Source organism: Mobula birostris, chromosome 30 (genome assembly GCF_030028105.1).
Source record: "Mobula birostris isolate sMobBir1 chromosome 30, sMobBir1.hap1, whole genome shotgun sequence".
Taxonomy (NCBI): Eukaryota; Metazoa; Chordata; class Chondrichthyes; order Myliobatiformes; family Myliobatidae; genus Mobula; species Mobula birostris.
Genome location: NC_092399.1, coordinates 32183928 through 32472285, shown reverse-complemented (window position 1 = coordinate 32472285; position 288358 = coordinate 32183928). Strand labels below are relative to the sequence as shown.

The 288358-nt window shown below is 45.8% G+C and overlaps 1 protein-coding gene and 2 long non-coding RNA genes across 7 annotated transcripts; 2 read left to right on the top strand and 1 right to left on the bottom strand.

Annotated features, from left to right (window-relative positions):
• Positions 1-11996: 11996 nt before the first annotated feature.
• Positions 11997-33799, top strand: LOC140190430 (uncharacterized). Its single transcript, XR_011883607.1, has 3 exons — positions 11997-12290; positions 13656-13773; positions 33629-33799. It is a non-coding gene; the product is annotated as an uncharacterized lncRNA (long non-coding RNA).
• LOC140190431 (uncharacterized) lies at positions 32106-59999 on the bottom strand. Its single transcript, XR_011883608.1, has 3 exons — positions 59781-59999; positions 49017-49258; positions 32106-32140 (listed from the first exon to the last, which is right to left on the bottom strand). It is a non-coding gene; the product is annotated as an uncharacterized lncRNA (long non-coding RNA).
• A 32756-nt stretch (positions 60000-92755) lies between these two features.
• On the top strand, positions 92756-287707 carry LOC140190530 (mitogen-activated protein kinase kinase kinase 5). Of its 5 annotated transcripts, none has more exons than XR_011883627.1 (29): positions 92756-93304; positions 122626-122765; positions 127294-127317; positions 133369-133556; positions 137741-137909; positions 149811-149917; positions 163124-163294; positions 203042-203154; positions 209671-209830; positions 212168-212321; positions 213354-213461; positions 214927-214976; positions 218405-218500; positions 226306-226390; positions 229103-229236; positions 235434-235561; positions 237491-237627; positions 238925-239030; positions 241237-241394; positions 243500-243665; positions 245149-245314; positions 245419-245578; positions 247118-247300; positions 248981-249086; positions 256584-256821; positions 260169-260281; positions 267209-267309; positions 269109-269290; positions 271637-271715. XR_011883627.1 is itself a non-coding variant. In XM_072247180.1 (29 exons), the coding sequence occupies exons 1-29, from the start codon at positions 92956-92958 to the stop codon at positions 286816-286818; spliced, it is 3972 nt and encodes a 1323-aa protein (XP_072103281.1). In that variant the 5' UTR covers positions 92756-92955; the 3' UTR covers positions 286819-287707. The 5 variants fall into 5 exon arrangements, 4 of the variants coding, with proteins under 4 accessions (XP_072103281.1, XP_072103282.1, XP_072103284.1 ...); XM_072247180.1 differs by lacking the exon at positions 269109-269290 and adding an exon at positions 286734-287707 and having other exon boundaries at positions 271637-271713; XM_072247181.1 differs by lacking the exons at positions 127294-127317; positions 269109-269290 and adding an exon at positions 286734-287707 and having other exon boundaries at positions 271637-271713.
• Positions 287708-288358: the final 651 nt, after the last annotated feature.

Here is a 288358-nt window from a genome sequence, read left to right as displayed (position 1 = left end):
GAAGGAACTTCTTTAGCCAGAGGATGGTAAATCTGTGGAGTACATTGCCTCAGACAACTGTGGAGGCCAAGTCATTGGGTATATTTAAAGTGGAGGTTAATAGGTTCTTGATTAGTAAGGGCATCAAAGGTTACTGGGAGAAGGCAGGAGAATGGAGTTGAGGGGGAAAACACATTAGCCATGATCAAATGGTGGAGCAGACTCGATGGCTGAATGGGAGGTGTGGCTCAAAGGACCGGAGGGGCCTACTTCATGCAGTATCGCTAAATACCATAAAATAAACCAGACTGAGAGAGAGGAGGGAGTGGTGCTCTGCTACAACAGAGTGGGGATGGGGCAAATATTCAGGACCAGCAATCATAGCTGCATGAAGTGATAGGCAGGTAGTGAATTAGACAAAGGCAGGGCAGAAACAGGAATGTTGGACAATGAAGTGAAAACTGTTTTGCTGGAAGATAAGTATGGAATGGGATGTATATATATAAACAAATACAGCATGGGGGGAGGCATAAAGCGCCGGAGGAAACCAGCCTGTAAGGCAGCGTCAATGGAGGAGAATGAAGTCAACAGCTCAGGCCGAAATGCTTCATAGGACGGGAAAGGAAGAGGGCAGGTGCCACAATGAGAAGCTGGGAGGAAGGGAAGGAGTATGAGCTGGAAGTTAACAGGTGAAACCAGGTGGGTGGGGGTGGGGGGAGGAGGGAGGATGCAGTTAAGAAGCTGGGTGGCTGGGATGACATGGATATAGAAGGCAGAATGAGTGGAAGAACTGTGAAGGGGAGAGCTGGAAACTGGGGCAATAGCAGGAGGGTTTGTGTAGAAGAAGGGGCTGGTAAGAAGGTTATCTCAAATAGAAGAACTCAACATTCATGCCATCTGGCTGAAAGTTACCCAGGTGGAACATGACCGACTCCTTTCAGGACAAAAAAACAGAGGAATTCCATGACTCCTAAATAATTGTACAGTATCTGTTTCCTTTTCACTTAAGAACATAAGGACATAAGAAATAGGAGCAGGAGTAGGCCATCCAGCCCACCATTCAATAAGATCATGGCTGATCTGACCATGGATTCATCTCCTCCTACCTGCCCTTTCCCCATAACCTTAATTCCCCTACTGTGGAAAAATCTATCCAACCTTGGATTAATTATATTTACTGAGGTGGCCTCCAGTGCTTCATTGAGCAGAGAATTCCACAGATTCAACACTTTCTGGGAAAAGCAGTTCTTCCTCATCTCCGTCCTAAATCTACTCCCCTGAATCTTGAGGCCATGTCCCCTAGTTCTAGTCTCACCTACCAGTGGAAACAACTTTCCTGCCTCTATCTTATCTGCCCCTTTCATAATTTTATATGTTTCTATAAGATCTCCTCTCTTTCTTCTGAATTCCAGCGAGTATAGTCCCAGGCGACTCAATCCCTCCTCATAGTCTAGCCCCCTCATCTCTGGATCAACCTGGTGAACCTCCTCTGCACCATCTCCAAAGCCGGTATATCCTTCCTCGAGTAAGGAGACCAGAACTGCACGCAGTACTCCAGGTGCAGCCTCATCAGTACCCTGTATAGTTGCAGCATAACCTCCCTGCTCTTAAATTCAATCCCTCTAGCAATGAAGGCCAACATCCCATTTGCCTTCTTGATAGCCTGCTGCACCTGCAAACCAACCTTTTGTGATTCATGCAGAAGCACCTCCCACGTCCCTCTGCACAGCAGCATGCTGCAATTTTTTACCATTTAAATAGTAACCTGATCTTCCTATTTTCCTTTCAAAGTGGATGACCTCGCATTTACCAACATTGTACTCCATCTGCCATACCCTTGCCCATTCATTTAATCTATCTATATATCTCTGCAGACTCACCATATCTTCTGTACAATTTGCTTTTCCACTCAACTTAGTGTCATCAGCAAACTTAGATACATTACACTTGGTCCCCTCTTCCAGATTGTTAACGTGTATCGTGGACAGTTGTGGGCCCAGTACTGAACCCTGTGACACACCACTCACCACTGATTGCCAACCAGAGTAACACCCATGTATCCCAACTCTCTGCTTTCTATTGGTTAACCAATCCTCTATCCATGCTAATACATCATCCTAATTCTATGAATCCTTATCTTATGACTAGGTCTTTTCAGCGGCACCTTATCAAACGCCTTCTGGAAATCCAAGTAAATAGTGTCCATCACTACATCCACTTAGAACAGTGAGAGAGGAACACACATCAAAGTTGCTGGTGAACGCAGCAGGCCAGGCAGCATCTCTAGGAAGAGGTACAGTCGACGTTTCGGGCCAAGACCCTTTGTCAGGACTAACTGAAAGAAGAGCTAGTAAGAGATTTGAAAGTGGGGGGAGGGAGGGGGAGATCCAAAATGATAGGAGAAGACAGGAGGGGGAGGGATGGAGCCAAGAGCTGGACAGGTGATTGGCTAAAGGGATATGAGAGGATCATGGGACAGAAGGCCCAGGGAGAAAGAAAATAGGGAGGGGGGAAAAACCCAGAGGATGGGCAAGGAGTATAGTCAGAGGGACAGAGGGAGAAAAAGGAGAGAGAGAAAAAGAATATATATAATAAATAAATGAATAACAGATGGGGTACAAGGGGGAGGTGGGGCATTAGCGGAAGTTAGAGAAGTCAATGTTCATGCCATCAGGTTGGAGGCTACCCAGATGGAATATAAGGTGTTGTTCCTCCAACCTGAGTGTGGCTTCATCTTTACAGTAGAGGAGGCCGTGGACAGACATATCAGAATGGGAATGGGATGTAGAATTAAAATGTGTGGCCACTGGGAGATCCTGCTTTCTCTGGAGGAAAGAGCGTAGGTGTGCAGCGAAACAGTGATTCCTTTTCCCTAACAGTCATGAATGGAAGCAAAGATTGCTGATGCCTCTGAAAGGAGGCTCCATCATTAAGGACTCCTGTCACCCAGGATAATGCTCTCCTCTCGTTGTTACCATCAGGGAGGAGGTACAGGAGCCTGAAGACACGCAGTCAATGATTCAGGAACAGTTTCTTCCCCTCTGCCATCTGATTTCTGAATGGGCGTTGAACCCATGAGCACTGCTTCTCCACTTTCTTTTGTGCTATTTATTTAATTTAAATATAAATATATACTTACTTACAGTAATTCACAGTTTTATTATTATGCATTGCAATACACTGCTGCTGCATAACAACACATTTCACGACACATACTGGTGATATTAAACCTGATTCTGATTCTGAAATTGAGGAGATATGCTGACAAACTAACGAATAGCTGAAATATCCAGTGTAATTAAAAACTGTTGTGTAGGATAAAGGGGAGGAAAAGATGACATTTGACCGTCTACATACCTGGATGCCATAGGTAAGGCGCATGTGTGTCCTCAGAGCCACCATGCCTCCGGGCAAGCAGGCAATACAGCAGTTTTCTCCATAACCAATGGCCAGGTAACATCCCAAACAAAATGGGCATAAGGTGCCAATGCAACCTATGAAAAGAGAAGTTCCTTTCGGTGTGCTTTATTGCTTCTCTATTTCATCAACTACCACACCACAACATATTGCTGGTGTTACTAATCAAGGAGATCCCAAGGAGTTGGAACCAGTTGGAAAAATATGGAAAAGCAACAAAAAGCTGCATTAGAACAAAAAAATGATCACAAAGCTGTCAAAACTTATTCACTCAGGTCACTTAGGCATGGATGCTTTACGATAGTAATACATTTTTATGGCCTGGTGTATCTGTGATCCCAGATCAAACTAACATGGCATCAAACTTTAACCTCTTTTGGAAGTGAACTAAGCAGCCACTAAATTATCTCGAAGTCTATTGACCCATGTAAAGTTCAGGGATTCAAATGGTGACCCAACTGGATGGTACAAATTGGAGGGTGTCTATTAATATAGTGGGAATGCTCAGCAGTGAGCAGTATCTCCACTGATTCTTATTCGTTCATGCGTGGCAGTCTGGCTGTGTATAGTTTGAAATAAGCTGTTCGCAAGCTTTGACATCTAAGTGCAAATGGAAAGTCTGTATGAACAGATTTCCTTTCTACTTCTTTAAATAATGTCATTTCCACGACTTAATCAGCCACTCCTTAGTACAGAAGGCCAAAAGAAATTACAGAGGCCTTTGAATGCAGCAGGTCAGGCAGCATCTCTAGGAAGAGGTGCAGTCCACGTTTTGGGCCGAGACCCTTCGTCAGGACCTTCGCCTAGTCCTGATGAAGGGTCTTGTCCCGAAACGTCGACTGTACCTCTTCCTAGAGAGGCTGCCTGGCCTGCTGCGTTCACCAGCAACTTTGATGTGTGTTGCTTGAATTTCCAGCATCTGCAGATTTCCTCGTGTTTACAGAGGCCTTTGTTGAGATGTTTGCTCTGCCATTAGACACTGGCCAAGTTCCAAAAGATTGGGGCGTGGTAATGTTGTTAAAGAAGGGCAGCAAGGCCAGGCCAAGGAACTTGTGAAGCTGACATCATAATGGCTGGAGTGAATTTTGAGGGACCAGATCCACCATCGCTTGGATGGACAAGGCCTGATCAGGAATATTCAGCATAGTTCTGTGTGTGGGAGGTCACGTCTGACAAATTGAAGGTTTATAAGGCATTGGTCAGACTACATTTTTGAGTATTGTGAGAAGTTTTGGGCCCCATATCTAAGAAGAGATGTGCTGGCATTGACGAGGGTCCGGAGGAGGTTAGTGAGAATGACTGTGGGAATGAAAAGGTTCATGTATGAGGAGCATTGGATGGCTCTGGAACTGTACTCACTGGAGTTTAGAAGAATGAGGGGAAGGGGGCACTCATTGAAACCTACCTAATATTGATAAGCTTAGATAGATTGGACATGGAGAGGATGTTTCCAATAGTGTAAGAGTATAGGACCAGAGGGCACAGCTTCAGAATGCAAGTATGTCTCTTTAGAACAGAGATGAGATGGAATTATTTAATCAGAGGGTAGTGAATCTGTGGAATTCATAGCCACAGACAGATATGGAGGCCAAGTAATTGGGTATATTTAAGGCAGAGGTTGATAGTTTTTTGATTAGTGTGGGCATCAGAAGCTATGGGGAGAAGGAAGGAGAACTGTGATGAGAGGGAAAATAAATTAAACATGATCAAATGGCAGAACAGACGCAATGGTCCCAATAAAATAACTCTGCTCCAATGTCATATGGTCAATTTTTTTTTGGAACTTTTTAAAGAGGTAATTAAGGGAATAGATGAAGGTAGGGCAGAAGATGTTGTCTTTATAGACTTTAGTAAGGTCCCAGATGGCAGGCCGATCTGAAAGGATAGGTCACATGGGATTCAAGGAGAGCTAGCAAGGTGGATCCAGAATTGAGTCGATGATTGGAAGCAGAGGTTGATGGTTGAAGGTAGATTCTCCAACTAATGCCCTGTAACTAGTGAGGTGCCTAGAGGTCAGTGTTGGAATCTCTGTAATTCATTATGTATGTAAATGTTTTAGATACAAATGTACATAGAACTACTAGAAATTTTGCTGATGATACTAAAATGATGAGGTCGTATTGATAGTGAAGCATGTTACAATGAACTGCAAAGAGATTTTGAGCAGTTAGGGAGATGGACAGAAGAATGGCAAATGGGCTTCAACTGAGGTAAGTGTGAGATGATGCATTTGGACAGTCAAACCAGGGTAGGGCATACAATGAACGGCAGAGCACTGACAAGTGTTGTTGAATAGAAGGACCTGGGAGTACAAGTGAACAGTTCACTGAGAGTGTCTGCACAAGTAGAAAGAGTGGTAAAGAAGGCACTTAGCATGCTCGTCTTCACCAGTCAGGACATAGAGTTTAGGAGCAGGGATATGACGTTGCAGTTGTATCAGTCATTGCTGAGGCTGCACATAGTGTATAATGTATAGTTATGGTCAACCTGTAATAGAAAAGACATTGTCAAGCTGAAGAGGATGCAGAAGAGATTTAGGAGAATGCTGCCTGGACTTTCTTATCGGGAGAGGTTGGACATGCTGGATCTTTATTCCCAGGAGTGCAAGGGAATAAGGAGTGACCACATATAAATTTATAAAATCATGAGTGGTGTGGATAAGGTGGACAGTCATAGTCTTTTTCCCAGGGTTGAGAGTCCAAAACTGGAGGGTACAGATACAGAATAAGGGGAGACAGATTTAAAAGAGACCTGAGAGGTAACTTCTTTACACAGAAGTTAGTGAGTATTTGGAATGAGCTGCTAGAGGCAGTCATTGTCACATATGCAATTGTAACATTTAAGAAACATTTGTATGGGTACATGGAGGGAGAGGGCTTAGATGATTACAGGCCAAATGTGGGCCAGCTAGAAATAACAGTAAAGGTGCTGTGATCAGCACTGACTAATTGGACTGAGGGTCCGGTTTCTGTATGACTCAATACTCCAAAAAATGGAAGTGATCAACATGTGTTATTGCTCTCGTCTGACCAACCTTAGAATACCTCTGGAGTAGTCCTTCTTTATCCCCTTGGGGGAAGGACTATGACTGTCCACCTTATCCATACCCATGGTCACATCTGTTGAACACTTGGTATTCAGTCTTGAGTACCTGTAGTATTGTGTGATGTTTCCATGGAGGGGTGTGTGAGAAGTAGGCAGGGATTGGGAGGGGAATGTAAGTTCTCTTTTGAAGCATCTGTAGACATTGCATCAGGTTGTTGTTTCAGTCCAAGTTATTACTTCCTAATTGGACCTGATGCTTCTGTCTTTTTTTTTTGCTGAATTTGCAGCCAGTTATAAACCTCTGAGATCTCTCTAAGGAGTTCTCATTGAGGTTAAAAATTCATGATTTATATTTGTAATTTCTTGTTGGTCAGACATATATTTGGGATAAATTAAACTTAGAACATCTCTGGTGATATCATTCTACAAGAGAAAGAAGGTACATGAAGCTTTAACCCTGTTTCAGTCCACACAGATGCAGCCTGACTAGCACCGTCTGTTTTTAATCCTTGACCACTTGCTCTTTCTTGAATATTAGTTAATGGAAGAGTGAGTTATAAAAGCAAAGTCTCAAAGAATTTGATGATTAATAAACTTACAGACTTTCATATCATCACAAACATTGCACAACCCTGTGCTCCATTCTCCTCCTGGGTTCATAGCACCTCTGGGCTGCTGAACAATCACAGTTGCCATGCTTGAGATTAATAGAACTGGTGGTTTTGAAAAGAGACACAGTAGAATGGGAAAATTAGTCAATAATTGAAATCAACTGGATTTTTAAAAATTTCAAAATGCATCTCATTATAAAATCCAAAAATCTAGCATTCATAGCAAGAGGATTCGAGTACAGGAGCGGGGAGGTACTACTGCAGTTGTACAAGACCTTGGTGAGACCACACCTGGAGTATTGTGTGCAGTTTTGGTCCCCTAATCTGAGGAAAGACATTCTTGCCATAGAGGGAGTACAAAGAAGATTCACCAGATTGATTCCTGGGATGGCAGGACTTTCATATGATGAAAGACTGGATCGACTAGGCTTACACTCGCTGGAATTTAGAAGATTGCGGGGGGATCTTATTGAAACGTATAAAATTCTAAAGGGATTGGACAAGCTAGATGCAGGAAGATTGTTCCCGATGTTGGGGAAGTCCAGAATGAGGGGTCACAGTTTAAGGATAAAGGACCGAGATGAGAAAAAACTTCACACAGAGAGTGGTGAATCTGTGGAAAACTCTGCCACAGGAAACAGTTGAGGCCAGTTCATTGGCTATATTTAAGAGGGAGTTAGATATGGCCCTTGTGACTAAAGGGATCAGGGAGTATGGAGAGAAGGCAGGTACAGGGTTCTGAGTTAGATGATCAGCCATGATCATACTGAATGGCGGTGCAGGCTCAAAGGGCCAAATGGCCTACTCCTGCACCTATTTTCTATGTTTCTATGTCACACTCACTACAGACGAGAATAACACTGGTTTGACCTTCTGTGCAATATTAGGTCATCTTGGCCAGGTCAATACCTCAAAAACATTATGAACTGGGTTTCACAGAAAGTGCTGGCGAAACTCAGTAAGTCAGGCACCATCTATGTAGAGGAGTGAATGGCGTTTCAAGCAGGGACCCTTTCTCATGAGTTGGGATGAAGGGTCTCAGTGGTAATATTGTGCTCAGTAACAGATGATGTTGCCTGCATCTGGTGGATCCTGCCTTGTCTTAAATACAAGAGATCCTGCAGATGCTGGAAATCCAGAGTAATGCACACAACATGCTGGAGGAACCCAGCAGGTCAGGCAGCATCTATGGAAAGGATTAAGAATCCTGCCCTGACTTCAGTCATTAATCGATATAGTGCCTTTCTCAAGAGGAGTAGAGTGATAGGTGATAGGTTGGTGAGCAGGGTGGGATCTCCTCCAGAGATGGTAAAAGGTAAAATGAACTTTCTAATTCACCGGGAACATCTTTGGTGCTACTAAACTGAAGACAGTTGTTTTAAAGTAAGATTTTGGCTTAAATAAACTCTTTCCTGAATCAGAATAAAACTCGCAGCACTTAAAAATGTAATGTTTCTCCTTTTGCAATCACATTTTGCTTCTCTAATTTTTTTTCTTTTCGTGACTAATTATATTTATATTAATTTATAATTTATATTTCTTTCCGTTGCTTACCAGTTTCTCTCTTGTCCATCAATCCCTTCTTCCCATATCAGCTCTACTCCAAAGTTTTAATATTTAGTACTGCACTCAGATGCAAAAGGCATTAGTTATTAATTGCCTTTTGTCATGAACATATTTACTTTCATCATAATACGTAGATCAGTCTGAGTAAATTTATCTACAGATCACAAACCTACTGCATTCTCCAGTGTTTTCCTACATTTGGCAGCAAAGTGAGGCACAGCATTGGCTAGAAATATAAAAATTGATAAAATATACCTGCTTGAGCCTACTCCAAGGTTTAAAAGGTACATTTAATGTCAGAGAAATGTATACAATATACATCCTGAAATGCTTTTTCTTCGCAAACATCCACGAAAACAGAGGAGTGCCCCAAAGAATGAACGACGGTTAAATGTTAGAACCTCAAAGTCCCCCTCATCTCCCTTCCTCCCGCACGTAAGCAGCAGCAAGCAATGATCCCCCTCCCCCCACCAGCAAAAAAAATTGGCACCCACCACCGAGCACTCAAGAGTGAATCAAAGCAACAGCAAAGATGCAGACTTGCAGTACTCCAAAGACCACTCGTTCATCCGGTCTTTGACATACCACAGGCTCTTTCTCTCCTTAATAAAGGAGAAAGAGATGTCTCCGTTTCACAGTGAGAAGGGAGACATAACAAACAACACGTCGGTTTATGATGTTAAAAGTCCATTGTATCGCTTTTTCCGTGCTCTGTGCCCAAAGATCTCAGGTTCAGTGATATTGTGGCTGATCTTCCAAGGGCCCTGGTGTCTTGAGTTCTTCTTCAATTCCTTCTCTGCCTATTACATTGCTGGTGTTTAGGGCAGCAATGAATGTCCTCTATCTCTGGCAGTGTTCAGGGCTTCCTTCATCATGTCAGTAGCTTCCTCTTAATTTTCCCTGTTATCAGTCATGCAAGTCCCGTCTGGAGACTCAGGAATAACATCACACTCAGATGCAGAAGGATTCTTCATTGCTGTTCCCATAGCAGTTTTGTTTTAAATTCTAAGTCTGTCCTTTACCTTTTGACCTATTTGGCATGGGTGACCCTACCAAGAGCCAAAGCATAAAGCCCTGACTCCAGCCAGCATAACTCTCTGAGTCATTGAGGTATGCAAGACTCCAAATCATAACAAGCACGTAGTCCTCTTGGAGGTTCTTCAGTTCCCCTGTGCCCAAAAATCTATTGGCCTCCTTCTTGATTACATTTGTCAAATAAGCAACCACAGCATCAGTGGGAGGAGAAATATTAAAGATTCCTTACTATTGTGAGGGGATCCAGGAGTGCCCCTATTAACTGTTTAAAAAGAGAGAAAGAGAGAGAGACGAAGATTGACGGTTGGACTGTCACTTTAAGGCACTGGAAGTAACTTTGGATTTCTACTGAGTTGGGTTTGGAGACAGCACCAAGCAGCTCGAAAGTTGCTATGGCGACCAACAGCACATTATTGATGTTACTTTCAAGGACTTGTTGCTTGCTTGCATTTCTTTACAGACAAAGGAAGGAGGGACTCTTTGAATGACAGGTGATGCTCAGCCTGGTGAAATAAATAGGAGGTCAGATGCTACAGACCTTAGACACATGATCTGGACACTGAATGAGCATTGTTGTGCCCGCAGAGAAGGTGGGTTTTGGAGGATCGATCAGGCGGATCAATCCAAATTGCTCTTCCAGGGAAGGAGAAGGGGTTGACTGGTGGGGAGTTGTCTATGTGTCCACCCTTGCCAGGGTGATAGCTCCACCGCCAGGAAAACCGGTCCCCCTTGTTAAAGTCACAGTCAGTGACTTGTGAAGGATTTCAGAGGACAACGAGAAGATCGACAGCAACAGCTCACCTGAAGACTCAACTCACTCTCTCTCTCTCTCTCTCCATCACTATTCAACTACATACCACGAACTGAACTGAACTGAACTTTACTCAACATCGTAAGACTGTATCTTTTTACCCCTAGGCTTAAAGAAGCTTGGTTTTCATACATATATTTCCACACTTACTGATTTACGTACATATATATATATATATAATCATTGCTAACCTGTGCGATTTATCTTCATTTATATTACTGTATTGCATAGTTACTAATAAGTATTAGCAGTTTATAGCAATCCTGGACTCCAAAGTGATTTCTATTTCTGCTGGTTTCTTTATTCCCGTCATGGGGTACGGGACACTATCAGTTCATCCTGTGACGAAAGAGGGTTACAAAAAGTACACATAGATTAAGATGTTAACTGTCCTGTGCTGGCACCAGTGGGATCAACAGTTGATCTGCCACCTGTCTTCAGGAGAAAGAGAGATAAGGAAGACAATGGAGCAGCATTTGGAAATGTTAATGAAGAGACGAGAGTGTTTAACGGAAGGAAACACCGGTCTGAGAATTGTCAAGATCGGCTCCTTTTTGAACCCTGAACTGTTTGAAGTGTGATGGACAGGCGATACCCCAGCAGGGGGATAAAAAGGGACAGGTTCGCTAAGGCAAGACACACAGGACACCACGAGGTAACGAGACCCTGGAAGCGGTGCGCCTCCCACAAGTCGGTGGGAGTTTTTGGAGGGCTGATCGCGGGACCAAGCCAGAGACGCACAGGGTGGAAAGGTATGATCGGCGGGAACCTGGTGTGTGTCCGCTCTTGCCTGGGTGCCGGGTTCACCGCTGAAGAACGATCGTATCTGAAACGGAGGGGTCACAGTCGGTGACCTCAGAAGACATTACAAAGGGCTCACCCGAAAGCTGACTGTGAGGAATATCGAAGGTCCGTTTGGAATCTGATTTGAATATTCATTCGCTCTCTCTCTCTCTCTCCCCCATGGCAACGGCGATTACTGCGAACTGAACTAAACTGAACTCTGTCACTTTGAAACTGGTCATTTACCCCTAGACGACGATAGAGCTTGATTGATCCTATTATCCTAGTTCTGTGTACGTGTGTTTTACCATTGCTGAACTGTTGCATTTATTATCCTTTTGATTAGAGTACTGTGTTGCTTATTTCTTTAATAAAACTTTCTTAGTTCCAGTAATCCAGACTCCAACTGAGTGGTCCACTTCTGCTGGTTTGGCAACCCAGTTACGGGGTACGTAACAATCCTCATTTGTTGATCCTCTTCTGTGTTATTTACTTATTTTGCAGATTATTGTAATTTTTATGTCTGGCAATCAATTGCTGCCACAAAGTAACACATTTCACAATGTTCTGTATCTCAGTGATAGTAAATCTGATTCTGATTCTGATTACGGAGACCTGAGGGAGGAGAATTGGTAATGTTGGCATGTACAACTCATAGTGGGTGATTAACCTGCATTGTTTTGGAAATGATGAAATGATTAGAGTGAACAGTTAGATTGTTTCTGGCCTCAGTTCCGATAAAGCGCTCATCAAGATCAGATGTGGTCACCAGCAGTTCAGTCAAGTGAGCGACTACTGTAACAGCACTCATTACAAAAAAAATGTGATTTGCATATCAAATGTGAAAGTAACTACATCGACTGCATGAGTTTCCAAAACATGAAGGTGGATAAAATCAGCATTTGAGGATTTAGTGAGTAAGGTTATGAAGCTGGAGGATGTGCTCTACTCACAGGAAGGTTAAGAAACCCTCCAAGCATACTGTTAAAATACAAATGGGTGGAGACCATCGTTGAGGTGAGAATGAAGAATCTGGAGCCAAGGTAAGGAAAGCAATCTTAAAACTAGTGGAGATTAGTGACTGATTGTCATTTTCCTTGTCTTGTACCCTCTCCTTCCCCAATAGATCAATAGTTTCACAAAGCTCTCAGTCCTGAGGAAGGATCTTGGCCAGAAACGTTGACTCTTTATTCCTCTCTGTAGATGTTGCCTGACCTGCTGAGTTCCTTCAGCATTTTGTGTGTGTTCCACTCAATACCCACCACCTGACTACCAACAATCCATCAACTAAGATTGAGGCATTATACTTGTGTGTTTCCCAACACACTCCTCTAAGAATCAACTTGAAATCTCTAAGCTTCCACAAAGTACCAACTCTAGCAGGCATATCTGACAACATCATTGTCTGACTTCCCACTTTTGGATGGCGAGATGGTACGTAGTCACTAGTATCAGCAGCAGACTACTGCTGTAGCCCAAGTTGACTAAAAGGGATAGTTTACCTGTAAGATCTGGATGTGATGATAGGCTGCAGGTAGAGGATAGGCCCACACACGCACACACATACATGCTGCTGTAGAGGATTTGGGTAAGCATCTTTTAACGTACACATCCTTATAATAATCAAAATTACGAATTAAGTCAAAATTTAAAAATACTTACAGACCAGCTTTCACAATTCACAAACTTTTGAAAAAGGAAAGTAGCCTCACCAAAGACCCACAACTTCCTAACTTGTAACAGAACAATCTCTCGCTGCTGTACAGATCGCTCTGGCAAATACACTCTGTACTGAAGTTACACGCTTGAAGCTCTTTTTGAGTCACACCCATCAACACACTGTAGCAGACAGTAACTCTTCATTGACTTAGTTTTTCTCTGCAGATATTTTTGATTTATGAATGTTCAGTTTATAAAATTTTGCTGTAATGCAAAATTTTGGGGTAAGTTTCTTAGATTTACAAACCTACTTTTCACAATAACAGTTTGCTCCAACTTGGTGGCATGAACCTTGATTTCTCCAGAATTTGGTAATTTCTCCCCCTTCCTCTTCTCTACTTTCCATTCCCCATTCTTGCTCCCCTTTTAACCCTTCTTTCACTTCTCTCTGGTACCCCTTCTCCTTCCCTTTCTCCCATGGTCCACATTCCTCTCATATCAGATTCCTCTTTCTTCAGCCATTTAGCTTTTCCACCAATCACCTTCCAGTTTCTCAGTTTATCCTCCCTCCCCCAGCCACCTATCTTCCCCCTGACCTGGTTTCACCTTTCACCTGCCAGCTTGAACTCTTTCTGCTCCCCCCCCTCGCAACTTCTTAATCTGGCTTCTTCATTCCAGTCCTGATTCAAGCTACATTTATTATCAAAGAATGTATAAATTATACAACCTTGAAATTTGTTTGCTCACAGGTGGCCACAAAGCAAGAAATCCAAAAGAACCCAATTAAAGGAAAAAAAATAGAAATACCAACACCCGATGTGCAAGAGAAAGGGAAAAAGAAACACACAACTCATGCAAACAATTGAAGTGAGCAACCACCTTATGAACAAAATTGAGTTCTCAGATCCGAACCCTGGAGCAGCTTGGAGTAGGCCCAAATCCTCACTTATTATTTTGTCATATTGGCGGGCATAAAGCACAGCAGCCAGGGCAGTCTTCGTAGCCTCAGCACCATGGACAGAGGAGTCACTGCTGTGGAGAACGAGCAAAATCGGCTCTCACCTCAGATCCCGACACCCTGTCTTTTCAGTTTGCTGGGGCTGGCGTTTAGATTGACCAAACGACAGAACGGCAAAAGGCTCTGGTGCCCTGGTGAGAGAGGGTCTCGGGCCAATACGCCAGCCGTTTATTCCTCTCCGTAGATGCTGCTGAGTTCCTCCAGTATTTTCTCTGGAATTCCAGCATCTGCAAAATCTCGTGTTTACGGTTTGCCACACTGCCTGCATGAATGCAAAGTATTAAAGTGCATTTTGCCCTGCTTTATCTGCATAAAAATTGAAAAAATTAAGTGTTTTCCAGGAATACATTTCTTTCATAAATTAAGGAAGGGTTGTTTCCATTGTTTTGGATTTACTGCTGCTCAGTAGTTGCCCATGAAAAGGCTGTGGCGAGTTTCTTTCTGGTACAGCTATTGCTTTTCCAGTGAAGGGGTTTCCATAGTGTCCTCCCTATTGTCAAGTGGTTGCCAGTGTTGTAACTGTATTGGAGAAGCTTAGCTGGAGGTTCAGTTTGTTCCTGAGACAAGACTTAAGTGTTGCAGCTCGGATGTTGTCTAGTTTCATTGCCTGTGCACTATCTAGATGGATATGTACTGTCACGTCCCCCGTGACGGGAATAAAGAACCAGCAGAAATAGAAACCACTTTGGAGTCTAGTATTGCTATAAACTAATAATATTTATTAATAACTACGCAATACAGTAAACTAAGTGAAGATAAATCAGACAGCTTAGCAAGAATTATATGTAAGTAAATCAGTAAGTGTGGAAAAATATGTATGAAAAACCAAGCTTCTTTTAGTCTAGGGGTAAAAAGATACAGTCTTATGATGTTGTGTAAAGTTCAGTTCAGTTCAGTTCATGGTATTTAGTTGAATAGCAATGGAGAGAGAGAGAGTGAGTTGAGTCTTCAGGTGAGCTATTGCCGTCGATCTTCTCGTCATCCTCCAAAATCCTTCACAAGTCACCGACTGTAACTTAACAACAAAGGGGACCGTACTTTGGTGTGGTGGAGCTATCGACCCAGGCCGGGGTCGGACACATGGACAACTCCCTGCTGGTCTTGCCTTTGAATCTTCACTGGCAGAGCAATTGGATTGATCCGCCTGATCGATCCTCCAAAACCCACTTTCTCTGCGGGCACAACAATGCTCATTCAGTGTCCCGATCATGTGTCTGAGGTCTGTACCATCTGACCTCCTATTTATCCCACCAGGCTGAGCATCACCTGTCATTCAAAGAGTCCCTCCTTCCTTTGTCTGTAAAGAAATATAAGCAAGCAACAAGTCCTTGGAAGTAACATCAATAATGTGTTGTCGGTCACCATAGCAACCTTCGAGCTGCTCAGTGTTACCTCCAAAGTTAAACTCCAAAGTTACCTCCCGTGACAGTCCAACCGTCAATATTCGTCTTTCTCTCTTTTCAAAACAAACCATCAATGATAAATGACTCTCTCTGTGTCACAATGGGGGGGGGGGCATTGGGAGCAAGGGTGGACCCAAGTGCAAGACACATCTTGTGAGGTTAATTAAATTTAGTTTATTGTTCGATACCAGGACAGCAAGACAGGAGCAGGAACAGTGAACTGGACAAGGACTCAGGACTACGACTAGGCTGGGACTAAGGGTCTGGGCTAGGACTCGGAATCAGATCCGAGAGGAGACATGAAGAGGCTAGGGTATGGACTCCGAGCCAGGGACTGGGCAAGGACCCAGTACCTGGGTCTTGCCTCAGGCTCGGAACCCAGAACCAGGCATGGACATGACATGGGCTAGGGAGAGGAGGAACATGGATAAACAGGCCTCGGTCTCAGGAGAGCAGGTACATGGAACCATGGACACATACACAGAACAGAGAGCTGGGACCCCTCCTTGGGTACAGGACATAGGGCCGGGACTCATGACCCCCCGCGGGGCAACGGCAAGACGGACTGACTTACCCCAGGGAGGCGAAGATAAGACATGACCCCCTGCGGGGCAACGGTAAGACAGGCTGACTTACCCCACGGAGGCGAGGACAGGACAAGACAAGACATGACCCCCCGCGGGGCAATGGTAAGACGGCCAGACTTATCCCATGGAGGCGAGGACACGACGAGACCAACACCAAAGAACACCAGGCGATAGAACTAGACCGAAGTGCAGGCGAGGCCTGCAGACGAGGGCTAGAGGTGAGAGGGGCAGAGAAGGGATACAGACAGGGGGGGTAGGACAGGAATCCTAGAATCCTACCAGGGCGCCAGGGCCAGGACTTGACTCGGTACTTGGATGCCGCCAGGGACGGGACTTGACTCGACTCGACTCGGTATGTGGATGCCGCCAGGACCAGGACTTAAACTTGTAACCTGAATGGCCCCGGAGTCAGGACTTGACTTGGAACCCCTGGGTAGTGGCGAGCTCTCAACTCGGCCCAGGAACAGTAGACAGCAGTTCTTGATTCCCTCCGGCAGGTTAACTGACGGACCCACCTTGATGAGGAAACTTTGCAGGCTCGCTTTGGCGAGGTAACTGGACAGAGTTGCTCCGGTGAGGAAAGGTGAATTACCGGCACTTGCTTCGGCAGAGACTAGGCTTGCTCCAGCCAGATGACATCGGCACGCCGTGACTTTGGTGACTTTGCGGACGCTCTCGCGCCGAACAGCTGAAAGCCGGAGACTATAAACTACCGATTCAACTGAGAGTAAATTGCCTCTAATCACCAAGGCCGAGGGACACGGGAAAACAGGAAACCAAAGGGAAACAGGGAGTCAACGGTCCGGATCGTAACATAAGCAAAGTAAATTTAAAGGGACCCCGATCTGAACCATGACACTCTGTCTCTCTTCAAACAGTTAATAGGGCACTCCTGGATCCCCTCACAGTACCTAGACATCATGAATTCACTTGGATGCAGAGTTTCTCTCTCTGGAGCAAAGGAGAATGAGCAGTGACTTGGTAGAGGTGTACGAGATGATAAGAGGCATAGATCAAGTGTATAGCTAGACACTTTTTCCAAGGGCAGAAATGGTTCAAACGAGGGGGCATCATTTTAAGGTTGTGAAAGAAGAGTCAGCGGAAGGATTAATGAACTAAGTAGCTAACTTGCATTTTTCTAATGACCCTTTATAACCCAATGAGCTAAGCTTAGACCATTAGGCAGCAGAAAGTTTTTCACTGTCAGCCATATAGCACTGAACGCAGATGACTGAAAATAGAAAATACACCCATATAATTTAGTTATTGTCAGTTCTATGATTAAGAATACCTTGTGCCAAGGATACTTATTTGCTCCTGTTTACCTATATCTGCTTGTGTATCTGAATTACTTGCATGCCAGTATTCATGTATATTCACCTGTTTAGAAGTATAAATGCAAGCTCTCCATGATATCATGCTGAAATTAGACAAAATAGAGGGCGATGGGTAACCCTAGGTAACTTCTAAAGTAAGTACATGATTGGCACAGCATTGTGGGCTGAAGGGCCTGTATTGTGCTGTAGGGTTTTCTATGTCTCTTTGTCTCTATGTTTCTAAAGGCTTGAAGTCTGGTCTTTGGGGTTGTTTTCCTTCAACAAAGGTGATTGGAGGAAAGTATGGGAGGGGTAGATATCAGAGGTAAGGTTTTTTACACAGAGCATAAGTGTGTAGAATGCCCTGCCGGGGTGGTGGTAGAGGCATATGCATTAAGGGTATTTATGAACCTTAGATAGGCACATGGATGATAGAAAAATGGAGGGCTGTGAGGAAGAAAGGGTCAGATTGATCTTAGAGGTAGCACAACATTATGGGCCAAAGAGCCACTGTGTTGTAATGTTTGATGTTCTATGAACGAGTAAGGACACTTAATCTTGTGTTCTTAGTCACTTCTTGATATGGTAGAGTGAATTGGTTTGGCTGAAGACTGGCTACTCCCTTGTGGGATCAGCTACTTCTGCCTGAAAATCTTTCGGCATGGTACAACCTTGTCTTTAGCACTTGCACGTTGTGCTCTACAGCCACCGTTGGAGCCTGTTCCTTCCAAATCTGCTTAGATTTGAAACTAGATATGACACAACTGCAGGGTCTTCTTTGTGGGATCGCTCTGCCTTTTCTACGGCATGATACTTTTACTATTAAGCATGCACATCATGTTGAGTTGCAACTTAAACTATTAACTACTTAACTTCATTACTGAAGTACTGGCCCCCCCCCCTCCAATCCACCAAATTCAACTGCCAACCAACCATCCTCTCCCGCCCTCTTAATATCTTGGCTCCCAATCGCTGATCCCTCAGGCCACAACTCTGTCATTGCTTAAGGACATCACCTTCTGACTGCCAACTTCGATGAAACCAACATAATTAATTATTATGATGATTAAGATCTAAACGAAAGACTGAAAGCCCACAGAATAAAAACCCCTGGTTTGAATCACAGTCAAGCAGAATTTATATCTTCCTGAAGCGCAATGATTTAAATAAGGGGAACCAAAATGAATAGTGAAAGAAATCTGATAAGGAGAAGTGAAAAGATTATTTCTAACCATTAACAAATAAAAATATAATCCAAGACATGCTGAGAGATAAAGACACCGAGTTACATTGAAGTAATGAGAAAATGGATTTTGACGTGGATTTATACAGAAGGTGTATAAAATGATGAGAGACATTGATAGTTGTGGATAGCAGAGGCTTTTTCCCAGGGCTGAAATGGCTGACGTGAGGGGGCACAGTCTTAAGGTGCTTGGAAGTAGGTACAGAGGGGATTGTAAGGCTGTGTAAGACTTTCACACAGAGAGTGGCGGGTGCGTGGAATGCACTGCTGGCGGCGGTGTCAGAGGCGGATACAATGGGGTCTTCAAGCAGACACTTAGATAGGTACATGGAGCTTACAAAAATAGAGGGCTAAGTGATAAGGTAATTCTTGACAGCCTCTAGGGAAGGTTACATGGTCGGCACAACATTGTGGGCCGAAGGGCCTGTAATGTGCTGTAGATTTCTATGTTCTATGTTGTATGACAGTTGTTAGAGCATAAGAAAGAAATGAACTGGGAAGTAGCTAAGGAGCATTATGATCATGCTGGATTTAAAGATGTATTCATTATTACTATATCTATTGTTAACTCCAACTTCATGATGACAAGGTATTTCATTGCACCCTTGTGTATATGACAATAAACTCCTCTGAATTTGAATCCATTGATCAGGACATTGATGAGAAAATGAACTGCATTCTCGACTGTATCAGCAGAAGATCTTTTGATTGAAATGTAAGAAGGGCTCCCTCACTCTGAAATACCATCATCAAGCAGCTCTCTTTCCATCTTAGCATTTGAAATTTTCTCTCTCCTCTTCTTTCCAACATCCAAAATGAAAAAGAGGTTGCGGACATGTCAAAATATTTAAGGTTTTCAAGATACACTCGGGTATTACAACCTTCATTGGAATTTGCTTAGGGTGGGTTCTCAGACTGCCAAAGTGGCTCATGTGTGAACCTCCGAGTTTTCTGTGGATGGGGCAGGAGATGCCAGGTGGGAGAGGTGGGCAGGTAATTTGTGAGATGATGTTGTTTATGGAGGGTTTCTGTGCACTCCTGATGTATCAACCTGAGGTTTTCTCTGCTCCTTCTCTACTTGATGCTGCCATGCACTAGGATTTCCAGGAGTCAGTTGGGGTATTGCTACTTTTCAGAAAGGGCTTTGGGAACATCCTTAATCTATTCCTCTGTCCTCTTCTCTTCTCACAACAGAGTTTGGAAGAGAATGTCCGTTTTTTGCAAGTGCAATGTTGAACATGTGAACAAGATTGCCCACCCAACAGAGTTGACAGAGCACAATTAAGGCTTAATGTTGGAATATTTGTCTGATGGAGGACACTGATGTTGGTTTACTCATCCTTTCTGTGGAATTTAGTTATTTTGCAGAGTCACTTAGGTGGTATCTTGGCTTGCCTACAGAAGGTAGAGAGTGGTAGTAGGTGGAGAGTATTCTGCTGGTGAAGCATTGTGTTCCACAGGGATCTGTTCTGGACCCCTGCTCTTTGTGATTTTTCTAAATGATTTGGATGAGGAAGTGGAAGTGTAGGTTGGTAAGTTTGGAGATGACATGAAGGTTGGTAGTATTGTGGATAATGTATAAAGTTCTTATAGATTACAATGGGGCATTGATAGGATGCAGAGCTGGGCTGAGAAGTGGCAGGCTGAGTTCAATTCGGAAAAATGTGAAGTGGTTCACTTTAAAAGGTTAAGTTTGAAGATAGAATACAGGGTTAATAGCAGGATTCTTAACAGTGTGGAGGAACAGAGGGATCTTGGTCCATAGATCCCTCAAAGTTCCAGTGCAAGTTGATGGGGTGTTTGAGAAAGCATATAGTGTGTTGGCCTTTATTTGTAAGGATTGAGCAAGCTAGGGCTTTTTTATTCGGAGAGAAGGAAGGTGAGAGATGCCTTGATAGAAAGGTACAAGTTCATAAGAGGCATAGATTGAGTGGACAGCTAGAGACTTTTTCCCAGGGTGGAAATGGCTAATATGGTGGGGACATAGCTTTAAGGTGTTTGGAGGAAAGTATAGGGACAATGTTTTTCACAGAGAATGGTAGATACATGGAACACACCAAGAGGCAGATACATTAGGGACATTTAAGAGACTCTTTGATAGGTACCTGGATGAAAGAAAAACGGAGGGCTATATGGGAGGGAGGAGTTGCATTGGTCTTGGAGTGGGTTAAAAGTTCAGCACAACATTGTGGGCTGAAGGGCCTGTAATGTGCTGTAGTGTTCTATGTTTTATCTCTCCTGTGCTGTGGGTAGTCAAACTCTCTGAGGCATGCAGAGGGCAGGGATCACTGCTGCTCAGGTGACTGGGAGTGGTACACCAGATTTGATGTCTTGCTCCTCGAAGAAAGTGCTTGTCGGTTGGCTGATGCCCACACTTGCACAGTAAAACATCTTTTTTGGAGGAGCTTCAGTGAAAGGGGTGGGGGGTGTGGATGAAAGAGTCTGATAGGTGAGATGGGGTCCCAAATTTGTCAATGTCAGTGGCCGGGTGTTCCTGGAGGGTTAAACTTTTGTAGGAGAATTATCATACCAGTTTAGCAACTTCCATCTATTCTCTACCTTAATTATAATCTGTACTAATATGAGCATAGAAAACAAAATAAGAAAGATTGCAACTGCATCAAGGGAGTAGCATACTTTTCATTATTTTCATCGGTCAAATATAGGAATAAAAAGCTACAAAGCAATAGTTGCCAAACCTGCATAAAGGAGAAGCTGTCAGTAACTTCTGTATAAATAAGTCATCTGGCTAATGTGATTTGCAAGAAAAACAGCAATGTATTTGATAGTGAGAAAAGCACTGGGGATAAATTGAATATATAGTAAAGAATATCAAAGGCAAGAAACAAGTAAGACAGATGGGTGTTGAGGTTTTTGCATTGAGATCTTTAGTCTGCAGCCTTTACCACAATCAGAAAGTAAAGGGTGTGACTGAAACTGATGCAAGATGTGGAAAGTGTATGTGCTAGTGTTGATACGAGAAAACATGCTATGCGACTTCTGTATATTGGTGATACCCGAAGCAAACTGGGAGATCGTTTCGCTGAACACCTACACTCTGTCCGCCAGAGAAAGCAGGATCTCCCAGTGGCCACACATTGTAATTCCACATTCCATTCCCACTCTGATATGTCTATCCACGGCCTCCTGTACTGTCAAGATGAAGCCACACTCAGGTTGGAGGAAGAACACCTTATATTCCGTCTGGGTAGCCTCCAACCTGAGGGCATGAACATTGATTTCTCTAACTTCTGCTAATGCCCCTCCTCCCCTTCTTACCCCATCCCCTATTTTATTTATTTATTCATTTATTATTCCCCCCACACACTTTTATCTCTATCTCTTTCCCTCTCACTATCACTCATTGCCTTCTGTCCATCTTCTTCTGGTGCTCCCCTCCCCCTTTCTTTCTCCCGTGTCTCCAGCTTTGTTTCCCTTTAGCCAATTAACTTCCCAGCTCTTAGCTTCATCCCTCCCCCTCCTATCTTCTCCTATCATTTTGGATCTCCCCCTCCCCCTCGCACTTCCAAATCTCTTACTATCTCTTCTTTCAGTTAGTCCTGACAAAGGGTCTCGGCCCAAAACGTCGACTGTACCTCTTCCTATAGATGCTGCCTGGCCTGCTGCGTTCACCAGCACTTTGTGTGTGATGCTAGTGTTGATGAAGGATCTGGGCCCAAAATGTTGCCTGTCCTCTTTACCATAGATGCTACCTGACTTGCTGAGTTTCTCCAGCATTTTGTATGTGTTGCTTGGATTTTCAGCATCTGCAGATTTTATCTTGTTTATGCTAGTCTTTTTTTTGCTTTTATCTCAGACTGTGAGCAACCTAGCTAGACACAGGACATAACAACTTGATATGGAAACTGCTATGCTCTCAACAAAGAAACCACAAAGATTTGTGAGCAAAAGCTCAGTACATCATGGTAAACAGCCTCTCTTCACAGAATTCACACCATCTCAGTAAAGCAGCCAGCATAATCAAAGACCCCACCCTCTTGAGAATTCTCTTTTCCCCTTTTCCCAAGGACAGTTTCTATCCTGCTGTTATCAGATTCTTGCATGGAGCTCTCGTACAATAAGATGGACCCTTGGTCTCACAGTCTACCTTGTTAAGATCTTGCATTTTATTGTTTACCTGCACTGCTTCTACACTTCATTCTGCATTATTATTGCTTAACCTTAATGTATCGTGAGTGATTTGATCTGCATGAACAGTGTGCAAGACAAGCTTTTCATATATTTTGGTACTGTGAGGGGATCCTGAAGTACCCCTATTAACTGTGCTTTTGAAAAGAGAGAGAGAGAGTTATTTACCACCGATAGCTTGTTTGTAAAAGAGAGAGAGAAATGAAGATTAACTGTGGGACTGTCACTTTAAGGCACTGGAAGTAACTTTGGATTTCTACTGAGTTTGGAGTTGGAGACAGCACTGTGCAGCTCGTAAGTTGCTATGGTGACCGAAGGCAGGTTGTTGATATGTCTTCAAGGACAGTTTGCCTACTTGCATTTCTACACAGACAAAGGAAGGAGGGATTATTTGAATGACAGGTGATGCTCAGTATGAGAAGATAAAATAGGAGGTCAGATGATACAGACCTCAGACACATGATCTGGACACTGAATGAGCATTGCTGTGCCCGCAGAAAAAGTGGGTTTTGGAGGCTCGATCAGGCGGATCGATCCAATCGCTCTTGCAGTGGAAGGAGGAAAAGGGTTGACTGGTGGGGAGCTGTCCATGTGTCCACCCTCACCTGGGGGATAGATCCATCACAGAAAACTGGTCCCCTTTGTTAAGGTCACAGTCGGTGACCTGTAAAGGATTTCGAAGGACAACGAGAAGATCTACAACGTCAGCTCACCTGAAGATTCAAATCTCTCCCCCCCCATCACTACTCAACTCAATACCACGAATTGAACTGAACTGAACTTTACTCATCATCGTAAGACTGTATCTTTTTACCTCTAGACTTAAAGAAGCTTGGTTTTTCATACATATCCTTACTGATGTACTTGCTTATATATATAATCATTGCTAACCTGTTCGATTTATTTACATTTATATTACTGTATTGTGTGGTTACTAATAAATATTATTAGTTTATAGCAATACTGGACTCCAAAGTGTTCTCCATCTCTGCTGGTTCTTTATTCCCATCATGGGGTACGTGACATAAATTGGGGCCTGCGTCCGTGATATGAACAAATCGGTCGGGAGGCTGGTTTGAATTGATTGGGGAAAATCCCTTTTGATTTGGTTGGGTGGAAATACAGCAGAAATGGATGTTAGTGTTGAGGAGTTTCTGTTAGAACCAATCCCGGAAGCGCTGGATGATGCTACGAGGGTTGTGCTGTTGGGAATTGCTCAAAAGTTAAAACTAAAGATGACCACTAACATGAGGAAAGCTCAGATGCAGACGATAATAGCCCGGTATTATATAGATAAGGGAACATTTGATGAGGAGGCTAGAGTTGTTCGTGGAAGGTGAATCTGCTGAGGATGAGCTTCAGCTTCAGTTGGAAAAATTAAGAATGGAGCATGAATTGAAATTGCAATTGAAATTAAAACAGCTCGAGGCTGTTGAAGCAGAAAAGAGGAGGGTCCGTGAGGCTAGAGAGGCAGCAAGACAGAGAGAAGAGGCAGAGAGACTGAGACAGCTCGAAAGGGAGAAATGGCAACGTGAAGATCACGTGGCAGAGACATTTTAAAAGGGAGAGGTTGCAGCAAAGAGGTTTAGTGTCGGACCCTGATGATTTTTGCAGTTCGGAAGGGCTTGTTTTGTGTGATGAATTTGAAAGTTGTGTTCCTGATGAGGTAAGGGCATATCCAGTGGCAGAGGATGCCCCTACCCTGCGGGGGTTTGGTAAGAAAGCAGACGAAGAAGTTTTAACCCACGAGGTTGAGTTTACTCCAGAAAAGAGTTGGCCAGAGAATAGCTGGGAGGTTCGGGGTGAGCTTGAATTTGAAACTGGGACAAGTGATGACAGCCCAGAAGTGGCAGCTGTTCCAATTGAATGTGTTCAGGTTGTTGTAGTACCTGTGAGTTCACAGGATTCTGACCCTTATGTTAAAGCCTGAGGTGCCTGGCTTGGTTGGAAAGGAATGCAGTTTTTGTGTGACAGATGATCTTGGTTCACTGAATAAGGGGTTAACCTTGGTACCAGTGGAATGTGAGGATTCTCAGTCATTTGTATTAGACCGTGTTTTAAAAGCTGGTGAGGTCAACGTTGCTGAAAATTATGGGAAAAGTGCTGTTCCTGGACTTTTGGATAAAGTGCTGGAAAAGGTTGGATTGGTTGCGCGACCTTTGACCCTGCTTGCAGGACAAAGGCCTGCTGAAAGAGGATGTGCTAGTCTGTTGAATTTTGTTTGGACATGTGGACGCCTCCAACGTTATGTTGTTAAAGAAAAGGAAGTTTGTTATGGTTTTGGAGTGGAAGTCGTAGTGAAGGTCGGAGAAAGTTGATAAAGAGATTGTTTGGCTTCTTTCATGATATATACATAATTCTCATCAGCCTGATAATGGTGCTGAGTTTAATAAACAATGGAGGCATGTTGACAGCTCTCCAAGATAAGAGTGTTTCAGAAATTCAGCTAATGAGCGAAGTTGCTGTTGAGGCCTACAATAGCAAAACCAGAGGTTTAAATTATGATGTGTCACAGACTTTTCTACCTTCCAGATTTCCGCAGGACTTAGAGGGTAGTAAAGCTGAGGGAAGCAATGAGAAATGGAAAGGTTTGTCTTTATTGAGGAAGGAATTTCCAGAGGAACAGAAGCGAGATTCTGGAATGGTGGCTTTAAGGGAGATAGCTCTCACAGGAGAGGAGGTTCAGAGAGAGTCAGTGGGACATTATCTTAAAGATGGGATGCTAATGAGGAAGTGGAGACCAGCCACAGTGCCTGCAAGTCACGTGGTGGTTCTGAAAGTTTACAGGGTTGAAATTTTAAACATGGCTTACAGTATGTCTTTAGGGGTGAATCATGGAGTGAGGGAGACAGTGAATAGGATTGTGAAGGAATTATACTGGCCTAGTTTAAGGAAGGATGTAGTGGATTTTGTAGGCCCATTGTGAAAGACTGCAGTTGGTTATCAGTATGTGTTAACAATTGTGTGTGCTGTGTCTAGGTCCCCTGAAGCAGTGGCTTTTGAAAAGACCAAGGCCAAGACTGTGGTAACAACATTCAGTAAGTTTTACACACCGGTAGGTCTGCCCAAAGAAGTTCAATTTGACCAGGGCAGTAACTTTACTTTGGGAACATTCCAGGGGATAGTTAGAGAATTAAAAGCTAAGCACATGGTGTCATCTACACATCACACAGAGTCCAAGGGAGGCTTGGAACGGCTCAACTCAACTCTTAAGACCATGATTAAAGCACATTGTGTGAGAAATGGGAAAAATTGGGATGAGGGGGTTCCCCTCCTCTTATTTATTGTTGGAGATTTGATTCAGAAGGCAGTGAAGGGTAGTTTGTTGGAACTTGTATTCAGTTACAGGCCAAAAGGACCTTTGACCCTACTCAGAGACCTATGGTCTGATTTAGGAAAATATGTCAGTGTGCTTAATTATGTTTTCAAATTCTGGGAAAGATTTAATAGGCTTTGTGACTTTGCCAAGGAAAGTTTACAAAATGGTCGAGTCAAAATAAGACACTCGTTTGCTAGAATTGCAGCTGGGAGAATTGTTATGGAACAAAATGGAGTCATGGAATCTGATAAAGGAGTGGAAAAGCATGTTTACCCACTGAATCTAGACTCACCAAGATGTCAGAATTCCATTGTTTTGAAAAATATTACTGATAAGGTCCATCAGTTGGATCCTACACAGCGAAAACAAGTAAAAGGACTAATTGGCATTTTGGAATGGTGGGCAGGTGCCGTGCATCACGTCATTATGAATTCAGCCCTGCCTATGAAATGGCATCTTCACAGTGTGAACTTTGAGGAAAGTAAAATGGTTGAAGAAGAAATTAGAAACAGGAAAGAACAAGGAAAGAGAATGGATGACTGTATTGATAGAGTGGAGAAGGCTAAATACCTCATTAAGATTGACTTGTTAAAAGGATACTGGGGTGTTCCCTTAACAGAGAGGGCTAAAGAGATATCTGCATTTGCGACACCGTCTAGACTGTATGAGTACAATGTTTTACACTTCGGGATGAAAAACGCACCAGGGACATTTCAAAGAATAATCAATTCTGTGATTGGAGGTTTAGAATGATTTAATGGTCTGAAATGACACATGGGAAGAGCTTATTGCAGCCGTAGAAAAACGGTTTGACAGACTTTCCAAGGCCAATCTTACTGTGAACCTCAGTAAAGGCGAGTTTGGCCATGCCACAGTTACATATCTGGGTTATGTGGTGGGACAAGGCCAACTGGCTCCTGTACAGGCCAAGGTACAAGCTATTGCTGAAGTTCCTGTTCTGACCAGCAAGAAAGCTTTAAGAAGGTTTTTAGGAATGGTTAGGTATTACTGTAAGTTTTGTAAGAACTTTGCTGACATTGCTCTCCCCCTAACAAAGCTCCTAGGGAAGAATGAAAGATTTGTATGGAGTGACCTTTGCCAGGAGGCATTTGAACGTTTGGAAACCATCCTGTGTTATCATCCTGTGCTCAAAGCACCTGACTTTTCAAAGCCATTTTCTATAACAACAGGTGTTTGTGACAAAGCTGCTGAGGCAGTACTGTTACAGAAGGGAGTGGATGACATTGAACATCCAGTAGCTTATTTCTCAAAGAAATGTAATGTACACCAGAAAAAATATTCAACTATTGAAAAGGAATTACTAGCACTTATTCTGATCTTACAACATTTTGAGGCCTATGATCAGAGACCTCAAAATCTTTCTGTTGCCCAGAGACCACTTGTGGTTTACATGGGTTATAATCCATTGATGTTTCTAATTAAGATGAAAGATAAGAATAGAAGGTTGTTGAATTGGAGTCTGATATTGCAGGAATGTGACTTAAAAATCAAACATGTGAAAGGTACTGACAATATTATAGCTGATTGCTTATCCAGATGTTAAGTTGGAAATTGTACATATTTTTGCTCTGTCATCTGATGATGTTACCTGTATTGTTTTAAACTCTGTAACTTACATTTAGACAAAAAAAAATCGTCTTCGTCAATTTTTTTTCTCTGAGGAAGGGAACTGTGAGGGGATTCTGAAGTATCCCTATTAACTGTGCTTTTGAAAAGAGAGTCATAGTCATACTTTATTGATCCCGGGGGAAATTGGTTTTCGTTACAGTTGCACCATAAATAATTAAATAGTAATAAAATCATAAATAATTAAATAGTAATATGTAAATTATGCCAGGAAATAAGTCCAGGACCAGCCTATTGGCTCAGGGTGTCTGACCCTCCAAGGGAGGACTTGTAAGAGAGAGAGTTATTTAACACCAGCTTGTGTGAAAAGAGAGAGAGAGAGAGAGAGACGAAGATTAACTGTGGGACTGTCACTTTAAGGCACTGGAAGTAACTTTGGATTTCTACTGAGTTTGGAGTTGGAGACAGCACTGTGCAGCTCGTAAGTTGCTATGGTGACTGAAGGCAGGTTGCTGATACGTCTTCAAGGACGGTTTGCCTACTTGCATTTCTACACAGACAAAGGAAGGAGGGATTATTTGAATGACAGGTGATGCTCAGTATGAGAAGATAAAATAGGAGGTCAGATGATACAGACCTCAGACACATGATCTGGACACTGAATGAGCATTGCTGTGCCCGCAGGAAAAGTAGGTTTTGGAAGATCGATTGGGCGGATCGATCCATCGCTCTTGCAGTGGGAGGAGGAAAAGGGATTGACTGGTGGGGAGCTGTCCATGTGTCCACCCTCACCTGGGTGAGAGCTCCACCACAGAAAACCGGTCCCCTTTGTTAAAGTCACAGTCAGTGACCTGTAAAGGATTTCGAAGGACAACGTCAGCTCACCTGAAAACTCAAATCTCTCCCTCTCTCCCTCCATCACTACTCAACTCAATAGCACGAACTGAACTGAACTGAACTTTACTCATCATCGTAAGACTGTATCTTTTTACCTCTAGACTTAAAGCTTGGTTTTCCATACATATATTTCCACACTTACTGATATACTTACTTATATATATAATCATTGCTAATCTGTTTTATTTATTTACATTTATATTACTGTATTGCATAGTTACTAATAAATGTTATTAGTTTATAGCAATACTGGACTCCAAAGTGATTTCTATTTCTGCTGGTTCTTTATTCCCGTCACGGGGTACATGACAGTACATGTGACAAAAATAATTCAATGCCAATACATTCTTCTAAAAATGGGAGGAATTGAATGTGGTGCTCCAGATGTGGCCTAACCTGAATTTTATAAAGCTGCAACATAACTTCCTGACTCTTGAACTCAATGCTTTAACAAAGCATTCCATACGCTTTCTTTATCACCCTATAAACTTTCAGAGACCGGTGGACTTGGATCCTAAGATCTCTCTGCACATCAACACTGTTAAGGGTCCTGCCATTAACTGTGTACTTTTGACCTTCCAAAATGTAACAGCTTACACTTGCCCAGATTGAACACCATCTGGCTTTTCTCTGCCCATATCTGTAACTGATCAATATCCTGGCTGTATCCTTTGTCAGTCATACACTATTCACAGTGCCACCAATCTTTGTGTTATTTGCAAACTTACTAACCCACTGATCCACATCTTCATCCAGGTCTTTCATATGTGTATCATGAACAGCAGATCCTTGTGTAACACGTCCAATCATGGGTCCCAAACCAGAGTAAGATCCAACAACTACCCCCTGTCTTCTATGGGCAAAGCAATTTTGATCCAAACGGTCAACCACTGTGGATTCCATTCTTTTTAATCTTTAGGATGAGCCTGCCATGGGGGACCTTTTCAACAGCTTTACTAAAATTGATGTTGTAGATGACATCCATTGCTCTACATTCATCAATCACCTTCCTTAAATCCTTAGAAAAACCCAATTAAGCTATTAAGGTATGAGTTGTCCCACACAAAACCACGCTGACTCCAAATGTTCAATAATCCTACCCATAAGAATCCTCTCCAATAGCTTCCATACCATAGACGTAAGATTCACAGGATTATCACAATTTCCCTGCTTGGACAAGGGAACAACATTACTGTAGATACCCGCTTGTCCTGTGGCTAGATGTGATGCAAAGATCTTGGTTAAGACCCCAGCAATCTCATCTCTTGCCTCTCTCAAAAACCTGGGATGTATCCCATGAGGCCTTTCAGACATCCACCTGATGTTCTTCAGAAGACACAACATCAGCTCCTTTTTTAAAAATCTCACAATGCCCTAGCTCTACATTGATCTCACATTCCTCCATATCCTTCTCCTTGGTGAATACTGATGCTGAGTATTTATATAGGGCCTTGCCCACATTCTGTGACTCCAAACATATGCTCCCTCCTTTAACTTTAAGTGGTACTACCCTCTAATTATCCTCTTGTTCATGATGTAGATAGACAGACAAACTTTATTGATCCCGAGGGAAACTGGGTTTCGTTACAGTTGCACCAACCAAGAATAGAGCACAAACATAACAATACAAAACCATAAACAATCAAATAATAATATGTAAATTACGCCAGATGGAAATAAGTCCAGGACCAGCCTATTGGCTCAGGGTGTCTGACCCTCCAAGGGAGGAGTTGTAAAGTTTGATGGCCACAGGCAGGAATACTTCCTATGATGGTAACATGGTTGAAGTCACCCAAGATGGTAATGAGGGCACTTGGGTGCTGGGTTTGTAATCTGGCTATGATGGTGTAAATGATGTTACACGCTGACGTCGTATAGTATAGAATGCCTATAAATCTACCCCATGATCATCTAACCTTTCCCTCCTATGCAGCCCATAACCCTCTGTTTTTCTTACCTCCACGTGTCTAAGATTCTTTTAAATGTTCATATTGTATCAGCCTCTATCATTGTCCCTGGCAGTACACTCCAGTACACTTCATTATCTGTGTAAAAAATCTACCTCTAACAATTCCCCCTAAAATGTCCAACTTTCACCCTAGTGCCTCATGGCTCTCTGGATGTGTTTATTATGGGGAAACCTGTCAAATGCCTTACTGAAATCCATATACACTACATCCACCTCACTATCTTCATCACCTCCTCATATCACTCAATGAGGCTTGTGAAGCACAATTTGTTTCTCAGGAAGCCATGCTGACTACCCCTAATGCTTCTCTGAATGCTCACAAATCCTGCCCCCAAAGAGTCCTTTCCAATATTTTGCCCAGCGCTGATGTAAGACTCATTTGTCCATAATCCCCAGGATTATCCCAATTACATTTCCTGGACAATGGAAAAAAATTTCTGACATCCTCTAGTCCTTTGTTACCCCTCCTGTGGCCTGGGAGGATATATACATCATTGTCAACACCCTAAGGATCTCTTCCCTCACTTCTCATAGTAACCTGAGTATTCCAATCCAGACTGGGGACTTATCTATCCTAATATCTTTCAGAAGCTTCCACACTAATTCTTTCTTTAACTCAACATGCTCCAGCACGTTAGCCTGTTCTACACTGACCTCACATTCATCAAAGTTCCTCTCCCTGGTGATCATGAAGCAAAGTATTCATTAACAACCTTCTCTACCTCCTCCACCTCCAGGCACATATTTCTCCCTCTATCTCTGAGCGGTCCTACCCTCACCTGAGTCATCCTCCTGCTCTTCACGTATGTTTTGGAGTTTTTATTAATCCTATTTGCCAAGGCCTTCTTATGGCCCTTTCAAGCTCTCCTAGCTCCCTTCTTAAGCTTCTTCCTGGCTATCACTCTCAAGAGGTCTGCCTGAATTTTGCTTCCTGAACCCTTTATGCTTCCTTTTATCTTTCAGCTAAATGTTCCACCGCTCTTGGTTCCTTTACCCTGCCATCCCTTTCCTTTCTCCGTGGGACAAGCCAATTTAGAAGCCCGTGTAAGTGGTCCATTGTCTTTCCCACAGCTTTAAATCAGCATTATTAATCTCGCTAAAAGCAGAGAAGTAGAGAGGAAGTGGTTATGAAATGGTAACTCTTTCAAGATGATGTTATTTACAGTTTTGCATTTTTTTTTCTAAGTGGACTGTTCAAGGGGGGAAATGTGGAAGTGAGAACACTAAATAATTTCCAAAAGCGCATCAGAGATTTCCACACTATATGTTTCTGCTGAATTGCTAAAATAATGTTATCTACTTTCCTACCAAATAAAACTAGAATTAGTGTGAAAGAATAGTGTACAGAAATTCCTGCTAAATATTAGTCCAATTAAATTTGGGATGGGTTACAGTGTAAAGTGGTAGTTGAGTAGAAGGACTAAGGATAAATGATTACAGAACTGAATAAGCTTATAGGTGTGCAATGGAATCACGCCACAGTAATAATGAAACAGGAGGCGCAAGTTTTTAAAACACATTTGATAAACGAACCTCAATGGAAACAGAATTACTGTAAAATATTGAATATAAACACATTTAAATCATGAATTAGGGTAAGGTATCTTTCTGTATGTTGTTTTGCAATAAGACCGGTGTTCTTTTTCTTTTTATTTATTCAGAGTTCCTGCTCGGTAACAAGTCTATCTGGCCCAGTCTGTACCACCCGCTTACACTCATTGACAATTAATTTGTGAACTTGAACGTCTGTGGGAGAAAACCAGATCACCAGTTTAGATCATTTACATATCATCACAGATAGTATACGTCATAAAATTTGTTGTTTTTCAGCCGTAGCACAGTACAAGACATAGAATATACTACAAATTATGGTAAGAAATATATAGGTAAGCAAAAAGAGAGCAGATAGAGTGAGGTAGTGTTCATGGGTTCATTGTCCATTGAGAAATCTGATGGCTGAGAGGAAGGGGCTGTTTCTGAACGATTGAACGTTTGTCTCCAGGCTCCTGGACCTCTTCTCTGATGGTAGTATTGAGAAGTGGGCATGTCCTGGGTCGTGGGCGTCCTTAATGATGGACGCGGCCTTTCGGAGATGTCCTCAATGACGGGAAGGCTAGTGCCCACGATGGAGTTAGCTGAGTTTGTAGTTTTACGCAGCTTTTTTCCAATCCTGCGTAGTAGCCCCTTCGTACCAGATGATGATACAACCAGACAGAATACTCTCCACAATACACCTGCAGAAATTTGAGAGAGTCTTTGGTGACGTAAAGAAACCTCCCCAAACTAATAAAATATAGCCACTGGTGTGCCTTCTTTGTAACTTCATCAATATTTTGGGCCCAGGATAGATCTTCAGAGACGCTAACGCTCAGGAACTTCTGACTTCAGCTGACCTCTCAATGAGGACTGGTCTGTTTCCCTTCCTGAAGTCCACAATCAATCCCTTGGTTTTGCTGATGTTGTTGTGACAGCACTCAACCTGCTGATCTATCTCACTCATGTATGCCTCCTCATCACCGTATGAGATTTTGCCGACAGCAGTTGTATCATCAGTAAATTTATAGATGGTGTTTGAGCTGTGCCTAGCCACAGACGTGGGTATAGAGTGAGTAGACCAGCATTCTAAGCACCTGGAGGTGTGCCTCTGTAGATATTCAATGAGGAGATTTTAATAAAATGGGTGAAATATAACAGAGGACAAGAAACAGAGAAATGCTTGAAGTGTTTTTCCAGTTGTGGGGAGGAACAGATAGCAATGGAGGCAAGGCAAAATTTCAGTTCCGCATGTTTCTATTTCCGCATCAATTCAGCATTTCCCATAGACAATGCAGTACAAAAGAGCAACTTTTCCCTCAATGTCAGCAAAACAAACGAGCCTGTTACTAATTTCATTCAGGAAGTGGATAGAGCACAGACCTTTATATGTATCAATAGTGCTGAGGTCCAGATGGCTGAGAGTTTTTAGTTCCTAGGTGTAAATACCACCACCAATGTGTCCCGGTCCAACCAGGTAGATACTGTGGCCAAGGAAGCACCCTACCATTGATTTCGTCAGCAATTCCCAGTGCCTTAAGACGACAGACAACGTAATCAAACACCATTCCGGTCACTCTCTCTCATTCTCCCTCACATAAGGCACTTTCTCCACAGCTGTAATTCGATATTCTGTCTTCTGTTTTTTTAAATTTCTTTTGCACAATCTTGATGTACTTGTGTTTGGAATGATCTACCTAGATGGCTTGCAAGCAAAGGTCCTGGTGAAGGGTCTCGGCCGGAAACCTTGTCTACGTACTCCCCTCCATAGATGCTGCCTGGCCTCCTGAGTTCCTCCAGCATTTTGTGTGTGTTGCTCCGGATTTCCAGCATCTGCAGAATCCGTTGTTTATGCAAACAAAAGCTTGTCACTGCCTGTCTGTACATTTGACAAGAATAAACCAACTAACATTGATTTATCGACCAATGGAGTGTGGTCAGTGTTGTAATATTGGGGAACGGGGCTGCACAGTAGAGTGGCAGTTAACACATTGCTTTACAATGCCAGCTGTGAGATCAGGGTTCAATTCTCACTGCTGTCTGTAAGGAGTTTGTACATTTCCTCTGGGCACTCTAGTTTCCCCCACATTCCAAGGAAGTAAGGATTGGTATTGGAGTTGTGGGCAAGCTATGTTGGTGCCAGAGGCGTAGCAACACTTGCAGGCTGCCTGGCATATCCTCAATGCAAACAACGCATTTCACTGTATGCCTTGATGTACCTGTGACAAATAAAGTTATGTCTTTATGTACTCATCTATAATCTGCATACTTAATGATCTTGCATTTTAAAAATGTCATTCATACGTAATAATAAGCACAGAACCACTGGATTATGATAGCAATACACCTGGCTCCCTGAACTAGTATAGTCTTTGTTTAACTCTCGGATGGTTAACTCCTCAATGGCCAGCAAGTCACTCAGTTCAAGGGCAATTGGGGGTGAGCTATAAATACTGGCCTTTCCGGTAGCACCTGACAACGACAGATGGTTTCAAACCTCTGGTGTTTTTCGGCATCACTTATGCTGACTCTCACTTCCACATTTGCCTGCTTGAATAATTGTTAGCAAAACCAAAAATAATGCCTTCTTCAAAGGGTGGCCAATCTATCTGTGTAGTTCTTCCCCACTGCTACTTATTCAGGAAGAATAACCTTAGAAATTCATGAGTTAATTCATACAGTGAAATGTTTGTCATGTTCCTTGCTATTTCATATGAAGAACACATATTTTGTCTTCAGAGTACCATCCTCTGCAATACGCACGTGCATCTGAAATAACGCCTTTATAATTCGTCCTGGTGAAGGCTTTCAGTCTGAAACGTCTCTACTAATGCCTCCACAATCTCTTCAACTACGTCTTTCAGAACACTGAGGTGTAGTAAAATGGTCCAGGTGACTTAGCTTCCTTTGGACCTTTCAGCTTCCCAAGCCCCTTCTCCTTAGCAACAGCAACTACTGCACACTCACTTCTGCCCCCTGGCACTCTCAGGTGTCTGGCATACTGCTAGTGTCTTCCACAGAGAAGACTGACACAGAATGCTTACTGAGTTTGTCTGTCATTTCTCTGTCCCACATTACTGCCTCTCCAGCATCATTTTCTGATATCCATTCTCACCTTTCTTCTACTCTTTATGTATTTGAAAAAACTTGTATCCATTTTTATATTATCGGCTAGCTTACCTTCTGTCATAGACGGGGGCGTTGGGAACGGACCCAAATGCAAGACACAGACACTGAAGTACTAGGAACAGGAATGGACAAAACTAAATGACAGGACAGAACACAGACTAGGCTAGAGGAGCAGGACCAGGACGAGAGACTGGGAACAAGGAGCCTAGGTGTGGACTCCGAGCCAGAGGCTGGACAAGGACCCAGAACATGGGTCTTGACTCAGGCTCAGACCCCAAAACCAGGCGAAGACGCGACAAGGCTCGGGTTCCTGGACACCAGGCGAAGACGCGACGAGGCTCGGGTTCCTGGACACCAGGCGAAGACGCGACGAGGCTCGGGTTCCTAGACACCAGGCGAAGACGCGACGAGGCTCGGGTTCCTGGACACCAGGCGAAGACGCGACGAGGCTCGGGTTCCTGGACACCAGGCGAAGACGCGACGAGGCTCGGGTTCCTGGACACCAGGCGAAGACGCGACGAGGCTCGGGTTCCTGGACACCAGGCGAAGACGCGACGAGGCTCGGGTTCCTGGACACCAGGCGAAGACGCGACGAGGCTCGGGTTCCTGGACACCAGGCGAAGACGCGACGAGGCTCGGGTTCCTGGACACCAGGCGAAGACGCGACGAGGCTCGGGTTCCTGGACACCAGGCGAAGACGCGACGAGGCTCGGGTTCCTGGAGACCCAGGTTCTTGGAGGCTAGACAAGGACGTGACGGGGCAAGGGTGCTTCGAGGCAACTCCTGGGCAGAACGCGGGACTCCACCCCACAGAGGCAAGGACAGGGAGGGACGGACACAACCACATGGTAATGGCAATCGGCCTGGCTTACCCGATGGAGGCAAAGGACAGGAAGGGAGCTAGGTCCGGGGTGGCTCCAAGACTCGAGGTGACCGGTAACCACGGCAGGCTACGGGACAGCGTGACTGACTCGAGCCTTCCACCAGTGGGGTTGCTCCAAGGGAAGACTGACAAGATGACCCAGCAACCACACTCGATCCCAGGGCCACCTATATTCCCAGCCCCAAGATGAGCATCAGGTGCTTATGGTTAAGTCCAACTGAAACAAGGGATAGCCAGAAGACCCGGAGTCTGGAGTCCGTGGACCGGACCATGAACCGGAATGCGGACTTAGGACTGGACCATGACACCTTCGTATTTCATCGTTTCTGTTCTTATTGCTTACTAGTTGCCTTTTATTGATTTTTAAAAGCTCCCCAATTCTCTAGCTTCCCTTTAATTTTGCTATATTTTATGCCCTCTCTTTTGTTTGAATGCTGTCTTTGACTTCCCTTTTCAGGTACTGTTGCCTCATCTCCCTTTAGAATACTTCTTTGGCATCAATCTTTCCTGCACATTCTGAAATTCTGCCAGAAATCCCAGCCACTGCTGTTCTGCTGTCATCTCTACTATGGTCCCTTTCCGATTAACTTTGGCCAATTCCTCTCTCATGCCTCTGTAATTCCCCTTATTCCACTGTAATACTGATACATCTAATTTTAGCTTCTCTCTTTCAAACTATCCCCTAAGGGTTCCTTTACGTTAAACTCTCCAATCAAATATTGATCATTACACAACACCCAATCCACAATTGTCTTTTCCATAGTGGGTTGTCCGAGAAAGCCATCTCATAGGGATTCCATAAATTCCTCCTCCTGGGATCCAGCACCAAACTGATTTTCTCAATCTACCTGCATATTGAAATCCCCCTGTGACTCTCGTAACATTCTCCCCTTTACATGCATTTTCTATCTCCCATTTTAATTTGTACTCCACATTCTGAGTGATTCCCCAAATTGCTGGAAGTACTCAAAAAAAAATCATTGAGCACCTGTGGAGAGAGTTACTTTCCTGATGCTGCCTGATCTGCTGAGTACTTCCAAAATACAACATTTTTTGGAAGGACAAACCAAGGTAGAACATACAGGGTTAATGGTAAGGCACTGAGGATTGCAGTAGAACAGAGGGATCTGGGAATACAGATACAAAATTCCCTAAAAGTGGTGTCACAGGTAGGTAGGGTTGTAAAGAGAGCTTTTGGTACATTGGCCTTTATTAATCAAAGTATTGAGTATAGGAGCTGGAATGTTATGATGAGGTTGTGTAAGGCATTGGTGAGGCCAAATCTGGAGTATTGTGTTCAGTTTTGGTCACCAAATTACAGGAAGGATATAAATAAGGTTGAAAGAGTGCAGAGAAGGTTTACAAGGATGTTGCTGGGACTTGAGAAACTCAGTTACAGAGAAAGGTTGAATAGTTTAGGACTTTATTCCCTGGAGTGTAGAAGAATGAGGGGAGATTTGATAGAGGTATATAAAATTATGATGGGTATAGATAGAGTGAATGCAAGTAGGCTTTTTCCACTGAGGCAAAGGGAGAAAAAAACCAGAGGACATGGGTTAAGGGTGAGGGGGGAAAAGTTTAAAGGGAACATTAGTGGGGGCTTCTTCACACAGAGAGCGTTGGGAGTGTGGAATGAGCTGCCAGACGAGGTGGTCAATGTGGGTCCTTTTTTAACATTTAAGAATAAATTGGACAGATACATGGATGGGAGGTGTATGGAGGGATATGGTCCGTGTGCAGGTCAGTGGGACTGGGCAGAAAATGGTTCAGCACAGCCAAGAAGGGCCAAAAGGCCTGTTTCTGTGCTGTCGTTTTTCTATGGTTTCTATGGTTTCTATTGAGCAGAACAGCACAGGATCAGGCCCTTTGTCCTACGATATCAATGCTGAACAGGATGCATAATAAACTATATCTCTTCTGCCTGCACGTGATCCATATCTCTCCATTCCATCAATATTCATGTGTCTATCTAAAAGCCTCTTAAACATGATTATTGTATCTGCTTCCACCACTACCCCTGGCAACACTTTCCATGCAACCAACCACTTGCTATGCGGACCTCTCTCTTGAACTTTCTCCCCTCATCTTAGATGCATGTTCTCTAGTGTCTGAAGTCCAAAACATGTTCTACGTTTGGATTGAAATGCAGTGGGTTCCGGTGAATCGGGGCAGCAGTTTATTTGGGACAACTCTGAAAGAACAAAAACAAAATTGAGAAGATAGCTCGGATTCCCTTGATTTATTTTGGACTCTGTGCTACTTAATGTGAGCAGGAGATTGTTGCCAGGCAGTTTCTAACTAGCATCAGTCCCGTGCACTTCTGTAGTTGTTGGACACTACATCGTCCAAAGAGCGATCCAATTTTAAATAGCACCAGTTACCTGTGTTTGTGTTCAAAAAGCAGTGACTTTTGCCACTGATAGTTGGTGAGAAATAATCATTCAGACAACTTGTCACAGTTTTGCTCACGGCTGTTTCAAGCATTCAGCTTTGGAGAAGTCAGAAGCAGCCCAGAGTGAAAATGAAATTATCTCGCTGATTCAGCAAGTCAGGAGTTACGAAGTGTCATCTTGAATGTTACAGTGAAAATGCGTTTGGAGGATGCAATCATCTAAAGGATTGTGTGAAGGCATCCGTTACCTACAGTAGATGTACTGGCCCCGACGTGTCCCATTTAACTGAAATCCTCGGTATATACAGCTCACTTTAGATTCTCCAGCTACTCAGTGTATAAACAATTCCCTCATCTCACTTTCAATTCTTTTACATCACCTCTATGTCCCTTCATTCCTGGTCTTCCTGCTAGTGGATCAATTTCTCTATCGATACCCCTCATGATTTTTAAGCGCCACTATCAGATCCCTTCATTACCTCCTCTGGTCCAAAGAGAACAACCCCAGCTTCTCCACTTCCTCCACAGATTGAACTCCCTTATCCCTGGTACTCTGTTGGAAATACTCTTCTGCACCCTTGACGAAACATTTACAAATTTCTAATTTGTGGTATCAGGATAGTCCAGCTTTATAAGGATTCATCATGTACTGTTCCTCTACTAACAAAGCTCAGGGCCCCATATCATAAACACAAGAGATTCTGCAGGTGCTGGAAATCCAGAGTAATACACACACACACACACACACACACACAATGCTGGAAGAACTCACGTCAGTTTCTACAGCCACACCATAGGCCTGGAGAAAGTGAGTGGAGGTATAGGAGAAGTTGTTCGCTCTAAGTTGTTCAATGAACGTAGCTGGGTGAATGGTTACAATCATGGAGGGGAGGGAATGGTTACACTTCTGTTCAAGAGAGAAGGACGCTCAGACCAACCCTCGGTGACATCGGGCAGGGTTGCTACTGCTGTTGGGGAGGGTTTAAACTAATTTGGCAGGTGAATGGGAATCAAAGTGATAGGGGTGAGGATGGGGCAATTGGTATACAAGTGGATGCATTGTGCAGTGAGACTGTGAGGAAGGACAAGCAGATGACAGGGCAAAATTGTAGACAGTTGCATGAGTTGAGTTGTAACATCATCATCATCATCAGGTGCCATGCCCAGTTTGAGCTTTGACTGCCATGGCCCACACTCTCCTGTTTCAGGTCAAGTGGATCAATTCATTGGTATTCATTTCCAGTTCTCTGGCTGCTGTCTCCATTATCATTTGTCTTTGTCTTCCTCTTGCTTTCTTCCCTTCAATCTTTCCCATAATTACCGTGCATTCTAACTCCTCTTTCCCAATCACATATCCAATGAAGTTACATTGCCTTTTCATGATCTCATACATTATTTCTCTTTTTGTGTTGGCTCTGTTCATGACATCCTCGTTAGATATTCGTTTTATCCATGATATTCTTTGCATCCTCCTCAAAAACCACATCTCTGCTGCTTCAATTCGATTCCTCATGTTACTAGATATTGTCCAACATTCTGAACCATATAACATAACTGGATAAACGTAACAATTCAGTACTCTGAGGCGGGTTGTCATGCCTAGTTTAGTATTGGTCAGTATACTCTTCATTCTCGTAAAGGTGTCTTTTGCCATCCCATTCTTCTTTTGATGTCCAAGTCGCACCTGCCATCTGATGTCACCCAGCTTCCTAAGTAGCAAAAGTTCTGTACTTGTTTTATGTCTTCCCCGTTTATTCTCAGCCTGCAGATAGGATTCTCCTTTTTGGATATCACCATACAGTCTGTCTTTTTGCAATTGACAGATAGACCCATTTTTGCATTTTCTTCAACAATTATATCAATTAAGTTTTGTTGTTCTCCCGCCGTACTTCCAATTAACACAGTGTCATCTGCATATCTGAAATTATTGATGTTTTCACCACCAAATTTGATTCCCAAGATGTCTCTTTATTTTTTGTAATATTGTTTCACTGTATACATTAAATAAATCAGGGGAGTAAACACACCCTTGTCTAACGCCTCTCTTGATTTTCGTAAATTGACTCACTTCTCCATCTATTCTTACAGCTGCAGTTTGTTCCCAGTACAAATTTCTGATTAGGCAGCGGTCTTTCAAATCTAGATCTATAGTTTTCTGTAATATTTCAAATAACTTATTGTGCTTCATTTTATCAAATGCTTTTGTGTAGATAATAAAACAAACAAATCTTTTTGCACTTGAATAGCTCGTTCTGATAATATCCTTAACATCAATATTGCGTTTCTTGTACCTTTGTCTTTCACAAAACCACATTGTTCTTTGCCTATTTCAGCTTGTATCTTACTTTTAGCTCTTGTCATTAGTTGTAACATGGGGGCAAAATAGAAAAGGGTGATGAATACAGGACTGAAGGTGTTATATTTGAATGCACACAGTATGGTACATGATCTTGCAGCACAGTTAGATATTGGTAGCTATGATGTTGTGGACATCACTGAATCAGGAGCGAAGATCTTAATTGGGAGCTTAACATTCAAGGATACAGACTGTATCAAAAGGACAAGCAGGTAGGCTGAAGGGATGGGGTGGCACTGTTTGTAAAAATTAAAATCAAATCCTTTGAAGGAGGTGACACCAGATCAGAAGATATAGAACCTTTGTGGGTAGAGTTAAGAAACTGCAAGGGTATGAAGACCCCAATGGGAGTTATATACAGGTGCCTGGACAGTAGCCAGGATGTAGGATATAAATCACAATGGGAGATAGAAAAGGCATGTAATAAGGTCAATGTTACAAAAGTCATGGGGAATTTTAATATGCAGGTACATTTGGACAATGAAGTCCATGCTGGATCCCAAGGGAGGGAATTTATAGAATGCCTTTGTGATGACTTTAAGGAGCAGCTTGTGGTTGAGCCCACTAGGGAAAAGGCAATTCTGACTGGGTGTTGTGTAATGAACCAGATTTGATCAGGGAACTTAAGGTATAGGAACCCTTGGGAGGCATATAAAGAAGTATTCTAAAGGGAGGATGAGGCAACTGTGGCTAACAAGGGAAGTCAAAGATAACATAAAAGCAATATAAATAATAATATAGCAAAAAATAGTGGGAAGTTAGTGGATTGGGAGTTTTTTTTAAACCAACAGAAGTCAACTAAAAAAACCACAAGGAGAGAAAAGATGAAATATGAAGGTAAGCTAGCCAATATTATAAAAGGGGATACCAAAAGTTTTCAGATATATAATGAGTAAAAGAGAGGTGAGAGTGGATATTGGACTGCTTGAAAATGGCACTGGAGAGGTAGTAACGGGGACAAAAAAATGGCGAATAAGCTTAATAAGTATTTTGCACCAGTCTTCACTGTGGAAGACACTAACAGTATGCCAGAAATTCAAGAGTGTCAGAGGGCAGAAGTGAGTGTAGCTGCTACTAGATTAGATTTTTTTTTAGATTATGAGAACACTCAGTCCTCGTTTATTGTCATTTAGAGATGCATGTATGCATTAAGAAATGATACAATGTTCCTCCAGAGTGATATCACACAAAAACAGGAAAGACTAACCTCTTTCAAAGACTAACACTGACAAAACCACATAACTATAACATACAGTTACAGCAGTGCAAAACAATACCATAATTTGATAAAGAACAGACCATGGGCACGGTAAAAAAAAGTCTCAAGTCCCGATCGACTTCCGAGTCCCCGATAGCAGGCGGCAAAAAGGAAGAGACTCCCCTGCCATAAACCTCCAGGCACCGACAACTGCCAATGCATTGGAAGCACCCGACCGCAGCTGGCTGAGTCTGTCCGAAAGCTTCAAGCCTCCGACCAGCCCCTCTGATACAGCCTCCCGAGCGCCACCTTCTGCCTTCGACCTCGTCCCGGCCGCCAAAACAAGCAAAGCCAAGGACTCAGAGGCCTACTCCTCCGGAGATTCCGGTTACCACACAGTAGCAGCAGCAGCGAAGCGGGCATTTCAGAAGTTTCTCCAGATGTTCCTCCGTGCTCTCACGTCTGTCTCCGTCAAATCAGAATTGTGCACAGTCCCCTATTTAACAAATACAGATATCATTCCGGAGCGGCCACGCACACTGCATTGCACCGCCATCTTCTCCTCCTCCAACAAATATTACTAAGGAGAAGGTACTTGGGAAGTTGAAAGGTCCGAAGTAAGGTAAGTCGTCTGGACCAGATGGACTACACCTTAGAGTCTGAAAGTGTAGCTGAAGAGATTGTGAAGGCATCTTTCAAGAATCACTAGATTCTGGAATGATTCCTGAGAACTGGAAAATTGGAAGTGTCACTCCGTTCTTTAAGAGGTGAGGTAGGCAAAAGACAGGATGTTCTAGGCCACCTAGTTTGACCTCAGTGGTTGGGAAGGTGTTGGAGTCCATTATTAAGGATGAAGTTTCGGGGTACTTGGAAGCCAAAGTCAGCATGGATTCCTCAAGGGGAAATCTTGCCTGACAAATCTGTTGGAATTCTTTGAGGACATAACAGGCAGGATAGACAAAGGAGAGTTAGTGGATGTTGTTTACTTAGTTTTTCTGAAGCCTTTGACAAGGTGCCGCACATGAGGCTGCTTAACAAGATGAGCCTATGGAATTACAGGAAATATACTGGCATGGTTAGAAGGTTTGCTGAGTGGCAGGAGGCAAAGAGTGGAAATAAAGGGGGCCTATTCTGGTTGGCTGCCGGTGGCAAGTGGTGTTCAACAAGGGGTTGGTATTGGAACCATTATATGTCAATGGTTTGGATGACAGAATTGATTGCTTTGTGGCCAAGTTTGCAGACGATACAAATATAGGTGGAGGAGCATGTAGTGCTGAGGAAGCAGGGAGTGTGCAGAAAGACTTTGACACATTAGGAGAATGGGCAAAGAAAGAGCACATGAAATACAGTGTACAGAAATGTATGGTCATGCACTTTTGTGAAAGGAGTAAAAGCTTAAATTATTTTCTAAATAGAGAGAAAATTCAAGAACCAGATGTGCAAAGGACAGGAGTTCTTGTGCAGGATTTCCTGAAGGTTAACTTGCAGATTGAGTTGGTGTTAAACATGGAAAATGCAATATTAGTGCTCATTTCAAGAGAACTAGAGTGTAAGAACAAGCATGTGATGCTGAGGCTTTATAAAGTATTGGTCAGATTGCACTTGGAGTATTGTGATCAGTTTTGGACCCCTTATCTGAGAAAAGATGTTCTGGCGTTGGAGAGGGTCCGGAGGAGGTTCATGAGGATGATTCTGGGAAAGAAAAGGTTAATGTATGAGGAGGCTGTACTCACTGGAGTTCCAAAGATTGGAGGGGCGCGATCTCATTGAAACCTATCGAATATTCACAGAGTGGATGTGCAGAGGATATTTCCTATAGTGCTGAGACTAGGAGCAGAGGGTACAGCCTCAGAATAGGGGGACATCTATTTAGAACAGGGATGAAAAGGGATTTCTTAAGCCAGATGGTGGTTGTCTATAGAATTCATTGCCACGGACAGTGGTGGAGGCCAAGACATTAAGTACATCTAAAGTGGAAATTGGCAGGTTCTTGATTAGTCAGTGCTACAAAGGTTATGAGAGAAGGCAGCAGAATGGGATTGAGAGGGATAATACATTAGCCATACTGGAATGGCAGAACTGGTTGAGTGGTTTAATTCTGCTCTTATGCCTTATGGTCTTATGGACATTGTCACATAGCAAAGGTCCAGAATATTTGTGCACGAGGTAGAAGACAGATAGTTTAAAAAAAAACCTTATTAATGTTGGTCACACTGTCAATGGATTTATATTGTACAAACTTCAAAAGATCGTTATTCATGGCCTGTGCAGCATAATTTTGTGCTAAATATATAGGCATCCATTAGTCTTGTGAGACCATGGATTTGCACCTTGGAAGGTTTCCAGGGCACAGGCCAGGGCAAGGTTGTATGGAAGACTGGCAGTTGCCCATGCTGCAAGTCTCCCCTCTCCACAACACCAATGTTGTCCAAGGGAAGGGCATTAGGACCCATACAGCTTGGCACCGGTGTCGTCACAGAGCAATGTGTGGTTAAGTACCTTGCTCAAGGACACGCACGCTGCCTCAGCCAAGGCTCAAACTACTGACCTTCAGATCACTAGACGAATGCCTTAACGACTTGGCCATGCTCCAACACATTTTGTGCTAAAATTGTTCTATTATGCAACCATTGGGGAAAGCTCTTCGCTCAGAGGGTCAGGAGAACGTGGAATAAGCTGCTCGTGCGAGGGGTGAATGTGACCTCGATCTCAGTGTTTAAGAGAAGCTTGGATAGATATGTGGATGGTAGGGGTGTGGAGGACTATGGTCCTAGTGCAGATCAATGGGGGTAGGCAGTTAGGTGGCTCGGCATGTACTAGATGGGCTGAAGGGCCCGTTTCTGTGCAGTGCTTTTCTGGGACTCTATGACTCATTGGTAATTCAAATAATATGGCATTTGAGGAGAGAGCTTGAGCTCCTCTTAAGGAGGGGGAGAAGATGACAACGTGACACAGCGCACGCGGCCACTTCGGTGAATGATATCTGTAATCTGTCAAGCAGGGAACCGTGCACAATTCTGATTTGATGGAGACAGACGTGAGAGTACGGAGGAACATCTGGAGAAACTTCTGGAATGCCTGCTTCGCTGCCGCTGCTACTGTGTGGTAACCGGAATCTCCGGAGCAGAAGGCCCCGAATCCTCGGCTTTGCGTGTTTCAGCGGCCGGGGCGAGGTCGAAGACTCTCGGCAGAGGATGGCGCTCGGGAGGCTGTATCGGAGGGGCTGGTCGGAAGCTCGGAGTTTTCGGACGGATGGACTCAGTGTCGGCTGTGGTTGGCTGCTTCCAATGCATCGGCAGTTGTTGGTGCCTGGAGGTTTATGGCAGGGAGTTTCTCCCTCTTGCCACCTGCTATCGGGGACTCGGGAGTCGATGAGGACTTGAGACATTTTTTTACCATGCCCATGGTCTGTTGTTTATCAAATTATGGTATTGCTTTGCACTGCTGTAACTATATGTTATAATTATGTGGTTCTGTCAGTGTTAGTCTTTGGTTTGTCCTGTTTTTCTGTGATATCACTCTGGAGGAATATTTTATCATTTCTAAATGACAATAAACGAGGACTGAGTTTTCTCATAATCTAATCAGCTCGTGAAATCCAAATGGTCTCGGTTATTATCAGAGAATGTGTAGAGTATAGAATCTGAAATACTTGTCGTCCCAGACGTTCACGACAAACAGAACCCCAAGGGAACTAAAGGCAGAAAAAAAACATTAGAACCCCAAAGCCCCGCTCCGTGCCAGCAGCAAAGCGTCAACCTCCTCTCTCCCCTGGACCCAGTTCAGCAAAAGCGTCAGCGCCCATCACCCAACAGCAAAGCACCCAAAGGGAGACCACAATCTGCAGTCAGCAATAGCTGTCTGACATGCCAGTGACTCACTCTTTCTCACTAACAAGGGATGGAGAGACTTCACCATCTCACAGCGAAAGAGGAGACTAATAGTTGCTGTAACCGTGTTACAGTAACGAGACATTTCAACTCAAGTCCTAAATTGAGAGCATTCTTGTTCACTCTTCATGCTTAAGTCCCCATTTTCTGATTTTGGTAAATCAGAGATGGATTGCTTGTCAAATAGTTTTCAAGTGAAATAGCTTAACATTTTCCCAAATGCATGACACTTTTATACAGTGTTTCCTTTATTACCTTGGGGAATTTCCAGTAGTGTTTGATGAAAATCTCCAGCTAGCTATAAAGTAACACCTCCCACTAATTTATCACTGAGTCTACCATTTTGCATACTCTGACCTAACGGTTCAGTGGCTGCTTTGTGATCCATTGTACATTTATTAAAGAAAACAAGTTTATAATCTTTTCAAACTTTTTCCTGATCAACAACAAGATTTTTTTTAAAATCCAGAAACTCAAGGGAGAGACTGCAAACACTGGAATCTGGAGCGATAAAGCAAACCGCTGAAGGAACTCAGCGGGTTGGGCAGCATTTGTGGAGGGAAATGGACAATTGACTTTTCAGGTTAAGCCCGTTCATCTGGATTGGGTATAAACAATCCTATTATCAGCCCTAATGCTTTGGGATAAAAAGCATTTGTAAAGAAAATCAACAGCTGAGATTGCTCCCAATTGTTCCAACTATCTCCCAAAATAGTGTATTCTCAATTCTTGATATTCATCAGTTCTTAATTTCCCAAGATTTCAGTTTCTCTCCGAAATGTAGGAATCCATACTTGGAATTGGAGATCTCACATTGGAGATTAACCTGCATTCCACATGGCCAGTGTGGAATCTGGCCATATCTATTCCAATTACAAACCAACAGAAAACTGAAGAAATACAGAAGGAAAAACTCATCAAAGAGGTTAAAAATAAAACAAAATCCATGCTTGTGCCTCTTGATTGGAAGTTTTGCAAATAACTGTAAAATATACAATTAAAGTTAGTTTCCACATTTTGATAAAATTTTAATACTTCCTGCTGTAGCACACAACCAGCAGGTAAGTGCTTTTTTCAAAGAAGGCACATCTACTTTCTTAGAAGTTTGTGCAGATTCTGTATGTCATCTAAGGACTTGACAAACTTCTGTAGATGCACAGTGGAGAGTATCCTGACCAGTTGCATCACGGCCAATATCCAGGAACAGAAGAGCCTACAAAAAGTGATGGATACAGCCCAGTCCACCACAGGAAAAGCCCTGCCAACCACTGAGCAGGTTTACAAGGAACGCTGCCACAAGAAAGCAGCATCCATCATTGACTCCCGTCATCCAGGCCATGCTCTCTTCTCGCTGCTGCCATCGGGGAGGAGGTACAGCAGCCTTGGGTCCTATACCACCAGTTTCAGGAGCATTTTACATTAAAACCATCAGGTTACTGAACCAGCGTGGATAACTTCACTCACCACATCACTGAACACAACTCACACACTCACTTTCATGGACTCTGCAACTCGCATTCTCTGTATTATATATTTACTAATTTATTACTATTATGGAGTGCCCAGGGAGGGATAGCACCTTGGGGTGAAGGGGCTTGTCGTGTCCATTCTGGGACTGCTCACTCACCTTTGGTCTTCACCAGACATTCAGCTCTCACCGGTGGCCCCAAACATCTGGTTGCACACAACAGTGGCCACACTCTGGTACCCGGCTTCAACAGGCGGGCAGGCTAAAGCAGGTGAGGGTAGCCGGTGGGAGAGGGGCATGCCTGTACTAGCATGCAGTCAGCTCCAGCGGTTGGCTGGATGAGATCTACAGTGAGATCCAATGCCCAGGAAGGTGGTACTGTGACGCTCGGTAGAGAGTGAAGGTCACGACAAGACAATGGTCATCCAGCTAGTGACACACATAAAAGTTGCTGTTGAATGCAGCAGGCCAGGCAGCACCTACAGGAAGAGGTACAGTCAATGTTTCAGGCTGAGACCCTTCATCAGGACTAACTGAAAGAAGAGATAGAAAGAGATTTGAAAGTGGGAGGGGGAGGGGGAGATCTGAAATGATAGGAGAAGACAGGAGGGGGAGGGATGGAGCCAAGAGCTGGACAGCTGATTGGCAAAAGGGATATGAGGCTGGAGAAGGGAGAGGATCATGGGATGGAAGGCCTAGGGAGAAAGAAAGGGAGAGGGAAGCCTAGAGGATGGGCAAGGAGTTATAGTGACAGAGGGAGAAAAAAGAGTGAGTGAGTAAATAAATAAATAATGGCTGGAGTACAAAGGGGAGAGGGGGCATTAGCGGAAGTTAGAGAAGTTGATGTTCATGCCATTAGGTTGGAGGCTACCCAGATGGAATATAAGATGTTGTTCCTCCAACCTGAGTGTGGCTTCATCTTTACAGTAGAGGAGGCCGTGGATGGACATGTCAGAATGGGAATGGGACGTGGGAATAAAATGTGTGGCCACTGGGAGATCCTGCTTCCTCTGGCGGACAGAGCGTAGGTGTTCAGTGAAACAGTCTCTCAGTCTGCTTCGGGTCTCAACAATATACAGGAGTCACACTGCAGATTTTCTCGTATCAACACTAGCATTACATTTTCCACATCTTGTATCAGTTTCAGTCACACCCTTTACTTTCTGATTGTGGTAAAGGCTGCACACTAAAGATCTCAATCAAAAACCTCAACACCCATCTGTCTTACTCGTTTCTTGCCTTTGATATTCCTTCCTATATATTCAATTTAGGTCTCGCCAATATATAAAAGGCCACATCGGGAGCACCGGACGCAGTATATCACCCCAGTCGATTCACAGGTGAAGTGTCGCCTCACCTGGAAGGACTGTCTGGGGCCCTGAATGGTGGTAAGGGAGGAAGTGTAAGGGCACGTGTAGCACTTGTTCCACTTACAAGGATAAGTGCCAGGAGGGAGAGTGGTGGGGAGGGATGGGGGGGACGAATGGACAAGGGAGTCGCGTAGGGAGCGATCCCTGTGGAAAGCAGAGGGGGAGGAGGGAAAAATATGCTTAGTGGTGGGATCCTGTTGGAGGTGGCGGAAGTTACGGCGAATTAGATGTTGGACCCAGAGGCTGGTGGGGTGGTAGGTGAGGACAAGGGGAACCCTATTCCTAGTGGGGTGGTGGGAGGATGGAGTGAGAGCAGATGTGTGTGAAATGGGAGAGATGCGTTTGAGGGCAGTTGATGGTGGAGGAAGGCGGAAGCAATGCAGTTAGTGATGTTTGTTCGTACCACTGGACCTGAATTTCTGAGGCTGAGAGATTGGAACTGGCCCAGTGCAGTGGCCTTTCCAGTTTGAAAACTCTCCCGCACAGGTTTCTCATCATCGTCCGACACCATGGACAACCACCACATTATTAACATTTGTTGTTTTTTGCATTTGCTCATTTGTCTTCTTTTGCACATTGGTTGCTTGTAAGTCTTTATGCGACATTTTTCATTGATTCTATTGTACTTCTTTGATCTGCGAATGCCTGCAAGAAAATGAATTCTGGGGTAGTACATGTTGACATATACCTACTTTGACAATAAATTTTCTTGAACTTTGAAGGAAAAGATTAACATTAAACAGCACAATATCTTACTCTTGTTTGCATTTTGTTCACCAGAGCACAGGATTAATTCAAACACCCACCCAATTACACCTAATGCAACATTTAAAAACACACAGACCATTCACCCTCAAAAATCAGTTCAGGAAGTGACATTGCCAAGGGTTCAATAGTTAAGCAAGCAGCTTAAAGTATAATCCTGTGCATTTTAAGGCATCTTTTAACTTTACGGCTTTAAAAGAAAGGGTCGTTGGAAGATACTGATCCGGCTCAAAAATTTGAGGTTTCCGTGTCAGCCAGAACTCCAGCATATTCCAAGCCGTTTCTCTTTCCAGCCTCCGATCCCTGATTGGACTGAAGTTACATGGTCTGTTTGTTCTACTGTTTGGCTTTACTACAAATAAATTCCTTCTTCCAGGACCATCCCTTAATTTCAGTGCCTTCCTGCAGCTAACGTTACAGCCATTCAAACGCTCTCCCACAAACCGAATGATTCAATTTCCCTTTTCTGCTCTTGCTGTTGCCAGAAGGCTGAATTTTATATTGCTGAGCTCCTGGTTATTTCCATTCCGTGCGTCAACCAATGATTTGAGTAATTTGGCCACACTGATCTTCTTGGCAACAATACCTAGTCTCCTACAAACGCAAGAGATTCCACAGATGCTGGAAGTCCAGAGTAACACCTACAAGATGCTGGAGGAACCCAGCAGGTCAGGCAGCACCCATGGAGAAGAACAGACAGTCAACATTTTGGGCTGAGACCCTTCATCGGGACTTGAAGGGAAGCGGGAAGAAGGGGGAATGAGATTATAAGATTTGCTGCTCCACTGCGAAGCCTACTGTGAAGAAATTTAAATTTTCTCTTCATATGCGAGTTCAGGGAGACTCTCCCTCTGTGATGCCTGCTGCTCCTTCCATTTGCTGCACGTGATGGGTGGAAGAAGGAGGGATCTCTTAGGAGACAGGAGTGGATCAAAAGGAAGGAAGTGGAGAACCGGAGGGCGGTAATGGGCAGGTCATGAGGGCAGGGGAGGGGAAGAGAAGGAGTGCGAGGACCACCAGAATGGGGGAGATAAAGAAAAGAATTCTTCCAGCACTTTGTGTGTGTTGCTCAAGATATCCATCATCTACAGAATCACTTCTGTCTTTTCTCCGTTATTGAATTTTCTTAGCCACAGTACCTCTGAGCCATGGTCTTACGGAACGGTGGAGCAGGCTCTGGAGGTGTTGAGTGGCCTACAGTATGTGTACATATTACCCCGAAATTCAACTCATCCCATGCAAGTTGCAACTTACTTAATATATCAGTAAATTAACAAAGACCCACTTTACAGACTCCTCTTATATATGTATTTAGCCCACATCTGCTCTTTTTCCCAGTTCCATTTTGCATGTTAATTCAAAAGCCTATCTACTGTTGCAAGAATCTAGCACAGTGCTCTTAGTGCAAACAAATTATCTGTCTTCTTAAACATCTTCAGCATTTTTGTTTTCAGAACTGCTTTCACTTTTTCTTTAATTGCAATTAATTTGTATCTAGTTTTGGTCTAAATTGCTTCTTTCTCAATGAATGCAGTTCCTTCTTTGAGCTTTACAACGTATGCTGTTAGCCATCTGAAAACTTGTAATACCGTCGCACAGACAGTGAACCTAGGTTTCATAATGTATCCATGGTGGCTTGGAAAATCATCTGTGGACATTTCACATCTTGAGGCAGCTTTTTAGTCCGTAAGACATCGGAAATACCTCAGGCCATTTGACCCATCAAGTTTGCTCTGCAATTCAATCATGGCTGATTTATTTTTCTCTCTCAACCCTGTTCTCCTGCCTCCTCCCTGCGACCTTTGACGTCCTTACTAATCAAGAATCTATTGACCTCTCCTTCAAACATATTCAAAGACTTGGTCTCCATAGCCACCTGTGGCAATAACATTCAGAGATTCATGCCCCTGGCTAAAGAAATTCCTCCCCTTCTCTGTTCTATAAGGTCATCCTTTCAATCTAAGGCTGTGCCTTTTGGTCCTAGACTCCCAAACTGGAAACATCCTTTCCACTTACACTCTGTCCAGGACTTTCAATATTTGGTAGGTTTCAAAGAAATCTCCCCTCTTCCTTCTAAGCTCCAGTGAGTACAGGCCCATCAAAGCCCCATCATAAGTTAACCCTTTTATTCCTGGAATCATTGTCATAACCATCCTCTGAACTTTCTCCAACACCTGTATATCCTTCCTTAGATAGGGTATTGAAAACCGTTTCCTATACTCTAAACGTGGTCTGACCACACACACCTTATAAAACCTTGACAGTAAATCTCAAACAAGAGAAAATCTGCAGATGCTGGAATTCCAAGCAACAATACACAAACTGCTGAAGAAACTCAGCAGGCCGGGCAGCATCTATGGAAAAGAGTACAGTTGACGTTTCAGGCCGATACCTTTCAGCAGGACTGGAGTAAAAAAGCTGAGGAGTAGATTTAAAAGGTAGGGGGGAGGGGAGAGAGAAATACAAGGTGAGAGGTGAAACCAGGAGGGGGAGGGATGAAGTAAAGAGCTGGAAAGTTGATTGGTGAAAGAGATACAGGGTTGGAGAAGGGGGGGCCTGATTGGAGAGGACAGAAGGCCATGGAAGAAAGAAAAGGGGGGACGAGCACCAGAGGGAGGCAATGAGCAGGCAAGGAGAGAAGGTGAGAGAGGGAAAAGGAGGATGGGGGTGGTGAAGGGGAGGGGGCATATTGCCAGAAGTTCGAGAAGTCAATGTTCATGCCATCAGGTTGGATGCTACCCAGTCATAATACAAGGTGTTGTTCCTGCAACCTGAGTGTGGCCTCATCATGACAGCAGAGGAGGCCATGGGTTGACAAATCAGAATGGGAATGGGAAGTGGTAAGAGGGAGATCCCACTTCTTCTGACGGATGGAGCATAGATGCTTGACAGGGCAGACTTCCAATCTACGTCAGGTCTCACCAACACACAAGAGGCCACACCGGGATACTGGGCAGACTCATAGGTGAAGTGTCACCTCGCCTGAAAAGACTGTTTGGGGCACTGAACGGTAGTGAGGGAGGAGGTGTAGGGGCAGGTGGAGCCCTTGTTCTGCTTGTAAGGATAAGTGCCAGAAGGGATTTCAGTGGGGAGGGAGGAATGGAAAAAGGAGTCATGTAGGGAGCAATCCCTGTGGAAAACAGAAAGTGTGGGGTTGGGGGGGGGGCGTAGATGTTCTTGGTGGTGGGATTCCATTAGAGGTGGCAGAAGTTCCGGGGAATTAGGATGCAAAGGCTGGTGGGGTGGTAGTTGAGGACAAGAGGAACCCTATCCCTGCCTGGTATATGACGACCCAAAGCCATCAAACGTTCCTCACATGATGACCCTTTCATTCCCAGAATCATTCATGTGAACCTCCACTGGGCCCTCTCCAATGTGAGCACATCTTTTCTTAGAACGGGAGCCCAAAACTGTTCACAATACTCAAGGCAAGGCCTCACCAGTGCCTTATAAAGACTCAGCATCACAGTCCTGCTCTTGTATTCTAGACCTCTTGAAATGAATGCTAACATTGCATCTGCCTTCCTTACCACCAACTCAACCTGCAAATTAACATTTAGGGTGTTCTGCACAAGGACTCCCAAGTCCCTTTGCATCTCAGATTTTTGGAATTTCTCCCCATTTAGAAAATAGTCCGCACATTTATTTATACTACCAAAGTGCATGAGCATGCATTTTCCAACATTGTATTTCATTTGCCACTTTCTTGCCAATTCTCCTAATCTATCTAAGTGCTTCTGCAGCCTTCCTGTTTCCTCAACACTATCTGCCCCTACACCAATCCTTGTATCATCTGTAACCTTAGCAACAAAACCATCTAATCCATCATCTAAATCATTGATATACGGCATAAAAAGGAGTGCTCCCCAAACCAACTCCTGCAGAACACCACTAGTCACTGACAGCCAACCAGAAAAGGATCCTTTTATTCCCACTCACCGCCTCCTACCAGTTAGCCGATACTCTAACCATGTCAGTAACTTTCCGGTGATACCATGGGCTCTTAACTTGGCAAGGATAAGCGTGGTATCTTGTCAAAGGCCTTCTAAAAGTCCAAATATACAAAATCCACTACATCCCCTTTATCTATCCAACTTCTAATCTCCACAAAGAATTCCAATAGGTTCATCAGGCAAGATTTGCCCTTAAGGAAACCATGCTGACTTTGTCCTATCTTATCTTGTGTCACCAAGTACTCCATAACCTCATCCTTAACAATTGACTCCAATACCTTCCCAACCACTGAGGTCAGGCTAACTGGTCTATAATTTCCTTTCTGCTACCTTCCTCTCTTAGAGAGTGGAGTTACATTTGCAATTTTCCAGTCCTTTGGCACCATGCCCGAGTCCAATGATTTTTGAAAGATCATTACTAATGCCTCCAGAATCTCATCCGCTAGCTCTTTCAGCACCCTAGGGTGCAGTTCATCTGGTCCAGGTTACTTATGTGCCCTTAGGTCTTTCAACTTTTTAAACACCTTCTTCCATGTAATAGTAAATTACTCACTTCTCTTCCGTCACACCCTTCAACATGGCACACTGTTAGTGTTTTCCACAGTGCAAAATATTCATTTAGTTCATCTGCCATCTCCTTGTCCCCCATCATTATTTCTCTGGCCTCACTTTCTAGCAGCCCTATATCTACTCTCTTTTCTCTTTTATTTTTACATACTTGAAAAAGCTTTTACGACCCACTTTGATATTATTTGCTAGTTTGCTTTCATATTTCATCATTTCCCTCTTAATAATTACTTTCGTTGCTCTCTGTAGGTTTTATAAAAGCTTCCCAATCCTCTACCTCCCGGCTAATTTTTGCTTTGTTATATGCCCTCTCTTTCGCTTTTACATTGGCTTTGACTTCCCTTGTCAGCCATAGTTGTACTATTTTACCATTTGAGTATTACTTTGTTTTTGGAATGTATGTACCCTGTACCTTCCTCATTTTTCCCAGAAACTCACACCATTGCTGCTCTGCTGTCATCCCTGCCAGCATCTCCTTCCAATTTACCGTGGCCAACTCCTCTCTCATACCACTGTAATTTCCTTTACTCCACTGAAATACTGCTACGTCAGACTTTTCCTTCTCCCTATCAAATATGAAGTTGAACACAATCATGTTGTGATCACTGTCTCCTAAGGGTTCTCTTACCTTAAGCTCCCTCATCACCTCTGGTTCATTCCATAATACCCAATCCAGTATAGCTGATGCCCTACTAGGGCACAACGACAAACAACTCTATAAAACCATCCTGTAGGCATTCAACAAAGTCACTCTCTGGAGATCCATTTCCAACCTGATTTTCCCAATTGACCTGCATGTTGAAATCTCCCATGACTATCAGAACATTGCCCTTTTGACTCGCCTTTTCTATTTTCTGTTGTAACCTGTGGTCACTTCGCAGCTACTGTTATCTCTCATCAGGGTCCTTTTACTCTTGCAGTTTCCCAGCTCAACCCACAAGGATTCTCCATCTTCCCATCGTATGTCACATTTTTCTACCGATTTGGTACCATTCTTTACCAGTAGAGCCACACTACCCCCTCTGCCTCCCTTCCTATCCCTCCGATGTAACCCTGTACATTCAGCTCCCAACTCCAACCGTCTTTCAGCCATGGTTCAGTGATGGCCACAACGTCATACCTGGCAATCTGTAATAGTGCAACAAGATCATCCACCTTATTTCTTATACTCCGTGCAGTGAGATATAACACTTCAACTGCATTTGCTACCCTTTTTGATTCTGCATCCCTAATGCACTCACGTTCACCCTGCTGGCTGCAATTTTGTCCTATCACCTGCCTGCCCTTACTGACAGTCTGACTGCTTGGTATCTTTGCTTTTTTTTTTACCATCCATTCTATCCTGAGTGCCTTCACTCCGGTTCCCACCCCCCTGCCAAGTTAGTTTAAACCCTTAAAAACAAAAACAACAGGAATTCTGCAGATGCTTAAATTTCAAGCAACACACATCAAAGTTGCTGGTGAACACAGCAGGCCAGGCAGCATCTCTAGGAAGAGGTACAGTCGACGTTTCAGGCCGAGACCCTTCGTCAGGACTAACTGAAGGAAGAGATAGTAAGAGATTTGAAAGTGGGAGGGGGAGGGGGAGATCCAAAATGATAGGAGAAGACAGGAGGGGGAGGGATGGAGCCAAGAGCTGCACAGGTGATTAGCAAAAGGGATTCAAGAGGATCATGGGACAGGAGGCCCGGGGAGAAAGACAGCGGTGGGTGGGGGGAACCTAGAGGATGGGCAAGGGGTATGTTGAGAGGGACAGAGGGAGAAAAAGGAGAGAGAGAGAAAGAATGTGTAAAAATAAATGGGGTACGAGGGGGAGGTGGGGCATTAGCGGAAGTTAGAGAAGTCAATGTTCATGTCATCAGGTTGGAGGCTACCCAGATGGAATATAAGGTGTTGTTCCTCCAACCTGAGTGTGGCTTCATCTTTACAGTAGAGGAGGCCGCGGATGTCAGAATGGGAATGGAATGGGACTAGGAATACGGTTCTCTAGGTCCTCACCTACCACCCCACCAGCTTCCGGGTCCAACATATTATTCTCCGTAACTTCCACCACCTCCAACTGGATCCCACCACTAAGCACATCTTTCCCTCCCCCCCCCCCCTGCTTTCCACAGGGATCGCTCCCTACGCGACTCCCTTGTCCATTCGTCCCCCCCCCATCTCTCCCCACTGATCTCCCTCCTGGCACTTATCCTTGTAAGCGGAACAAGTGCTACACATGCCCTTACACTTCCTCCCTCACCACCATTCAGGGCCCCAGACAGTCCTTCCAGGTGAGGCGACACTTCACCTGGGAGTCGACTGGGGTGATATACCGCGTCCGGTGCTCCGGATGTGGCCTTCTATAGATTGGCGAGACCCGATGCAGACTGGGAGACCGCTTTGCTGAACACCTATGCTCTGTCCGCCAGAGAAAGCAGGATCTCCCAGTGGCCACACATTTTAATTCCACATCCCATTCCCATTCTGATATGTCTATCCACGGCCTCCTCTACTGTCAAGATGAAGCCACACTCAGGTTGGAGGAACAACACCTTATATTCCGTCTGGGTAGCCTCCAACCTGATGGCATGAACATTGACTTCTCTAACTTCCGCTAATGCCCCACCTCCTCCCGTACCCCATCCGTTATTTATTTATATACACACATTCTCTCTCTCTCTCTCTCCTTTTTCTCCTTCTGTCCCTCTGACTATACCCCTTGCCCATCCTCTGGGTACTCCCCCTCTTGTCTTTCTCCCCGGGCCTCCTGTCCCATGATCCTCTCATATCCCCTTTGCCAATCACCTGTCCAGCTCTTGGCTCCATCCCTCCCCCTCCTGTCTTCTCCTATCATTTCAGATCTCCCCCTCTCCCTCCCACTTTCAAATCTCTTACTATCTCTTCCTTCAGTTAGTCTTGACGAAGGGTCTCGGCCTGAAACGTCGACTGTACCTCTTCCTAGAGATGCTGCCTGGCCTGCTGCGTTCACCAGAAACTTTGATGTGTGTTGCTTAGTTTAAACCCTCCCCAACAGCTCTAACAAACCTGCCCGCAAGAATATTGGTTCCTTTCGGGTTCAGGTGCAACCCATCACTTTTGAACAGGTCATACCTCCCCCAGAAGAGATCCCAATGATCCAAGAACCTGAAGCCCTGCCTCTGGACCAGCTTCTCAGCCACACATTTATCTGCCAAATCAAACTGTTCCTACCCTCACCATCACGTGGCACAGGCAGCAATCCAGAAATTACTACCTGGGAAGTCCTGATTCTCAGCTTTCTACCTAGATCTCTAATTCTCTCTTCAGGACCTCTTTGCTTTTCTTTCCTATGTCCTATTTCCTAATCGGCCACCATTCAGATAATAATCTGTTTTCTTTTTTGGTGCAAGAACAGGAAAACAGATTATTATCTGAATGGTGGCCAATTAGGAAAAGGGGAGGTGCAACAAGACCTGGGTGTCATTATGCACCAGTCATTGAAAGTGGGCATGCAGGTACAGCAGGCGGTGAAAAAGGCGAATGGTATGCTGGCATTTATAGCAGAGGAATTAAGTACAGGAGCAGGGAGGTACTACTGCAGTTGTACAAGGCCTTGGTGAGACCACACCTGGAGTAATTTGTGCAGTTTTGGTCCCCTAATCTGAGGAAAGACATTCTTGCCATAGAAGGAGTGCAAAGAAGGTTCACCAGATTGATTCCTGGGATGGCAGGACTTTCATATGATGGAAGACTGGATCGACTAGGTTTATACTTGCTGGAATTTAGAAGATTGAGGGGGGATCTTATTGAAATGTATAAAATTCTAAAGGGATTGGACAGGCTAGATGCAGGAAGATTGTTCCCGATGTTGGGGAAGTCCAGAACGAGGGGTCACAGTTTAAGGATAAAGGAGAAGCCTTTTAGGACCGAGATGAGGAAAAACTTCTTCACACAGAGAGTGGTGAATCTGTGGAATTCTCTGCCACAGGAATCAGTTGAGGCCAGTTCGTTGGTTATATTTAAGAGGGAGTTATATATGGCCCTTGTGGCTAAAGGGGTCAGGGAGTATGGAGAGAAGGCAGGTACAGGGTTCTGAGTTGGATGATCAGCCATGATCATACTGAATGGCGGTGCAGGCTCGAAGGGCCGAATGGCCTACTCCTGCACCTATTTTCTATGTTTCTATGTCATTGGTACCAATATGTACCCAGATATCTGGCTGCTCCCCCTCCTTCTCCAAAATGCTGTGGAAATAATCCGAGATGTCCCTGACCCTGGCACTTGGGAGGCAACACACCATCCAGGTGCCCTGTTCAGGTCCACTGAATCTCCCGTCTGTCCCTCTGACTATTGAGTCCCCTATCACTACCACTCCCCTCTTCTCCTTCTTCCCCGTCTGCACCATGGACCCATGCTCAGTGCCAGTAACTGGGTCTCTGTGGCATTCCCCTGGGAGGTCATCCCCCACAAAAGTATCCAAAGTAATATAGTTATTTTTGAGGGGAATGGCCACATGTGTGCTCTGCTCTAACTGCCTGTTCACATTACCATTTCTCCTGACAGTCACCCTGTCACAATGGGGGGGGGCATTGGGAGCAAGGGTGGACCCAAATGCAAGACACATCTTGTGAGGTTAAGTAAACTGAGTTTATTGTTTGATACCAGGAGAGCAAAGCAGGAGCAGGAAATAGCGAACTGGACAAAGACTCAGGACTATGACTAGGCTGGGACCAAGGGTCTGGGCTAGGACTCGGAATCGGCTCCCAGAACTAGAGGAGACGTGGAGAGGCTAGGGTATGGACTCCGAGCCCGAGACTGGGCAAGGACCCAGTACCTGGGTCTTGCCTTGGGCTCAGACCCCAGAACCAGGCAAGGACATGACATGGGCTAGGGAGAGGAGGAACATGGGAACACAGAGCCTCGGTCTCGGGAGAGCAGGTACATGGAACCATGAACACATACACAGAACACAGTCGGGACCCCTCCTTGGGTACAGGACATAGGGCTGGGACTCACACATAGAACAGAGCCGGGACCCCTCCTTGGTCACAGGACATAGGGCTGGGACTCATGACCACCCCCCCCCCCCCACAGGGCAACGGCAAGATGGCCAGACTTACCCCACAGAGGCGAGGACAAGACAAGACAAGACATGACACGCCCCCCCCCCCGCGGGGCAACAGCAAGACGGCCAGGCTTAACCCACAGAGGCGAGGACAAGACAAGACAAGACCAACACGAATGAACACCAGACAGTACCTACCTAGCTCTGGTGATAGAACTAGACCAAGGTGCAGGGGAGGGCTGCAGACGAGGGCTAGAGGTGAGAGGGGCAGAGAGGGGATACAGACAGGGGGGTAGGACAGGAATCCCAGACCACCAGGGCCAGGACTTGACTCGGTACTTGGAAGCCTCCAGGACCAGGACTTGACTCGGAACCTGGATGCCACCGGAGCCAGGACTTGACTTGGAGCCTCCGGGTAGTGGTGAGCTCTCGACTCGGCCCGGGAACAGTAGACAGCGGTTCTTGATTCCCTCCGGCAGGTTAACTGACAGACCCACCTCGGTGAGGAAACTTTGCAGGCTCGCTTTGGCGAGGTAACTGGACAGGGTTGCTCCGGTGAGGAAAGGAGAATTACCGGCACTCGCTTCAGGCAGAGACTGGGCTTGCTCTGGCCAGATGACATTGGCACGGCCGTACTTTTAGTGACTTTGCAGACGCTCCCGCGCCGAAAGGCTGAAAGCCGGAGACTATAAACTACCGTTCAGCCAAGAGTTAATTGCCTCCAATCACCAAGGCCGAGGGACACGGGAAAACAGGGAACCAAAGGGAAACAGGAAGTCAACGGTCTGGATCGTAACATAAACAAAGTAAATTTAAAGAGACCCCGATCCGAACCATGACACACGCAGCTACTCACCTCCTGCAACTTTGGGGTGACTACTTCCCTGTGACTCTGATTGGTTATATCCTCACTCTCCCGTACAAACCCAAGGTCATCCAGCTGCTGCTCCAGGTCTCTAACAAGGTCATCAAGGAGCTACAGCCGGATGCTCTTCACACAGATGAAGTTCCCTGGGAGAGTTTGAGTCTCCCAGGACTCCAACATACGGCACGAAGAGCACACAACGACCATTTACTACAGTAAGAGGGGAAAAAAGGGAACGTCAACAGAAACTTACCCAGAGCCAACGCCTGTTTCAAGCTCAAATCTCCTTGCAGCCAAAGCCTGACACTTCTACTCTCACCACCGAACCACTCCCAGCAATGGCCGTCCCCCTTTCCCTTCTGTACTTTTAAATATTCCTGTGCCGAGCTAGGGATTCCTGAATGCCCCTATCACATTAGCCTCTGCTACCACCCCAGGCAGAGATTTTCAGGCACCAGCACTCTCTCCTTTGGACCTAACCCTTCTCCCTTAAATGCATGCCTTTTGGTATTAGACATTACAACCCTGGGGAAAGATACTCGCTGTCCACTCTATACCTTCCATAATTTTATAAACTTTTATCAGATCTCCCCTCAGCCTCTACTGCTCCAGAGAAAACCTCTCGTTTTAGCTCATTCCCTCTAATCCCGACACTATCTTGATAAACCTCTCTGCACCCTCTTCAAAGCCTCCTCATGTTTCTTATCACAGGCCGACAGGAACTGACTGCGAAACTCCAGAAGCAGCCTGACTACAGTTTTTTTAAAGCTGAAATGTCATTTCCCAATTATTGAACTCAGCTTTTAAAGTCTAGCTTTATTTGTCGCACGGATATCAAAAGATACAGTGAAATGCGACTTTTGCGTTGAACCAGATCAGCGGAGATTGTGCTGGCGACTGCCCGCAAATGTTACCATGCTTCTGGCACCAACGTGGCACGTCCACAACTTACTAACCCTCACCGTGTATCCTTGGAGTGTGAGGGGAAACCAGAGACCCTGTAAGGCGGCCATGTGATCATGGGGAGAATGTATAGACTCCTTACAGACAGCGGGAATTGAACCTCGATCTGGTGTTAGACAGTGGTTGCACGTTCCTCATTTAATAAAGTCAAGCACGTGATTCTTTGCCACACTATCAACCCCTGAGCAGTCACTTTCCGAGAGCTGTGAACTTGCACCCAAAGATTCTGCTATTTAACACCGTTAATGGTCTTTACATTTGATCTCCCAATAGAACCATAGGACACTACAGCACAGAAAACAGGACATTCGGCCCTTCTAGTCTGTGCTGAAACGTTATTCCACTAGTCCTATTGACCTGCATCCAGTCCATAATCCTCCAGACCTCTCCCATCCATGTACCTATCCAATTTATTCTTAAAACTTAACAGTGAGCCCACATTTACCACATCAGATGGCAGCTCGTTCCACACTCCCACCACTCTCTGAGTGAAGAAGTTCCCCCTAAACTTTTCCCCTTTCACCCTAAAGCCATGTCCTCTCGTATTTATCTCTCCTAATCTAAGTGGAAAGAGCCTATTCACATTTACTCTGTCTATACCCCTCATAATTTTGTGCAGCATTTCACATTTGGCCCGGTTAAACTGCATCTGCCGTTTCTCTGCCCATATCTGCAAATGAACTACATCCCATTGTATCCTCTGCCAGTCTTCTATGCTATCTACAATCTTCATATCAGTTGCTAACATTAACCCACCAATCTATATTTTCATCCAGGTCATTCAAGTATCATAACAAGCAGATGTCCCATTTTGGATCCATGCAGAACACTACTAGTCACAGACCTTCAGCCAGAATAAATCCTATCCACCGTCTGTCTTCTATGGGCAAGCCAATTCTGAATCCAGACAATAGACGATAGACAATAGGTGCAGGAGTAGGCCATTCAGCCCTTCGAGCCAGCACCACCATTTACTGTGATCATGGCTGATCATCCACAACCAGTACCCTTTTCCTGCCTTCTCCCCATATCCCTTCACTCCACTATCTTTAAGAGCTCTATCTAACTCTTTTTTTGAAAGAATCCAGAGAATTGGCCTCCACTGCCTTCTGAGGCAGAGCATTCCACAGAACCACAACCCTCTGTGTGAAAAGACAGCCAGTTCACCACAGATATTATGCAGTTCAATCATCTGCAAGATCGTCCCATGAGGGTCCTTGCCAATTGCCTTACTAAAATCCATGTGGACAACATCCAAAGCTCTGTCTGCATCAACCAGCTTCCTCAAAACATTCAATCGGTTGGTAAGGCCTGACTTGCCCTGCACAAAGCTATGCCGATGGTCCCAAATTATGCCATGATTTTCCGATTTCTCGTAAATTCCATACCTAATAATTCTTAACAGTCCCTGGCCTAAGGCTCACTGGTCAAAGTTTCCAGGTTTTCCTGGCTACCTTTTTGAATAATGGAAGAATATTTGCTACTCGCCAGTTCTCCAGGACCTCTCCTGTTCTAGAGAGGACACAAAGATCTTGGTCACAGACCCAGCAATGTCATCTCTTGCCTCTTTCAATAACCATCAGGCCCTGGGCTCTACCCACCTTAGTGCTCTTTAAGAGACCCTATACTACCTCTTTATCTGAAATGCCTTAGCAATTTAACCCACTGCACAGTGCTCTCCTTTTCCTTGACAGTACGCTGATGCAAAGTGCACATCTAGGACCTCACCCACGCTCTCTGCCTCCAAGCACACGATCCCTCCTTTATCCTTGAATGGTCTAACCCCTCCCCACTGGCGAGTTACCCTCTTGCTTTTGCCGGAAGTGTAGAATGCCCTGGGATTCTCTTTAACCCTACTTTCTAAAGACTTCTCATGGCTCCTCCTGGCTTTCCAATTCCCTTCTTGAGTTCTTTTCTTATATTTCTCAAGGATCTTGTTTGATCTTAGCTTCCTATACCTTCGGTACGCTTCCTTTTCCTTCTTGACTAAATTGACCACCACCCTTGACACCCAATGTTCACTGACCCTGGCATCCTTGCGCTTCCTTCTTACTGGAGTGTACCTGTCCTGTTAGGGGTTTTGGCAGACCAGGTGAGCCGGTGCCTTTGACGGTTCTCCAGCGCGGTCGCTCACTTTCCCCTTCGGGCGGGGTGCGGTGCCATCTAGTGGCGATAATCTGAAGTTTAAAACTACTTGTAAAATGATGTTTCTTTCTTCTGAATTTCTTCCTTCCGGAACATTTCATATTTCATATTTTTTTTCTTTCTCTCTCTCTCTCTCTCTCTCTCATATCTCTATCTCTATCTCTCTCTCTAGAATCCAGGCTTACTGTGAAGGTTCGTTGCATGGGTTTTGTCTGGCAGAACTGCTCCTAGAATTGGGGAACACCAGCGACAGTAACGTGAAGAGGAGAGTTTGGATTCCTTTCGAGCCCAGGACGACCAGCACAGAAAGGGGTTAGCAGAGAGGCGGAGCAACACACATCAAAGTTGTTGGTGAACGCAGCAGGCCAGGCAGCATCTCTAGGAAGAGGTACAGTCGACGTTTCCGGCCGAGACCCTTCGTCAGGAGGAAAAAAGAGAGAGAGAAAAAGAATATATATATATATAAATAACAGATGGGGTACGAAGGGGAGGTGGAGCATTAACGGAAGTTAGAGAAGTCAATTTTATACCCCACCGTTATTTATTTATTTATTTATTTATCATTATTATATATATTTTTTCTCTCTCTCCTTTTTCTCCCTCTGTCCCTCTCACTATACCCCTTGCCCATCCTCTGGGTCCCCCCCTCTCCCTTTTCCTTCTCCCTGAGTCTCCTGTTCCATGATCCTCTCGTATCCCTTTTGCCAATCACCTGTCCAGCTCTTGGCTCCATCCCTCCCCCTCCTGTCTTCTCCTATCATTTTGGATCTCTCCCTCCCCCTCTCACGTTCAAATCTCTTACTAACTCTTCCTTCAGTTAGTCCTGACGAAGGGTCTCGGCCTGAAACGTCGACTGTACTTCTTCCTAGAGAAGCTGCCTGGCCTGCTGCGTTCACCAGCAACTTTTATGTGTGTTGCTTGAAATTCCAGCATCTGCAGATTTCCTCGTGTTAGCAGAGAGGCGTGTTGGTGATGTATAGGCGAAACCCCAGCAGTGAGGTGCCCACGCCTCGGCCTGGTACGGTGGCTTACAGGAGCTGTTGTTCGGGGATGGGGCCTCCCCGAGCTGAGGTGCGGGTTTCGATGAACACGACCATTGGTGACTCACTTAGAGCAGAGTTTACGGCTTGTCTCCCAGACCGATCCGCAGCGCCCCCTCTCCCCTTCCGGCCATTATATAACAGCTACAAATGTCTTTGGTTCACGGTGCTCAGTGAAACAAAATCGGAACTGAGAGTCCAAGGCAGGGATAAATAATTGCCAAAAATATTCAAATCTATTTAAAGCTACAAATAGAATTATTTCTTTAATGATAGTTAAAAACAATTGTCATCAACAATTTTAAAGCATACCTTAGTAGCCCAACTATTCTCTACTTCGTTGCCTTTCACTTTTCAATGAGATGGATGGGCTTGATGCAGAGATATCAATTTCTCAACGTCAGGCTGAATGTTATCCAGGAGTCTCAGATCCCCACGTTCAGTAACTTGCTGATGTGTTTCGTTACTTTGAAGGAAGTTCAAACTGCTCTCCCCTAACTATGATGTTGAAAATGCAATAAAGAACATTTTGATCCTTTTCTACAGTGCAGGGTAGATTTTAGAGATTTCCTTCTGCAACTAAAGGTCTTGGTACGGTTTTTTTTTAAACCTCGGCTTCAGCTCAGAGTCATTTTGTAGCGAGATAAGTTCTTCCTCCATTCTTGGTGTTAATTCTCGTTACAGTATTCAGGAATGGATTTGTTACCCAATCTGGAATCTGGATTGAGAAGATCCTGGAATCTCTCTGACATGTCTTTCTGCAGCTCACCCAGGCGGGCATGGTATACATCCTCTAGTATTCTTTCCTACTCTTCCAGCTCAGAGAGGCTCGGAAATTGGAAAAGCTCATCACAGCCAGAGGTGCACTTGGATCGGGTTAACTTGTACAGAAATGTGGAGATAATTGATTTGACATTAATAAAATTCACTGTGGTAATTAACGTTTCCCGGCCGCTTAGGACTCTATGTTCTAAGTTTTGCTCCAGTATCGAGAATTATCTGTGAAACTCCGTCTCTTTGTGTCAAGATCAGTTTTCTGAGCTCAATTCCAGTTCAGAGGTTTACCTGCGAAACCCAGCCTCTCCGCACCAAGATAAGTCTAAAGTTTTACTTCAGTGTAACTGTCTCTCTGTACTAAGAAGAGTTTTGTCCGCCGTTTCTTTCTCTGCGCTCCAAGTCAAGATAAATTCTGTCCGTCTCCTGCCTACCTGCACTCCCTCCTGTTGGCCGTTCACGTCTGCATCCTAACCAGATCTCCGTGCCTGTGCCCTGCACTTGGGTCTGCCTCACTCGTCGCAACACGCTGTTTGTCGTGAAATGCTGGTGTTTTGAAGTGTTTCCCATTACTGAAAATTTTCATGAAGTGACTGAAAATAAGCCAAGTTCTTGTTTGCGTTATCAGAGTGTATTCTCTTCAAATGTTCGAGGAGGTTGGAAGGTTTCATCGCCTCATTTGAAAAAGCTTAACCCCCCCCCCCCCCCCACACACACACACAACAGACACATTGGCTGCTGTTAGTTGCTTGGTGCTGGTTGTAAAACCATATTTCAGATACTCCCAACTATGTAGTCTACATTTCTTTTTCATTGGGTCTAGTTCTGCCATTTTTCATCGTGGATTAATGACCATGGTCAATCCTCTATTGTTTTAAGTCCCACTTCAAAAGGGGACAGTATATTGTATCAACATAGCTTAGGCAAAACCCGACTCTCCGCCTAAAGGTACATAAAGTGGGGTAGGGATATCTTGGTTAGACCCTGGACTAGAGAAGTGTGCTCAAGACCATTCTAAAAGGCAGATTCTGAACTTTACCCCGTTGAATGCCTTACGCCAATTCACAAGGATTTCATCACTGTGTGATTAGGGTATGAGAATCGTACTAGTTAATACTGTACTGCAGTAGTGAAAGGCAATAATGCGCGGGCTGGGCCCAGAAATAACATGATTTCTTCAGTCCATATTTCTCATGAGATGCCAAATACAAAAGTGTCATATTGCTTTTCAACGAATATAACGCACTTCGAACAAAGGCTAAGAAAATGGTGGGTTAGTGTCGCAGCCTCCGCGACTCACTTAACCATAACTCAGTTAGGGAGTCATGAAGGAAGTGGTCCCTGCAGAAGGAGGAAGAGGATGGGGAGGAGAAGGTGTGGTTGGTGGAAGGATCTTATTACAGTCAGTAACAATAACGGACTTTCAGATCTGTGAACGGACCCAGGTGCGCAGTAAACTCAGGACTCGACAGTAGAGATTAACAACGAAGATTTATTCGAATACAGGGAATAATCAAACGAAGAGCTCACTTGCTCGGGACTTGAACACGCAGAACTCGAATTCAGGACTGAACGATGAGCACTGGTCCAGAATAACCTTAAACAGAACAGAGAACACAAGAAACCCATGTGGGTCGAAATCAAAAACTAATCATTTAGGAACGAGAAGCATTGGAAAACCATACTCACATAACTAGCGTCACGAAAAACAGTGACAGCTTAATGCTGAAAGCAGTCATTAGACAACTCTAATGGCGTTCAGGTGCGTTGAGAACTGCTGCTCTCTGGCACCCCTCACAGGTCTGAAGGTTTCGTATAGAACACCCCCCCCCCCCCACCCCCAAGCCCTACCCTGGCGATCAGGATACCTGTTATGATGGTCCATGATTAATTGAGGGTTCAGAATGTCCAGAGAGGGAACCCAACATCTCTTCTCTAGCCATATGCTTCCCAGTCTAAAAGATATTCTATCTTGTTATGAACACCATGAGGGTCCAGTAGTCACCTAACTGTGTAAACCTATTGTCTGCAAACGAAACGAGCAGAGGGAGAAGACTTGGGAGCAGGGGCCAGGGGATTGGAAGGTACAGGTCTGAGGCGAGAGACATGAAAGTTGGGTTGGATACTCAAGGTTATGAGAACGTTAAAAGGGCCGATGTATTCGGGAGCCAGTTTCCAAGATTCCACCCGTATAGGAAGGTCCCGGGTGGAAAGCCAAACTGGTTGACCTGGTCAGAAGGAAGAACCTGGTCACATTCAACAGTAAGCCTGTTGCTGCTGCTGTGGAGAATTTGGTCATTAGAGATGATCTTGCTTTACACCACATCTGCCTGCATCTCTTAATCAATTTATCAACAGCAGGGACTCCTGCTCTGGAATAGTAGCAGACTGTAACCAAACTCACATTCAAAAGGAGATATCTCAGTGGAGGAGTGAAAACGATTATTGTGCATGAATTCTGTCCAAATAAGATGTTCACTCCATGTAGTTGGATTTCCTGAGACCAAATATCTTACGGATCTCTCCAAATCCTAATTCATCCTTTCTGTCTGCCCATGGGTGGAATCCAGAGGATAAACTAACAGTTTCCCCCATGAGAAGACAAAAGGCCCTCCAGAATTTGGAGGTGAATTGCAGGTCACGGTCTGAGACGATGTCCCTGGGGAAACCGTGAATCTGGAAGATAATTGGCATCATCAGCTCAGCCGTCTCCACCGCCGCGGGTAGTTTGGGGAGAGGAACAAAGTGACAAGCCTTCGAGAACCAGTCCATCACAACCATAGTGATAGTATTCCCTCAGGATGGAGGGAGGCCAGTGATAAAATCTATTGAAATAGGCGACAGGAGCGAGTGGGAATAGGTAGAGGCTGTAACAGCCGGTGGGGCGGTGCTGTGGGTTCTTTATTCTGGGTACACACACCGCATGACATCTTTGGTCAGAACTGCCTCTTTATAAACTGCATAGAAACATAGAAAATAGGTGCAGGAGTAGGCCATTCGGCCCTTCGAGCCTGCACCGCCATTCAGTATGATCATGGCTGATCATCCAACTCAGAACCCTGCACCAGCCTTCCCTCCATACCCCCGATCCCTTTAGCCACAAGGGCCTTGTCTAACTCCCTCTTAAATATAGCTAATGAACTGGCCTCAACTGTTTCCTGTGGCAGGGAATTCCACAGATTCACCACTCTCTGTGTGAAGAAGTTTTTCCTCATTTTGGTCCTAAGAGGCTTCCCCTTTATCCTTAAACTGTGACCCCTCGTTCTGGACTTCCCCAACATCGGGAACAATCTTCCTGCATCTAGCCTGTCCAATCCCTTTAGAATTTTATACGTTTCAATAAGATCCCCCCTCAGTCTTCTAAATTCCAGCGAGTATAAGCCTAGTCGATCCAGTCTTTCATCATATGAAAGTCCTGCCATCCCAGGAATCAATCTGGTGAACCTTCTTTGTACTCCCTCTATGGCAAGAATTAGGGGACCAAAACTGCAGAAAATGTGAAATTCCCAGGTGACTGACTATGTTGGAGACATGCCCCTAATTCAATACCTTAGTACAAATCACCTCGGACGAGGATACGGATAGGTGGCCCATTGCCGAGATCGGCCTTATGTTGTTCCTGGGCTCTCCGCACCATGGAATCAACCCCCATCTAATGGGGAACAGCAGCCTCGAAATGGACAGAATGGTCTCCGGGACTTCCCCCTTATCTGGCGTTTCAAGCTGCCTAGAAAGAGCATCCGGATTCCGATTCTTGGAACAAGGTCTGTACTTAATAACAAATTTTCACCTATTGAAGAGCAATGGACAGCGTGCCTGCCGAGAGTTCATTCCCTTGGGGTCCGAGATATAAACTAGGTTCTTATGACCGGTCCAAACCAAAAAGGGGTGTTTGGCTCCCTCCAGTCAATGCCCTTATTCTTCAAGTGCCAACGTGACGGCAAGCAGCTCCCTGTTGCCAACATGACAATTCATCTCGGCGGGAGACAGATGTCTGGGGAAGAAGGCACAATGGCTTTAGCTTCTGGTCTGAGATAGCACAGCTCCAACTCCGATGTTCAAGGCGCCAAACTCCACTACAAAAGGTAGCTCCGGATCAGGCGAAACATGAACAGGTGCCGTGGTAAATCTGTTCTTGAGATCGTAGAAAGCGGCTTCTGTCCCTTCAGTCCAACAGAAAAGCCCAGTAGATCTTTCAGCGAGGTTGGTAAGTGGGGCTGCGATTGCGCTGAAATTGCGAATGAGGCACCCATAGAAATTGGCGAACCCTAAAAGCCATTGGAGCTGTTTGACTGACGTAGGCTGTGGTCAATTTCGTACCTTTTGGCTCTCCCCGGGGTCCATCTGTAAATTCCCTTTGGAAGTGACAAAACCCCAAAAAGGAACTTTGGAGGCCGTGAAATTCGCTCTTTCCAAGTTTAACAAAAAGTTGGCTCTCAGGCAGGCGTTAAAGAACACTCCGTACATGCTCCCGAAGCGACGGAGGGAAAATAAGGATGTTGTCCAAATAAGCAAAGGCGAGGTGGTTAACCATTTCCCGGAGCGCGTCGTTGAAGTTCTGAAAGGCTGCTGGAGCGTTAACTAAACTGGCTGGCATCATAATGTCCGGTGGGAGGGCTGAAGGCCATTCATCTTCCTCTTGGATCCAGATCAGCTTGCAGGCATTCCGGAGGTCTAGTTTAGTGAAGACCGTGGCTCCTTGTAACTCAAATGCCGTATTCATTAGAGGAAGTCTGTAGCGGCTCTTAATATTAATACTGTCATTGTTAAGCGGTCTCAGTCCGCTGTCTTTCTCGGATACAAAGAAAGAACTCCGCTCCGGTAGGCGAAGTGGATGATCGGATAACCCCAGATGTCAAAGCCCCCGAAATGTAGTTTGTCTCTCGGGAGCGGACAAGGCGTGGAGTCTCCCCCGGGGAGGACAGTAAACTGATGCCGCAACTGTGGTCCCTATCGGGGGAAGCGAAGTCGCTCTTCTCTTGCTGGACACCGCCGACAAATCCGAGTACCGGAAAGTATTGTAGGCAGGTCGGTTGAGTTCAAGTCCGGTCTTGAGGAGTCAAGAAGCAATTGGACGGGAAGTTGAGGGATTTGCCCAGGTTCCAACGGTCTACCGTCCAGGGCCGCAGCAGAGAGAGGCTGGTCGAGGCGCGCCTGGGGAACTTGGATTCTCTCTGCCAGTCCGATGTCCAACAAATCGCTCGCTGAGCCAGTTTGGCAAGGCTCTGACAGCGTGTTGATGTCTCCAACCAAGATAATAGGGCTGGTAAACCCGCTCGACGTAACGGGAGACAGACTTGGGGCTCTTAACGTTTCTCCTCTCAATGGATGGTTCTGGGAGTTGTCCCGACAACGCGGGGCAGGTGGCTCAGAACTCACCAGCTTTACTTCAGTACAAGCAGCCCCCCTGCCTCATACGTCTTCCCCGCTCCTCTGGGGAGACCCGTGTTTCTCCAAGTCACATGGGGTGTCTCGGAGATGACCACGGAGATCTGCGTTGGTTATTGCATTGAGGAACCGGGGTAGGCATTGGGCAGTTCTGAGAACCGGGGCTCCGGGTTCAGAAATGTGGTTGTCGATGTCCGTAAATTCCTCCAAATCCTCCAGCTGGTCCTTGGTCACAAGAACACCTTTAAACTGGCCAGTGAATCCCCGCCCAAGCTGAGCAACCGAAGCCTCACTCTTCCACCCGTTCTCTGCCGCTAGCGCACAGAAGTCACGGGAGTCGCCGGCCACGGATCGCGCCCCTTGACACAGCTCGGGGAGACTGCTGGCTGCCTTTGGGCCCCCGGCAGGACGAAAGAATACCCGTCTCAACATGCTTTGAAACAAATTTACATCAGATCCCACGGGAGCATCCTTCTCCCGTAACGCCATTGCCCATGTGCAGGCCCTGCCCGACAGGAGGGGAGTTATACTGGCCACCTTACTCTTCTCCGAAGGGGAGCTTTAGGGGTTGTAATTCAAGGACTAAGGAGGATTGATTTAGAAATCCGTGGCAAGACTCGGGGTCCCCCATTGTACTACTCTGGAGCCGGCAGGTTAATTTACTCTTCACGGTAGTTCCGGGAACGCGTGGCAGGACGCACAGGCGAATGCTCGAAACCAGAGTCCATCGTGAATCCCGCGTCGAGTCTCAGAGCCCTTCTGCAAAGATGTAGCTATCATCTCCTGGAGAAACTGCACCTGCCGCCCAGCTGGCAGGGCTACGCCGTGCGAAGATGAACAATCTCCGCTCAGTCCTGCTGCAACGATCTTCAGACGAACGGACCCGGGTGTGGGGTAAACTCAGGAGTCGATAGAAGAAATTACCAATGAAGAAATAAGAGCTCACTCGTTCACACAGAGCTCGAATCCAGGGCTTATCGATGAGCGCTGGTCCGGACTAACTTTAAATAGAACATAAAACACAGGAAACTTGCGCTGGTCGGAATCAAAAACTGATCACAGAAGAATGAGAAGCACAGGGGACCCATATTCACATAACGGGCGTCACGAAAAACACAGTAACGGCGTAATGGTAAAAATAAAGGACAAACACCAGAAAATCTGCAGATGCTGGAAATCTGAACAACACACACACAAACGAGGAATTCTGCAGAGCTGGAATTTCAAGCAACACACATAAAAGTTGCTGGTGCACGCAGCAGGCCAGGCAGCATCTCTAGGAAGAGGTGCAGTCGACGTTTCGGGCCGAGACCCTTCGTCAGGACTAACTGAAGGAAGAGCTAGTAAGAGGCACACAAAATGCTGGAGGAACTCAGCAGGCCAGGCAGCATCTATGGAAAAGAGTAAACTGTCGACGTTTCAGGCCGAGACCCTTCATCAAGATTGGGGGAAAAAAGATGGGAAGTCAGAGTAAGAAGGTGGGGGAAGGGGAGGGAGAAGTACAAGGTGGTAGGTGATGGGTGAAACCGGGAGAGAGGGAGGGGTGAAGTGAAGAGCTAGGAAGTTGATGGGTGAAAGAGATAAAGACTGGAGAAGGGGGAATCTGAAGGGAGAGTGTAGAAGACCATGGAAGAAAGGGAAAGCAGAGGAGAAACGGGGGTGATGGTGAGCAGGTGTGAGAGGGAAGTCGGAATGGGAAATGGTGAAGGGGGAGGCAATTACTGGAAGTTCAAGAAATCTGTGTTCATGCCATCAGGTTGGAGACTACCCAGATGGAATATACGGCGTTGCTCCTCCAACCTGGATGTAGACTCATCACAACAGTAGAGGAGGCCACGGTCTGACATGTCGGAGTGGGAATGGGAAATAGAATTGAAATGGGTGGCTACTGGGAAATCCCCCTTTGTGTGACAGATGGAGCGAAAGTGCTTGATGAAGCAATATCCCAGTCTATGTCGGACCTTGCTGCTTATACAGGAGGCTACACTGGGAGCACCGGGTACAGTAGATGACCCCAACAGACTCAGGGATGAAGTGTCACCTCACCTGGGAGGACTGTTTGGGGCCCTGAATGAGGGAGGAGGTGTAGCACTTGTTCTGCTTGCAAGGATATATACCAGGTGGGAGATCAGTGGGGAGGGACGAATGGACAAGGGAGACACATAGGGTGTGATCCCTGTGGAAAGTGGGGGGTGGGGGGAAAGCAGGGAAGATGTGCTTGGTGGTGGGATCCCTTTGGAAATGGCGGAAGTGATAAAAGTGGTCACTTAACTCTAATAAATGATGTTCAGGTGTGTCTAGACTAATAAATGATGTTCAGGTACATCTAGACTCTAATAAATGATGCTTAGGTGCATCTAGACTAATAAATGATGTTCAGGTGCATCTAGACTATAATAAATGATGTTCAGGTACGTCTAGACTCTAATAAATGATGTTCAGGTGCATCTAGACTCTAATAAATGATGTTCAGGTGCATCTGGACTCTAATAAATGATGTTCAGGTACATCTAGACTCTAATAAATGATGTTCAGGCGCATCTAGACTCTAATAAATGATGTTCAGGTGCATCTAGACTATAATAAATGATGTTCAGGTGCGTCTTACCTGGCGCCCATGCGGTGTCCATGGCCACACCTTTTATTTGTAAAAGGTGAGCTTAAGGTAAGACCAAGATCAACCAGACAGATAAAAGTGTTGGTGGAGGGTAACTGGAGGGATCTTTGTTGTATAGAGAAGGAGTGGGCTTTAAAACCTTCCTGGTGGGAGATGGAGATGGGCATCCACAAAGAAAATGAAGCGGTGGAGGGTAGGGAAGGTGCATGGATGTAATTGGGAAGGGTCTGGACAAGTGGAGACAGAATAGAGTCATGGAGTGAGGAGATTAGTTTTGAGGGGCAAGAACAGATAGTAACAAAGGGCCTACCAGAACTGTCCTGTTTGTGGAGGCTGTGTAAGAGATATATAAACAGGAATGAGGAATTGGGGTGCTATCATGTTAGTGGCTATGGAAGGGAGATCTCCTGATGTAATAGATCTGTGACAGTTGGGAAGATGGTGTCCTGGTATTCAATGGTGCTGACTTTGTAAGATGAGGTATCCAAGAGCAGTTGTCTGGCCTCTGCAAAGTGGTTCACTAGACTATAATGGCTTCACTCTTGTACGTGAGGCTGACGATCAGAATGCAAGTAGTGCAAAGTGGATGGAGGGTTGTACATTCAGAGGTGAGGATGGAGTGGGCCAGGTGAGTGGAGAGGTCGAGGAGGCTGATGTAAAATGGCCTGAGTGTTGGAGATGTGAGAAGGGGTCACCCATGCGGCCAGGGGTTGAGAGCACCTTGCCCAAGAAATAGGCACTGATGGGGAAGTGATGGAAGAAGAGCTCCATATCATGGTGGGCCCAGGACCTTGAGGAGTGGGTGCAGGACAGCAAGGTCACCTGGTTCGGATATGGCCCACATGCGGAGTGAGAGACACCAAAGCCAGTCGATAGTTCACAGACTTTAATGCGAACAGCGTTAAAGGGGAAATAAAACAATAAATGCTAGGCCAAACAGGGCTGTTAACTAAACCTCTCAAATGGAAAAATGAAGCTTATGCTGCGGCTTGAAAGGAACATCCAAACATTAAATGAATACCGCTAGTCTTCAGGGTCAGTTGACTCGACAGTCCAATTTCTCAGGCAAGGCAGAATGCAAGTAGGCAGCGAAGCATTGCTGTGCTCTGTCCAAGTCTCGACAAGCACTATGATGACAAGTATAGAGTTAAATACTACCACAATTATATAATAATTGGCTGACACACGCATATTCACAAGCGCAATTGGCATATCTTCTGCGCTGCCGGATCTGTGGTCGTGACAAGCAAAGGTGAGACCTCTGCTGAGGACAGACCGCTAAGCATCAGAAAGGAGGAGGTCGGGGCAGCGGGGGGTAGAATGGTGAAGACCCAGCAGGGGTGGAAGCTGGGGCAAAGTGTGAGGTCAGAACAGAGGGGGAATTGAGAGAGGAGTGAGCTAAGGGGTGGGGCAGATCTTAGAAAAAGAGTGGAGGATGAATGGGGAAATGTCGTTCAGGGGCTGGGGGTGGGATAAGCGGTTGGGGGTGTATCTGAGGAGAAGAATGAAAGAGCCTTGGGAGCTTGGGGCCAGGAGGGAGTGTGAAGTGGGATCATTTGAGTTTCAGTAGCCTGAAGCTGGCTGGTTGAGCGAGGGAGTCCAGGTGGATCGTCAGCTGCCTGGAGAGGTCAGGTTTCAGATTCCTCACGGAGATCAGAATTGTGAAGAGCTACTGGTTGATGGAATTGATCCAGTGGAGGGCTAAGAAGATTGGTGGTCTGCAGAGCATTCAGGAGGGCAAGATCTGGAGTTGCCGCAGAGTGAGCAGCCAAACGATACCACATGGAAGAGAAAGTGGAGCAGAGGAGGTGGCTGGAAAACCACTGAGAGGAAAGGCTGAATTGAATGTGCACCTGAGATCCTGTCTGGTGAAGAACTGGGAGGCCTGGAGATGTGGCAGGAAGTCACGTGGGACAAGATGGCAGTGAGGCCAAGTACTGTGATACTCAACTCTCCCTATAATTTTTTTTATTTTTGCAGCTGTACAGACCAACTATTGCTCTGGGTAGGAAATGTTTACACAGCTTGAAAACTGTGCGGCACTTTAATAAAACATTACATGAAAGAGAATTACAGCTGTAAGGCCACAAAGGCTATGTGCATGGGAGCATTTGAGTTACTGCGCGGCTGCGTATCCATGCAGCTTAGAGGGAATAGTGATAGTAGTAAACCTTGGTAAGAATGTGAAGAGCAGAGAGCTGTGGGAACAACAAAGGAAGAGTGAGAATCAGGTTTAATATCACCGGCATATTACCGACGTACTTCCTCTATACGGGGAACTACTATGGACAAGTGGACAGAATGCCCATGGGATCACCCTTGTTGCCGGCTATTGCTAATTTCTACATGGAGGACTTTGAGGAGAGGGCTCTGAGTTCATCACCCCTTATGCCCCAAATTCTTCTTCAGATACGTCGATGTCACCTTCGTAGTGTGGCCCTCATGGACTCCAGGCACTCCACGACCATCTGAAAAGTATACATCCAAACATTCGATTTACGACGGAGATGAGGAAGGATGGTTGCCTCCCATTCCTGGACATTCCAATACGATGGGAAGCGGACGGTAGCCTCAGAGATAGCGTCTATCAGAAACCCACTCACACGGACTTATATCTCAACAATAACAGCCACCATCACACCACCCAATGTAGAATTCTTAGTACTTTGATTAACTGTGCAAAAACTATTTCAGACCTGGAGAGTTTCCCTGAGAAAATAAGACGATTACGCACAATGTTCCTACAGAATGGCTACAAGGTGAAGGAAATCAATCGTGCCCTTGAAAGGGCCGACATAAAAACCAGGAAACCTAACAACGAGGAGGAACCCAATGCTACCACTTGTCTTCCCTATATTTCCATGCTTTCTGAAAGGATTGCCAGGATCCTGAAGATATACTAGATTAATACCATCCACAAACCCATAAGGAAGCTCAAATTGCAGTTCATGTGTGTCATAATGATGTGGGACTCAGGATGGCTGGCATTTACAGGATTCCCTGTGCAGATGGAGCAGTGTATATTGGTCAGGTGGGACACTGGTGGAGCACAGGAGGTGTACCCGTTACCTGGAGAAATCGGCAGTAGCAGAACACTGCACTCGCAATGGCCGCAGGATTGACCTTGACAGCACAAAACCACTGTACCACGCTAAAGGCTTTTGGGTCTGCCTGGTAAAGGAAGCTATTGAAATAAAACTAGAGGAAAAAAATTTTAACAGAGGCAAAGGTAGACAAGGTGGGAGACTGGAAACCTGATTGGATGAGGACTAACCAATCAGGAAGGTTGGAATACAAGGGTATAAATACTACCTGACTTGACTTGCCTGGGCATCATCCCTGTAAGAGATGGCAGAGTTTGTCAGGGAAACGTTGGTTATAATCAATACCTTTACCCAGCTTGAAGCCCGAGAAGAGTTTATTCATCTCTGGCATATGTCATGAAATTTGTTGTTTTGCAGCGGCAGTACATTGTAAAGGTGGTTGGCATCCATCTGTCTAGAAGGACAACGGGTGATGAAGATGATCATCACAAGCCTGGGCAGAAGACATGGAGATCTTGAGATGTCCAGCTGTCAATGTCCCCCTCTTGGCCTCACCAGTGTAGTCCAAAGGAAAGCTTATGAAGCAATACGTTTGGCAGCTGCTTAGCTGCAATAAATAATAATAAAAACTATAAATTACAATAAGAAATATATTTAAAAGTTAAATTCAATAAGTACTGCAAATGAGAGCGAAAAAATAGTGAGGTAGTGTTCGTGGGCTCATTGCCCATTCAGAAATCAGATGGCGGAGGCGAAGGGGCCACTCCTAAATCATTGAGTGCACGTCTGTAGGCTCCTGTGCCACCTCCTTGATGGCAGCTATAGGAAGGGGGCATGTCCTGGGTGATGGGGGTCCTTAATAGTCTTTGATGCCAGGGAGGCGAGACCCCATGATGGAGCTGGAACTGCTTTCTGCAGTTCTTTCTGATCCTGTGCAGTTGTCTCTCCATACCAAACAGTGATGCTCTCCACCGTACACCTGATAGAAGTTTGTGAGAGTCTCTTGTTACGACCCCGCAGATTTCGTTTACTGTGGACTGTCGATTTAAGAGCGCCTGAGTGAGGTGGGACTATGACGTCAGTCACAGGCTGTCACGGTCTGTGCAGATTAAACACAGAGGGAGGGAGGGAGTGACCTTCAGTCGGAGCAGAGAGAGGGAGACTGGGGCAGCCGGTAGCTTCAGCTTGTCGCAGCTGAGGCTTGGAACTCTCCTATGCCCACAAGGGTGGGTTAAACATCGGTACACAGTGTGACTGTCACTTTATATGATCCATTGGAGTGGATTTTGGGGACACTTTGTGGACCACGTGTGTAGTCCTTGCCTGGGTGTGTTGTGTGGTAAACACTGGAAGACGATGGTCCTGTGACAGGTCACTTTCGATGATAATTTGTACGTGGATTTGGAACAACACGACGGACAAGATCTACAGTGACTGTTATCTTGTTTTACCAGCGTGGAACCTGTGGGATACTTTGTACTTACCTTCTCTCTCCATTACAACGTGGATCACAAATACCTCTCTCCCATCATTTATCTCGTGGACTACTGAACTTTCCTACTTTACCAGCCTTGTTCCCCCAAGGTCAATAGTTTGGGAGTTATATTTACACACATATCTACACATAATGCTGTTAACTTTTGTTTACCTAGGCTGAGTTACTATATTATAGGTAGATACTAGTAAAGATAGTGGTATTAACATTAAAACCTGACTCAGTGTGACTCAGCCACACTCAGGTTGGAGGAACAACACCTTATATTCCGTCTGGGTAGCCTCCGACCTGATGGCATGAACATTGACTTCTCTAACTTCCACTAATGCCCCACCTCCCCCTCGTACCCCATCCGTTATTTGTTTTTATACACACATTCTTTCTCTCACTCTCCTTTTTCTCCCTCTGTCCCTCTGACAATACCCCTTGCCCATCCTCTGGGCCCCCCCCCCCCGCCGTCTTTCTCCCCGGACCTCCTGTCCCATGATCCTCTCATATCCCCTTTGCCAATCACCTGTCCAGCTCTTGGCTCCATCCCTCCCCCTCCTGTCTTCTCCTATCATTTTGGATCTCCCCCTCCCCCTCCCACTTTCGAATCTCTTACTAACTCTTCCTTCAGTTAGTCCTGACGAAGGGTCTTGGCCTGAAACGTCAACTGTACCTCTTCCTAGAGATGCTGCCTGGCCTGCTGCGTTCACCAGCAACTTTGATGTGTGTTGCTTGAATTTCCAGCATCTGCAGAATTCCTGTTGTTCAGTGTGAAATCTCTTGCTGCTGGTTTGTTTCTTTCTCTTTCTTCCCTCTGTTTTTCTCAGCCTCTAGTTTAAATCTCTCTAACTTCATTTGTTACAGTCGTAACTGGATCTCAAATTTATTTTCAGGAAACCTATCTAACACCTCCTCCTCAAATTCCCCCTTACCTACATACTGCTCAGCTATTTTCCTCTGAATCTCTGGCTTTCTCATAGACCACTTTACCTCAGTAAGGTCCAGCTCTTTCACAATGGCCAACAAGTTGTCCTTTTTGGCCTTCTCTAATGCCTCAGGGGTTGGTGCTTCCAGAAATGCCCCAATATCTATTTCTGCTGATTTCCACACTCAAGTCAAACAAAAGGGGATTGGGTATTTCCCTTTTCCCAATCAGATTGATATTTAATCAATCAATAAGCTCCAATTTTTTTCATGTCATGGATGAGCCCCAATTTCTTATGAACTGTAACATTTTAGAAGCAAACCAGCAGCAAGAGATTTCACACTGAGTCAGGTTTTAATGTTAAAACCACTATCTTTATTAGTGTCTACTTATAATATAGTAACTCAGCCTAGGTAAACAAAAGTTAACAGAATTATGTGTAGATATGTGTGTAAATATAACTCCCAAACTATTGACCTTGGGGGAACAAGGCTGGTAAAGTAGGAAAGTTCAGTAATCCGCGAGATAAATGATGGGAGAGAGGTATTTGTAATCCACGTTGTAATGGAGAGAGAAGGTAAGTACAAAGTATCCCACAGGTTCCACACTGATAAAATGAGATAACAGTCACTGTAGATCTTCTCCGTCGTGTCGTTCCAAATCCACATACAAATTATCATCGAAAGTGACCTGTCACAGGACCATCGTCTTCCAGTGGTTACCACACAACACACCCAGGCAAGGGCTACACACGTGGTCCACAAGATATCCCCAAAATCCACTCCTATGGATCATATGAAGTGACAGTCACACATTCGTTGTGCACTGTGTGCTGATGTTTAACCCTCCCTTGTGGGCATAGGAGAGTTCCAAGTCTCAGCTGCGACAAGCTGAAGCTACCGGCTTCCCCAGTCTCTCTCTCTCTCTCTCTCTCTGCTCCAACTGAAGGTCACTCCCTCCCCCTCTCTGTGTTTAATCTGCACAGACCGTGACAGCCTGTGACTGACGTCATAGTCCCACCTCACTCAGGCACTCTTAAAGCGACAGTCCACAGTAAACGAAATCTGCGGGTTCGTAACACTCTGGTGTCATGCCAAGTCTTCTCAAACTCCTAACGTAACATAGTGACTGTCGTGCCTTCTTTGTAACTGCATCAGTACGTTGGGGCCAGGAGAGATCCTCAGAGACGGTGACACCCAGGAACGTGAAACTGCTCAGCTTTCCACTGCTGATCCCTCAATGAGGACAAATGTGTTTTCCCTCGACTTCCTCTTCCTGAAGTTCACAATAAATTCCTTGATCTTACATTGAGTGCAAGGTGGTTGTTGTGACATCACTCCGCCAACTGATTTATCCCTCTCCTGTACACCTCCTCACCACCATCTGAGATTCCCCCAACAATAGTTGTGTCATCAGCAACTTTATAGATGATGTTTGAGCTGTGCCTTGCCACACAGTTGTGAGTGGAAAGCGAGTAGAGCAGTGGGCTAAGCACATGTCCTTCAGGTACACCAGTCTTGATCGTCAGTGAGGAGGAGATATTATTTCCAATCTGCACTGATTGTGGTCTGCCAATAAGGGAGTCAAGGATCCAGTTTCAGAGGGAAGTACAGATGCCCAGGGTTTGGAACTTGTTGATTGGTACTGAGGGCATAATGGTGTTGAACACTGAGTTGTAATCAACAAACAGCAGCCTGACCTATGTAGGCATTGCTACTGTCCGGGAGATCCAAGGCCAATGGGAGAGCCACTGAGACAGCATCCACTGTAGACTTATTATGGCAGTAGACAAATTGCAGTGGGTCCAGGTCTTTCCTGATGTAAGAGTTGATTCTGGCCATGACCAACCTCTCAAAGCACTCTATCACAGTTACTGGGCGACAGCCATTGAGACAGCTCACTCTGCCCTTCTCGGGCACTGGTATGATCGTCGCCCTTTTCCTGCAGGTGGGGACCTCTGACTGCAGCAGTGAGATGTTGTCGAACACTCCCACCAACTGGTTAGCACAGGTTTTCAGGGCCCTTCCGGGTACACCATCACGGCCTGACGCCTTGCCTCATGAAAGATGTTCTGACGTTGGCCTCTGAGACAGAGATTACAGGGTTACCAGATGCTGTAGGGATTCACACAGGTGTAGTTTTATTCTCCCTTTCAAATGTGCATAAAATCCATTTAGCACATCTGAGGGTGAAGCGTCATAGCAGTTCATAATGTTAGGTTTTGCCTTGTTGGAAGCAATGGCCTGCAAACCATACTAATGTACATCTGATTCTGTCTCTAACATCATTTGGAATTGGTTTTTTTGCTCTTAAAACAGCCTTACCTAGGTCATACCTGGACTTTTTCGTATAGCTCTGGATCACTGGTTTTGAATGCCACAGATTTAGCCCTTAGCCAACTATAAATCTCCTGGTTCATCCACAGCTTCTGGTTTGGGTGTGTTTGGTATGTTCTCGAAGGTGCACTCTGATCCACACAGGTTTGGAAGAAGTCGGTGGCAACCAGTGACGTATTCATGCAGATTCGAAGATGAATCCCTGAATATTGTGCAGTCCACTGACCCAAAGCAGTCCTATAAGCATTCCTCTGCCTCCTTTAGCAATACCCTTTTTGGTCCTCACCATTGGTGCTGCGGTCTTTAGTCTCTGCCTGTGTGCCAGGAGTAAAAGAACAGTGAGAGAACTCCCATCTGAGAGAGGGAAAAAACTTCTTTAAAGTCAGCACAGTTTGAAGAGACTGTCCTGCGGAGTGCTACAATGGAGACAGGAGAAAGCAGATACTGGAGTATGAAGCAACCTGCAATCTATTTGAAGAGCTCAGCAGGCTGAGCAGCATTGGTTGGGGGAAAGGAATTGTCAGCATTTGGGGTCCTGGTTAGAGGGAGTTTACACATAAATTCTTCCAATGTTTGATGAATCTACTCTGAATAGGTAAAGTTGCATGTTTGGTGGGAAAGTTTTGATGGAGCTCAATGAGATTACTTGAGACAAGGTTCCTGCAGTGAGGTTGTGATTATCAACTCCCTCTAGTGTTCAGATGATGAAGTACAATGCCCTTGTACTAAGGATGTTAGACTGCTCAGCATTTGTTTTAAATTTGGTGTTGTGCGGTCAAAAGAGTGCCATTGTGATAGGCAGCAGTTTAAACGGATTGGTGACAGGAATCGGTGTTGCCTGCGTTTTCGATGCTTCAGGTTTTATTCTCCTAGAGCTGTGAGACTGGGTGGTTTACGAATTTCAAAGTTGCTGGTGAACGCAGCAGGCCAGGCAGCATCTCTAGGAAGAGGTACAGTCGACGTTTCGGGCCGAGACCTATGTGTGTTACTTGAATTTCCAGCATCTGCAGAATTCCTTGCTGGCCTGCTGCATTTACCAGCAACTTTGATGTGTGTTGCTTGAATTTCCAGCATCTGCAGAATTCCTCGGGTTTACGAATTTCACTGACATACTTTCATATGTCACAACGGAGGTTTTCATTTTGTAAGGTCAATCGAATCATGTACTGTATGTGTCGGAACCTTGCAACATGCTTCAGTGCAAGTACCTTTAAAGAAGAAATCCATTTGTTAAGATGTAAAAGTTGATAAAAACTTTGATTCCAGCCGAAGGTGTGAACCAGTCGAACAGTACGAGTGCTCCACCCAAGCCCTGTTTATAACAACTGGGATCAGAGCCCGAATGAAACTGCTATTGACTGTAGAAAATGTGAGATTGTAGGCAGTGAGTGCAACCAACTTTATCCACACAGTAGGCTGCTCAGGAAAACTTCAGGCCTCCTCCACCCTATCTTTTGCTTTCTTGCTCTTGCCCTCATTCTCTTCCCATTACTGTCCGCCCTCTCCCACTCTCCCAATCTCCTTTTCCCTCCTCCCACACCCCAATTGTGTCTTTTTCCTCCTTCTGTCATGTTTCTTCTCCTCTACTCCAACTGACCCCATTCCCATCCATTCACCCCTCTCTTTATCCTCCAGCCAATCTCCTTGCCTCCTCTGCACTCCATTCTCCCCTTCCCACACCTCTCAACTCTCCCTTTCCTCTCCAGCCTTACTATGCCCTCCCTCTCTCATCCACCTTTATGTACTCTCAATCTTTTCAGCCCCACAAATGCTCCACCCTCCCACATGGGTTCAACTTTGGAGGAGATGTAGCAAGATCACATTGCTTGTGGTATCCATGGTATGTACTTAGTACCTGCTCTACACCTTTACAACCTTTCCAACCTTTCCTTCTCCATCCACTCCTTTTTCCTTATCCCTATCCTTCTTTTGAACCTCGCTCCATTAACATTATTTACTCTCACTCTATCTTTCCTCCACTGAAGGGGGGGGGGACAGTTTCACCTCTCTGTGTCCACACGTTTCATGTTAAATTACTTCGAGATTCTATGAAATACAAAACTATACAAGCTTTTTTTTAAAAGCAGTGATGTTCACTTGGTGGGGTGGAGATACGTGTAATGTGTTCTGTCCATCCATTAGCCTGCGGGCCACCCTTGCTCAAGGTGTAGAAACTCTTTAGTCCCATCAATCAAGATCATGTGAAACCACGGGAGCAGGTGGTAGATGGTCGTATGAGTAGCTGGTGCATATCATCATACATCCCAATTATGCCACCATTGATGCCAGGCAGACAATCTCTGAAGAGTATTGATAATGGTTGGGGTTAACCGTCTTGTAAAGACACTGTCCAGAAGAAGGCAATGGCAGACCACCTGTAGAAAGATTTGGCAAGAACAATCATGGTCATGGAAAGACCATGATCGCCTATGTCGTACGACACAGCACATAACAAACAAACAATGTTCGGGCTGCCCATTCCTAGTCTTGTCAAGTCTATACCTTCAGTAATCACGTTAGTACATTCTACAGTGTGTACAAAGCACCAATGCCACTCGTGTGGTTTCTTTAAACAAGACACCCATCAAGTGTTTGACACCAGACCCAGGCCCAGTGGGATATTGGGCTGCAGTGCTTTCTGCACCAAGCTTCAGCTGGCTCCTCAGCAGTACCCTGCAGCCCAGGAACTCACGATCAGCAGGCATCTCCTTTCACCGGGAGACCAGCAACCGTCAGGCAGACTGGAGTGTGTATTTCACAGAGATGGTGATCTTCCGGCAGCATTTAATGCCTATCTTGGACAACACACACAAAATGCTGGAGGAACTCAGCAGGTTAGGCAGCATCTATAGAAGGGAATAAACAGTTGACACTCTGGGTCCAAACCCTTCATCAGGACTGGAAAGGAAGGGGGAAGAGCCAAAATGAGAAGGTGGGGGGTGGGGGGTGCAGGGAAGGCGTACAAGCCGGCAGGTGATAGCTGAGGCCCCGTGGGTGGATGTGGGAGGGGAGATGAAGTGGGAATCTGGGAGCTGAGAGGTGATTGGTTCCCTTCTCCGAAAACTACTGATGCAGGTCCTGCCTTCCTGTGCTGCACTTGAGGGTTAAACCAGGATATCTGCTACCTGAGAAATCCTGGAAGCAGTAGGTGTCCTTGGCCTTGAGCTGGCCAGGATCTTCCTCACTTGAAGGGGTTCCCTTTACACTTCCACCACCCTGTAGTATAAAGGGTTCACCCTTGTGCTTGGCAAGTGTCTCACCACCGCGGTCCTGAACGTAATAGAACTGGCTGTAGGACCTGTGGGAACATGAAGGTTTAGGTGAATTCATGAAGTGTGGTAGTGAGTGCTGGTTGGTTCTAGTTATGTGATTTGAGCTGGTGCTCTTCACTGGTCCAGTTACTGCAGTGTTCCCTATCAGAATCAGAACCAGAACCAGGTTAATTATCACCGGCATGTGTCTTGAAATTTGTTAACTTAGCAGCAGCAGCTCAATCCAATACATAATCTAGAAGAGGAAGGAAAAGAAAGTGAATCAATTACAGTATATGTATATTGAATAGATTTAAAATCTTGCAAAAAACAGAAATAATATGTATTAAAAAAGTGAGGTAGTGTCCAAGTATTCAATGTCCATTTAGGAATCAGATGGCAGAGGGGAAGAAGCTGTTCCTGAATCACTGAGTGAGTGCCTTTGGGCTTCTGTACCTCCTTCCCAATGGTAACAGTGAGAAAAGGGCATGCCCTGGGTGCTGGAGGTCCTTAATAATGGACGCTGCCTTTCTGAGACACCGCTCCTTGAAGATGTCCTGGGTACTTTGTAGGCTAGTACCCAAGATGGAGCTGGCTAAATTTATGACCCTCTGCAGCTTCTTTTGGTCCTGTGCAGTAGGCACCCCCCCCCCCACCCCCATACCAGACAGCGATGCAGCCTGTCAGAATGCTCTCCAGTGTAAAGGGTATAAAAGAAGAGTGGTCGGGGACTTGAGAGTAGTTTTCTGGGAACGTTATACCGCGATCCAGAAATAATTGTCATTGCCATTATGATAGGCAGGTTCCAATGGGGAATAGCTTGTGTGCTTCATAATGCATAGCTCTTTGTACCGTAATGTTGCAGAGCAGTGCAGCACTACAGTGGTGGGAGTATACTGTTTTGGGGCAGATTTGTTTCCCCATATTGAACGGCATGGGTGTGCATCTCCCGGGACTACCCCCGGCTCCCCACTGACTGGTCTGGCTGCTGCCACCTGAGACATATTGTGTCGTAATCACATTGATGACCTGGCCAGTCACCCAACCTACAAGTCAGAAGGTCAGAAAAATGGTTCTGGATGACAGCTTTTCCCTGTGTGGTTGTATAACCACCCAGTTATCAAGGGAGGTCATCTTGACCGTAAGCCAACGGGACTGTGCTGGCTTTGGAACTAACGAAGCAGGAACGGACAATCAAAGCTTTTGGCTGTGAGGATAGTGACCTTCCAGAATAGAATGGCATTGGATTATATCTTGGCAAAGGAAGAAAGCACCTATAACATAATAGATCAGGAGTGTTGTACATACATCCCTAATGAGTCAGAGAATGTAACGGATTTGGCTGACCATATCCAACCATCAGTATTATAGGGTATCAGTTCCATAACTATTATATCCTGGGAGGGAGAGGGTGACTCTTTAGAGCATCAGGAGGCTGGTGGGTGACCATGGTGCACGAGGGTATTACTGTAGCCATTTTGTTTCTATGCTCAGTAGGTTTTCATGCCAAATAGAACTGGCTCTAGGAGCTTTGATTACAGCTCCTGTGGGAATACAGCCGCAGGATAGGAAACATGGTGAATACAGGGCTGGGACTCGCGAAGGGTGGTAATTAGTTCTGGTTCATTGGCTTGAGCTGTTTCTAGTATATTGGCTCCCTTACTACAGCATCGGCTGGCTGGTGGTGCAGTGACATCAGTGCCGGAGTCCGGAGCGAAGTTTCCCGAGTTCGAACCCAGACGGGCCACTCCCAGACACACTTTCCATCCGTGCCGTGTTGAGTGTCGAGCTCCCAACTCGACCTCGTAAAAAAAAAAAGACTGTGCTGTGAGAAGGAGGTGGGGGACCACTCACAGAATCTTTCCTCCAAGACAAGTGGTCGCCAAGGCTCTGGCAGAGTATGGCACACACGGAAAGCTACAGCATCCCCTATCAGTAGAGCGGTCAGGGGGCTTCAGTGCAGTCTTTCAGGGCTTCACCAACAGGTTGGCGGCGAGTGGCACCATGGATTGGCAGAACGGTAGGTGTGCTGCCGTGACAGAGGCCTGTGCATGCCTGGGTAAGTATTTCAACGCTTCTCTGTTCTGGCCTAATAAAAGTCGTTCAAAGTAGAGCAGTCGATCTTTCTGCCCGTTCGAGCCAGAACCGAGAACACCCGCCCTGACCACTTTGCAAACGCCTTCTCCTCCAGCAGGGGCTGGAAAGAGGCATCAGGCCGTTGGGTTAGATAAAGACCCACCTCTGTGCCAGCAGCTTGTTATCACCAGGCAGCCGCTCAATTGAAAGAAGCATCCTCACCATTGCTCTTCTTGTCTTCTTCTTGTTCCTCACCTTCGTCCCTGTCCTTGAACCCTCATAGAGCCATCACAGTGATCGCCGGTACCCCTCCCCCGCGCAGCAATCCTCACTTCCAGCTGCGTGTGACAGCGCTCAGTTCTAGAGTAAGTCAGAAGAGGAAGTTGAAATACATCAGATGTACCTGAGGTATATGTGTCTTGGTAAATGTGAAGTGCGCGAGAATCTCACACCGGCTTAAAAGTTTCTTTCCCCAGGCAGTGAATCTGCTCTATCATTCTAGTTAGCCCCGCAACCTCCCCTCTGATTATTACCTCGGTCACTACAATACACTGTAAACACTTTCAACTACTTTTTTTAATGCTGCTTAGATTGTAAAAACATGCTGATATTTTGCATTTTGCATATTTCAGTCCATATCTGAACTTTACTCACCAACCGATTTTATCTAATTCTTTATTGTTTTTTTTTGTTTCAGGCCATGCCAGTACCCCACAGCAAATCCCTAATACATGTAGATAAAATTGACCCTTAATATGGGAAACGTCATGCACCAGAGGGTGCCTGATGGTACACGGAAGAACGGAAGTGAGGCAGCGATCAACGGAGGTGAAGAGATTGGGAGTTGACTATATTGACTACAGCTCTGCCTTTAATACCATCATTCCAAATAAGCTGATTCCTCAGCTCCAGAACCTGGGCCTTAGCACTCAGATCTGCAGCTAGATCTTCAACTTCCTCACAGACAGGACCCAGGCTGTAAAAATAAGGGACAAGCTCTCCTCTACAATCACTCTGAGCACCAGTGCCCCACAAGGCTGTGTACTCAGCCCCCTGCTGTACTCACTGTACACCCATGATTGTGTAGCCAAGTTTCCATCAAACTCAATATAAGTTTGCTGATGACACAACAGTTGTAGGCTGTATCTCGGGTAACGATGAGTTTGAGTACAGAGAGGAAGTTACCTCGTGGCATGGTGCGAAGACAATAACCTATCCCTCAACGTCAGCAAGACGAAGGAATTGGTTGTTGACTTCAGAAGGAGTAGTGGACCGCACGACCCCATTTACATCGGTGGTGCGCAGGTGGAACAGGTCAAAAGCTTTAAGTTCCTCAGGGTCAATATCACAAATGACCTGACTTGGTCCAAACAAGCAGAGTTCACTGCCAAGAAGGCCCAACAGTACCTTTACTTCCCGAGAAAACTAAAGAAATTTGGCCTGTCCCCTAAAACCCTCACTAATTTTTATAGATGCACCGTAGAAAGCATTCTTCTAGGGTGCATCACAACCTGGTATGGAAGTTGTCCTGTCCGAGACCAAAAGAAGCTGCAGAAGATCGTGAACACAGCACAGCACATCACACAAACCAATCTTCCGTCCTTGGACTCACTTTACACCGCACGCTGTCGGAGCAGTGCTGCCAGGATAATCAAGGACACGACCCACCCAGCCAACACACTTTTCGTCCCTCTTCCCTCCGGGAGGAGGCTCAGGAGCTTGAAGACTCGTATGGCCAGATTTGGGAACAGCTTCTTTCCAACTGTGATAAGACTGCTGAACAGAACCTGACCCGGATCTGGGCCGTTCTCTCCAAATATCCGGACCTGCCTCTTGGTTTTTTTTGCATTACCTTACTTTCTATTTTCTATTTATGATTTATAATTTAAATTTTTAATATTTACTAATGTTTACTATTTTTAATATTTTTAATATTTAATATTTGTAATCCAGGGAGTGTGAGGCGCAGAGTCAAATATCGCTGTGATGATTGTACATTCTAGTACCAATTGTTTGGTGACAATAAAGTATAAAGTAAAGTTGATAATGCCAGTTGATAAGGACGATGAACCTGCCATGAACTATATATGGACTAACTACCAGACCTGCGAAGGGGGAAACTGTCTGGGGTGATCCATTCTGAGCCCAGCCCCCCAGTGGTCCCGGATATGGCGGTAAGTTTGAGATCCACTTACTTCAGAAGAGGATCTCGAGCCAGAGGACAGACAGGAGGAGAGGTCATGAAGTGGCTGCAGTAGATGCAGCCATTGTTAAATGTCTCCTGTCAAGCCAGGTAGAGAAAATGACAGAAACTAAAGCCCATGCACTTATCCCAGGCATACCTGGAAAGCAAGGGTTTGAAATAAAAGGTGGCCCTGAACCAAAACGGTTGATTGCCTTAAATTAACCAGGACTGTAGTCAAACAGGTCGCATAACCTGAGTTCTGGCATACATCAGAGGCTGGAATATGAGAAAGTATAGGAGCAGCTGGAATTCTGGTTGATATGGGGGTGTAGTCCTGACGAAGGGTCTCAGCCTGAAACGTCGACTGCACCTCTTCCTACAGATGCTGCCTGGCCTGCTGCGTTCACCAGCAACTTTGATGTGTGTTGCTTGATATGGGGGTGTATGAATGTTTGCTTGTGCAGGACCAATAACTTGTGGCATTCCTTCCTTTTACAGCCCTAGAGTTTAAAAGTACTGCTGAATGTCTGGGTGGTTGTGTCTTGAGTTCAGATTCAGGTTCATGCTCAGATCTGGTAATTGTTTAACCCCTTGAGAGCAAATAACTCTGTACTGGTTTAAAGTATGAACAGTCTGAGAGTTTTGAAATGTTGCATTAGGTGTGGTAACTTTAGTTCATTTGATTTGCATGAGAGAGGGAGGGAGGGAGGGAGAGGAGGGGGAGGGGGGAAAAAGGGAAAAAGAAAAAATCAGGAGAATGAGTGAGCAAATTAGGATGCAGCGGTAGTGTAGCAGTTAGCATGACAGTATTACAGCTCTGGGAGTCAGAGTTCTGAGTTCAATTCTGACACCGTCTCTAAGGCGTTTGCATGTCCTCCCTGCGAGCGCATGGGTTTCCCCCAGGAGCTCCAGTTTCCTCCCACATTCAAAAAGACATACCTGTTAGTAGGCTAATAGGTCATTGTAAATTGTCCTGTGACTAGACCAGGGTTAAAAAGGCAGATTGTGTCACAATGGGGTGCTGGGAACAGACCCAATTGCAAGGCACAGACACTGAAGTACAAGGAACAGGACTTGACTAGAGCAGGGACGTGACAGGATACAGACAAGGAGCAGGGACAAGAATGCAGACTTGGGCTAGGACATGGACAAGACAGGGAACCCGGAGAAGGAACTATGCACTAGGAGACTGGGCTTGGGCTCCGAGCCAGAGTCTGGACAAGGACCCAGAACCTAGGTCTTGCCTCGGGCTCGGGCCCCAGAACCAGGCAAGGACATGACATGACTACAGGACAGGATGTGGCTGGGGTCTAGAGGCTTGGGGCTGCAGGCTGGGGTCTTGCATCTTGAAGCTTGAGGCTGGGGTCTTGAGTCTTGAGGCTTGGGGTCTGGAGACTTGGAGCCTTGGAGACAGGCTTGGGGTCTTGAGGCTTGGAATGCGGAGGCTAATAACTCGGAGGCTGGAGCTCAGAGACAGACTGGGAACTGTACATCAACATGGAGCCGGGACTTATCCTTCAAAAAGCCGGGACTCATCTTCAACACAACACCAACATGAGACAGGACAGTACATAGACATAGAACCGGGACTTATACTTAGACAAGCCGAGACTCAACTTCTTCTCCACACCAAGGTGGGACAGGACCATCCGTCGGGTAACGGCAGGACAGCCTGACTTACCCCACGGAGGCGAGGACAAGAAAAGACAAACACCGAAGAACGACAGACAGTTCCATCTCTACATCGGGGTTGCTCCGAGTCACAGTTCGGCCAGCAACCTCAGCTGGCTACGGAAACAGCCAGATCCCTACCTAGCTCAGAGTGGCTGGCAGCCACTCAGCTGGCCCAGGAAACAGCCAAATCCATACCACAAAGACGGCTCCAACTACTGACTGCAAGGCTCCATGAAGCAATGGTTCACTAACGCGGCCTAAAGATGGCAAGTGGCCGCTCTAGCCTTCCACTGGCAGGTTGTTCCCAGAGGATCTTGACAAGACAAACCAGCAGCTCACACTCGACCCCAAGGCCACTTATATTCCAAGCCTCAAGATGGGAATCAGGTGCCTATGTTTAACTCAATCAAAACAAAGGACAGTTGGAAGACCCAGAGTCCTGAGTCCACGGACCGGACCGCGACAGATTGCTAGGCAGTGCTGCCTGTTGCACAGGAAGGGTCTCTCTGAATAAACCAATAAAAGGCTTCTGGGCATTTGCTATATCAGCATTGGAAAGATGTTTCAATTAATCTGTGTTCCAGGTTAATAGGATGTCATTAAGAGAGAGATAATGTAATTTAATGTGAAATTAAACATAAGAGGTACTGCAAATTTAAGAGGCCTCTATGGAAAATTAAATAGTGTCTCTTTAAGAAGCTGTTTTGAATACTTGGGTTTTATGGAGGCACACCTTTACTTTTTCTTCTTTGGAACATGCCTTAGTTTCACAAAGCAGATTAACTGTTTGTTGTTACTTGTGAAGTTCTGAAAGATTAATGCATTTTGTTTTTTTTTCCTTTTCCTCTATATAAATTAATTTGGCTTGAAAGGTACCAGTGAGTTGTTCACCTTAGAGCATTGACAGACCGGGCCAAACGCCAGTGATTCATGCTGACCAGGGAAATAGTCCTGCTGCAGCGGGGTGACGAGATGATGGGAAGGGAGGTCTCTGAAAGGCAGGGTTCAATCTCAGGTGATACCACTGACCAACGACAAAGTAGTCAGTGGAAGCATTGGATTCAAGGCAAACTTTCAGACTCATTTTCCCATCCATGCAGGTAGATCGAGAAACCCAGTTGGACCCTAACAACCTCATTCCAAGAGCCATGAGCACCTGTCTCCTGCTTCTCCTCTCTCAGCTCCAGAAGGAAGCACTGGTAGATCCACAGGAATGGGAACTCAGAGGACATGGAAATGCCATCCTGTTGTTTGTTTATTTAGTGATACAGCATACCAGCATGCTCTTTTGCCCCAACAAACCCACTCTGCACAATTCTACCCATGTGGCCAAGTTGGAATTTGGGAGGAAACCAGAGCACCGGGAGGAAATGTACAGACTCCATACAAACAGCAGCAGAACTGAATCCAGATGACTAGCACTGTACTAGCGTTACACCAACCCTAATACTTTTTGGACCTGAATGATCATATAACATCTGCCTGCGGATTCGACAAGGCAGAGAACAGCAGGACCGAAGTCAGCAAAGGACACAGGGCTGGTAAATCCAAACAACAGGACAATGACAGCTTGGCATACCCAATCAGTTGTCCAGGAATTTGTACCCGCCCCTGAATTGGCATTCTACTGGACCAATAATAATCTTGAGGGAACAAGCCAATGGCTGGAGGGGATGATGGGTGAAGGACCCGTTGACGTATTTGGGGAGTAGCGGGTGAAGGACCTGTTGATGTATTTGGGGAGTAGAGGGTGAAGGATCGATGTATTTGGGGAGTAAAAGGTGAAGGATCTTTTGATGTATTTGGGGAGTAGTGGGTGAAGGATCTGTTGATGTATTTGGGGAGTAGTGGGTGAAGGACCATTGATGTATTTGGGGAGTAGAGGGTGAAGGACCCGTTGATACGTGGGGGGAGTAGCAGGTGAAGGACCTGTTGATACGCAGGGCAAGTAGTGGGTGAAGGATCTGTTGATGTATTTGGGGAGTAGTGGGTGAAGGATCTGTTGATGTATTTGAGGAGTAGAGGGTGAAGGATCGATGTATTTGGGGAGTAGAGGGTGAAGGATCGATGTATTTGGGGAGTAGAGGGTGAAGGATCGATGTATTTGGGGAGTAGCGGGTGAAGGACCTGTTGATACCCGGGGGGGGGGGCGAGTGGCGGGTGAAGGACCCGCAGGGAGGATACTGACAGTGCATGTGGGAAGTTAGAAATAACTTGGAAAATGAGTTGGGTGGTTGATGGTTGGGGTCGTGGATCAAGGGGTAAGTGTGGAGGGCTAGTGCGGCAAATCATAGACACGACAGATTCTGCAGATCCTGAGCAACACACGCAAAATGCTGGAGAAACTACTGGGAAAGCTACACAAACAGTCAACCTTTCCGGCTAAGACCCTTCATCAAGACTGGAAAGGAAAAGGCCAGAAACCAGAATTGGGACAGTGCGGCAGACAGTTTGGTGGTTTTGGCAGATGTCTGTGAGGATTTGTTGAGGGAGGGGAGAGTTGCGGGTTGAGGGAGAGAAGAGTTGCGGGTTGAGGGAGGGAGAGTTGCGGGTTGAGGGAGGGGAGAGTTGCGGGTTGAGGGAGGGAGAGTTGCGGGTTGAGGGAGGGGAGAGTTGCGGGTTGAGGGAGGGGAGAGTTGCGGGTTGAGGGAGGGAGAGTTGCGGGTTGAGGGAGGGGAGAGTTGCGGGTTGAGGGAGGGAGAGTTGCGGGTTGAGGGAGGGGAGAGTTGCGGGTTGAGGGAGGGGAGAGTTGCGGGTTGAGGGAGGGAGGGTTGAGGGAGGGAGAGTTGCGGGTTGAGGGAGGGGAGAGTTGCGGGTTGAGGGAGGGAGAGTTGCGGGTTGAGGGAGGGGTGAGTTGCGGGTTGAGGGAGGGGAGAGTTGCGGGTTGAGGGAGGGGAGAGTTGCGGGTTGAGGGAGGGGAGAGTTGCGGGTTGAGGGAGGGGTGGTATGTTCGGGAAGGTGTTGCGTTGGTGAGGGGAGCGGATGGGTACGTTGGAGGAGTGACTGGGGAGAGGAGTTGGTGGGAGGGGTGGTGTGTTGTGGGTGAGGTAGGGGAGGGATGCAGGTGGCGAGGGCACTGGGTGTTGGTTAGGGAAGAGTGAGCGAGGGAGTGGAGATTTCGCTGCCCATTGCTCCGCAGGAGCGCGGCTCCCTCCTGCTGTCTTTCCCGCCCAGGTCGGGAGGCGGTGCAAGAGCCGCGCCCGGGGAAGTGCGGGGCCGAGATGCGGAGTTGTGCTGAAGTTCGGGAGAGCGGCACTGGACAGCGATGAGCGGCGAGCAGAGGGGCGCCAGCCGCCGAGGCAGCGCGGTGAACGGTGTCGAAGCCGGCGTCAGCCCGAGCGCCCGGCCGCCCTCGGTCTCCGCCGGCAGCTACTGGCAGGACCCGCTGGCCATCGACATCAGCCGCAGCGCCGTGCCGGCGCCCCGGGTCCGCAGCAGGGCTGTCCGGGCGGTCTACGTGTCCAGCGAGACGGGCGATCCGCAGTCCGACAGCAGCCTGTCCCTCAGGTGCCTCCGGGAAGCATGCGAAGATGCACACGCCGTGCTGGAGACCGTGCCCTTCGGCAGGCTGGTGATGGGCGAGACTGGGAGCCTGGACCGCTTCTACACCGCAGGTGAACTCTCCTCTCGATGCCGCATGATCTCGTGTCCCTCTCCGTGATCCACCTGAAGCCCTACGTTCTAACAATTGCCTCTCTTAATACCCCCACGTTCTATCAGTTGCCCCCCTTAATGCCCATATTCTTCAAGTAACCTCCATTTTCAACCAGTTGCTCCTCTTAATATCCCGTGCTTCACCCTCTTATATTCTGCCAGTAGTCTCTCATCCTAGTCTGAGCTCTTATCAATTGCCCCGTGACTGGTTTTTTTTCAATCCCCCGACTGGCACCTGCTTTATCAATTGCCCGGTAAAGGCCGATGCGCTACCAGTGACTTCTGTTACCGGTGAACTGGCTCTCTTAATGCCTCATTCTCCATCAGTTACCCCCAGCCTACTGCCCCGTTCCTGATAATTATACATGTTTTGGAGTAAAAGAGAAGAACGTTTGTGTGCGTGTGTGTGTGTGGTTGCATACCCTGAGTCGGAAAAGGAGGAAGTCTTTCTCTCTCCACGATCCCAAGGACCCTCAAACTGGGGTACTGTAGCTGCTTTTACGGAGGGGGAATGGGGGTGAAGAGGACACCCTACTCGGGGATGGATACTACAGCTTGTGGGAAAGTTGCAACACAGCAGCAAGCTGAATAAGAACAACCTCCCTCTGTAGTGCAACTTTAAGCTAAAGGATAACAGAGACTCAGTCACCAAAGAACATCTTAAAGGAGCTAAGAAACTCAGAAAAGTTTCGGGATAGGATTGCAGGATTTAGGGTCTGCCCGAAACACGGCGATTGTATCTCTGACAATGGGCTGAAGCCTGAATTACGAAATGGCAATAATGTTGGCGGGTTGAGAACTAAAGGTCGGAAGTGGAGTGTGTGGGGTGGGGGGGGGGAACGTGGGGAATTGGAGAAGAATGATGAGAATTTTGTGAAGTAGATGTTGCTTTAATGAGGGGCTGCGGTAGATCAGCGAGCACATGAGCCTTGCAAATTTGGCAACAAAGTTTGAAGAGCTGAAGTTTGTGAAGGGCAGATTGAGAGCGACCAGCTACTTCTCTGGCTAACAGAAGGTGCTTTGTGGATGACAGCAGCAGAGGGGACGCAGGAGTGAAATCAGATGATATTACAGAAGAAGTAAGCAATTGTGATGATTGAACAGCTAAACCGGAAGCTAAACCGGATACATTTCCCACCTGTCACAAACAAGAGAAAATCTGCACTTGCTGGAAATCCTAGCAACACACACAAAATGCTGGAGGAACCCAGCAGGCCAGGGAGCATAGTACAGTCAACGTTTTGGGCCGAGACCCTTCAACAGTCTGTCATGGTTCTCTTGGTCAAACAGTATCTTGAGATATCTTGGGGTGGTCTATGGTATTTGCATTAGTCTAATTCTCCTTCAATCTTCAAATTTTCTAATTTATTAAGGTGTTCTGTCAAAGCCTGTGTTATTTCCTCGTTGAGAACTCTCAGTTAGTTCTTTACTTTCTACCTATGTGAATGAACAAACATCCCATTTTAGGGGCTTGGCAAATATCCAAGTCCACAACAGTCCTAATTACACTAGCCCATTAATCACAAACAAACCTGTAATCCAGCCAGCTTCTTTTTGATTAATATGGTTGCTATCTTTCCTGAACTCTGGTTTTACTTAAGTATTCCTCGTTTGTCTTAGACAACTGCCTTCCTTCATTGACTGCTTTATCTGCTTGCAAGCATCAGTGCCTGTGTTTCCTTTGCCTTTAGCTGAATCTAGGCCAGCATGATATGTTTATCATATTTCCTCAGAAGGATGTGACCTTGCCTAACTTCCCTGACCATAGTATCTTGTTAATATTTCAATACAATAAATACTGTTAACTTTCTAACCATTACCAACCAACTTAAAACCCAACTTTCACCATTTTCGTGTTGTTCCCAATCTCCACATACTCTCCATCTGGAGAACGTGATATTAACACTTGCCAATGGACCAACTTGGCCATAAATGGGTTTTATGCTCTCATCTCCAGCTTCCAGATAAGGCATCCTAAATAACACACGAGAATTGTCAGGATGATTAACCCAGTTCCTGAACTACAATGAAATGTGGAATAGTTAACCATAACTGCAGGGTTTGAGTACATTGGACAAGAACAATTTTACTTCCTGAACAAATTTGGGTGTTGCTGATCCTGAAAATCACCATGAAATTTCCCTGTCATGCACCATTTTCTTGAAATTGCCTGTGTTTGTTATTTCAGTTAATAATTCAAGCCAGTCAAAATGTTGCCCGCAATGTAAGCTGCCAAGTTTTCTATCTTGTCCGGGCATGCCTGGGCATGCTTAGGTAGGGTGGATCTGGGCAATGTCAGTGATGAGCATGGTGGAAGGTTTCACCAGGACATTGCGATCATGGAGAAACTGTATCAGGGCAACTGGAGTCCACCAATGCTGGCTGATTATTGTTGGACACTTAAGCGAGAAGCCTCATACTGATTACAGATTAAAATCATCCACAAAATATTCCTAGCTTAGTTGAACTATTGTTAAGCATTAGCATCGTTATGCAATTAAAAGCATTGTATTCAATAGAAGTTATTTTGTTTCTCCAAATTCCTATGTGACCCAAGTAGTCTGAAATGACATTTTTGTTCAGATTCCAGTAGTCTATCATAACCACAAAAATTTTTTTTTCAGAAAGCAACACTTATGAAAAAGTTTGCTATCCCATGTTAATGTCGCATACTATTTCAGTTCTCCTGATTTCATATCTTCCTCATTTCTGCGGATCATCCCAATCAAAATGGTTCATGGAGGTACCACTCACCATCAGAAGGTTTACTCCAGGTTTTGTGCTGTGTCTTAAGGCTGATTTATACTGGTACGTACTAGCTTACACCGCAGCCTACGCAAGTGGCCTACGCCGTTGTGAGCATTTATACTTGTGCGTTGGTGTGTCTGTGTCTCTCTGCAATTCACCGCCAAAACGCTAGTCGGCGGTGGGGTTTCTGTGCCACTGTGTTGAGTTTCTTTGTGTTGAAACTCAACATGAAGAAACACAAAATTTAAACAATGGCAACTGAAACTGAAGGAGGGTGAATTTTCTGTGCTTGTCTGGCCACTGAGAGACATGGACGAGGAAATGCATTTCAAATATTTTCGGATGTCGGCAGGTAGATTTGACGATTTGGTTCATTGTCTCCAACCATTTATTTCGCATCAGTGTACGCACAGTATACTCAGAGACTGGCAATCACCATTCGAGTTTTAGCTTCAGGTGGAAGTCAACAGGCTGCAGCAGCTAGCTACAAACTGGCGTCAAGTACAGGGTCCTCCATAATTTCGGAGATCTGTAAAGCTTTATGGAAAGCATTGCAGTCAGAGTTCTTTCCCTGCCCTTCAGTCGCCTAATAGGAAGCTATTGCAGTGTAGGAGGAAATGCGAAGCTATCAAGCAGACCAATCACAGTTGTTGCGGTCTGCGACACCGCGATGTGTAGTTACATTTTGGGAGAGGTGTGCGTTAGGCTTTGGCGTAGGGTTCAGCGTAGACACAGCGTAGGGTTCGTGGCTATGGCATACTTTTGACGCACAAGTATAAATCAGCCTTAATTCTTCTTTATTTAGCCCCAACAACATTGATTTCAGTGGGCAATCCATTCTGCAACGTTTCGGCACACTCCAGTTTGGTTTTCAGCAGCTCTCCCTGCTTCTGCTCCTTTCCCATTCCCCTAACGACAATCTTCAACATTCTCCATGTCACATCAGTCTCTTTTGTCATAGCTTCCTTGTCCCAAGTTTCCCAGCCATATGATACTCGACTGCTTGCTACAAAATCCTCCTTTTTCTACCACAGTATTTAGGAAGGTCCATCCATGACATGTCACACATGGTATTCTAAGTCCAAGAACTCTCTGGTTTTGCCAGAATTCAGTGTTGTTTGCCTTGTAACGAGTACTCATTCATATGCTATGACTGCCTCGACTGCACTTTTGATTTTTCGATGGAGATTTGATCATTGAGTAATACAAACAACACACTAGAGGAACTCAGCAGGCTAAGCGGCATCAATGGAGACGAGTAAACAGTCAACATTTCGGGTCAAGACTCTTCATCTCGACTGGAAAGGAAGGGGGAAGAAACCAAAATATGGTGGAAGGAGGGGAAAGAGTACAAGTTGGCAGGTGACGGGTGAAGCCGGGTGAGGGGAAAGGTAGGTGGGTGGGGATATTGAGAGGTAAAGGGCTGTAGAATAAGGGAGAGGGGGCGATGGCAAGTGCAGAGAAGGGATCAGAGGGAAATCTGCAGAATTCCTTGTGTTTTTGATCATTTCCTTGTTATAATTTGTTTTGGAAAAATAACATACAACCCATAATTAGAAATCTTGCATAACATTCAGTGTTAACTGGAACTGCAGAAGGTCATTGTGGAATTTGTGTCCTTTATTTCTTCCAATTTTAATTTGGGTTAATAGGCACTGTCTGAAAAAACACGAGGCATTAAAGCAAGACAGACGCTGGCAGCTTGATCACTTACTACTTCTTCTGACTTCTTATGGGGTTGACAGTCAAGCTTAAAGGTGCATCACCACCACAAACTGGACTGGAGAGTTGGGGGGGGGGGGAAACCCTTACTACATCTCTTTCAAATGAAAGCTTAAATTACCCCCAGAAGCTCTAACGAAAGACAATACTGTGAATTAAAGTAACTCCCATAACTTAACAAAGTTTTTAAATGAAAACTACCAACCCCAAAAGACTGTAATTTGATTTATTTTAACCTTGTACACTTCGCAATGTAATACTATATATTCAACTGTTTCATAATGATGCCAACACCTACACAACCCAGAATTATGTTTTCCAAGAAGATATAAGATATTATTAAGCATAGTACGCCCATTCCTAAGTTGTGTCAAAATAATTCCTTCCTTTCTTGTTTTGCTCCCTTCTCCCATAAACCCAACAGAAATGTATTCTGCAAAGATGTCTCCCCCACACCCACTATCTCACAAATCTTGCCACAACACCCAAATCCTTAACCCAACTAATCCCTTGGCTTCTGATTTGCTAAGTGGCAGATCTATGTCCGCTAACAAACTTTTAACAGCTTCCTTAGCTAAACAATCAACCTACTCATTCCCCTAAACACCTCAGCGTGCAGAGGTCACTTCCTTGTAAACAAATCCAGTAAAAGTCAACTTTCTTCTGGTGCTTTGAGTTACCTTGGGTGATTGAAAAAAAATGAGAAGATTAATCAACATCATTTGTTTTTAATTTAAAGAGCTTAATACTTTTAAAATATACATTTTCCAAGGTCACATCTTATCTCTAAAATCTGATAATTCTTCTCAAGTCCCTTGCTTGAAAGTAAATCATACCAGTGTCTGCAGTTAAGGATTATACCTTATTCTTCAAATCACAATTTCTTCTAAGTTCATCAATGCAAAAGTAAGAAGTCTAACAAATAAATAAAAATGTTCCTTCAGACAGTTTAGAAACAGTGATTTATGCAATGGTTCAGGAACGCAAAACTTTTGCCAACTTCTAAGGATCACTAAAGTTGTGAGCCCATGAAGCAATCCACTTAAATCACTCCCAGATCAAAACACAGTCCAGTGTTTTCAAAGGAAATACAGAACGAAAGTTTTCAGCAACTAAGACAATAATAAATATGTCCACAAGGGTTAACAGCTTTCAACTGTGGTCAAAATGTCATTGAACACAAACAGCAGACTTTATTTTAAAGACAAACATTCAAACAACCGCCAAAGGTTCAGGTATAACTTGAATCCAGATTCCGTTATTGACTTAGTGACTTCAATGTCAGCTCTATTTTAAGACTTGAATGTGTTACCTGGTTCAACTTTGATATGGTCCCTTTACCCAGGTTAGTGAATATATTTTCAATGGTGCTTGCGGTCTAAGCAGAGCACCATTGCTCTGGTATTAGTCAGGTCTTCTCTGTTTTCACACATGTAGCCAGGATTCGTACAGTCAAAGAGAAGTACAGCACAGAAACAGGCCCTTTGGCCCATCTAATCCATGCTGAAACTATTTAAACTGCCTACTCCCATCAACCTGCACTGTCACCCCTACTATCCATATACCTGCCCAAACTTGCCTTAAAAGTTGAAATCACGCTTGCATGCACTACTTGTGCTGGCAGCTCATTCTGCACTCTCACAACCCTCTGAGGGAACAGGTTTCCTCTTGAACTTCTCACCTTTCACTCTTAACCCATGACCTCTGGTTGTAGTCCCACCCAACCTCCCTGAGCAGTCTCTTGTTTTATTTGTAAGGGGCTGGCAAACATGAGGAAGGTGTGTTCACAGTCATCATTTCCAGTTCATGGTTCAGAGACTGGTCCAGAATCAGAGTACGTGTGCTGGTGGTATTGGCCGTTTTGGAGGTTGCGATCCGTTGTTGCTGTTAACTGACTGGTTGCTCCAGACAGGGATGTCTAACAGAGAGAGAGAGAGAGAGAGAGAGAGAGGTTCTTGTTCATGTTTTCCTTGTGAGTAGGCGAGTCTGTTATAGGCAAAGTTGGAGGTCAGTCTCATCTTCATCAATAACAGCCTCACCTACTCACTGTTGTCCTTGGTTTTTAAGCTGTTGTTGTTTTTTTTGGCCAGATATGATCTAATATGGGAGGAGGTGGGTTGGTATGGGACCACTTCTTGAAGTTAATTTGCGTCTTCCAACTCCTTGCAAACGCTAAAATTCTATTGCATCTTTGGAAGACTGTGAGTGCTTGTGCAAAGTCCACTCTCAACCTTTCCATATACACCTGACTTCATGCATATGCTTTCTGAAACTACTCTGCCTATCTTTGCATCATTTCAGGTTTTTTTGTGTTAGGTGAGACCAGCACATATTATCCATCTCAAAGATGAGCTTGAACTTTCTGGTGAAGATTATTATACCCTCACCCTCCAGTAAGGTGACAAAAGTCTGGAAAAGTCTGGGCAAAAACAATCCAATCATGAAGCAGAGATGAATTTCAGAAAAGAGAATGACTGACTGATATCCAGATCATATAACTGACTTTGAAGTCAATGGGCATCAAGGGGACAATATACCAGAAGCTGGAGTTGTATCTCACACACAGAATTACGGTTAAGGTTGTCAAAGTTAATCACTCCTTCCAGGTCACAAGCATTGGAATCTCTCAGTGCAATGTCCTGGGCAAAACCATTTTTAGCCAGTTCATCAAAGGTCTTTCTTCTCTCACAATTTCAGAAGTAGAATGTTCACTGATGATTGTACAGTATTCAACACTATTTTCAAATCCTCGACAAATGGGACAGCCCATGCCTGCATGTCCCAAGTCTCGGACAACATTCAAATATGGACATATTAGTGGGCAAGTGACATTCTTCTCACAAAGGTGCCGGGCAATAGCTATTTTGAACATCTAGCCCTCACCATCAGCATCTTAGGAGTCACCATTGATCAGAATCCCAACTGGACCAGCCAAGTAAATACCATGGCTAAGGAGGTGGTTATCCTTCAACAAGTGACTGCCCTCCCGACACCCCAATGTCCATCCACCACTCACAAGATACAAGCCAGAAGCATAATCAGATACCTTCTACTTGCCTGGATGGGTGCTGTGCCAACTAAACTCAAGAAACTCAATATTACCCAGAACAAAACAGTCAGATTGATTATCAACCCTTACAAACAAACACAGCTGTCGTGTGTACCTTCTACCAAAGGTACCTGGTTAGTTGCTGAGATGAATCCAACAGCATCTTCCAAGCCTATGACCTCCACCTCCAAAAAGGAGAAGGACTGCAGGTGCACAAGGACCTGCCCCTCCAAGCATTCCTGACTTGGAAGTGTATTGCCAGTTCTTTGTTGTTAATGGATCTAAGTGTGTGCACGTGGCCAAGTGGTTAAGGCATTGGACTAGCGACCTGAAGGTTGTGAGTTCGAGCCCCAGCCGAGGTAGTGTGTTGTGTCTTTGAGCAAGGCACTTAATCACACATTGCTCTGCGACGACCCCGGTGTCAAGCTGTATGGGTCCTAATGCCCTTCCTTTGGGCAACATTGGTGTCGTGGAGAGGGGAGACTTGCAGCATGGGCAACTGCTGGTCTTCCATACAACCTTGCCCAGGCCTGCGCCCTGGAGAGTGAAGACTTTCCAGGCGCAGATCCATGGTCTCTCAAGACTAATGGATGCCTTAAAAAAAATGGATCGAAGATGAAATTCCTAGATGAGAATGAAACCAGGGGATGATGGTGATGGTGGGGGAGGATATACTTATCTAAAGCTTCTAAATACATAGTAGATGAAATAGAATGTGAGATTATTCACCTCGGTGTAGGTAGCAGAGAAGTGGAGGGATGAGAGTTTGGGTATATTGATCAACTTAAGAGGTGAGAGGTTGGGTGTGTTGATCTTCAAAAAGACTTGAGTGTGAATGTACAGAAGCAGCTGAAAACCAACATACATGTCTAAGACCTTAAGATATAGAAGCAGAATTAGGCCATTTGACTCATTGAGTCTGTTCCTCCATTTCATTGTGGTTGATCCAACTTTCCTCTCAGCCCCAATCTCCTGCCTCTCCATAAGTCAAGTGATTGAGTCTAACAAATGATTCAGAGGCAAAATAGTATTTTAACCTTAGCTATGAGAGGTTTTCAATACAGGAGTAAAGAAGCTTTATTACAAATGTGTGGGACATTGGTGAGATGTAACTGTCAGTACAGTTTTGGTCACACTACCTCAGAAAGGATGTACTTGCTATGGAATGAATGCAGTAATAATTTATTAGACAAGTTCTAAAGATGATATGTTTTCCAGATATGGAGAGATTGAGTAGGCAATAACCCTTCTTAGAGTTTAGGAAAATGAGAGAGGGTGTCAATGAAGCATACAAAATTCTTAGAAGGTGTGAAGATGATCCTCAGGCTGATGAGCCCAGGAATCAGTAACACAGTTTCAGAGTAAGAGGCAAACTGATTAGGACTCAGATAAGGAGACAATTCTTCACTCAAAGGACTGAGAATCTTTGGACTTCTCTTTCTGCTGCCTGTGAAGGCCCAGTTGCTCGAACCATCTGATTGGGTTTTGGATCTTTCAACAATTGGGACACACCAAACTGTTTTGGTGGAGACCAGGGAAAGAAATAAATTCCCAGGAGGGAATTTTCATCTCCTTCTCAGAAATAATGACACAGGGTATCACAGCCTCCCCTTGTGGCTTTGGTTTGATCCCCCCCTTTGAAAGAACTCGTCTTTTACAATGCAACATTCTCGAGGACTGCTCTGTATGTCAAAGTTCAGAGCTGGGCTAGTATCTGTGACATTCCAGCTCTGAGGTGTCAGTGCTACTCAGGCTAACTGGGAGAACATAATGCACATTCCCTTTAAGAGCCTGGAAGAACTTTTGGGTGATTAACTCCGAAGAGGCAAGGTTTTGTTTAACGTAGAGAGTGCCAGGTGTATGCCAGGCAACATTTTACACAGAGAAACGGTTGACAGTTACGACCAATGGCCCTGCTTCAGAAATGGAAAACTGTGTTTTAGATTTCAGAGAGCTCAAAGGGAATGTGGCAATAACCTGTGGATGAAGTTGGTTCAGGTGACAGAACTGCATTTGGTGCTGTCTGAGAGAGGAATGAATGCTGGTTAATTGTCGCAGATATTACCTGACAATTGTAAATAGAGGAAGATGAAAGAGGGCAGTCGGAGAGGAAAATGAAACATGCTGGAACTGTGATGCAGAGCAGTGCAGTTGCTGGAGATCTGAAGTAAAACAGAACGCTGGAACACCTTGACCAGTTGGACAGTATGTACAGCACAGTACAGTCCCTTCGGCCCCCTAATGTTGTACTGGCCAGTTGGATAGTATCCACATACAACACTACAGCACAGTACAGTCCCTTCGGCCCATAATGTTGTATCAGTTGGATAGTATCCACATACAACACTACAGCACAGTACAGTCCCTTCGGCCCATCATGTACTGGCCAGTTGGATAGTATCCACATAGAACACTATAGCACAGTACAGTGCCTTCGACCTATCATGTTGTGCTGACCTTTTCACTGACTCTTAAGATCAATCAAACCCTTTCCCACCCACATAGATCTCCATTTTTCTGCCATCTACTATATGTATCCATCCAAGAGTTTCTTAAGATTCCCTAAAGTACCTGCCTCTACCACCACCCCTGGCAGGGTGTTCCATGTGCCCACAACTCTGTAAATAAACTTACCTCTGACATTTCCCTTACATTTTTCTCCAATCACCTTAAAATTAAGCTCCCTTACATTAGCCATTTCCACCTTGGGGGGGAAAAAAGCGTTTGGCTGTCCACTCGATCTGTTCCTCTTCTCATCTTGTACACCTTTATCAAATCACCTCTCATCCTCCTTCTCTCCAATCAGAAGACCTCTAGCTCACTCAACCTATCCTCAATCCAGGTAGCATCCTGGTAAATCTCCTCCGCACCCTCACTTAATTTTCCACTTCCTTCCTACAATGGAGTGACCACGAACCCAAATATTCCAAGTGTGGTCTAGCCTGGGTTTTATAGAGCTGCAGAATTACCTCGAATGAAGGCCATTACACCACGTGCCTTCTTCACAACTCTATCAACCTGTGCTGAATACTGTCAATGTTATAGCTGGATGATCTAATATCAGAACTGGTCAGTTCTGGGAAATGGGTTCGTTGTTCCTCCAGCTTACATAGAAACATAGAAACATAGAAAATAGGTGCAGGAGTAGGCCATTTGGCCCTTCGAGCCTGCACCGCCATTTATTATGATCATGGCTGATCATCCAACTCAGAACCCCGCCCCAGCCTTCCCTCCATACCCCCTGATCCCCGTAGCCACAAGGGCCATATTTAACTCCCTCTTAAATATAGCCAATGAACTGGGCTCAACTGTTTCCTGTGGCAGAGAATTCCACAGATTCACCACTCTCTGTGTGAAGAAGTTTTTCCTAATCTCGGTCCTAAAAGGCTTCCCCTTTATCCTCAAACTGTGGCCCCTTGTTCTGGACTTCCCCAACATCGGGAACAATCTTCCTGCATCTAGCCTGTCCAATCCCTTTAGGATTTTATACGTTTCAATCCGATCCCCCTCAATCTTCTAAATTCCAACGAGTACAAGCCCAGTTCATCCAGTCTTTCTTCATATGAAAGTCCTGCCATCCCAGGAATCAATCTGGTGAACCTTCTTTGTACTCCCTCTATGGCAAGGATGTCTTTCCTCAGATTAGGGGACCAAAACTGCACACAATACTCCAGGTGTGGTCTCACCAAGGCCTTGTACAACTGCAGTAGTACCTCCCTGCTCCTGTACTCGAATCCTCTCGCTATAAATGCCAGCATCCCATTTGCCTTTTTCACCGCCTGCTGTACCTGCATGCCCACTTTCAATGACTGGTGTATAATGACACCCAGGTCTCGTTGCACCTCCCCTTTTCCTAATCGGCCACCATTCAGATAATAATCTGTTTTCCTATTTTTGCCACCAAAGTGGATAACTTCACATTTATCCACATTAAATTGCATCTGCCATGAATTTGCCCACTCACCCAACCTATCCAAGTCACTCTGCATTCTCTCAGCATCCTCTTCACAGCTAACACTGCCACCCAGCTTCGTGTCATCCGCAAACTTGGAGATGCTGCATTTAATTCCCTCATCCAAGTCATTAATATATATTGTAAACAACTGGGGTCCCAGCACTGAGCCTTGCGGTACCCCACTAGTCACCGCCTGCCATTCTGAAAAGGTCCCATTTATTCCCACTCTTTGCTTCCTGTCTGCTAACCAATTCTCCATCCACATCAATACCTTACCCCCAATACTGTGTGCTTTAAGTTTGCACACTAATCTCCTGTGTGGGACCTTGTCAAAAGCCTTTTGAAAATCCAAATATACCACATCCACTGGTTCTCCCCTATCCACTCTACTAGTTACATCCTCAAAAAATTCTATGAGATTCGTCAGACATGATTTTCCTTTCACAAATCTTTGACTTTGTCTGATGATTTCACCGCTTTCCAAATGTGCTGTTATCACATCTTTGATAACTGACTCCAGCAGTTTCCCCACCACCGACGTTAGGCTAACCGGTCTATGATTCCCCGGTTTCTCTCTCCCTCCTTTTTTAAAAAGTGGGGTTACATTAGCCACCCTCCAATCCTCAGGAACTAGTCCAGAATCTAACGAGTTTTGAAAAATTATCACTAATGCATCCACTATTTCTTGGGCTACTTCCTTAAGCACTCTAGGATGCAGACCATCTGGCCCTGGGGATTTATCTGCCTTCAATCCCTTCAATTTACCTAACACCACTTCCCTACTAACATGTATTTCGCTCAGTTCCTCCATCTCACTGGACCCTCTGTCCCCTACTATTTCCGGAAGATTATTTATGTCCTCCTTAGTGAAGACAGAACCAAAGTAATTATTCAATTGGTCTGCCATGTCCTTGCTCCCCATAATCAATTCACCTGTTTCTGTCTGCAGGGGACCTACATTTGTCTTTACCAGTCTTTTCCTTTTTACATATCTATAAAAGCTTTTACAGTCAGTTTTTATGAGTTCCCTGCCAGTTTTCTCTCATAATCTTTTTTCCCCTTCCTAATTAAGTCCTCCTCTGCTGAACTCTGAATTTCTCCCAGTCTTCAGGTGAGCCACTTTCTCTGGCTAATTTGTATGCTTCTTCTTTGGAATTGATACTATCCCTAATTTCTCTTGTCAGCCACGGGTGCACTACCTTCCTTGATTTATTCTTTTGCCCAACTGGGATGAACAATTGTTGTAGTTCATCCATGCAATCTTTAAATGCTTGCCATTGCATATCCACCGTCAATCCTTTAAGTGTCATTTGCCAGTCTACCTTAGCTAATTCACGTCTCATACCCTCAAAGTTACCCCTCTTTAAGTTCAGAACCTTTGTTTCTGAATTAACTCTGTCACTCTCCATCTTAATGAAGAATTCCACCATATTATGGTCACTGTTACCCAAGGGGCCTCTCACGACAAGATTGCTAATTAACCCTTCCTCATTGCTCAAAACCCAATCCAGAATAGCCTGCTCTCTAGTTGGTTCCTCGACATGTTGGTTCAAAAAACCATCCCGCATACATTCCAAGAAATCCTCTTCCTCAGCACCTTTACCAATTTGGTTCACCCAATCTACATGTAGATTGAAGTCACCCATTATAACTGCTGTTCCTTTATTGCACACATTTCTAATTTCCTGTTTAATACCATCTCCGACCTCACTACTACTGTTAGGTAGCCTGTACACAACTCCCACCAGCGTCTTCTGCCCCTTAGTGTTACGCAGCTCTACCCATATCGATTCCACATCTTCCCGGCTTATGTCCTTCCTTTCTATTGTGTTAATCTCTTCTTTAACCGGCAACACCACCCCACCTCCCCTTCCTTCATGTCTATCCCTCCTGAATATTGAATATCCCTGAACGTTGAGCTCCCATCCTTGGTCACCCTGGAGCCATGTCTCTGTGATCCCAACTATATCATAATCATTAATAACAATCTGCACTTTCAATTCATCCACCTTATTACGAATGCTCCTTGCATTGACACACAAAGCCTTCAGGCGCTCTTTTACAACTCTCTTAGCCCTTATACAATTATGTTGAAAAGTGGCCCTTTTTAATGCTTGCCCTGGATTTGTCGGCCTACCACTTTTACTTTTCTCCTTAGTACTTTTTGCTTCTACCCTCACTTTACACCCCTCTGTCTCTCTGCACTGGTTCCCATCCCCCTGTAGTGAACTAACCTCCTCACGCCTAGCCTCTTTAATTTGATTCCCACCCCCCAACCATTCTAGTTTAAAGTCACCTCAGTAGCCCTCGCTAATCTCCCTGCCAGGATATTGGTCCCCCTAGGATTCAAGTGTAACCCGTCCTTATTGTACAGGTCACGCCTGTGCCAAAAGAGGTCCCAATGATCCAAAAACCTGAATCTCTGCCCCCGGCTCCAATCCCTCAGCCACGCATTTATCCTCCACCTCATCGCATTCCTACTCTCACTGTCACGTTACTGTCTCTCAATGTCTTCGAATTACGTTGGCCTCCTTCGGAAGAAATTCTCTGGAGAAGTGATGTGCTGCAGGTAATATGTTGGTGCAGCATGGTTGCGTAACTGTTACAGCACCAGCAAACTAGATTCTGTCCTGCCTCTGTCTGGAAAGAGTTTGTACTTTCTCCTCATGACCACCTGGGTTTCCTCTGGGTGCTCCCATTTCCTCCCACATTTCAAAGACGTACGGGTTACCAGGCTAATTGGTCACATGGGCAGCTCGGGTTCGTTGGGCCAGAAGGACCTGTTACCCTTCTGTAGCTCTGAATAAATAAAAATAATGTACAACTAGTGAATGTATAGAGTTTCCAGAAGGCCTTCAATAGAGTACTAGCCGGTCGGTGGTGTAGTGGCATCAGCATTGGACTTCGGAGTGAGTGGCCCTGGGTTCAAACGTGGCAGGCTCCTTGCACAGTTTCCATCTGTGCTGGGTAGAGCGTCGAGCTAGCAACTTGGGCCTGTAAAACAGACAAACGCTAAAGAAACAGCAAGGTTGCCACCCGATGTACCAGTTATGTATCAAGGGTTAAAAATTTTAAAGGCATCCATTAGTCTGCGAGACCACGGATCTGCACCTGGAAAGTCTTCACTCTCCAGGGCGCAGGCCTGGGCAAGGTTGTATGGAAGACCGGCAGTTGCCCATGCTGCAAGTCTCCCCTCTCCAAGACACCGATGTTGTCTAAAGGAAGGGCAAGGGCCGATACAGCTTGGCACCAGTGTCGTCACAGAGTGCTGTGTGGTTAAGTGCCTTGCTCAAGGACACAACATGCTGCCTTGGCTGGGGCTCGAACTCACTACCTTCAGGTTGCTAGTCGAACGCCTTAACCACTTGGCCACGTGCCCACAAGGGTTATTGTTGCAAATAATAGCTAGTGAAATGAAGCACAAAAGTAGGAAGGTTTTGCTTCAGTTTTATAGCATATTAGTGAGATGACATCTCGAGTACTGTGCACTGTATTGGTCTTCTCATTGTCAATGCATTGGAATGGGTTCAGAGACTAATCTCAAGAGATGGAGGATTGCTTTATGCAGAAAGATTGTACAAACTGAGCTTGTATCCGGGGGAGTTTAGAAAGGTGAGAGGGAAGGCAACAGTATAACATTCTGAGGGTGTTGGCAGGGTGGATGTTGAGATGGCAATCTGGGGTTGACAGCCAGTGGCAGAGCAGGATGAAGAGACAAGAGTTGCGTCTGCGTTGCCTGATTGATTACAGGAGAAGATATAAGATCTTCTGCATCATGCTGAGCTTCTGCCTGATGTGATCCAGATCTGTAGGCTCTCTTTGTGCCCCTGCTCAGTGATGGTGCATGAGCTTGTTAAATGTACAAGGTCTGTCGTACTCAGCCCTGGAGTACAGCCGACCTTTCACACACTTTTACTGGTGTGGAAGTGTTTCCATAACCAAGGATTGGTTTGCAGAGATGCAATGCCAGGGTTTCCTTCCTTCAGCCAGGCTGGTTTCAAAGTTTCTGGATACAGGCTTTGTAACTTCTCTTTAGTGACAGTGAAAGAGTGAGACAACATACAATGGAACTGTATGTATCTTTGAACCAGTAGTTCATTAAGGTACGATGATTAGCTCCAAGAAATCGATTTAAAGGTTGCAAAGTCCAATATTGCTGTTGATGGATGGATTATTTATAAAGGACTTCCTTTTTGTTTTTGATTAATTGCTTTGCTCACAGTAGATTATGGGATGTTGTGTAAAACAGGGTTGTACTAGCCTGCTGCTCAGGAAACCTTAAGAACACAAATTGTAATTGGGTAGATTTACTTAACAACATTATTTGCTATCTGGGTGACTGATCTTAACCAGGACTCTCCCCTTTCAGCACATTTACCGAGACCTGGCTGATGTCTGAAGCCAGAGGCGGTGGTGGAATCAGATGCAATTAAATGTTGAAGAGGCATTTATACAGACGCTTTCACAGACAGGGCATAGGGTGCTAATCGGGTAGTTGGGGTTTGTGTAGATGGACGTAACGGTAAGTGTGAACATGGTGCTGTCTGATCCTGACATGGTGACCTACAGTATTTCATGCTTTGACAAACAACTGACTGTATGTTGAGCTCAAACTCAATCAGATGTGCTATGTTTTACTTTTCTTAAAAGACATCAGAAACGGGTGTAATTTTCAAGAAGTTTTCTGATGACTGGCTGATTATTTGTTATATTACAGAGAGAATAGGATTTACCAATGTGATCCAAGGCGTAGAAATGATAATTAATTGAAGAGCTGGAAGGGCAGTGAAAATGTTAAAAAAAATAAACTGTAGATGTTGAAAGTCGGAAAATTCTGGAAACACTCAACAGGTCAGGCAACATCTGTGGAGAGAGAAACAAAATTAACATAACCAGTCAAACATATTTCAGCAGAATCGGAAAAGATTCTGTTTATTTTCATTTGCTGAGAGCGTAGTGAAACACATAGGAATCTCTCTAATGGGGTGAAGGTGGGGTGGAGTTGCCATGGTGACTGATGGCTTTGAAGGTAGAGCTCAGAACTATAGGTTTAACAAGCCTTTGTACGGCACAGGCAGACACACGGTGGAGACCTGGTGAAGGATTCTCCCCAAACTCAAAATACTTGTTGGGCAGTACAGTAGCATAGTAGTTAGTGTAATGCTTTACAGCAGCCATGTATAAGATCGAGGTTCGATTCCCACTGCTGCCTATAGAGAGTTGGTATGCTCTGCTCGCGACTTTCTGGTTCCTATCCACATTCCAAAACGATGTAGAGCCAGGGTTAATGAGTTGTGGGCGTGCTACGCTGGCACTGGAAGCGTGGTGGCACTTGTGGGTTGGCAAGCACAACCCTTGCTGATTTGAGTTGATGCAAAATGAGCAATTTCACTCTATGTGACAAATAAAGCTGATTATTATCTATAATCTTTAGCTTTGTTTTTCTATCCCTCAGGTACAAAGGCAATAACAGGAGATTAAATTCAATCTCAATCATTACAATTGTAAAGTTCACTTACATATTTTTGGCACATTCAAATAGAAGTGTATATTTACAACTCTTCCTGGGTATGACTCTAAACTGCAACCGGTGATGAGGCTCTGATTGGGGACTTTCAGAGCTTTGGGGAAAGTGGAGTTACCCCTTAGTCATTCATTGCTCCCAGGGCCGCTCTGACCCGGAACGGTAGCACCTGCAAGGGTTCCTGCTCAGGATACGAGCGAAGGCCAACGGCAGATCCGGCAGGTTCAGTAACTGAACTCATGACGGAGAAGGCGGATGAGCTACGACCTCAAATGACAACAGCTATAGTACAGGCGGATGAACATTTGGGAAGAGAAATAGTGATTTCTTCAGTTCGCCCAACGGTAGGCAATAGCAAACCACCGTTGCTAGATACTAGGTTTCCTAGAATCTCTTTGCTAAGAAAACCATGGTCAAACTCACAAAATGTATCACACAACAACAGCGTCAGGAGGATCTACTTGACCCGAAACAGGAGAGCGTGGGCCATGGCAGTCAAAGCTCAATCTGGGCACGGCACCTGATAATGATGATGATGATATGTACAATGGGGCTCTTCTTAATTGACAAGACACCACTGTGGATGTTCAAACACCATTGTTGAGATGAGGAAATTCATCTTGATATTCTTAAAAACTTCTGAGAACAAAAGGGACCCCCGGAAGTCAAACCAGGATGTCTTTCACAGGGAATGGTAGAGCCCTGGGGAACAGAGCAGAACGGAGGGGCCCAGACATGGAGCACATCTTTTTCCGAAAGTGGCATCACAGGTAGACAGGGTGGGGAAGGAGACTAAAGAAGGCATGGTGGCCTTCATCACTGAGAGTAGAAGTTGGGAGGTTATGTTGTAGTTGTACAACAATCTAATGAAGGTGCGTTTGGAGTATTGTGTTCAGTTTAGATCAGATTCAGGTTATCATATGCACATCAAACCATACAGTGCTGGGGCAGCCTGTCAGTGTCGCTACACATCATGGTGCCAACATAGCATGCCCGCAATGCTTGACAAAGCAACAAACAACAAAACATCAACAGCAAAACAAGCCTCCCATACACACAGACAGTCCTCCAAGCCTACGTCAAGCCTCTGGGTCTCCTTAGCATACAAGGACTTGGCTTTGCAGCTCATCGGTTTCATCGAATTGAGTAAGCTAGTAGTACTGTAAAGGCAATTGTTTGAATGGCCTTGAAAGCTACTTGTTTTATAGTATATTGCAGCCATTAAGTGCCTGTACCCCTGTACCTAATAAAGTGGCCACTGAGTATACTTTTCTGGTCTTCTGTTGCTGTAGTCCATCGATGTTAAACGTGCTGTGCATTCAGAGATGCTGTTCTGCACACCACTGTTGTATTGTGTGGTTATTTGAGTTTCTTTTGAGCTTGAACCAGCATGGCCATTCTCCTCTGACCTCTCTCATTAATAAGACGTTTTCGCCAACAGAACTGCCTGCGCGCTGGATTTAAAAAAAAATATTTCACTTCATTCTCTGTAAATTAGAGATTGTTGCCTGAAAATCCCTGGAGCTCAGCAGTTTTTGAGATACTCAAACCACCCTGTCTGGCACCAGCAATCAGAGTCACTGAGATCACATTTCTTCCCCATTCTGATGTTTGGTCTGAACAACAACTGAATGTCTTGAGCACTTCAACATGCTTTTATGCACTGAGTTGTTGCCACATCATTGGCTGAATAGATACTTTCATTAGTGTATAGGCGTACCTGATAAAGTATGTATCAATAATGCTCCCTGAAATCGACAAGTGGAGACAATGAAGAAAGGCAGTTCACACCTATGGTGCAGATAGGGTTGAAATATGTGTACAGTACGTGCCTGCTGCCCTTTGAATTTATTAACTAGCTCTGCTGCAATGATTATCGAGTTGCATTCAGCTTTCTAATGTGTGTGGCTTTGCTGGTTTGTCAGAGAGGGAGGTGTCCCACTTTACCTTACTGCAGTGGCTTGATACGCTTGTAAATCAACAGCTCTGCTAATGAATTTGCTTGTTTAACTTGGAGCCTGGTGCCTACTGCTACCAGGATTTGTATGCGTAGTAACAGACACAAAATGCTGGAGGAACTCAGCTGACCAGGCAGCATCTCTGGAGAGGAATAAACAGTTGACTTCTACAGTTGAGACCAACGTTCCCTTTAATTTTCTTTTACAGCCGTGAGGACCAGCCATCGCTCTGAGCAGGAAATTTTTACACAGCCGGCACTTTAAACATTTTGTTTTGTAATATGTATGCTATGAATATTTAGAATGAAATTGAAATATCACATACCTGTGAATTTATTTATTAGTTGAAGTGTACAATGAATTACAGTACCACAAAGAAAACCTTTCGCATTTCATAAACTTTTTTCTAGCAGCATCCAAGTACAGCCGCAAGGCAGCAAAGACGATGTGCGCAGGAGCGTTCCAGTTACGCGGGTGTGCAGGGGCAGTGTTGAAATCAGAGGGAGCAGTGGTTGAGGCCCTTCATCAGGACTGGAAAGGAAAGAGGAAGAAGCCAGGATAAGGAGGTGGAGGAGAGGAAGGAGTACAAGCTGGCAGGTGATAGGTGAAACCAGGTGAGGGGGAAGGTGGGTGGGGGAATAAAGTGAGAGGTGCTGGGAGGTGACAGGTGAAAGGTTAAAGGGCTGAAGCAGAAGAAATCTGATCGGAGGAGGATGGACCTTGGGAGAAAGGGTAGGAGGAAGGCCTTCACAGGGAGGTGAGAGACAGGTAAGGAGACGAGAAGAGGTAAGAAAGAAGCTGGAACAGGGAATGGAAAAAGCAAGAAGGGGAAGGGGAGAAATTACTGGAAGAGATCGATGTTCACGCTCTCAGGATGGGGGCTGCCCAGATGGAATATGACGTGTGGCTGCTCCAATATGAGAATGGCCTCATCGTGACAGCAGGGGAGGCTATGAACCGACATGGGGAGTGGAATTCGTGGCTTGCCTGCCGCAGACAAAGGTGCTCGACAACGTAGACCCTCCACAGCTCCCCATCAGATGCTGCTTGACTTGCTGAGTTGCTCCAGCATTTTATGTGCGTTGCCCTGGACTTCCAGTATCTGCAGAACCTCTTGTGTTTATGATTTGTTTGCTTGCTGGGGCCGGGTGACTTCACTGACTGAACAGAGTTCTTGCTCCGGTTGTTAATTCTGTGGCAGGCTCTTGGGTCTCCTGTGATGTGATTTATTTTCACTGAGTGTGTTGGAGAGACAGCGGGAATTTCCTTCTCTTGTGCTGTGTGGGGAAAAAAAAAGCACCATTGCTTCAAACTTTCTGAGAACAGTTTTTTTCTTGTTCTCATTAATTCCAGTTTTGGAAAGTATTGCTTGGCCCAGTGGAGACAGAGAGGGTGCAAACACTGGAATCTGAAGCAACTCACAAGATGCTGGAGGAACTCAGTAGGTGAGGGAACTGTGCAGTTGTCCATGTAAACCATATGTGGGTGTGTCTGACCCTGCAAGTTCCACCAGCATATTCATGCTGCCAGGCACAGATTTGTCTATCGAGGAGACTGTTTGATCCACTTGTGCTGGTTGACTTTTACCGATACTAAGATCATTGAGGTTACAGCATAACGTTGCTACAAAGCACTGTGTAGAATGTGGCATGGTAGGGTGGTGGTTAGCACATCGCTTTATAGATTAGATTAGATTATGAGGACACGCAGTCCTCTTTTATTGTCATTTAGTAATGCATGCATTAAGAAATAATACAGTATTCCTCTGGTGTGATATCACAGAAACACAGGACAGACCAAGACTGAAAAACTAACAAAACCCAAATAATCATAACATATAGTTACAACAGTGCAACAATACTATAACTTGATGAAGAACAGGCCATGAGCACAGTAAAAAAGTTCAAAGTCTCTCGAAGGTCCCACATCTCACGCAGACGGGAGAAGGAAGAAAACTCTCCCTGCCATGCCCGACCACAGTCCGACTCTGAGTTGTCCGAAAACTTCGAGCCTCCGATCAGCCCTCTGACACCGAGTACCGAGTACCACCTCTGCTGAACGCTTCGACCCCAGCCTCGGTCGCCAGCAGCAAGCAAAGCTGGGGATCTTGAGGCCTTCCCTCCGGAGGTTCTTGATCGCACAGTAGCAGCGGCAGCGAACCGGGCATTTCAGAAATTTCTCCGGATGTTCCTCTGTGCCTTCTCACAACTGTCTCCATCAAATCAGAATTGTGCACGGCGTCCTACTTACAAATACGATGTCATTTCACCGGAGAGCTGGGTGCGCTGCATTGCGCTGCCATCTTCTCCTCCCTCCTGGGCACAGACTGGGCTTCAATACCCACTGCTGTCTGTAAGGAGATTGCACACTCCCCCTGTGACCGCGTGGGTTTCCTCCCTCGTTCCAGCGATGTACACTTTGGGGTTAGTGAGCTGTTGGTATGCTACGTTGTGCTGAGGACAAGCTGGCATTTGCAGGCTGCCCCCAGCACAAACAACGCAGATGAAGCATTTCACTCTACGTTTCGAAGTTTTGAAGTACGTGCAACAAAAAAAGCTAATATTTTATTAAAAAAAGGCATTTGAAATGTTGTGCATTCATTTAATGCATCTTAAATGCATTCTTATTCCTCTTGAAAGTACTGTTAGATTCCATATTTTACAAGTCATTAGGCATTGGACATTCTTTCCAAGTTTTTTATGGCTTCTATTTCATTCCAGCATTCCAACAATCTCTATGATGGAAAATTCATCAGAAGCCTATTCCTGGCCTTGGTAAGGCAGGAATGCTGCTGCCTTTACTATCAAAAGTTATAAAATGATCACAACCAAGTTCTCATTTCAACCTATCATTTTTCATTTCTGCTGTCCTGCAGAAAGAAGACAGGACTTGTATTTATGCAACAGTTGGGGTTTCAGAATGGATCAGTGCTTTCCAAACGCTTGAGTGATTCTGCACAGTTATTATTGTCGCAGGAGACACATGGTGTACTTGTGTTGCAAAACCAATGATAAATTGCCAGATTTTTATTTCAAGCGATGTTGATTGATCCGGCCCACAGAAGTTAATGAGAATTAGAAGAATCATTTTATTGAGTAATACAAGAGATCTCAAGATAATTGGCAAAGACACAGGAAAGGAGATGAGAATTTGATTTTAGCCAATTAACTATTCTTCCTGAATCCATCTTTTAGAGTCATAATCACAGAGTTGTACAACATAGAAACAGGCCTTTTGGCCCATCGCATCCATACTGACTGTTACTGTACATTTATCTGTACCAATCCCACCTACCCATGGCCTTCTGTGCACTGGGGGTTCAAGCACTTATCTAAATGCTCGCTACATGTTGTGAGAACATCGATAGTAAGTGTTAATAACCAGGTGTCACTGTGGAATATGCAGTGGTGCTAGATAGTCTGTGAGCCCTGTAGAATTATCTCCTGTTTCTGCATAAATATGACTTAAAAGTGATCAGATCTTCACAAACTAAAACTAGATAAAGAAAACACAATTAAATAAATAACACAAAAATCTTATACTTGTTCATTTATTTATTGAGGAAAATGATCCAATATTACATGTATTTGTTGGAAAAAGTATGTGAACCTTTGCTTTCAGTGACTGGTGTGAGCCCCTTGTATAGCAATAACTTCGACCAAACGTTTCTGGTAACTGCTGATCTGTCCTGCACATCGGCTTGGAGGAATTTTAGGCCATTCCTCCTTACAAAGCTGCTTTAACTCTGTGAGGTTGGTGAGTTTCCTTGCATGAACTGCCTGCTTCAGGTCCTTCCACAACATTTCTATAGGATTAAACTCCTATAGACTTTGACTCAGACATTCCAAAACACAGATTTTCTTCTTTTTAAACCATTCTGTTGATTTACTCTTGTTTTTTTGGATCATTGTCTTGTTGCAAATATTCAACTTCTATTAAGCTTCAGGTGATGGACTGCTACTGTGACATTCTCTTGTAAAATGTCTTGATACAATTTTGAATTCATTGTTCCCTCAATGATTGCAAGCTGTCGAGGCTCTGAGGCAGCAAAGCAGCCCCAAACCATGATGCTCCTTCCACCGTGCTTCACAGTTGGGATGAGGTTTTGGTGTTGATGTGCAGGGTCCCTTTCCCTCCAAACATAGCAATGTGCATTTCTGCCAAAAAAAAGTTCAGCATTTGCCTCATTTGTCCACAGAATATTGTTGCAAAGCGTTGTGGAACATCCATGTGGTCTTTTGCAAACTTGAGACGTGCAGCAATGTGTGTTTTTTTTTGGAGAGCAGTGGTTTCCTCTGTGGTGTCCTTCCATGAACACCATTTGTGTTCAATGTTTTTTCGTATAGTGGGCACATGAACAGAAACTTCTGCAATTCAAGAGATTTCTGCAGGTCTTTTACTGCTGCCCTTCGGTTCTTTATCACCTCCTTCAGCATTGCTCTTGGTGTGATCTTTGCAGGACACCTACTCCTAAGGACAGTTGCAATTCCAGAGGTTTCTGCAGGTCTTCTGCTGTTTCCCTTGGGTTTTTTTTTACACCTTCTTCAGCATCGCACATTGTGCTCTTTGTGTGGTCTTTGCAGGACAACCACTCCTAGGGAGAGTAGCAACAATACTGAATGTGTAGACAGTTTCTCTCACTGTGGACTGACGAACACTCGGGTCCTTAGAAATGCTTTTGTACCTTTTCCAGCTTCATGCATCTCTACAATTATTCTTCTAAGGTCCTCTGAGAGTTGTTTTGATCAAGGCATGGTGCACATAAAGAGACCTTTCATGAGAAGAGCTGGCTCTGTCTGTAACCTGACTTTGTCCTTCTTGTAGGGCAGGGCACCTCAACAACCCACATCTCCAATCTCGTCTCATTGAGTGGAACACCTGACTCCAAATAGCTTTTGTAGAAGGCATTACCTCAGATGTACACATACTTTTTCCAACAAATACATGTAATATTGGATCATTTTTCTCAATAACTAAATGAACGAGTATCATGTTTTTATGTTATTTATTTAATTGGATTCTCTTTATCTAGTTTTAGGACTTGCGTGAAGATCTGATCACATTTTTGGTCATACTTATGCAGAAATGGAGAAAATTCTTCAGGGTTCACAAACTTTCCAGCACCACCGGATGTGGTTTGAGATTCAATACTGACTTTTGAATGGTAATTGTATATAGAGGGTGTTAAAAGGTAAATTGGGGACCGATAGAGAAGTAAGACTAAATGAAGAAGTGGAATCTCCCTGTAACCACCTATTTTAATTCCACTTCCCATTCCCATTCTGATATGTCAGTCCATGGCCGCCTCTACTGTTGAGATGAGGCCACACTCAGGTTGGAAGAACAACACCTTGTATTCCGTTGAATAGCCTCCAACCTGATGGCATGAACACTGACTTCTCAAACCTCCAGTAATGGCCCCTCCCCCCTCCACTTCACCATTCCCCATCCCCGTTTCCCTTTCTCACCTTATCTCCTCACCTGCCCATCGCCTCCTTCTGGAGCTCCTCCTCCCTTCCAGGGCCTTCTGTCCTCTCCTATCGGACTCTCCCTTCTCCAGCCCTGTATATCTTCCACCAATCAATCTCCCAGCTCTTAACTTCACCCCTCCCCCTTCTGGTTTTGCATATCACCTTGTGCTTCCCTTCCCCTGCCCCCACCTTTTAAATCTACCCCTCACCTTTTTTTCTCCAGTCCTGCCAAAGGGGCTCAGCCTGAAACATCGACTGTACTTTTTTCCATAGATGCTGCCTGGCCTGCTGAGTTCCTCCAGCATTTTGTGTGTGTTGCTATCAAACAACGTTAGAGTCAATGCTGCCTTCCTCTTCTGGCCGAACATGCCATTATTTGACAGAATTGTGTAACCTTGTACTAAAAACAGCATATATGTGGTAGGAAATGATGTGGAGGACTTACTGAGCTGTGCTAGGATAACTGCATTAATTATGAAATAGAAACAGCTATTTTTGTGGCCAAGAACCATGAAATATTATCTGCAGTACACTGAATAAAGTAGATGATCTTGTAGTGTAGTTAGAGATTGGCAGGTGTTGTGCTGTGGGTATCACTGAGTCACGGCTGAAGGAAGCTTATAACATCTAACGAGACACCTTGTATTGAAATGGCAGGTAGGCAGAGGCAGTGGAGTAGCTCTGTTAGTAAAAAATGAATTCAAATCCTTAGAAAGAAGTGACATAGGATCAGACAATGTAGAATCCTGTTGGGTAGAGTAAAGAAACTAGAGTTAACTCCTGTGGAGAGAAATGTACAGGCCCCCAAACAGTGGCCAGGGTGTAGGATATAAATTTCAAGGGGAAATAGAAAAGGCGTATAATAAGCGCAATATTAAAACAGTCATGGGGGATTTCTGTATGCAGATAGACTGGGGAAAATCAGGTGGTGATGGAGCCCAAGAAAAGGGATTTGTAGAATGTTTTTTTAGAGCAGCTTGTGGTTGAGCCCATTAGGGGAAAGGCGATTCTTGATTGGGTAATGAACCAGATTTGATTGGGGGAGCTTAAGGTAAAGGAACCCATAGGACGCTGTGATCTTAATTCACTCTGCAGTTTGAAAGGGAGAAGGTGAAGCCAGTTGCATCAATATTACTGAGGAGTAAATGGAATTACAGAGGTGTGAGAGAGGAGCTAGCCAAAGTTGATTGGAAGGGGAACGTTATCGGGGGTGACAGAGGGATAGCACTGGCAGGAGTTTCTGAGGACAATTTGGAAGATGCAGGATAGATGTATCACTAAGAAGAAAAGGGGAGAATGAGGCAACTGTGGTTGACAAGGGAAGTCAAAGATAGCATGAAAGCAAAAGAGAGGACATATAATATAGCAAAAATTAGTGGAAGTTAGAGGATTGGGAAACTTTTTTAGAAACTAATAGAAGACAACTAAAAAAACCAAAAGGAAAGGAAAGAAATGAAGGTAAACTAGCCAATAATATCAAAGAGGATACCAAAAGTTATTTCAGATACATAAAGAGTACTGTAAAAGAGAGTTGAGAGTGAATATTGGACCGCTGGAAAATGACGCTGGAGAGGTAGTAATGGAGACAAAGAAATGGTGGAGGGACTTAATATGTATTTTGCTTTAGTCTTCACTGTGGAAGATACTAGCAATATGCCTTAAATTCAAGAGTGCCAGAGTAAGTGGAGTTGCTATTATTAATGAGAAGATGCTTCGGAAGCTGGAAGTTCTGAAGGTAGCTAAGTCACCGAGACCAGGTGGACTACACCTCGGGTTGCTGAAAGAAGTAGCTGAATAGATTGTGGAGGCACTAATCTTTCAGGGATCACTAGATTCTGGAATGCTTCCAAAGGATTGGAAAATGACAATTGTCACTCCATTCTTTAAGAAGGGAGGGAGACAGAAGGAAGTTAATAGCCTGGCTTCAGTGATGGGGAAGATGTTGGATTCCATTATTAAGGATGAAGTTTCGGGGTACTTGGAGGTGCATGATAAAGTAGGCATGGTTTCCTTAAGGCAATATCTTGCCTGACATATCTGTTGGAATTATTTGAGGAAATAACAGGCAGAATAGACAAAAGAGAGCTGGTAGATATTGTTTACCTAGCTTTTCAGAAGGGCCTTGACAAGAAGCCACACACGAGGCTGCTTAACAAGATAAGAGCCTCAGATTAGAGTATTACAGGAAAGAGCCTCAAAATAAGAGTATTACAGGAAAGATACAAGCCTGGACAGAGGCAAACAATGGGAATAAAAGGGGCCTGTTCTGGTTGGCTGCAGTTGGCGAGTGGTGTTCTACAGGGTTTGGTATCGGGGCTGTTTCTTTTCAGATCGTATGTTAATGACCTGGATGATGGAATTGATGGCTTTGTGACCAAGTTTTCAGATGATGCAAATTTACGTGGAGGGGCAGGTAGTTTTGAGGAAGCAGGAAGTCAGAAGAAGGACTTTGACAGATTTGGAGAATGCACAAAGAAGTAGCAGATGGAATATAGTGGATGGAAGTGTATTATCCTGCACTTTTGTGGGAGGAATAAAGGTGCAGAGCACTTTTTAAATGGGAAGTGTTATGTTTTGTAACATGTGGTGTAACTTGCATACTTTTACATGTTTAAGTTTAAGGCATCCGTTAGTTTTGCGAGACCATGGATCTGTGCCTGGAAAGTCTTCACTCTCCAGGGCGCAGGCCTTGGCAAAGTTGTATGGAAGACCGCCAGTTACCGATGCTGCAAGTCTGTCCTCTTCACAACACCAATGTTGTCCAAGGGAAGGGCAAGGGCCGATACAGCTTGGCACCAGTGTCATCACAGAGCAATGTGTGATTAAGTGCCTTGCTCAAGGACACCACACGCTGTCTCGGCTGGGGCTCGAACTCACGACCTTCAGGTCTCTAGTCGAATGCCTTAACCACTTGGCCACGTGCCCACACTTTTACATGTAACCCATAATGAATTATGTAAAGCACAAAGAATGTTTAATTAAACAATATATTTATTATATTACTCAAATAGTAAATACACCACAGGAAGAAATTTCACAAATCAGAGGTGCAAAGAGACTTGGGATCAACACACACCAAATGCTGGAGCAACTCTGCAGGCCAGGTAGCATCTAGGAAAAGAGTACAGTCAACATTTCGGGCCAAAACCCTTCGGCAGGGTGCTTTTCCTAGACACTGCCCAGCCTGTTGAGTTCCTCCTGCATTTGGTGTGTGTTGCTTGGATTTCCAGCATCTGCAGATGTTCTCTTGTTTGTGAAGGGACTTGGGAGTCCTTGTGCGAGATTCCCTAAAGGTTAACTTGCAGGTTGGGTTGGTGGCAAGGAAGGCAAATGCAATGTTAGCATTCATTTCGAGAGGACTAGGATATAAGTGCAAGGATGTGAGGCTGAAGCTTTATACGGCATTGTCCAGACTGCACGTGGAGTACTGTGAGCAGGTTTGGGGCCCCTTATCTCTGAAAGGAATCTAAGAAAGGAGGTGCTGATACTGGAGCAGGTTCTGTGGAGGTTCACGAGAATGATTCTGGGAATTAAAGGGTTAACATATGTGGATGGATTGATGGCTCTGAGTCTGTACTCACAGGAGTTTAGAAGAACGAGGGAGGGATCTCATTGAAAGCAATTGAATATTCAAAGGCCTAGACCAGTCTAGGACCAGAGGGCACAGCCTCAGAATAGAGGGACGTCCATCTAGAGCAGAGATGGGAAGGAGTTTCTTTAGCCAGAGGTTGGTGAATCTGTGGAATTCATTGCCACGGGTGGCTGTGGAAGTAAAGCCATTGGGTACATTTAAAGCAGAGATTGGTAGGTTCTTTGTTAGTCAGGGTGTCAAAGGTTACCAGGAGAAGGCAGGAGGATATGGTTGAGAGGGATAAAATGGCGGAGCAGACTCGATGGGGCAAGTCCTACAGGATGTCGTATGGTCTCCTGATTGCAAAGAGGTGAAGCTAACTAACATAGCTTCCAATGCTGAATTGTATGATAATATCGACCTATCCTGACTATACACTGCTTGCATACAGTATACCATCCAATTAACAAGTGTGTTGGCTCATGGAAGGGTCAGCATGGGAAGGGCAAGCAGCTTTGATTTCCCGGCTGTTAGCGTGTCGTAGAATCTGTCCTGGAGCGAGCGCAGATTTCTCATCGTGTAAGACAGTGACGATAAATCTGATTCTGATCCAGTGCCTCTTGGTGACATACAGTAGCTCGTGCTTCCATGTGTCACTCGTTCTTGGTAGTAAGTGTGGCTTGCATGAGGGTTTGAGGGTGATGTTCTTGTGCTGCACTCTGCTTTGTTGCATAATGTAAGAAAGAAAATGAGTGATTTCTGAATGATTGACCGTCTATCGATTTATTAAAACATTCATTTCACCTTGTGTAAAATTGTCCCTCTCCTCCCTGTCACCGTGAGACCAGAAGTGGAAGCCAACGGAGAATGTCCAATCTATCGAGCCTTTTCTTGTCCGGCTGACTGGCCCTGGTCTGGTGCCATGGGGACGGATTGGAAAGGGCAGGTAGAGAGGTGAGCTAGGTTACTCCAGTAAATTAATAAAGAGAGCTGGGGAAGGGAGCAAAATAAGGATCATAGAGACACAGAACACCTCAGCACAGAAACAGGCCTTTTGGCCCATCGAGCCCATGCCGAACTATTAATCTGTCCAGTCCCATCGACCTGCAGCCGGACCATGACCACCTCTATCCCTCCTGTCCATGTACCTAACGAGATTTATAGTCATGAGAGCTGTGTAAGAATCAACACTTCAATGGGTATAAATCCCAACCCCAACGCTCGTGCCTGTACAGCTGACCTGGTTTCAGAGGTGCTCCAGTTAACGGTGCTGTCGTTCACAGATGTGGCGGTGGTGGAGATGACCGATCCGTACTGCCACTCGTCATTCTTCTATCACCTTGGTGTGCGAGAGAGTTTCAGCATGACCAACAACGTGATCCTTTGCTGCGATAGCAACCTGACAACGCTGCAGTCGCTGCAGGTAACTCCACAGACCCGTGAAGGCACTTTTGTTCTCTCTCACCGCCACCTTTCAGCTGTACACTAGGACGTGAGATCGCTATATTCCTTATGCACAGTCTTCAGCCTGAAACATTAACTTTGTGCCCCTCCCCACAAATGCAGACTGACCTGCTGAGTGTTTCTGTAGTTTCCTTCCCTGGGACCAAGGGACACATGGGCACGAATGGTGTTAACGTTCTCCACAGTGGGATGAGTCAGCCTTTGTTGAGAGAATAATTGTTACTGATAATTAATGGAAGGCCCTTTCATTCCAGATGGTAAACTACATATAAAATTACCTCCTTGATGCTGGCTCCTTTGGGTAGGTGAGTCTGAAGCAATAAGATCAGATCCCCTTTGCACCCAAGGTTGTACTTCTCCAACACACACAAAATGCTGGTGGAACGCAGCAGGCCAGACAGCATCCATAGAAAGAAGCACAGTCGACGTTTCGGGCCGAGACCCTTCGTCAGGACAGGCAAAGGGTCTCTGCCTGAAACGTCAACTGTGCTTCTTCCTATGGATGCTGTCTGGCCTGCTGCGTTCCACCAGCATTTTGTGTGTGTTGCTTGAATTTCCATCTTTGGAATGTGGGAGGAAGCTGGAGCACCTGGAGGAAACCCACGTAGTCACGGGGAGAACGTACAATCTCCTTACAGACTGTGGCGTGACGGAACCCTGGCGGGTGATCGCTTGCGTTGTGAGGTGTGGCGCCAGCCCCAAATTGGAACGTACACGTTCCCTCATTCTGCTTCCTCTCCTCTCCTGCTTTTGATGCCCTGCGGCAAGCCCCTCCCTCCCCACCGTTCCGAGGCTGAGCGGTTCCAAGTGCGGACCTGCATTCGGCTGCCCCCTGAACCGGCCAGGGGGAGCTTCACAATACCAAGCCCTTTCTATTGTCAAAGGGCTCGGCCTCCACCTTCAACCCGAGGCTGCGGAGGGTGAACGCTGAGGGAACAGAAAGAGGGAGGGGATGGACAAGCCGCTTTAACATCCTGCCAACCAGACTGAGAACGTGTTTTATGCACTGAATGTGATTCTCTCCATGTGCTCTTTGATTAGCAAATTCAAAGAAAGGGCCAGACCTAATTTTCCATCATGAATCAAACCTTTTACAGTCTAAGGTCAGAGTTGGTTGGTGCTGTGTACAGAGATGCCATCGCTTTCTGAATAGCCCCACCTTCAGATTGTCTGATTTTTTTATGTATGTTGGTCCACTGATCTGCCTGAGATGCCGTCCCGCTGTCAATATCATTGATCGTCTCCTACTGACTCTTGTACGAATCAGTCCAGTCCAATTTCCACCCTCACCTGGTCAAAACCTGCTGCTGTGTTGAGACTGTGTGTGTTTTTCCTATTTTTCTCAGAGATACAGCAAGGCATCAGGCCCTCCTTCCCAGTGAACCCTAGCCTCCCAGTTACACCCACGCGACCAATTAATTTACCAATTGGCCTTTGGACTGCGCAAGGAAAACTGAAGCACTCATAGGAACCAAACGTGGTCATGGGGGAGAAAGCACCAACTCCTTACCGACAGTGGTGGAAGTTGAACCCGGGTCATTAGTGTACGCTTACCACGATGCCACCCCCAAAAATAAGGTGCAGTCTCCCTTCAGAGCTCCAGTCGTTGGCCAATCCCCTTCTTCAGCAGGATTTCCATTCCCCCCCGCCCCCCGCAGCTGAAGATTTATTACTTCCCTCGTGGACACCGTTAACCCAAAGGCTTGAGAAATAAGAAGTGGCTTATTGAGAAGTGACAATTGTAAGTGTCGGATCAGACAGGCGGATGACGGAGCAGAAATCCCCCCCCCCCCCCCGCACCTCTACACTTGGACCAAGTGACTTCGCTTCTTTGTCATTTTGATTTCACCTTGCTGATACCTGACACTTCACACTGGTCCCTGCCTTGCTTCCTGACTCTCCACTTTTTTCTTGTTGTCACTTGTCTTGGTTCTGGTTCTGTCCCGGGATGCCTGGCTATTACAGTGCTTAGGGGGATGGGCGAGTCCCTCCCATCAAACGTTAGCTCAATCACACCCACTGCCTGTTCCCAACCCCATCCCCTTTCGCCCCACAACTCAACTCTTCAATTGAAGGAAGAATCTCTCCCTCTCGCCTTCCTCTTTTCCCAGGTATCTGCCCAGAAACCAAACTTTCATTTGCCTTTTGGGTGGCTAGCTCATATTCCCCACCTGTAGAAACTGAAAAAACACCTTTTCAAGCGCTCTGATCTATTGATGTACCCGAGCAAATGAAAACATTTTTCTGAATGGTGACCTTGTGTAAGGACCTTGTCTGCATTTCCAGCCCAAACTAAGACAGCAGCATTGTCTGTTATTCTGCATTTCCACATAGACAGACAATCTGCAGTTATTGGAATTCACTATTTCCATTCACATAACTGTTTGATACATACCAATCAGTACAACTTGATCAGATTAGCCTTAAGATTTTCTTACAGCAGGGGTTCCCACAGACCCCTCTGTTAATGGTCAGAGTCCACAGCATAAAGGTCTTACAATCTCCAACCTGCAAGTGCTACTGAAATGTTCCAATTCCAGCCTCCAATTCTTCAATTGTAAAAATGGCGCTTATTTTCCACATAAACATAAGAGTTCATTATGTATCAGTTCACAATGATCTCATGAAGTCCCAAAAAATTTCTAACAGCCAAGTAACTAATATCTGAAATTTAATCATAACTGTAATGAGATAAATGTGGCAGCCAGTCTTTGCACAGCAATGGCTGACGAATCTTGTCGATGATGGCAGGAGTTGGAATTTAGTACTTCTGTTAGCTTAACCGACTATTATATAACTGACTTTTAGTTATTTTTTACGATGCTGAGGGCTAAGCAACGGCCAGGTCATCTGACCATCTTCAACAGTGCCATGGGATCTGAATGACACCCATGCCCCTGTATGAGACCTGAGTACCCAATGTAAGCTGACAGGAAGCAGTTTCATCCAAATAGGAATGGGCCTTTTGGCTCATTGTCAATGCCCATTTATACATTGATACCATTTTATTGTCTCCGCATTCCCCCCACCCCCCAATCTCTGCACGCTGAATGTAACCTACTAATCTGCGCGTGTTTGGGGATGTAAAAACCATGCGGCCCCTGAGAGAATGTGTTTGCCCTCTGCGCAGATGCTGTCCGACCTGCTGAGTATCTCCGGCATTTCCTCCGTTGTTCTAAACCAACCTGAATGTAACCTACTAATCTGCGCGTGTTTGGGGATGTAAAAACCATGTGGCCCCTGAGAGAATGTGTTTTCCCTCTGCGCAGATGCTGTCCGACCTGCTGAGTATCTCTGGCATTTCCTCCGTTGTTCTAAACCAACCTGTTGTGCAACGTGCCTCCGCTCCTCCGGGGCTCATCTGAAAGCCGTGTGGCACAGTGAAGGATGATGGCCCTGTTGGTGTTTGGCCCGAAGGCCATTCCCAGAGTGGCTTGCATGCTGGGTGGATCCACTGTATTGCTATCACAGTAATCCCCATCCATGGTTTCCGCGATCTCTCTGATGACTTTGGCACCAATTTGTCGTCCACATTCGGGGTGTTACGTTGAAGTTGTACAAGATCTTGTTAAGGCCAAATTTGGAGTATGATGTGCAGTTCTACTCACCTACCTACAAGAGAGATACCAGTACGCTTGAAAGGGTGTTGACAAAACTTACAAGAACCTGAGATATAGGGAAAGGTTGATTAGGTTAGGGTATTATTCCCTGAAGAATGAGGGGAGATTTGATAGAGATATACAAAAATTTAAGGGGTATAGAGAGGCTTTTTCGGCTGAGGTTGAGTGAGACTAGAACTAGAGGTCACAGGTTAAGAGTGAAAGGTGAAATATTTAAGGGGAACCTGAGGGAAAACTTTTCCACTCAGAGGGTTGTGAGAGTGTGCAATGAGCCGCCAGCAGAAGTGGTGGATGCAGCTTTGATTTTAACATCTAAGAGAAATTTGGACAGGGACATGGATATGGCTATGAGGGCTACGATGGAACGAAGCAGATAAACAGTTTGGTATGGACTGGCCTGTTTCTGTGCTGTAGTGCTTTAAGACCCTACATCAGTTACCCATTGTGAGACTGATGGAGGAGGAACGTGGAATGGCAAACTCTGAAGGAGACGAGGTCATCACTTGGCATCAGCAGAGCCCGGCTTCCACAAGCTCATTTACTGCTGCTCTTCATGATCGGGGGAAGTGTAGATACCTTTCCTGTGGCTGTGACTGAGCAAATAACTCTGATGCCCTTCCCATCTTGTACTTTGAAGTTCTGTCTAGATTAAGTTTTTAATGCAAAAAAAAAGGAACTGCTGGTGGAACTCAACGGGTCAGGTAGCAGCCGTGGAGGGAAATGGATGGTCAACATTTTGTGTCAGAGTGAGAAGTCCCGACCTGAAATATCAGCAGCTCCTTTTGTTTGTTGCCGATGACAGCATCTGCAGTCTTTACGTCTTTCTGGATATTCTTAATGCTTTTTCTTTTCCTGTTTTATTTGCAGGACATCGTTTGCCAGAAAAACATGGTACGTGTGTTTGACAACTACCCAAGATGAGTACGAGTGTTCGTTGTAGGTTTCATCCGCATTAACAGGTGTATTGGTTTGGGGATAGAACACCAATGGGGAAATGAAAAGCTGGGCGCAGTAACCCAGTGTGAGCCTCACTTGATACTCTGAATGGGTGCTGGGCGCTTCAGCAGCCTGAGTGTGGGACGGATATTGTCATTGGTTTATAGGGGTCACACAGCACAGGATTTGCTCTTTAGCTGATCTTCTGCGTTGGGAGTGCGTGGTGCTCATCTGGTATCCAGCAGAATGTAAACGTAGGCAGCACAGAAGAAACATAGAAAATAGGTGCAGGAGTAGGCCATTTGGTCCTTCGAGCCTGCACCGCCATTTATTATGATCATGGCTGATCATCCAACTCAGAACCCCGCCCCAGCCTTCCCTCCATACCCCCTGACCCCCGTAGCCACAAGGGCCATATCTAACTCCCTCTTAAATATAGCCAATGAACTGGCCTCAACTGTTTCCTGTGGCAGAGAATTCCACAGATTCACCACTCTCTGTGTGAAGAAGTTTTTCCTAATCTCGGTCCTAAAAGGCTTCCCCTCTATCCTCAAACTGTGGCCCCTCGTTCTGGACTTCCCCAACATCGGGAACAATCTTCCTGCATCTAGCCTGTCCAATCCCTTTAGGATCTTATACGTTTCAATCAGATCCCCCTCAATCTTCTAAGTTCCAACGAGTACAAGCCCAGTTCATCCAGTCATTCTTCATATGAAAGTCCTGCCATCCCAGGAATCAATCTGGTGAACCTTCTTTGTACTCCCTCTATGGCAAGGATGTCTTTCCTCAGATTAGGGGACCAAAACTGCACACAATACTCCAGGTGTGGTCTCACCAAGGCCTTGTACAACTGCAGTAGTACCTCCCTGCTCCTGTACTCGAATCCTCTCACTATAAATGCCAGCATACCATTCCCCTTTTTCACCGCCTGCTGTACCTGCATGCCCACTTTCAATGACTGGTGTATAATGACACCCAGGTCTCGTTGCACCTCCCCTTTTCCTAATTGGCCACCATTCAGATAATAATCTGTTTTCCTATTTTTGCCACCAAAGTGGACAACTTCACATTTATCCAACTTCACATTTATGGCTCTTTGTTCACCCATCATGTGCATGCACTGGGATTGCTTAAGCAACGTCAGATGAGTGTGGCTGTGTCTAATCTGTATATGGGCTCAAGCATTTGGCCCACAAATGCTGCTGGGTCTCTCATTGAGGCTTCTGCCCACTGTCGTTAACGAGCCGAAATTCTAACGACGCGTCCACACGTGCTGAACGCATGATCTCAGTGGCACTGTCTCGGGGTGGGGAGGGGGTGAAGTGCATGGAAACTAATGGGAAGAAAAGGGGCATTTAAGGCATGTGGCCTTCAGTGTCAGATGGGCATGAGTGGGGACCTGGAATCTTCTGAGCCAATTCAGGGCTGTAAGTCGACCATTTCCTAGACTAAGTAGTGATCAGTGATGGGGAGATCTTAAGAAATATGAGAATAATTATCAGCATTGGGATCATTTACCAGCTTCTGGTTACAAAAACTCTCCTTTTATGTGAAACCAGGAAACATGATATGCCTCATTGTTATGATTCCTTCCATATATTGGAAGGAAATGCAGCGTATCAGATGTGAATTCTTTGCAGGTTGGGATTGATGTTTCTTTTTGACTTGAACAGCTTGGTTGAGTGTCTAGCACACTTCAAAGGTTGTGGAGGATCATGTACAATTCAACAGAGAGCAGTTTCAGTTTGTAGGACCTGTTTGCTGAATGGTTACTGGTGTGACTGGTTGGAGAGAACCAAGACCACCAAGCTGATACTGGTGAAAAACAGTGATGCTTTGCAGGCAGCTTACAAAATTTCTAAATGTACTTCTGATCTACCTTCAATGCAGTCTGCAGCCTGCAGCCTGTAACTTCCCTTTAAGTGATGAACTTTTGAACTGTCTTAACGAACTAACAATTTCACAATCTTCTGAAGGACTTGGTCAGCTTAACTCTCAAATACACAGGTATGGCACATCTTAGCGGACGAAGATACACCGCCTTGGCTGTAAGAAGGGGAGGAGCGGAGGACCCCAAGCCAGACTAGAGCACCAAGGTATGACACTTCCTCTACGCAGTATCTTGTTAGCAAATACACTGTTGCTGGAGAACAAGATTGAGGACCTCGGGGCAAGTATGCTGCATTCTCTGTTTCACGGAGACATGGATAACTCAAGACACGTTGGGTTCGATGATCAGATCCAAGAGCTTCTCGATATATGGGATGGACTAGACTGCTGATCCGGTGGGGGGGGGTGAATCTACTGAAAGCATCCAGCCCAGATGGGGTACCTGGCCAAGTACTAAAGACGTGTGCTGATCAACTGGCTGGAGTGTTCACTGATATCTTTAACCACTCACTTTGACTACTTCAGGCAGGCTTTTCAATTATACCGGTGCCTGAAAAGAACATGGTAACCCGCTCAATGACTATCGTCCCATAGCACTTGCATCCAGTGTGATGAAGTGTTTTGAGAGGTTGGTGATGGAAACATATCCACCCTTTCCTGAGAAGCAATATGGATCCACCCCAATTTGCCTACCCATCACGTCAGGTCTCTTCACTCAACCCCGGAACATCTGGACAGTGAAGTTGCATGCATCAGGATGCTCTTCATTGACTACAGCTCAGCATTCGACACTATCATCCCCTTAAAAAGTAATCAATAAGCTTCAAAAACATGAGAAAACCTGCTGCAGATCCAAAGCAACACACACCGAACTGCTGGAGGAACTCAGCAGGCCAGGCAACAAGTATGGAAAAGAGTAAACAGTTAACGCTTCGGGCTGAGACTTCAAGGCCTAGACCTCAGCACCTCTTTGTGCAACTAGATCCTCGATTTCCTAGCTTGAAGACCCCAGTCAGTTCAGATTGGCAGCAATATCTCCTCCACCAGCACAGGTGCACATCAAGGCTGCTCTAACTGCTTTATATTTATGACTGTGAGGCTAAGAACTGCTCCGATGCCATATTCAAGTTTGCTGACAACCCCACTGTCATTGGCTGAATCAAGGTGGTGATGATTTAGCATGTTGGAGGGAGATTGAAAATTTGGTTCAGTGTTACCACAGCAACAGTCTGTCACTCAACATCAGCAAGACCAAGGAGCTGATTATTGATTTCAGGAGGAGGGAACCACAGGTCCATGAGCCAGTCCTTACCAGAAGATCAGAGGCGGAGAGAGTCAGAAACTTTAAATTTCTCAGCAGGGGATCTGTCCTGAGTTCAGTACATAAAGACAATTATGAGGAAAGGATGGCATCACCTCTACTTTCTTAGAAGTTTTGTGAAGATTTGGCATGACATCTAAAAACATGACAAACTTGTATAGATGTGTGGTGGAGAGTATATTGACTGGCCGCCTCATGGCCTGGTATGGCAACCCCAATGCTTTTGAATGGAAAATTCTACAAAAAGTAGTGGATACAGTCCAGTCTATCACAGACAAAACTATTGCGCACATCTATGTGGGTGCTGTCGCAGGAAAGCAGCATCCATCATCATGAACTCCCACCACTGTGACCACTTCCATTAGGAAGAAGGTACAGGAGCCTTGAGACCTACCACCAGGTTCAGGAACAGTTATTATCCCTCAACCATCAGGCTCTTAAACCAGAGGGGATAACTTCACTTAACTTCATTCACTCCACCATTGAATGTTACCGCAACCTAATGTTCCCACTTTCAGAGACTCTTCATCTCAAGTCCTTGATATTTATTGCTTATTTATTTATTTGTTTTTTTTTTCTTTTTCTATTTATTTTACAGTTTTATTTTTTTTTGCACATTGGCTATTTGTCCTGTTGGGTATGGTCTTTCATTGGTCCTGTTGTGCTTCTTGTATTTACTGTGAACGCCCACAAGAAAATAAATCTCAGGGTTGTGTAAGGTGACAAGTACGTATTTTGATAATAATTTTACTTAGAACTTTGAGAGAAGGAAGGAGACAGTAAGAAAAGGAGACAGAGAAAGAGAGAAAGCATTAATAGTAGGTCTTTGAAAAGCTGTTTACGACTTCCATTGGGTTCTTTAATTTAAAAACGTAGACTTTTTGCTTTGGACTCGTTGGGGAAGGAGCCGGATGAGATCAGTCGCTTTGCTGACTCATTGGGGCTTACGTTTTCGACAGCACTTACCTTGTTGCCTTTGTGTTTGGACAAACAGCCCTTTCTTGGGGTGGGGCTGGGAGAACGGCCAGCAGTCCAGAACTGACATGATGGTGGTTGGGGAACAGGGAGCAAGGGCTCTTTACTATTTGTATCATTCCAAATAACAGCTGGACCACTTGTTACGGATCGGTAAGGATGTAGCTCCTGTGATTGAGTTGACACTTAGGATCTCATTTCGGGGTTTAGTGGCCCTCTGCACCCACACAAAACTCAAGCTCCATAACTCTCAAATTTTTTAAAATATCTGCAAGAAAGCCAGCCAGATACAGAACTTAGAAGCAACCCAATGTGAGTCATGGTTGTAATTCTCAATGGCAACAAGTCCCCTTTACCAGTCTTTGTGTCGGGTGTACTGTATGCTGTCATTGATATAAATGGAGTTGCATTTGCTCTTTATCCAATGAGTTGCATTGAGAATGTGTGGATCTCATTTATATTTAGCAGAGCAGTGCCTTAGACTTGGAAAGCATGACCTCTTGACCAGCCCAAGATGAGACCTCTGTCCTCCAGTCAGTACTTGATAACAACTAAACGTCCCTTGTATTCCATCACTCAGGTTAACATTGCCCCAAAGATCATTTGTGCCCAGAGGGCTGTTATGAGTAGCCATATTTCTCCTGGTTACACTCTCCGCACCCCAACTGGTTCACTGAATTGGGAGCCTTTTTACCTCTTTTTCATCCTGGAGTCTTTCCGGAGCCAATAAAATCTTTCTTGTACATCTGCACTTGCATTGTCATGTGCATTATTACAATGTATTCTAGAAAATATTAAAATAAAACTTTGGACCATGATTGACTGCTGGCTGAGAACAGGGCTTTGAGTGATTTAGCAAGGCATAATCTCTGTTTCTGTCTCTCTCTCTATCTGTCTCTCAGTCTCTCTTTCCCTTCGTCTCTCTCACTTCTCCCCCCCCCCCCCACTACAGTGCAATACATTAAAAAATACTGAAGTTAAAATCAGGAATATAAAAACAAACAATCTAAGTAATGCAAAAAGAGAACAAAGTATTGAGGTGATTCATTGCCTGTTCAGAAAGCCGATGGTGGAGGAGAAGAAATTGTTCCTGATATGCTAACTGTGTGTCTTCAGGCTCCTGTACCTCCTCCCTGATGGTAGCAATGAGAAGTTGCCATGTCCTAGGTGATGGAGGTCCCTAATGATGAATGCTGCCTTTTGAAGATGTCCTCAGTGGTGGGGAAGCCAGTGCCAACGATGTTGCTGGCTGAGTTTACAACCCTCTACAGCTTTTCCCTCCCTTGTGCGTCCGTGCCTGCATACCAGATTGAGATGCAGCCACTCGATCTGAGAGACCAGTGAAACAAGCTTGTCGTAAGCAAAGTACTCGTGTTCCCTTGGCATTGAATAATGGAGCAATCTCATTCAGTTCCCACTGGGGTTTGGAGCATCACCCATTCTTGGCACCACTGAATAATTACACAACATTAGTATGGCATTTATCCTCCCTTTAATTTTCTGGAGAAATTGCATGGGAGGGGATGCTGTTGTTACTGATTCATTCACTTTGAGAAAAGGGTTTTTTGAACATTGAATCTTTGCTTTCTGGACCAGGGACTTCTACCTGCTCGGCTCTGGTTTCAGCTCACCGACTGGAACAATAATTACTTTTCATTCCTCATGGACCAAGGCACTTTCACAAAGAATCTGTTGGGTTAGGATTATTTTCTGGCTTCATTCTGTATAACAAGATGTGCTTGTGTGTAACTTACAGATAGGATGTTGTCACAGAAGCTGCAGTGATCATCAGAATGTGTCTGTCTCTCTTCCTCGTCCAGGGCTGCTGCGGGAACTACATGTTTATCCCCTACATCATGACGCCCACTGGGAAGCTCTTCTGCTGCGAAGCCAGCATGATAAAGGGTGTGACCGAGATGTTCCAGCCGCACTTTAACCTTGAGACCCTGCTCGTGCCCTTGGTGGATCGCCTGACCAAGCTGCTCGAGGAAACGCAGATCAATTCTTGGTGAGATTCCTGCTTCCCTGGCAAACTTTCAGGGTGTAGGGAAGGGATTAGGATGCAAGACTCCAGAGGTGGAAACCCGTGGAGTTTTCCCTGCACAACACACCACCAAGTAAGGTACTAGGAGGGTAGCATTGATCAGGGCTTGGCTGCAGAAGAGGTGATGGAGGTGCTCACTATTAGAGCTAGGAGTAATGAATCATGGCGAAGCTTGCTGGTGCTGAAGGAGGACGTTTGAACTCACTTGGCAAGGGGAGGTACCACAAGGAATGAGGAAACGTGCAGAAAGAATTGGTAAAAACAAATAGCAACAGAACAAAGATAACATGCCCTCAAGATTTGCGGGGAGTAGATTTAGGACGAGGATGAGGTGGAACTGCTTTTCCCAAAGAGTGGTGAATCCCTGGAATTCTCTGCCCAATGAAGCAGTGGAGGCTACCTCTGTATATGTATTTAAGACAAGCTTGGATAGATTTGTGCACAGTAGGGGAATTGAAGGTAATGGGGAAAGGCAGGTAAGTGGAGATGAGTCCATGGCCAGATCAGCCATGATCTTACTGAATGGCGGAGCAGGCTCAACGGGCCCGATGGCCGACTCCTGCTCCTATTTCTTACGTTCTTGTGCAACAAAAACCTTTGGACAGAACTGTATCGATATAATACAAGATGATCAAAGCTAGGTTTATAGAGCATCTATCTAAATACAGGAAGCACGTTGAGCGTGTTGGTGAGCTGAGGTGTAGGTAGCTACCTCACGGCAATAATAATTGTGACATCATGACAACAAAGGACCTGGCGAAAATACAAGAGTAGGAATGAGTTCTGAATATTCCTGGATACACAATGTTGGCAAAACACAGGAAGGGAAGGGAGAGACTGAGGAGGATGGAGCAAAACTGAAGCGGCAGGATGTCCCACAGTGGTGAAGGATGGAATTCCTATTCAGAGTTAAGGAAAGTACAGAGGCACAGTTATATTACAGATAGTGAGAAAGGTAATGAAGCAGAAATTTAAGGGAAGTTACAGCTATGTGGGGAGAGAACAGGAAGAAGAGCTGATTTGCAGTAGGTAGACTAATATGGAATCGACCAACAAAATGCCCCTCATCCATGCTGTAACAATTCTCTGCTGGGGAAGTTGTATTTGAGGAACTCTGCTTTGATCACATTTCCACTTTCATGTTAATATTTAGATCTCTCTCACCATGTGGTAGGTGATTTGAGAAAAGTAAGACCCACTCAATGAATCTGATTTTCTCCGTGGATTCAATTAATCCATTTGTCCAGAAACCCAGTAATAATAGGAAGACAAGTGATAAAGTGGAGGGTGGAATCAAAACGATCACTGTCACCAAAGAACAGGAACCAGGCACATGGTTTGGGGTTAAAGGGTGACAAATCTTCTTAATCTGGTGGTCTCTATCTGAGTGTATTAAAAGAAGTGGCTTTTGGTGTAGTGAATGCATTGGTCGTGACCGTCCAAATTTCACTCAACCCTGGAATGGTTTCAATTGCCCAGAAACCACAAATGGAAGCATTCCTTTCAAGTAATTTGAGAGCAGCAAATTATGGGCTGGTTAACTTAATGGGAAAATGCCGGAATCCATTAAGGGAATAATAGCAGAGCATTTAGAAAATTATAGTACAACTTTGAAAGTGGTTTTACATGAGGGAAATTGGGTTTGGTAATTTATTAGAGTTCTTGGAGGTAATGACAAGCAGGGTGATTAAAAAGGGAACTAATAAATTCAGCATCTTTGGATTTGCAGAGATTTGTCCGTAAAGCAGCATATTACAAGTTATCACACAAAGTATGACCTCGTGGCATTGAGGCTACTATCTTGGCATGGACAAGGGATTGGCCACCTCGTCAGTCCAGATAAATGGATCGTTTTCAGGGTTGGAGACTGGCCAGTGAGGTGCTGCGGCCCTGTCTGGATTAATGACAAGGGTGAAGCGACAGTGAGAAGCAAGATGAGGGGAGGATGCAGGGATGTGGATAAGTTAAGAGAGCAGACAGAATTTTGGCAGATGTAGTATAACGACGAAGTCAAGTTTTATTGTCATGTGCACAAGTACATGTATGCACAGGCGCAGTGAAAAAATTACTTGCAGCCGCGTCACAGGCACATAGCATCAGATAAGCAGCATTCACAAGAAAAAAAATTACTTTTACTCAATTTTTACAAGAAAGAACACAATTAAAACAAAAGAAACCAAATGAGCAGAATTATGAAGTTTTCCGATTTGGTGGGAAGTACTGGAAAAACATTGTTGTCTTCACCCTTCCCATTAGGCAGAAGATAAAAAAGCCTGAAAGGACATATCACCAGGCACAAGGCCATCTTCTATCCCACTGTAATAAGACTATGGAATGGTCACCTAATACTATAAGATGGACTCTTGACCTCACAATCTACCTCGTTATGGCCTTGCACCTTATTAGCTGCCTCCCTGCACTTTCTCTGCAACTATAACGCTTTGTTCTGCATTCTGGTGTTACTTTTCCCTTGCACTGCCACAATGTACAGATGCGATGAAATGATCTGTACGAATAGTGGGTGCATTAGCAACACTGAAATGGAATTTTGACTTGGTTCAAGGGGATAAGGGTCAAATGCAGGCCAAGGGTTCGGGTTCAGGTGGGAACTTCCAATCAAAGTTTTTCCACTGTAACTCGGTACATGTGACAATAACAAACCAAATTTACCAATTTATTGAACAATTTTAATGAAGTTGTTTAATTATAGAGACCCTAGAGAATGGTACGGGGTGGGGGGGCAGAAATACAGTTGTCCTCCAGCAGGAAGTTTGGGCCATTAGCATGTGAGTGCAGTATGTAATCAGGAAGGGAAGTGGAATGTTGTCCTTCATTGCAAGGAAGAGGGTTTATGAAAATAGGGAATGTGCTGCTATTACTATATCTGTTGTGAGCACCACCTGGATTACTGTGGACAGTATTAGCTTCCTTATCCAAAGAGTGATATACCGTACTTGCATTGGAAACAATTCTGAAAAGGTTCACTTAATCCCTTGGGTGAAGAATTTAACATGAAGCTAGGTTTGGCCCACATTCCTTGGAGCTTAGAAGCATGAGAAATAATCTCACTTGAATATGTAGAGCTCTGATGCGGCCTGATAAAGGAGGATGTTTCCTCTTGAGGAACGATCTAAAACTGGGGGCTGAACAAAGGATCACCTTTTCAGAAGGCGACAGGGAAGAATTTCTTCACCACGCTTTTCTTCTGCTTTCTCACTCCATAAAGTAAACGTGAAATTAAAAAGTGGGGATAGGTGGCCCTCGTTGCTGTGAAAGAGCTAACATGACGTACCAAGCAATAACGAGTGAATTCCCCAAAGACTGCAAGACACGTGGTACTGAGCCTCTGTTTATGAAGGGACTAAGACTGTGAGGGTTGCGCACAGGCAGCAGGATTGGAATTGGTTATGTTTGCTGGTGTTACTGAGGAGGTGCCGTGGGACAGGCATGTGGAGGAGTTAGAGGGCAGAGCAGAGTCGAGGCCTCCGTTCCACTCTGTGCGTTCTGCACTGGAAGGCCAGTCCAGTGACGTGGATGTGGGATGAAGAGCATCCGTGGTGGTTCTGTAGGCTAGCGAGGATGAGCACTGGTGGTCCTCTTGGTCCTCAGTGGGTTCTGGGACTGCAGTCATGGGGGCCAGAGACTTCCTAGGTATACGAGTTGTCGAGACCAGAGTTCAAGGCCTAGTGCATGGGGTTCTCATTGTTCATTGTTGGCGAACCTTGCCGTAAATGTGCCCAACACTGAAGCCTGAAGGTCAATGGGAAGTCGGGAAGTTGGAGCCCAAGGGCTGCAGCCCTATGTCGGTGAGTCTGCGTGCCTGCTAAGGAACTCAAAGGCCCAATGAGTCCACTGGAGGCTGACGGCCAGAGACAGCCCGTCCTGGGCTTGGAGGACTGTCTGTGTGAGTGGGGAGGAGGGAGGAACGGGGCTTGTCTTGCTCCTGTTGTTGCCGCCCGGGCTGTTCTGCAAACGCAGTGGGTGGGCATACTTTGTTGGCGCTGGGATGTGTGGCGACACTTGCGGGCTGCCCCCCAACACATCCTTAGTTTGTGTCGGTCGTTAACGCACATGGCGCATTTCACTGTGTCTCGATCTGTGGACGGTAAGTCACCGGATCTGACCTGACCCCTCTTCTCCTCCTGCAGCGAGTATTTTCGGGAGACCATTCGGAATGACATCCGCAAAGCGAGGGAGATGCACAGGGGGCAGGAGCTTCGAAAGGCCCTTGCACAGATACAACAGCGTCTGGACAGTGTTGAGCTGCTGAGCGCAGACATAGTGGTGAACCTTCTGCTGTCGTACCGGGATGTACAGGTGCGTCAGCTTTTGGGAATACCAGACAAACCCCAAGCTTGAAAGGCCCCCCACTCTAACACTCCCTCTGCAGTATTCTGCATTGCTATAATCCTGACATTCCCCCCAATAACACTTGCCAAAGACGCTCTGCAGATTGGTGTGAGTTTTGTCAATAGAGGTTCCAGGGAAAAGTTCAGAACTTCCCTCAGTACAGCAATGCCACTGATCTGAAAGGTATGAGTTCATTTATTCAGGAAGTTCAAAGGTCACAGAAGATTTATTAAGTTCACATACCACTACATCCTACCTTGAGATTCATAGCTTGCAGACATTTACAGAGAAATGAAAAACTATACATAACAAAGACTGACAACCAATGAGCCAAAGAAGACAAATCATGCACATAATAAAACAAATAAACACTGAGAACGTGAGTTGCAGAGTATTGAGGTGAGTGAACTTATCCACGCTCGTTCATGGAGGGTAATAACCATTCCTGAACCTGGTGGTGTGGGACCCAAGTCTCCTGTACCTCCTGCCTGATGGTAGTAGTGAGAAGAGAGCGATAGGGCTCCTGGAAAATGGACGCTGCTTTCTCCTGGAAATGCTCCTTGCAAGTGTGCTGAATGGTGGGGAGGGTTTTGACTGTGATGGACTGGGCTGTGTCCCACCCCTTTCCATAGACTTTCCTGTTCCTGGGTATTGGTGTATCCATGCCAGGTCGCGTTGCAACTCTCCACTGTCCATCTGTAGAAGTTTGCCAGAGTTTTAGAAGACCTGCTGAATCGATGCAAGCCAATGCAAAATACAGGGAGAGTTTGTCTGTGTTTTCGTTGCTAACCCACACTTGCATGTCAGACATTAATCTGATAGAATTTCCTATTCCCTCCTAAGATTATTACCCCAGGTGTCAATACATTAACGGTTCAACACTGTAATATTATGGTCTGTTCCTGCAGCCAACTTTCCCAGGGACAGACGATTCCTTATTAGCTCTGGCCCAGTGGTAACATTCCTGACTCTTGGGCAAAGTTTCCGGGCTCAACTTCCCGTTGTGAAACTTCCAACAGATTTTAATTTGACAATCCTGTATGGATGAAGGTAGCACTAGTCTTGTAGTAACTTTAAACCAGGACCCCGGTTTATGTTCTTGGGCTTCACTGGGGGGTCTCCCTGGAGCTTTGCCCTAAGTTTACCCTTCAACCAACAACATGGAAATGATTTTTCTGGTTGTTACTGCATTGTGGTGCCAGAATTTACCGCAGTATATCATTCACAGTAATTCCTCTCTCTCTCTCTCTCTCCCTTTCATACTGAAGGGTTTGTGTTAGCAAATGATTTGCATTTTACTGATTATCTTGCATAGTTTTTGCATATGTAACAAACAAGATTAAACATAGGATGAAATTTCCATGGTGTTCCTTGACATGGAACTGACAGACTATACCTGGCTGAAAGGCAGACATTGTCTGAAACTGAGAAGGTACCAGTCTGCACAGTTGCCCTGACGCTGTCCCAGTCCTTCTCGCTATAATGTTTGCTCTAACAAACTTCAAGATTCAAGATTCAAAAAACTTTATTGTCATTCTAACCGTACATCAGCTCTGCAGGGCAGAATGAGACAGCGTTTCTCAGGAGCAGTGCAATCATAACATAACAAACGCATAATAAACATAACAATAAATAGTAAAACACAACAGCCACACGGCAGTTAAAATCAAGTTAGAATCAACTTGGCGTGGAGTCCACTTAATCTCCAGGACTAGTGGGAATCTGCTCGGCATACAGCAGCTACATTCCAGAAACAACGTCACTCTGTATTGGAGCTGAAGTGGGTGAATGGTACTTTAGTTAATGGGTGCTGAGAGGCCAGACCATTTAACTCATTCATTAGAGCATTTCAACGAATAGGTGTTAACCTCAAAGCCCACAAGAGGTTCATCCTCCACCAGCCTGTTCTTGCTGACCATAAGACTATAAGACATAGGAGCAAAATTAGTCCATTCAGCCCATCGAGTCTGCTCTGCCATTTAATTTTTTTATACTAAGTGCAATCGTGAACAATAGCCAGATCAGAACTGCTGATCAAGTCAACTAGTTCCCAAAGAGAACTCTGATAGGCCAGTCAGATGGTTCACTGCTGCTCAGCGATAGAACACAAAAAAATCATATGTACAATTGAGAAACATTAAAAAATAGTTCAAATACTGGAGTCATGATGATCATGATGATTCAAAAAGGACAGGTTACACCTGAACCCGAAGGGGACCAATATCCTGGTGAGAAAGTTTAATAGAGCTGTTAGGGAGGGTTTAAACTAATTTGGCAGGGGGATGGGAACCAGAATGATAGAGCGGAGGAAGGGAAAAACAGAAATAGATCTAAGATAGTGAGCAGTAAAGATGTCAAGAAAGACAGGCAGGCGATGGGGCAAATCTATAGCCATTGGGATGAGTTGCAGTGCAATAAAGTTGCAGTGAAATCAAAGCAAAAAGTATCAAATACTGGTCTTAAGGTGTTGTACTTAAATGCACGCAGCATAAGGAATAAGGTGGATAATCTTGTCGTACAGCTGCAGATTGGCAGGTATGATATTGTGGCTATTACTGAGACCTGGCGAAAGGATGCATGTCTCTGGGAGCTGAACGTCCAAGGATACACGGTGTATCGGAAGGATAGGAAGGTAGGCAGAGGGGGAGGCGTGGCTTTATTGGTAAGAAATGATATTAAATCATTAGAAAGAGGTGATATAGGATCGGAAGGTGCAGAACCTTTATGGGTTGAGCTAAGAAATAGCAGGGGTAAAAGGACCCTGATGGCAGTTATTTATAGGCTTCCAAACAGCTGCAGGGATGTGGACTACAAATTACAACTGGAAATAGAAAAGGCTTGTCAGAAGGGCAGTGTTATGATAATTATAGGGGATTTTAACATGCGAGTAGATTGGGAAAATCAGGTCAGCACTGGATCTCAAGAGAGAGAATTTGTAGAATGTCTGCGAGATGGCTTCTTAGAACAGCCTGTTGTTGAGCCCACTAAGGGATCGGCTGTACTGGATTGGGTATTGTGTAATGAACCGGAGGTGATTGGAGAGATTGAGGTGAAGGAACCCTTAGGAGGCAGTGATCATAACATGATTGAGTTCACTGTGAAATTAGAAAAAGTGAAGCCAAAATCTGATGTGTCGGTATTTCAGTGGAGTAAAGGAAATTACAGTGGCATGAGAGAGGAACTGGCCAAAGTTGACTGGAAAGGGACACTGGCGGGAAAGACAGCAAAGCAGCAGTGGCTGGAGTTTATGCAAGAAATGAGGAATGTGCAAGACAGGTATATTCCAAAAAAGAAGAAATTTTCGAGTAGAAAAAGGATGCAACCATGGTTGACAAGAGAAGTCAAAGCCAAAGTTAAAGCAAAGGAGGGGGCATACAAGGAAGCAAAAATTAGTGGGAAGACAGAGAATTGAGAAGTTTTTAAAACCTTACAAAAGGAAACCAAGAAGGTCATTAAGAGAGAAAAGATTAACTATGAAAGAAAGCTAGCAAATAATATCAAGGAGGATACTAAAAACTTTTTCAAGTATATAAAGAGTAAAAGACAGGTGAGAGTAGATATAGGACCGATAGAAAATGATGCTGGAGAAATTGTAATGGGAGATAAGGAGATGGCAGAGGAACTGAATGAGTATTTTGCATCAGTCTTCACTGAGGAAGACATCAGCAGTATACCGGACACTCAAGGGTGGCAGGGAAGAGAAGTGTGCGCAGTCACAATTACGACAGAGGAAGTACTCAGGAAGCTGAATAGGCTAAAGGTAGATAAATCTCCTGGACCAGATGGAATGCACCCTCATGTTCTGAAGGAAGTAGCTGTGGAGATTGCGGAGGCATTAGCGATGATCTTTCAAAAGTCGATAGATTCTGGCATGGTTCCGGAAGACTGGAAGATTGCAAATGTCACTCCGCTATTTAAGAAGGGGGCAAGGAAGCAAAAAGGAAATTATAGACCTGTTAGCTTGACGTCGGTGGTTGGGAAGTTGTTGGAGTCGATTGTCAAGGATGAGGTTACAGAGTACCTGGAGGCATATGACAAGATAGGCAGAACTCAGCATGGATTCCTTAAAGGAAAATCCTGCCTGACAAACCTATTACAATTTTTTGAGGAAATTACCAGTAGGCTAGACAAGGGAGATGCAGTGGATGTTGTATATTTGGATTTTCAGAAGGCCTTTGACAAGGTGCCACACATGAGGCTACTTAACAAGATAAGAGCCCATGGAATTACGGGAAAGTTACATACGTGGATAGAGCATTAGCTGATTGGCAGGAAACAGAGACTGGGAATAAAGGCATCCTATTCTGGTTGGCTGCCAGTTACCAGTGGTGTTCACAGGGGTCCGTGTTGGGGCCGCTTTTTTTTACATTGTACATCAACGATTTGGATTATGGAATAGATGGCTTTGTGGCTAAGTTTGCTGATGATACGAAGATAGGTGGAGGGGCCAGTAGTGCTGAGGAAACGGAGAGTCTGCAGAGAGACTTGCATAGATTGGAAGAATGGGCAGAGAAGTGGCAAATGAAGTACAATGTTGGAAAGTGTATGGTTATGCACTTTGGCAGAAAAAATAAACGGGCAGACTATTATTTAAATGGGGAAAGAATTCAAAGTTCTGAGATGCAATGGGACTTGGGAGTCCTCGTACAGGATACCCTTAAAGTTAACCTCCAGGTTGAGTCAGTAGTGAAGAAGGCGAATGCAATGTTGGCATTCATTTCTAGAGGAATAGAGTATAGGATCAAGGATGTGATGTTGAGGCTCTATAAGGTGCTGGTGAGACCTCACTTGGAGTACTGTGGGCAGTTTTGGTCTCCTTATTTAAGAAAGGATGTGCTGACGTTGGAGAGGGTACAGAGAAGAGTCACTAGAATGATTCCGGGAATGAGAGGGTTAACATATGAGGAACGTTTGTCCACTCTTGGACTGTATTCCTTGGAGTTTAGAGGAATGAGGGGAGACCTCATAGAAACATTTTGAACGTTAAAAGGCATGGACAGAGTGGATGTGGCAAAGTTGTTTCCCATGATGGGGGAGTCTAGTACGAGAGGACATGACTTAAGGATTGAAGGGCGCCCATTCAGAACAGAAATGCGAGGAAATTTTTTTAGTCAGAGGGTGGTGAATCTATGGAATTTGTTGCCACGGGCAGCAGTGGAGGCCAAGTCATTGGGTGTATTTAAGGCAGAGATTGATAGGTATCTGAGTAGCCAGGGCATCAAAGGCTATGGTGAGAAGACGGGGGAGTGGGACTAAATGGGAGAATGGATCAGCTCATGATAAAATGGTGGAGCAGACTTGATGGGCCAAATGGCCTACTTCTGCTCCTTTGTCTTATGGTCTTATGGTCTTATAATAAAGTCTGCTGGAGAGAGACATTTAAACACATGCTGTTCTCCATAATTCAAAGAGATTGAAGGGTAAGGTTGCAGGGTGACAAAACGTGGCAGGAGCACTTGGAACTAAAAACTAATCCCTACCGGGAGAAAACAGCACCTGTTCTTTCCGCGCTGTTCTCCAGCAGTTTAACTCACAAGTGCTCTTGAAAGTCAGGTATTAACCCTACCTACCAACAACCAAGCATTGCCATCCTGGTCCCCTTCATGATGTCTTATGAAGAAGCATATGACTTCCCTCCCAGAGATGATATGTGTTTGTGCATTCGACTCTTGAAGGCTTGGACCCCATCGTCGCAGATGTTTCCAACCACAGCATCTGGAAGACTGTTCCAAATTCTGATAGCACAGTGAAGGAAGCTTCTATCCAGTGTGTAGGTTCTCGCATCAGGCATAGAACCAGCATGAGCAGGCATAGATAAATTTGATCATGTGGTGCGCCGTCTCTCATAAGATGAAGGCAGCACGGTGCGAAGGTCTGCAGGGCTGTGGCTGGTGTGAATTTTGTACAGCACAGTAGCTGCAGCAACCTGTCGTCTGTGGTGTAAGCTACTGATGGCTAGCTTCTCACGAGCTGTGGCTTCATCTACACCTATAATCCCGAGAGCCTTTCTTTGAATGGAATCAAGCTGGCTGAGGACACTCTGTGAGGCGTTCATCCATGATAAGCAGACATACTCCATGATACTTAGCACCTGGGCTTTGTAAACTGTGGCTCTGCCCTCTTTGTCTAGTTTGGATGTCATGGCTGATTTATTATCTCTCTCAACCCCATTCTTCTGCCTTCTCCCCGTAATCTTTGACACCACAACTAATCAAGAGCCTATCAATCTCCCCTTTAAATATACCCATTGACTTGGCCCCCACTGTTCTCCAACAATAAAGGCCCTGGAATCATGGACCACTCTTTGTGGCTCGGGAGCCACCTCTCCAGTGAAGGCTGACATCAGTAATGAAATTCACTCTTGCAGATGAATGAAAAGGGAGCTCAGACCTGGCACAATACTCGTAGCAATAATCCTTGATCCTAAGATCTGGACTACACACAGGAGATATCTCAGTGTGTTAGAATCGTATCAATGATGCCAGCTCTCCAAATTCACTCTAAAGATAAGCAAACCGATGTCAGAGTCACAGTCCATCGTTCACAGCACTGGGGCTCTTTTTACACTTCGGTCAGCCATGTTGGGCAGACACACCAGACACCTGAGACAGGCTCTCAGATTCAGATTATCGCTGGAGGGCAGGGCTGTGGCAACACATGTACATCGGTACTTTCGGTGAGACGCGTCATTTACATTAACAATCCACACTACCTAAGGATGTGCCCGCAAGTGTCGCCATATATTCAGGCTTCAATATTCATAGAACAGCAACAGAAAAATGAGCCCCCAGCCTGAGCCTCGGAAAACTATAATATTGGTTCAACACAACCTACCACACATAAAACCATGTTGACTATCCCTCATCAGGTCCTGTCCATCCAAATATGTATACTTCCTGTCCCTTGGAATACCTTCCACTAGTTTACCCACTACTGATGTCAGGCTCACTGGCCTGTAATTTCCTGGCTCATCCTTAGAGCCTTTCTTAAACAATGAAGCAGCATTTGCTATCCTCCAGTCCTGCGGCACCTCACCTGTGGTTAAGGCCATTTTAAATACTTCTGCCAGTGCACCGGGCTCCCACAAGATCCAAGGAGACACTTACCCCACCCTAGTTTGCCTCAAGACAGCAAGCACTTCCTCTTCTGTGAGGTGGATATGAGCAGTGACCTCACTACTGTTTTGCCTCCATTCTATAAATGGCTTCTGTCATCCGAGTAAATACAGATGCAAAAAAAATTCAATTGAAGTCCCATATCTCATTCGGGCAACAATTCCATTTAACATCCTCCCCCCATCCATCTATTTTGATGTCTCTCAGTGATATTCCCTGGCTAGTTCCCCACTCCATCCATAGCTAACAAGGATTATGCACCAATCCCTACTCGCCACCCATTTATTTTTCCCTTAAGTTTAAGGTGCATTCTGACCAGGGAGCTTTAAAATGGCCTGAAAAAGGCAAAGCTATTAATCTTGTGAGATGATCGCAGAACAAAGAGCTTGATCACCACAAGGGCAACAGAGTCTGAAACTTGCTGTCCCAGTTGCTCAGCTGAAAATCTCATGGCTAAAGCTGATCCATTTTCGTGGGTAGCAGTAGAGAGGTCTGCAGAGACAATGTGAGTGCGTCATGTTGAGGTGCAGCTAGGTCCTGATCTAACTGAGTGGGCAGACTGTGTCCTGTACAGAATGTGTCCCGTCCTCCAGTGATTCCTGATTGCAGTCTTTGTCGGTATTAAGCTCATTCCACTTGGAATGCTTCCATTTTAATTTGGCTACTTGTAAGCATGCCGATCATTCACCGAACTTGGCTTTCTTGTTTGTGTATGATTTCCTCCCCCACGTTCCCATGAGATTCTTTGGGTGAGTAATCCTTTTCAGAGAGAGAAAAAAAGTCTAGAAATCCAGTCTATCTTTGTAGAACATCATTACTATGAACAAAATGTACAGGGAGTTAGCCAAGCCTGTACTGGTGTTCCTACAATCTAATAACAATACTGATTGTAATCTTAGGAGTCTCAAAATGCCTTAGCTGATGCAGTCACCTCTGATCTCTCTCTGAATGCAGCACCTCACTATCATAATCTGGTAACAATCTTCTAAAAATGGTCAGAGGAGAATATCTTTGTCCTTCTTCGCAGGTACCTACAATAAATCTTGGTCTTACCAGCAGTGCCCATACGCTAGGCTTGAAATAAAAGGGGAAAATTCATTCAACCCTGGCATTTAATTGATTGGACATTGTACAAGTGTTTACTTTCCCCATTCTCGGTTTTAGCATCGCTGTTTACTTCCTCACAGCCATGAAGTGCATTTTCTATTGTACAGTCTTGTTCTGCCGCTCTGAGCTTTAGTTTATGAAAAGCCTGCCTATTTTGTTTTTACTACTTTTACTGCGTTTTTCATGTGATTGCCCTGGTTCCTGTAACTATTTGCATCTAATGATATACAAAGGTGAACTTTGAAATGGTGACCTATTCCTGCACCGTCATTGACCACTTGCCAAGCATAACTGCAGAAGGAATTACAAGCCAAGGGAAGACCATTCGGCCCAACAGTTCCGTGCTGGGGTGTATGCTTCTCACTGGTGCCCTTCCATCTTAGTCTACAAGCATATCATTCTATTTTTATCCAAAGATGCAGCAGAATCTGACGAGCCTGTGCCACCCACGTACATCCATGTGACCAATTACCCTCCGAACCAGTACATCTTTGGCGTGTGGGAGGAAACCAGAGCACTTGGGGGAAAGCTGCACTGTATTAGCAATACGCTAGCCGTTAGACTAGCTCTTGCTCATGTATTTTCGGAGGAACTATGCTATCATCCCGTGTGTGAGCAATTTCCCCCTTCGTGGAGAAGTTTCACTTCAATTCCTTTCTGCATCAATTAAAAACCCACCCGTAACTGGAAAACACTTCCACTCTATCGTAATTTCGGAAGACCGCTGCTGCCTTGGTACTGGGGGCACTCCAGTTCAGTTGCCAAGTGCAGTCTGTGTGCAGTTTGCATGTTCTCCCTGGGGTTTTCTCTGAGTCCTCTGGCTTCCTGCTACCCGCCACAAAAACGCTGGTTGGTTACTTGGCTTTTTAACTTGTTATGCGGTGCCCGGTGGCGGTAAAGGAACCAAGGCAGAGTTGGTGGGCACCTACCAGAGAGCCAAATGCAGGGCTAGAGGGGAATGGGACTGGTGGGATTGCTATGTTGTATGCCAGCCTGGATTTGATGGGCTGAATGGCCTACTCCAATTTTATTTATTAAGTAAATGAGGTGGATGAGTAAATAACCCCCAGCCTTTTCTTGAAGAGAGCACAGGACTGTTCAGTCCTTGTTATTTTGACATTATATGTGTAAATCTTTTGTACTCTCTCCTTTGGTGGTAAGGAAGCTACTGTAGGATAACTAAAATGCTCTCTAAGTTTAGCTGATTTCTCTTTTCTCACCTTGTTGCTTTTCTGTAACTTGTTTTTTAAATTAGAGGTTTCTTGTTCTTTTTCTTTTCATTGGCTTCCTGTCTTCCATGAGGCTTGCCCAGACCTGCTTGGAACCTTGGCAGGCAGCACACTTTAGATCAAATGCTGCGTTTGATGTGAATCTGTATCTAAATTATTCCTTTTGGGTTTGAGGTCTAAGTACACGGTCTAGCTTTAGTGCATTGTTGGCACTGTCCTCTCTCAGGTTGAACATTAAGCAGAACCCTGCTCAACATCTGAGGAGGGCCTTAACATTTCCTTTTTGCCATTACAAAGGACAATAGAGGGGTTCTCCCAGTCTATTGGAACCAGCTGTGGGTAAACCATCTGTTGCATTGAGGACTTCGCAGAAACAATTATTTGATGATAAAACACTGGGACATTCTGGGATTGTGAAAGCCAGTGTGTAAATGTCAGTTCTTTCATTTATTTAGCTCTTGTTTCGTTTGCTATTTTTCCTGTTTAAACAATTGACATAGCTGTGTTTGAATCTCAGTGAAATGCGATTTTGAGCAATAATGTCAGGGCGGCAGGAAGGTTGTCATCTCACCCCCCGGGGCTCCAGAGTGAGCAGGCTGCTGAACCGGTTTGCGGGCTTCTGCGGGGAACTGGCAGGGTGAGGGAGCTGACGGGAGCTCCTGGATGGGGCGAGTTGAGGCAGCTGGATGCACTCAGTGCAATAGGGCTGAGCAGAGAGCATTCAAAGAGTTACGAGGAGGAGCTGAGCCAGGCTGCCTAGTGGTAGGATCATGACAGACATGTTGCTTGGCTCATAGTGTCTGAACCTTCAGCCATTGATCCACATCCTAACATGTTGGTGTTACGGTTATTTTAGTAAAAGCATCGCCCACTCTTGGCAGGGGTGGGACTTGGTGCCCTTTCTGCCCCCACTGCCCATCTGAGGCTACACTACAGCTTAGGAGAAAGGTGGAGGGGTGGGAGAACCACACCTATTCCATCCACCCCCCCACCACTTCCCAGCCATGTGGCGGTGTGTGAAGAGATCTCCTCCACAGCATTGACCCAGTTCCTATGGGTCAGTGGGCAAACACACCACCAGCCATCTGCTGCCTGTGTAAAACCCACGGCTTGATGGGTCAGCGCACAGAGAGGAGATGCAGCGGCTAACAGACTGGTGCAGAGCCAACAACCTGTCTCTGAATGTGAACAAAACAAAAGAGATGGTTGTTGACTTCAGGAGGACACGGAGCGACCACTCTCCGCTGAACATGGACGACTCCTCCGTAGAGATCGTTAGGAGCACCAAATTTCTTGGTGTTCACCTGGTGGAGAATCTCAGCTGGTCCCTCAACACCAGCTCCATAGCCAAGAAAGCCCAGCAGCGTCTCTACTTTCTGCGAAGGCTGAGGAAAGTCCATCTCCCCCTCCCCCATCCTCACCACATTCTACAGAGGTTGTATTGAGAGCATCCTGAGCAGCTGCATCACTGCCTGGTTCAGAAATTGCACCATCTCGGATCGCAAGACCCTGCAACGGATAGTGAGGTCAGCTGAGAAGATCATCAGGGTCTCTCTTCCCATCATTACAGGCATTTACACCACACGTTGCATCCGCAAAGCAAACAGCATTATGAAGGACCCCACGCACCCCTCATACAAACTCTTCTCCCTCCTGCCATCTGGCAAGAGACACCGAAGTATTCGGGCTCTCACGACCAGGCTATGTAACAGTTTCTTTCCCCAAGCCATCAGACTCCTTAATACCCAGAGCCTGGACTGACACCAACCTACTGCCCTCTACTGTGCCTATTGTCTTGTTTATTATTTATTGTAATGCCTGCACTGTTTTGTGCACTTTATGCAGTCCTGGGTAGGTCTGTAGTCTAGTGTTGTTTTTGTGTTGTTTTACGTAGTTCAGTGTAGTTTTTGTATTATTCATGTAGCACCATGGTCCTGAAAAACATTGTCTCGTTTTTACTGTGTACTGTACCAGCAGTTATGGTCGAAATGACAATAAAAAGTGACTTGACTTGAACAGCGCTTAATGCCCTCTTGAAGCACCTTAATGCCCTCTTGAAGCAAGGATGTGGCAATATCGCAATCCTGCTTTTTGGGTGGTTTCAGATGTGCTGTTGTTACTGAGCTCAGTGCCAATGTAGCAGGTGTTTGATGTGCGCAATATGATTTCCAGGCCCTCTGCTTTTCATGGGGAGGGGAGAGGATGAGGAAGTGGGGGAAATGGGGGAAGGGAGAGGAGGGAGAGGGTAAAAAAAGAAAGTAAGAATTTGACATGTCATGCCCGAAAACAAATACTCTCTGAACTGAAATCGTGCTTTGGTTGCTATATTTCTTCGCACTCTGATCTCACAGCTGGCAGCAGGTTTTGGATAGCTAACCCCAGAGGAATGTTTGACTCTGGTACTTTTTGCTTTGAAGGATTTCGATGCGACGATCACGCTGGTGGAGACCCTGCAGAACCTGCCGACCTGTAAGGTGGCCGAGCTGCCCAACGTCAAGTTCCACTACTGCTTTGCACTGAACAGGTAGGAGGGGGACTGGCACTTGTTCACTCACCTTGTACAACAGCTTCAGCTAGTTCCGGAGATACAGTGACTCCCCGTCTGGTATTGTATCTAAAGTTCAAAGCAAATTTAAACTTTGAGCTTTATAAATAATACCAGACAGAGTTATCTCTCTCATGCTTCACTAACTGTGGAACAGCGAATGGACTAAACATTTTTTAATATTCATTCAGGAGATGCAGGCTTTGAAGACTGAGCCAGCATTTGATTCCCCATCCCTAGTTGCTGTTCTAAAGATTTAAAGATTAGCGTTATTTGTCACATATACATCAAAACATACTGTGGAAGGCTGCGTTTGTGTTGAATCCGTGAGGACTGGTTAGCTTGCGAGTGTCGCCCGTGCTCCTGATGCCGACAGCTCACTGACGTCCACACCCACGTCTTTGGAATGTGGAAGGAAACCGGAGCACCCAGAGGACACAAACGCAGTCGGGGGGAGAACGTGCAAACTCCTTGCAGACAGCAGCAGGAGTCGAACCCCAGTCGGAGATCACCTGGTGCTGCAGAGCAAGGCACTAGCCGCCACGCTCCTGTACATTTGACTGCCTGTCCCTAGATGCCCTGGAGAAGGTGATGTGGGTGTGAGTAAACCCCCGACGTTGTCAGGGAGAGGCTTCCGGGAATTTGACCCAGCGACGGTGAAGGGATGTGCGCCCCCCGGTTTCGTCACAAGTATCAGGGTTTCAGTCAGAAGATTGCAGATTCCTTTTCCAGAGACATGGGCCCATAATGCCGACAGCATTATCAACATAAGAGGTTCTGCAGACACTGGAAACCCAGAGCAACGCAACACACACACACACACACACACACACACACACACACACAAAAACACGCACACAAAAACACACAACACGCACACACATACATACACATACACACGCATACACACAAAAACACAAAAATGCACACACACACGACACACACACAAAATGCTGGAGGATCACTGCAGGTCCGAAGCGACGGCTGTTTATTAATTTCCAGAGATGCTGCCTGACCTGCCGAGTCCCCCCAGCGTTTCGCATGTTGATCCAGGCAGCATTGCTGTCCGGTACTGACCTAGTGTTGCATTTTTAGAGGCAACATTGCTCCAATGGGTCTGCTTTACCCAGGTGTTGTCATTGATCCTGTGACACTGCTTGTGGATCACCCTGACTGCGGTTTACCCTGCGATCTATATTGGCTAAAGCTTGTGATCTCTGTGGGGCCTTGCAGCTTCAGAGAGTGACCACGAAGTATACAGTCACTTTGGAACATATTCACCTTGTGCACATCGCTCCATTAAGTCAAAGTAAACTTATTATCAAAATGCATATATGACACCATATATTACCTTGAGATGCAATTTCTTGTGGGTAATTATGGAAAATACAGAAATGCAATAGAATTTGTGAAAAAATGTACATAAATAAAGACAGAGAAACAATTAATCTGCAAAAGAAGACAAATTGTGTAAATTTACAAAAAGTACTGAGAACATGAGTTGTCAAGTCCTTGAAAATCAATCAGTGGGTTGTGAAATTAGTTCAGTGTTGAGGTGATTGAAGTTATCTGGGTCAGGAGCTTGGTTGTTGTATGGTAAGGGTAAGACGTACCAATCCTCAGAGGGGGATCAGAAGTGGAGAGAGTGAGCAGTTTCAAGTTCCTGGCTGTCAAGATCTCTGAGGATCTAACCTGCTCCCAACATATTGATGCAGCTATAAAGAAGGCAAGACAGTGACTATGCTTCATTAGGAGTTTAAAGAGATTTGGTATGTCAACAAATACACTCAAATTTCTACAGTTGTACTGTGGAGAGCATTCTGACAGGCGGCACCACTGTCTGGTATGGAGGGGCTACTGTACAAGACTGAAAGAAGCTGCAGAGGGTTGTAAATCTAGTCAGCTCCATCTTGGGCACTAGCCGACTAAATACCCAGGACATCTTCAAGAAGCAGTGTCTCATGAAGGCAGCGTCCACTATTAAGGACTCCCATCACCCAGGGCATGCCCCTTTCTCAGGTAGGAGGTACAGAAGCCAGAAGGCACACATTCAGTGATTCAGGAACAGCTTCATCCCCTCTGCCATCTGATTCCTAAATGGACATTGAACCCTTGGACACTACCTCACTTTTTTAATATACAGTACAGTATTTCTAATTTTTGCATGATTTTTAATCTATTCAATATACATATACTGTATACAGTATACTGAATAAGATTTACTACTCCTATTATTATTTTATTTTTTTTCTGCTAGATTATGTATTGCATTGAACTGCTGCTGCTAAGTTAACAAATTTCACGTCACATGCCGGTGATAATAAACCTGATTCTGATTCTGATTCTGAGTAACCGTCCTGAAAGTGGTGGTGGGGGACCTGTGGATGCGCTGGGAAGAGCACGTGGCCTGGATGATGCGGGTCTTTGATGGGTGCTGCTTTCCTGTGGCGGCACTCCATGTCAATGCGCTCAACGGTGGGAAAGGCTTTGCCTGCGATGACTGTCCTGGAAGATCTGAGGAGTGAAATGATCCCTGGGTGAAAAAGCAGGAGAGAACTTCCTTTCTGCAGGGAAGAATAACTGCAGAAAGAAACCTTTGCGGTTATTTGTGCTGCGGCAGAGGTAAAGGCTGAGGCAAAAAGTTGGGATATTTGAAACCAAGAAGTATAGGGGTATAGCTTTGAGCTGTTTACTTTCCAAGACTGCAAACTCCAAACTGAACTTTTGGATTGCTTTAGCAAAGCTAATCAACCATTGAGTTTTACCAACCTTTCATTCACCAGTGACATGGTGCATATCCAAGACCATAGATATAGGAGCAGAATTAGGCCATCTGGCCCATCGTGTCTGCTTCAGTTCATCATGACTGATCCATTTTCCCTCTCAGCCCCAATCTCCTGCCTTCTCCCCATATCCCTTCATGCCCTGACCAATCAAACTCTGCCTTAAATGTACAGAAGGACTTGGTTCAACAGTCACCTGTGGCAACAAATTCCACAAATTCACCAGTCTTTAGCCAAAGAAATTCCTCCTCATCTTGGCTCTAAAAGGACACCCCTCCATCCTGAGGCTGTGTCCTCTGGTCGTGGACTCTCCCACCATAGGAAACATCCTCTGCACATCCACTCTTTTGAGGCCTTTCAACTTTCAATAGGTTTCAATGAGGTCACCCCTCATTCTTCTGAATTCCAGTGAATATGGGCCCAGAGCCATCAAGCGCTCTTCATATGATAAGACATTCAACCTGGAATCATTTTCATGAGCCTCCTTTGAACCCTCTCCAGTTTCAGCATATCCTTTCTAAGATAAGGGGCCCAAAACTGCTCACAATACTCCAAGGGAGGCTTTTATAAAGCCTCAACATTACGTCCTTGCTTTTATATTCTAGTCCTCTTGAAATGAATGCTAACATTGCATTTGGCTTCCTCACCACCTGCAGATTAAATTCTAGGGAATTCTGCCCAAGCACTCTCAAGCCCCTTTGATTTTAGACTTTTCTCTCCATTTAGAAAAACAGCCAGCTCTTTGATTGCTTTTACCGAAGCGTATAACCATACACTTCCCGACACTGTGTTCCATTTGCCACTTCTTTGCCCATTCGCCTAATCTCTTTCTGTAGCCTCTTTGTATCGTCCGCAAAGTTAGCCACAAAGCCATCAATTCCATTGTTCAAATCATTGACATATAACGTGAAAAGAAGTGGTCCCAGCGCAGACTTCTGTCAAACACCACTGGTCACCAGCAGCCAAGCAGGAAAGGCTTCCTTTATCCCCAGCCTTTGCCTCCTGCCCATCAGCCACTACTTTATCCACGCCAGTATCTTTCCTGTAATACCATGGGCTCTTAACTTGCTAAGCAGCCTCGTGTGTGGCACCTTGTCAAAAGTCTTCTGAAAATCCAAGTACACAACATCAACCAATTCTCCTTTGTCTATTCTGCTTGTTATTTCTTGTTCTTTCCAAGCTAGCTACTCTGATAATAAAGAGGAGAAGTCGACTGTGTCACATCTGTTCCTCATACCAACCACTTCTCCGAGGCCCGAAGACATCCTTCAATCAGTCTGTGGAGCTCTTTGTGTCCTTTTCCCACCCCAGATCCCTACTGAATTTAACCAGGTGTCTCTTGCTGTCTATAATTTGATAAAGTATTCTATTTATACATAGGAAGCCAAGGATAATTGTCAGATTGCCAAATCTGCTTGGTTGTATTCCAAGAGATTTTTTTTAATCACATTGCAGTCTGTTTCCAGTTAAACATCTCTTCCCGTCTCCAGTACTTGTGCAACTATTGAATCAAAGATTCAGACAAATGTTCAGTGAAAATGGGAAATAATCCATATTTGTTTGAATCATCTGATGGTCTTTCTCCCAGGTTGCTCACAATGCATTGCGGGAGTCAATGTTTAATTCCTGGAGACCCCAGGACCCTTTGTTTGATGGGTCACCTTGTATAAAGTTAATCAAGTGCTAATTGTCTTGGTCAAGGCATGAAGCAGAAGAGGGCGATTAGAAATAAAAGAAGAGACTTGCATTTGTACCCATCCTGCCCGATCCCAGTGCCCCATACTGCACTCCACAAGCAATGAAGCATGTTTGAAATGTACCTGAGTTTGTATTGCTGGAAATTAGTAGCCAATACTGAGGGAAGAGAAGATGGCGGCGCGACGCAGCGCGCGCGGCCATTCCGAATGAATATCGATGGAGACAGCCGTGAGAAGCACGGAGGAACACCTGGAGTAACTTCTGAAATGCCTGCTTCGCTGCCGCTGCTACTGTGCGATCGAGAATCTCCGGAGGAAAAGGCCCCAAATCCTCGGTTTTGCCTATTGCCGAGGCCGAGGTCGAAGCGTGCGGCAAAGATGGTGCTCGGTGCTCGGTGTCGGAGAGCTGGTCGGAGGCTGAGTTTTCGGGTGGACTCGGAGTCGGACTGTGGTCGGATGCTTCCAGTATGCTGCATCGGCAAGTTGGCGGCGCTGGAGGTTCACCGTCTGTGTGAGATGATGGGACTTTCGAGAGACTTTGAGACTTTTATGGTCTGTTCTTATCAAATTAGGGTATTGCTTTGCACTGTTGTAACTATATGTTATAATTATGTGGTTTTTGTTAGTTTTTAAGTCGGTTTGTCATGTGTTTCTGTGATATCATTCTGGAAAAACATTGTATCATTTCTTAATGCATGCATTACTAAATGACAATAAAAGAGGACTACGTGTCCTCATAATCTTGAAAAAAATATTCACAGGAAGCTCTTATAAACAGCAGAATTATATTGACCAGATCAGGCCAAATAGCTGATTATTGACCACAGGAGGAAGAAAGGGGAGGTCCATGAGCCAGTCCTCATCAAGTGGAGAGGGTCAGTAACTTTAAATTTCTTGGTGCTACCATATCATTTGGTCTGTTCTGGGACCAGCACAACAAAGGCATGACGGCGCCTTTACTTTCTTAGAATCTTGTGTAGATTGGGCATGTCGTCTAAAAGTGGCAAACTTTATAGATGCACAGTGGAGAGTATCCTGGCTGGTTGCATCACATCCTGGCATGGAAGCATCAATGCCCAGGAATGGAAAAGTCTACAAAGAGTGGTGAATACGGCCCAGTTCATCATAGGCGAACTTCTCCCCATCACGGGGCACATTTACAAGGAGCGCATCCATCACCTGGGTGTGTCACCATCCAGGCCATGCGCTCTTCTCGCTACTACCATCAGGCAGGAGGTGCAGGAGCCATGGGTCCCACACCACCAGGTTCAGGAACAGTTATCGCTCAACAGCCAAGCTCCTGAACCAGTGTGGACAACTTCACTCACCTCAACTCTGAGTTGATTCCACAATCTATAGACTCCCTCTCAAGGACTCTGCAATTCATGTTCTCGGTATTATCTACTGACTTTTTTTTATTATTTTCACAATTTGCCCTCTTTTACACTTTGGACGCTTGTTAGTCTTTGTCTACAATTTTCATAAATTTTATTGCAGTTCTTTAGATTCATTTTCTTGCAGGCATTTACAGGAGAATAAAGTTGTTTACATATGTACTTTGATAATAAACTTACTTGAACTATACTTGGAACCTGTATAGTAATTACCAGTAAAACACCAGTGCCCTTTTACGGAAAAGCTGACAAAAGGTAGTGGATACGGACAGTCCATCACGAGTAAAGCCCTCCTCTCCTTTGAGCACATTTACCATGCCCTGCCCCTACCACCCACACTTCCACATGCCAACTATCGGCCCGATCTTCACCTCCCCCGGCCCCCACCTTCCGCCAACTCCCCAGTCATCATGGACTCACCTTCACTACGGAGCAGGTGAGAAAGGCTGTGGGGAAACTCAGACCCGGCAAAGCATTGGGACTGGCCGGTGTGAACCCCGTGGTGCTGAGGGAGTGTGCTAGGCAGCTGTGTGGAGTTCTCCAATGCATTTTCAGTCTGAGTCTCAGCCTGGAAAAGGTTCCCGACAGAATGGAAAACGACAAGTGTGGTCCCAGTACCCAAGGAGGGCCAACAGCAAGTCTTGAATGACTACTGTCCAGTGGCCCTGACCTCACACATCATGAAGACCCTAAAGAGGCTGGTGCTGGGTCACCTCTGACCCCTGGTCAGATCAACCCTCGATCCCCTGCAGTCTGCCTACCAGGAGCACATTGGAGTCGACGATGCTGTCATCTACCTGCTGACCAGAGCCGACTCCCATTTGGATAAGCAGGGTAACACTGTGAGGATCATGTTTTTTGATTTCTCAAGTGTCTTTAATACCATACAGCCCTCAGTGCTGGGGAAAAGCTCTGTTCAATGCAGGTTGGCACCTCCATTGTATCCTGGTTAATGGGCTACCTGACTGACAGACCACAGTTTGTGTGGCTTCAGAGCTGTGTGTCAGACATGGCTATAAGCAGCACTGGGGCCCAACAGGGGACTGTATTGGCTCCCTTCCTGTTTACCCTGTAAACCTCAGACTTTAGAGACAGCACTGAGTCATGTCATCTGCAGACATTCTCTGGTGACTCAGCAATAGACAGGAGGATGAATACAGGGCTCTAGTGGAGGACTTTGTCGAATGGTGCAACATCAGTCAGACAAAGGAGATGGTGATGGACTTTAGAAAGACTAAGCCTGCACTGCTCCCTGTTACTATTGATGGTGAGAACATAATGTGGTGAGAACTGACAAGTACCTGGGGGTGTACCTGGATGACAGACTTGAGTGGAGCACCAACACAGAGACTGCGTACAAGAAGGTCCAGAGTCGCCTCTACTTCCTGAGGAGACTGAGGTCTTTTGGAGTATGCAAGCCTCTCCTACACATGTTCTACCAGTCTGTTGTCGTCAGTGGTGTACTGGGGCAATGGCATCAGCACGGGTGATGCCAACAGACTCACTAAACTGATTGGACAGGCTGGCTCTGTTATAGGAGTCAAACTGGACACACTGGATGTTGTGGAGAACAGAGGACCCTCCGGAAAATCCTGGCAATTCTGGACAATGTTTCTCAGCCTCTGCATGCCACCTTGTCTGAATAGAGGAGTGCTTTCAATGATAAACTAAGTTGACTGTGCTGCTCCCAATTAGCGCTATATGAGATCATTGTTACCATCGGCCATTAGGCTCTATAATGAGTCAACCTATTGCAGGGGAAGTGATGCCCCCCCCCCGCCCTGTTAGACTGCTTGAGGTAACTTGTTGTTCATTCTTACTTCTCTTCTCATATTTGTATACGTGCACTTGTACTACTACTGTGTCACTGTAATTTCCTTTTGGGATCAATAATGTTCCTATCTATCTGTCTATCTACATGGTGCACTGTTGCAGAAAAGCAGCGTCCACCATTAAAGACCTGTACTATCCAGGCCATGCTCTCTTCTTGCTGCTGCCATCAGGGAGGAGGTTCAGGATCAGTTATTACCCCTCAATCATCAGGTCCTTGAACCAGAGTGGATAACTTCACTCAACTTCACTTGTCCCATCACTGAACTGGACTCACTTTCATGGACACTTTATCTCATGTTTTTGATATTTATTTGTTATTGTTTCATTTTTGTTTCTTTTCTGTACTTGCACAGTTTTTTTGTTTTCGCGTACTGGTTGTCCGCTCAGTTGGGTGTGGCCTCCATTGATTCTATTGTGTTTCTTGTATTTACTATGATTGCCGGCAAGAAAATGAATCTCAGGGTTGTATATGGTGACATACATGCACCTTGATAACAAATTTACTTTGAACAATGTTTGGGAACCTGCATAATAATCATGAAAGGTACCTACTCAGATATTCCCTTCACCACCAGCTAGCTCATGTGAGGGAGGTCCTGTGTGTTATTTAACCAGGGAGCGAGGGCAACGATCTCCCTCGTCACAGCAAAGAGCCAAAATACTAACCACTCAGGTATCTCACTCTAAGGCCTTGGTGAGACCACACCTGGAGTACTGTGTGCAGTTTTGGTCCCCTAATCTGAGGAAAGACATTCTCGCCATAGAGGGAGTACAAAGAAGGTTCACCAGATTGATTCCTGGAATGGCAGGACTTTCATATGATGAAAAACTGGATCGACTAGGCTTATACTCTCTGGAATTTAGAAGATTGAGGGGGGATCTGATTGAAACGTATAAAATTCTAAAGGGATTGGACAGGCTAGATGCAGGAAGATTGTTCACGATGTTTGGGAAGTCCAGAACGAGGGGTCACAGTTTGAGGATAAGGGGGAAGCCTTTTAGGACTGAGATGAGGAAAAATTTCTTCACACAGAGAGTGGTGAATCTGTGGAATTCTCTGCCACAGGAAACAGTTGAGGCCAGTTCACTGGCTATATTTAAGAGGGAGTTAGATATGGCCCTTGTGGCTAAAGGGATCGGGGGGTATGGAGAGAAGGCAGGTACAGGGTTCTGAGTTGGATGATCAGCCATGATCGTACTGAATGGCGGTGCAGGCTCGAAGGGCCAAATGGCCTACTCCTGCACCTATTTTCTATGTTTCTATGGTACTAATTATTGCTATTTTTTACTAATTTCTGCAGCAAAAGAACAATCCAGTGCCTGTAGAGCACGTGCAGGATGCTGTTCATTAACTGGTGTAACAGAGACGTGATAAGGCATTGGTCAGACCACATTTGGAGTATTGGAGTTGGTCAGACCACATGTGGAGTATAGTGAGCAGTTTTGGGCCCCATATCTAAGGAGGGGTGTACTGGCATTGGAGAAGGTCCAGAGGAAGTTCATGAAGATGATCCCAAGAATGAAAGGGTTAACATATGAGAAGCATTTGATTGCTCTTGTCCTGTACCCATTGGAGTTTAGAAGAACATGGAGAAATCTTATTGAATCCTACTTAATATTAAAAGGCCTAGATGGAGTGGATGTGCAGAGGAGATTCCCAATAGTGAGAGATGGCACACCACAAAGCAGGAGGCTGTTCCTTTAGAGGTGGGGAGGAATTTAACTACAGAGTGGAATTCATTGCCACGGATGGCTGTGGAGGCCAAGTCATTTGGTATATTTAAAGTAGAGATCGATAGGTTCTTCATTAGTAATGGCGTACTGTAAAAAGCTACCGGGAGACGGCAGAAGAATGGGCTTGAGAGGGAAAATAAATCGGCCAGAATCGAATGGCAGAGTGGACGAGATGGGCCAAATGGCCTAAATCTGCTCCCATGTCTTATGGTCTCATAACTAGGATGGGACTGGATCCTTCCTCAATGGTCTCATGAAATTCATTTCCAGAGCTCCTCGTTGGTACTAGTAATCGTGTCTGCTTTGCTTATCTCCTTGGTAGGAGGCACTAGTTCAGTGCAGGGGATATAATGTAATGTAGCATTGGAAGATTACAAAGTGTGCGATGAAGTCCACTTGCTTAGCAGAACAGCTGCTGAAAACAACCACTTCCTCCTTCACCAGCACACGTTCCATGGAATGCTTACCCATGCAAAGCGTGTTAGCAGCTTTGACAACCCCTCCCGGACACTTGGCCTTCAATACCTGGAAGGACAAGGCAGCAGGCACCTAGGAATAGCATCTTCTAATAGGTTCCCCTCTGAGTCAAAACAATTCTCAGATATCGATATGTGTTCTGTCATTGTGTGGAGCAACTTCTCCGATACTCAACCCATCAGCACTATAAGAGTTTTCCCAATATGTGCACGAGGTTACGTGCACGAGACCGCGCATGTGAGCGCACACACGAGCACACACATTTTCAAGAATGCAAGCTTAATATTATCACCTTGAGGATAATTGGATATTAGCAACAAATTCTAGTCTTGCCAACAGTTCCTATGTATCCAGAATAATATTTAGTCAGGTTTACCAGCTGTTGGAGATTACCATGAAGATCAACTTTAGATAATCAGGATTTGCACGTGAAATGACTGGCCCAAAGACTCAGTTGTTCAATTTAAAACGTGCCCACGATTCATCACTTGCTTTGTAGTGATTGGAAGCATGGCTGGCTCAGTTAATTAAAACCAGGCATTTGGGGAAGTGGAGTTGTCGTTTTACCCATGTGTGGAAAACTATCCTGGCCGTATACCGGCGAGAAGATTGGGATTTATCTTACCAGGCGAAATTAGAGAAAAGGTGAGAGTGTCCTTTTTAAAAAAAAAAGGTAGCTAAGGCTAGGTTGGATAGAGCTCTTCATATTTTTCGATTAACTCGTTGGGTATTCTTGTCCACCTAGTTAATTGAAATACACCCAGTAGCCACTTTATTAAGTACACCTCGTTAATTCAAGTATCTAATCAGCCAATAATGTGGCGGCATCTCGATGCACAAAAGCATGCAGACATGAGGTTCAGTTGTTGTTCAGACTAAACATCAGAAGGGGGAAGAAATGGGATCTAGGTGACTTTAACTGTGGAATGATTGTTGGTGCCAGATGGGGTGGTTTGAGTATTTCAGAAACAGCTGATCTCCTGAGATTTTCACACATAACAGAGTTTACACAGAATGATGTGAAAAACAAAAAAAAACTTCCAGTGAGTGTGAAAATGTATTGCTAATGAGAGAGATCAGAGAGACTTACCTGGAACTGGATGAACACCTGTCGTGTGGGTGAAAATGCCTTTTTAAAGAGAGAGATCGGAGGTGAATGGCCAGACTAGTTCAAGTTGACAGGAAGTTGCCAGTAACTCAAATAACTCCATGTTACAACAGTGATATTTGGAAGATCATCTCTGAATGATCAACACTTTGAGCCTTGAAGTGGATGGGCTGCAACAGTAGAAGACCATGAAGGTACCCACAGTGGCCACTTTATTAGGGACTGGAGGTATCTAATAAAGTGGTCACTGAGCTTATAATCCACTGATAGTTTCCCTGTGATCGTCCAGGTAGCTTACTTTTCCACTGATTTGTATTAGCACCAAACTTGGTTACATTAAACCTGGTCCCCTCAGTATAGTTTGTAAATAATTGCTGCTAATTCATATGCATCTTGTCCACACCTGCCAAGCCAAAACAATATTTAATTCCTTCCTTTTTACACTCATTAACTAATCATCTGTTCATGTTAATATATCTCCCCAATTTTGTGAACTCTAAATTTTGTGCAGAAGTCTTATGTCACATTGAATAGAATTATTTTCAATATCCATCCACTAGCTGTCCATGTTCTAGCGTGGAGCAAGTAAACAAATGAAAAGAAATCTGATAGCTTTCATAAAACATAACCTCTAGTGTTATTAGCATACTAAATAATCCACTGAATAATTTTGGTTCCCCACTGTTTCCTGGGTATTTTTTTAATGTTTTTTACATGCAGGCATAAACTGTGGATTCTGGTTAATTGGGACACATCAGGGCCAGTACATTTTGGCCCAATTAAGCAGCTAGTCCAAATTTCATGGAAATAGTTAAAAAGTATATTAAAAAAAGACAAAATAAGGGGAAAATTATGTATTTAAATGAAATACAGAACAAATTCAAACACTATTAATATGACTATAAAACTGTATTAGTTCCTAATAGTTACTGGTGGAGGAATTCATCCAGTGTACGCTGCTGAGTTCTTTAGATTGACTGTAAATGAACTAAATCACCACTGACATCTACTGCAGATAATGGACTGCCTTTATACAATCCTTTCAGTGATTGCATCCTGCAGATCTTTATTTTCATTGTAACATTTAAGATGATTGTCAGTGTCTTAAAGTTCTTTGTAGTTCCTAATTTGTTGAAGTAGTGAAAAATGTTTAATTTTCACTCCTGGCTGTTTCTGGCATCTCCAAGCCTGTATGTCTGAAACCCCAGTAACCAAAACAGTGTCAGTGTGCTGAAGCAGGGACCCAATCGCACACCAAGTACAGTGCACACTGTGATATTTACTGAGTAGCAAATCCAGAGGGACAATAAAGTTGGCGTCAAAGTTCAGCTGGCGATCAAAAATTCCAGAGAAATCCAAAAACCAGAATTGGGAAACAGGCAGAGTCGATATACAGACAGAGTACAGATATGAATGCTGTAAAGGCTCAGGAAAACTCACTGGCACAATCTGGCAACAAACAGCTGAAAACACAGGACTGAAATACACAGCGATAAACAGAGAGGCAGATGATAGGTGGAGCACAATGAGACACAAGTGGCAGCAAAACAGGTTATAATGAGAAACAGGTGAAGGGCAGAGTACTCAGTAATACAGGGGCCGGAGTAGAGCAGGAGCGGGGACAGGAGCACATGGGGCATGAAAACAAACAAGAGCACATGACAATACAAAACCAGTCTGACGGCTGGGGGAAATACACAAAAGGACAAAGTTCAACTGGAGATACTGACAAACAGTTCTGAATTGCCTTGCTGCCTACTTCTCACTGACTGTCAGTGACAAAAACACAAACACACATAACTGACACTATTTAAAAACAGTTCGTTCTAAGGACAGTGAATCTAATGGCCACACAGGTACGTGCGACGGTTGCTAGTTAGAAACTGTTCGGCAACAGTCTCCTGTCCCAATTAAGTGGCATAGTGTCCCAAATAAACGAAGGAAATTGTGGCAATTTTCTTGATTAGTTTTCACTCTTTAAGAGTTGCCCCAATTAAACGAAATCCACTTTTTTTTGGTTAATGTCTCTGTATTTTCCCTGATCTCTTTTATAATTTCTCCACACATTTCCCATGTGGAAATCTCCACTTTTATGAATCATTTATTCTTTGCACACCAGAGGAAGGTTTTACAGTCTGTATGCCATCTGTTTGCAATAGGAGGAACCAACCTGGAGACCGAGAGAAGGCCCTCTCTGTGATCCTGCCAGTGATGGAGACAGGAATGCAGACCTCATCTGATCTTTACTGCCTCTGTGGACGCATATACAAAGACATCTTCATCAGTTCCGACTTCACAGACTGTGAGAGTCGAGACAAGTCGTGTTACTGGTAAGAAGCAAACTTTTATTTTGAACGTTTGAGTTATTTCAGCCCGGAAGCAGGCCTTTCGGCCCAAATTTGCCCATCTCGTACTCACTTTATAATCGCTACTGTGGGCGAGATATACTGACACCAGCAATTCTGTAAGGTTATACGGCCCTTCACCTAATGTTTCTAGTCCTCTGTATCCAACTTCAGTTCTTGCCTTCTGCACCCACATGTCAGCCTGTCCGATACGGAGAGCAAGCTAAAGATTTGATCTCTGATATCGCCCCTTTGTATTGCTGCCGGGCTGCTCTTACTTCCTATGTAGATGAGTGGGATTGATTACCGTGGGCACACTCTGAGAGTGGTTGGGCCTCCAACGACCTAATCATGCTCAGTTGACTTGCTGCTGAGGGGGGCGGAGGGGAGGGGATGAGCCTGACTCTGTGACAGAGAGTGAACTGGTGAACCCCCCTCCCCACTGCGGACGTGCCCCCAGCAACTGTACTACTGAGGTTCTTTCAGGAAGCAAGATTAAGAGACGAACCTCGAGTAATGCAGTACTGAAACTCATCCATGTTAACTAAGATGTCTATCCGAGCTGGTCCCATTTTCCTGCCTTCTAAATCAGGGGTTCCCAACCTGAGGTTCACTGACCCCTCAATTAATGGTAGGGGTCCAAGGCAGAAAAAAAGGTTGGAAATTGCTGCTTTAAATCTTTCCTTTCTATCTTCCTTTCTACCTCTGCTTCCCATTTCAAGGAAAATAAGGAAGTAAGTTCTTTACATTCAAGATGCAGCATAATTAGAGCTCCATGTAGTTAGATATTTTGAATACTTACCCTATTTATTGATTGCTGCTTCCATCAGTTTCCGACTGAGTGCCAAGGTCCACACCCTCCGAGGGGAAAAGTTGCCCCTCAGGTTCCTATTAAATCTTAAGTTTGCCTTCAACTCATGTTAAAGTTTTTGAAGGTTTGTAATTGTTTTTAAATGTACTTGTTGTTAATGTTGATTCTAATCACATGATTCCAAAATTAAAAGATATTTAAGCATGTGCAAAGTTATTAAAACTAAATTTAAACCACAATAAGTAATTACAAACGTAAAAGCCAAAAGCATTTAAGAACTGAATCTATAATTTTGATGTGGGGAACTGCTGTTCAAGTGGAAGGGGAATCTGATGCTCATTTCACTTGCATAGCGACAGTTTTCCTCAGCCTAGTGCCTGGCATTAGAGGTCCTGACTACACTGCTGAATTCCATTGGTGTCCAGCATTGCAGCGAGGGCCAGGTGACCTTGCACTTGAGATGCAGTTTTCCTGGGCTCATAGTGGTGCAGTAATCCCTGGGATGCACTCAGCAGGCAGTATCAGACTGTATGCTGATTCCCTTCCAAGCCTTAAATCACTAGTGGCATAGTTAAGCCCAGTGATTACTCAATCAGGTGGCTGTAGACAAGGAAGAACATGATAGGAAGTCCATGACAATATTGACGAAGAAGTTGTTGACACAGCCTTCCTCCTCCAAGACTGCTCATTAAAACTTTGATGATTCATGGTAGAATTTCCTCAAGGATAATAAATTGAATCATTGGTAGAAAGAAGTAACTAGCTGGAAAGTTGAGAACTGAGTCCCAAAGTTCTGTCTTAGAGCTCTGCTGTTTCTATTCCAGATCAATGATCTAAAGTTTGAAACTCTTTGCAAAATAACTGAATGGATTATATGTCGATGATTCCAAAGGAAGAAATTAAAAACATAAAAAATGTGCCATAAAATTCCGATATTCTGGCAACACACTCAAGTTGCTGGAATTTCTGGATCTCCAGGCGTGAGCAGACTTCCTCATGTTTCTGATATTCTGGCATACTTTGGTGCTGCTTTGGTGTTCCAGAATATCAGATGTTAATCGATTAATAGCGCAAGATAACTCTAATTCACTATTTTTAAAGATGTAGTATAACATTTTTTTTTCCAGGGAACCAGCTGTGTTTAAAGAGTGGGAGGCAGGCCGGAGTGAGTTTATAAGGAGCACAGGAAATGGAGTTTAGAGGGAGGAAGAGAAACGGGTGAATTTAAAAGGACTGTGGGAGTGGGGTCCCTGTGAGCTTAGGTAGATAGGTACTTTATTGATCCCAAAGGAAATTAGTGTCACAGTACCATTACAAGTGCACAGATGTAAATATTAGAAGAGAAGTAGAAAGAGTAAAAAATAAGTTACCACAAACACTCTTTAGGGTTTAAAGATGAAAGATGAGCTTTATTTGTTACATGTACCTTTGAGCATCGAAACGTATAGTGAAATGTATTGTTTGCATCAAATCTTATCAGCAAAGATTGTGCTGGGCAACCTGTAAGTGTCGACATGCTCCTGGCTTAAACATAACATGCCCCGCACTTTATTAACCCACACGGTCTCGGGGAGAAGGTACAAACCCCTTACAGCCAGTGGCGTGAACTGTGCCCTGATGGGTTTTCACTGGCGCTGTAAGCCCACACACTACTGTGCTGCCCCAAGGTTCATAAGGAATTTGGGAGAGGGGTCACAGTGATCTTGGTGGGTGGGGGGGGGGTATACAGGATCAGGGCCTGGAGAGTTGGGATGGAGCACTGATGAGCTGAAGTATCACCCTCAGAGGATGCAGACTGTTGAGAGCTGTGAATAATTGGATAGAGGGTATTTGGGATAATGACAGATGAGATATGATACAAATCAAAGGTAATTAATGACCATTGGAAGGAGGAATCTGCCTTTCAGACTCCCTCACTTTATTATCTGCATTAACACTAGCATACTTCTGTGCATGCAGTTGAAAGAGACCTTGGCACTCAGTCTCTAACTGATGGAAGCAGCAATCAATAAATAGGGTAAGTATTCAAAAAGTAGGCAGAAGGCACAATCTAACTACGTGGCGCTCTAATTATGCTGCATCTTGAATGTAAAGAACTTACTTTCTTATTTTCCTTGAAATGGGAAAACTCAAAATTATTAACATTTTAGCATAGCTCCAGCAACGTGGAGGCTTGGGGTTAGTGTCCAGAGATCTTTGAAGGTAAATTTGGCATTGGTTTGCTATCGTCACACATGGCAAGCTACAGCACAGAGCTTTTGTTTTGCGTGCCAGTCAGACAGATCGTGCCAGGCGTGGTTTACGACTATGGAGTGAAAAGAAAACCGCACGCAGGATGTAGTGTTGCAGTTGTGTAGTGTAGACAGACAGATAAAGTCTACCGGTGTAGAGTTCATCTTTGAGCATTTGACGGGTCTGACAACAGTCCACGAGTCTGGTGGCACGTGTTTTCAAGCTGTTGTACCGTCAGCATGACGGAAGAGGGAACGACCAGGAGGAGTGAATTGAATTGACCTTATTATTTACATCCTTCATATACATGAGTAAAAATCTTTATGTTACATCTCCGTTCAAATGTGCAATTAAGGTAATTTATAACAAATATTATGTACAACAGGATAGTCAATATAACATAGGAATACAGTTGCATCAGCATGAATTAATCAGTCTGATGGCCTGGTGGAAGAAGCTGTTCCGGAGCCTGTTGGTCCTGGCTTTTATGCTGCGGTACAGTTTCCCGGATTGTAGCAGCCGGAACAGTTTGTGGTTGGGGTGACTCGGGTGTCCAATCCTTTGGGCCCTTTTTACACACCTGTCTTTGTAGATGTCCTGAATCGTGGGAAGTTCACATCTACAGATGCGCTGGGCATCTGATTATGTTGGCTGCTCTCTGAAGCAGTGGGACATGGGGACGGGAGGATGATTTGCGTAACAGACTGGGCTGTTATTGTTGTCTTGCCATACGAAGCCATGATGCATCCAGATAGGATGCTTTCTATAATGCATATATAAAAATTGGTCTGATTCATCAGTGACAAAGCAAAATTCCTTAAAATTCTGAGGAAATGGAGGCTTTGTTGTGTTTTCTTGTCCACAGCATTACAATGCAGCTTGCTGTGACCAGTGTTATGACCAATACAAATTGTTGGTGGGACTTCTACCTGAGAACTTGAAGCCGCCAACCATCTGATGCCAAGGTGGGAGATTAATTAGTTTCTTCTGAGGAACTGCATAGAGAATGCTGTTCTTGTTAAATGGGGCATAGTGTACCATTACAGTCACTGACTATACAATAAACTTCCCCCTTTTCTGTTGTGAAAAGAAACATGAGAATGTTGCAAGAATGTTAAATTCAATTGTCAGTAACTAAAGAGATGAAGGGTCTCGGCCTGAAACGTCGACTGTACCTCTTCCTAGAGATGCTGCCTGGCCTGCTGCGTTCACCAGCAACTTTGATGTGTGTTGCTTGAATTCCCAGCATCTGCAGAATTCCTGTTGTTTGATGTGTCAGTTACCTTGATGTAACTCTGAACAAAAGTAGAACCTGAGTGATTTGAGAAAGTGTGAATAGAAGTGAGAAAAGCGTAAAGCCGAGACTGAGGAGCGAGAGTTTCTGACACCCTGTGGCCTATGGAACTGTGCAGACGTAGAGAAGGCAAGACAGCGGCTATATTTCATTAGGAGTCTGAGGAGATTTGGTATGTCACCGGAAACACCGGCAAATTTTTACAGATGTATAGAGGGATGGCTACTGCACAGGATCAAAGTGAGCTGCAGAAAGCGGTAAAATTAGTCAACTCCGTCATGGCTCTGGTCTCTGTAGTCTCCAGGACCTCTTCAAGGAGTGATGCCTCACGAAGGTAGTGTCCATTGTTGAGGATCCCCACCACTCCAAACATGCCCTCTTCTCATAGTTACCATGAAGAAGGAGGTACAGAAGCCTGAAGGCACACACTCAATGGTTTAAGAACATCCTCTTCCCATCTGCCACCCAATTTCTGAATGCACATTGAATCCATGAACACTACCTCACTATGTTTTTATTTGTCTTTTGCACTTCTTACTTAACTATTTAATATATACGTACGTACCTGTACATACATGTATATACTTAACTCTATTATCATGCATTGCATTGTACTACAGCCGCAAAGTTAACAAATTTCACAACATATTCAACCTGATTCTGATTGTGCTGGACAGTTCTTGCAGTCACCCTTCCCTGTGACTGGGCTGCAGCTGGGAAGCTGGAACTCAGTGAACTCAACTGACTTGCATCTGATGTGGTCATCTGATATGTTCATCGAACTTACACGTGGCATTTTTAGATTTTTTTAATAGATTATGAGGACACACAGTCCTCTTTTATTGTCATTTAATAATGCATGCATTAAGGGATGATACAAATTGTTCCTCCAGAATGATATCACAGAAACAAAAGACAAACCAGGACTAAAAAAAAACTGACAAAAACCACATAATTATAACATGTGCAAAGCAATACCATAATTTGATGAAGAACAGACCATGGGCACGGTAAAAAAAAGTCTCAAATTCTCTCGAAAGTCTCATCATCTCACGCAGACGGTTGAAGGGAAAAACTCTCCCTGCCATGAGTTTCCAGCACTGCAAACTTGCCGATGCAGCATCCTGGAAGCACCCCGACCATAGTCCGACTCTGAGTCCATCTGAAAACTCCAAGCCTCCGACCAGCCCTCCGACACCGAGCACCATCTCTGCCGAGCGCTTCGACCCCGGCCCCAGCAATAGGCAAAGCCGAGGATTTGGGGCCTTCCCCTTCGGAGATTCTCGATCACACAGTAGCAGCGGCAGCGAAGCAGGCATTTCAGAAGTTTCTCCAGATGTTCCTCCATGCTTCTCACGTCCGTCTCCACCAAACCAGGACAGGAATTCTGACAACACACATCAAAGTTGCTGGTGAACGCAGCAGGCCAAGCAGCATCTGTAGGAAGAGGTGCAGTCGACGTTTCAGGCTGAGACCCTTCGTCAGGACCAACTGAAGGAAGAGTGAGTAAGGGATTTGAAAAGGGGAGGGGGAGGGGAGATCCAAAATGATAGGAGAAGACAGGAGGGGGAGGGATGGAGCCAAGAGCTGGACAGATGATAGGCAAAAGGGGATACGAGAGGATCATGGGACAGGAGGTCCGGGAAGAAAGACAAGGTGGGGGGGGCACCCAGAGGATGGGCAAGAGGTATATTCAGAGGGACAGAGGGAGAAAAAGGAGAGTGAGAGAAAGAATGTGTGCATAAAAATAAGTAACAGATGGGGTACGAGGGGGAGGTGGGGCCTTAGCGGAAGTTAGAGAAGTCGATGTTCATGCCATCAGGTTGGAGGCTACCCAGACGGAATATAAGGTGTTGTTCCTCCAACCTGAGTGTGGCTTCATCTTTACAGTAGAGGAGGCCGTGGATAGACATGTCAGAATGGGAATGGGATGTGGAATTAAAATGTGTGGCCACTGGGAGATCCTGCTTTCTCTGGCGGACAGAGCGTAGATGTTCAGTAAAGCAGTCTCCCAGTCTGCGTCGGGTCTCGCTAATATATAAAAGGCCACATCAGGAGCACCGGACGCAGTATATCACCCCAGTCGACTCACAGGTGAAGTGTTGCCTCACCTGGAAGGACTGTTCGGGGCCCTGAATGGTGGTAAGGGAGGAAGTGTAAGGGCATGTGTAGCACTTGTTCCGCTTACACAGATAAGTGCCAGGAGGGAGATCAGTGGGGAGGGATGGGGGGGACGAATGGACAAGGGAGTTGTGTAGGGAGCGATCCCTGAGGAATGCAGAGAGAGGGGGGGAGGGAAAGATGTGCTTAGTGGTGGGATCCTGTTGGAGGTGGCGGAAGTTACGGAGAATAATATGTTGGACCGGGAGGCTGGTGGGGTGGTAGGTGAGGACCAGGGGAACCCTATTCTTAGTGGGGTGGCGGGAGGATGGAGTGAGAGCAGATGTACGTGAAATGGGGGAGATGCGTTTAAGAGCAGAGTTGATAGTGGAGGAAGGGAAGCCCCTTTCTTTAAAAAAGGAAGACATCTCCCTCGTCCTAGAATGAAAAGCCTCATCCTGAGAGCAGATGCGGCGGAGACGGAGGAATTGCGAGAAGGGGATGGCGTTTTTGCAAGAGACAGGGTGAGAAGAGGAATAGTCCAGATAGCTGTGAGAGTCAGTAGGCTTATAGTAGACATCAGTGGATAAGCTGTCTCCAGAGACAGAGACAGAAAGATCTAGAAAGGGGAGGGAGGTGTCGGAAATGGATCAGGTAAACTTGAGGGCAGGGTGAAAGTTGGAGGCAAAGTTAATAAAGTCAACGAGTTCTGCATGCGTGCAGGAAGCAGCACCAATGCAGTCATCGATGTAGCGAAGGAAATCAGGAATTCTGATGCCATTTAAGCCCAAATCTTTCTCATTTCCATGAATGCATTGCCAATTCAGAGCTGTCCATTAAGCTGGTTGGTTCAATCAATACAAATAGATGAACTTCAGTTAAGACTACTCCTTGAACAGGGAAGGGTGCTGTTGCTTTAGTAGGTTCTGCTTGTCTTATGAGTGTGTCAGTCTTTGAAAGAGAGGAGAAGCAAATGAACTAAGGCTTTGGTACTGGGAAGAAGTGGGAGGGCAGAGGGAGGTGCTCATATCCTCCAGGGTTGGGGCATTGAGAGAGAGGCAGGTATGTGGAGTGGGGTTAGAGATGTTCACTAGCTTAGTCCTCCCACCAGTTTCAACCTCCTCTGGTTATTGACGACATTGGGGTGAGGCCAGAGATTTCAGCACTTGAAACTTTCCAATTCACGTCACTGCTATCAAGTGAAGGAGTTAACAGCTGAAGAGTTAATTAACCCCTGGTTGCCTGTATTGTGTGTTGGAAAGAACGTCAAGCACTGATTTTTTTAAAAAATTCAATGTTATTCTCCGCACATTTGCATTCATACTGGCTCTAATATTAGTTATCAGACAAAATATTAGTGAATATTTCTAATCTGAATATTAACACACCTTCTTAAAAATATTTTGTGTATCAAAGAAGGAAACACATGCCTAAGTGTGTGTTCACAGTGCAGAGTGTTGATAAGAACGATGGACTTTGAATTTCCTTGTGATATCTGGCTCGGTTCCTATTGCTAGCCAGTGTTGTGGGGCAGATTTTAAATGATGGCCACATTCCAGAATTCATATAGAAATTCTCGCTCCCTCAGATAAGCAGGATCCTCTATTCCATTTCTGTCTCAGACAGGCAGGAAACTTCATTCTATCTCAATCTGTTTTACAGGACACACAAATATATATATAAAAAAAATTACAGATGCTGTAAACCTGAAACAAAGCCTCAATATTTCTCTTTAACTTCCCTCATTAACTAATCTACCAGATATCTTCAGCAACAGGTTATCCCCATGGCAGCCCCAGTTTTGCCTTTTCCCTCATTGCTCCAGCCGTCTCTTCCCCACTCCTTCTCTAACTTCCAAATAACCTCTCTTGTTTATCTTAGTTCCAATCGAAATTTCTGACCTGAAACATTAAATACTTGCCTTTATAAAATGCTACCTAACCTGCTAAGTATTCCCAGAATGTTCCTCCCTGCTGCTTGAGCCCGCACTTGACCGCGTTATAGGGGTGCAGGGGACCATGGCCGGATGGATGAGAGGAGGGAGAGTGGTGGAGGATACGAGTGGCAGGCCAGAGGAAGGTCAGAGTTCCCCTGTGGACCGACTGCAGGTCTGATCTGCGCTTTGTCGTTCTGATGTGGAGCAGACCACTGTGTAAATATTAAAAGCACCACACTAGATTGGAAGCAATGAAAGGACGTTGCCTGGGCTTGAGATGTAAGGAGAGATTGGTTTGGCTGAGACTGTTTACCCTTGGGTGAAGGTGGTGACCTTGTAGAGGTTTCTAACATTATGAGATGTCTAGGTAATATTAATAGTCACCATTTTTCCCCAGGATAGGGAAGTCTAAAATGAGGGTGCCTAAGCGTAAGAGGAAAGGAAAAAGACTTAAAGGAAATTTTGAGAAACAGGTTTTTCCACACAGATGGTGGTGGATATACAGGTCAAGCTGCCAGAAGAAGGAGTAGAAGTGGGTATAATTACAATGTCTAGAAGGCATTTTGACTTGTACATGGAAAGGAAAGGCTTAGAGGCATATGGGCCAAACTTGGGCAAATAAGATGGGCATCTTGGTCAGCATGGATGAGAAGGGCTGAAGGGCCTGTTTCTGTGCTGTATAACTCCGTGATGAGTTGTATGTAGGATCTGCAGATTCTACTCCGTGCGGCATGTAACACGGTGGGTCACTAGGGACTTTGTGGGCTCCTTCCGTTGTTGACAAATGCTCGTGTAATTCTGTCATAGAGACACAAGTGCAGATTGACTCACTGGACGTTCGCTCCCTGCTTTCGTCTGTCATGGCCTGGGATTCCCATCAACTGGCGGAGATGTTACTTTGGAGGCATTTTCTCCGTTCACCGAGAAAGCTTAGTTGTCGCATGGAGCAAGAACGGAAAGGGGGGAGCACGATTGAGCGTTTTCACTGAGTCGCGTTAATAATGGCGCAAGCTGAACAACTTGCAGGGTGGGACCTACAAACTGGGCCCATGAGATGAAGCGTGCGCCCGCCCGAAAGAGAGTGCCGCACACACGCAGGGAGCCCAGTCGACTCACTGCACGGACGATCAGCTGCACACATACATGCCACATTCTCACAGTGGATCTGATATGGTACATCCCTCCCCCCCCATAGATGGGAACCACAGAGGAAGTGAAAAGGTGAGGTGAACAGAAAAATGAGGAAGTGTCTATCCTGCTTGGTAGCCGTCAACTGGCTGCTGTACCCTTATGGACTGCTGCAGGGAGGCAGATTCTCTCTCTGTGTCTTCCCGGTTAGCTGGCGTCGAAGGCTGTGCACTGTGAATCTCGTCCATAGGTTCATCTACTGGGGTGCTCACATCTTCAGCAGAGGGCGCTTCTGTAGTTTCCCTGGGACCCCTGTCAGTTCATTGGCGTACATGACCCAAGTGTTACCTAACAGTTTGTCCATCAGTCAGCTCAAGTTCCGCTACTTGACTGTGACCATGCCAGACCCACAGCCGGTAGCCAGTTTTCTTCCTGTGCGATGATGTGTAGGCTGCCTCTGCCACCAAACATGTCTCTGTAATTGGTCAAGTTCTACTTTTGGGCCAACTGCATGTGACACTGTGGGGGATGGGGGCTTGTAAAACTTTGTCTGTCAGTTCCCCTTAAACTTAAACTACACCGCTGGAACGTGGCATTGACCCGAAGAATCAGCTTGGAAAGCCCTCTGGTACTTTTCTACTGTTCCCTATGGATAGAGAATTCAATGCGTGGTTCACCCCAATACAGTTGGTGCAGGACAGCACCGATGGCATCTTTTTAGTCCAGTTTCTGCCCAGCAAGTTGGGCTGTTGGCCTCCCCTGACCACAGGCATGGGTAGGTGAAATAGGTCTTCCTGGTGAACCTCTCCTGCTGTAAAGACCCCATGCGTGCCTACGCTATCGCTAGAGCAGCTGCGGGATGCAGAGTTCAGCGGCCATGATTTTGGAAAAGGCCTGAAGGATAACTGCTTACCAAGGGGATGGTTGACCTTGTATCCGGCTCAAATCTCACAGGCTGCTTGTCCACAAGGAGCGTAACCAAGTAAGGAGGCTAAATACGCTGGCCCGTATTGTAGGCTTGGAAAATAGTGTCCATTTCTTCGCTCCAACTGCCTTCTAGTTTGGAGTTGTTGCTTTTCAGACAGAGTGGCCTCCTGTGTCCTCCCATCTTGGACTCCCACAATCTAAGCATTGCTTCTTCAAATGTACTTGGGAAATATCTCTGTACTTGTGTTCTTGAGCTGCTAGGTTTACCCTTGTGATGAAACCATCTCCATTTTTCTTGAGGGTCTGTCACAGCTGTGAGAACTTGTGCCATAAAAAAAAAATTGCCCTGCATCCCCCAAACATTGTCCAAAGCCTCAGACATGTCTGTCAGTTTAGATTTATCTGTAGGTGCAGAGCATCAAAATATTTCTGCCAGAGTTCTCTCAAGTGCATGCAGAGCATTTTGAGAGTCAGTTCTTCCTCCAGCTTTGCTGGTGGTGTTAAAATTGGTAGGAGTTTGGCGTCATCCTGGAAGATTGTTTTCCATTGAAGTCAGGTTCCAGCAATCGGTTTTGTCATAGCTGCAGCACAAAATGGATAAGGTGCTTACAGCAGAGCCTTGGTATTTGTCGCCAAAATGTTACGTATTGTGTGGAGTAAGAGCAAACACGGAGTAGTGTGATGCCTTCTTCACTGCCGCTGCTACTGTGTGATCCAGAATCTCCAGAGGAGAAGGCCCTGAGTCCTCAGCTTTGCTTATTGCTCGGCAGCCGGGGCGGGTTCAAAGCGCTCGGCAGAGATGGTGCTCGGTGTCAGAGGGCTGGTCGGAGGCTCGAAGTTTTCGGACGGACTCAGAGTCAGCTGTGGTCGGGTGCTTCCAATGCATTGGCAGCTGTCGGCGCCTGGAGGTTTATGGCAGGGAGAGTTTCTCCCTTTTGCCGCCTGCTATTGGGACTATTGGGAGTCGATCAGAACTTTGAGACTTTTTTTTACCGTGCCCATGGTCTGCTCCTCATCAAATTATGGTATTGCTTTGCACTGCTGTAACTATATGTTATAATTATGTGGTCTTGTCAGTGTTAGTCTTTGGTTTGCCCTGTTTTTTTTGTGATATCACTCTAGAGGAACATTGTATCATTTCTTAATGCATGCATGCATTTCTAAACGACAATAAACGAGGACTGAGTATCCTCATAATCTAATCTAATCTAACCATTTTTTTCTCACTGGTTAGTAACTGTACACACTGTGAAAATTATATTGTGGGAGCTACAAGCCAGGCCTGCTGAGGCAAAATGCATGCACACTCGAAAGCCTGCACCCAAAAGAGAACACCTCCCGCCTGGGGAGGACCAATTGACTCACCTCACGATTAGATAGATAGATATACTTTATTGATCCTGAGGGAAATTGGGTTTCGCTACAGCCGCACCAGCCAAGAATAGAGCATAAATATAGCAATACAAAAACCATAAACAATCAAACAACAAATGCAAACTATGCCAGATGGAAATAAGTCCAGGACCAGCCTATTGGCTCAGGGTGTCTGACCCTCCACGGGAGGAGCTACAAGTTCGATGGCCACAGGCAGGAACAACCTCCCGTGACGCCCAGTGTTGTATCTCGGTGGAATATGGCTGGGGTCCAACAGCAAAAAGTTCAATATCCGGTCTACAAACACGTTCCTCGATCGTAATATCGATTGAGCAGCCGCAAGTACACTTGCCACATTCTCCCGGTTGATTTGATACAGTACGCTCTTGTTTTGGTAGAACTTGGCAGCGAGTGCATTCCTGGGGGAGTCTTGGTGTCAGGTATGTGGATGGTGTGATATGCTCTGATGCTGGCCCAAGAGAGGACACAGACATTAGTTTATTTATCCTGGTAACGGATTTGAGGAGTTTGGAGCATTGTCCAGTGGTTTGTAGTGCCTGCTGTAGGTTTCCAAAACTCTAAACTGTACAGATGATAAGGATCACAGCTGTGTAGTGAAAGCAAGGGATTACAATGTTCTTTCAAAGTGCATCTCTCACTTTGCACATTTACGACAAGAAGTTCTGTACCACAATACTCAAGACAGAATCCTCAAAAGCGTTTTCATTCAGCAGACCCTTGGCTAAAAACTCTAATCGCAATGAACTTCAGTGCGAAGCTTTCTCCGGAGAAAGCTTTCAAAAGGTGTGTCAGCAAGGCCAGTCTGACCCTGTTTAACCATGAGACAGGTTTGTGTTTGATAGGTTTATTTGCCAGGAAAGTGATTGGTGTTTAAGCTGCTCTCCCTCGCTTGTGTGCCTGTTCTCAGAAAGGCTTTGCTTTCTAGTATTTTATGGTATCTGGGCAGACTACTAATGTGTAAGGTGGTCTTTAAGGAAGAAGGTTAATGAATTATTTTAACAACTGCAACCATGTAAAGGGACTTTAACTCATTCTCTTCTGAAAGGGCAAAATTCTGTTTTATCGGTTTATAATATGGAGTGATTGGTAACAGATTAACCTTGCTGACACAGAGTTCTCCGTTGTACTTAATATGCAAATGAGTCAGTTCTCCGTTGTACTTAATATGCAAAATGAGTCAGGTTCTTGATTTTCTCAGGGATTACCTCAAGGTAATCCCTCATGATAGAGCATCGTTTAATTCCTCACACGTTCTATGAGGCAGCAGATTTACCTGTGTGTGAGTTGTATTAATGTGGGGCAGCCACTCCACACTACCTCCTTGTGGTCTTTGGTCCAATGGCAAGGTGGTCCATGATGCTCGGAGAGCAGGCTGCTCAGACTCCATGTGTCCTGAACGTAAAATATCACTTGTACAGTTCGTTCTATTTCTTACATCCTTAACTACTGCCACATGTTTGCTCAGAAGGATAGGAGAGAATGTGCTGCAAACATTGTGTGATCACAAACCAGTAACTCTCCTATGGCATCAGTCCAGTGTCTCCCCCCTTGCCCACTATCTGGCCCCACTTGATAACCGCACAGTTACCCAAACACTTTGCCTTTTTGTTAGAATCCTTTTACCAGTCTTCAGTGATTAACAATTAACGTACTAAGGTTGTGTATCCTTATTATTTCTGATTGCACACTGGCTGTCTGCCCTGTTAGTGTGGTCTTTCATTATTTCTATTATGGTTATTGGATTTTTTCATTTTTGTTTTTATTTCTCCTGAATTACAGCACGGAATAAGCCCTCCCAGCCACTCCACCCAGCAGTCCCCCAATTTAACCCGAGCCTAATCACAGGGCAATTTCCAACGACCAGCTAGCCCACCAAGCACTACATCTTTGAGCTGTGGGTGGAAACCGGAGCACCCGGAGGAAACCCACGCGGCCGTGGGAGACCGTACAAACTGTCGGGCAGCAGTGGGACGGCCGGGGGAGACTGTACAAAATCACGGGCAGCAGTGGGAATGTAACTCCGTTTGCTGGTACTGTAAAGCACTGTGCGACCCACTGCCCTATCGTGCCGACCCCGGAGGCATTAGTAATATTTCATTTATTTATTGAGATACAGAGCAGAATATAGGCCCTTCTGGTCTTTCAAGCCGCCCTGCCCAGTAACTCCTGATTTAACCCTGGCCTAATCACGGGGATAATTTGCAACAGCCAATTAACCCGCCAACCGGTACGTCTTTGGACTGTGGGAGGAAACCAGAGAATTCGGAGGAAGGGCACACGGTCACGGGAAAAACATACGGGCTCTTTACAGGCAGTGGCAGGAATTGAACCCCGGTCGCCAGCATTGTGAACTGGTGTGCTAACCACTACACTACTGTGCTGCCCCAGATGATTGAGAATGCCCATAAGAAAATGAATTGCATATGGAGACATGTACAGTATGTACTTTGGACTTTTACATTGAAATGTACAGTGAGATGCATCATTTGTGTTAACAACCAGTGTAGAAGGATGAGCTGGGGACAGCCCACAGGTGTCAATATATATCCGGGTGCCAACACAGCATGCCCACAGTGCTCGGCAGAACAACACACGACACAACAAGCAACAGAACAGCGTCAGCGAAACAGGCCGTGTTGTTTTCTCCCACCCATCCTCAGTCTGCTAACCCTAGACAGCGGGGCAGCCAGCAGAGCTGCTGTGCAACAGCCTCGGCCACACAGGCCCAATCCTGACCCCCCCTAGAGCTGTCTGTGTGGAGTCCGCATGCTCATACTTTCCCTGGGTGCTCTGGTCTCCCCTCGCTCCCCAAGGGCTTGCGGGTCGATAAGTTAATTGGTAACCATGAGATATCTCTGGAGCGTACATGTGAAACTCTGGTTGGCTGCATCTGGCGTATTGTGTACAGTTCTGGTTACCCCACTAGAGGAAGGATGTCGAGGGTGCAGGAGAAGTTTATTAGGATGCTGCCAGGCTCAGAGAACGTGTTATCATGAGAGGCTGAGCTGTCTTCTCTGGCGAGCACCACAGTCTGAGGGAGGGATCTGATAGAGGTTTACAAGATTGAGAGGCATAGATAGAGCAGACAGAGACAATCTGTTTCCCAGGGTTGAAATGTCTAATACTTTGAAGGTGAGAGGGGGTAGGTTCAAGGGGGATGTAGGAGGTAAGTTTTTTTTTTTACAGAGAGTTGTGGATGCCTGGAATGCACTGCCTGGTATGGCAAATTCATTAGAGGTTTTTAATGGACGTTTGGATAGGCAGATGGATGTGAGGAAGATGGTGGGATATGGGCACGGTGTAGGTAGGAGGGATTAGTGTTTGGGTGTTTTTGATTTGGGTTTTAGCTGGTTTGGCTCAACATTGCAGGCCGAGTGGCCTGTCCCTGTGCTGTACTCTCTATGGTCTATATGTGGTAGCACCTGGAGAGAAGTGATGGGAATGTGGGGAAGGTAAAGTGGGTTTGTGAAGAATATGATCTGGATGGCCAGTGTGGACTTAGAAGGTCAGGGGCCTCGTTTCTGTTCTGCATCTAACCCGGACTGTGCATCTTTGGAATGCTGGAGAAAACTGCATCACCTGGAGAAAGCCCATGCGTTCTTGGGGACAGCAGTGGGAATGGGGCCCCGATCGGTGCTGACAGCAAAGCGATCGCGCTAACGACTGTGCTGCCGTGCCGCCGTTATTGTGACACGTACGAGGAGAGGTTCCCATGAGCCTTGCTTCTGACAAGTCGGCGACTTGTCTATTCACAGCGGCTTCAACGGGGCCAGCTAAAGGTGCCACCAGTGTACTTAAACATACATCTAATGACCACTAGGCCATGTATTGAGCTGCCCCTTGAGTGGATGAAGGCTCACAGTCCAACAGTGAGTGGTCGTCACGACTGTTGTTCTTGTGATCGCAAGACCCCCTTTGGACGTTGTTAATCTGGCCTGCCGCAAGTTCGATTCACTGATTTCATAGGATGTGAGCAGGGGCGGATGGAGGACTAGGCCCGAGTCCTCTGTTGTAGGGAGGATTAGGCCCAAGTCCTCGGTCGTAGGGAGGACCAGGCCCGAAGCCACGGTGTCGCCTGTTTGCGGCTGTCTGGAGTGGGGGGGGGGGTGCGGGCAAAGCTGCTGTGCTTCACTGCGGGGTGAGGGGTGGGTAGTGTGGCGTGGCGTCCAGACGGGAGTCGAAGGGGCCCTCACAGGGCTTCGCTAGGCAGAAGACAAGCTCTGTTGTGGCCGAAGCTAGTTTCTTTCGCAGCACTCGGGCCTCAGGCTGTGGGGTCGCTTGCTTTTCAGCCACCAGAGGTGAGGCGTCCAAGCCACCGCACTCTTCCGGGGACGGTGGAGAGCAGTTGTGGTGACTGAAGGGTTAAAATGGACTGAGGGGTCTGGACTATATACAGATATTTGTCTGGTTATATTTTGTATATGTGAGGACTGGTTCTCAAAGCCACCGTGTCACCTAGAGGGTTTTGGGGATAGGTCAACAGATGGTATCGGTGGGCTTGCTGTACATATACATAGAGGCATATTATGTGCCGTATTTTTATTGATCATCTATGTTGGCTTGTTTTGTACTCATCAAGCCATGGGGTGGTGGGGGCTGGTGGTGGTGAGGTGGGCCTCAGGACTCTAATTATGTGATTGTGATCTTGTGTGTGCTTACTGTGCGTGACTGTTGGTCATGTGCCTTTGAACCTTGACCCCATAGCAACGCTGTCTCCTTTGGCTGCATTTGTGTATGGTTAAATGACAATTAAACTTGAATCGAATTGAAATGCAATGGTGTGGTAATAGCACGCTGAAGACTGATAGAGATTTGGAGCTTTTTACAGAAGTGTTGAGCAACTCTGCACCCCGACCAGGCCTAGAACCCAGAGAACATCCAGAGAATGCTACCGCAGGACCACCACTGCTGCAGTTTTTGTCAAGGAAACCCGTAACAGCTAGGAATTGAGTCGGACACCTCCTGTTTAAATTGGGTTATGAGACCTAATAGTCTCTCCTTTTTTTCAATTCTGTCCTTTAACACCATAGAATAGTGCTTTGTTACTGCAGCCTGTGATCATGACTAGCTCATTATCACTTTGTGCAATCATTGGACGAGAAGGCACTCTGATGAATCACTCAGTGAATCACATGATATGTTGTGTTACTTTACAATCCCGGATTGATACTGAGCTATTTTAATTACAAGCTGCCCTTCCTTAACCATAAGTGCCAAGCTTGTGTTTGAGCAGTTCAGTTACTTCGCATGGGAGTGATAACAAAGGAGCCCTCCAATAAATGGTGGAAGCATTGGTGGGATAAAGAGTCTTCCTCACACGAGCTGGGAAAGATAAGAGCCAATTTAATGGGCTTTATCAAAATCATGAGGGTTTCTAACAGGTAGATAGGCAGATGTAGTTTTCCACAAATCTTTGTGCTGTCTGCAAAGATTGGTGGAGTCGTTGCCAAGGTGACGAACGTTGCCAAAGGATCAGTTACCACTATGGGTGGAGAATTAGCAGCTGGGACTTAATCCAAGCAAATGTCTGGGATGTCAAATGTAAAAGGAAGGTATGCATTTAATGGCTGAAGCCTTAACAGCATTGTTGTCCAGAGGGACCTTGGGGTCTCTGAAAGTGGCCATGCAAGTAGATAGGGTGGTAAAGAAGATGCTTGGCATGTTTACCTTCAATGATTGGGGCATTGAGTAATGGAGGCATGTCACAGCTGTATAAAACTTTGGACAGGGTGCATTTGGAGTCTTAGTTACAATGCTGGTCACCTCATCACAGGAAGGATGTAGAAACTTTGGCGTGGGTGTCTATCTCATGAACAACCTCTGGACCCTCTGGCATTGGAGACGGTCCAGAGGAGTTCTCAAAATGATTCCAGGAACAAAAGAGTTAAAGTATGAGCAGCATTTGATGGTACTTGCTGGAGCTTGGAAGAACAAGGGAGGATCTCATGGAAACCTATTGAATACTGAAAGGTCTGATCAGGGGTTCCCAACCTGTCTTATGCCGATGAACGTTACCCCAGGTTGGGAACCCCTGGTCTAGATAGAGTGGATGTGGAGAGGATGTTTCCTATGGTTGGGGAGTCTAGGATGAGAGGGCACTGCCTTCAGAACAGAGATGAGGAAGAATCTGTGGAATTCATTGGCAAAGATGGCTGCAGAGGCAATGGCTGGAGTTTCTGGGGATAATTTGAAAGGTGCACTATAGATACGTCCCAAAGAAGAAGTACTTTAAAGGCAGGATGACACAACCATGGCTGACAAGGGAAATCAAAGCCAACATAACAGCAAAAAGAGGACATATAATAGGACAAAAATTAATGAGAAGTTAGTGGATTGGGAAGCTTTTAAAAACCTACAGAAGGCAAGTAAAAAGCCATAAGGAGGGAAAAGGTGAAATACAAATGTAAACTAGCTAATAATATTGTAGGATTTTGTGAATAAAACATGCAAGAGTTATTTTATGTGCTTAACAAAAGCCCACAGCCCTTCACTTTCATTATAAACAAACCAAAGCTGTTGCCTACACTGATGTCATTATGCCAGACACCTTCTCTTAAAGTGAACACAACAACTCAAAAGACTGTGCTTGTGAATTATGTAGAACAGTTTCTATAATGAACAATATGTGTCATCTGTCACCTATTACATTACCTACAATATCAAAGAGGAGATCAAATATTTTGTTCAGAGATATAAAGAGTAAAAGAGAGACGAGTGGATATTGGACCACTGGAAAATGATGCTGGGGCGGCAGTAAAGGGGGCCAAGGCAATGGCAGGTGAACTGGAAAAAGTATTTTGTATCAGTCTTCACTGTAGAAGACACTAGCAGTAGACCTACTGAATTCCTCCTGCAGTTTGATTTTGCTCCAGATTCCAGCACCTGCAGTCTCCTTTTCTCTCACCACACTCCCTTTCTCTGCCCTTCTCCACACACTCACAGCGAGAAATTCCCCTTTGACGTTGCCTTCCTCCTCAGCAGCCTTCAAACTCTCTGTAAATTTCGTTGCCTTCAGCGAGATACTGGCACCAAATGCACCTTCCTCTCCACGTTCAGCATATCGAAGAGGAAACATTTCAGCCCAGCAGAAACCCTGTTTTGTTTTTCCATCTCCAGCAACAGTTGTGATGACACATTCCCATGCACTGTAGGACCACAAGTTATATGTGCAGGATTAGTCCATCAAGTCTGCTCAGCCATTCAATCCCGGCTGATTTTTCAAAAACTCTTGACTTCTTCCTGTAGCTCCTTACCAATGAAGTACCTATCAATCTCACACCCAGTGACTTGGCCTCCACAGCCCCCTGTGACAATGAGTTCCTCCGACTCACCATCTTCTGGCTGAAGAAGTCTCTCCTCATCACCCCATTATCCTGAGGCTGTGCTCTCATATCCGAAGCTCTCCTATCAACGGAAACATTAGAAAGGAGGTGCAACATTTCTCTTTTACGGCTTCCCTCCCAACCACTCAGGGACCCAGGTCTTTCCAGTTGAGGCAGCGATCTCCTGTACTGCATTGTGTAATCACAGTGTGGTTCCTCCCGCAGTGCAGAAACTAAAAGCAGACTGGGTGTTCATTTCTAGGGTACCTCCTTTCAGTCTACAAGGGTAATCCTGATCTTCAAATTACCTTTTGCTTTAACACTGCATCATTTATTTTACTGCCCATTCCTGTGCCTGTAAAGTCCTCTTGTATCCTGACCCTTGGCAGTGAGATCCAGGCAACTAGCACTCTGTCTAAACATGCCCCGCACATCCCATTTAAACTTACAACCTTTAGTATTTGGCTTTGATGTTCCGGGAAAAGGACTTGACTATCTGCCCTATCTGAACCTCTCGTAGTTTTATATTCTTCTATCAGATTGCCCCTCAGCCTTCGACACTCCAGAGAAAACTATCCAAATGTGTCTAATCTCTCATATAAGCCATTGCACTCCAAACCAGACAACATTCCAGTGAGCCCATTCTTCACTCTCCCCAAAGACTCCACACCCTTCAGCTAATATTGGGACCAGAACTGGAACTGAGACCTAGCCAAAGCTGCAAATTAACTTTGCAGTTTTTATCGCCCTGACAAAGAAGTTAAGGCTGCTGTAACCCCTTCGTTACCACCCTATCTGCTAGTGTATGGACTTGCACCCCGATCCCTTAGTACATCAACGTTCTTAAAGGTGCTGCTATTTACTGCAAACTTTCCTCTCACATTTGACTTCCCAGTCCAATAACTCTTACTTGTCTGGATTAATTTCCATCTGTAGTTATCTGCCTAACTTCCCAAATGACCAATATCCTGTTGTAGCTTTTGACCGTTTTCCTCACTAACCACAACTCCTCCAACTTTCCTGTTAAGCTTACTAATCGGACCATATTTTAATATTTTATTCTTCCACATGTTGATAAGTTTGGCAGAATCCAAAACTGATTGGGGGCGGGCAGAAAGGCAAGACTGAGTAAATGAGCCCTGCCCTGCTCTCCTCTTCCCTTCTCTGTGTTTGTTGTGGGATGGAAACTACCCAAATCAGGAGGCCAAAGGGGTGAGACATCGACAGAAACCAGCTGCCTTTTTTCCACCCAAACCATGCTATGAGCTGCAGGCGTCACTCTGCTGAATCCTTGCAGGTGACACTTTACATTTCTCACCTTAAACCCATTGATTTATGATCATTTCTGCCAACAGCCACAAAACACCGAAGGAACTCAGCAGGGTTCCTACCATTTAGTATTAATACCCTGTAATCTGGCATGAGGGGCAGGTGAACGGGAAGCATACGACAAGACCTGCTATGATAGGAAATCTGACATGAAACATTGAAGGGAAAGAAAACAAGTCAAAGCAAGGATTGCTTGTTTATTGGCTCTGAAACAGGGATCAGATTTCCTTAAACGTAAATAACAGCCTAAAACCTCGGTACGTGCCTTGCCAAAGGGAGAGTGTGGACAGGCAGAGAAAGTTTCTGCTCTTTTACACATGATCCTTCGAGCACAGACTTGCTTTGTTAATCTGCTGCTTTGTAGCCTCGCCAGATGTGGTTTCGGTATATCCAAGTTTCTGTCTCGGAGATGAACATTTGAGTGTGCCTACCCGGACAGGTCACTGAGGAAACTCAGAAGTAATGAAATATGTTACATAACCCCCCACGTGTTATCCAGGAGCTGCCGTGAGGAAATGTTTTTATTATGAAGTAGTGAGCAGAGGGTAGGAGGGAGATTCCAATGAGGCTTGTAGGGGGAGTGGGCAGTTCAAAGAGGGAACAGTGTGATGGTAAATGACCAGGGACAGTGAAGGAACAGCCAGGTCACTGGGGATATGATGGTAGGTGGGAATCAGGAGGCCTGTTGCTGAGTGCGACTGAGAGTGATAGGATGTCTGACACCGTCTGGGAATCACTGGACATTGATGAGGGTGTGCAGAATCAGCTGCAGCTTCAGAAACCTGTTAGTTATTTACAAGGGTGATCAATGTAGAAGAGTATCTTGAAATTGGCAACTTATTCAACAAAGAAAGGTCCAGAGACTTCTGAATACTGATTGTGAACGTGGAACATAAAACATTGGCCTATTGGCCTACGATGTAGTTTTAACCTAATCGTAAGATCAATCGACCCCTTCCTTTCTACATAACCCTCCATTTTTCTATCATTTATGTGCCTGTCTACGAGTTTCTTAAATGCCCCTTTTGGGACTGGTGCAGCTAATGTGCTGGAGGCTCTGGACGATGGCAGGGTGGGTCTTTACCCCCGTTGTCATGGTGTCAGTCTTTGCCCCTCCCCTCCGCCAACTGCTCTTGGCAACACTTACACTTGGAGACTTAGTACAACACGAAACAACTCTTGTCATGTGTTTTTAATTGGAGAAAGTAACCAACTTTTCCCTGCCTGATGCTCTTTGCCCATAACCTATTCCTTCTCTCTCTCTCTGCCTGTCAATTTTCCCCAACCAGCCACCTTTCCTTAAGGATAAACACAAAATACTCTGCAGATGCTGGGGTGAAAGCAACACTCACAACACGCTGGAAGAACTCAGCAGGTCGGGCAGCATCCGTGGAAACGATCAGTCAATGTTTCGGGCCGGAACCCTTCGTCAGGACTGTAGAGGGAAGGGGCAGAGGCCCTATAAAGAAGGTGGGGGGAGGGTGGGAAGGAGAAGGCTGGTAGGTTCCAGGTGAAAAACCAGTAAGGGGAAAGATAAAGGGGTGGGGGAGGGGAAGCAGGGAGGGGATAGGCAGGAAAGGTGAAGAAGGAATAGGGAAAAACACAATGGGTAGTAGAAGGAGGCGAAACCATGAGGGAGGTGATAGGCAGCTGGAAAAGGGGGCAGAGTGAAATAGGGATAGAGGAAGGGAGGGGGAAGGAATTACCGGAAGTTGGAGAATTCTATGTTCATACCAAGGGGCTGGAGACTACCTAGACGGTATATGAGGTGTTGCTTCTCCAACCTGAGTTTGGCTTCATCATGGCAGTAGAGGAGGCCATGTATGGACATATCCGAATGGGAATGTGAAGCAGAGATGAAGTGGGTGGCTACTGGGAGATCCTGTCTGTTGTGGCAGACGGAGCGGAGGTGCTCGATGAAGCGGTTCCCCAATCTGCGTCGGGTTTCACCGATGTAGAGGAGGCCGCACTGGGAGCACCGGATGCAATAGGTGACCCCAACAGACTCACAAGTGAAGTGTTGCCTCACCTGGAAGGACTGTTTGGGGCCCTGAATGGTGGCAAGAGAGGAGGTGTAGGGACAGGTAACCTGGAACAGCTAATAGACCTGCCTTCCGGTCATCTTTGGAATGTGTGAATCTTTGGGAAACCCACAGAGAGAAGGAGCAAACTCCCCATGGAGGGGCCAGATCTAATCAACTCTCAGCCGCCGGAGCTGTGCATCAGCAGCACTAACTGCTGCAGAATCGTGCTGCCCTCCTGGGCACTCTGTCCTTCACTCGGTTACCTCGTTACCTCCAACTTCATGGGATCATTGTCTCACCCTTTCTGTTATTTTTTTCAGCAACGCTTTCCTGTGGTTGGTAGAGTGTTTTCCTTCTGTTGTGACATGTCTCTTTGAGGGACCCCTTGATAGGCAAGTGAGAGGACTGTGGCCCTGTTAATAAGGAGTGTCAGGTTCTGCCTACGGTAACACAGGGGAACCACACAACATCGTCCTGTAAATCTCGCCATCGACGTTCACTCCGTCTATTCGACTTTACAGAGCAATGCTACAGAGACCAATCAGAATCAGGTTTATTATCACTAACATACAGTGCGCTGTGAAATTTGTTGTCTTGAGGTGACAGTACAGTACAGTACGTACAATATGCTATAAATTACAGCAAGATATATAAATAAAGGAAGTACTGGAAAAGTAGTGAGGCAGTGTTCATGGGTTCATTGATTGCAGAGGGGAGGAAACTGTTGAGTGTCTTCAGGGGGGTGAAGTGATTTCTAGTTGCATTCATTTGCACATAGGTCGTTTGGCTGTCTTTGCTTGTGTGAGGTTTTTCATTGATTCTATTGCAGTTCTTTGTAACTAATGCGAATGCCTGAAAGAAAATGAATACTGTGGTAGTGTACGGTGATGGATGCTCACTTTGATAATAAATTTACAGCGCACTTTGACCTTTGAGAGCTGATTGCCCGTTGAGCTTTGAAGAAGTCGGTTTTTTTTCACTTGTTTAGAGGCAACAGACAAAGGCATGATCTAACCTGTGAAGTGGGAGTACTGTGCTCATGGAGCTAACAGCAAAGCACGAGGAAATTCAGATAGTTGTCAAAAACTGACAACAAGAATTTGCCTCAGGAGACATGTTCACAACATTATATTCCAGCATTTCATATAGTTCAACTGGAGCCAAGGCTGTGTCACACACAAGTGTCATAATAAGCTATGATTCTGTGCGTTATAAAACAGAGTACCTAATAAAGTGTCATCCATATCGTCAAATGTGGGTAATTCATATGGTTGCAAACTGCACTGTGTTTCTAGTCATCAAAAACAAAACAAAACAAACATCTTTTGAAAAACAATGTGGTTCTGGCAGATAAACTATTTCAAAATTAGCCCAAGTGACGCAGATGCCAGTCAGTGCAGACAGGTTCCACAAGATCTAGTGGAAATGTGGAAACTTGCCCACCACATCGCCAGTTAAATGTAAGCTAATATTATCCTGGATTTAAATGAGTTCGTAAATGGAGTGTGTGATGAGGAAGGGACCCTTAAGCATGGTTTCTGAGATCCACTGGAGTATGGGCAAACAAATGGCAAAGTCCCTGGAGAATATCCTTGACCATACTGATCACACTGTTAGCAAATGATATTTCATAAAATTGCAGTAAACCCTTAGCTAATCAAAACATTTACAGTGCAGTGTGAAAAATAAGAATGTCGTCACGCTTACCCACTAAGACAATTGTACTGCTCCAAGGAGCGCTATGTGGGGTCATTCTTGCCCTAGGCTGTTCGGCCCTATGGGGAGTCAACCTATAGCCAGGGAAGTAATGATCCCTTCCTGTTACACTGTGTGAGGTAGCTTGTATTTTATTCTTTCTACTTCTCTTCTATTTGTATATCTGTGCACTTGTAATGCTATGGTGACACTGTAATTTCCTTAGGGTTAATATCTATCTATCTATCTATCTATCTTATTCAAGATTCAAAGATTCAAAAAGCTTTGTCTTTCTAACCGTACATCACCTCTTCAGGGCAGAGTGAGACAGCGTTTCTCAGGGGCAGTGCAATCATAACATAACAAACACAACACTAAATAATAAACATAACAATAAATAGTAAAACACAACAGCCACGTGTCAGTTAAAATCAAGTTATAAGTGTCCAGTGCGAGTTAAAAGTGTCCAAAGCAGAGTCAGGTAGAGCAGCTATTTAGCAGTCTGACTGCCTGTGGGAGGAAGCTGTTTAGTAGCCTTGTGGTTTTAGTTTTGATGCTCCTGTAACGTTTGCCTGATGGCAGAAGAACAAACAGTTCATGGAGAGGGTGTGAGGGGTCTTTAATGATGTACCGTGTCTTCTGGAGGCATCAGCTCTGATAGACGTCTTGGACAGAAGGTAAGGAGACCCCAATAACCTTCTCTGCTCCCCTAACCACCCTCTGCAAGGCTTCTTTGTCGACAGCACTGCAGCTGGAGTACCACGTTGTGATGCAAAAGGTCAGCACACTCTCAACCACGCCTCTGCAGAATGTAGTTAAGATGTTAGTGGGGAGTGATGCTTGATTAAGCTTCCTCAGAAAGTGCAATCTCTGCTGGGCTCGTTTCACAATCCCAGTGGTGTTCCTGGACCAGGTGAGATTGTCCGAGATCTGCACCCCAAGGAACTTGATGTTTTCCACTCTCTCCACTGTGGAGCTGCTGATGCTGAGGGGTGTGTGCTCAGGCTGAGACCGTCTGAAATCGACGATCATCTCCTTGGTTTTGGTGACGTTAGGCATCAAGTTGTTATCCCTGCACCAGCTCTCTAGGTGTTTGACCTCCTCCCTGTACATAGTTTCATCCACCTTGAGCTTCAATTAATACCCTGGAATGAAAACAGATTTTCAGATCTTTAGTAGGCCTTTAGGTAAGTATTCAATCCTATCTCCCATCCATCACCCTTGATTCAATAAACTACAATACTGCACTTCATTCAACGTCTGCAGTACTATGCTGCAGATTTTCTACGGCTCGGTGGTGGCCAGCATCTTATTCTACGCTGTGCTCTACTGGGGCAACAGGGTGAGAGCAGCTGACAACGAGCAGATGGATAAGCTCGACAGGAAGGGGGTGGAACTGGATGCCCTGGTGGTCGTGTTTAAGAGGAGGATGCTGCAGAAGCTACGGAGCATTATGGACAATCCCTCTCACCCCCTCCGTAACATACTGGACAAACAGAGGAGCACCTTTAGCATCAGACTGATTCCACCGAGATGCACCATTGAACGCCACGAGAGATCCTTTCTCCCTGTGTCCATATGACTCTGCAACTCCTCCTCTTTAAGTGTGTAAGTACTTGGTTTCATCGCACATCTGTATTGTGCACCGTTACTTTTTAATGCACATTTTGTACCTTCATCTTAATGCTTACATTTTGTATTTTAAAGTATACGTACTGACTGAGCAACCCTGCAGCAATGATTTCCTTTGGGATAGATAAAGTTTTATCTCATCTTTATTGTCTCCCTTACACATTGAACTATTGCCCAATTTTTTCTCAAGACTGTGCTGATCTGTGGTCTCTGTCCAGATCGTGTCTGTTAAAGTTTGTAGGGGGATAGTTTTGGGGATAGAGAGGGGAGTTAGCGGTCTGGTTAGGAGAAGTTAGGCCTCCAGTACGTGGTCCGCATTGGAAGTCCTGCAACGGGGATATCTGCAGTCCAGGCCTCCACTCCCTGTTTCGAGGCCAACGACCAGAAGTCTGCGCAAGCAAGGGGCACGGGGAAGCACGGGCCCCAGTCAGTCACCGTGCCCGCAGTTTGCGATCCTGCCGTCGGCTAGTCTGGGGGTTGATACCGAAGGTCGGAGACCAAAGGTTGATCCGGAAATCAAAACCTGATGGCTGACGCCTCGAGGCTGAGGCTGGAGGAATGTCCATGTATGTGTGGGTGGGTTGAGGGGAGGCTGGAAGGTAGGAAAGGGGTTTGTTATTTTGTTGCCAGTTGTGTCCCACTTGGTTGTGTTATGTGTTGTTCTGCCAAGCATTGTGTGCACGTGATGCTGGTGCTGGCATGTGTGGCAATAGTTGTGGACTACCCTAAGCACATCCTTAGATTGTGCTGGTTGTTAACACAAATGATGCATTTCATTTTATGTTCCCATGTACATGTGATAAATTAATGAATCTGAATCTGACATCTTCCTCGAAGTCAAAGTCAAATACATTCATTATCAAAGTATGTATACATTATGCAACCCTGAGATTCATCTCCTTAAAGGCAGCCACAAGACCAAGAAACCCCCAAAAAAACTCATGAAAAGATAAGACCGTCAAACACCCAATGGACAGAGAGAAAAAAAACAAATCGTGTAAACAATAAACACAAGCAAATAGCATTCTGAACTGAATTCCACAGAGAGATCATGCACAGGACCGTTAGTTCAGCACAGGGTGGAACAGTGAGCCGAACTGGCCCGCCCCTCTCCTTGGGCCCCAACACCCTGACCTTCTCCGGCCAGGCACTTAAATCGTCACCCAAAAATCTGTCGCTTTGAGCTTCTCTGGGCCTGGACCCTGCCACCTCGATTTGGCCCAGTGCTGAGATCGAACGAACCTCGAGTCTTCCTCATTCTCGGCACTGGGCCCCACTACCTCAACTCACCTTAGCTCCACCACATTGAATTGCTTCCAAGTCCAAAGGGAAGTTACAGGCTATTGTTTGCAATGATCGTTTGCCAGAACAAGAGTGATTAGCAAAGTATTTAGTTGTTTTCCTTGTTCGATCAGTCACCAGCCAGAATTCGCTGAGATTCACCAGCACTATCATTGGCCCGAACCCAACAACTAGCTCAGAAATGGACCTGCAGTTCAAGCCAATTGCTTTAAATGGGAAAACTTCAGACACGTGGTTGTTTAACATCTTGGGATACTGTGTTTTTTATTTCTTGGAGTCTTTTCCAACAATGATTGAAACCAGTATTATAAAAGATTGGATTTTGGTTCATTGTACCTGATGCAGAAGATGTTGCAATTAAATATGGGAAAAGGTAAAGGAGTAAACAGGAAGGTCGGTAAATAATGGTGTCCAAGGCAGAGTTAATGAACCACCCCCAGCAGAGATCCCAGTGATCCAGAAATCTGAAACCCTGTTTCCTGCTCTGTCCGCCAGAGAAAGCAGGATCTCCCAGTGGCCACACATTCTAATTCCACATCCCATTCCCATTCTGATATGTCTATCCACGGCCTCCTCTACTGTCAAGATGAAGCCACACTCAGGTTGGAGGAACAACACCTTATATTCCGTCTGGGTAGCCTCCAACCTGATGGCATGAACATTGACTTCTCTAACTTCTGTTAATGCCCCACCTCCCCCTCATACCCCATCCGTTATTTATTTATATACACACATTCTTTCTCTCTCTCTCCTTTTTCTCCCTCTGTCCCTCTCACTATACCCCTTGCCCATCCTCTGGGTTTCCCCCCCTCGCCCTTTCCCTTCTCCCCGGACCTCCTGTCCCATGATCCTCTCATATCCCTTTTGCCAATCACCTGTCCAGCTCTTGGCTCCATCCCTCCCCCTCCTGTCTTCTCCTATCATTTTGGATCTCCCCCTCCCCCTCCCCCTCCCACTTTCAAATCTCTTACTAACTCTTCCTTCAGTTAGTCCTGACGAAGGGTCTTGGCCCGAAACGTCGACTGTACCTCTTCCTAGAGATGCTGCCCGGCCTGCTGCATTCACCAGCAACTTTGATGTGTGTTCCCTGTTCCCTGCACCATTTCTTCAGCCACACATTCATCTGCCAAGTCATCCTGTCCTTCCCTTCACTGGGGCACTCCTAAGTGCGGTCTATAGAAAGTGCGTGACCATACACTTCCCAACACTATTCCATCTGCCACCTTATCCATTCTCCTAATCTCTCTAAGTCGTTCTGCAGACGTCCCGCTTCGCCAACACTACCCGCCCCTCTACCTACCTTCAGATCATCTGCAAACTTGGCCACTAAGCCATCAGTTCTGTCATCCAAATCATTGACATATAACGTGAAACGAAGTGGTCCCCATACTGAACTGTACAGAACACCACTATTCATAAGCAGCTATCCAGAATTGGCCCCTGTTATTCCCCCTCTTTGTCTCCTACCAGGCATCCAATCTTCTATCCATGCTAGCATATTTCCTGTAATACCTTGGGCTCTTATCTCGTTAAGTACCTCGTCAGAAGCCTTCTGAAAATTCAAGTAAAAAAAAAATCCACTGACTCTCCTTTGTCTGTCCGGTCTTTTATTTCCTCAAAGAATTCCAACAAATTTGTCAGACAAAATTCCCCCTTAAGGAAAGCATGCTGACTTTGGCCTACATTTTCATGTGCCTCCAAGTACCCCAAAACCTCATCACTAATAGCGGACTCCAACATCTTCCCAACCACAGGCCTATAATTTCCTTACTTCTGCCCCACTCCCTTCTTAAAGAGTGGAGTGCCAATTGCAATTTCTCGACAATGAAAATGATTAATGAGTTTATATTTGTGAAGTGCCTTTCACAATCGTTGAAAGGTCCAAAGCTCCTCAGCACTGGCTAAGTAGTTTTGAAAATAGTCTCTGTTGTAATGTAGGAAATGCAGCAAACCATTTGCCAAATCCAAATGCTAACAAAAAGTAGACAATCTCCAGATGATCTGTTTCACTCACTATTGCTGATTGAGGGCTAAATATTGGCCAAGGCTTTCGGGAGAATATTCCCAACCTTTTTTATGCCATAGACCAATACCATTAAGCAAGAGGTCCATAGACCCCAGGTTGGGAACTCCTGGTCTAGATGAACATTATTGAACTGAATTGACTTTATTTCTTACATCCTTCACGTACATGAGGAGTAAAAATCTTTACATTATGTCTCTGTCTAAATGTGCAATGTGTAATCATAGTAATTAATAATAATTTATAATAAATAGAACAGTCAATGTAACATAGAATACACTCAAATCAGTGTGAGTTAATCAGTCTGATGGCCTGGTGGAAGAAGCTGTTCCGGAGCCTGTTGGTCTTGGCTTTTATGTTACGATACCGTTTCCCAGATGGTAGCAGCTGGAACAGTTTGTGGTTGGAGTGACTCGGGTCCCCAATGATCCTATGGGCCCTTTTTACACACCTGTCCTTGTAAATGTCCTGAATCATGGAAAGTTCACATCTACAGATGCGCTGGGCTGTCCGCACCACTCTCTGCAGAGTCCTGTGATTAAGGGAGGTACGGTTCCCATAGCAGGCAGTGATACAGCCAGTCAGGATGCACTCAATTGAACCCCTGTAGAAAGTTCTTAGGATTTGGGGGCCCATACCAAACTTCCTCAACCATCTGAGGTGAAAGAGGCGCTGTTGTATCTTTTTCACCACATAGTCAGTATGTAGAGACCACGTAAGGTCCTTGATAATGTGGGTGCTGAGGAACTTAAAGCTGTTTACCCTCTAAACCCCAGATCCATTGATGTCAATAGGGGTTAGCCCATCTCCATTCCTCCTGTAATCCACAACCAGCTCTTTTGTTCTTGCGACATTGAGGGAGAGGTTAATTTGTTAACTTTTTATCCATTTGGTTGGTAGCAGATAGTGTGGCATTCCTCAGGGCAACTTTGTGATGCTTGTCTGATTTGTATTTTAAATTCCGATTGCTTGGGTGGGGTGGGGTGGGGTGGGGAGGGTGGGGTAGGGTGGGTAGGGGGGGAGGGTGAGGTGGGGTAGGGTGGGGTTGAGTGGGGAGGGTGGGGTGGGGTGGGGTTGGGTGGGGTAGGGTGGGGAGGGAGGAATAAACCTACAACTCTGATGCAGGGTGAGAGAGACTCCCACATGCTGACATCTGGAATTTTGTTGTAAACAGAATAGTTGAGCTAATGCATGTTGTTAATGTATTTACATAGACCGAATGTACAACATCATACATCCGCACAGGCTAATGTTTGTCCAAGTGCGTAGATTGCACACTTACTTTCCAGTCACTCTGGAAGTGATCTGATTTGTATCTCAATCGTATCTGGTTGCTATTTTCCACATTCTGAAATGCAGCTAAGTAGAATTTGATGCAACATAAATATTCTTAAACTGACTCATGCTCCTCCGCCCCCAAACACCCACGCTGCAGATTATTTTAAATCTACACAAACCAAGGCATAAAGCAGTATTGCTTTCAAAAAGCAAATTCTCCTGCAAGTAATGACTGATTTTCCAAGTTACGCAAGGACAGAGAAGCAGTTTTTTGTTGCTTGAGTGGCAGTTCTTTGGTCTGCAAAGACTTTGTGTCTGGATGCCGTGTTAAAATGATGCTGGCCCTTCATGGATCCAGCGTGGATCCAAATTCTTCCGGGAAATGTTGCAAGCATGAATCGGAACGAAAAGTCGCCAGCTTGAGCCGAACGCGGAAAGACTGTTCGATCTTTATTACATTTTTCTGAAGTCCGTGCATCAGAACAAGGTCCAGCCCTAATTCCCTTGTGAAGTTGGATGTGGGCCACCTCTGGGACTTCTGAGTCCTTCTAATGAACAGCACATGCAGAACGCTGGACGAACCCTGCAGGTCAGGCAGCATCTATGGAGGGGGACACCGAGGACAGGTGGAGCACCTTGGCCTGAAACGCCACTCATTCCTGCCACAGATGCTGCCTGACTTGCTGAGTTCCTCCGACCATTTGTGTGTGTGTGTGTGTGTGCGTTGCTGAAGGTGTCCAGCATTTGTAGGATCTCTGAAGAAGCTGCTTCCACCATGCTGTTAGGGAGGGAGCTCCAGTGATGGTGAAGGACAGGTGATAGAGTCCCACAACAGGACTGAGGAGCAGCTTAGAGGGGAGGCTGCGGGTGGCGGGTGGGGGATGTTCTAGTGTGTCTGCTGCTGTACAGGTCATGGGTTTGGGCATTGATATTGGAGTGGCTGAGATGAGTAACTGAAGTGCATTTTCTAGATGGTACACTGCACGCAAACTGGTTAAAGGAACAGATGACCTTTAATGGGGTTTGGACCTTTAATGACTTTTGATGGGCTTCTCTGCTGGTGTCGGGCTTCTCGAGTTTTGTTGGAACGGTACTCATCCAGGCAAGTGGAGGGCACCTCATCAGAATCAGTTAAAAAAAAAGAAGAAAAAAATTCTGAGTTTGTTCACTGTCCGCTTTCAGAAATCTGATGGCAGAGGAGAAGTGGTTGTTCCGAGACTGATCAGCGTGTGTCTTCCAATTCTTCCTCTCTGATGGTAGCAATGAGAGGACGCATGAACTGAGGGGCAGGGGTCCTTAGTGACGGAGGCTGCCTTTCTCAGGGTTTGCCTTTTGAAGCTGTCTGTGATGGTGGGAAGGCAGGTGCCCACGATGGAGATGGTTGAGCTGACAACCCAGAGCTACGTTTTCTGATCTTGCACATTGGCGTCTCCATTCCAGACAACAGAATGCTCTCCATGGTACATCTGCAGAAACCTGTGAGAGTCTTTGGTGACGTACCAGGTCTCCTCAAACTCCTGATGAAATATAGCCACTGGCGTGCCCTCTTCGTAATTGCACCAATATGTTGGGCCCAGGATAGATCTTCAGAGATGTTGACAGCCAGGAACTTAAAAACGCTCACCCTTTCCACTGCTGCTCCCTCGATGAGGACTAGCGTGTATTCCCTCGATTTCCCCTTCCTGAAGTCCACAATCAAATCCTTGGCCTTATTGACATTGAGTGCAAGATGGTTGTTGTGACAATACTCAACCATCTGATCCATCACTCTCCTGTATGCCTCCTCGGCACCATCTGAGGTTCTGCTGGCAACATTTGTGTCATTGGCGAATTTATGGATGGCATTTGAGCTGTGTCCAGCCACGCAGTTATGAAGGTAAGGGAAAGTGGAGCGGTGGGTTAATCACGCATCCTTGAGGTTCACCAGTGATGATTGTCAGCAAGGAGGAGATGTTATTTCTGATTTGCACTGACTGAGGTCTCCTGGTGAAGAAGTCAAGGATCCAGTCGCAGAGTGAGGTACGGAAGCCCAGGGTTTGAAGCTCATTGATTAGTAGGAATTATTGTGTTGAAAGCTGAGATATAATCAACAAACAGCAGCCCGATGTACGTACCGCTGATACCCAGGTGGTCCGAGGCCAAGTGGAGAGCCAGTGAGATTGCATCTGCTGTAGATCTATTGTGGCGGGAGGCAAATTGCAGTGGGTCCAGGTCCTCGCTTGGGCAGGAGTTAATTCTAGACACACTCCTCAAGTGTATCCTGAGTAAGTGCAAAGTGTTCAGGGTGTCAGATGGTAAGTTACTTGTAGCAAGCTGCCCTGCCTCTGGTAATTGGCAATTGATTTACTATTGTCACTTATACTGAGTTATAGTGAAAGGATTTTGTTAGTGTGCCATCCAGATAGATCATTCCATACATCAGGACCCTCAAAGAGGACCACAACCTTGTTGTTGGGTTTGAAGACTTGCGTCCCTCAATGACCCGGAGAGCGATGTCTGCTGGAGTCAGGGCTTTGTGCTTTGGCTCTTGGTAGGGTCACCCATGGGAAACAGGTCAAAGGGAAGAGGCCGGATTAAGAGTGGTCTGCCGGTCCTCCAGGTTCAGGGGATCAGCTCAGGGCTAACAATCCGGACTGGTAAGCCAAAATTGTTACAGAGACGGCAATGAAGAATCCTTCCACGTCTGTGTGTGACGGCGTTCCTGAGTCTCCACCTCGGATTTTCATTTCTGACAGTAGTGAAAACCGAGGAAGCTACTGGCATGATGAAGGAAGCCCTGAACACTGCCAGAGACGGAAGACCTTCACTGCTGCCCTAAACATCAGCGGCGTTATGGGCGGACCAGACGATACATCAGGACGCCTAGATGGTGCAAATGGGGTGGGGGGGGGAAGAAAAAACAGAATGCAGAGAATAGGGTTACTGTTACAGAAAATGTTCAGTCCAGGTAGACGATGAGCAAGAGCCATGACAAGGTAGAGTGTGAGATGAAGAGTTTATCTTTAACATATAAGAGGACAGAAGTTCTTTTGATTCTGGTGGTACGTGTTCTCAAGATTTTGTACTTTCTGCCAGATGAGAGGCGGGGAAGAGAGAATGAGTGAGGGCAGAGTGGTTGCTATTCCAAGCTCTGATCCACCGGGATAGGATGCTTTCTGTGGTACATCATTAAAAATCGGTGTTGGTCATTGGGAACATTCTGAATTTCTTTAACCTTCTGAGGAAGTAGAAGCATTGCTGAGTTATCTCAGGCATAGCATCCACATGGCTGGAGCAGGACAAATTGCTGGTGATATTTTTACCTTGGAACTTAAAGCTCTCAATGATCTTCACCTCAGCACCATTTACATAGACAGAAGCGAGTACTCAGCCTGTTTCCTGAAGTCAGTGACCAGCTCTTTGTTTGGCTGGCAATGAGGTAAGGGTTGTTCTTGCAGCCATAATATTTTTGTGACTGGTCCAGTATACTTATGGTGGCCTGCTGAATATTGACGGGGGCTTGGAGCTGTCATGCCGTCGAATGTCATAGATAGGTGTTTGGGTCTTTCACGCTGGGGATGGTCATCACCTGGTACATTTGTGGTGTGCATATTGTTAGCGTATGTCGTTATGTTGTCCAGGTCTTGCTTCATGCAGCTACAGCTGGCTTCATTTGCTTGTGAAAGGATTTGAATGCTATTTTAACACCAGTCAAAAATGGAAATGCAATATCTAGCCCATAGGCTGGATAGGAAGTAGTTTATACAACTCACTTCTTCATTTAATTGTTCAAAACATCACCTATATGTAATGTGCATTATGTAATGAATTACATCACACATTAATAAAACAGTTCACACCTCTGCCCAGATTTGATTAGCAGAGGCACTTACACTAGTTCCATGGTGGCTAAGGCTGAGCACAGACCAATCTGCACACTTTCCATTTTTATCTCTCCCTCTCCCCTCTCCCCCCTCCCCTCTCCTCTCCTCTCCCCTCTCCTCTCCCCTCCCTCCCTCTCCTCCTCCCTCTCCCTCTCTCTCTTCCTCCCTTCTCCCCTCTCTCTCCCCTCCCCTCCCTTCTCCCCTCTCTCCCCTCCCCTCCCCCTCCCTCCCCTCCCTTCCCTCCCCCTCCCCTCTCCTCCTCCCCTCTCTCCCTCTCCCCCTCCCTTCCCTCCCCTCCCCTTCCCTTCCCTCTCCCCCTCCCCTCTACCCCTTCCCTTCTCCTCTACCCCTCCTCCCTCCCCTCTCCCCCTCTCCTCTCTCTCTCTCCCTCCCTCCCTCTCTCTCTCTCTTCCCCTCTCTCTCCCTCTCCCCTCTCCCCCTCCCCTTCCCCTCCCTTCCCTCTCCCCCCTCCCCTCTCCCCTCTCTCTTTCTCTCTCTCCCTCCCTCTCTCTCTCTCTTCCCCTCTCTCTCCCTCTCCCCTCTCCCCCTCCCCCTCCCCTCCCTTCCCTCTCCCCCTCCCCTCTCCTCTCCCTCTCCCCCTCCCCTCTCCCCTTCCCTTCTCCTCTACCCCCTCACCTTTCCCCGCTCTCCTTTTTCTCTCTCTCCCTCCCCTCTCTCTCCTCCCCTCTCTCTCTCCCCTCCCCCTCTCTCCCTCTCCCTCCCCTCTACCCCTCCCCCTCCCCTCTCTCCTCTCTCTTTCTCTCTCTCCCCCTCCCCCTCTCTCTCCCCCCCTCTCTCTCTCTCTCTCTGCCTCTCCCCCCTGCTGTCACTACTTCCCCCCGTGATCTCTGCTTCCCTTTTCCGCTTTCTCTGCCTTCCTATTGTGGTTTCTTCCCCCGTCCTTCCCAGTGCTGATGAAGAGTGTTGGCACAAAACGCCGACTGTTCATTCATTTCCGTAGGTGCTGCCTGGCCTGCTGAGTTCCTCCAGCATTTTTGTGTGTGTTGCTCTGGACTTCCAGCATCTGCAGAATCTCTTGTGTTTTTGATCGGTGTGCGCGTTCCTTTCGCCAGGCAAATTTATCCACTCAGAAGGTGGCCATTTGGCTCATTGAGTTCATGCTGGCATTCCAATCCCACATCTCAAGCAGTCCATTCCAGATGGTAACTCACTGCATAAAACCATTTCCCCTCATTTCCCTTGGATATTTACCGCTGACTTCCGCCTTCTAATAACAAACCTACGTCCCGGCCAGCACGTTTCACGTTACTTATCGCAGTGCAGCTCATCAAGCAGGCAGACCTTATCCGAGGGGTGTTCAGCAGCGACGTGAAATGGTAAGGGGCTGTGAAAGTTGCTGCTTGATAAATGCACATTCTTTGTCTAGGAATTGCATTCCTGCTACCAACACTGCCAAAGCAGCATTTGAGGGCACATTAGTGCTGTCTGCCTAACTTTCATATCATCTATGTTGGTGTAACACACGCCACACTTTATTCAAAAACGCAATGGAAGGATGGTATTGATTTTGCCATCTATACCTCCTGGATTCACAGAGATAAACAGCACACAAACAGGCCCTTCGGCCCATTACATCTATATTGACCTTCAGCTCACCATCTGTACTAATCCCATTTAACGGCGCGTCCTCAGTACCCTTCAGTGCACTGACGATTCAAGTGATTCATATTTCAGATTCAGGTTTACTCACTGAAATGGTAGGCTGCTGGAATTTGCCTGTGTCGCTGCACATTCCACACCATATTTTTTTGGCATGCGCCCGCGTGCGTGCGAGTCTGTGCGTGTGCGTGTGTCCGTCCGTGACTATGTCTTTTTCATGGCTTTTTATAAGCGAGAGAGAGACTGTGTGGCGCACTACTCCTCACACAGACATTTCCGCAGTATTTTCCCTTTATTTTACGAGGTCGAGTTGCGATCTCGACACTCAACCCGGCACGGATGGAAAGCGTGCCCAGGAGCGGACCCGACTGGTTTCGAACCCGGGAACCTCCGCTCCCGGGTCCCGCGCCGATGTCATTGCACCACCAGCCGGCCCCAATCCACACCATTTTAGCATGCCTGCAATGCCCGGCACAATTACCCAGAACATACCAAGCAGTAAAGCAACAGCAGTGAAACAAGCCCCGTTCTTCCCTCCCCCCCCCCACACATGCACATACACAGTTCTCTGACCCTCAGAAGGTCTGACTTCTCTCCTCTGACCTCCAGCGGACTCGTGGATAAATAAAGTATGACTATGACTAGGATTCGCAGACACTAGGACCTGACCTCATCTAGATCAGGGGTTCCCAGCCTGGGGTCGACGGATCCCTCGGTTACTGGTAAGGCTCCGTGGCATAAAAAATATATAGTTGGGAAGCCCCGATCTCGAGCATCCTTAAACCTCATGCAGGAACTAACAGGCCTGATGTATGAACCTTCCCAATGTTCCCTAGACCAAGCACACATTACATTTCAGTGACAACAATGCGCCAATTCCTTAATGCCAACAGGCTGTCTGGCTGCCTCAGAGAGATCTCTGGTAGCACAGGGCACGGACACAGCATTGTAGGTATTTGTATCGAGGCAGAAAGCCGCTTCAGTGGTCGTGTCAGAGTTGGTGACAAAGTGGAGAGTCTTGCACCAGCACAGACGATGCTCTCATTTTTATCAGATATCTGGATGTGACCGACAATGCACTGTTGGTGGCAGAAATGCAGTTCCTAGACAGAGAACTTGCACTTATCAAGCAGTGACTCTCACAACTTATCACTCCACTTTCTGACTAACAGACCCCAATAAGTTAAGTTAGACAACCTCTCCTCCTCCACTCTCACCCTGAACACCGGCGTGCCTCAAGGCTGTGTGCTGAGCCCTCTTCTGTACTCCCTTTTCACCTATGACTGCGTTCCTGTACGTGGTTCTAACTCCATAATCGAGTTTGCAGACAACACCACGGTGGTTGGTCTGATCAGAGGGGATGACGAGACGGCCTACAGGGACGAGGTCCAGCACCTAGCCGTGTGGTGTGCTGACAACAACCTGGCCCTTAACACCCAGAAGACCAAGGAGATCATTGTGGACTTCAGCCATGCTAGGAGCCACACTCACGTCCCCATCTACATCAACGGAGTTGTAGTGGAGCGTGTATCAAGCTTCAAATTCCTTGGTGTCCACATTTCCGAGGATCTCACCTGGTCCCTGATCTCCTCCACCCTGATCAAAAAGGCACAGCAGTGTCTTTATTTCCTGCAGAGCATCAAGAAAGCTCACCTCTGTCCCAGGATACTGACAGACTTTTACCGCTATACCATTGAGAGCATACTCACCAACTGCATCTCAGTGTGGTATGGCAATTGTCCCGTATTGGACCGCAAAGCACTCCAGCATGTGGTGAAAACTGCCCAGCGGATTATCGGCACCCAATTGCCCACCATTGAGAACATCTGCCATAAACGCTGCCTGGGCAGGGTGAAAAGCATTATCAAGGATGCTTCTCACCCTAACCATAGACTTTTTACTCTCCTCCCATCGGGTAGGCACTACAGGAGCCTCCACTCCCGCACCAGCAGGCACAGGAAGAGCTTCTTCCCTGAGGCTGTGACCCTGCTGAACCTCACATCACAGCACTAAGCAATATTGCACCCATACTGCAACACACACAAAATGCTGGTGGAACGCAGCAGGCCAGGCAGCATCTATTGGAAGAGGTTGCACCCATGTTGTACTGTCTCAGTACTTTTATATTTGTGTGCTGTAGCACTTACTTTTTATTCGCAGTTATTTTGTAAATAACACTATTCTTTGCATTTCTGGTTAGATGCTAACTGCATTTCATTGGCTTTGTATCTGTACTCGGCACAATGACAATAAAGTTGAATCTAATCTAATCTAAACTGGGTGGGATTACGAATTGTTTGAAAGCAACACACATCAAAGTTGCTGGTGAACGCAGCAGGCCAGGCAGCATCTATAGGAAGAGGTACAGTCGACGTTTCGGACCGAGACCCTTCGTCAGCACCAGCAACTTTGATGTGTGTTGCTTGAATTTCCAGCATCTGCAGAATTCCTCGTGTAAGGCTTGAAAGTGACTGAAATAGATTGACAAAACGGGCAAAAGCTTGGCAGGTGTAATGCAGCACAAATATATGTGACATTATGTATTTCAGTTGAAAAATCAGAAAGGTAGCAAATGATTGAAATGTTGTTAGATTGGGAAGTGAAGTACTGTGAGACTTAGTGTTTGTACAGCAGCTACTAAAAGCAGTTAGAAAGCCAAATTGTTTTTTGATCTTTAATGCCAAGAGGATTTGAGTACAGGGACAAGGGTGACTTACTACAGTTTTTCTTTTGGATTAGAATCACTTTATTGCCAATGTGTGAAACATACCAGAATTGATAGAGGTTCGGTGCCAAACATAAAACACAGGACAGTACCATAAAAGACAGCACAACAGCAACCAACAGTTTACAAGACAATAATGCAAACAGCCACGAGCAATCAACAATCAGCAGAACAGTCACATGCACATCAAATTTAAATAAATGTGAACGGATGAACAGACTCAGTAATTATCAACAGAACAAGGACAGCAGGAAAGACCATTTAATGGATGTTGTGCAGGGGCATTTAAGATTTTACATCTGAGTGAGTTTTGTTGGGAAGCTGGGTTGCTCCAGGAAAGAAGCTTTGGAGATGATGTGAAGTCCTGGTGTTGATGGACTTGTAGCATCTCCCTGTAGGCGATTTGGTGGATAGGCGAGTGCTACAGGGTCGGGGGGAGTCGGTGGTAATTTTTTCACCTCTTTGCTCTGGTGATCAACAGGTCTTCTGAGGTCGGTAGCCGATGCTCACTGAGACCTGGACTTGGAGAGAGAAGCCAAGCGGTGATAGAAATGGTCATTTCACTCTCAATGATGGCAGAGTAAAACTTTATCAGAATATGCTCTGAGGTGGCCTTTACTCATGATAAAACATAGCTACGAAAAGAAACGCAGTGCAAACTTTACATTCATATGATCAATTGCATTTAATTGCTTTAACGCTTTACTGAGAACCATATGCAGGGTCGACTAAGCAGAAAAATAGTTCAGCATAGACTAGATAGGCTGAAGGGCTGACTGTGCTGTTATGCTCCAATGACTGTGTGAGTCTATTTCTGGTTCACTGGTAAGAATATTGATAGTTTCTTTCAGTCAACAGTTCCCATCATCCGAGACCAGGAGTTCCCAATCTGACATCCATGGACCCCTTGCTTAACGATATTGGTCAATGGCATAGAAAAGTTTTGGAACCACCGATCTAGACTATTGATATATCATCCATACATTTCTTAATCACACTTGTACATCTGTAAGCAAATTTTCTTTACAGCCTGGGGGTGAGTTGGGCAGAAAGGAAAAAAATACAGGTGAATAGTATGGTTATTGTTCCCCTGCAGGTATCGGATGGCTTTCGAGCACGAGCCTACTCTACATTCGGGCATTAATGTTGCTGTGTTCCTCATGGCAGCAGGGCACCGGTTTGAAACGTCAATGGATCTCCAGAAAATAGGTAACATTACTTGCATTGATCATTTCTGTAGAGCAGGATTTGTCAATAGTGAATGACTTGAAATAAATGAGCATGACCTAGCTTGCTCTGAGTTAGTTGAACAGAAGCACAAGGGCTATTTCTATGGTGTTTGGGAGCACATTGAGGATGGCACTGCCAACACGTAGCTCAGATAGTTTTCTTCCTTCTGGCCATTCCATCCCCAAGGAGCATAAAACAAACAAAAACATTATCAGTGGATTCTGGTTAGTTAGGCCATCGGTTAACTGGGGCAGCCACTGCTTATTTGGGCCAACTCTTAAAGAACAAACACTAATCAAGTAAATGACCGGGATTCACTTCGTTTATTTGGGGCACTATGCCACTTAATTGGGGCAGAAGACGGTTGCTGAACAGCTTCTAACTATCATCAGTCACATGCACCTAATTCTAATTTCCAATTTCCATCCGTGAATTCCACAGCATAATTGCTCTGTTAAGTTTTCCCTCAGGTTCCCATGTATATCCAAATGTATATACTTAGAGCAAACATTTTTTAAGTAGCATCAATTACGTGTGTTTGTATTCAAAAGTGGTAATTTTTGTCACTGATAGTTGGTGAGAAATAAGCAATAAGACAATTCAGAACTGTTTTGCTCACTGTGGTTTCAAGCACTCAGGCTGGGAGTGAAGATGAAACAATTTCACTACTTCAACAAGTTAGGCACTATGAAGAATTTGAAGGTACTGAGAATCACCTTGAATGTTACAATGAAATTGAAGATATGAAGGATGCATTCGTCAAAAGGATTGTATGAAGGCAGTCCATTATCTACACTAGGTGTCTGTGCTAATTTTGTTCATTTACAGTCAATTTAAAGTACACAGCAGCATACATTGGATAAATTCCTCTGTCAATGACTATTAGGAATTAATATACAGTTTTATTGTAGTATTGATAGTGTTCTAATCTGTTCTGTATTTCATCTAAATATGTACACAATGTGTTACTCAGTTTAATGGTAGTTTGTCTTTTTTTATACCTTTTTAACTATTTTCATGAAATTTTGGCTAATTGGGCCAAAATGTACTGGTTTATATGTGTCTCAATTAACTGGAATCCACTGTATATACGTACATAGAGCATAGAACACTATAGGACAGTGCAGACACTTTGAGTCACAATGATGTGTTGATCTTTTAACCTTCTATAAGATCAATCTGACCCTTCCCTCCTACATATTTCCTCCATTTTTCTATCTTGCGCCTAACTAAGAGTTTCTTAACTGTCCCTAATGTATCTGGCTCTACCACCACACCTGGCAGACCATTCCACACACCCACTACTCTCCATGTGGAAAAAAACTACCTTTGACATCCTTCCCCTGCATACTTCCCTTCATTTGCGTTAAAATGATGCCCCGTCGTGTTAGCCAATTCCGCCCTGGGAAAAAGCCTCTGTCTCTCCACTTGATCTATGCCTCTTATCATGATGTATATCTGTATCAAGTCACCTCTCATCCTCCTTCACTCCAAAGAGAAAAGCCCTACTTCACTCAATCTAACTAACAGAGAAGGAGTAAAGACAGGCGGTTGAGCAGCATCTGTGGGGGGAAAGGTATTGTCGACGTTTCAGATCAAAACCCCACATCGGGTCCCGATGCAGAATTTCAATCTGAAATGATGGCAATTTCTTGCTTCTCACAGATGCTGTCTGGCCCTCTGAGTTCTCCCAGCAGGTTGCCTGGTGTTGGCTCTCCAAGTCAGTTCCATCTTACTCCCACCTCAAAGAGCAGATGGGGTCTCAGCCCGGCATTCACATCATAGCCTCCAGCCTGATGGCGTGAACTTCGATTTCTCTAACTTCTAGTAATGTACCTGCCCCTCTCCCATCCCTGTTTTCTCATTCAACATCGTGGCTCCCCTCTTTTCCAGCATTTGAAGAATGTCTTACGTTTATTCATAAAAGTCGGACTGTTCCTCAGTCCTTAACTCGGAACATTGCGAGAGTACCAATTAGTAATTCTGCAGGGGCCGTGTTTATGTCAATTTTTTCCAACCAACATGTTGTCCAATGGAAGTTTGTATAGAAATATACAGATATCTGTATATCTCTATTGGAGGAGGAGGAAGATGGCGGCGCGATGCAGCTTGCAGCGACCACTCCGGTGGTGATGTCTGTTATTTGTCAGGTAGGGTGCCGTGCACAATCCTGATTTGATGGAGACAGATGTGAGAGTACGGAGGAACATCTGGTGGAAATTCTGAAATGCCCGCTTCGCTGCTGCTGCTACTGTGTGATCCAGAATCTCCGGAGGGGAAGGCCCCGAGTCCTCGGCTTTGCTTGTTGCTCGGCGGCCGGGGCGGGGTCAAAGCACTCGGCAGAGGATGGTGCTCGGAGAGGCTGTGTCGGAGGCTCGAAGTTTTCGGACGGACTCAGAGTCCGCTGCGGTCGGGTGCTTCCAATGGTGCTGTATCGGCGAGTTGGTGCCGCTTGGAGGTTCATGGCAGGGAGAGTTTCTCCCTTCACCGTCTGCGTGAGGTGATGAGTCTATCAGGACTTTGAGACTTTTTTTTACCGTGCCCGTGGTCTGCTCTTTATCAAATTATGGTATTGCTTTGCACTGTTGTAACTATATGCTATAATTGTGTGGTTTTGTCAGTTTTAGTCTTGGTTTGTCCTGTGTTTTCTTGTGATATCATTCTGGAGGAACGTTGTATCATTTTTTAATGCATGCATTTCTAAATGACAATAAATGAAATGAAATATCTCACAGAAAACACATTTATTTTTTCCACCATTATGGGGAGTACATCAGGGAGAATGGAAGGATGCACATTTTGTATTTAGAGTGAGTGAGAGAGAGAAAGAGAGAGAGAGATCACAAAGTCATTCTGCTCTCTGCCCCTGAGTCCACACTGAGCATCAAGCACCCATTTACATTAAGCCTACATTTTATTCTCTCCTCAATCTCATCAACCCCCCCCCCCGATTCTTTCCGCACACCAGGGGAAATTTACAGTGCTCCATCATCTACCAATTCGCATGGGTTTGGGAAGCAGAGCAGCCGCAGAAAATTCGCACAGTGATGGGGTTAACACGCACGTTCCGCACAGAGAGCACCAGAAGTCCAGGTTCAGCCCAGGTGTTTGAAGTTGCGAGTCAGTCGTATTTATTTATTGAGAGACAGTGCAGAATGGGCCCGTCGAGTCACACCACCCAGGAACCCACCTATTTAAGCAATGCACACAAAACGCTGGAGGAACTCAGCAGGCCAGGCAGCTTCTACGGAAAAGAGTACGGTCTACGTTTCAACCCTAGCCTAATCACGGGACAAATTACAATGAACAATTAATGGTACGTCCGTGGACTGTGGAACGAAAGCAGAGCACCCGGAAGAAACCAGTATAAACTCCTTTCAGGCAGTGGTGGGAATTGAACCCCGGTCACTGACACGGTAAACCGATGTGCTAACCACTATGTTATCATGATACTCCTGCAGTTCCACCAGCTGCATTGGCGTGCTGCCCCAAAATTTCTGTGCATTGAAAGAGACTAGTAAAGCTGTGCAGATTTTCTCTGTAGTTCTGCACAGTAGGTGAGTGGGTGGAAAGTTCATCAGTCGATGTATATCTCTCATATCTTGTGGCAGTTGTCAGTGAGTCTGAAGTCTATTTAGTTATCTGTTACGTGCTAAGTGAGTTCCTTTGCATACAATGAATTCATGTGAGGTTATTTATCAATACTCACTCTAGTAACCTGCTCAGTGATGTTTGGTTTGGGTTGTGCAAACATTACTGAGAACCACATTTCATTACCAGTTTAGACCAAGCCTGGTCAAGGGAGCTGTGCCCTAGAAGTCAGGTGAGAATAGTGGGTTTGACTCCATCAGTATCTTATCTACAGTTTGTATATAAAGGAGCTATGATAACATTGAAATTAATGGGAGTCAGGGAGGAGAGGTTTCTACCAAATGGTCGCAGGTCTCCGGTACATGAGAGTTCCTTAAGGCAGTGTCCTAGACCCAGTCATCTTCAACTCTATTAATAAACATCTCTCTGTCATGGCAATGTCGGATAATGATTGTACACCTTTCATTTCCGTTCACAACCCATTAAAGCGGTTCATGGACAAATGGATCCGAGCAATATTCAGGGATCGGCTGGTGGTTGTCAGGAACGTTTTGCAGAGCCTAAACAGAGCCATCAAACACTTTCCACAGGGTGGTCCGGCCGCCTTCCCTGGATATCCAGTGATGCTTCCGAACAGCCACCTGTCAATGTCCTTGAGGGTTACCACTGATCAGAAGCTTAGCTGGGCCAGCGTCATGAATAACAAATGTATTCTGTGATACAGCTCATCTCTGAACCTCCCAGTGTCTTCCCACCATCTACAAAGCCTGACAGGATCACGGTGGAAAAGTTTTCCACCCATCCTGACAAGCGTAGCTAAAACAACTTTAACAGTTTTAAAACATAATTGGCACTGGAGATCTGCAATAGGGACATCAAATGTTGGAAACATTCTACAAATCAGGTTGCATCTAAGGAGGGAGAAAAACATAATATTTCAAACCGCAGATTTTTCAGGCAATTTAGTATCATTCAAGACAAATCAGCCAGTTTGATTGGCATATCCTCCACCACTATCAAAGATTAAGAAACTCCATCAGCATTACAACATGTATGGGGCACGGCATCTGCAGAACCTCCTGTGTCTGTAACGCATGCGGGGAGGGTGTACCGTTTAATGAGGTACTTCAGTCCTCACTGTGGTCACTTCAGCCACACCAGGTAGCATTGTGACCTTGGTAGCCTGCCTGGCAGGAGGTGAATCAGAACAAATGTCTCCTCCCCCACCCCCCCACCTCCAAATCTCACTCCTGACAGATTTGGATATAACTGCTACTCCTTCATTGTAGGAACAGAAGAATTAGGATGAAGACGATGACATCAGGTCTTCAGACCTGCTCCGCCAGAGTCAAGGCTGACCTCCTGCCTCAGCACCCTCGATTCTATGAATATCCAGAACTGGGTCACTAGGTCGAACAGTTGAAAAAGAATTGGGTGAATTCAGTGTCAAATCAGATACTAATACGTGATTAAAAGAGATAAAGAAATGGAAAGGAAGGATAAGAAATTAAAAATATGTTTTGCTGTTTTAAAAGTCTCTAACAGCAGCTCACATTCTACAGGAATGAGATATAGAGTCATGGAAAAGTACAGCACAAAAACAGGCCCTTCAGTCCATCTAGTCCATGTCGAACCACTTAAACTGCTTTCTCCCATCGACCTGCACCGGGACCATATCCCTACCGTCCATGTCTATATATAATTGTCGACTTTCTGAAGGACAGGGATCAGTTGGCAGCCACTAACAGTTAATGTGTCATTAAGGGATGTGATCAATTAAACAGGGTCATTTGGTTAGCTTAATGAGTAATTAACATGCAAATCTAGTATCATCACGAGAGGGTTGAGGTAAAGGCTGAGATGATGCTTTCACTGAACTACCATGGCTGACTCCTATCAGGCCTCTCTCTTGCCACGAACTGTCTGGTACAGTACGTCCCCTGAGAATAGTGACACACATTCATTTTGCACAGTTACATCCACAGCAGCAAAACAGAAATACAAATACAAACTGCTGCAGAAACTCGGCAGGTCAGGCAGCGTCTATGGAGGTAGAGAGACAGTTGATGTTCTGGGCCAAGATCATGCATCTGTCCTGAAACTGTGACTATCCATCTGCCCCCACAGATGCCGCCTGACCTGCTGTCTTCAGGGATTTGGACGGTTGGCTTTACTTGTTTGCAATTACATCAAAACAAACAGTCAAACGCGGCAAATCAGATCAGCGAGCGTCGCGTTGGGGGCAGCCCACAGGTGTCACCACGCTTCTGGCGCCAACATAGCACGCCCACGACTCACTAACCCTAACCATACGTCTTTGGAATGTGGGAGGAAACTGGAGCACCCGGAGGAAACCCACGCGGTCACAGGGAGAACGTACAAACTCCTTACGGACAGGGGCGGGAATTGAACCCTGATCTTAAAGTTGGCACTGTAGTAGAGTTATCCTAACCACCACACCGCTGACGACTAACTCCGGCAATTTGCGTATTTCTCCAGATTCCAGCAGCTGCTGCCTCCTGCAGTCTGCCATCTCCGGCGTCATCAGTGGGTTCTGGGCAAGTACACTGTAAGAGGCACAATGTCGTGGGGTGGCACGGTGGTGTAGTGGTTAGCACAAAGCTTTACAGTGCAGGTGACCCGGGGTTCAATTCCCGCTGCAGCCTGTAAGGAGTTTGTGTCTTCTGCCCGTGACTGCATAGGTCTCCAGAGACCTACTGCTTGGTAGGTTAATTAGCCATTGTAAATTGTCCTGGGATTAGTCAGGGGATTGCTAGCCACTGTGGCTCGAAACTTGCTGTGTCCCATAAGTAAGTAAGTAAATAGTTAAATAAATAAAAGTGTACTCTAAGGATATCTATTGCTCCTTGGTGTCCTAAGAAAACTTCTTTTGGGTTTGCACAGGAGTCAAACTGAGCAGTCTGCTGGGACGGAAGGGAAGCCTGGAGAAGATGCAGTTTTACTGGGATGTGGGGTTTTACTTTGGGGCCTGCATCTTGTTGAACGACCAAACCAAAATCATCCAGGCCTCAGAAAAGCTCTACAGACTGAATGTGCCCGTCTGGTAAGGTGGCGTATGGATTGAGACTAAAGGTGGAAGATTAGCTTTATTTGTCACATGCACTTCGAAAACGTCAAAACGTAGAGTAAAATGCATTGACATGTCAGGTCAAATCAGCGAGGATTGTGCTGGGCAGCCTGCAAGTGTCGCCGTACTTCTGGCGCCAAAAGAGCGCGCTTGCAACTCGCTAATCCTTACTAACCTGTACGTGTTTGGAATGTGGGAGGAAACTGGAGTGTCTGGGGAAATGCATGTCGTCACAGGGTACAAACTCCTTACAGACACTGGCGGGAATTGAACCCTGACCAGTATTCGCCGTCGCTGTGAAACGATGCGCTACGGGCTGCCCACATGAAAAGATGACTGCGGGATTTCAAAGTTGCATCGTCTTGGCGTCATATAGAAAGCAGAGGAAGCAAATAGCGATTCAGCGAATCTCCCCTGCCTACACCAGTGCCCCCCTGTGGCACTCCTCTGCAACTGCACACTGTATTTGATAATTGCCTTCACCTGGCAGAGGCATCAGTCACATGTGGCTAGTAATTGTACTGCAGCCCCGAGTGACTAAAGATCGATTTAAACCCGAGGAAGGAACATTTACTGCCACTGTGGGTCATGTTGTGTGGCCCCAGTGACCATGGGTGATGACAGCGCCCTTTATACAAACTCCCCCGTAGGGCATTTCCACACAGTATTATGCTGCCCACCATCGGAGATTCCCAGGTTAATGTGGCCCTAGAACTGATGCACTGACTGAGGATAAGTAAACCACTTTGCTAAATCCTTGAGCTCCTCAAAGCACCAAGTATCTGATTCCCACAATCCCCAGTCTTGCCCGCCTGACCGCGCCTTGGACCACTCCATCCACCAGCATGTACTGACCTGTCTCACCTGTCCCACCTACTCCCTGAAACCTGGAGTCCCAGGCCAGTGGCTCAGAGCCTCGTACTTACCTCCCCACTGCTCGGTTCCATGGCCTTTGGCTCAGTCAGGTGAGCTTCCCATCCTAAACTCAGCAGAGGAGAGTGGCTGTGCTGCTTGCAAGGACTGTGTGAGGGTGCAGTAGATGAGTCACAACTGGATAAAACTGCTTCATAGGAAGCTATTCTGGCTCCCCTCTTATCCCTTCTCTGGTCCTCCCCTGCCCATCACCTCCCCCTGGTGGCCTTTCTCCCATGGTCCACTCTTGCTCTCCCATCAGATTCCTTCATCTTCATCCCTTTACCTCTTCTACCTATCACCTCACTTCACCACCCACCCACCCTCCTCCCCACCTTCCCCTCACCTGGCTTCACCTATCACCTGCCAGCTTTTACTCCTTCGACTCTCCGCACCACCTTATTCTGGCTTCCTCCCCCTTTCCCTCCCAGTCCTGAGGAAGGCTTTCAGCCTGAGACGTCGGACTGGTTATCCCTCTATATAGGTGTTGCCAGTGCTGAGTCCCCTCTGGTATTTTGTGTGCATTGCTCTGGATTTCCAGCATCTGCAGATTCGCTAGCGTTTATCATTTGCAGGAAACATCAGCATGGATTAGAACTCTCAGGGAATAATCTCTCTGGTCCCACCATGAGATTATTTTTGCTCCTCCGACATTCTATGTAAGCCACACCCAGCTCAGTCATACTGTGGTCTATGAACTAGTCCCTGCTCCCTAGAACTCTGATGTAGTCACTGCCCCAGACCCTTGTCATTGGAAGCAGTTTCAGAGCAGGTTTACTGGATGAAGACTCGGGCAGTTTGTCTTACAAAGGAAGGGTAGACAGGATGGAATTTTATCTGCTGGGGTTTAGACGAATGAGAAGGGACTTTGAAACAGATCTGATCCAAAGGGGTGTTGACAGCATAGATGTGCATACAATGCTTCCCTTTGTAAGAAAATGTGGAACTAGGGCCTCTACTCATTTAAGACAGAGCTGCAGAACTTTGTTTTCTTCCAGAGGGTTGTGAGTCTTTGGGTGGCAGAAGGAGATGGAATATTTTTAAGGCAAACGTAGATACTCGATATGCAAGGGTGTGAAAGGTTACGGAGTAGGCGGGGACATGGAGCTGAGGTTTGTATCAGATCAACACTGATTTTGATAAATGATACCATAGGTTTCAGAGACTGACCTTAACTTGAATGTCCATGTCTTGAATTAGGATCCAACAGCTATTCTCTATTCCCTAAAGTGTCACCAGCCAAGCAGGCATTGGGCAGCCCCACAGTGTGATGTAATAACTGGACCTAGCACCACACAATGTAGCCAGTCCCAACACTCGCACCTTGTGAAAGAGTTTTATGATCTAAGGTAGCCCTGCGATTTTGATCATCCCATATTACACCTGTCTCTTTCCCCTAAGGTACCTGGCGTCGGCAATGGAAACGTACCTCCTCTACCGGCGTTTCAAAACTGACATCAGTGAGCAGCACAGTGACAAACAGGAGCTGGTAGACTTCTGGATGGAATTCCTGCTGTCAATCTGCAGAAATAAAGCACCCATGGATAAATTCCTGGTGAGGGAAACCGTAGGGCACAATCCTCCGACTTCCATCTGGACATGGGCACACTCCTCAAGACAGAGCGATGGCCAACCTTGTTCGTGCGAGAGATGGGGCAGTACCCTGACTTTATCTCAGGAAATAGAGGTGGTGGAGGTCATAGACATGTACAGAACAGTACAGATATTGTTCTAAGATCAATCTAACCCTTCCCTCCTACATAGCTCTTCATTTTTCTATCGTGCATGTGCCTAACTAAGAGTCTCTTAAATGTCCATAATGTATCTGCCCCTGGAGGCACATTCCACGCACCCACCACTCTCTGTATCTCGCATCTCTCTAAACCTTTCCTATCCGCGGTTTTATCCAAATATCTTTTAAATGTTGGAACTGTACTGAGCTCCACCACTTTTGCCTGCTCAGTCAATATAACTCTGTGAGGAAAAATTTGTCCCTCAGGTCCCCTTTATATCTTTTATCTCTCAATTTACACCTCTGCCCTTTAGATTTGCTCTCCGAGAGGGAGTAAGACTGTGATGGTCCATTGTATTTGTGCTCCTCATGATTTATAAACCCCTGAAAGGTCACTCAGCTCTCTTTGCTCCAGAGAAGACAAACTATCCAGTCTCTCCTAATAGCTGGAGCCCGCCTGCTCTGGAAACGTCCTAGATGGGGATGGAAATTTTATTTGGAAATACAGCACATTCCAGCCCATAGGCTCAACCTGCCCAGTTACACCTGTGTGCCCAATTAACCTGCTAACCTGTATGTCTTTGGAATTTGAGAGGAAACTGGAGCACCCGGAGGAAACCCACGTATTTATGGGGAGAATATGCAAACTCCTCAGAGACAGCAGCAGAAATTAAACCCACTTTGCTGGCACTGTAATAGTGTTTGCTATCAGCCATGCTCCCATGTAGAAATACTTTCTGTGGATTGGAATTAGACCCAGGGGGAGGGCATTATGAATATTGACAAGGTGGCCGCCTCGTGGAGGAGGGACTGCCACGCTCTGTTTGATAACCCAGCCGTTACTTGTGCCGACAGGTTCTCATCCTGGAGCCAAGCAAGATCTTCCAGCCTGCCCGTCTCCTCATGAACACCAGTGACACAGACAAGGTTGTGAAGATCTGTCACGTTTCACCCAGTGAGAAGGTATCAGATCCCTTCCGTTCCACTGGTCGCGGAACACCGCTGAGGTTTACTGCGTGAACCTGGCCAAAGCCCTGTGAAGTATTGGTGAACTGTGAGACATGCTGAATGGACCCGTCTGGAAGTTATACTGAATATAAGAAACAAGAGCAGGAACCAGCCATGTGACTCACTAAACCTGCTCGGCCATTCTGTAACACCATGGGTGACTAGGCCTCTAGTTCACTTTCCTGCCTATTCCCCATTGTCCTTGACTCCTCATAAACCAAAATAATGTCTGCTTTGAATAGCTTCAATAATCAGGCTCCATGGGCTTTCTGAGGTAGAGAATTCCAAAGAGAACAAAGTCAACACTCCTGCTCATCCCGGCCTGAAGGGAGCAGTCTCTTGTTTCTCAAATGGTGCCCCCCTCATCCCAGAGTCTTCCCTTGAGAAGATCGTATAATCCACTTAGATATTGCTCTGCTCTACTTTTCAGTATGGTTAAACAGTCCAGATCGTGGAATCCACTCAGATATCGCTCTGCTCTAATTTTCAGTATGGTTAAACAGTCCAGCATTGGCAACTGGATCTACTGATGCAGAGATCCCGAGCAAGCTCTCAGAACCCACCATATCAACTCCCCCCCGCAATCTTCTATACTTCATTACGATCACCTCTTGCAAGTCCATTGAGCGTAGGCCCAAGCTGTTCAACTCTATTGAATCAAGAAATCCATCTCATGAGTCTTTGCTGAACTCCAGTGCCTTAGGTAATCTGATAATCCAGTACCCTTGGAACTCTGGTGGTACCAGAACTTAACAGTTTTCTGTATGATTGGATGTCACACCCTTGCACACTTTTTTTTCATTCATTTTATGTGTGGTTAAGGCCAGCAGGAAATTGAGGCCCTGTGAGGTTACTTCCTCTTCATGCTGGCCTTTAGCTTCCAGTGGAACAAAGGGCATTGATGATCTCCCATTCCCACCGTCCAAGGACGGTGGTACAGTTGGAGCTCATCAGTGTTGCTGTAATCCACCTTACCCACTGTACAGGGGTTTAGCTTCACCAGAACCCTGTTGGCCAACCTTACCCATTTCTACCTCTCACGATGGGGGTGTAGGGTTGGAGTTTGAGAGGCCGTGAGCAGAGAGCTGGAAATGGAACCCAGTGAGACTTTGATTGTAAGTTTGAGTTGTATGTACGTATGCATTTTCTCAACCAGCTGAAACCCTGGAACCCACCTCCAATGGAAACTGCATTCCCCCTCCTGGTGTGCGGACCTCAGCCCTGACCTGTCGTGCCTTTGCTGACCTTTCAAAGAACCATCCACGTACCAACACCTTTCCGTTTTATTTTCCTTTTTTGGGGCTGTACTAGTAACAATGAGAGTCCATTTTGCTCAGTACTCACGTGCGTTTGCATGAATAGGTAACAAGGTTTAATCGGTGCTGAGCAGGGTCACTGACAAAGTTTGCTCTTTTGACAGAGTGGAATCCACACGTGGACCTTTAGCGCCACATCGATCCGTGGAGTGAGGTGAGGAAGAGGAGCCAGTTACTGGCGTGAATTTGGAAATGATTTTCCATGCTTACCTTACTGAAGAGAATATCCTAGCAAGCTCCTGGCTACCTTCCCCCATTATCTTCTCCAGAGACTGCAGTCAATATTCCAACTAACACCACTATTCACCAACTACCCCAGTGCCTGCTAGCTTATATTGCCTTTCAGTCAGATCATTCCCTGATGTTAAAATTCCTACTTTTCCCTTCTCCTTATCCACTCAGATATCTGCACTTAATCAGTCCAGCGATGGTGGCTGGATCTACATTTGCTGTCATCCTAAAGAATTCCTTCTTTCCATCTCTGTCCCTGTAATCCCTTTCTGGCCTTTAGCATGCTCTTTAAGAACTGCCTTGACCAAACATGAGAAAATCTGCCGATGCTGGAAATTCAATCAACACACACACACACACACACACACACACACACACACAGTGCTGGAGGAACTCAGCAGGCCAGGCAGCATCTATGGAAAAGAGTACATTTGACGTTTTGGGCCAAGACCCTTCAGCAGGAGGAAACCAGATGAGGAGTAGAGTTAGAAGGTGGGAGAAACATAACGTGAGAGGTGAAACCAGGAGCGGGAGGGGGGGAAGTAAAGAGCTGGGAAGTTGAAACTACCATTCAGGGCCCCAAACAGTCCTTCCAGACGAGGCGACACCACCTGTGAGTCTGTTGGGGTCATATACTGTGTCTGGTACTCCCAGTGTGTATATCAGTGAGACCTGACGTAGATTGGGAGATTGCTTCGCCAAGCATTTACGCTCTGTTCGCCAGGAAATACGGGATCTCCCTGTGGCCACCCACTTTAATTCCACTTCCCATTCTCATTCCGATTTGCCCATCGTTGGCTTCTTCCACTGTCGTGATGAGGCCACACTCAGGTCGGAGGAGCAACATCTTACAAAGTACATTCCGTCTGGGTAGCCTCCAACTTGATGGCATGAACATCAATTTCTCAAACTTCTGGTAATGGCCCCCTCCTCCCCTTTCACCCCCTTCACCATTCCCCATCCCCTTTTCCCTCTCTCACCTTATCTCCTTGCCCACCCGTTGCATCCCTCTGGTGCTGCTCCCCCTTCACCCCTTTCCAGGTTTTATCTCTACTCCTCATCTTTTTTTCTCCAGTCCTGCCAAAGGGTCTCGGCCCGAAACGTCGACTGTACTCCTTTCCATAGATGCTGCCTGGCCTGCTGAGTTCTTTGAGGTGATGGGTGAAACGGGGACAGGGGGAGAGGGGTGAAGTAAAGAGCTGGGAAGTTGATGGGTGAAAGAGATAGGCTGGAGAAGGGGGAATCTGATAGGAGAGGGCAGAAGACCATGGAAGAAGGGGAAGGGGGACGAGCACCAGAGGGAGGTGATGGGCAGGCAAGGAGATAAGGTGAGAGAGGGGAATGGGGGAATGGTGAGCAATTATCGGACATTTGAGAAACCAATGTTGAATGATACCTATAGATGGAATACAAGGTGTTGTTTCTCCAACATGAGTGTGGCCTTGTTGTAGCAGTAGAGGAGGCCATGGACTGACACCAAAACTTTGACCATCTGCTTGAATAAATCTCCACATAGCCTGGTCTCACTTTTGTTGATGAAGCTGTGAAGTGCTTTAGGATGTGCTGTTTGGAAACATGCTATATAGGTGGAATCTTTAGTTGTTACATCTAAGTTATAGGTCTTGCAGTGAGTAGTACAGTAAGTACAATTCAGATAGGGTGGTCAACCAGTATTCTGATTTGGCTGCCGGTTACCAGTGGTGTTCCGCAGGGATCAGTGTTGGGGCCGCTTCTTTTTACATTGTCCATCAACAATTTAGATTATGGAATAGATGGCTTTGTGGCTAAGTTTGCTGATGATACGAAGATAGGTGGAGGGGCCGGTAGTGCTGAGGAAACAGAGAGTCTGCAGAGAGACTTGGATAGATTGGAAGAATGCGCAGAGAAGTGGCAAATGAAGTACAATGTTGGAAAGTGTATGGTTATGCATTTTGGCAGAAAAAATAAACGGGCAGACTATTATTTAAATGGGGAAAGAATTCAAAGTTCTGAGATGCAACGGGACTTGGGAGTCCTCATACAGGATACCCTTAAAGTTAACCTCCAGGTTGAGTCAGTAGTGAAGAAGGCGAATGCAATGTTGGCATTCATTTCTAGAGGAATAGAGTATAGGAGCAGGGATGTGATGTTGAGGCTCTATAAGGTGCTGGTGAGACCTCACTTGGAGTACTGTGGGCAATTTTGGTCTCCTTATTTAAGAAAGGATGTGCTGACATTGGAGAGGGTTCAGAGAAGATTCACTAGAATGATTCCGGGAATGAGAGGGTTAACATATGAGGAACATTTGTCCACTCTTGGACTGTATTCCTTGGAGTTTAGAAGAATGAGGGGAGACCTCATAGCAACATTTCGAATGTTAAAAGGCATGGACAGAGTGGATGTGGCAAAGTTGTTTCCCATGATGGGGGAGTCTAGTACGAGAGGGCATGACTTAAGGATTGAAGGGCGCCCTTTCAGAACAGAAATGCGAAGAAATTTTTTCAGTCAGAGGGTGGTGAATCTATGGAATTTGTTGCCACGGGCAGCAGTGGAGGCCAAGTCATTGGGTGTATTTAAGGCAGAGATTGATAGGTATCTGAGTAGCCAGGGCATCAAAGGTTTTGGTGAGAAGGCAGGGGAGTGGGACTAAATAGGAGAAAATGGATCAGCTCATGATAAAATGGCGGAGCAGACTCGATAGGCCGAATGGCCTACTTCTGCTCCTTTGTCTTATGGTCTTATGGTCTTTTGCTGGTCCCACCATGTAGCCACCAATCTCTACAGCCTCCCTCCTCAAAGAGCCCATTTCCAGATGTTTTATTCTTAATGAGCATTTTTGGAAAATTCTAATTGATACAGTGACCTTTCTGTCAGGATTGCTTGCAGCGACGTCTAGTAGATTAATGATTAATCTTCATAATCATTAATTAGCAGAGCCTGGAAAAGATCCAAACTTTTTGCAAAGAAGTTAGAGCTGTTTTGATCTTGAAGGGGAGATAAAAGCTCGGAGGAAAGGAAGTGTCAAACACGCAGAGCCAGCTGTTAACTCCTTGTAGTTAACACGTAGTTTAAGATGAGGAAATTTCTCATTGAAAGTGGATGCTCATTGTAGCATAAAGCAGAAACTAGGGCTGGTTGTGAACATATGAGAGATGAAAATGGTCGGTACTTGACCTAGCACAGAATCTGTGAGCAATTATTAGGTCAGTGCTTTATTTGTCTAAAAGTTATAAGCAGCCACTTTGCTTTAGCTTGTGGCCACTCATTCCACCACTGAGGTGTCTCAGCTTTCCTTCAGGCAGACTTGCACAAGTGGTAGTTGTGAGAAGCTGCCCGTACACTACCCGAGTCATGATCTCCCTTCTTTTCCAGTGTCTCAAAGTTCAACGAGCGTTGTTGCTTCCTGTATGTGTTGCACAACTCCGACGACTTTCAGCTGTACTTTCCAACAGAGCTGCATTGCAAAAGGTAAGATCAACTGTGTGATAAATTATTAAAACATGTTACCGGACTTCCTGGCCTCCCTGTAGCTTCTCCTCTTGTTCAACTATACTGTATACATTATCACATGCACGTGCAGACAATACCTGTCTCTCCTCTTCTATCACATCTTTCAATTTGCCCATGTTGTGAGCTTGCTTGTTTCACCACAGTTATTAGCTAAGACATTATTTTTTTCTAATGAGACACTCAGAAGGCTGTCTATTCCCTTTGATCTTTACCGTGTGCTCATTCCTCTAGTCAAAGTGCAGATATCTGTTGATGCTGGAAATCGGAGATTAAAGCAGAACATGGTGGGGGTACTTGTTAGGAGATAAAAGCAGAACATGGTGGGGGGGGGTTATTAGGTTTGGCAGCATCTGTGAAAAGAGGGACAGAGTTTCAGATCAACAACTCTTTATCAGAATGACATTCGATATCCCTAGCAATTTTTTGACAATTTTTTTTTTAGATTATGAAGACACGCTGTCCTCTTTTATTGTCATTTAGTAATGCATGCATTAAGAAATGATACAATATTTCCTCCAGTGTGATATCACAAAACACAGGACAGACCAAGACTGAAAAAACTAACAAAACCACATAATTATAACATATAGTTACAACAGTGCAACAATACCATAACTTGATGAAGAACAGTCCATGAGCACAGTAAAAAGTTCAAAGTCTCTCAAACGTCCCACACCTCACGCAGACGGGAGAAGGAAGAAAAACTCTCCCTGCCATGCCCGACCAGAGTCCGACTCTGAGTCGTCCGAAAACTTTGAGCCTCCGATCAGCTCTCTGACACCGAGTACCGAGCAGCATCTCTATCCAAACAACTCAACTTCAATCTCGGTCGCCAACAGCAGGCAAAGTGGGGATTTTGAGGCCTTCCCTCCGGAAGATTCTCGATCACGCAGTAACAACAGCAGCGAACAGGCGTTTCAGAAATTTCTCCAGATGTTCCTCTGCGCTTTCACGTCCATCTCCATCAAATCAGAATTGTCCACGGCCCCTATTTAACGGATACAATATTATTTTCACCGGAGGGCTGTGCACACACGGCGCGCTGCTCTCTCTCCTCCTGCCTGTCACTACTGTTACCTGTCACTGTTGTTGCTTCTGCCTTGACCATTGTCTCTGATTGAACAAAAATATTCACGGCCCGTGACACTACAGAGCTTAGAACATAGAAGAGTACAGCACAGAAACAGGCCATTCGGCCCACAGTGTTGTGCTGAACCAGCTAAATAGCAAGTCAAAAACACCCAAACACTAATCCTTCCTACCTACGCTATGTCCATATCCCTCCATCCTCCTCACAACCATGTGCCTTTCCAAACATCTCTTAAAAGCCTCTAATTTATTTGCCTCTACCACCAGGCAGTGCATTCCAGGCATCCACGACTCTCTTACCCCTCACATCCCCTTTGAACCTACCTCCTCTCATCTTCAATACATGTCCTCTGGTATTAGACATTTCAACGCTGGGAAACAGATACTCTCTGTCCACTCCATCTATTCCTCTCATAATCTCATAAACCTCTATCAGATCTCCCCTCAGCCTCTTCAACTCCAAAGAAAATAACCCAAGTTTATTCAGCCTCTCGTGATAGCACATGCCCGCTAAACAAGGCAGGTCCTGGTAAACCTCTTCTGTACTCTCTCCAAAGCCTCAACATCCTTCCTATAGTGGGGTGACCAGAAATGTCTAGTCAGGTCAAGTCAAGTTTATTTATAAAGCACATTTAAAAACAACCCATATTGACCAAAGTGCTGTACAAGCCATGAGAGGTAGCTAAAATCACCAATACAGGAAACACAGATATAAACAACAAGGCACACATCTTATAGGCACAAAATAAACAACACATGAGCCTAAGCACAAGCCAAAAATCAGCCACATCAGGAAGATTCAAACGGTAGTGAATAAAGGTAAGTTTTGAGCCTTGACTTAAAAGAGTCAATGGAGGGGGCAGATCTGATAGGGAGGGGAATGCTGTTCCACAGTCTACGGGCTACCACAGCAAAGGCGTGGTCACCCCTGAACTTAAATTTAGATTGTGGGACAGCCAGGAGCCCCAAGTCAGCCAACCTGAGGGACCTGGAAGTAGAGTAAGGGGTTATAAGGTCTGCGATATAGGAGGGGGCCAGCCCATTTAGTGCTTTGTAAGCAAACAGGACAACCTTAAAATCAATTCTAAACCATACTGGTAGCCAGTGGAGAGAGGCCAGGATAGAAATAATATGGTCCCTCTTCCGGGCACCTGTCGGGAGCCTGGCTGTGGCATTCTGGACCAGCTGCAGGCGGGACAGGGGTGACTGACTAATCCCAGTATACAGGGAGTTGGAGTAGTCCAAGCAGGAGGATATAAGGGTGTGGATGATCTTCTCAAGATCTTTGAAAGAGAGAAACGACTTGATTTTGGCAATAGTACGAAGCTGGAAATAACTGGCTTTTACTACTGCATTAACTTGCTTGTCAAACTTAAAGGCGGAATCAAATATCACACCAAGGTTCTTGACATGGGGTTTGACAAGGGTGGACAGGTTACCAAGACTGTTGGTAATCACTTCGATGGAGTCAAGGGGGTCCAAATAGGACAACTTCAGACTTGCCTTCATTCAGCTGTAGGAAGTTTTGTGCCATCCCATAGTCATAGTCATAGTCATACTTCATTGATCCCGGGGGAAATTGGTTTTTGTTACAGTTGCACCATAAATAATAAATAGTAATAGAACCATAAATAGTTAAATAGTAATATGTAAATTATGCCAGTAAATTATGAAATAAGTCCAAGACCAGCCTATTGGCTCAGGGTGTCTGACCCTCCAAGGGAGGAGTTGTAAAGTTTGATGGCCACAAGCAGGAATGACTTCCTATGACGCTCTGTGCTGCATCTCGGTGGAATGAGTCTCTGGCTGAATGTACTCCTGTGCCCACCCAGTACATTATGTAGTGGATGGGAGACATTGTCCAAGATGGCATGCCACTTAGACAGCATCCTCTTTTCAGACACCACCGTGAGAGAGTCCAGTTCCATCCCCACAACATCACTGGGCTTACAAATGAGTTTGTTGATTCTGTTGGTGTCTGCTACCCTCAGCCTGCTGCCCCAGCACACAACAGCAAACATGATAGCACTGGCCACCACAGACTCGTAGAACATCCTCAGCATCGTCCGACAGATGTTAAAGGACCTCAGTCTCCTCAGGACATAGAGACGGCTCTGACCCTTCTTGTAGACAGCCTCAGTGTTCTTTGACCAGTTTATTGTCAATACGTATCCCCATGTATTTGTAATCCTCCACCATGTCCATACTGACCCCCTGGACGGAAACAGGGGTCACTGGTACCTTAGCTCTCCTCAGGTCTACCACCAGCTCCTTAGTCTTTTTCACATTAAGCTGCAGATAACTCTGCTCACACCATGTGACAAAGTTTCCTACCATAGCCCTGTACTCAACCTCATCTCCCTTGCTGATGCATCCAACTATGGCAGAGTAATCTGAAAACTTCTGAAGATGACAAGACTCTGTGCAGTAGTTGAAGTCCGAGGTATAAATGGTGAAGAGAAAGGGAGACAAGACAATCCCCTGTGGAGCCCCAGTGCTGCTGATCACTCTGTTGGACACACAGTGTTGCAAGCTCACGTACTGTGGTCTGCCAGTCAGGTAATCAAGAATCCATGATACCAGGGAAGCATCCAACTGCATCGCTGTCAGCTTCTCCCCCAGCAGAGCAGGGCGGATGGTGTTGAACGCACTGGAGAAGTCAAAAATCATGACCCTCACAGTGCTCGCTGGCTTGTCCAGGTGGGCGTAGACACGGTTCAGCAGGTAGACGATGGCATCCTCAACTCCTAGTCGGGGCTGGTAGGTGAACTGGAGGGGATCTAAGTGTGGCCTGACCATAGGCCGGAGCAGCTCCAGAACAAGTCTCTCCAGGGTCTTCATGATGTGGGAGGTCAATGCCACCGGTCTGTAGTCATTGAGGTCGCTGGGGCACAGCGTCTTCCGCACAGGGACGAGGCAGGACATCTTCCACTGTACAGGAACTCTCCGGAGCCTCAGGCTCAGGTTGAATACATGGCGAAGTACTCCACGTAGCTGAGGGGCACAGGCTTTGAGCACCCTGGTACTGACGCCATTTGGTCCTGCAGCCTTGCTTGGGTTGAGACGTTTCAGCTGTCTTCTCACCTGTTCAGCTGTGAAGCCCACCGTGGTGGTTTTGTGTGGGGGAGGAGTATAGTCATGAGAGCAAGGTGGGGGACTGTGAGGAGGGGTAGGAGGGGAGAGTGGAATATGTGTTGGTTGGGGGCTGACAACAGATGGCTCATGTGGGGGATGGGCAGGGGCCACAATGTCAAATCTGTTAAAGAACAGGTTAATTTCGTTGGCCCTGTCCACACTGCCTTCAGCTCCTCTGTTGCTAGTTTGCTGGAACCCAGTGATGGTCCTCATCCCCCTCCAGACCTCTCTCATGTTGTTCTGCTGGAGTTTCCACTCAAGCTTCCTCCTGTACCTGTCTTTAGCCTCCCTGATCCTGGCTTTCAGGTCCCTCTGTATTGCCCTCAGCTCCTCCCTATTTCCATCTCTAAACACCCTCTTTTTAGCGTTCAGGATGTCCTTAATGTCCTTTGTCACCCATGGCTTGTTATCTGAATAACAAAGGACAGTTCTTGTCGGAACATTGCAGTCCACACAGAAGTTGATGTAATCAGTGATGCACTCTGTGAGCCCATCAATATCCTCTCCATGTGGCTCACAGAGTGCCTGCCAGTCTGTCACCTCAAAACAACCCTGGAGCGCCTCATAAGCCTCCTCCGACCATTTCCTCACTGTCCTCGAGGTTGCAGGTTTACTCTTCACCAGAGGCACGTAGCAGGGTTTTAGATGCACCAGGTTGTGATCTGACCTTCCCAGTGGGGGGAGGGGAGAGGAGCTGTATGCATCCTTAACATTAGCGTACATCGAATCCAGAGTCCTCTCCCCTCTGGTTGTACAGCTCACACACTGCGTGAAGTTGGGCAGTGTTCTAGCCATGATAACCTGGCTGAAGTCACCCGAGATGGTAATGAGGGCAGTCGGGTGCTGGGTTTGTAATCTGGCTATGACGGTGTAAATGATGTTACACGCCGACACCTTTTGTACTCAAGGCAGCTCATGAGGCTGACTAGATTTGACTGGTCGTTTGGTTTCAATATATGCATGAAATGTACGCAAGACTCCAGGTGTGGCTTCTGGTATAATATCATTTCCATTGCCAGTGTTGTCTGCTGGCATCTCCATGAGGTTGCCCATCTGGGGCTGAACCTTCACTAGTTCAGCATTGGCTTGGAAGCCACCAAAAACAGCAGGTCACCTTGACCTTCATCATCTGCATTCCAGAAGGTATAAACAGCTGTCACTCCACTGTCCCACACTGCATTCCCAACCTAAGAGACTCAATCCTTTGACCAGCCTTCAGATGCACGCAGTCAGCCTACAAGAGATACCTCACTGCCTGGTCGCTTGTGACCATCTTTTTCTCAGTGAAAAGCCTTTTCATGAAAATTTGGCACAGCATGACTGAAGAATGCAACTAGTGGGGCACTGTCTGCGCCACCCCGAGCTACCTGCCAGCCCAGTCATCATATGGGAGCCCAAGCACGGGAGGATGAACCCTGGCCGCCCTCCCAAGACTATGGTCAACACGCTCCTAGAAGACAACGGCGCAGCTAATGTAGATGAACTGAACGCACTGATGAGGGAGAGGGAGAAGTGGAGAGTCCATCATCGTCCCCGACGCTGGGCCCCTAGGCCTGAATCGACGTCGTAGTAGTAGTAGTAATAGTAGACTGAATTAGAGATTAATGCCGCAAATAGAGTGGAAGAATTTACAAATTAGCATATGTGGTGTTCCTGATTTCAATAGCACTTTCCAGGAATCTAAACAGACACTTTTTTATCAGCTAGATAACGTGAACTGCTTGCTGCCCTATAAGAAATTACACGTTATTTTATCTTGGCTCATGAAGCTCCACAGTTGTTTGGCAACACACACAAAATGCTGGAGGAACTCAACAGGTCAAGTAGCAAGACTGCAGAGGAACAGACACTTGACATTTCGGGTGGAGACACTTCATTAAGACTTGCTTGCTTGGGGGTTGTTGTCTATTGAATTGGAATCTATCGCTACCTGTAGTCTCTTTCCAGTATTGCAGCTGAAGCTCAAGGTACTCTCGAACAGATTGCAACTTGTAACTCCAAATTGTTGCTCCACCTTCAGTCTGAGCTTGTCTGATTTGAGTCTCAGCTTAATGTTCCTTGCTATTCTCGTACGTGACACTAATGTAGTGACCGCGGCATTGAAGACTACTGTTACCCCTCAGCAGTGACAGAATAGGCTGCAGCTGCTGGAATCTGAAGCTGTAAAACAAACTGCCGGAGGAATTCAGCAGGTCCGGCAGTGTCTTGACCCCAAAAGTCCGACCGTCCATTTCCATCCCACAGCCGCTGCCTGGCCCGCAGAGTTACTCCAGCAGTCTGTTTTGTGCTCCATTCCCTCTCGGGAGGATGACCATTTTGAGGCAAGGGTTCTGGATCTCCGATACCCTTCATGCAAAGAAAATGCCTCTCATTCAAGTTCGTGGTGTTGGTAGCTTTCATTCCTGGTAGAGTGAACAGGCCTGCAAGGACATGCTGGTTTGTTTGTGGGAGGTCAGGGCTCCATGGTGTCAGAGCAACCTCTGCTTGAGAAGATCAGAGCACGGGGGGTCTGTGCTGCCTGCTAAACCTGATCAGAGGTGGTCAGCCTGTTCTTGCAGTGCATCGCTGGTCGTAGCTGTTCTGATCCCACTTCAAGAACAGGAGTTAAATCCACTCTTAGGTCTCAATAAAATCAAGCATGTAGAGCTGAGGCATAGTTTTGGCCCAAAATGCCGACTGTTTATTCCCCTTCATAGATGCTACCTGACCTGTTGAGCTCCTCCAACATTCTGTGAGTATTGCTTTGGATTTAAAGCATCTCCAGAATCCCTTATGTTTATCACATCAGATACCATCCATCCAACTCAAACGGGTGTTTCATGCAAAACTCTTGGTCAGTACTCTCACCAGCCCTCTTCAACACACTCGCCAACCTCTCATATCCTGAGATTCTCAACTCTTTGCAAAAAGAGGGACTCCTCTGTGGACAGTAGGTCCTTACAAGCACACCTTAAATCATGCCTGCCGTCCAGCACTTGAACCTGCCTTGACAGTTCAGGGCTAAAATGTCTGACCCAGACTGAGATACTTGGCATTTCTGTGAATTAGCAGTGTGACTGACAGCTCTCAGAACCAGAATGAGGTTGACGTGAAATTGGTTGTTTTGTGGCAGCAGCATAGTGCCGGGTATAAAAATATTGCTATAAGATGTATAAATAAAAAAGGCATGAAAAGTAGTGTTCATGGGATCGTGGACCATTTATAAATCTGATGGTGGAGGGGAAATCCTTTTGTGTGGGTCTCTGGGCTCCTGTATCTCCTCCTTGGTGGTAGTGATGAGAAGAGGGCATGTTCCAGATGGTGAAGGTCCTTAATGACACACGCCACCTTCTTGAGGCGTCCCCTTTTGATGATGGTGCCCGTGATGGAGCTGGTTGAGTGTACAACACTCGAGCTTCTGTCAATCCTGTGCATCTTCCACAATATCGTTTGTCCTCAAAACACTTTCAATAGCTGTGCTTGCGGCAGTGGTGGGGTGAGCTGGGGTCCTGTGCTGGTGCCTCTCTGTTGACATTGGCGTGTTCGTTCTTCTCCGTCAGGTTCTGCGAGTTGCTGAATCCGTTCTCGGATGAAAGCAAGCTGACCACAGACGATGGGATGAGACCGACGGAGGAGCTTTTGGAGGTAAATGAGACGGAGAGTGGCCACATAATGCCCTTCAGTGTTTAACAGCATGAACACGACCTTCGATTATTGTTGTGCTGGCAACATCCAAAGAGGGTGCTGCCTGTGTTGGAGAGCATGCCTTATGAGGATGGGTTGAGCAAATTACAGCTAACCTTTTGGGAGCGAAGGAAGATGAGAGCTGACTTGATAGAGACACTTTATACTTTATTGTTGCCAAACAATTGATACTAGAACATACAATCATCACAGCGATATTTGATTCTGTGCTTCCCACTCCCTGGATTACAAATCAATAGTAAATGTTAAAAATTTAAATTATAAATCATAAATAGAAAATAGAAAAATGGAAAGTAAGGTAGTGCAAGAAAACCGAGAGGCAGGTCCGGATATTTGGAGGGTACAGCTCAGATCCGGGTCAGGATCCGTTCAGAGGTATAAGATGATCAGAGGGATAGATAGAGTGGGCAGCCAAAGACTTTTTTTCAGGGTGGAATGTCTAATACAAGGGCAGGGGATATAACTTTAAGCTGACTGGAGGATGGGGGGGATGTCATGGTAAGTTTTTTACAAAGAGATTAGAAGGTGCATGGAATGTGCAGTCAAGGGTGCTGGTAGAGACAGATACATTATTGTTGTTTAAGAGACTTTTAGATACTCATGTGGATGAAAGAAAAATAGAAGGCCATGTTGGAGGGCAGGATTAGATTGATCTTGGAGTAGGTTAAAAGGTCAGTACAACATTGTGGGCTGAATGGCCTGTATTGTGCAATACTGTTTTGTGTTCTGTGTTCTTTCTTAACTTGATGTATAAACTGTATAGATCCCACATCAGAAAGGAGCAAAACAAAAAGGGCATCAACCTGTAGTTACATAACATCATTGGTACATAGCTCACAGGAAGGTTATCAGCAAAACTTGACACCAAGCCATGTTATTCACAAGGAGTTTGGAGAGGGTCGAGAAGATATTTACGGGAATGATACTGAGAACGAAGTGTTCGCATCTAAAGAGCGTCTAATGACTCTGGGCCTGTACTCGCTGGATTTCATGAGAATGAAGGGGGATTTCACAGAAAGTTATCGAATATTGAAAGGCTTAGATGAGAGAACATGGAGAAGATGTTTCCTGTCGTGGGAGACTCTAGGACCAGAGGGCCCAGGCTCAGAATACAAGGATGTCCCTTTACAACAGAGTCGTAAAGGCAGAAGTTCTTGAAACAAAAGCTGGTGAGAAGGCAGCAGAATGAGGTTGACAGGGACAATAAATCAGATATGATGGAATGGCCGAGCAGACTTGATGGGCTGAATGGCCTAATTCTGCTCCAATGTCTTATGTTCTAAGGAAGCTGTGCTGAGGAGGTGAGTTTAAAGGAGTGTATTGGTTGAGAGGAAGGAGACGGAGAGAGACGATATCATGTCCTGTCAGCTGTGACTGCCAGCCAGGAATTGACCTCAGTGTTCAAGTCGCAGCTTCATTGTCAAACCTAAAGTGCTCTCTTTCAGGAGAGATGTTAAATGGAGGTCCACTCTACTGGGAACCAGTTTGAAAGAGAGAAAGTGAGTTGACCGTACCGTATACTTTGAGCATATCTTATCCGAAATACTTGGGGCCAGAAGTGTTTTGGATTTGGGATTTTTTTTTTTGGATTTCGGAATATTTGCACCATGATGAGATACCTTGGGGGTGGAATCCATTCTAAACACAAAATCCATTTTCATCGCATATGTAGCTTGTGTACAGCTGGAGTGAAGCTCACAGGGTGAACAGTCTGCTGTCGGAGCACGTGATGGAGCTTAGCCCTCCACAATGTGTCAGGGTTGAATGACCACCCCCCGACTGCATAATTAACTGGGTTTCAGCTTGGTGGTTGGCTTCATATCCGCCATAGATTTCTAAGAGCAACTATGATTAGAGGGGAGAAGGTAGCTTTTATATAATATTTTAAATAATATTTTGCATGAAGGAACTTAAGGTGGGGGTTTATATGGGAGGCAGGGTTTGAGGGCCGGCACAACATTGTGGGCTGAAGGGCCTGTAATGTGCTGTACTATTCTATGAAGCAATTACCTTCAGTTTTCAGTTCACCATTGCTTGTCTCATGATCATCCTATTAAGTGGCATATGTTCACTGTGGCACTGACGAGACCACTCTTTCAATGCACCATCAAGATCTTCATTTCTCACTTTATGCAGTGTTTTCCCATTTTTCATTAACTTCTCTTCATTACAAATGTGAGGTCTCTTCTCAGAAGTGACTATGGTGTGCAGCATCACCTGAAAACCTTCCCAGTGCCTTGCGGAATTTTCTATTTGTGACGTTAGGTCAGTGCCCAGAAAAAAATTTGGATTTTGGAGGGTTTTTGGATTTTGGAATTTCGGATAAGTAGTACTCAAGCTGTGTCATTACAAACAGTTCACCTGGTCATTATAACACATTGTAGATTTACTTGACTACAGAAATAGAAGCTGCCCTAACCACAGAGGACGTATGAGTTTTATAGGTCTGAAACTGATGCATTTAGTTTGGTCTCGTGAGGCTAGGGACAATAGTGAAACTGTATTGCATATGTGGGATCTTGCTGTGTGCAGATTGACTGTCATTTTATCTGTGCCCACCCCCTGGAGATATTTAATTGGCTGCACCACGTGATGGGGTAACCTGATTGTTAAAGGCCCTTTGTAAACCAGCCTGTCCTGTTCACTGCGCAGTACAGCTATGAATTTGTGGAGAATGGAGAACGGCTGATTCTCGGGAAGGGAACGTACGGCGTGGTGTATGCTGGCCGGGACCTCAGCAGACAAGTCCGCATTGCAATCAAAGAGATTCCAGAAAGGGACAACAGGTAATTACAGCTGCTGCCAACATGTCACTGGGACTGTCCATGCACTCTGTGTGTTGCATTTATTTTGTACCTTTAACTCCGTAAACACTTGCAGGATTCTTCTGAAAATAATTTGCACTTCAAGCTGCACAAGGAGAGATTAGGGCGGACACTCGGAAGCTTGGTGGGAGGTAGGTTCTCAGAGTTCGAAGTAAATCGATTATTTATTGTTTATTTATTATTATTATTATTTCTTTCTTTTTGTATTTGTTCCACTTGTTGTCTTCTGCACTCTGGTTGAAAGCCCAAGTTGGGCATTCTTTCATTGATTATGTTATGGTTATTATTGTATGGATTTATTGAGTATGACCACAAGACAATGAATCTCGGGGTTGTATATGGTGACATATATGTACTTCGATAATAAATGTACTTCAAACTTTGAAATTTATTAATAAAATACATAATGTCACCATATACAGCCCTGAGATCCATTTTCTTTCAGGCATTCACTGAAAATACAAGGAACACAGTAAAATCAATGAAAGGCTGCCCCCAGCAGGACTGACAAACAGCCAATGTGCAAAAAACTACAAACTGAGCAAATACAAAAGGAAAAAATATAATAATAAAGAAGTAAGCAATAAATATCAATAACATGAGATGAAAAGTCCTTGAAATTGAGCTCATAGGCTGTGGGAACAGTTCAGTGATAGGGCGAGTGAAGTTTAGTGAAGTTATCCCCTCTGGTTCAAGAGCTGAGGGGGGTTCGGTTCCTGAACCGTGTGGTGTACTGAAACTCCTATACTTTCTTCCTGATGGCAGCAGCGAGAAGAGATGGTGGGTGTCCTAGATGAAGGACGCTGCTTTCCTGTGACAGCGCTCCGTGTAGATGTGCTTAAAGGTGGGCAGGGCTTTAGCTGTGATGGACTGGACCATATCCACTACATTTTGTAGAGCTTCCTGTTTAAGGTCATTCATGTTTCCATACTAGGCCGTGATGAAACCAGTCAATATACTCTCCACCAAACATCTATAGAAGTTTCCCAAAGTTTTAGATGATATGCTGAACCTTTGCACACTTCTAAGAAAGTAAAGGTGCTGCTGTGCTTTCTTCATATTGGCACTTGTGCGTTGGACCCAGGACAGATCCTCTGAAATAATAACTCTGAGGAATTTAGAGTTTCTGACCCTCTCCTCCTCTGATCCCCTTATGAGAACCTCCTCCTAAATTCAATAATCAGCTCCTTGGTCTTGCTTGACATTGAGTAAGAGGTTGTTCAGCCGGATTTTCAAATAACCTATATGCTGATTCATCACCAGCTTGGTTTCAGCCAATGAGAGATGATATATCAGCAAATTGAAATATGGCACTGGAGCCCTGCTTAGCCTCACAGTCATCAGTGTAAAGTTAGTGGAGCAGGAGTTTCAGTAAGTTTCAGAAAGATGCAGAGAGTTGGAGAGGTTTAATGAGGGAATTCCAAAGCTTATGTCTAGGAGGATCAGCACAGAGCAGGGGAGCATGAGAGGAACCCAGAGATCTCAGATGTCTGTGATGTGGATGAGGTTACAGAGATCAGGATGGAAGGGGTTCTGGTGGGGATAGACTCTTCGTTGGAGAGCCTTGGACATGGAGCTGTGGGAATCAGCAGGATCAGATTTGACGTGTAACAGATAACAGAGGGAAGGTTGGTGAGGGGGGGCAGTCATTTGGGGACTTTGGGGTGATTTATTGTGGTGCCGACAATGTATTACAAGGTGTGGGGAAGTGGGATTGCTGGGGTGGTGAATTTGTCCGTTGAGAGAAGATATGGCAGCCAGGGCTTGCATTTGTTTAAGTTAAGAAAGGTTAGAGGTCATAGGTCATCCAGCAAAGAAATGGGTTCCTTGGTCTACTACATCCATGCTGACCCTTTTCGCGCATCTACGCTAATTGCATTTGTCTGCATTGAGACAATATCCTTCCATCTTTGCCTATTTATGTACCTGGCTTACCTCTTTAGCACAGAGATTGCATCAGATCCCACCCCTCCTTGGGCAACATATCCCAGACGTTAACTGCCCTCTTCTTTCTCTGCTCATTGGGTGTTCGACAGACTTCCTTTGTTTTAACGGGTTCTATTGGGTTTCTTTCTTTTGTGGCCGCCCATAAGGAGACGAATCTCAGGGTCCTATACAGTGTATATACTTAGATAGTAAATGTACTTTCAACTTTGAACCTCTGCCCTTCTGTTACCCCACCCCCACCCCATCATGGGTAAAACACTGGGAGATCGCGCTGTTTATCTACCGTACATCTGGCCTGCACAGGCAGACGCCTCCCAGTCGCCACTCAGCTCAAAGGAGTCACCTGCCACTTGTTTCTAGCTCATCACCTGCAGCTTATTTAAACCCAGCTCTCATCCACAGTCCTCCTTCAGGCATTCGAACCAGTCAGCCTCAACCAGTTGCTCCTAGCCTTTAGTGATCCTGTTGCCACGTTGTGCTTAGTATCTGTTCTCCCTTGTTTTCTGGACCCTCGTGGCTTGTTATTCTGCAGTTTAATATTAAAGTTATTGCTCACTACTCAGTCATCACCACTGTTCTGCATTTGGGCTAAGCCTCCTCAATATTTCCTGACAGGATAAGTGAACCAATGATTGACCCAGCAGAGCATGCTCGCTTAAAGTAAACTGACCGCCAGCGCGAACATATGATCCAGAAGTAGCCAGGAATCATTGACCATCTGTCAGTCAGTCTCCTCCATCTTGTACAGCAGCCCTGGCCCTGTCAGCCTCCTCCCTAGGAGTCCTGGATTCCAGTGTCAGGATAGTTTGACAGATCCCCAACCTGATACAGCAATTTCCTGTCCCAGGGCTTTATAAACTTCGAGCTCCAGCCATCCCCTGTATCCCACACACTGAGCCGAGATTGTCTTCGGCGTCTCTCTCCTGACTGGGCAAGTGCTGATCTGAGCCGCTGCTAACCGCAACAATAAAACCACCATTTGCAATAAATGTAAGGAATCCACTGCTGAGGCATGCCGGGTTTTTGACCACCTGGAAAGCGGAAGGGAGGCAACAGATCAGACACTTCGCCCGTGCCAAGGCTCACGCCCGGTGTTGGATTACACGCAGCAATTCCGGACACTCCTGGTGGAGCGCGGCTGGAATGTGGAAGTGCTGCTAGTCCATTATGATATCGCAGCAGCTGGTACCTCACTATTATAGCTTGGGGTGCTCTGGAGTTCTGAGTTCAATTCCAGCGTTCTCTGTAAGAAGTTGTATGCCTTTCTTGTGAGTGCATGAGTTTCCTCCAGGTGCTCGAGTTTCCTCCAATCTCCCTCCTAGCACTTATCCCTGCAAGCAGCCAATACATCTCCTCCCTCACCTCCATTCAGGGCCCCAGACAGTCCTTCCAGGTGAGGCATCACTTTGCCTGCAAATCTGTCTCTTGTCTCTGGGGCTCCCGAGGCAGCCTCCCCTGCATCAGTGAGACCCATCGTAAATTATAGGACCTCTTTGTCCAGCAGCCCCTCCCTCAAATAGATTATCATCCGCGTCCTTCTTAGTGAAAATAGAAGAAAAACATTCATTTCGGGCATCGCATACATTCCAGGCTCCCTTTGGTCCATGGCTGCACACTTGCTGTTAATATATAATGTCTAAGGATTCGCCTTAATGTTACCTGCCCAGAATATTTTATAGTGTTCCTAATTTCATTTTTAGGTACTCTCCTACATCCTCTATGTTCCTCAAAGGACTTGCTTGATTGTAGTTCCCAATCCAATTTCTCTCATTTGTCTTTTTACTGATCAAACCTTCAATAATCTTCCACAACCTTTGTCATGCCAGGTTCCCTAATCTTATCATCTTTTCCTTTCACCCTTGTGTAAAGATGCTATCCCCGGAATCTCTTTGAAAAAGATTTTTTTTTTAGATTTTAGATTATGAAGACACACAGTCATCTTTTATTGTCATTGTTACGTACCCCGTAACTGGGTTGCCAAACCAGCAGAAATGGATCACTCAGTTGGAGTCTGGATTACTAGAACTAAGAAAGTTTTATTAAAGAAACAAGCAACACAGTAATCAAAAGGATAATAAATGCAACAGTTCAGCAATGATAAACACACATGTACACAGAATTAAGATAACAGCATCAATCAAGCTCTATCGTTGTCTAGGAGTAAATGACCAATTTCAAAGTGACACAAAGTTCATTCCAATTTAGTTCAGTTCGCAGCAATCGTTGCCATGGCGATGGACAACGTGGGGGGGGGGAGGGAGAGAGAGAACGAGAACGACTGATCATTCAGAAACGGCTTCCACTCACAGACCGGCGATATTGCTCACAAGCAGCTTTCGGGTGGGTCCTTTGTGATGTCACCTGAGGTCACCGACTGTGACTCCTCCTCCAGATGCGGTTGATCCTCTGCAGTGAACCCGGCACCCAAGCGAGGGTGGACACACACCGGGTTCCCGCTGATCGTACCTTTCCACCCTGTGCGTTTAAGGTCCAGTACTTCCCACCGACTCGTGAGAGGCGCACCGCTTCCAGGGTCTCGTTACCTCGGGTGTCGTGTGTGTCCTGCCTTAGCGAACCTGTCCCTTTTTATCCCCCTGCTGGGGTACCGCCTGTCCATCACTTCAAACAGTTCAGGGTTCAAAGGGGGGAGCCACTCTAGACAATACCCAGACTGATGGCTCCTTCATTAACATCTCCAAATGCTGCTTCATTGTTCCTTATCTCTCCCTCCCCTGAGGACAGGTGGCAGACCAACTGCTGATGCCACTGTTGCTAACCCAGGCCAGCAAACATCTTAATTTATGTGTATTCTCGTCACATCATTTAGTAATGCATGCATTAAGAAATGATACAATATTTCCTCCGGTGTGATATCACAAAACACAGGACAGACCAAGACTGAAAAAACTGACAAAACCACATAATTATAACATATAGTTACAACAGTGCAACAATACCATAACTTGATGAAGAAGTCCATGAGCACAGTAAAAGTTCAAAGTCTCTCAAATGTCCCACATCTCACGCAGACGGGAGAAGGAAGAAAAACTCTCCCTGCCATGCCCGACCACAATCCGTCTCTGAGTCGTCCGAAAACTTCGAGCCTCCAAATCAGCTCTCCGACACCGAGTACTGAGCAGCATCTCTGTCCGAACGATTCGACCTCAATCTCGGTCGCCAACAGCAGGCAAAGCCGGGGATTTTGAGGCCTTCCCTCCGGAAGATTCCTGACCGCGCAGTAGCGATAGCAGTGAACGAGCGTTCCAGAAATTTCTCCAGATGTTCCTCTGTGCTTTCATGTCCGTCTCCATCAAATCAGAATTGTCCACGGCCCCTATTTAACAGATATGATATCATTTTTCACCGGAGGGCTGCGCACGCGTGGCGCGCTGCTCTCCCTCCTCCCGCCTGTCAGATGTCATTTTATGCTCAAAACTTTGCTCCCAGTCTACATTGGTCAGGTCCTCTCTCATGAATCAGCCTTTTTCCAAATTCAAGACTTTAACACGCGAACGAAATTACCCCTTTTTATAACTACCTTGAAACAAATAGAACTGTGCTCACTTTTTCCAAACTATTCCCCAGATGACATTTCCACCACTTGCTAGGATGAAATGAAAAACAGCCCCTTATCTACATATTGTCCCAAAAAAAAACTATCTTGGATGTACTTAAGAAGTGACATCCTACCTGAGGATGGCACAGTAGTTTTGTGGTAATACAACACTTCACAGCACCAACAATCACCGATTGGGGTCTGGTTCCTGCTGCTGTCTGTAGGAAGTTTGTACACCATCCACATTTCCTCCAGGTGTTTCAGTTTCCTCCTGCATTCCAACGATGTACAGATAGGATCAGTGAGTTGTGGGTATGCTACGTTGGCAACCCTAGTGGGCAGCCCCCAGCGCAATCCTCGGACTGCACTGGTCATTGACGCCAAGCGATGCATTTCACTGTATGTTTTGATGTGCGTATGACAAGTGAAGCTAAATTTTCTAATCTTCACAATAAGGCAAACACAGTGAATATTGGGAAAGTTAAAATCCCCACCATAGTAACCCTATTGCTTTCCTATCTTTCTGCGATGTAGGAGTGATCATGAAGTGAAAGATTCTGCTCGCTACACCGTTAGCAACACACAGCTGGTTCCATCCCCATTCTCCCTTTTCCAGACCTTGTTGACCCTGTTTCCTTTACTACTCCATACTCAGATACTCACAGCCTCTTCACGAAGAAATCGCTCTCCACAAGCGGCTGAAACACCGGAATATTGTTCAGTACCTGGGGTCGGTTAGTCAGGATGGCTTCATCAAAATCTTCATGGAAGAGGTCCCAGGAGGTGAGGACTTTTGTTTTTCAGAATGAAACACTTTGGAATACAATGTGTGAGTGATTTAGGATTGAAAGTGGTGCATCACAGAAACATAGAAAAATACAGCACATCACAGGCCCTTCGGCCCACAATGTTGTGGCAACCACATAACCTACTCTAGAAGCAGCCTAGAACTTCCCTATCGCAGAGTCCTCTATTTTTCTAAGCTCCATGTATCTATTTAAGAGTCTCTTAAGAGACCCTACTGTGTTCGCTTCCACCACTGTCGCTGGCAGTGCACTCCATGCACCCACCACTCTGTGTGTGAAAAACATCCCCTTGTTCCTTGTTCCCCTTCCCCTCTGACATCCCCTTGTTCCTACTTCCAAGCACCTAAAAACTATGCCCCCCTCGTGCTAGCCATTTCAGCCCTGGGAAAAAGCCTCTGACTATCCACACGATCAATGCCTCTCGTCATCTTACACACCTCTATCAGGTCACCTCTCATCCACCGTCGCTCCAAGGAGAAAAGGCCAAGTTCACTCAACGTATTCTCATTAGGTACGCCCTCCAATTCAGGCAACATCCTTGTAAATCTCCTCTGCACTCTCTCTATAGTATCCACATCCTTCCCGTAATGAGGTGACCAGAACTGAACACAGTACTGCAAGTGGGCTCTAAGGTCTTATACTTACTGTCTGTCTGCACCGCACTTTCCCTGTAAATGTAACACTTCATTCTGCACTCTATAATTGCTTCTCCCTTCTACTACCTCATCGTACAGATGTGATGAAATGATCTGCACAGATGATATACATAACAACGTTTTTCACTGCACCTCAGGCAGCATTTACCAACTCACTTCGGATCAAAGCTCCCCGTCAGTGGAGATTTCTTTCCTCAGAGCAGGAGGAAAGCTCATTGCCGGCTCATTGACTGAGATTGATACTCTGGTTAGTCAGTAACTTCGTTTTGACTATCAGAAGCTGGGTTAACCTGTCATACCTCATTTTTATTAAGTTGTATCATGCATTTCCTGTAGTCATCAAAGTGTGATTGTTTTCAACTCGTGGCAGTGTGTCAGTACCTGCTGTGGCACAGTACCTGTGTTATGAATTGGTCACAGTTCTGTTATACGTTTAAACTGAGAGCTGGTACTCCAGTTCTTATAAAGGAGTTGTGACTTCGTGACCGTTTCACCTGAGCTCTGAGGACCATGGGGTAGCATCACTTTTCGGTACCAGCGACTCGGGTTCCGTTCACCCCGTGACCACGTGGGTTTCCTCCGGGTGCTCCAGTTTCCTCCCACAGTCCAAAGGTGTACCAGTTGGTAGTTTAATTGGTGATTGTAAATTGTCCCGTGATTGGGCTAGAATTAAATCCGGGGAATGCTGAGCAGTGTGTTTCGAAAGGTCGTAAGGACCATGCTGAATCTTTAAAAAAATTAATTAATTGATTTGATTAAATTAACCCCTTGCATTCATTATTTTAGTCAGATATCACTCATGGATGTGGGCTTGAGAAACTTTCTGTGAATGATTTTCTGTGTCTGTGTGTGTGGGGTCTAGACCAAATCTTACACGCACGCACATAACACTAGGTTTTGCTTTATTTGTCACCTGTACATTGAAACGTCAAAACATACAGTGAATTGTGTCATTTGCGTCAATGGCTAATACGTTCTGAAGATTGTGCTGGGCCTCCTACAAGGATTGCCACACTTCCAGCACCAACTTGGCGTGCCCACAATTCACTAACCCAAACCATTTTGTGTGTTTATGTAAGTTTCCGTAAGTGCTTGCCCATTGCGTGCAATCTTCCCAGTTTCTTGTAGACTTGCACCCTAACATTTTGCCTCTGTGTTGCGTAGTCCATGCTCTCTACCCCCACCTTGGTAGTCTTTCTGTTTGGTTAAGTGACGATACAGTGATCGCCCATGTGACACTTTGTACGCAGGAAGCCTCTCCGCTCTGCTGCACTCCAAGTGGGGTCCACTTAAAGACAACGAGGCCACGATTGTTTTCTACACAAAGCAGATTCTGGAAGGCTTGAAGTACCTGCATGAGAATCAGATCGTGCACAGAGACATTAAGGTAATGGAGAAATGAGTAATGAGACAGTGTGACTAAACCTAGCCATCACTCATTTCCGCTGGCTGAGTGAAGTCGGCCTTGCTAACGGAGAAATGGTGTTGACTCCAAAGCATAACAATAATACACATTAGCAGGAGAAAGTTAGAGCTCATCTAGGCGGTAGCAGAGGTTTGGAGGGTAATCGATAGAAGAGTTACTGGGAGAATTAATACCACACAATTTGTAGTCGGGTGTGAGGCTGATGGAAAGAGCTCGGCTTGGTCTGTCCACACCCCTCGGTGGAAGCTGCTGTGAAGTAGTGGCTGCAGCGTTGGCACTAACCCAAGAAAAATGGGGGTGAGAGGGATAAAAAATCAGCCATGATTGAATGGCGGAGCAGACTCCAGGTCGAATGGCCTAATTCTGCTCCTATGTCTTAGGGTGTCACGGTCTTCATCCTGCCTCTTCCGATTTCCAGGAAGCCTGTTCTACGTAGGCTGCTGCATGAATTTGCTGTCCCATCGCTCTCCCCACTGATTCTTTGTTCAGTCATGCCAGCCTCCGAATCCACCACCCCAGCCCCTTCTGTACCTTCCGGGCACTCAATCTGCGTCCTGTCGTCACAGAAGCTGCAGGCTGCACTCGCACTGTTATTCAGTGGCACAGACGGCTGCCGATCGGCTGATCATGCCACTGGTTTCCCGATGAGCGTTTAATCTCCCCAGCGTATCAGATGATGATGAGAAGGTTCGCAATGAGGAAGGAGGGGAGGATCAGTCAGCCAGGAGAACAGTGCTGTGTCGGTATGTTTGGATATGACACAAGTGCTGAGAGAGAGAGAGATGCTGAAGCAGGTTGGTAGTTCACAGACTTTAATGCGAACAGAGTCGGAGGGAAAGGAAAACAATAAACACTAGACCAAACAGGGCTGTTAACTAAAACTCTCAAATGGAAACCGAAGACAAACACTCCGGCTTAAAGGAATAACTAAGTATAAAATGAATACCGCTAGTCCTCAGAGTCAGTTGACTCAACAGTCCAATTTCTCAGGCAAAGCCAAATGCAAGCAGGCGACGAAACGTTGCTGTGGTTTGCTCAAATCTACGACAAAAAGAATAGAGTTAAATACCGTCACAATTAAATAATAATTAGCTGACACGTGCTGTATATTTATGAGTGCAGTTGCCATATCTGCCGCGCTGCCGAATCCGTGGTTGTGACAAGTGTCTCTCCTGGTCTTCACCGCTGTTTTCACTAGCTATAGTTCTGGGAAATGGTTCTGCGCTGAGTTTTATTGAAACAAAATCTCTCTCCAAAGGGGGATAACGTACTAATAAACACCTACAGTGGAGTGCTGAAGATCTCAGACTTTGGGACGTCGAAGAGGCTCGCAGGAATCAATCCTTGCACAGAAACGTTCACAGGTGACCGAGCGCCAGAGCACAGGGTGGTCTTTAGTTCATGGCACCAGTGGAGTGTGTGTTCCGGGTCTTGGTATGTGTGGGCCTGGTTTCCGGCAGCTCGCCAACAGCAGTTCAGCAATGGCAGAGTTTGTCAGTGATAGGATTCCATGTTGGTCCCGATGAGTGTTGGTGTCTGAGCCAGGGTTCGGTGCCGACTGCCTGTAGCATTGAATAGCTTGGTGTCGGTTCTGACCATTACCAAATTCTATATCACAGAAACAGGCCATTCAGCCCACTAACCCCATGCTGAATATTGCACTGAACTACACTAATCCCATGTACCTACATTAGGTCTTGGCGATTCGAGTACTTGTCTAGATGCCTTAAATGTGTTGTTCAAGGTGCATTTATTATATAAGTGTGTATAAATTATACAAGATTCATCTCCTTACAGGCAAGCCACGAAACAAAAAACCCGAAAGAACCAATTTTTAAAAAAAGACCAACAAACACAAAATGCGTAGAGAAAAAGAAACACAAATCATGCAACCAATAAAAACAAGCAACAATACTTACCTCCGCCACCCCTTGGGGAGTGTGTTCCAGACTCCAATCACTCTGTGTGTGGAAAAGTTCCACCTCAGGTTTTCTCTAAACCTACCTCTTGCCTTAATACTAGGCACCCTTGTCTTAGATATCCCCACTTTGAGAAAAAGGTTTCTTACCCACGACTTAATCTATCCCCGGGGTGATATTGTTCAGTCCTCCCAAGTCACATCTCAGCCTCCACTGTCCAAGGTAAACAAGTCCAGCCTATATGTCTGTACATATAACTGAGATCCTTCAGTCTTGGGGTGCTGGGACTGACGACACTGGGTGAGTCGGGGTGCTGGGGCTGACGACACTGGGTGAGTCGGGGTGTTGGGAGTGATAAGACTGGGTATATTGGGGTCTGGGACTGACACCGGGTGAGTCGGGGTGTTGGGAGTGACAATACTGGGTATATTGGGGTCTGGGACTGACACTGGGTGAGTCGGGGTGTTGGGAGTGACAAGACTGGGTATATTGGGGTCTGGGACTGACAATGGGTGAATCGGGGTGTTGGGAGTGACAAGACTGGGTATATTGGGGTCTGGGACTGACACTGGGTGAGTCGGGGTGTTGGGAGTGACAACACTGGGTATATCAGGGTTCTGGGACTGACACTGGATGAGTCAGGGTGTTGGGAGTGACAAGACTGGGTATATCGGGGTCTGGGACTGACACTGGGTGAGTCGGGGTGTTGGGAGTGACAAGACTGGGTATATCGGGGTCTGGGACTGACACTGGGTGAGTCAGGGTGTTGGGGCTGACGACACTGGGTGAGTCAGGGTGCTGGGACTGACAACACTGGGTGAGTCGGGTTGTTGGGGCTGACAACACTGGGTATATCAGGGTCTGGGACTGACACTGGACAAGCAGGGTGTTGGGAGTGACAAGACTGGGTATATCGGGGTCTGGGACTGACACTGGGTGAGTCGGGGTGTTGGGAGTGACAAGACTGGGTATATCAGGGGTCTGGGACTGACACTAGACGAGTCGGGGTGTTGGGAGTGACAAGACTGGGTATATTGGGGTCTGGGACTGACACTGGGTGAGTCGGGGTGTTGGGAGTGACAAGACTGGGTATATCGGGGTCTGGGACTGACACCGGGTGAGTCGGGGTGTTGGGAGTGACAATACTGGGTATATCGGGGTCTGGGACTGACACTGGGTGAGTCGGGGTGTTGGGAGTGACAATACTGGGTATATCAGGGTCTGGGACTGACACTGGGTGAGTCGGGGTGTTGGGAGTGACAAGACTGGGTATATCAGGGTTCTGGGACTGACACTGGGTGAGTCAGGGTGTTGGGAGTGACAAGACTGGGTATATTGGGGTCTGGGACTGACACCGGGTGAGTCGGGGTGTTGGGAGTGACAATACTGGGTATATTGGGGTCTGGGACTGACACTGGGTGAGTCGGGGTGTTGGGAGTGACAAGACTGGGTATATCGGGGTCTGGGACTGACACTGGGTGAGTCGGGGTGTTGGGAGTGACAAGACTGGGTATATCGGGGTCTGGGACTGACACTGGGTGAGTCGGGGTGTTGGGAGTGACAAGACTGGGTATATCGGAGTTCTGGGACTGACACTGGGTGTGGCGTCCTCAGCTTATGAATTGTTTCCGTGTCGGTTCTTCGGCTCCAGGAACTCTCCAGTACATGGCCCCTGAGATCATCGACAAGGGACCGCGAGGTTACGGCAAACCTGCGGATATCTGGTCCTTGGCCTGTACCGTCATTGAAATGGCCACAGGAAAGCCACCCTTCTTTGAACTGGGAGAGCCCCAGGCTGCCATGTTTAAGGTAACCAGACCGATAATGGGATCTAGTCGTCTAGAGACGAGCAAAGCAGACGGATCTGGAACTTCTGTGACTTTGTGTGTGGAGTTGTTCAGGGTCATAGAGTACTACCGCACAGAAACAGGCTGTTTGGCCCATCGAGTCGTTGCTGAACAATTATTCTGCTAGCGAGTCCCATCAACCTGAAAATAGACCATAGCTCTCCCATCCATTTAATTATCCAGACTTCTCTCAGGTGCTGAAATCTAACCTGCACCTATTACTTTTGCTGGCAGCTTGTTCCACACTCTCACAACCCTCTGAGTGAAGATGTCCCCCTTAGCCTTCTCACCTTTCACTCTTAACTTATGAACTCTAATTCTAGTCTCACCCAAAATCAGAGGGAAAAGCCTGCATTCACTTACATAATTTCTGCCTCTCATAAATATGTATATCAAATTTCTCCTCATTTTCCTACGCTCCAGGGAACAAAGTCCTAACCTATTCAAACTTTTCCTATAACTCAAGTCCCGGCAACATCCTTGTTAATTCTCTGTGTACCCTTTCAATCTTATTGCTCTTTTTCCTGTTGGATGGTGACTCCAACATTAGGGATCACCAATGTCTTGTGCAACTTCGACATAACACACCAACTCCTGTACTAAATAGCAACACACATAAAATGCCGGAGGAACTCAGCAGGCCAGGCAGAATCTATGGAAACGAGTAAGCAGTCGATGTTTTGGGCCAAGACCCTTCATCAGGCCTGGAAAGGAAGGGGGAAGAAGTTAGAGTAAGAAGGCGGGGGGAGGGGAGGAAGACGTACATGGTGGCAAGTGATGGGTCAAACCAGGTGGGGGAAGGTGGTGTGAAGTACAGAGCTGGGATGTTGACTGGTGAAAGAGATGCAGGGCTGGAGAAGGAGGAATCTGATGGGAGAGGACAGAGGACCATGAATGAAAGGGAGGGGGAGGAGCACCAGAGGGAGGTGATGGGCAGGTAAGGAAAGAAGGTGTGAGAGGGAAACAAAAATGGAGAATGGTAAAGGAGGGTGGTGAGGGCCAATTACTGGAAATTTGAGAAATTGATGTCCATGCCACCAGTTTGGAGACTACCCAGATGGAATATAAGGTGTTGCTCCTCCAACTTGAGTGTGGCCTCATCACGACGATAGAGGAGGCCATGGTCCGACTGTCGGAATGGGAATGGGATGTAGAATTGAAATGGGTGGACACTGGGGAAATCCCGCTTTTTGCGGTGGATGGAGAGAAGGTGCTTGACGAAGCTGGTCTCCCAGTCTACGTCGGGCCTCACCGATATACAGGAGGCCACACCGGGAGGACTGGATGCAGTAGTCGACCCCAGCAGACTCACAGGCGAAGTGTTGCCTTACCTGGAAGAACTGTTTGGGGCCCTGAATGGTAGTGAGGGGCGAGGTGTAGGGGCAGGTGTCGCACTGGTTCCACTTGCAAGGATAAGTATCGGGAGGGAGATCTGTGGGGGGGGGAACGAATGGATCAGGGAGTCGCATAGGAAAGAGTCGCATTTCCCTGTGGAAAGTGGAAATTGGGGGGGGCGGGGAGGAAAAGATGTGTTTGGTGTTAGCATATTTTGATATATGAAATTCAGACCTCATCAGTGCATTTATCCACCCCCTCCTTCAACCATGGCTGGATGTCCCAAAGCAATGTTCCATCTGGAATAATGTATACCTGAATCCTGTCGTATGTCTGCACTCCAACACTTTCAGGGGAGTGTGATGTGATCAATGGTCGCTTGATCTTTGAATCCAAGTACATTAGTGGGTGTAAAACTGGTTCTTGCCTGTAGTATTGGGATGAGTTATAGATCAGGGGGAAACCCTACCATCTCTCTGGAACAAGGCTGGGTGTCTGACACTGCGTGTGTTCTGAAAAGTGGCAGAAAAGGGTGTAAGCATCTTATATAATGATGGGATTTGTGTCTGCAGATATGCGTCACGTTTGACTGTCACAGCATTGGAGCACGGTGAACTGGTGTCAAATGTGATAACTTTGTATCGCAAGTCACCTGTGTGACGTTTCATTGTCCTGACCGTCCGAGTGATGAGTTTGTTCCCAAGCTCTGACCTCCTGTTTGTTCGACTGTAGGTGGGGATGTTTAAGATCCACCCAGATATTCCGGAGTCGATGTCTCTGGAAGCAAAGACCTTTCTTCTGCACAGCTTTGAGCCTGATCCTGATAAGCGGGCCACAGCCTCACAGCTCCTCAAGGACGCGTTCCTGAACCGGAAGAGGAAACCGCCCCCAAAGCCGGGTACGGGAATGACTGCGAGTGCCGTGGGAATGCGGCTGAGGGAGGTGGTGAGGGACAGGTTACAGTGAGCGGGGGGGTGGGCTTGAAAACGTGAGACAGGGGAACTGGAGAACAGTGGAATGGGGAGCAGGTGAATAGGGTCAGGTGGCATTGGCGAAGAATTGGATCGAAGCAGAAAGAGACGGTGAGCTGACTGGAAATCAATATGACAGAATGAAAAGGGAACCAGGGTAAGTCACTGAACATAGTACATAGAAGACCACAGCACAGTCCAGGCCCTTTGGTCCAAAGTGTTGGGCTAAGCTTTTAACCTACCCTAAATTCAGTCTAACCCTTCCTCCTACATAGCCATCCAATTTTCTATTATCCATATGCCTATCTAAGAGTTTCCTAAATGCCCCTAATGTATCTGCCTCTACCAACACCCCTGCAAGGGTGTTCCACACATCCACCACTCTCCGTGTAAAAAAAACTTAACATCTGACATCCCACCATACTATTCTCCAAACACCTTAAAATTATGCCCCCTTTTATTTGCCATTCCCACCCTGGGGAAGTCTCTGGCTGTCCACTCTAGCTATGTCCCTTATCAGCTGGTACAGCTCTGTCAAGTTGCCCCTCATCCTCCTTCACTCTGAAAGGGAAAAGCCCTAGTTTACTCAGTCTCCCCTCATAAGACATGTTCTCTAATCCAGATAAATCCTCTCTGCACCCTCTCTAAAGCTTCCACATCTTTCCTAAAACGAGGCGACCATAACTGAACACAATATTCCATGTGTGGTTTAACCAGGGTCTTGCAATGCCACCTCGTGGCCATTGAGCTCAACCCGCTGACTAATGAAGGGTAACTCACCATACGCCCTCTTAACGACCTGGAATGGACACTGAATGGGAGTTGAAGGAATGCCGAAGGAAGTGGAGGAATGGCGGGGGAGCAGAAACTGGAAACTAAATGAAAATTAAGCGGGGAGGAAGCAGTGTGAGTGAGAGGGAGGGGAAATGAAATAATGGGGAAAGGAAGAGGTAAGAAATGATGCTGACAGTTGGGAAGAGGGATTGAATGGTATGGGTGTGGATGATGCCTGGTATGTATGTGATGGGCCGAAGGGCCTATTTGCATGAATCTATGATTCTCTGAATCCTGCATGGTCACAGAGAGAGTGAGCAAACTCCACACAGACAGAACCGGAGGGGTTGGTCAGGATTGAATCCAGGTTACTGGAGGTCCTGTCTGCACCCTTGTGCCACCTCTTACAGATATGAGGGGTGCAAAATAGATGCAGGTCCTCTCTCACAGCACACCATAGCACTGTGCATCCTATTCCCACCAACCTCCAGACATCTTGGAGTTAAGTCTTCTTTCCCTGGCTGTGACCTTTGGCCTTTCACCTCCCCCCCCCCAGCTTCCCCAGTGCTTGCCGCAGAGTACATGCTTCCACTACGACTACCTCATAAAAACTGATGATTCCTCCTCTTTCTCTAGGTGAATTTTATCACAGTCTGTCGGTCCCCACAACAGGGCACGTCAAGGAGGGGCCCGAGATCCACCATCCCTTGGACTTCAGACTCATCCAACCCGTACTCTCACGAAGCTGCTCGATCCCCGTGCTGCCCGTCAAGAGCAGCTCACCACAGCAGGAGTTCGTCAGGTAATGCGTCCTCATCGGTATGGGTTCTCATTCTTCTTTTTGCTGGGACTGATTTAATCACTGTCCCCGTCCTCGTTCCCCTCCCCCCCCCACCGCCCCCACAGTGTGCTTGAGGAACAGATGGACGACATCCCTTCCTCACCTGAAGAAAATGCCTCCCTCTTCCTCTTGAAGAAGGATAGTGAGTGCAGGGCCACGCTCTTCAAGATACTGACAGAGGACTGTGAAACTGTGGTCTGGAACATTCTAGAAGCTCTGGCTCAGGTACGCAAAATGCCCTGCCGTGGGGTGGTAATTGTGGAATCTGGGTTGAAGGTCAATGGACTGATCCTTTATACTTTATACTTTATTGTCACCAAACAATTGATACTGGGATGTACAATCATCACAGCGATATTTGATTCTGCGCTTCCTGCTCCCTGGATTACAAATTGATAGTAAATATTAAAAATTTAAATTATAAATCATAAATAGAAAATAGAAAAATGGAAAGTAAGGTAGTGCAAAAAAACCGAGAGGCAGGTCTGGATATTTGGAGGGTACGGCCCAGATCCGGGTCAGGATCCGTTCAGCAGTCTTATCACAGTTGGAAAGAAGCTGTTCCCAAATCTGGCTGTACGAGTCTTCAAGCTCCTGAGCCTCCTCCCGGAAGGAAGAAGGACAGAAAGTGTGTTGGCTGGGTGGGTCGTGTCCTTGATTATCCTGGCAGCACTGCTGTGACAGCATGTGGTGTCAAGTGAGTCCAAGGACGGAAGATTGGTTTGTGTGGTGTGCTGCGCCGTGTTCGCGATCTTCTGCAGCTTCTTCCGGTCTTGGACAGGACAACTTCCATACCAGGTTGTGATGCACCCTAGAAGAATGCTTTCTACGCTGCATCTATAAAAATTAGTGAGGGTTTTAGGGGACAGGCCAAATTTCTTCAGTTTCCTCAGGAAGTAAAGGCGCTGGTGGGCCTTCTTGGCAGTGAGCTCTGCTTAGTTGGACCAAGTCAGGTCATCCCTGATCAACTGATGAAAATTCATTGACGTGAACCTTTTTTTTAATCATACATGAGACCATTCAGTGCATCGAGTCTGACAGGCAACATTTCGTCCCCACTCCTCCTCTTACTGTACCTATCAACTTCTTGACGAGATACAAGAGAGTGTAGTTGCTGGAATCTGAAATGAGAATCTGTCTTCTGAAAGAAATCAGGGGTTGAGACGGCATCTATGGGGGGGGAGGAATCTGAGTGTGGGATCGGAATCAGGTTTAATATCAGTGGCACATGTTGTGAAATTTGCTGATTTGCGGCTGCAGTGCTTTGCAATACAGAATGATAAAAACTGAGTTACAGTGTCCGTAGTGAGGTGGTGCTTGTGGGTTTAATGTCCATTCAGAGTGGAAGAAGCTGTTCCTAGATTGCGGAGTGTTTTGTTTCAGGCCTCTGTACCTCCTTCCTAATGGTAGCAATGAGAAGGGTGCATGTCCTGGGCGATGGGGGTCCTTAATGATGGATGCCACCTTTGTGAGGCATCGCCCCTTGAAGATATCCTGGACGCTGGGGAGGCTGGTGCCCATGATGGAAATGGCTGAGCTCACAACTTTCTGCAGCTTATATCGATCCTGTGCAACCACCCCGCATACCAGACAGTGATGCAGCCAGTTAGAATGCTCCCCTCGGTACACCTGTAGGAATTTCTGCTGTTCAACCGCTTCTTCTGGTGGAAAAAATAATTCCGGGGTTCTTCTTGTCTTATCTCTTACATCGCTCCCATATGATTCGCTAAACATCACTTTTTGTTTTTGTTTTTTTGGGACCAGATCTCCAACTGTAAGTTTACACGTGAACACACCCAGCATCTGGTCATCTGCTTGAAGAACTACATTCGTTCTGCGGACCGCAGGTCCATCATAAAAGCACTGTCCTGCCTGAAGGCCGAGCTGCGCCTTGACAAGAGAGCGCTCAACGAGATCCAGATTGTCCTCTTCACCTTCCAGGATGCCGTAAGTTAAAACACGATGAGGTGGCTGTGATGGATACTCTTAGCTGATAGTTGGGTCTTTCCCTCTGGAGCCAGTGGGCCCAGCTCACTGGTATTCCACACTGACTTTCAAAAGTTCCTTATGGTTCAGTGAGTAAGAACTACAGGTATATGTTAGTTGGGAGTAGTGATGTGGCGCGGTGTAGTCAGGGGCTGTATAGTGGACCGTATGTCAAGGGGTAAATACAGGAGATTCTGAAGATGCTGGAAATCCAGAGCAACACACAAAATGCTGGAGGAAACTAGCAAGTCAGGCAACATCTATGCAGGGAAGTAAACGGTCGACTCTTTGGGCCAAGACCCTTCATCAACACATGATAAAAGGTCCCAGCCTGAAACGTGGAGCATTTATTTCCCTCTATAGATGCTGCCTGACATGCTGAGTTCTTCTAGCATCTTGTGTGCACTGTCATATAACAAAGCGAGTGCAATATGCTGGATTGCGTTAATTTTAGCTGCTTCCACATGGATACCCCCATGTCCAGAGCCACTCTGTTTAGACCAGGTATATCATCAGCAATTATTCTGGATTGACAGAACAAAGCAGGCATTAATTAAAGTGAGAACCGGCCTTCAAAACAAAAGCCTGTTCATAATTTAACTTCCACTGATACTTAAAGACCATCAAAACAGTCATTGGGTGTGAGATATTCTGTTTCTCTCCCAATGTTCATGGTAATTGGCTCCTACTTCATGATCAGATCAGGGAAACCATTACGTGACCATCTCCTGTGTTAACACGTTGTGTTGAAGACATATCATTGCCATTTAATACGTCGTTTTGTTAGCTAATATCCTGGCTGTTTATATATTCCGGGTGCCAGCATTAACAGTGTAACAAAAGAGGTATATTTTGGGTGTCTGGTTTATGTTTGAAATGCCCATGGCTGGTCTGAAGGGTTCCAAGCACAAAACACGAGACGCCCACACACTCGGAGTGTCTGCAGTAAGATAAAGATAATGTAAGTTCTGCCACTGTTAGTATTTTAACTGTATCTGGAATGATCGTTAAGGTAATGGTTTATTGTCCTCTGGTTCATTTTTGTCTGCCATCCTGAGCCTGATCTGACCTGCATGAGGCTTGAGACTGACAACAGTGTGGTTGGCTCAAAGTTCTCCACTGATGTTGTTAGTGATAACTAAGGACAGTATTGGGCATGACAGAAGCCTGTCGTTCCAGTAAAGTCCTCCACTCTAACGTTGGTAGATGAGCCATAACTGGAAGAGATGGCTCAGAACTTCTATGATCAACAGCTCACCATACTTTTCAATTATAGTCTCGGACATCTTTATATTACCTTCACTGCATCAGATCAGGCTTTCAGAGCGTTGGCCCACGGATTTGCTTAAAGAGCTGAATGGTTCAGTCCCGATCTTATTTAAGTTCCTAACAACCCAGGTAGGTACATTTCCAATTGCAAAATTCTGAAGTACATGGCACTCTGTGATATAATGTCTAGGACAATGTTTGTTAAGATGCAGGTACCTGAATTTTTGCATGATTTATGGAAGACGTAAGCAGGAGGCCGGCCAGCTGCCCAATACACTGTCCTTGAGATGAGGAGGCTGAAGGGTGCGGGAGGAATTCTCTGTAGCTCTTAGTAAAATTATTAGCCCTTATTAATAAGGCTTTTCTTTCTAGATGAGAAAAGTTCTTCGACAGCGCCAGATTAGACCACACCTGATGTTTGCCCTGGACAACATTATTCGCAAGGCCATGCAGATAACCTTTGCTGTTCTAATCCCAGGTGTGTAACGGGAACAGTGTTCCAGGTATCTTCCATCAGCATCTCCGTAGCAAGCAAGTATTTCCCAACAGCATAACTGAATATAGATCTTATATTGAAGCTACTCCTAGTTAGGTAAGCTTAGGTAAGCTGGTTAGAAGTTCAAACACCTGTTCAACTGGTCAAATCCGCTGGAGTTAGATTATGAGGACACGCAGTCCTCTTTTATTGTCATTTAGTAATTCATGCATTAAGAAATGATACAATGTTCCTCCAGAATGATATCACAGAAACACAAGACAAACAAGACTGAAAAACTGACAAAGACCACATAATTAGAACATATAGTTACAATAGTGCAAAGCAATACCGTAATTTGATAAGAACTGACCATGGGCACGGTAAAAAAAAGTCTCAAAGTCTCTCCAAAGTCTCATCATCTCAGGCAGACGGTAGAAGGAAGAAAAACTCTTCCTGCCATGAGCTTCCAGCGCCGCAAACTTGCCAATGCAGCACCCTGGAAGCACCCGACCACAGCTGACTCCTGAGTCCGTTCGAAAACTTCGAGCCTCCGACCAGCCTTCTGACACCGAGCACCATCTCTGCTGAGCGCTTTGACCCTGGCCCCAGCAACAGGCAATAGGCAAAGCCGAGGATTTGGGGCCTTCCCCTCCGGAGATTCTCGATCGCACAGTAGCAACAGCAGCGAAGCGGGCATTTCAGAAATTTCTCCAGATATTCCTCCGTGCTTCTCATGTCTGTCTCCATCAAATCAGGATTGTGCACGGCATCCTACTTACAAATACGATATCATTTCGGAGCGGCCGCGCGCTGCGTTGCACCGCCATCTTCTCCTCCCCTCCTAGTTGACGATGAGGGTCCAACTGCTCGCCATGGGAAGGTGACCAACTTTATAGCCTCATAGAGAAGTACAGCAGAGAAACAGGCCCTTCGGCCCACAAAGTCCATGCTGATCATCAACCGTCCACTTACACTAATTAATTCCACTTTATTTTTCACATTCCTATTAACTCTCCCCAATTCCTACCACTCACCTATACCTACACAATTTAGAGTGCCAATTACTGCGTCACCCCCCCTCCACCATGTTTTTGGAGCATCACAGTAGTGTAGTGGTTAGTGTGACACTATTACAATGCCAGTGACCCGGGTTCGATTCTGCCCATCTGTGCAGAGCTTGTGGGTTCTCCCCTATGACTGTGTGGGCTTCCTCTTGGTCAGGGGTTCCCAGTCTGGGGTCCACATGGCTGATGGCATAAAAAAACGTTGGGAAACCTTGCTCCGGGTGCTCCGGTTTCCTCCCACATTCCAAAGATGGACGGGTTAGCAGGTTAATTGGTCATGTGGGTGTGATTGTATGGCGCGAGCTGGTTGGGCCGGGAGGGCCTGCTACCATGTTGCATCTCTAAATTTCTGGGCGGTGGGAGGAAACGAGAGGAAGCCCAGCGGTAACAGGAAGAACGTGCAAACACCACACGAGCAGCGCCAGAGGGCAGGATTGAACCCAGGTCACTGGAGCGACAGGGCATCGGATCTAGCAGCTGCTCTGGGTGTCATCAAACCCTCTGAGTGTTACTGAAACTGCCTGATGCACACAAAGCATTGCGTGACCTTTCGGATTGCTCGCAGCCGGTGAAGGCCCCGAGGACTCACTGACCACACCATACCCATCCTTCCCTAGCAACATTACTTGTACATCCAGCCCACTTGTGTTCCCAGTCAATATTGATCCCTAAAGTAGCCAATGTCATGGTGAACAGGGATGGTAATGTCGCTTAATATCAGGTCAAGTTGGTCGGACTCTCTTTATTTTTATTTAGAGATACAATATGGTAACAGCCCAACGAGCCCACACTGCCCAATTACACTATGTAACCAATTGACCAACTAACTCATACATCTTTTGGAATGTGGGATGAAACCTACAAGGAAATGCACAAACTCCTTTCAGACAGATTCGCAATTGAACCCACACTAGGCCGTACTAGCCTTGCACTAAACGCTGTAACTATCGTGCAGTCCTGTACACGTTTTGGAGACTATCTTCTTGGAGATAGTTTTGGCTTGTCACGTCGAGTTCTACAGTAGGGAAATAGGCTCTTTCGGCCTGCTAAGTCTGCCCCAACACATTTATACCAGCCCACTTTGTCCTCGCCACTTGTTACCTGCAAGTGTTGCTTGTCATTTATTAGCCCAAAGCTGTACTTTGCCCAGAACTTGCTGAATACGGCCACATTATCTGAAGATCCACAGCTGGACCAAGAGCTGCGTTGAAGATGTATAAATTATGCTAAGCACTGCGTGATCAGTGGTGAACATCACAACTTATCGTGGAAAGAAGCAGCTGAAGATGGTTGTGCCTAGGACACTGCTCTGGAGAACTCCTGCCGCAATGTTCTCACACTTCTTTTTGGTAGCATTTCCCAATATCATAGGGAAGTCACAGCAACCCCTGCCCTTTGTGAAGTTTATAAATGGCTTGGATGAGGATGTGGAAGTGTGCAGATACCACAACGGTTGGTGGTACAATGGATAATGTAGAAGGGTTGCAACGGGATGTTACTGGATGCAGAGCTGGGCTGAGATGTGGCAGATGGAGTTCAATCCTGAAAAGTGTGAAGTGATTCACTTTGGAAGGTTGAACTTGATGGCAGAGGGCAGGATTAGTGGCAGCATTCTGAGCAGTGTAGAGGAACAGAGAAATCTTGGGGTTCACATACATAGGTCCCTCAAAGTTGCAGAGCAAGTTGATATGCTGGTTGGCCTTTGATAGTCGGGGGATTGAGTTCAAGAGCAGCGAGATAATAAGGCATCTCTACTCCATTCTGGTTAGACTGCACTCGGAGTATTGTGTTTAGTTCTGGTTGCCACAAGGATGTGAAAGTTTTAGAGGATGGAGAAGAGATTACCAAGATGAGGCCTGGATTAGAAAGCATGCCTTATGTGGGCAGGTTGAGCTAGCCAGGGCCTTTCCCTTGGGGGAGAAGGAGGATAAGAGGTGACTTGATAGAGGTGTACAAGGCAGCCAGAGACTTTTTCCCAGTGCAGAAATGGCCAATACAAGGAAGCATAACTTTAAGTTGTTGGGCAGAAAGTATAGTGGGCACGTGTTGGCTGGCCATTGTATCCAACAATGTGCGGGAGAGTTCTAGGAGCAGAAAAGCCACTGCACTGGGTCAGTTCCACTCTCTCGACCTGGGAAGTCCTGGTCCAGTGGTACGAATAGACCTCACACATTGGGGTTGCCCTTGGTTACAGTAGGTGAACATGTCTACTTCTGTTCCTTGTCAAGCCCTTTGTTCTCCAAGAAACATTGCAGAACCACTTTCCTGGTTGTTGGATCTCATCCACCCAGTGTGCCAGAGCTGACTTCACATGTTAGGACAGGCATGTCCCTATCTCACTGGGGTATGAGCCCCCCCCCCCCCGTTACCCTCGCCTGGTTTAGCCTGCCTACTTGGAGCCACTGGTGAGGGCCGAGTGTCTGGCGGGGTCCAAGGGTGAGTGAGCCGCCCCAGAATGGACGTGACAAGCCCCTTCACCGGAGGCGCTACCCCAGAGCGGGGATGTAAGAGGCAGGTAGGTGTGTGTAATGCACTTGGAGGGTGGTGACAGAGGCAGATACATTAGGGAAATTTGAGACTCTTAGATTGGCACATGGATGATAAAACAATGGAGGGCTACGTGGGAGGGAAGGGTTAGATTGATCCTGAAGTGGGTTGAAGGGTCAACACAACATTGTGTGCCCAAAGGCCTGTATTGTGCTGAGTACTCGATGGTCTATCTCTGGTGTTAATCAGTGTCCCTGGTATTTCACTCTGTGAAGCACAGCTCTTTCTCCACATCTGGATCAGGGCTGTAGTGAAGTCTGCGTCAAAGTGGTCTGTGCACCAACAGAACCCCAAACTGAGTGTCAGTCGGAAGTTTGCTGGTGGGTATATACCACAGTAATGTCCTCCCATCTGCTTGCTGATGACCGACGGCAGGGGAAAGGGCAGGGGAAGTCCTGTTCCACAATTGTCTGGCTCGGGTTGTGGCTTTCCCTGGAGCAGAAACATTCTGTGGTGCAGTCAGCATCTGCTGTGGTCACAGCACCTACTCTAACCAGTGCCCACAGCTGTTTCTTCGTATCACATAGAGTGAGTCCACTTAATTGAAGACAGGTACAAGGTGGGAGGAGTGAGGTTCCGAACTGGTGGGTCTGCACTGTAACACCGTACTGAAGGACGCAGGTCTGCCTGGCTTCTGATTTAAGATGGTGCTGGGGAAACACGGTGATGCCTTGCTGGCAGCAAACGAAACCTCGAACGACTTGATTACTCACACTTTTTCTGGGCGGCGATCACCGCAGTCCATAGCCTATAACGTTCCCTTCGGAGTTGAGGTTCAGAACCGCCCGTACAACCTGGCATTTATGCGGTGTGAACCAAAGTCTAGACGATGCTGGATGGTCGTGGAGAGTACGGGCTGAACTGAGGTGGTGGAGGCCGAGCTCAAGGGCGAGGGACGAGCCATTGTTGGAGCAGACTTGGAGCCGATTCAGAGCTGCAGAGCTCAGGCGGTGCAGAGTCAAGACAGCGGGATTACTGGATCATCTGTGCTGCCAACACTGAAGGATATAACCTATCAGCCAGCCACCTACTCCCAAATCCTCGCACTCTCTGTCTTCTCTCCTACAGCCACATAACTTTCTCAGAGAGGCAGGAAATAGAAAAGAGATGTGGGGCCATTATGCAGGTATAATTGTGCTGAACACCTTGATGACAGGTGGGAGGCAAAGTGAAACAGGTAGCAGGTAAATGACATAGAACACACTACAGCCACCTGGCCCACGATGTTGTGCCGGCATTTTAACCTAACCCTTTCCTCCTAAATAGCCCTCCATTTTTCCTTCAACCATATGTCTTTTTCTAAGAGTCTCTTACGTGTCACATAAAGTCTTCTCAGGCTTCCAGCCAGGTACAGCTGTCAATTTTAACCGATACTTTGGTAACAAACTCTGCCATCTTCATCAGGAATTATGCCCGGGTATATCCAGTGTAGTGGAATATATACTCAGCACCTGTCATCAGGCCCTCCTGATTGGTTAGTCCTCAACCAATCAGGTTTCTGCTGTCCCACCTTGTTTAAAACCGTATTCCAGTTCTTATTCAGAGTGAGACCTTCGTCTTTGTTAAAATTCTTATTCTCTAGTTTTATTTCAATGGCTTCCTTCACCCAGAGGTCCCAAAAGCCATCATCCTGGCACAATAGTTTTCTGCCGTCGATGCCAATGCTGTGGTCATTGCAATACAGTGTTCTGTTACCACCGATTTCTCTGGCAAACTCAAATGGATACACCTCTGATGCTCCTATGCAGCTTATTCGGGTCAAAGCTGACATAGGACTCAGGACGGCTGGTGTTTACGGGATTTCCTGTGAATGCGGAACATCATGTATCAGCCAAATGGGACACACGGTGGAAACCCGCATGAAGGAGCACAGGAGACGTATCCGTTTGGGTTACCTGGAGAAGTCGGTGATAGCAGAGCACTGCATCCGCAATGACCACAGGGTTGACTCCAATGGCACAGAACTGCTGTGCTATGCCAATGGCTTTTGGGACCCTGGTGAGGGAATGTGTTCATCCATCGTCGCCGTCGATGAGGACCTTTACACCATTATGATGGTGTCGAGACTAGCGCGTGACTTGGATTTAAGTGAGGGAGAGTTGCGCAGCGTCAGCCTCACTCTCTCTTCCCAATTCCCGTCTGGATCCAGTGGCAAGACAGAGTCGAGACGGCTGGAGATGGGACTAGGCGCAGTGGATGACCTACACGTTCCATGACTCTTGCAGGGACCACCTTCTTGACCGTTGGATCTTCCATTGGTCTCATCCGCTCAATCCGCTGGAATCTGTCTTCTCAGGCTGGGATAGACAACTCCCTATCTCACCGAGGGTTTGAGACCCGTCAGCTACCCCCACCTGGTTTAGCCAGCTTGTCGAAGCCGTTGCCCGGGGTGTGGCCGCTGTCGCATGCAAACAGCTACGGGGAGCCACAGGTGAGAGCTGAGTGCCAGGTGGGGACCAAATGTGGACAAACCGCCCTGAAAAGGACGCGACATGTTCCCCCACCAGAGGTGCTACCCCTCCCTGACACCCCATACACCCCATAGAATAAGAACTTTAACAAAGACGAAGGTCTCGCTCTATATAAGAACTGGAATACAATTTTAAACAAAGTGGGACAGCGGAAACCTGATTGGTTGAGGACTAACCAATCAAGGGACAGATGACGGAAGTTGCATGTATATACCATCCGACTAGCCATGCCTTGGCATCATCCCTGATGAAGATGGCGGAGTTTGTCATCGGAACCTCGGTTAAACTTGACACCTGTTCCCAGATGGAAGTCCGAGAAGGGTTTATGCGCTGGGAAAGCACTAGATCCTATTCCTTTTAAGCGTCCCTAAAGTATTTGCCTCTACCACCACACCTGGCAGCACTTTCCACGCACCCACCACTCTCTGTGTGAAAAACTTACCTCTGACATCCCGCTATGCTTTCCTCCAATCTCATTAAAATTCTGTCTCATATTAGCCATTTCCGCCCTGGGGAAGGATCTCTGGATATCCACTCGATCTATGCATCTTATCATATACACCTCTATCAAGTCACCTCTCATCTTCCCTCACTCCAAAGAGAGAAGCCCTAGCTCGCTCAGCCTATCCTCATAAAACATGCCCTGTAATCCAGGCAGGGTCCTGGTGAATCTCCTCTGTGCCCTCTCTAAAGCTTCCACTGAGGCGACCAGGACTGAGCACAACATTCCACAGCAGACTCTGAAGCAAAAACAGAAAATGGTGGAAACCCCCAGCAGGTCAGGTGGCATCTGAGGAAAGAGAAACAGTGGGAAAAAGTGAGAAGCAAATAGGAGAGATGTGTTGAACAAAGAGAATGCCTACGAATAGATTTGGAATGGCTTGATGAGAACTTTAATTATCATAGACAGCTTTTGGTCTGTGTCATGTGCTATTGCCTTACAATGGGCAATAGCACATTACACATTCTGCCCGATGCCGGCCCCCTAGGCCTGAGTCAACGTAGTAGTAGTAATGTGCTATTGCCGGTAAGATGGCAGGCTACACTTTTAGACAAGTAGGTTAAGAAAAACTGATCCAACACGACAGAAAGACAGAAAATAAAAGATGTTGGAAAACCCTCCAGGGCAAGCAGCATCTGTGGAAAGAGAAAAACGCAAACAACAGGAATTCTGCAGATGCTGGAAATTCAAGCAACACACATCAAAGTTGTTGAAACGTCGACTGCACCTCTTCCTACAGATGCTGCTTGGCCTGCTGTGTTCACCAGCAACTTTGATGTGTGTTGTCTGTGGAAAGAGAAACTGTTTCAGGTACTGCCTGTCCAGCTGAGCTTTTCTAGCATTTTCTGTTTTTACTTCAGATTTCCAGCGACTTGTTTAGCTTTCAACAGACACTTTCTTTTCCTTCCTTCAGAGCTGAAGCTTCAGATTGAGAGCTCATCTGACCTGGAGACAGATGAACGAGGCACAGCTGACTTTCCGTGCAATGGGAGTCTCAGTGACGTGGGGGAGACGGAGGCGATGGAGCTCCAGAACGACGGAGCGGGGACCTCTGGCGTGAGCACACTCAGTCACTCAATGTCGTATGATTCCCAGCAGAACACCTGCCCTCGCGTCCTGCAGCTCAGCCGACTGAGGGCGGAAACAAACCGGTATGAAGTGGTGGAAGGCAAAGCGCATATCCCTCAACACACCTTTGTCGAGGTTGGGTGGCCGCCCCACGAACAAGTCCGTAGCTCGGGGCAATGAGTGTAAGAGTCAGGATGGTCTGTCACGGCTGTTTAAAATGGACTGGGCAACACTTGGAGAACTGTGCAGCGTTCTGGCCTCCTGTTGCAAGACAGGTGTGAAAGGGTAGAGAAGAGGTTTACCAGGATTTTGCCTGAATTAAACGGTATGATCCAGAAGGAGAGGTTGGACAAATTCAGATTGTTTACTCCAGAATGTTCGAGGCTAAGGGGAACATTGGCATTTATTTTAAGGGGAATAGAATATAAAAGCAAGGAGATAATGCTGAGCCTTTATAAGACACTAGTCAGGCCGCACTTGGAGCATAGTCAACAGTTTTGGGCCCCATATCTCAGAAAGGATGTGTTGTCATTGGAGAGAGTCTGGAAGAGGTTGATGAGGATGATTCCGGGAATGAGGGGGTTAGAATATGAGGAGTGTTTCGCAGGTTTGGGCCTGTGCTCACTGGGATTTAGAAGAATGTGTGGGGATCTCATTGAAACCTACCGAATGTTGAAAAGACTAGATAGGGTGGATGTGGAGAGAATGTTTCCTGTGGTGGGGGCATCCATAACTAGAGGGCGCAGCCTCAAAATTGAGGGGCGACCCTTTTAGAACAGAGGCAAGGAGGAATTTTTTTTAGCCAGAGAGTAGTGAATCTGTGGAAGGCTGTGCTACAGACTGCGGTGGAGGCCAAGTCCGTGGGTATATCTAAGGCAGAATCAGTCAGGGCATCAAAGGATATGGCGAGAAGGCCGGTGCATGGGGTTGAGTGGGATCCAGGATCAGCCATGATGGAATGGTGCAGCAGACTCGATGGGCTGAATGGCCTAAATCTGTTCCTATGTCTTATGGTCTTGTGGTGTTGTAGAACAGTACAGTCCCTTCAAGCCACAATATTGTGCTGACCTTTTAACTTACTCTAAAATTAATTTAATTCTTCCCTTCCACAGAGCTCATTTTTTTCATCCATGTGCCTTTCTAAGAGTCTTTTAAATGTCCCTACACCTGATAGACATTTATAAAACTGTGAGGGGCATAGAGTAGATGGCCAGAATCCACTTCCCAGACAGAAATGCAAAGCATATGATGGCATGCATTTAAGGTGGGTGGGCGGAAAGTTTAAGGGAGATGTTCGGGAGAGGTATTTTACGGAGAGGTATTTTACACAGAGGTGCCTGGCATGAGCTGCCAGGATGGCGGTGGGAGCATATTTGATAGTGGTGTTTAAGAGGCTTGTGGGGAGGCATATGTATATGGTGGGAATGGAGGATTACGGATCATGTGCAAGGAGAAGAGATTTAGTTCAATTTGCCATTGCGTTCAGCACAGGCATGGTGGGCCGTAAAGTCTGTACTCTTGTATGTTCTGTGTTCTAAGCGATCAGGAGGAGCTGTGTGATCCTCCTCCACCTACTCGGGCCAATTCCCATCTGTATTTACTCACCTCTATCCATGATGTAAGTGTCCAAATGCTCTCCCTGCCTTAGATTTTGTCTTGATGTTCTCATGGCACCTGCAGCCATTTGGGAGAAGGCCCCAGGTCTCCACCTCTCTTTGCATGGTAAAATACTTCTGCATTGCATTTGTGTGTGATGTGAGTCAAATTTTCAGGCTTATCCTTCCTCATACTGAACTCGCCTTCTAAATGGAACAACTCCTCCACATCTGCCCCATTTTAAACAGCCCAGTTGAAGCTGTCTATGCTAAAACTATAAGGCCTGTATTTGTGATTTAGCCTGTAAACCCAGCTGGCTTGGGACCTTGTCAAGAGAGGTCTGAGGGTTAGGAGCTCCATTTGGAGTGCGTTTCCTCAGTGGGATGTCAGGAAGAACAAATGACCTGGAGTGACCCCCAACAACAGCACGTTCTTCACTCTGATCTCCTTCAGAAGGCGACAGATATTCCAGTCACTGTGGCAACTCTCCTGGTGATAAGCCTGAGATATTAACTGTTATTTTTGTGTTTTATTTTTATTTTCACTGATTATCAAGAGCTGTTCATCCTTGAGTACACTATGCAGTGATTGATATATTTAGTGGTTACATTATTAGGTACCTCCTCAGACATCCCACCCTGCAAAAACTCATTTCAGGGAGATCAATTTGCGGGAGACTCCCGGAACTTCCGGGAGAGGTGGGATGTCTGCAATAGGATAGCTCCTTAGCAGCTAGCCAGCTAGTTTAAATAACGTTAGCTATGCTAATGAATGAATGACACCTGTTAAACTCACCTCAACATGTCTCTTACGGTCTTAACCCACCATGGGCAATAGAAAAGTCACTGTTGCAAACAGTGCAGCCAGCAACACCGTCATTATTTTTGACCCCTATTAGGCAGGGGTACACTTTAGTGTAGTCTGGGGTGACGTACGTTTTATATTTTCTTTTTTTGGAACACTCTGCCATGGCGCTCTCTCGCGTGCGCAGTCATTCTCTCTCTCTCTCTCTCTCTCGTGTTCTCTCGCCCTCGCGCTCTCAAAAAAATTGATTTCCGGGATATTGTATATAATTTGCGGGCATCAGGGAGCCACTATTAATATGCGGGAGACTCCCGGAACTTCCGGGAGAGGTGGGATGTCTGCCTCCTGTACCTATACAGTGGCCACTGAGTGCATGGCTGTGGTCTCCATATGCTGTAATCCTTCTCCTCAAGGTTCGATGTGTTATGTGTTGAGAGATGCTCTTTTGTACCATTGCCTTCTGTCAGCTTGAACCAATTTGGCCATTTTCCTCCGACCTGTAGCATTAGCAAGGCGTTTTTGTCCACAGAATTGTCGCTCACTGGATGTTTTTTGTTTTTTGCACCATTCTCTGTAAACTCTGGAGATTGTTGATCTCCTGGTGTTTTCATGCACAACAGTCTTTAGAGTTCATTGAGAATGATGCAAAAAACAAAAACAAAAACATTTGTGGCAAAAGTGCTTTATTCATGAGAGAGGTCAGAGGAGAATGGCCAGACTGGTTCAAGCTGACAGAACGGGGACAGTAACACAGATAACCACACGTTACAACAGTGGCGTGCAGAAGAGCATCTCCAAATGCACAACACGTTGAGCCATGAAGTGGATGGGATACAGCAGCAGAAGACCACAACCAGGTTCCACTCCAGTACCTAATGAAGTGTCCACTGGGTGTATATGTAGCTTCCTCCCTGTCCGGACAGAACGTGGATGTGCATTGGCCTGTGGACTGATCCTGGCTATGGGCTGAAGAGGGGAGGAATTGACAATTAACTACGTGGGTCACCTGTATTAAACTTCTGCTTTACAGGCTTCTGGAAAACCTTGCGGAGAAAGAGTGCAAGTACCAACAACTACTGTCGCAACTTCTCCATCAGAAAGACCACGTCATCAGCCTGCTGCGAGAGAGGTCAGAATCTGTGGGTAAGTGAGGGAGGCAGCAGCAGGACTAGCAGAAAACCGGTGAGCTGAGAATAAAATGTTTGGTCTTTTCCAGTTTCACAACTGTTTATACTTGCATCTTCCAGTCCCATCCTCCACTCCACCCCACCCAGCCTTCCCATACAAGCACTGTCCATCAGCCTGATCGGCCTCGGTTTTGTTTAATGGAAACACAAGGGACCATGCAGACGATGTAAGTCCAGGACAACACACAAAATGCTGGCGGTGCTCAGCAGGTCAGGCGGTATCAATGGAGGAGAATAGGTGGTCAGCGTTTTGGCTGAGTCCCTTCGTATCCCCCTCCAGGCCTGCTGATCTCCTCCAGCATTTTGTGTGTTGCGTTTGCTGAACAGGTTGAGTTGAGAGGCAGCACGTGGAATATTATCTGTGATGACTCAAAAATAAGGGGGCGTCAGTTATGCTGAGGAGAGCTGTTGCTGGACGATCCTCTCTTTCTTTTTAAACCTTTTTATTAATTTTCCAAAATTATAAACAGAATAACAATATTGATACAGAGAGATTGGAATAATCTTATTGTTGATAAACATGTACAAAAAAGACTTCAAATGATACAGGTGTAATAGACTTACAAACTCTTAATATAGTTAATCATAGAGAAAAAAGAAATAAAAAGAAAAAAAATACAAAGAACCCCACCCCCAAAAAAAAACAAAAAAAAAACTGAATACTAAACCCAAAAAGAAAGCAAACAGAACAAAACAAGGCTGGACCAATATCTTAAATCGAACACATTCAATAATGTCGTCAACTCCGCTCCTCTATTCATATATTTTAAGTTAATAAGAAGGATTCGGAAAAGGTCAAGTTACATCATATGACAATGTTGAATAAATGGTTTCCAAGTCTCTTCAAATTTAACCGAAGGATCAAAAATGTCACTTCCAATTTTTTCTAAATTTAAACATGATATAGTTTGGGAAAACCATTGGAATGTAGTAGGAGGACTGGTCTCCTTCCAGTTCAATAAAATGGATCTTCTGGCCATTAAAGTAACAAATGCGATCATCCGACAGGCTGAAGGGGATAAAAATCTATGTTCCAACAATAGCAAACCAAAAATTGCCGTAATAGGATGGGGTTGTAAGTCAAAATGCAAAACTGTTGAAATAATATCAAAAATATCTTTCCAGAATTTTTCCAAGCGAGGGCAGGACCAAAACATATGAGTCAAGGAAGCCACCTCAGAGTGACATCTGTCACAGATAGGGTTTATATGGGAATAAAAACGAGCTAGTTTATCTTTAGTCATATAGGCCCTATGCACTACTTTAAATTGTATTAGTGTATGTTTGGCACATATAGAGGAAGTTGGACGATCCTGAGTACGAGTAATGTTCAGTCTCCCAGCTCCTCCTGTTCTGCCATCTTTGCTTCACTGATGAGACCCACCACACAGTTGCCTCTGTGCTGTCTTCCGAATTCCTGAACCATTGCTACCCCTCCACCACAGTGTGCTGAGCCCTTAGCCCTGAGAATACGTCTCATCTACTTCCAATGTGTCTGGTCTCAACCCTTCTCCTTTTGTACTGAGCCAAGATGTCATTCCCCAGTCCTCACCTTGGGTCCACCAGCCTTTACATTCAACAGATTGTTTGGCAACTTCTACCTGTTCCAACGAGATTCCGCACATTTTCCTCTCCTCTTTCACCATCTCAGGAAGATCACTCCCTCTGCCATTTCCTTAATCTTCTCCTCTGCCTCCACCAACAGCTCCCCGCTTTATAACACTTTTCCGTGCCACTGCAGGAGGAACATCGCCTGCCTTCCCACCATCCTGGACATTTCTCCCAGGTCCAGGCCTCGGACTTCTTCCAGCTTACTGCAATTGGTGATCACACTGTGCTCTCCTCCACATTGAAATAATCAAGCACGGACTGGGTGGCCGTCACTTCAGTCTACAGGAGTGACCCGAAGCTTCCAGTAGCCTGCCACTTTGATTCTTCATCCTCCTCCCACTCAGATCTCCCTGTGTCTGCTGTGCTATTACAATAAGGCCATTGCAACTTTCTGGCCTTAATACTGAATTCTCCAACTTTAGATAAACAGCTCTCCCTGTCTGTGTTAGGACTGTCCTTTTCTACTGTGCAACATCTGTCTGTGATAATGGGTCATTTCTTCTCTATCTGTTGGTACAGTCTGACCTGCAGGGTTGTCTGACAGCCCAGCGATTATCCGCACAAAACTGTGACAAAGAAGCATCATCACCCTCTCACTGCACTCATTAACCCATTTGACTGGGTCTCAGGCTATCACAGAATATTCCCTTTATCCTGTTCATCCTTCTCTGCAACGTAAAGCTATCTCCTTTTTCCCTCTTTCCCAGTTCTGCAACACACACTCAAAACGCTGGAGGCCCGAAACGTCGACTGTTCACTCTTTTCCACAGATGCTGCCTGGCCTGCTGAGTTTCTCCGGCAATTTGTGTGCGTTGCTTGGATTTCCGCCATCTGCAGATTTTCTTGTCTTTCTGATAAAGGGTTTTTGCTTTATGCTCTGTTCCTAGAGTCATCCACCATAACTCACTTCCTCATCTCATGGCCCCGTTCACCAGTTTGGTCAGCCACTGCTGTTGAAACACCTGAACTCCCCTCCAGCCTGATTTAGCCCTCAAATCCACAACCTCTTCCTTCCTGACCCGGTTCCAAATATGGCATTGTTTTAAACATCCTGTGGTGTGCAGAATATCAGTGCACAGAGCATTAATCTGGAAGCTGGAGAGTGCGCAGGAATGAGGTCTAGTGTGCGGAGTAGATTATTAGTGTGCAGGACGGTGTATCTGTGTGCAGGGTATTAGTGTACCCAGTAGAGAGGTGTGGGAAGAATACCAGTATGCAGGGGTAGAGAGTGTGAATAGAATATTAGTGTGCAGGGGTAGAGAGTGTGGGATTAGGGCACTAGTTGCGTAGGTGAGAGTGTCAGTGTCCAGAATGAAGTAAGGTGGAGTGGTGACAGGAAGGATACAGAGTGATTGTTTATAGAGTATTACGGTATAGAGGGTTTGGTTCAGTATGAGGATGTGCAAAGTTATCGTGCACAGAGTGAAGGTGCAGTGATGACCCCATAACCTCACACAGCTTGGGTGTCCCATGCCAGGTCTACAGTCACTGGTATCCTAAGCAGTAACCGTCAGGCTGCACTCTGGGGCAAATGCCTTTTCCGTGGCCAGTGTGAGAATACGGTTTCAATATTCGTCTTAAACCGGACCATTTTACCCTTCTGCACAGCCTTGCTTAGGCCGAGTTTTACACTCCTCTGCCCGTAGAGATGCTGAGATTTTAGAAAGGGTGCTGCAGAGGAATGAGAGGATTGATTCCCGGTTTAAATATCCTTTTTACCTGGAATTTGCTGGGTATCCGTACTTCTGGGAGGTGTGCACCTTCGCCGAGGCTTATGGCTTAAGATCTTGCTTATGGCAACCAGTTCTTTTATCAGAAAATGTTTGGGGCACTGTCAGACAAGTAAATTCAGAAGTTGGCTGGATGTTGGGCAGTTCCTCTTACAGAGACACTGGAGCCTTGGAGCAGGTTGCAAGCTGGGTTGGTGATTGCTGATCAAATGAATTCCTGCAGGAGAGAGCTGGGCCTGTCGCTGCCTGCAGCCAGCATCCTCAGGATTCCTGTAATACCAGGAAGGCTCGATCTGATTCCAACTGATCTGATCCACTGCAGTGGTTCATGGAGACCTTTCAGAGTTTCCTGAAAGCAGCAACACAGGCTGATAAGGGGTTGACAAAAACATTTGCTTTGCTTGCCTTCACAAGTCGGGGCATAGAAGAGAAGAGCTGGGACGTTATGTTGCAACTTTACAAAACACTGGGGTCGGCTGCACTTGGTGTACTGTGTGCAGTTCGGCCGCTACACGACAGGAAGGCTGAGCCTGTGCAGAGGAGATTCAGCAGGATGTTCCGTGATTTGGAGGAACTTAGTTAAATGAGGGAGGGAAGAGGTTGTTTGGATGGGCTGATTGTTTTCCTTGTGAAGGAGGCTAAGGGATGTTGTGGTGGAGGTACCTCTAAAGGTGGGCATGTGGCACGGTAGTAGAGTGGTTAGTGCCATGCTTCACAGTGACGGTGATCATAAGATTGGGGTTCAGTTTGTGACGATATCTGTTTGTGGGTTTCCTCCCACATTCTGAAAGGACGTGCAGTTAGGGTTAGTAAGTTGTGGGTGTGCTAAACTGGCATCAGTTAGGGTTAGTAAGTTGTGGGCGTGCTAAACTGGCATCAGTTAGGGTTAGTAAGTTGTGGGCGTGCTAAGCTGGCATCAGTTAGGGTTAGTAAGTTGTGGGCATGCTAAACTGGCATCAGTTAGGGTTAGTAAGTTGTGGGCGTGCTAAACTGGCATCAGTTAGGGTTAGTAAGTTGTGGGCATGCTAAACTGGCATCAGTTAGGGTTAGTAAGTTGTGAGTGTGCTAAACTGGCATCAGTTAGGGTTAGTAAGTTGTGGGCATGCTAAGCTGGCATCAGTTAGGGTTAGTGATTAGTGGGCATGCTAAACTGGCATCAGTTAGGGTTAGTAAGTTGTGGGCGTGCTAAACTGGCATCAGTTAGGGTTAGTAAGTTGTGGGCGTGCTAAGCTGGCATCAGTTAGGGTTAGTAAGTTGTGGGCATGCTAAACTGGCATCAGTTAGGGTTAGTAAGTTGTGGGCGTGCTAAACTGGCATCAGTTAGGGTTAGTGATTAGTGGGCATGCTAAGCTGGCATCAGTTAGGGTTAGTAAGTTGTGGGCATGCTAAACTGGCATCAGAAGCATGGGGACACTTGCAGGCTGCCCCAGCATATCCCCAAACGGTGTTGGTTATTGGACGCAAGCGACACGCATTTGTTGTACACCGAACAGTATGTTTCGATGTTTTGATACACACGTCGCTACTCCAATCTAATCTTTGTCAGGATGGGGTAGAGAGTCAAATTTCTCTTCCCTCTGGTAGGGGTATTGAAAACAAGAGGGCATTGTCTTTCAGGTGAAAGAAGTTGTTTTGAAGGGAATTTTTTTACACAGAGGGTGGTTGATATCTATGATGTGTTGCCAGATACAATGATTATATTAATGAAGAGTTCTGATAAGCTTTTAAACAAGCATGTTACTGAAGGACATAGACCTAATGGAGGCAAATGGGATCTGTGCAGCTGGGTTAAAGGGATAGTATGGGTACGGTGGGCCAAAAGCTCTGTCTCTCTGCTTTACAACTCTGGCCAGCAGGTCTTTTCCCATTTGATTCTCCGGGTTGAATCAGCTGGTCATATCACTGAGCAGGTTGTAAGCTGGTCCAGTTCTTGGGACAGAGGACATCCAATGTCAAAGGGATTCCATCAGCGATCTCCCAGCTGCTCATAACTAAAAGGGCCTGTATCTATAGGGTGCCTTCCACAATCACAGGACATCAGGGTGGGCTTTACAGCCAATGATACTCTTCTCCTTTTACATTACTACTGTTGAACTCAAGACAACTCTTCTCACCAAGTCCCAGGAGCAGTAGAGGCCTTAAAGTGTGGTTCAGTCACATTGAAAGAGAGATGAGTTTTGACCCAGTCGCTAAGCAATTGTACCTGCTGTTCAAGATTTAACGTTTTCAATGATGTGGCACTGGGGGCTGTGCAGGTGTTATGAGCAGAAAGGCTGGAGTCCCTCTTCTACACCTTCAGTAGCAAGTTTATTTGGAGTCTAACTGCCTGCTAAAAACATGGTATTGGATTGAGTTGTTCTCCGCTCTTGGCAACTTGCAAACCGTGCGAGGAGACATTGTCAGAGCGCTGTTGATTGTGGAGTGTTCTCCAAAAGCTTGGCCTTTATATACTTTTCAATCAGTTGGCTGGGCATCGTTACAGAAACTCAGTTGTGATGTGCAGAGGAACTCTCGTCACTGAATGGGTGTGTGGCAAACTTTGTGCGTTGTGGTCTGGAATCTTGCCCACACTGGCTCATAAATAGGATCGAGGTTCTACGTGTCTGTACACAGAATTGTTTGCGGAAAACCAGGCTTCGAGGAATTCCCTCGCTTGCGCCACGACTTTCACTGAAATCTGTGCCCCTCCTCAATCTTCATAAGTAGAGACCAGGGAGAGTTGGCCACGCCACAGTACAGCCATTAGACTGTTCAGACAGTTCTTAGAAGTCAAGAATGAGGCATAAAGCTTGTTGCTTACGGCCATTTCATTAAATGTAATTAACATATAAAATAGTCAGATTCAAGTGGTTTTGACAACTGCCAGTGAAAACTAAGAAGTTTCTAGGAAAACACAGAAGCAGTTGTGTCATAATTACTGGAAAATTCACTGAACGAGTACATGTATATGGGTTATTATATACAAAAACAAGCCAGCCTCGGTAAGTTAAGCAACAAGAAAAATAACCCCAATCCAACAATACCCTGGAGCTTCCTTATTCCATTTGGAATGCTGTATACTCATTGAAGGGAAGGAAGTGCAGAGAATGATATTGGTAACACTGCCCTTGAGTTAATTTTAGGGGAGGAAGGTGCTGACATCCCACAGGACAAATGTCAGAAATTAGAGATATTAAGAGCCAGATTAGTTCTATGTGAAAGAGAGTTCCAGTTAACAAGATTTATGATTGAGTGAGTAGATTGTTTGCTCATGACTAGGGCTCCCAAGGAGTCAAAATAACAACCGCAGAACTTTTTTTCAAAATATAAAGTGCAATAAATAAGCCAGTCTTGGGTTTGGATTCAAATAACAATGAACATGTTTTCTGGAGTGAGATTGGAATGAGAGATGAATTGTTTAGACACTGATTGGACAAGGCTGGGCTTGTTAACCGTTTCCTGTTCTAATTCAGACAGAATATGATCTCTGTGTGTCTTGAAATTGAAAACAACGTTCCTGCAATAATACTTGATAAACATTCTCCTGCAATGTTCCTGCTTAGGTGTCCAGTGCAGCTTCCAATCAACACTTGCCAATTCCAAAACTGAAGAACTCACAGAGTGGCTACTAACAACGCAAGTTGACCAACAGACAATTGACAAGGTAGGATAAAGTGCCGAGGAATAGTATATAATAGTATCCTCCCGCACCTCACTGGGACATCGGGCAGCAGCCTTGCTGTTTCTTCAGCTATTGTCTGTTTTACGGGGCAGAGTTGCTGGCTCGACACGCAAACCATCGTGGGTGGAAAGCGTGCAAGGAGCTGGCTGGATTTGAACCCAGAACCACTCTCCTCGAAGTCTGGTGCAGATGTCACTGCACCACCTGCTGGCACTGAGGTGTAGTGCTGTAGACTTATAGTAGGTGTCAATTCGAGTGAGATTGCTAAAGGCATTCCTTGCAATATGACGTGTTGAGAACTGGAGGGAGGGATGAAGATGTGTTTATCATCTTCCTGTTGAAGGGTCTCGGCCCAAAAGGTCGACTATTTATTCATTTCCGTTAGGTGCTGCCTGACCTGCTGGGCTCCTCCAGCATTTTGTGCGTGTTGCACCAGAATTTCAGTAACTGCAGGATCTCTCGTGTTTATTGTAAGTTACCAAGTAACGTATGAAGGGGAGGGCAGGCTACTTCTAGGAAAGGTTTGGGAGCATTGTCGTAATTCTCAGTCCCTTGCTCAAGACAAGCTAAGGGGAGAAAGGAGAAATGCAGCCATCTTATATGGAGCCATGATGTCCTCTTGAGCTGCTAATTTCTTTGACAAGTTGCCCATCAGCCATTAACTTCTTTAGTTGGTATATCCATTCTGAAAACATCTACCTGAATATCATCAGTGTTTACACTCCCCACCTGCAGGTTTCTGGATGTCCACCATGGTTTCATGGTAGCTGCTAGAAATCAGACATTGACAGTACTTGGTAACAGGTCCTGAACTGCTCGAACTCTGCTCTTGTCAAGTGCTGAAGCTGGGAATGCTGCTGGGAAGCTCCAAGAGGCCCAGCTGTACTTTAGGGAGCCTTGTTCTCACTGGTATAGACCTCGTAATGTTCAAAATGTGCACAACAGAGCCCAGGAAGGCCCTCGACTTTAGCTCGGATTTGCCTGGTCCGATGTTCACAGATCCCCAGCTCACCCAGTCCGTGGAGGAAGATCTCCCAACAATGAAGATTAGGGCTGATGATGAAGGTGAATACAAGGTGGGGAAGTTATTTGAGAATGGTGGCATTTAGCTAACTCCTGAAGAGTGACATATCGGTGTTGATCGGCCTGGTCTGGCTGTGTCATCCTTTTTTTTTGTAATTTTTTTTATTGAATTTCATCATCAAACAAACATTTCCATAAGATGTATTTCAGATACTGTACATATATATCATATAATCACATTTGTCACAAACCTCCACATAATATTTATCTGGGGTATACACTCATAGAAAGGAGAGGAAAGAAAGAACAATCAAAAGAAGAAAACTATGTACAGAGTAGGGAGTGATCTTTTTTTTACAAGCATATTCGTTGATTTGTGAGAATAAAATCAGGCCTATGAGGTGTTATGCAGTTAAACCATTTTTCCAGTATGAATAAAATTGTTCCAACTTATGATTAACAGATGCTGTTATCTTCTCCATTTTGTAAATGTCCATTGTAATTTCCATCCATACATTTAAAGTTGGGCTCTCCTGTGATAACCATTTCCTGGTAAGGGTCTTTTTACCAGCCACCAGCAGTATATTCATTAAATATTTACCTCTTTTCAACCATTCTTGAGGTATATACCCAAAATATATGGTCTTACTCTCTAAGGGTATTCCACATTTAAAGATGTCTTGTAGGGCGTTATGTATCCCACTCCAATAGTCTTTGATCTGTGTCATCGTTTTGACGATTTTATTCTTTTCCCAAAGCCTTGACCTACTGATCAACATGAATACAGAGGCCAAACCCCCATCCTCAACCGGACCTGTCTCCCACCCAGCCCACTTCAACTCTTGACCCACCTCGACTCGCGTCAGGCAGAGAGAGAGTTGAGCGTCCGCTGTTAGCTGTGGCTGGGGCTAGCCAGGCAGGCCTCTTGAGCAGGTACCAGGTGAGGACACGGGGTCAGCTGGGCCCCACATTGGCCATTGACGCTGCTGGCTTAACTCAGTTAATAGAAAATGGGGATGCAAGTAAATGCTGAACTTATTCAGATCCCAGCAAAGACTTGGCGCATTCAGGGTAGAAGGGGAGTGGAGAGGATGATAAACTCAAGCGAGTCAGCAGATGATGGAAATCCAGAGCAACATACACAAACTGCTGAAAGCACTCAGCAGGCCAGGCAGCCTCTATGGGAATGAATAAATAATCACTGTTTTGGGCCAAGGCCCTTCATCGGGACTGGAAAGGAAGGAGGAAGAAGCCAGAATAAGAAGGTGGGGTGGGAGAACAGGAGTACAAGCTAAAAGGGGATAGGTAAAGCCAGATGGGTGGGGGTGGAAGGATGAAGTAAGAAGCTGGGAGGTGATAGGTGGAAAAGGTAAAGGGCTGGAAAAGAAAGAATCTGATAGGAGAGGAGGGTGGACCATGGGAGAAAGGGATGGAGTAGGGGCACCTGCCAGAGGTGATAGGCAGGTGAAATGGAGAGGTAAGGGAGGGGAATTGAAGAAGAGGGGAAGGAGGAGGGGGAAAGATTACTGTAAGTTGGGGAAATGAATGTTCATGCCTTCATGTGGGAGGCTACCTAGACGGAATATGAGGTGCTGCTACTCCAACATAAGAGTGGCCTCATCGTGGCAGTAGAGGAGGCCATGGAGCAACATGTTGGAATGGGAATGGGGATTGGAACTAAATCGGTTTCATCCTGCTTTTTGTTTTGCGGATGGAATGGAGGTGCTCAACAAAGCAGTCCCCTAATCTATGTCGGACACAGCAATGTAGAGGAGGTCACATTGGGAGCATTGGATTTGTTAGACGACCCCATTGGTATGCAGGTGAAGAAGAATTGTCTCTGGGGATAAACCATCCCATATTTAACACCACTCTCCCCTTTCTCGATCTCTGTCTCCACATCTGGTGACAAACTGTTTAAAGATATCTTGTATACACTATACCAATTCCCAATAGCTATTTTGATTACCTCTTCCCACCCTGCTTCCTGTAAAAATACCATTCCTTTTCTCAGTTCCTTCGCCTTTGCTGCATCTGTCCCCAGGATGAGGCTTTCCCTTCCAGGACAACAGAGCTGTCCTCCTTCTTCAAAGAACGGGGTGTCCCTTCCTCCACCATTGATGCTGCCCTCACCTGCATCTCCTCCATTTCCTGGATATCTGCCTTCACGCCATCTTAACGGGGATAGGCTTCCTCTTGTCTTTACTTAGCACCCAAAATGCTGGAGGACTCCGCAGGCCAGAAACGCCGACTGTTTACTCTTTTCCATAGATGCTGCCTGGCCTGCTGAGTTCCTCTAGCATTTTGTGTGTGTTGCTCGCAGGTCTGCAGATTTTCTCTTGTTTGTAATTGGTTTACTTGGCACCCTGTGAGTCTCCACATCCAACTCATCATTCTCTGCGACTCTGCCACTTCAATGGGACCCTACCGCCAAGCACTTCTTTACCTTGCCCCCTCTCTCTCTGCTTTCCGCAGGGATCGCTCCCTCCGTGGTTCCCTTGTACATTCATCCCTCCCCACTAGCCTCCTTGCCAACACTTACCCATGCCAGCTGAAAAAGTGCTATACCCACCCGTTCACTTCCTCCCTCACCTCCATTCGAGATGTAAATAGTCCTTCCAGGTGAGGCAACACTTAACCTGCAAACCTTTCAGGGTCATCTATTGTATCCAGTGCTCCTGATATTAGTGAGCCCCAATGTAGATCGGGGAATCGCTTTGTCGAGCATTTTCACTCTATCTGCAAAAAGCAGTGCTTCCTGGAGGCCAGCCTTTTCTATTCCAAACCCCGTTCCCATTCTGACATGTTGTCCATGGTCTCCTCTACCGTCATGATGAAGCCACTTTCAGGTTGGAGAAGCAATGCGTCACATTCTGTCTGTGATTTCTCCAACTTCCAGTAACTTTGCCCCCTCCTGTCTTCCTCAATTCCCTACTCTGACTCCCCTCTTACATTTTCTCTTCTCCTCACCTGCCTATTACCTCCCCGGTGCTCCTCCTCCTTCCCTTTCTCCATGGTCCACTCTCCTCCCCCATCAGATTTCTTCCTCTCCAGCCTTTTCCCATCTATCACCTCCTAGTTTCTTGCTTCATTCCACCCCAACTACCTGTCTTGACCTTCTAGCCTGTTCTCTTTCCCCTCCTTCATAGTTTGATTTTTCCCTCTTCCTCACCAGTCCTGCTGTAGGGTCTCGGCCTGAGACGCCCATTGCCTGACCTGCTGAGTTCCTCCAACATTTTGAGGTTCCGCAATGACTCTCATGACGCCTGTTCTGTTACTGTTACAGATTATAGCCAATGGCTACACACTGCAGGATCTTCTGATCGACGTTACAAAGGATGACTTGAAATATACCCAAATAAGGTAACTACTGAGGGATTCTGTATTTTATCCGGATTTGGCTTTTTGTTTCTAGGCTATGTTCTAGGTCAGCTGCCATGTGGGAGTCATCTCCAGAGACTTCTGCACATCATCCACCCTGAGATTTCTGTGCCTCAGTGAGGGACCAAAGAGCCATTGCCATCTTTCACCTGGGACATTAAACCCTTGTCTAGTTTGATATAATCTGTAGCTTTATCAGAAGAAGGGTGCAGAGTTCACCCAGCATCTGAACATGCTGTTTATTCCCAACCAACACCATCTAAAGCAGGTCTTTTACAGCCCTGTTGTTTGTGGTGTGTAAGTTCACTGCCATCATTTTTATCACAGTGGTGATTCCACCTCTGGAAGTAATTATTTTATTGTGTGGCACTTTCGGAGGTCCTCAGGGCATGAGGTACAGCAAATGTGAAGTTCTTTCTTCCCACTGTGCGTCACAAAACATTTACAAATAATGGAGTTAAACTGCTTTTTCAATTAGCGTAAGACAAATTTCAGTCGTCAGGGTGTAGAATGCAGACTCATGCATGCTGAGACCGAGGCAACTTCCTTGACCAGCTGCCCCCACTGCCCTTCAAAATGAAGGGTTACAACAGAACCCTGGAAAGCGTGTACTGCTTCCCTTACCGTGAGAGTCCTCTCTCAGTGAAGGCAGATGCAGCTCAACACATCCAGTTTCCGATCAATTGAGGGAAAGTATAATTGAAGATCAGGATCTCATACACGGCCCGATGTATATGACCATCTGGATAGAAGTCATCTCTGCCCTCCTTTAGGCTCTGACACTTGGATTTGTTTCAGCTACATCAGTTTCTGCAGAGCTGTCCGAATTCACCGGTTGGTCAAACAAACCAGCGTCAATATCTAATAAAACCGGATGATTGAGGCCCTTTGACCTATCGAGTCTGCTCCGCCATTTGGCACAGCTGATTTACTAACCCTCTCAACAAATCCCAGCCTTCTCCCCATAACCTTTACTAATCAAGAGCCGATCAATCTCTGCTTTAAATGTACCCAATGACATGGCCTCTGCAGCTGTCTTTTGCAATGAATCCACAGATTCACCACCCTCTGACTCAATAAATTCCTCCTCATCTCATGTCATATCATCTCCCCGGCCAACAACCCCAGCCTTAAAGCTCCAGGTGTAACTAGTTGGTTGCACTGGACCCATGTTGTTCACGTGTCTGAACACCAGGCTCCTAAAACGAGCGCTCTATTCCGAGCTCTCTCTCATGGAAAGCATTAACGATGTGGATAGAGTCAAAAAACTTCAAGGATGCATTCAGTCTTCATGAAATGGAACAGACCCACTGAACCTCTGGTCCATAATCACTGTAGGCTTTCGAAAATCAAATGGCATGAATAACTTATTTGTTGTCCTTCGAACACTGAATACAAAGCGCGGTAAAAGAACCTCATGTAATTACATCATCACATCAGACCAGCCTCTTAAACCGAATCCCAGCTCACTGTTGGTCATTGTGAATTATGTGTGTTTCCACCCTTTACGTCACCCTATGCAGGCCCCCCCCAGAATTCACTAAAACCAGCATTGTGAGCCTGTTCAGAGCTTGGACAAGCTGCCTGGCTGGGGTCCCATGTTCCATGGGTGCAGGAACAGCAGTTGCCTCAGTTGCCTTGACAATATCATGGTCATGTTGCGACATGGTAGCAGATTCCTCCAAATCTCGGTGGGCCCGGTTCAGATGATCTACCGAAACACATTCAGCTTTACCCTCTTGTCAATGATAAGTCTCTCCTCTCCATTCCAAAACACAGAACGGGCCGTCGTAAGGGGGCCTAAGGGGATGTTGGTGTGCATCATGGCGGATGAAAACAAACAAGGTGGAATGTAGGCCAACGGGAACTCAGGAATGCTGGGCAGTACCATGATAGGAGGTAGGAATAGGCGAAAAGGATTTGAATTCATGGTGGAGGGCGGAAAGCTGCTGAGAGGCCGAACAATTGGTTGTGGCGTCAGGAATAAAATCACCCAGCCTCGTGTTGACTGCCCATATACTAACTCAGCCACGGACGACTGCAGGCCCTCTTTTGGAGTCGCACAGAGTCCCAGCAGGGTCCACAGGGGACACTCATCTGTCAGAGAAGCCCTCAGAGCAGCCTTTAAGGAGCGGTGAAACCGCTCACATAGGCCATTGGACTGCGGGTGGTACGCTGTGGTGTGATATAGGCTAACACTGAGGTCCGGGGCCATCGCAGCCCAGAGGTCTGATATAAACTGGGGGCCGTGGTCGGAGGAATTACCAGACGGGGTACCAAACTGAACAGCCCAGGTGCTGATGACCACCTGAGTCACTTCTGCGGCCGTTGTCATTGCTAGAGGGATGACCTCTGGCAACCTGGTGGTACGGTCCACCATGGTAAGGAGGTGTGTGAAACCGCAGGAGGGGGGAAGAGTACCAACAAGGTCCACATTGGCATGGTTGTTTAGGGGCCTCAAAAGGTGCCAATGGTGCCTGAACATGATGGTTAATTTTTTGCCCACTGGCACTCCACACAGGCTGCTCTCCAATCACGCATGTCCTTTCTGAAACCGTGCCAGACAAACTTTAGTGCAACCAGTTTCTGTGAGGCCTTCTGGCACTTCCAGTTTTCGGGCACGATGGGGCGAGGGTGACCAGTAGAGACACCACTCAGGGGAGAAACCCCAGCTTCCCCAAATTTAACGTCAGCCAACCGCAGGCCCGTGACCTCTGTTCGGTAAGCCTGGACCTCTGGGTCAGTAGGTTGGTCGGCTGCCATGCTGACAGTCAGCCTCAATGTGTATGGCCTCAACGTATGGCCGTGAGAGACAATCAGCCACGGCATTATTTTTCCCCTTGACTTGTTGTATATCAGTTGTGAACTTGGATATGTCGGCCAGGTGGTGTTGCTGCCGTGCAGACCAAGGGTCGAATATTTTAGCTATTGTGTGCACGAAGGGTTTGTGATCAATGAACGCTATGAAATGGCGACCCTCTGGAAGAAAATGAAAATGGCAGACAGGCAGATAGAGACCAAGAAGCTCACAGTCAAACGTGCTGTACTTCCTTTCGGGGAGACGGAGCTGGCGGCTGAAGAAGGCGAATGGCTGCCACACGCCTCCGAACAACTGTTCATGCACAGCACCCACAGGATAGTCTGAGGAGTCAGTAGTAATGGCTACAGGTGCACTGGGGAGAGGGTGCACCAGTAGGGTCGTGTTGGAGAGAGCTCGCTTGGTATCATCAAATGCCCTGCCCATGTCTGCTGACCAGTCAAGCACATGATAAGAGGCATTGCCTTTAAGCGCACTATACATAAGTTCAGAGCTTGCAGAATGAAGCAGTGATAGGAATTCACCATGCCTAAAAACTCCTGTTGCTTTTTAGTAGTGCAGGGTGGTAGGAAATCCTTAATAGCAGCCACTTTTGATGGGAGGGGTTTTGCACCTTCTGCGAAGATGCGATGGCTGAGAAAATCAACCCAAACTGGCACTTAGCAGGGTTAATAATCAACCCATGTTGGCGCAAGCACTCGGAAAGTGGGTGGTGATGAGATACGTGTTCGGATTTGGATGCGCTGGCAACAATTATGTCAGCCAGGTGAACAGGAAGAAAATCTAAGTCTTTTAATGCACAGTCCATCAGCCAGTGCTGCATTTTTCAGCCCAAACAGCATGCACAGAAACTCAGAGGCCAAACCAGGTTATCAGAGCTGTTTTGGGAATGTCCTCCGAGCACACAGGTACTGGTGGTAGCCCCTAACCAGACTGACTTTTGAAAAAAATAGCTGTCTGGCTAAATGTGCCAAAATGTCTTGGATGTGTGAGATTGGGTAACAGTTGGGGCTGGTGACCTCGTTAAGGTGTTGGTAATTGCCATATGGGCAGCAAGTACCATCGGACTTGGGGACCATGTGGAAGGGTGAAGCCCAGGGGCTAGTCGACCAGCATACAGTTCTGAGTCTTTCCACGTTGGCAAACTCAGCCTTCGTGGATGCGAGTTTTTTTGGGTGTTATCTACACACACTGACACGGACCGGCGGGCCAGTGGTGGAAATGTGGTGCTTGACCCCGTGTTTTGTCAGCATAGTGGAGAATATGGACTTGGTGAGGTTTAGGAATTCACCCAGCAGTCAAGCAGACTCACACACGGTGGTGTGTGTGCTTGACAGAGCCGTTGTGAGGAACTAACTGAGGGAACAGGGTAACAACACAAAGTCCTTGACATCTATAAGCCAGCAGTTCCTAAGATCAACTCACAGTCCTTGGGTGCACAGGAGATCTGCACCGAGCAGAGGTCTAGCCACCTTAGCCAGGACGAAGTCCTGTGTGTAACATTACCCACTCAAGCAGAGTGTCACCCACAGGGTCCTGTAGTTTGGATCTTGCTGCCATTGGCGGCCTCCAGTGAGGTTTTGTTGTTCTTTGCCTTCTCATCAAGAGGCAATGCTGGCAGCACACTCACTTCAGCACCCGTGTCACACAGGAAACATCGCCCTGAAAGGGTGTCCGTAACGAACAGTAGACGTCGCCGGCAGCTGGAACCCACGGTGTTCACAGACATCTGACGTCCTGATGTGTTGGCACTGTCGAAGCTGCAAGGCAGTTGGCACTTCTTAGCGTTCATACCAAAGTGAGGGTGGTATAAACACAGACCCAGCATTGTCTGTTTAGAGGCCTTGCTGACCAGGCTTATTGAGGTAGAGGAGGGAGGAGGAATGAGGCATCACTGCCTGGCTGAGCGATGCCTATCAGCCATTTTAGCAAGTTCCCTACAGGCCTTCACAGGTGCATTAGCGAGGGCTATGCAAACTTGATCAGGCACTTGCTGCAGGAGGAGTTCTTTAAAAATAAAACAAGGATGGTGATTTCCCAGGAGAGGCAGTATGTTGCCTATTGGCTCTGGTGGCTTAGCATCACTGAGACCGGGCGGGGAGAGCAACTGCTTGGCGCGCTCAGACTGATTGTCTAAAAGTCTGTAAAAGGTGAATTTTCAGCAATTGCTACTTACCATGTTCAGGCGAGTCTGCTGGTGGACTCATCACTCTCGATGCCGTGGAACTGCTGAGCGATGCTACCACTCATTACAATCGACGCGGTGATTTCTCACCGTGCCAATTGGGCCTCTGCTTGTACAAACCAAACAATGGCATTTTTGCAGGTAGCTTCAAAGTGACTGTTTTGGCCGACACGTTCCAAAACTCTGAAATTGTCCTAGAGCATCAGGATCACCAATGCATGTTTTTGCAAAATCAAATGGTGCGAGGCGTTTTATGTTTAGGAGAAACCATAGCAGCTCATTTATTGTACTCCAAACACTGAACAGAAAGCGCAGTAAGAGAACTTCACGTAACTACATCATCGTGTCAGAGCAGCCTCTGTGGACCTCAGCTCGAAGTCGGTGTACATTTCCACGAGTTACATTGCCCCTACACCACTCACCGGAGAAGGAAGATTAGAAATAAAGAGAGAAAGATGAGCTTTATTTGTCACAAGTACGTTGAAATCATACAGAGAAATGCATTACTTGCATTTGTGGGAGGTAACCGGAGCACCTGGAGGAAACCCACGTGGTGAAGAGGGGAACATACAAATTCCTTGCAGCTGGCACGCTGTACAGTGTCGTACTAAGTGCCACACTACCTTGCTGCCCCTTGCAACACCTGTACAGGTGCACCCCTTGCGTCGGGAGCTTACAGAGACCCTGTGCAAGAGGTGGAAGGGTGTCACTGCCCAGCCACTCCTGCCCCATCTGCAGTTCCCACACTGGCCTCAAGGGGGCCCCCTCACAACCTACATGTCCTGAATGGCATTAAAGGATCTCTGATCCCGAGGGGCTCATAAATGTGAAGAAAATTGGCGACAGTAAGTCACAACCTGAACTCTAGTCTTCCAAACCAAGCTGGGGTGGTGTTCTGAGTTGGATGATCAGCCATGATCATAATAAATGGCGGTGCAGGCTCGAAGGGCCGAATGGCCTACTCCTGCACCTGTTTTCTATGTTTCTATGTGAACACCCTGGTGGAACTCCCTCGCACTGTCTCCAGCCCAATTACATCCCTCCGTAGTATGTAGTTCTACAAGAACTGCACACATTACTCCAAGTGTGGACTAACTACTGTTCTGTAAAGTTGTGACATAATATTCCAACACTTATATTCCATTCACTGTCTTTGAAGGCAGATATGCCATATGCCTTCTTCACTGCCCTGTCAACCTGTGTGGCCATGTTTTGGGTAACCATAGACTTGAACTTTAAGTTCATTAAATTAGTTACTCTTTTGGTCTCTAAGTAACCCTCTTACTCTTAATATACTTTGTTCATTAACATTTCCTTAGTACCCTATTGTTTACTGTATATTTCTTCCTTTTTTTTTGATCGTGTAAATGCATTGCCTCACACTGGTCAGGATTAATGTCCACGTACCAGTAGTCTGCCCAGCTTTTCAGGTGACCTTAGAAACCTTCCTCAGTATCTGCCACACCACTAACCACTGTCAGTACACTTACTAACAGTGCCTTCAAAAATCACATTCAATTTATTTGTATACGTCACAAACAGCAAAAGTGCCAGCATTTGTCCCTGTGCCACACAGACCAGCATTCTTCGGCCATCACCCACTGTGTCATACACCAAGCCAGTTCTGGATCCAATTTTCCAGCTGGCCATCCATCCCATGTACCTTAATCTTGGGCACCAGCCCTTTGTAGACAACGTCTACTTCTCTGTCTTTATTAGTTTTGGTTATCACCTCAAGAACTCAATCAAGTAAGTGAGAGAGCATTTCCTCTGTATAATGCCATGCTGACTATTCCTGACTAGTCCCTGTCTTTCTAAAGGCACATAAATCTTATCTTTTTTGGATGTTATACAATAATTTCCCTCCCACTGGTGTAAAGTTCACAGATCTGTAGTGCCTGGTTTATCACAGCAGTCTCCTTCAACAATTGAACAACATTAGCTATCTCCCACTCTTCTGGCACCTTACCACTGCCTAACGATGACGTAAAGATCTCCGTCAGAGTCCAACAATAACAGAGTCCTATAACAACCTGGAATGGAACTTATCAGACCCTGTGGATTTTATCGCCCTTCATGCTTTCCAAGACACTTAACATCTCATCCTCCTCGATCATGAGAATCTTCAAGGAGTTATCCCTCCTTGACAACACTACCTTCTTCTGTTTGGTGAAGTATTTATTTAGGATGTAGCCCAACTCCTGTGACTCAATACATAGATTAACCCCCTGGTCTCTAAGCTACCCTCTTGCTCCCAATATACTTATAGAATGTCTTATGATTCACTTTAATCTATCAATAATACCGCACAACCCTTTTGTGCCCCTTTCTTGGTATTCTCCAATACATCCATATTCCTAACTGCAGATGTCCATACCTGTCATATATTTCTTTTATTTTCTTGATTAATCCTTCAATATTCTTTATCAACTAGAGTTCCCTAATCTTGCCATCACAACCTTCAACCCTACATGCTAGCATTGAACTCTTCTTATTCCACTTCCTAAAGATTCCCATGTCACAGATGTTTTACCTGTACGCATCTACTCCCTTCTTCCAATTCAGGACCTTAGCTTGAGAGCCAGCCTTAACCCTTTGCCATAACTACCTTGAAACTTACGGAATTGTGGGTCACTGATCCCAAAGTGTTCCCACTTCCACCACCTGCCTGTATTTATTTCCCAGGATCAAGCCAAGAACTGCCGTGTATCTAGTGGGGAAAACGATCCACTTTTCTGGGCCTTGTTGTGAAAAGATGAAACGGTTTGAAGTTCCTGGACCTTTACTTCCAAGGAACGGAGTTGTATAGTGGAGACGGGTTGGTAGAGGAGCCACATGCTGTGGACGTTAAGTATAAGCTGTATGCTTCGGTGAATGAGTCGATGAAGCTTTGGAGGTCAGTCTCTGGAAATATGCTGACACACTAATTGTCTTCATGTAGCCCAATGGCTGAAGTCTGGGCAGCTTTGCTTCTAGAGTGGAGGAGACAATGCTTGAACAGATTTCCATTTGTACTGTAAATAAGCTTCACTCCAGCAAGAGCTTGCGGGAGATGCGGTGTAACATTGGAGAGATAGCACAGCATTGTTTGCATTGAGAGAATGACCTGTTGTGGACTTGTTGAATAAGATCACAGCTTGCATGCTATCACATAGCAGCCTGACTTGAGGAAGATTCTCCACAGTCCCTTTCAATTGACAGAGTCAAAGGTCCTTGCCAAGTTGATAAAGGTCATGTGCTGGTGGTTGGTGCTTCTCCCTGCCTTCATCTTGGCATTAGTACAGAGCGACAGTCATCTCCACTGTGCCTTTGAATGGATGGACAGAGTTGGTGCTGCCATTCAGGAAGCAATTCTTTGGCCAGTGGGAGGTGATGGTTGAGGAGAAACGTGCTGAAGACTTTCCCTGTGGCAGACAACTGGGAAACGGCTTTGTATTTCCAGCAGTTGGGTCTTGCTCCTTACTGGATGGGTCACGATCATGGCATTGCTGTGATCCTCCTACCCATGTCCTCCTCTTCCCGGATGAAGGCTGTGAACTTGTGACTGATGTTCCTTGCTGCAACGTTTTAGATTTGATGGGATTACTGTCTGCCACTGGGACCTGGTGGTTGTTTGTGGCTGGCATGTGAATTTTGTAACTCGTGGCCCTTTGGGGGTAGTGTGTCGGGCCTGGACCACCTGGCTTGCTGTTGTACTGAGTGAAGGGTGCCCGGTAGCTATCGACTCATTCCTTCCGGCAGCCACCTGCTGCTTCTGTGCTGTGTAGGTTCACCACTACCCATGTCAGTAGAGGTGCGGTGTTGGTGACGGTTGAAGAACCTGGCTGCCAGTGAGTTTCTGGTGTTGCTGAACTCTCCCTGCCCACCGTGTGTTCTTCGGATCATGGGTTATCTGTGAGACGTCGGTCTTCAGCTACCTATGGGGGGGTGGGGGAGTTATTTTGGGCAAGGGGGCTGTAGCTGAGCCCTACTGCGTTAATGTTCATGCAGCTAGTCTCCAGTTACCTTGCAGCCCTCGCGCTAAGGACAAAGACCTTGCTGTGTACGGGAGCTGATGCCAATGTAACTGAAACTGCACATGGCGCAGTGACGTTCCAGACCCTGGTTGCTGGGAGTCTCCTGGCAGTGTGGTGGGAACCCGCCAGTGCCAGACTAGAGCTCTCCGTCCACCCAAGGTGGCACCTCTTCAGTTTCAGACTATAGTTACTTCTTACATCCTCTGCATCCCAACACACTGCTGTGATGATGTTTGCAGTGTTTCTCTTTCCTATTGCTAAAGTTACTAAGCAGGGGGGCCTTTATACCTGCGTAAACAATCATTATAAACATCAGGGGGCTATTAAACCAGTTTGTAAGGCAGCTCCAGCTGTAGCTCCCTCTTCAGGCAGGGCTGCCAATCGCAAGCAATGACTGAGAGCACTGGCAGGGATCGGGTGTGGCAGGTCCCTGATCGGCAGGGCCCTACTCTGGACCCCTCCGCTGAGGCCTCGGCGGCGGGGGCAGAATGGGAAGATCAACTTCTCTCGGTAGCTGGGCCATCTAGTGAACTGTGACTCCTTCCCTTCGGCACCAGGAGCAAGCGGGGCAGCCGCACAGAGGTGGCAGAGCCCACACACACCTGGAGGAACTCAGCAGGTCAGGCAGCATCTGTGGAAAGGGGGGAAAAAACGTTGACATTTTGGGCTGAAACCCTTCGTGGGAGCTGAAAAGGAAGGGGGACGAGGCCAGAGTGAGAAGGTGGCGGGGAAGGAGTATAAGCTGGCAGGTGAAGGTGAGACCAGCTCAGGTGGAAGGTGGATGGGTAGGGGAGGGGGAGTGAAGTAAGAGGGGATAGGAGAAGAGAGTGGACCATGGAAGAAAGGGAAGGAGGAGGGGCACCAGAGGGAGGTGATGTGCAGGTAAAGAGAAGTGCCCCGCGATTCAGAGTAGGTTACCCGGCTGTGCGGTACACCACGCAGTGACCTCCCCTTCCATCTCCACTGTTTGTGCCCCTTCCCTGGAGTGAGGTACAAAGTAAGCTCAGATATCCTTTAAGTGTGATTGAAGATATTCCTGACCTACAACACACCTCCTTCCTGCTTGGACTGATTCCCTTTGCTTCTCTCCAACTTGCTTTCTCAACCTTTCGATTGCAGAGCAGCCTCGAATCTCCGCGGTTGTCACGGAAACAATGCAGAGCTATGTCTGGCTGCTCACTGAATAGCATGTGTGCGCGCTGTTATTAAATGCTGTGCTGAATTAACTGGTGTGGCAATTTGTTGTTTCTGCTGTTTTGTTTCAGTTACTGTGCTTGCTGAGAAAATTGTTGGGCAAAGCTCTTTAATTTACAATGTCAGCAAATACACATTTCTGTTTCTACATTCCGAGTGTGCCCGAGCCTGCATGTGTGAGGGTGTATGTTTGTGTCACGCGTATGTGTAGTGTGTGCATTTTAATTCACAGGATGCAGACTGCATTTTGCTCTGAATATCTAACTGCCCTTGAACTGAGGAGGCATTTTAGAGTCTGCTTTCTGGGTGGGTCTGGGGATTGGGGCGGGATGAATGAGTTCTTCCCCGAAGGAACCTAATGTGTTTTTATCAGATAGTTTAATCATCGACATGAATGCCAGTGTTATTCTGGCATGTTTAATACATGAGCTGGAACTCCCCAGCTGCCGTGGTGGGATTCATACTCACGTCTCTGAATCAGTGGTCCAGCTCTCTCTCTGTTAGGCAAGCAACTCAACCATCACACTGCCATAATCATCTATGTCTGTGCTTCGTACGCATGCAATATCTGTTTCCAGAGAGTGTGCTTATGTAGGACATGTGGATTGCAGGTTCAATGTCAACACTTGAGAGAAGTTTGGAAAAGTACATGGATGGGAGGGGTGTGGAGGATATGGTCCAGGTGAAGGTCGATGGGACGAGGCTAAATAAGTGTTTGGCATAGATTAGAAGGGCCGAAGGGCTTGTTTCTGTGCTGTAGTCCCCTCTCTCACTCTGCGCTAACAGGATGTATTAACAGGATTTGTGTGTGTGTGTGTATCTTGAGTGTGTGAGTGTCAGTGTGTGCCTGCTTGTACGTGAGAGAGATCGTGTGTGTGTGTGTGTGTGTGTGTGTGTGTGTGTGTGTGTGTGTGTGTTTGTGTATCTCTACGAGTGTGTGTGCAAGTAAGTGGCTGTGTGTGTGTAAGTGTGAGAGTGAGTTTGTGTGTGCGAGTATGTGAGTGTGTATCTGTGGGTGTGAGTATCTCTAAGTGTGTGGTTATGTGAGTGTCTCTGTGTGAATGAGTGTGTGTGTGTGTATGTGTATCTCAAAGTGTGGGTGTGTGAGTGTCTGTGTGAATGAGTGTGTGTGTGTATGTGTATCTCAAAGTGTGTGTGTGTGGGTGTGTGAATGAGTGAGTGTGTGTGTGTGTGTGTGTGTGTGTGTGTATGTGTATCTCTAAGTGTGTGTCTGTGTCAATGAGTGTGTGTGTGTATGTGTATCTCAAAGTGTGGGTGTGTGACTGAGTGTGTGTGTGTGTATCTCTAAGTGTGTGTGGGTGTGTGAGTCTCTGTGAATGAGTGTGTGTGTGTGTGTGTATATCTGTGTGTGTGTGTGTGTGTGTGTATCTGTGAGTGTGTGTGTATGTGAGTGTGTGTGTGAGTGTGTGTCATCCACTGTTTGTTTATTTATTTGGAGATACAACAGTCACAGGCTCTTCCGACCCAACAAACCCGCAATCTCCAATTAACACCGTGTGACCAGTTAATCTACTAAACCGTACGTCGTTGGAGCGTGGGGGGAATCCGGAGTGCCCGGTGGGTAACGGGGTAAATGTACAAACTCTGCGGAGACAGCGGTGGGAATTGAACCTGGGTCACTGGTGCTGTAGCTGTCTTGATGTTAACTGCGATGCTGCCCACTGCGTTCTGTGCTCAGATTAATGTTGTGAAGTCACAGTTCATTTGATTTGTTACTGTTGTACAAATTTAACAGTTTACTTTTTAGTAAATAATTTAATGTACTCATTTAAAATAAGCAAAGTATATGATTGTAAAGTCCAATACAGCGAATGAAGTTCCCAATGTTGTAACACCAGTTCTGCCTGCGCCACTGGGGATAAATGTGGGCAAGGACAGCAGGGATACTGCTCAGCCCAGCGGGAAGGGCCATCGGAGAGGAGGGAAATCGGGGTCTCGGCCGGCTCAGGGTTCCAGTGCAGTGCTCGCTGCGCTTGGCGGTGCACAGGTGTGTGCAGGTAGTGCGTGTGCACGCACACGTGGACACACAGAACGTGTACGGCGTGCTGCAGCTCAGCCGGCAACACGCTCGCGGTGTTCTGACTCAGCAGGGGCGAGTGTCACCCGCAGCAGGGCAACGGTTGATAGACACTGTTTGTGAACGGGCACTACCGCAGGCCATCAGCAATCTCTCAGATGTACTAAACTCTGTGGTGGAGCCAACTCACCAAACTGGCAGCAGCTGAACAATGTAGTTGGCTATCCAGGCATGTACCATCCACAAAACAACCCAGAATGAATCAAGCATTTGCTGTCCTGTCAGTCTGTGAAGGGCTGGGATGAGCCACCCACTGTAATGTAAATATCTCTTTGGTACATGTTGACCTTCACTAATCCGGCACCACTGGGACCTGAGGAGTGCCGGATTAGTGAAAATGCCCAATTACAGAAGGATCACATTAAGCATAATCAGTGCCGGATTATCGAAGGAACCAGATTACAGGTAGTCGGATTAATGCCCGTACCACATTGGGCATTGGTCAACATTCTGAATTCCCAGGTTCGCTACATTTTATTCCTGGGACCAGTACATAAGTACTGTACCAACACGAAGCAGGCATAACAGTGCCTCTGCTTTCTCAGAAGTTTGTGCAGATTTGGCAGGTCACCAGGAACTTTCAGCTGCAAAGTGGAGAGTCTCCTAACTTGTTACACCATGGCGGGGTATGGCAACACCAATGCCCACGAACAGAAAGATAGTCATAGTCATACTTTATTGATCCTGGGGGAAATTGGTTTTCGTTACAGTTGCACCATAAATAATAAATAGTAATAAAACCATAAACAGTTAAATAGTAATATGTAAATTATACCAGGGGATAAGTCCAGGACCAGCCTATTGGCTCAGGGTGTCTGACCCTCCAAGGGAGGAGTTGTAAAGTTTGATGGCCACAGGCAGGAATGACTTCCTATGACGCTCTGCGTTGCATCTCGGTGGAACGAGTCTCTGGCAGAATCTACTCCTGTGCCCAACCAGTACATTATGTAGTGGATGGGAGACAGTGTCCAAGATGGCATGCAACTTGGACAGCATCCTCTTTTCATACACCACCGTCAGAGAGTCCTGTTCCATCCTCACAACATCACTGGCCTTACAAATGAGTTTGTTGATTCTGCTGGTGTCTGCTACCCTCAGCCTGCTGCCCCAGCACACAACAGCAAACATGATAGCACTGGCCACCACAGACTCGTAGAACATCCTCAGCATCGTCCGGCGGATGCAGTCCAGTCCGTCACAGGCAAAGCCCTACCCCGTCACTGAGTACATATACATGGAACGCTGCCACAAGGGAGCAGCATCCATCATGGAGGATCCCCACCATCCAAGGCATACTGCATTCTCACTACCACCCTCCGGCAGGAGGTACGGAAGCCGCAGGTTCAACCCTACAACCATCAGACTCCTGAACCGATGCTCATCACTTCAATCACCACAACTCTGAACTGATGTTACAACCTACAGACTCTTTACAACTCACGTTCTCAGTATGATGTTTTATTTGTACAGTTTGACCTCTTTATCATATGGGTTGTCTGTCAGTCTTTGTTTATGTTAGGAGTTGGGACGGCACACGTCTGTAACTTAATTCAATGCTCGGTAGTTTTAAAGGCTGCGGAGGTACCATTTGAAAATCACTTCCAGCAACATCAGAGACTCTGGGACATCCCGGTGAGGAGAAGGGACTAACTGACAAGTGGGTGCACTTTAGCTGATCAGCTGCTTGAAGCCCCCAAAGTATCCAGCCAGAATTTTACTGCTTCAGAAGTGCCCTTATAATTAATGGCTATTTTAATGAAAAGTGAGCAGCATCAATAATGTATTACAGATTGCCTGGAGTATTGGGGAGGAGTGATTAATGGGGAATAAAGTAATTTATAAGGTATCTGGATTGGTTATGGAATGGTTAATATGTACATGATTATTCATGGAGAAATAACCCAGCAAATTATGTGACTGAGGGGATACAGCAGCTATCTAGCTGAGGGACATACAAGGAAGGCTCACTTATGATGGCTTGACCTGGGTTAATATGTATGGGGCATGTACATCTAAGACCACAAGACATATGAGTAGAATTCAGCCATTCAGCCCATCAAGTCTGCTCTACCACTCAATTATGGCTGAATTATTTTCTCTGTCAGTCTCAATTTCCTGCCTTCTCCCTGTAACCCTTGACATGCTTACTGATCAAGAACCAATCAACCTCCACTTTAAATATACACAGTGAGCTGGCCTCCACAACCATCTGTGATAATGAATTCCACAGATTCATCACCCTCTGGCTAAAGAAATTTTCAATGGGCCATGTGGATGATCAAAGTAATAGAGGTAATTAAAACATATTTGCACATTGGTCCATTTAAGTTCACTCAGACCTCAATTGTGCCTTTGTGAATTCTGCTGTAGCATTAAAAGCACCGAGGAATTACAGAGCAGTCACAGGAATTTGAATCTATTGCTCAAAGTTCATCTCTCCAATCCCATGCACCCGCTTCGTTCCTGCCTTTGACCTGAAACATTAACTGTTTCCTTTTCCACTCGCGCTACCTGTGCTGAGAATTTTCAGATATCTGTTTTCGTTTTCAAGTACTTGCAGTTCACTGATTTTCATTCTGTGCATATTTCTATTGTGAAAAGTGTGTGTCCTCTCCAGAGGGAGTGGCGTGCATTGATGTGAGGAGGGAGGGGCCTGATCTAGCAGCCACTAACAGTTTCTTCCTGTGTTAGGGGTGGAATGCTGTGCAGGCTCTGGGCTGCCATCAGTGCCCACAGGATGATGAATGGGACACAGAAGGAACCAGGTGCCTGCTGAAATGACCTGCTAAGCTGTTGGAAAGCAGACACTGTTCAAACGTAATGGCACAGCGCAGAACGGACAGAAACACCAGCAAAAAAAAAATCTTGTGTTGCTGCAACGTAACAGTGGTGAACTGATTAAAGGATAGCTGCAGTCTGCATCTCCAGTAACTTCATCTCCAGCCGTTCACCTCCCATCATCAGGAAGTGTTTGTATCTGGGATTGTTTAAGTTTTAAAGTGTCAGATGTGGATCACAAGATTAAAGGGCACGATGTTCACGACTGACACATGATACAACTTCTGCTCCTGTCCAATGCTCGGCAGGGCTCCCGGCGGACTTGCTTGCGGATGGGGGTGCAATGGTTGACATGACAATCAACAAACCTTGTCACAAGACAGATGCTTGCGGTCTGAGAATACTCACTGACATCCAAATCCCACACACACACACACACAATCCAAGTCATTCCACCAAATGGAGGATGGAGGAAAACTTTATTTCTGTTTCATTGGGGGAAATCACTTCCTAAATATGTTTCAAGATCTGATTTCTAGCTTGCTTGCATCAGATGTCAGCTTCCCAGGTCAGATTGGGTGCATTCCTGAGGATTTCACCAAAGGACGTACAGCCAGTGTGTGCAGTCAGGCTGCCTCTGTCAGCGTGATCTGAGATTAATAATTAATAGAGAGCACAGCTCAACAAAATTGAAAAGATAGCCCCTGTTCGGTGATCCTTTGTTCTTTGGCTGAGTTACACACGCCAGTGTTTGGGAGATTAATTTTTAATAAGTCGACTCTTTTGGCAAACCTTGCACTGCTATTTCTCATGGGGGGAGATGTTTCTATAGAAGAAAATTATTTTTAGAAAATATATAGAGTCATATATATATATATGTATATATATATCTAAATAATTTTTAAATAAAAATGTTCTTTAATGGAAATTATACAAATATGGACAATCATTTGTTTTGCTGTCATGATAATGAACTGTTTGTTACTTTAATACTCTCATAGCAGGGGAAGTGTTGACTAGTATTCGGAGTAAGCTGGGAGGTTGTCCTGCCCGAGGGAACACAAAGGGGTGGTGGGGGGAAGGGAGCTCCGCAATTCCTGGGCATTGGCACAGTACTGAAGAGCCATCCAATAGCTAATTGGGGACAATTCAAAGTCCCTCTAATCAAACAAGCCTAGAATATTAAACCAGCTGTATTATCAACAACTTAGAGCTGGAATTCAAATCCCGCACCCAGAATGATTTCAGTCCATAATCTCAGATTGTTGCACGTTTACTATCTTCCGAGTATTTTGAGTTTTCCTTTTGCATTCATTGAGATATCTTCGTTAGCACATTAGACAACATTATACAGTGTTGGGATTTGTTTGTCCAACAGGTTTTATCCGAACTGGCACTTGGTTAGGATTCACTTCTGTCTCTGTAGTACTTGGATATGAGTGTGAGTAGGGCACTCAGGCAATTGAACTTGACTGCACTCGTTAGCTCCACTTCCCTCAATATTCTTCCTCAAAAAAGACCTATTGGCCTGAGACTTC

Coding starts and splice junctions, on each gene's coding strand:
- LOC140190530 (XM_072247180.1), top strand. CDS start 92,956: ATGAGCGGCGAGCAGAGGGGCGCCAGCCGCCGAGGCAGCGCGGTGAAC. Junction 122,766..127,293: donor CAACGCTGCAGTCGCTGCAG/GTAACTCCACAG, acceptor TTTTATTTGCAG/GACATCGTTTGCCAGAAAAA. Junction 213,462..214,926: donor ACGTTTCACCCAGTGAGAAG/GTATCAGATCCC, acceptor CTCTTTTGACAG/AGTGGAATCCACACGTGGAC.